Here is a 285,530-nt window from a genome sequence, read left to right as displayed (position 1 = left end):
TGTTTGGCAATCTGCAATTGCGCAGAAAGACCATGGTAGCAAGTCAAGGTTCCTCCATAAAGTGGACCCTTAGATTTGGGGTTTGAAAACTTAGAAGAACAAGCATAATTCATTAGTTTTTGGGGAATATTATCAGAATTTGCAGAAATTTGGAAGATTTTACGGAAAAAAACTTTAACAATTTTTAATTTTCATTTTAAATATTTATGGGTTTAGGGTTCATCAATGGAGGTAGGAGTAATGGGAAAGAAGAAGGATTTAAATAGAAAGAGGGGATGAGTTTTAACGGCACGATTGTAACCGGTTACAAAGGTAACAAGGGGAAAGAGTATGCTATAAAAAAACTATGATAATAGTTGGGATTATTAAAACATAAGTGATAGTTGAAATTATTTTTGTCTAATAAGTAATAATTGAAATTATTTTGAGCAAATTTTCTAAGAATAAAAATAATAATAATTAAGAAAAACGTATTTACTAATAATTAGCTTGGTTCTATAATAGTCTCCTTCTGGATGTTCAAAGTAATTGTAGATTTTATGGTATACGTAAGTACGTTAAGATTATCTCTATGGACTATGGTCATTGGTCAATTCTTTTTTTCCTTTGTGTTACTTGTAGTAGTATGTCATTAATTGACGCACGTGTTATATTATGAAGACATGTTTTTGTCGTGGCTCATTTTTAATTAAGATCTACACCTTCCTTCCTATTTTATTTCAACTCCGATTTTTTCTATAGGTGTAAATAATATTAGTTTATAGATGATGATTAAGATAAAAATTATGTAAGTTTAGTAATTATTAGATAATAAATAGATAAAATTAGAGGAGAAAATGAATTTATGAACAAAATTAAAAGAGAATTGTGATATCAAATTAGGAAAATCTGAAAATTAAAACAAACCCAAAATAGAAACTGATGTAAATGAATCTTCGTCGATTTCAGATTGGATAAGGCGACGATCTGTATTGTTGCTCATCTCGTCGCTCATTACAAAATGGGTATGGCAATGTGTTGGCATCGGTTTTGCTTTCCCGTTGCCTCGTTGCCTTTTTAAAATTAGCAATAAAATAGCGAGGAAACGTGCCGTTGTCTTTTTTTTTTTTGCGTAAAAAATAAAGAAAGTATATAGATCAAACCACTAAATATTGTAAACTTTAACCTAATCAACTTTTTGTTGGTTTTAATTTTTGTAACTTCACTAGCTCAATTATTCTAAATTAAGTGCTCCTTATTAGTTTAGGAAAAAAAATGATTATATAATCTCAATAATTTGGATATAATGGGTGGTAGTTAATCAACTTTTTGACTATGGTTTCGTGGTAGATACATATCTTGTTGCTTATTAATAAAATAAAAGAAAAATAAATATATATAATTGATAAATCAATTTTATGCATAAAATTTTTAAGTATTTCTATTGATCTGAAGTATAACATTATCACTCGAGATAATAGACGATGAAATAGACTCAAAATCTTATTTTTAGATGAAAAACTCACAAGAGTTGCTTATGATGAAAATTAATGTAATTCTCTTCATCTAAATTATTTTTGATATATCTACCTATTACAAGTCTAATTAGTATACTCATCATAAATTACTATATTTTTACTGAAAAATTATCATCATCATCGTACCCAGTGTATTTTGCTCATAGAAAAACTATAATCAGGATATGGAGATTTATTAAAAAAAATGCATCCATAATTTCTTATTTAATAGTTAAAAGGGTGACAAAAAAGTCGTACTAAGACAAATTGCAATATTTGCGATGTAATTTTGATGGGGAGAACAAGTGGGAGAATATCATATGGAGGTAGCAGAGATGAGAATGATTAGGTAGATATGTGAAGAACCAAAATGGATAAGATTAGAAATAAACTTAATTAGGTGAGAGAAGCTAGAGATTGCATCTCTTCTTGCGAGAAAAGTGAAAAACATCACGATTTGATGGTAGCAGATTAGAAGTCAAGGTAGGCTTAAGAAAATATGGATGGAGCAAATTAAGAATGACAAATGACAAATTGTACTTCTATGAGAACTTCAGTAGAAAAAGAAATATATGGATGAAAGAAAATATAAGTTAAATATATGATAATACGAATGAAAGTTAAAAAAAATATGAGTCATAGTCAAAAATAAAAAATAAATAAATTTACAAGACATGTAAATAAAAAGATGGAGCAAATTTTATCCCAATCCATAATCATCTACCAGTGTAACAAAAGCCAGGTCAAATTTTCTTTTTCTAATATTTTCACCTGCTATGCTGGACTGCCTCCTTATTTTCTAATCCTGCATGCATGCATGTCCACATCTATTAATTTAATAAAATGTTAATTTGACCCTTTCTTCTCTCTAATAGTAATTAGTCCATCCTTATTAGAGTATATATAAACCACTCCCACATAAATGGTAGCATCATATATTCATATTCATATTCATAATTCATCTAAGCATATTTAGCTTTGTTACACAAAAATCCGTTTCATAGAGATTTTCTAACTTGCTATCGAATAAAAAAATTAGAAAACTTGTTAAAATCTCATTAGATCAACTCAAAATTGACCCTCAAAAAGCGAAAAATTAATGGGAAATTGTATTTGCATAATCCATGAATCACAAACTCAATGGGGAGGAGAAGATTGGAAGCCAGTTTTAATAAATAAAGAAGAAAAATCCGCAATGAAAATGGAAGAAAAAAAGCTTAAAATTAGCAAAATTGGAGGAAATTCAACAACAAAAATTAAAGAAGTAAAAGTAAAGGTAACTAAGAAGCAATTAGAGAGACTATTAGGGAAGATTAATGAAGAACAAAAAGGATTATCTATAGAACAAGTTTTAGGACAATTGGTGAAAGTTAGTGTTAATTGTGAAACTCGTTATAGGTGTTGGAAACCTATGTTGCAAAGTATTCCCGAAGTTAATTAGATGAGTAGAGGGTAGGCTGAGGGAAGCTCGGGTCTCACATTGAAAAAAATAATACATGTTTAAAATAAGACAAGATTTAATTTTTAAAACGGGTACTTTGTACCAAACAAATGTATATAGAAATAGTGTGGATTATTTTTATTTATATTGAATACTTTATTTTGTACAAATTTTTGATTTAGTTCCCTATTTTTTGGAATTGTATAGAAAAATTAAATATTATTTTTGTATTTTACAATAATTCATTTGTATATTAATTTGTAACTAGGTGCAAAATTAGAGCATTAAGATTCAATACAATGATTGGAAGAGTAAAATCATGTACAAAATTTATGGCTTTCGTTGTTATGTAATTTTATAATTACAACAAATATAATCACAAGCACTATTTTATTCAAGTATTATTTATCTTGTGATTTCCCTCAATTAATTTAGCTCTACAGTTCGCTTGAGATTCCTAAATTCTACCTTAGTTGTTTATTTAGTTATTTATTTACCTTATTTTGTGCTACGGATTTACTTTTATTATTAAGGCATAGTTACAATTTTAATGTAGTTCGTTTAATTGTAATTGTGTCTCCTTAAAAGAGTTGTATGTCACTCACAATTTTCTTTTCAAAGCCTATTTATTTAGAGAGCATCTGAGTGTTCGCATTTCCTTGATGATTTTGGGATTAGCTACTCTAGTGAGAAACCACAAAATAATAAGCTCACATTTTTGTTTTCTCTTTAATTTATATTAATTGGACTATTTAACTCATATATCTAATGTGTTTTTTGGAGAGACTGTCTCTCACAACAATTTGTGTTTTGAACTTGCTTGAATTCATAATTAAGAGACTAGGTTTGACTTTAAAAATTAATAGGCCCAATTCAATTCAACCAATACAGCCCAAGTAGGTTCCCTCGTTGTATTCTTGGGCTAGCACAAGTATACCCTATTACCCTCTAACTTTACAAGGCCGAATAAGAAAAAAAGCAGACAGTTGAGACCATTGAATATTTATAAACTTTAACACGTTTTTTCATGAAAAATTTGAATAAAATAAGATTATTTAACAACTTAATTCCAAAAATAAGCCTCGTGAAAACTTAATTCCCAAAATAAACGTCCGTACATCCAAACCTAGCTTTGGAGTAAATCACTCTTACTAACAGCAAAAGACAAAAATAAATAAATAAATAAATAAAAGCCATAAGTCGCTGTAACTAACAGCAACTTAGGGAGTTGAGTGAGTTGACCAGTCAACTCCTTAAGTCGTAACAGCGACTTTAAGGTTAACTGGTCAACTCGTTAATCTCATAGGTTGGAATGAGGAAGTAACTGAGAACTGAAAACTTAAAACGCATTAAGTCGCAGTTACTAACAGCAACTTTAAAAGAAAAAAATTATTTTAAAAAATTTTTTTTTTTAAGTCGCTGATAGTAACAGCGAGTTACTCCAAGGCTAGGTTTGGATGTACGGACGCTTATTTTGGGAATTAAGTTTTCACGAAGTTTATTTTTGAAATTAAGTTGTTAAAACATCTTATTTTATTCAAATTTTCTTTTTTCATGTGAGAGCTATTTGGGCATGAACTATAGATTCAACACAAATTCTTTTTATATCTGTCATTAATTATTCCACTTTAAATAAGAGGTGATCGAGATTTAACTTGTGACCTATAAATATATTATATACTCTAACATATACTTTACGCAATTCTTATCTTTAACATTAATCTACAATTAAAAATATCAATTCAAATAATAATTCACATTAATGTTTAAAAAAATTTAATACTTAAAAAAACTTTCTAAACATGACTCATAAGTCATATCACATATTTTGGCTGATGTTGAGCTAGCACGATTTGAAACTAACCTAGCTCTATATATTAGTATAATAATATTATTTTTGTTTCACAACAATCTCAATTGTTTTTTCAAGTCTTTCTCGAGTTGAAAGCCTTAATATTTTGAATAATGGAACCCTCACAAAGAAAATATCATTATGTATAACTTATTATATCCAGTGGAGGAGCTACCTTAAAGTCCACGGAGTCACGTGCCCCTAGGCCTTTTTTTTATAAAACAATTTAAAGTAGATTTTTCTGTTGGTAAAAGTAAAAGTGTAAAACTAATACCGAAGTCTTTTGATGATAAATCCTCCCTCATTTTAGTAATTTTTTCTTATTCATTTATTTTACCTCATTTTTTTTAATTAGCTGAGTTGATTTATTTTGTTCTATTTCCTTTTATGATATTTGGTATTTAAAATTTTAGCAAGTAAGGGTAAAATAGTTGTTAATTTTACAAATAAAACTCTATCAAAATTTCATCAATTAATTGGTGCCTTGGACTCGGAACCCTAGATCCTTCAGTGTGTATATCACATACTGGTTGAATTTTGAATTTTTGAAATGCCCATATACTTGTTGAATATGTTGATATTTTTTGATTGGTGGATATATAGTTGAAATTATTGTATTTGCATCACAATAATCAACTAGTTGTGAGTTGTGACAAGGAAAAAAAATGGCCCAACTAACTATCATTCCGCGTATGACTATATTTGAGTCGGCAGGTATCCCAAAAAGTTTGCTTCACGTAAAAAAACATTTGGATAACATTAATTAAGGGATATCAAGATTATCACAAGGCTATTAATTAAAATTATTTATCGTTTAGGTTTATTTTATATTTTGTGGGTAATGTGTAAGAACAATTATAGTTAAGTGAAAGCTAGATTAAATCGTCTAATCGCATATTTCTAAAATGTTAGTTTTTTATAATTTTTGGTTAAAAATGATTAAAATAACACATTGAATTGCGTAAAAGATGAAATGTACTAGCAAGTGTAATGGAATATAGGAAGTATGAGTTTTATTTTATTTTTATAGGGTAGACAAAGTAAAAATCAATGCTAATGTTAGGTGGGAATCGAATCTGAAAACTAATGTACGAAAGAAAGTCTTTGCTCTAACTGAAACAACATTCATTTTTCAATTTGAGTTTGTAATTAAGATAGTTTGTGGAGTAATTAACATACTTCCTCAGTTTTAAATTACTTGCAACATTGTTTTTCACATGTTTTAAAGGCATAATTTGATACTAAATATCTTCATTTTCGCTCGACAAAATGTTATGAAACTTATATATTTAAAAACTAGGCATTAAGCCGAATCAAATAAGATCTCACATGACTATATTATTTCTTATGCATAAGTAGATATTACTACGTAAACAAAATTGTTGATGAATAGTATTATTATGTAAATATTGCAAGTAATTCGAAACGGAGAAAATAGGTTATTGGTATTTAATGCAAATTGTTCCGCATAAAAAGAGAGAATTACTTTATACTTCATATCACAATTTCACAATCAATTAATTTAAATAATAAAGTTTATTTTGACCTACATTTGCTAGCTCTTATTTTCCTTTCCAACTACATAGACTATTTTAAAAATTTTATCGTAGATTTCTGTGAACATAAATAATGTTACTGTCTTGTTACAAATAATTTTCGGCGGTTCTATCGAGTATAAAATTAATGGTATTGAGTCGGACTAGCCTAAAAATACTTCAAACATCAAAGTGTGTATTTGGAGTAGAAAATGAGTGATACTTCTGACATAAAAATGTAAATTAATGTATGGATGATAATTTTAAAAATATAGATCAAGATAAAGATAAATATGAATCAAATTTAATCAGACAATTTAAATAGAAAAGAAAAATTAATTATTTGAGATAGATAGTATTAAATAATTATTTTATAATGTGTACATAATTTCAACAACTAGTAAATACTAGAGTGCACTTATTCTACCAGTTTTTTGGTCTTTTAAGATCTATACTTTTTTTAAAAAAAAAAATCCTATATATTTTAAATTCATATAAATTATTTTTCTTTTTTCTTTTCTTCTTTTACTTTGTAAATAAATTTTGAAATTTGAATATCATTTTATTTGTTATTATATTATAAATATAATTAAATTTGTTCCTAATCTTTTTAAAATTCTCTGATTTATTCCGATGTAGGGTATTGCATAGAAGTACAATAGAAATATAAGTGCACCTTTAATGTTTTTTTAAGTTTGCTATCAAAAAATACATTTTTTATTACAACATATTGTAGTATTATCAATAGCAAATTATTATATATGCTATCCATCCATAGTAACCTTTCTCTAAATAAAGTCCCACATATGTTGGGTATTGGTTAGCTAGGCGCCAGCTCCATCCTTCAACGGTTGGGATTGTAGGGTCAATCAAGGGAGCTATCCCCAACCTTAACTAATTATTAACAATATTTTACTCTCAAAACATCTCATTATTGCTAATTATACTCCATAAAAGATTATTATTGTCTATTTGTTGCTTTCAAATCCAACCAAAGCTTTTATTCATGCTTTTCATTCAATTCTAATTATTCAATCAAATAACAAGTCAATTTTAAAATCAATCCCCTAAAGTATATTAATAAAATATTTTTTAGTGTAGATAGTATTGTCTAAATAATATTATAAGCTGAATTCAAGTTAAATTAAATTTTAATTTTAACTTTCTAGTGAAGCAACTATTTTTGTAAATATAAAATCAATTTATCCCGATCTAACATTATTCAACTCAAACTCAATAAAACAATTCGAATACATAATTTTAATACTTAGATCACTTATATTAAACTTGAGATTTCTGATAACAATAGATCATCGCTATTATATATATACATTATATATACTTTTCGATTTATTTATGGACATAAAATCATGCACGAAGTCAATTTAGTTAGAATAGACATGTATATACGTGTTTAATCAAGAAAATTATGCATGTTGTTATTTACTTAGACATCAAGACATGTTTACAACTTTACTTGCTAATGAAAATACTAGTCTTGCTCCATTTCTCTCAGTACTTCTTAGACATTGCAACGTGCATATTGCCCTAATCTTCAAACTTTCTCTCTTTATATGGAGTCACCAAATGAACATACGTGGTTCTAGACATGAATCCAATCCATACTCCGATCCTATTTAAGTATAAACCCTTCAAAACAATAGATTTTAAATATTTGCATAATTATATATGCAATAATTTTGTTTAGTTTACGTACTTATTTTAACCTTTAAAATTTTGATAAAATGTAAAATAAAACAGTTATTGTGTACTTTTACTATAACCGATATAATACGTTAGATGCATTCGGTTCTTTATCAAAATAAAAAGAAAAGAAAAGAAAAAGAAAAAGAGTATATTTAACGAGCCATGGCTCCTTGTTTGGCATCTTGCCATGATTTTAAGTTTGGAGACATGTAAAAAATCTATAAAACCCTTTCTATCATTAATAATGGAAAAATTATTTAAAATAGTTGGCCTAATAAAAATAAATAGCATACTGAAAACCTATATTAGTTTAACATGGTAGAAATTCTTATTTAATTTTGACTTTTTTGAAGTACCTACTATATATCTACTATGCTTGATATGATGATTGAACTTAGACTATAGCCTTACTACTCGGTTACCCTTTGTCCTTTTAAATTTGTGAGACTTTTTTATGGTAAATGCGTAATCTTTAAGAAATGAAAATAATAATATTTTTTTTATAACAAGTCCAAAGCATAATAATATAACTTGTTAAGAGTAGTTTGTAGCTCCTTTGTTGACTTCTTCTCTTGCCCCTCACATGAGTTTTATGAAAAAGAGAAAAGTTCTTCACATGAGTCCTGAATTTGTGCACTATTACTATCACTATTAGCTTCGAAACCCTTTCAATAATTTGTGCTTCTTGGTATGTTCTTTAAGATCTTAGTCGTGTTTGACAAATAATTTTTATTTAGGCTTTTTACTTGGATTTTAGTCTTTGATTAGACAGTTAAAAATATTCGGTAAATAACTTGTAAAGAACCTAAAAAGTTAGCTTTGAAATCAATTGATGGTTTTTGGTTTTTTACTAACTTCTCCTTCAACTAACAACAAACAACTAAATATTAACTTTTACCAAATATCTTCGGAACAATTGACTTAATCAACTAGCATAAACAAGTTTATCAACCACTGCTTTTAACTTGTCAAACCAGTTAACAACTTCTGCTAATTATTATTTTTCAAATAGACCATTATAGATTATAAGTTTTTTTTTTAATATAGTATACTTGAGATCTCTTCCTTTCCATTTCATTTACTTAAGAGTATACTATCTTATTACATACCATAAAAAAAAGATTGCGACCAATAAAGTTTTCAGATCAATTACTTAAAAATTCAAAATATAAAACCTAAGTGCCTAACATCAAGAGGAATCTAATAATAATTAATTTATGCTATGTTTGAGAATAATAATTTTATTTGGAAATCTAGAATCAAATATAATTTAGTGCTTGACAAATCAAAAAATTGCAAATATGAATTTGAGCATTGTTTTAAAAATAGTTAAAATTGAGAATTTATATAAATGACTTACTAAACCTTATCATTTTGAAATTCTTTATTTATATTTTATAATTAGAATTAACAATTTAAAATGAAATAATGTTAATAAGCGGCAAGCACAAACTTTGTTTACGAATAATACTCCTATAATAAGTAAATTTATGCAATCCTATTATATAAATAAAATACTTATTTTCACATTTCAATCCCAATGTGAAGCCACGTGAGATTTTCCTTGGATGCTCTATTCCAAATGAGGCTAAAAAAATAATGCAAGAAACAGAGTGTTGCACAAGCACAACATTATAAGACAAGATATATGGACATTTTAGATCTCAATTCCGTCAGTAAATTATTACAGTTGTATTTTTTTATAAAAATCAAAAAATTATAAAATAATTAAAATAGTGTAGATAATATTAGAGGAAAATTAAAATATGTAAATAAAAATTAAAAAAATAATAATCATAAATAAAACATATTAAAAAAATGTGACGATCTCATAAATATGAAAGTGTTATTAATTATTAATGTTTAATAATGTAGAGAAATAAGAATAAATTTGCAGAAACTGCCAAGAAATAAGTTGCAGAAAGAAGGAGACAACTACTGTCATTAAATTTTGCCACCATCTCCATACATACATTCGTGTTCACTTGGATTGCGTTAACGTGCTAGTTTTTACTCTTTAAGTGTACTTAAATTAAAATAATTGTATTGTATGTGCCTTAGTGGTATGTCATTATCACATTAATATTATTATGGGGTGGCCTCTAACCTTGCTCAGCGTTAAACCAACTCTGATTATTATTCTTCTGTGTTATGAGTTTTACAATTTAATATGAGTAATGTTTTTATTCAATTGATCAAAATCGTAACCTAAGCAAACTCATACCCGAAAGACAAGTATAGTTAGATTTGACTTGAGAAATTGCGTTCATTCAGATTATCAGTCGATTTCATCATACGTCCGAATCAGATCAAAATTGAGTTTTATGTATAGATTGATTTTTATATCATTATAAATGCATTTTAATAATGAGTTAAAATCAAGTCACTTAAACAAAATTTCATAATTATTAGGTCAAATCTATTTTAAACATCACCATTTCCAACTAGTTAAATCTTTTCTTTTTACCGAAAAGAGATATTAAAAACTTTTAAACACAAAACTTTTAACCTAAGCTTAACAACCTTAATCTTAGAGTCTATTCTCACAATATTAATTTTTTACAAAATAATTCCCATTTTACGTAACATGGATTTATATTTCCCTCAATACCGTCCGCGTTGGATAAATATTTTTTTTTGATAGGAAGCCGCCAAATCAGATAATGGTTTGTATGAACAAGTAAACTACCATCTGAGATAATGGTTTGATAGTAAATTGGTGAAAATTAAAAAATTTTAAATAATTAAAACCGTCATCAGAGATGGCGGTTTACCATTTTAATTTTTTTTAATTATAATTTGACAAAAATCGCCATTTCAAATGCCGATTTGCTAAATAAAATTATACAAAACCGTCATTTAAGATAGCAATTTTAATAAAAAAAAATAAATAAAAGTTTATGTACCGTCTTATATGAACGATACCATGAAAAATAAAATTTACATCAACATAGGGTGAGAAATAAATTCCCAAATAATACTGAGGGCGAAGATTCTTAATCTCATGGAGTTGTATATATATCAATATGTATATATATATTTTTTTTTGAAATGATGGAGTTGTATGGTTTTATTCGCATATAATCCTAGTTTATAAAACGACATCGTTTCAGACACATATAGAATCCAATGCAATTCACCGTAGAAATATACGTTGACCCGTATAATTGTACATTCATACGCATTTCTCTTTTCTACTCCCACCTCTCTCAAATACATTATTTTTGCTTGATTCATTTCCTTTTCAGCTTTCTCTCTCCTCAAAACCGAAGGCTACATCAAAAAAAAAAAAGATAAAAGAAAAATAAGCTTCAACCTTTCACTTCAATGGCGGATTTTACAGCTACCCATTTCCTCCAACAATGAAGATCACTCCAAACACCGACCTTTCTTCTTTACTTTCCTCCAAAAAAAACCCACCTCCACAACTCCATAAAAACCCAGATCTTCCCAAAAAACCCCGGAAACCTACCCGGAATAGCCCTCGGGTTTCCAAAAAGTCCGGCCCGCCTACCCCACTACTCCGGTGGAAGTTTCATGAGGAGAGAGAAAACCCCAAAAATGGAAGATTTGTGAAGCGGAAAGAGCATGGAAATGCCCCAGATGAGAAGTCGCCGGAATGTCGTCGGAAAAAGAGGAGAGAGAAAGTGGGTTCCATTGTTTCTGCAAGGAAGCTTGGTGCTACTCTTTGGAGGATGCAGTTGGTGGGTCCAGAAAATAATGGAGGGGATGAAAAGATGAAGAAGAATAAGAAGAAAATAAAAGAAAATGAAGAAGAGGAAGAAAATAAATTAGGGTTTAAGGTTTGTTTTAACTCATTGTTTGAGATTCAAGATCTTAACTTTAAGGTTTGCTCATTTTTGCTTGTTCTTCATTCAAAAAAGAATATGCTAAAATCATTTTTTTATAAAAAAATTGACCTTTTTGTTAATTTCTTAGTAATATAATTATTAGGATAATGTTGCTTATATGATCTCATTCTCACCCCCTTGTCTTGCATTGATATAATTATTTTAGTGGGTTTAATGCATTTTGGGTTGAAATTAGTCTTTTTTTTTTTTTTGAATAATGGTGGAAAATTAGTTTGAGATGGGAAATTTGGTGTAAACCATGTAATGGGAAATTTAGTGTTCATTAGGTGACTTCATTGATTATTCATTTGTTCTATACAAATTTTAACCTTGTTAGTAAATAACTTCTAGTGGGCTTAAGGCAATTTTTTGAATTTTTTTGAGTGTTTTTTTTTTTGGGTATTTTGGTGTAAAGTAAGATTAAGATGGGAAATTTAGGGTTTATAGGTGACTTCATTAATTATTTAATTTGAAGTTTAATTGGTGGAAAATGTTACAAATGTTGAATCATCATTTGGGTATTTGATGTTTTATCCAAAAATATGAATTTGCTATATATTATTGTTAGGTATTTATTATTAATGGTATTGAAGGAAGAGTAAATGAGATTTTTAAGATTTGTATTTTTTTTAAAAAATTTTGTTTGGCTGAATGAATTATCAACATTGACAATCATATTGCATTGGGGAATTAATGTTTTTCTTAGTTTTGGACCATTTTTTATTGCTTTTTGTTCATAAAAGTATCTACTCTTATGTTGGTATTTGGTAGCATTTGTGGAAAATTATCAACCCTTAATTAGGTCGTTACATGTTTGTGGTGTGTGTTAATGATCATTTTGGATATTAATGATTGCATTGAAGGGCTGATTTTGTATAATTAAGATGTCCTTTTAAGTAGGGTAAATGCTTAGTTGTTAATATTGCATTTAACATCTCTTGATCTATCCAATACTAGTATGATCTTAATCATGTTGAATCTCCATGATGATGTTACATGTCAAGTCTTTTGGGTCGGTTGAATTGTTCATTCGAAGGAGAGTAACATTATTCGCTTTTTGAAAACGTAATGGGCTCAAAATGACCCAAAAATAGCCCAAGACTGACCATAATTTACTTTTATTATTCGTGATTAGCGATGACACTTTCAGAGTGTTAATTCCCGCATTATCTTGTACTTACGTCCTTATTTTATGGTGATCTTGATTTCCTACCGCTTCTTGTAGATGGATGAATCTATCATTGTTAGTTGTGATATTATGAACGGGTGAATTTTTTTCGTGTTTTTCGTGGAATTGTAGGAAGCATCGATTTTGAGCTTGATTACTTCCCTTTTTTGTGCAGCCTGCAATTGGGCATGGTGGTGATCGCTTGTCCTGTCAACATGCTAGCCGAGAGCGTGGCTCTGAGGCAAAAGATCCGCTTAGGAGCCCATGTTCGGTCAATGGTCCGATCAATGGATATCTTTGTGAGGTATATATTTCTACTTTGATAAATGAAATGATTCAATCTTTTATAAAGTCGGGTTTGATTAATTGTCTTAATGGTTCTATTCTAATTCATATGGTAAAACTAATCTTGTGTTTTCGTGTTTCATCTGATGTGAACTTCATTCTTATTAACCCTGTACCAGTGGCAATCCCCTTTTCGCTTTGCTAATTATGCAATGGAAGGGGCGACAAAGTGGGACCCGGTTTGTTCAAAAGCATCAAATGAACATCCTGATGATTTGAAGTCGCTTGACGGAAAAGTAAATTCTACCTCAATGATCTCAGCGCTTGAGAAGGAACTAGAAAAAGCTCGAATGCGTATAGAGGAGCTGGAAACAGAAAGACGATCCTCAAAGAAGAAGATTGAGCATTTCTTGAAGAAGCTTAGCGAGGAAAGAGCGTCGTGGCGCAGCAGAGAACATGAGAAAGTTCGTGCAATCATTGATGACGTTAAATCCGATTTGAGTCGAGAAAGGAAGAATCGTCAGAGACTCGAAATTATCAACTCTAAGTTGGTCAATGAACTTGCGGAGGTTAAGTTATCAGCAAAGAGATATATGCAGGATTACGAGAAAGAGAGGAAAGCTCGGGAGTTGATAGAGGAGGTATGTGATGAGTTAGCGAAAGAAATCGGGGAGGATAAGGCTGAAGTTGACTCGCTTAAGAAGGAGTGTATGAAGATCCGGGAGGAAGTTGACGAAGAGAGGAAAATGTTGCAGATGGCCGAGGTTTGGCGAGAAGAACGTGTACAGATGAAACTCGTTGATGCGAAAGTCGCTCTTGGTCAAAAGTATTCGCAAATGAACTACCTTGTATCGGAGCTTGAAAAGTTTCTTAGGTTGCAAGGTGTGAGCCTCGATACGAACGAGATGAGGGAAGCTGAGATGTTTCGACGGGCTGCTGCATCGATAGACATCCACAATATGAAAGAGTTTACGTATGAGCCATCTAACCCGGATGATATTTTTGCGGTTGTTGAAGAAATGGTGATGGGGGAAAGCAACTGTCGAGAGATTGAACCGTGTGTTGAGTACAGTCCGGCAAGCCATGCTTCCAAAGTTCGTACGGTAAGCCCCGAGATCAAGAACGAAACCAAGGACATTATTCTGAGACATTCGAATGGATATGGTAATCAGAGTGCCGACATGGAGGATGACGGGAGTGGATGGGAAACTGCGAGCCACTTGGAAGACCAAGGTTCTAGTTATTCACCCGAGGGAAGTACAATGTCGGCGAATAGGGTGTGTCGAGATAGTAATGTCTCCGGTAGCTGCACCGAGTGGGAAGAACAGGTGGGTGATGAGACACCCATTACCGAGATTAGTGAAGTCTGCTCCGTTCCCTCAAAGCATCAAAAGAAGGTAAAGTCAATAACACGATTGTGGCGATCAGGCACCAATAACAGCGGTGATAACTACAAAATCATCTCGGTAGATGGTGTTAACGGAAGGCTTTCGAATGGAAGGGTTTCAAACGGGGCTACAATGTCTCCTGATCGTGGGTCCAGCAAGGGTGGGATTAGCCCTACAGACATGGTTGGGTGGAGCTCACCGGAAACTAATCGAGGGATGAAGGGTTGTATGGAATGGCCTCGTGGGGCACATAAAGGTAGTTTGAAGCACAAACTCCTCGAGGCGAGAATGCAATCTCAGAAGCTCCAACTACGCCAGGTTTTAAAGCAGAAAATCTGAATGTCGGATGCAAGAAGGAACAATGACTACCTGTCCTATTCTTCTCCCCGAACCCATGTAAACTACCATTCTCCGGACATCCCATTGAACACGTAAGACATAAGCAACCATGGATAATAATACGGTACAAGCAGTCATCTATTCGGAGGAGTGTTTATCCGCCAAGTTCTGGAGCGAAACATGCTCAGGCTAGGAATTTTGTTTTAAATGCTCTGGCAACACACATTTAGAAGTTGAAATAATGATGGCTTAAGTTAGGATTAGTAATGTTATTCCTGTATTCTTTGTAATTAATGGCGTTAATGTCCCTTAAATTTAAGGGAGTAACACTTTGTCTTGGTCAAATTGTGTTAGCAGAGCATATTTCACTTTGTATTGTACCATTATGAATTAGCTGAGGAAATTATATTCTTAATCCTCCTTTTTCCTTTATGGAAGTGTTCACTCTTGCAAGTTATTTGCTCCCCATCCCATAATTTTAGCTTCATTTCTATTTTTCATGTTTACTAATAATATCTCTAATTATGCATAACTAAAAAATATAAAATGTTAATATTAATAACTAAAAAATATAAAATGTTAATATTAATGAAGTACATATTGAGACAAATTAAATAAAATCTTATTTGAATATATTTTACTCTCTCCTATTGATTTTACTTGTCCCATTTGCTTTTTTACAATTATCGAGGTAATATTTTGACTCTTAATATCTCTAATTATGTTTCATTAAAAATTATAAAAAGTTGATATTAATAATCATTACATTGAGACAAATAAAAGAAAATCCTATTTGACTATATTTTAATTTATAAAATAAGAATAAAATACAAATTAAAAGAGAATGGTAAGTAGTGCCAAATAGTAAATGAAACAAGTAAATAGAAAGGAGTAACTTATAGACTAAAAAAATATAAATAAATTTAGGTTGATGAATAAATGAGGCTAAAATTATGGGACAGAGGGAGTACAACCATATCTTTACTAATCACCTTTTTAGGATTTTAATAATAGCGTGTTTGAATCCGTAAGAGATTAGATTTTGAGTCAAATGTGGCAGACTTGTAAACTCGGATATTTCACCATAAAGGGCGAAGATACTAGTGAACAAAGGTTGGGTGGAGCTACTCATGAGCGATGGTTGAACATAACTCAGTTAAAATGGTATATTTTGGGTATTAGATCCATAAATTATTTACTCTACTTATATTAAGTCACAATACTCATTGAGTTTGCCATCAAGATAAAGAAACTGATCAAATTTTTTCACCTAAAATTCTGACTTCGTCTCAATCTACCGTATAAGAGGTCTATGATCTAAGAAACTCCAAGCCTATCTCTAGGATTAGATCATTTGATTCAATCTCAGGTGTTCTATTTCAAAAATGATTCAATTTATGATTTTTCAATGAAGTCAAGAGTTGTCTACTTCCATATTGAGACATTAATCTTGATATTCTTGGCCACACTACAAGAAACAAGACAGACAGACCTCTCAAGAGGTCATAAAACACTTGTTCGTTCTGTCCCGTAGCATTTGGTACACATAAAATGTGAGAAAATTAAGAAAATTGTGTACAAAATTATATTTTATGAGGAATGGGAAATATATGCAGATGAGATAAAAGAATAATTTAAATACAAATTCTTGTGGAAAACGGTATCTTTAAGAGGTCATCTCTAATTGAGTTGGCTCATAAAGAAAAATACAAAATAAGAGTATTCATTAAGTTTTAATGAGTTGGACATGAGTAACGTCTCTTAGAAGACCAACTGTAATTTAAATATGTAGATAAAAATTATAAAAGAGTTGCGGCCATATTCAAAAATAGAAATGTAGGCATGTAATAAATTTTCTACGAAAAATAAAAAATATAGCAAATTACATAGGACGGAGGGAGTATGACATGAACATTAATGGAAAATAGCTGGTATAGGTCCACAACTCATGCATGACAATTGACAATCCAAAATAAGTGATAACTTGGAGGCCATTCTTGATTGCTTGGAATTTTGCAAGCATTTGTGTTCATATTAAGGTTGAGGGATCTTAGGAAAATGATTATTTTTTCTATCTATATATTGATATTTTTATTTTTGTGTATTACAATATTGAATATTATGTTTTTATCTGATCATTGCTTTACACTTTCTCTCAATTTTATAAGTCTTATAAACTCTAAATTAAATACTCCTTTTAATTTAATTTAGTTGCCCTATTTTTAACGCAATTCATTAATTTCTCTTCACTTATATTGTTTTATTGATCGATAAGTGTATGATAGTAGGCCTAATTAACAATTTAATTCTATTTAATTTTACAAAAATTTTAATTTACAAAAATTTTAATTTTTGCATCAAGTTGAAATATAATTATAATTAAATACTCCCTTTAATTTAATTTAGTTGCCCTAACACATATTTTCTACCTCTTACAAAACATTAAATATTTATACGAAAAGTTAATATTTTAATTAGAATGGATTCTTTTACACCTTTTGGCCCTAATACCATTGAAGAGACTAATACATATGCTAGATGTATTGTACACGATACTTTTAATGTTGTGAGGGTCGAGGGGTAACGAAAATACCGTGAAATAAAGTCTAATTCGGATCTGTTTTGAACACCTCTAGACGCATGATTCTAAATAGGTAAAGTCTAATTTTATCACAATCTGACACTGAAATAGAACAAGCTAGCGAGTAAATTCAGTTACGATATGTTTGAGAAGCTTGTGGTGGAAATCAACGAAATCTTACTAACGGAAGCCATAAGTATTATACCAAAACTACAAGAATTCGATGAATGCAAATCTTGTTCACAGGAACACTATTGAAAATGAGATACAGAAACGGAAATTTACATGGCTAGCTCGGCAGCTTCAACTTTTATTTTTTCTTTGCAGTAATCTTCTTCTTCGCCTTCTTGAAACCTTTTCCACTCTCCTGTACAAAGCAAAAATTATAGGTTAGTTCACATCTCCAAAGTATATTAGTAAATACCCAAATAGGATAATTGTTGCCGATTATTTGTTCGCTTAATAGCAGCAGGGATTAAAAGGAGAAAAACTCATGGTATTTTTGAAGGATAGCGTAAATGTAAGTAATATGAACATAGTTTGAACGAACAGAAATATTAATACCTTCATGTAATGTCTGTAAGCAAGTGAACCACTCAATTCTTGCCCGTTTTTAGTGATATATACCTGAACAACGATAATGTAGTGGAATGAGATAGGTGATCATATAGGTTAAATAGGAACAATTGAAAGGTCTAATATACAAGAGCTACTCTTGTGAGCGACCATCTCTTGGTGAGACGAGCTTAAAACAAAAAGCCCATATACTAATACTTTGTATTTGTTGGGCTATTTGACCCACATATAAGGCACATCTCACAGTGAGACCGTCTCAAGCCAGCATCTTTTGGCATGTCGCGTATACATCATTATCAGCAAATATAGATGTCCGTGTGTGCGTGTGCGTGTGTGTGTGTGCGCGTGTCTGTGTTCGGGGGCGGGAGAATAAAAGAGTTTTTCTGCAAGAAAGGTTGTGCTACTCACCTTCTTTCCATTTTCTGCTGTAATCCAATGACCAGCTGATTGTCCATGAGCATGAACCCTTCTCCTGCCAGCATCTTTTGGCATGTTGGCTGTTTGTTTAGGATTTATCCAGTTTCCAGAATCAAGTAATGTATCTTCTACACTAGACTTCTTTGTTTTCTTTCTACCCTTTTTGGCGCTTTTCTCTGAAGCAACTTGTTTGCCATTCCGCTGTTTAGCGCCCTCCTGACCAAATTGATCCCTGCCCAAGATAGGAAACATAAGATTCTACAACTTCAAGTTCAAAATTTAAGAATTACGAATAAAAACAAAGAATAGCATTAGTACATGTAATCAATAGATGAAGCATTGTGTGACTGGTGTCTTGCATCACCAGCAGAACTCAATGGGAAAAAGTGAGGTAGACGGCTGCGGACTAATTCCTGGATCCTCAAATCATCATGATAAAAGTAATAGTGAGATGGAGGAACAGGTCCTAAACCTTGCTGCAATTGTTTGTTGGCATTATGTAAGCTTTTCCCTTGTTCACTGGAACACGACTTGTGAGAATCACACGCAAGTTTCGTTGATTTTGAAGTTCTGAAATATTCTTCAAAGCATTCATCGAACACAGGGGTCTTTACCGAATGATTTTCATTGACGCTAAAATCTTTCCATAGATCTTGCTTCTGAGAAATGGGCGGTAATGAATCAATATTTTTCACAAGGGGAACTTCGTGGCCTCCATGGCTGGAATCATTTTTCTTATCATTACAGTTAGCACCATTAGAGTTTCGGTTTATGTATACATTATCTGGTGGCTCGTCGAGATCTGATTCCGAATCAAGCAGCTGAAACCTTCTAAGGGGACTTGCCGAGGGATCAGAAAACAATCGTTTTCCTTTGCTAGAACCAAAACTTGTTGAAGGAAAACTTGAATCGTGTTTCACCTTTTTATTATTCACAACACTTTCCTGTTGCCTCGTCAAAACCCCATGTCCTGATAATGGTAACTTTGAGCTACAACATGTAGAATGTTGCTGAGCCGCCTGAAGATGATCTGTTATCTAGATGTCATCAGACTAGCTATACGTATCAAAGCAATCATAGGCGGAGCAAAAATTCACAAATTCTTTGAAAGCTCTGTCCAATTTCAAAAATTAAAATATTTTTCTCACAGCTTTAACACATGTTATGTAATTAATATTGAGTCCCCAACGGTCAAACATGTTGAACATGTTCAAAACCGCCCCAAAAAGCAATACTACCATTATTCCATAGGGTTTGCAACAGTTAAGTTTTTATGTGAGAGCTTACTGGGAGATATGTCGCAAATGAGGGAATACATGGTAAGAGCTCTAAGAGCAAAGACCATATACTTAAAACCAAGAGAATAACATCTAAGTCACCAACGCTAACTTTCAAAATAAGTTCATTCTTAACACTACCAACTAGTCCGTTACTTGGTGATACGATATATGTTGAGATGGTTTATCCCACATCGACAAATTGAAGATGATGGCACACTTATAAGTTATTGGAGCGCTTCTTCCCAATGCCATATGCTTTTGGGATGGTATATATCTCCTAGGCTTATGAAGTGTGTGCACCTCGTGTTTTTCGGTTAATATGATGGCATTCACAATAAGTCCAGTGTAATTTAACAATATACGAATCAGACGGGCTTAGAGTATCAATATACAAGCTATCGAATCCGTATCATTATTTTCGTGCTCTTTGTCATATGGTGCACCACAGCCCACAGGCATAACATCATCCAAAATGGAGTAGTACATAAATTCAACATTTACTGCATACCAAATAATCTGCATATATACTCGAGGAAAGATCACTAAATATAGTGAAACTACTATCTACTTGTATCATGTAATTTGTAAGACTCCTTTATCAAAACATCAACAGAAAGTATCAACCTTGCTGAAATACACCAAAAATACAAAGAATAAACCTCTCTACTCTCCAATTTCAGAAACAAAATGAATGTTTTCAGATTTTAGTAATCAGAGGTGTATATTCAATTGTTCGGTAGGGTTTTGGAACCATATTTCGAATTAGGTCATTTAGGGTTGAATCATACTTAATTTTGATTAATTGGTAAAATTTGTACATCTGAATATCTCTAATTATCGCACATTCATATTGATTAAATAAACCCTTGAACTAAACTCCACGAAATTCCACCATAAAAATCCATAAATCCTAAAACTAGAACAGCCCATAAAAATTTCCTTAAAAAGGATTAAAAACAACATATAACCCAAAAAAATGGGAGTGAATAAACTTACTTAAACGAGCATTTTCTTCATCAGAAAACTCCTCAATATCATCGTCAACAAAACTGATAATTGGAGTGGAAATTGGCTTAGAGGAAGAAGACCCACCACGACGGAGACGTCGGAGACGATTCCTTGAAAATTTTTTCGGTGATTCGTGTTCGGAATCGGATACCCGCAACTGAAACTCGACATCATCTTCTAATTCCTTTTCTCCGGGTTCAAGTGTAACTGGATTTTCATGGGTCGGAGTATTTAACGGGTGGTTATGGTTTACGGGTTCGAAATCAAAATCTAGGCCTAAGGAGAAAGATGGAGGATTGAAATCCGCCATTAGAGAGAAGAAAGAAATTGAGTTTTTGAGTTTTGCGCCAAGTTTTTTGGTAGCCTTAATAAACATGTGAAATTTAGTAGACAATAGAAATTGGGTTGAATAGTGAGATAAAAAATAAATAAAGGATGAAAATAAGTTATTAAAATGGAGACAGATTATACATTTGTTCATGACATTAAATTGAGGAGAATAAGACTATTGCTAAAAAGAAAAAATTAATTAATAATAAAATAAAAAGTAGTGTAAATTGAGAGGGGCAAAGAGAGTAACACTTCATCTCACGGGGGATTAGTGAAACGATCTCAAAACTCTTAGGTCGTGGACCTACTCATGTGGACACACCTACTAGGCATTCATGAGCTCTGCCCACAAACCCTCGGGCGTTGAGTTGCATATATACTTGGTAATGTTAATTTTTCTCAAAATCATATGATATTAGGAAGATTACTCACCAAACGTTATATGCAAATTTACAACTTACTATTTTGATGATGTAAAATCCTTCTCATATGTGAAGTATTTCAAAGTATTTTAGCAATATAAATTAGATTGAGTTTAAGCTTTTTCTATTGGATTTTCATTTTTTTTTTTGCTATATTGATATTAACAACAAAAACTATTGTTTTGTTGTATTCAAATATGTTTAGAACTTTTTCGCTTTATGTTTTGTTCTACTTGTAGTAGTATGGTTTGGGATAACTTTGTGTAAATTGATTAGCGTTGTTATATTTAAAAAATAAAGTTTTGAGAATTGAGATTGTTGATTTCAATTAATTATAAGGGATAAGTTAAATTTTACTTCAATTTTCAATTCTATTCAAAGTCAAGATAAATTTGATGTTTAAATCAAACCTTTGTAATTAGGTGATACATAGGGAGTATGTGTTGGATAAATGACCATTTAAAGTCTTTTTTAACAAATTTTTTTTTATGGAATTATTTAATTTCTCTAACAACTCACTCTTTTTTCATTCATGGTGTGAATTAATTTTAATACAATAACTTTATATTCTTTTACCATGCTTTATGAAGGTTGAAAAAGAGTCGTTAGAAAATCCCTATAAATAGATGATGTTTCATTCATACACAATTCTCAAATTTTCTTCTCTATTGTTATTCACTTGTGCAAGAGTCGTATTTGCTCCACACCTTTAGTAATGAGTGTACATTGTTATTGGTGGGTGTATTAATCTTGGGAAAGTCCCGTCTATTTACACTTAGGATAGTCGAGAAATAATTTTCTTATTGCAACGATAAGTTCGAGTCACACCATATCTTTCCATATCAAACACATGTTAAACACAACTCTAAATACATTTCTCATATACAAATATTATAAATAATCAATATGTGTTAATTATAGTCATAAGAGATTTTGAGAAGACTTCGAAAAGGCCTATAATTCGAACAGTATGTAACAAGAAAAGTTAGGCAAATTTACTTCAAAATACAAAATACAAATATATAGTCATTTTATTAGGATGAATGCAACAATAAATTAGCTACAAAAGGAAACATAAGACACATTTGTCTTTAACACATGAAGTTTAACTCCTTCCAACTCTAGAATCTTTGTGAACACAAAGTACATATAAATATATATAGTATCCAACGATTCATTTAACTTCATTCAATTTTGACATGATGATTTATAAATTAGATATAATAAGTTAAAATAATAAGATATTTAAAAATAAGAGAGAATACAGAAATAAAAGTGACTGAATAATGCAAATTGAGTGAAAAAAAAAATACTAAAGCTTGGTGTTAAGTTTGGTGGGTGGATGAGAAGCCATTAACAATTAGACCTCCATAACCATAGTTTGACCAGTTATATAAGAAGATGCTGGTAAACTCAAGAAAGCAACTAAGGATGCAACTTCCTCAGGTTTCCCAACACGTCCAAGAGGAATTCTTGTAGCTACATATATACCTACAAAATTAAAGAAAAAACATCTATTTAATTCACAAAAATAATTAACATGACACGAGCATGTGAATCGTTCTAGATGTTGAACATTTATTCTATATTGTTTAGAAATGATGGGTTCTATCTATAAGTTACATACTGTCGTGTTGTATTGTAATAATCTTACAAAATAGTGACCATGACATGACCATAACCTATTAATGAGCCGTTATCGTGGGCTAGCCTAGCATATGCCCATGTCTTAGAAAATGTAGAAAAGTAACATCAATATTCAATAGTAACAATGCAAAAATTTTCAAATGAGACGATCTCACATTGAGACTATTTCTGCACTTATAATCTTAAAGTGATCACTTATACTCTCAAAAGTAACAATTTATAACTTTAAAGTGATTACTTGTAGTTTAAAGTGATAACTTCACTTACAATCTTAAGTGACCAACTATACGACCTTAAAGAATATAACCTTTAAGTGATTACTTATTGATTTCTTATAATCTTAGACTGCTCACTTATAATCATAAATTGACCAGTCATAATCTTAAAGTGAATAATTGATCACCAATGTGAAAATAAGCTGATCGTTTAAGTCCAACTCATAATGATGAGACAATTTCATAATTAAACAGTTTCGTACAAAACTTGTTGAAATAGTAATATACTAAAAAGAAAAAATTGAAGCACCTCTTCCACAAGGGAGTCCTAATTAATATATCCCGGTGCAACAGAATTAAACCTAATGTTGTCTTTAGCCCATTCACAAGCCAAATTTCTTGCTAGTTGATTCAATGCTCCTGCACATATAAATCAAACAATTAAAAATAAGTATATTTTTTTTTATAAGGTCAGAACCTTTCCTAACCATAGATAAGGAAGACACTTGCTAGGGCTAAGAGTTAGAAAAGGCCTAAAAACTCTGATAATAAAGTTTAAAAATTTGCAATTTATGATTAGTTCTTTTATCAATTAAGAAATATATGACACGTTTATATTTATAATGATAATTATGAGTTATAGGATCCATTTATGTTATTTTTCCAAACATCGGTTAAAATTCAGAATCGACCATCAGGCCCATTTTTTTCAGTTTGTCTATAGCCCATAAAATAGGTAACTTGAGTTTGACACAAATTTAAATTCAAAATGAAAGACGAGATAAAATATTAAATTAAAAGTTTAAACTGATGGTTGAAACCGCATATGAAGAGATTAACCGTGTACTGCACCATAAGCGTCTTCAAGATCGAACGCCATGAAATTACCAATTGAAGATACGAAGATGATGTTGCCGAGTCCAGAGGCCTTGAAGAGTGGATAAGCAAGCTGTGAAAGATGGTAGGATGATTCAAAGTTTGTTGACATAACTTGAAAGAGCCTTTCTGGTGTGCAATCAACAGTTTTGGTATATTTACAACTACCAGCATTGTTCACCTACATGTGCATGTCACATTGTCAAAACTTTATGCAACAAATTATATTGCAGCGTATTGATCGAGTACATAACATGCTAAAATTATTAGCTTAAGATATATGATAGTCGTAGCTCCATTAGATATGGACACGGGTTGGGTTATGTAGCGGATCTTCATGTAGGTCGAAAGGCGCTCTAACTTCTTACAATTAGCTAGAATTCCTGTTTTTTCTGATCCAGGTTCTCCACCACCTCAAACTACGATAAGATTCAGGCATGATACATTTTTTAGTTATTGGACGAAACTTAGTATTCTCTTTCGGATCTAGTAAATAACTCTCAGAAATCTTCTTTCCTTTTGGAAGATAGAGTAGCGAAACAATCAGTCTATTGATATTGGAAGACCAAACCCCGAAACTTTTTGGTCATTATACAAACACGAACTTGTTGTAGAACTATTTTATGGCTATAAAATATGTGGTTTATAGGTTAAGAGTGTCTAGAGATTAATTGTTTGAATCTTGCCCTCCTAATTTTTTTTTTTTTTTGAATAATATCCTTGCCCCCTAACTTATGGTCCATGATTCATCACTGGTTGGGCTGGCACGCAGACGACACACGCACATCTTGCTCATATGGCCCAGCTTAGCTCGACTTGTGGCTCAATATCTATGACCACATTAGCTATAGGCTGGTCTCCTTCACTATTTTTAGAAAATAGGATGGTATAATATGTGGCCCGTCACGACACAATAAGCTTGCCATTTTATAATAAATTTTGAAAAAAATAACATAAAAGAAAAGAAATTTTTGGAAAAAAAACATAGACCAATGTTTGAAGATAGATGGCACAACATGACATAACCGGTTACATATGTAGCCCGCCAAGGCACAACCCATCAAACTCGTGGCTTGCTCCAACAAGCTAGCTCATAACGACACAATACGATGCAAATTCCATGTATAGACCCATGATATGTTATGTATTATCAATCTATCATGAATGAGTAATCATCATACCCAGTGTATGAGTAGTGTCCGGGGAGAGAACGAAAAAAATACCAACCCATACCCATAAAGTTTGATGAGTAATCATATATATATATATATATATATACAATTATAAAATTAATCATCAATAATAAATGCAAGGTATCAAGTAAAATAGTGATCTTACAAGTAAATTTAATATGCTATCAAAGATAGAAGTAATAGTTTCCATTAGCTTAATTCTCTGAGGTGGAGAAAAGACATCACAAATAGAGCCAATAACAGGGTAACCTTTAGTCTTCCAATCTAACAAACAAGCATTAAGTTGATCTTCTGTTCGAGCACATGTATGCACTTTTGCTCCTAATTTTACTAGCTCCTCCAAAATTGCATGCCTATAAATTATTAATCACCCAAATCACAAATTCATTGCATATATACATACTCATGTACAATAGAAAGATCAACATATTAATTTGATGGGCTAAACCTCCTATTAACAAGTTAATTTTAGGGGGAAACTTGATCGGATTTGTGTATAATTAATTTTCCTCTGTTGCAAATCTTGTTGTGTACAAGTCCAATAACAAATTTATTATTCTTAAATTTTATGGGATACAACTCGTTTTGCATGAGTCTGTGTCGCCATGTGACGAACTCATATAAATGTACATAAGTCAGACCAATAAAAATAATCTCATCATGAGACCGTCTCCTTAAAAAATATTCAATACTAAGTATATAAAAGTAATCTAAAAATTAAACTTATTGTTTGGTCCAAAATAAATATTTTTAGGTCTTCAAATTTTATTAATTTGCTACATATCGTATCCAGTTCAAATATTTAAAATTAGTGTCTTCAAATTAGCAAGATTCATTATAAATTAGATTTTTAGGACTTATCTAGAATAAAATGGATAATAAAAAATTATAAAACTAAATTATTGAACAATAATAACAGTGCTAAGAGCTATTTTTGTGAGAGACAGTACATCAGTGAGACGGTCTCAAAAAAATTCATATTCTCATAATATATACTTTTTAAATTGGCTATTAAGTATTAACCCTAATATAAAGAGTGTCACTCGTTGAGACCGTCTCATAGAACAATTTGTAAATTAAACAAATTTAAAATTAGAAAGTAGTATGATAGATTGATAGCCAAAGCCTTTGGTTCCGCCGGTGACAGGAGCAATCATTCCTTGGAGTGACCATCGATTTTCATTTGCTATTCGTATTCCTATTCTTGTTGTATTTGTTTTTCCTTCCATTTTTAGACTTCAACTATGAAAAACAACCATTCACTTTGGACTACTTGTATTAATCTAATTTTATGGCGTATCTCACGGTGAAACAGTCTCATATAAAAGGATTGTTTTATTATATTTTATTTTCTAGTTTCTAGTTAAAAGATACACTCCTATAAAAATTTTCTCCTATAAAAACAATATAGCTATTAAAAAAATGAAGAATAGCATAATACAAGAACCGTTTCTGTAGGAGCTCAAATACACTATAACAAATTTAATTTTTCATAACATTGGATTTAGTGGTATTAAAAAATGTCACTGATTTATATTTTTAGTGTAATAATAGTTGATTTTTATTTTAAGGTTCACTATAAAGTAATTAGTGACACTTTATTTGTCCTTTAGTAACATATGTAATTGTTACTATAGTATATAGTGACATTTTTATGAGAAATGTCACTATATTTTATGTTGTGAAAAATTTTAGTAAGATTTTTTATTATGCTGCTAAAGGGTCTAATAAATGTCACTAATTTTATTATAAACAATATAAGAAATTTAAAATAGTATTATTTATATTAAACATCGCTAAATATATCTCACTAAAACAAATTCTGTTGCAGTGATATTTTTGTGTGATAAATAATAATACTTGGTCTCATTTTCAGGTGTTTATCTTAAAAAGGTCCGATATTTCATTTATGTTTTAAATATTGGACAGTTGCATGACTTTTTCTTTTGAAGTCTGACATTTTCTTATACTTTAAAGATCCAACTTGTACATGAATTTTTCTTCTAAATGACTAAATGAGCCCTTACCGATTAAACAAATTCCCTCTTTCCCTACGTCGCCCCTTTCCCTGACCTTTCCTTGTGTCTATGAGTCTATCCCACTCCTTCCCAAACACCACCAAAAAATTATCAACATCGCTTTTTTAACGGGTAAGGCGTCTTTTCAATCTTTAGAAGCTAAAGAAAAGTCTATGTAAAGATTGAATTTTTAGAGGTTTAATAAAAGATTGGATTTTTAAAAAGTAAATAAATTGTCGGTTTTTAAAAGATGAACATTTAAAAGAAAAATCTTCAGAATTAAATTTTACTATCTCATACTCCCTTTGTCTCTATTAGATTACACCCAAAATATTTTGGATGAAATTTAGTAGAAAGACAAATTTTATAAATGATATTAAAAAAAAGAAAATGAGATCATTACCAAAAAAAAAATATATATAAAATAAATAAGACAAACTAATAAAAAGTGGTGCAAAATTAAGAGAGATTATAGAATATCATATTGATAAACCATATTAAGATCTACTTTTTTATTCACATGTTAAAATCTAACAATATCAAACCTAACAACTGAATCGATGAAAATAAAGAATGGGTCTATGCATAATTATTGAATCAATGTTCAGTACCATACATACTAACATAGCCATACTGAAATAATTTTCCAAGATCAGTAGATGTTAAGAACTTTGATTGTTAGAGTATATAACATATCCTGGGGCTTCAACCATCAGCTTAAGCTTTTGGTTGAGTTGGTTTCTTGAAATGGTATCAGAAGCCAATGTGACAAAAGGTCACGGGTTCGAATCTCAACCACCCCTCATTCAAAGTGGGGCTTCAACCATCAACATTGATGATGAACGATAACATTGATGATGAACGATAACAATTTGAATGAACTAACAAACGTTTGATAAAATAAAATTTGCAAAATGACACAATGATTTAAGGAGGTTCACCTAATGACGGTTACGTCCTCCGTGGTGTGTAGTTTCTTGTTTATATTATTTCAATGGAATAAAAAACTCTTTCAAATGAAGTATTACAATTGAGTAAGAGATAAAACAAAAGGCTATGTGTTTGGCTTAGGGTTTGTGTTTGATGTGTTTTGGATGAGCCTGAGAGCTCTCTATTTATAATACTAAGTACATTCAATGAGATTACAGCCTTAATTCTGAGTATTAACCACTTTGAAGCTGCTCCAAGAAGTTAAATGGACGAAAAACAACAGCTTATGAATCGTCAGATGATCTGCTCGACCAGAACAGAGGCTCGCTCGGTCGAGCGGCCTGGTTGAGCGGGCTACAGCAGGCTACTGGATGTATTCTGTTTGTTCGCTCAACCCACTCAAGGGCTCGCTCGGTCGAGCGACCTTCGATATCCCTTCTATCAGTTTCTGCTCGACTAAACATAGCAAAGCATCTTCAAAGAACCTTTTGCACTTCTTCATTAAACGTCATCAAGACACATTATTCCCATGATTACTTCAAGTATTAAATCACACTTTAAACGCCACAAACATTAAGTTACCAACTTAAACACCCACATTAACACACTCATAGGATTCCATCCCAAAAGACACACATGAATGTACACATTAAAATTGCAATCAAGTCACACCATTCATAACACATACCTTAAAAACTTGGTCCCTCTGAATTTACTAAGAAGTTGACAGATACAAGAACCAATCACATCATACAAGCTGGGTAGTTGTGAATTTAAATGATAGAGGTGTTTAAAATAGATTCGATATTCGAAATTTATCCGATCCACCCGACTTCAAAATTGATTTATAGTTATGTAAAAAGCAATATAGCATAAATTCGATTTCAAACCGATCCTAAATACCAAATCCGAAATCAACTCGATAACCTGAATAAACGCCTCTACACGAGTATGTTTAGGTTATGGTTTAGTCATTCGATTAAAAACGATTTTAATATTGATCAATTATGTGACGTATAACACATTATAATGATATCCGAGTTAGTTCAACTTTAATACTCATGTCGCTTGTTGAGTTAATTAAATGTTCAATCCGCTCATTTTATACTAATATTCAGAATTCGTACTTCATTTTGGTGGAGGGATTTCAGATTGGTAGTAATGGTTTAGAGTAAGTGCAGGTTAATAGTGTTTCACCCATTTCTGTATTCATAATTTCTTGATTTATAGAGGATTTGAACGTTTTCAAGGATTTGAGTAAAAATTTTACACTGTATCTTCTTATTATGTGTATACGGATAGTGGGATATGAGTTAGAGCTGTTGATGGGCGGATTTGAGTGGATAATAAATCGAGCATGCTAATAGAAATGTACTTGCGGACTCGAATTTTCAAAAGTCCATAGACCTTTTTTTGTCGATGCACGCCCTTTTTTTTTAGCAGGCGGGGTCCGCAGATAAATGGATACGACTGATATAAAAAATTTAAAATACATTTATAAAAATAATACAATGTATTTGTCCAAAAAATTTGATAGGAATTTGGTGCAATAGTTACAATATGGTCTATATAATCGTCCTTCATCCATCTTTGTGACAGTGCTGCACTGTTCTATTTTTAATGTTTTAGTAATTTGTATACTAAATAATAACGAACAAAAAAGAACGTTTTGACTGTACATAGAGCGTAAATAGTAGCATTAAAAAGTTGGGGTTTAACGTAGAAGTAAAGGCATGCAATGTTAGTGTGGACGTTTTCTGTGCTTGCTAATAGACTATGGACCTTTTTTTTTTTTGGATAATATTATTTGTTAATAAAGAGTCGAAATCAAAATTAGCAAGTACATAACAACTTTAACCAAATATATTTCAAAATTAACAAAACTACGATCGTTGTATATGAGCTCTGACAATTCTGAATATCCTCTTTCACATCGCTGTTTGACACAGCCTTCTACGAGAGAGTCTTTCGATCTGTTATAATCTTGAGATAGAATTGAATTTGATGTAGTTGATGGTAATTGCAATTTTGGTGTTTGCTGCATTATCGCATTAATCTCTACCAACAAATCAATTACAAACCAAACTTCATAACTTCAGACTCTTACGAAGAGAGAGATCAAAACCCAATGAATGAGTAGAACCAACCCAATGAATGGGTAGAACAACTGTTCTGTAGGAGAGGATAAAAATTTATTCTAATCATATTCAAAAAGTTTAATACGGACAAATTTAAGGGTTTATCATCAACCAAAAGGTCTATGATAGCCTCAAACCAACTATGGAGATTAGAGTTTTTTTTAAGATAGAAGAGAGAAAAAGAGAGGGAGGCGGTTATTAATAGACTATGGACTTAGAATTTGAACACTTGAAGTATTGTATCTTATCTATTATTTTAAAATTAAAAATTAGAAAATTTGTATATTTAAAGAATAAGTGGGCACACCTGCGGGTATTATTTTTGTGTTGCTACCCATTTGTTTAACTTAATGGGCGAGTATTATCCGTCCAAAAATTAAAAATATTTTGCTCTACCCATCTTTCTGAAAAAAAATAATAAACAGTCCGATGATAAAAAAATAAAAAGAAAAAAACTACAATGATTATATACAAAATATAATTAGTGAGTCTTGTATGAGACTGTCTCACCGTGAGACGGACCCATATAAGTAGCCCAAATCATTTTATTAAAAAAATAATTTAAAACTACATTTAAACTTTTTTTTAAATTGAATAAATTAGAATTGACTCAACTCATATTAAGCCGTCTCCAATCTATCATGTTCTAGCACTATTAAACTTAAAAATCTTTCATATATTTAAGTCGAACTGATATTATTTCACAGTATAACAGTGGAAGTATCACTGAAACCTCCATGCAAAGTGGTATTTGGAATAGGTATGAGATCAACGAGGGTCTCCAAGTAGAAAATAGGAAGCTTAATTGTTTAATATACAAAGAATATATGTTGAGACATATCAATGTTAGCTCCATTATTCAGGATTCTGCATATGGAAATACTCAGTAAATGATAGAAAATGGAATTCACCTTCAGGGTTCATTATTTCTTAACCATAATATTTATTGAGAAATCCCATTAGAGTTTCCAATAAGGTAATCAATCTATAGAATATAAAAATATTTACGTGTCTTTTTTAATATTCTTAAATTCTATTCTTAATACACCCTGCAGTTGAAGAAGGAAAAGGACGCGACGCTGAAACTGGACAGAAAAGAGGTGAAGAGCAGAAGTAGTAATCTTTTGGTGAATATCTTAACATATTGATAAGAAGAGAGAACATGAAGGACACGAATATGACCAAGAACATCTTTTCACGAATAAAATGAATATAATTTTAGCATGTTTCGTAGCTGATGTTGGACCGGATTTTTAGACATATACACGGCACTAGCTAATCTTATCACAATAGACAATAGTAGCTTTTGACATAGTAATTCTAGGAGTAGATTGCGATTCCACGCAATTTCTACAACAACATGTGCAACAGCCCGATAATACTCTATCTCACCACTAAACCGAGCTATAGTGTTATGACGTTTTGAAGACCAAAAAATGAGATTTATAAGTGTGAAATAAATTGGGGGAAAGGTTGTTTCTTTGATTATTGAGGGAGAAAGTTGTCCTAATATGGTAAGTAGTGAAGTTGTGGAGAAGCTGAATTATGTTCTAAAAGAGAAATTGTTTTTAAATATGAAATAAAGAACTTAAACTTAGAATTATGAAATCATCTTATGTTGTTTTATAATATAATGTTATCCAGTAGTGGGCCTTATTATATTTGATGCTAGTTACTGGCCTGTATGTGTTTGTGTTTATGTTTGATTGTTGATGACTTTCTATGATTGTCCTGCTATGACACATTGGTCTTTGGTCTAATGTCGAGCAGCAGGAGGATCATAGACATGCGTAGCAGGTATTGGAGCTTTTTTTGCATTGCATTGCATTGGGGGAGAGCGATGAGGGCGAAGCATAACCTATGTCATACCGCTATATTTCGATTTTGTAGCTCTTGTTATCTATTGTAAACTTTGGTTGTATATGATTTGTTATGAGTCCTTGTGTCCTCCCTTGTATATTTTTATTTCCGCTGCATAGTTTATAACTCTGTATGGTTTTAAGGAGTTAAGTCTTTCTAAAACGTAAACGTCGACACTGGAACCATGATCCATGCTTGGCATGTAGATTTGAGAAGTCGGCGACGAATCATTCCGCCATGAGATTTTAAAGGCAATGATGCCTTAGATTAGTTTAATGTTTTAATGTGCTAATTGCTCTACCACATGTCGATTTTTAGAAGAGATGCTGCCGAAATTTCCACTCACCTTTTTAAAGTTAATATTTAACGTTTATCTAAATTCTTTTCTTTTTCTTTTATTAACACCCGAATTGTCTCACGTCCTTTACAGTTTTGGTTTCGTTAAGGGGTCGAAAATTCATGGGTGTTACACATATAGCAGAGCAGGTCTGATTGTTGCCCGGTAAAATTTTCCTTTTAACTTGCTTAGGAATTTCCTATCACATAGCACTGCAGTGGTTGCTCGCCACTTGAGCCAACCCGCATGTATACGATGATTTACATCCCCGTCAATCTCCCCATCCCTTTGAATGATCGATCCCAAATACTTGTACTTGGTTGTACTTTTGTAACACCCCGAGTTTTTCTGACGTCATTAATTAATATTTTAGTAACTTTTGGGGATTTTATAATTATATTAAATTATTTCTGAATTAATAAATTTCTTTCATATACGAATTTAAATGTGAACTTATATACATATATTAAAAATATAATTACGATTTCTCAAACAAAGAGGTTCGAATCAAATTGATTATTTTATTAAAATGTGTGAGTCCACGAAGGTGAGTCTCTTAGTTGGGTCTCGTAAGAAAACAAATCGAGATGAAAAAAAAAAAATAATAAATAAATAATAATAATAATAATAATAATAATAATAATCATAATAATCATAATAATAGAAATAACTAGTATAAAACCGTTGAAACCCTAAACATTCAAGAAGGGAGCCGTCACTTTCTTTCCTTCCTCTTCTCCTTCTCTTCTCTCAGTTCGCTTCCCTCACTCACGGGCGCAGCCGCCTCCTCTCTTCACCACCACCAGCCGCATTTTCCTCCACCGGTGAGCGACCATCGTAGCAGCAGCAGCCCTGCCTTCCTCCATCGCGACACGCAGCAGCAGTGGCTGCTTCATCCTCCTCCTCCCTGTTGCAGCAGCGTGAACCCACAGCAAGGGCAGCCACCTTCGTGGTGGTTTTCCCGGAAGCAGCAGCCGTGTCTAGCTGTCCACCTTCGTGCTCCACCACCACCACAACACCACCTATACCCTCACCCTTTTCTAGTTTCTCCATTGTAAGCCACTTCTTCCATTGTTTTGATTTTTTTTTCTTACTTGTTTCTAATTGCAATTTTAACAAAGTTTATAAGTTTGGTGCTGAATTTTTGTATGATTGTCATTGAATCTTGTTATGGGCAAGAATTTGATTGATGATTTAATGTACTTATGAATTGGGATTTTGAAATGTGAATGAAAAGGGTTGAACTTGTATTATTTTCATTGAATCTTTTGTGGGTAAGAGTGTTTGATGAATTGAACATGTTCATGACTTGAAGGTTGATTTGAAATTATGGGTTGTGTGTTGATTTTGTATTAGTTTCTTTGAGTCTTAATGGGTAGTAAATTAAAGTGTTATTTTTGAACATGAAATGACTAGGATTTGGGATTTAGAGATGAAATTACTAATAATGTGGATTTATGCTATATTTTGGTGGTGTGATGAATGATTTGTGATGAATGATTTAATAACCTTTAAAGTTGTTTTGAGACTTAGTCGATTGGTTATTGTTATGATAATTAGTAATGGTGATGATTGTAGCTGACTATGATAGTGATTGTGGTGGTTGTAAATGATTAGTAGTATTTGTTAGTTGTCGTGTGGTTATTGTTTGTTAGTAACATGGTGTCATTGTTGTTAATAGTGATTGGCATTGTTGATTCTGTTTATCGTTGTCGTAAGTTGCGTAAACTTAGTTGTATTTATTATGATTTATCTAAATAACTTGTTTCTTTTCATTGTTACCACCTTAAACTTGAATAATGTAGGAATATAAAGTAATACCATCATGAGCATTTTCATTATTATTTGGTGTAATACATTGCATTATAGAGCTTAAGTCTACTAATTTCTAAAAGTTATGCTAGTGCAAAAAGTATATAATTAGAAGCTTTCTCATTAGATCATACCTTGATATAGAGTTGAGTATAAATTTTGTGTTGTGGTTAGAATTGTAATATGATATTTTAGTTCATAAGCTAGTTTAGGATTAAAGTCATTGTGTGTGGCTAAAGTACTTGTTAGCACAAGTTGAAACTTGTTTGAATGGCAGTAGAGTCATTTCTTTTAAAGTAAGTAGCTCTTAAATAAGACCAAAAAGGCTTATTAGTTTGCTATCTCAAACTCGTATAGGTACTCAGTATATAAGAGGGTCGTAAAACCTCACCTTGGCTAATTATTGTGACTTTTGGTCGTATTGTAGCAGTTTCAGGTACGTACACGCAGTAATAACCCTTATATGCAATTTTCTTTAAGAAATTATTGTTTATTTTGATAATATGCATTGTATTGAAACTATGAAGTATTAGTGAGTACACTTTATATGAAGAGCTATCGACTACGAAGTCCTTGCGCTTAGAATAGCTTAGAGAATGAGAGTGTTAATAGAAGGTGGGAACCACCCCCTTATTTATTTAAGAATTAGATTATGCCTAATTGGAGTTAGAATGACTCCTTTATAGGTGAATTTCATATTCTATTGAGTGGCTCAGTGGGTTTTGGCGCGCTGCTATCCCAGGGCGCTCATTAATAGTTGAGAGTGGAAGTTATTCCCATCTGATAAGGTACTATATTATGATTAGCTGGCGTGACTTAACTGGATTATGTCCGGTTGTTTTATTAGTCCCCTAGGTGAGGTTCGACGGGACCACCGTAAGGGGGGTATGAGCATGCTTGGGTCACTGGGCGCCGGATGACCGATACCGCCCCTTGACCGAGGTGATACCATGCGGGCCTTGCAAACCCCAATATGGTGGCCTCTTCACTGGTTTAGTACCCCAGTGTGTTAGGTTTTTCCTGAAGGTAGGACCCGAGAGGGTCAGCTGGAGGGGGCATGAGCTCATACTTTGCCAATGGGCGCTGGATGGCCGATAACGCCCTTGGCCGTGTCACTATGCCAGGAAGTAGAGAAAAGATCCACTGATAGAAAACTATTCAGTGATAGAAAATTTATTCATTGATCGAAAGTTATTCATTGATAGTAGGTTCATTCTTTGGTAGAAAGCTCACGCGTTGATAAAGCGTTTACTCTTTGATAGAATATTTACTCATTAATAGAACATCTACTTATTGATAGAATAGTTTAGTTTATGCTAGCGAGAAGTGTGCCTAAGTTAAGTTACCTCAAGGGTATTACGGACTATGATCAAACTTACCTTAAGATAGACAAGCTTTATAAGGTCATGCGTTAGGTATTCTGTTAATGCCTTGGTAGAGTTGATACTATACGTGTTTGCAGGAGTTATGTTTAAAAAGAGGAGCGTGAAGACCTGCATTCTACCCAAGAACACATGGTTCGGGTTAGGAAGCACGTAGTGAAATTAAGAAGTATAAGTGGCCGATAAACGGTTACTACATGTGCTGGTGTCTTATGAAATCGTCTTATGTTGTCTTATAATATAATGTTATCTAGTAGTTGGCCTTATTATATTTGATGCTAGTTACTGACGTGTACGTGTTTGTGTTTATGTTTGGTTGTTGATGACTTTCTATGATTGTCCTGCTATAACACATTGGCCTTTGGTCTAATGTCGAGCAGCAGGAGGATCATAAACAAGCGTAGCAGGTACTGGAGCTTCTTATGTATTGCATTGCATTGGGAAAGGTGATGAGGGCGAAACATAACCTGTGTCCTTACCGCTATCTTTCGATTTTGAATCACTTGTTATCCTTTGTAAATTTTGATTGTATATGTTTTGTTATGAGGCCTTGTGTCCTCCCACGTGTATTTGTATTTCCGCTGCGTAGTCTATAACTATGTATGGTTTTAAGGAGTTAAGTCTTTTTAAAACGCAAACGTCGACACTGGAACCACGATCCATGTTTGGCATGTTGATTTGAGAAGCCGGCGACGAATCATTCCGCCGTGACATAGTTTTGATAGACCATTAGTGCCTTTACTTTACTGACTTCTTAATTAACTTTTGTTTTTCTACAAAGGAGCACAGTTTTAAGGCAGATGCTGCCAAAATTTCCACTCACTCATTTTTTTTTAAAGTCAATAATCAAAGTTTATCTAAATTCTTTTTATTTTTCTTTTATGTAACACCCGAATTTCCTCCCGTCTTTTACGGTTTTGGTTTCGTTAAGGGGTCGGAAATTCTGGGGTGTTACAACTTTTAACACCTGTTTTATCTATGGACACGTCTGGTTCACCTACCGGTGATGTCCCACTAAAGTCACAGCGCAAATACTCGGTCTTCGTACGGCTAATGAGCAACTCTTTACCTTCTAAAGCTTCCCTCCACTTATCCAATTTATTATGAACTTCCTCTCTAGTTTCTGCTACCTGCACTATGTAGTCAGCGAATATCATGCACCACGGTACCGTCTCCCAAATAGATTTAGAAATCTCTTCCATTATGACAGTAAAAATAAAAGGGTTTAGAGCCGATCCCTGATGTAGTCCCACTTTACCGGAAAAAGCTCTGTTATCCCCACCGGTGTTTGAATGTTAGTCGAAACTCTGTCATACATATCCCGTATAGCCTCAATCACTGAAGAAATACCTCTAGCCTTGAGGCTATCCCAGATGACACGTCGTGGTATGCTACCATACGCTTTCTCCAAGTCAATGAACACCATATGCAGATCTTTCTTTCGCTCCCTATATTTCTCCATGAGTCTCCTCAAAACATGAATTGCCTCAATGGTTGACCTTCCTGGCATAAAATTGAATTGATTCTCTCTAATCACCGTTTCCTGTCTAATTCTCCCTTTTATCACTCTTTCCCACAATTTCATTGTGGCTTAGAAGTTTGATACCTCTATAGTTGCCGCATACTTGCGCGTCGCCTTTGTTCTTAAACAGAGGTATTAGTGTGCTACTCCTCCATTCTTCTAGCATCTTATGTGTCCTTAAAATAATATTAAAGAGGTTAGTTAGCCAACGAATGTCCTCTTCTCCAACGAATGTCCTCTTCTCCTAAACCCCTCCACACCTCTATTGGGATGTTATCTGCCCGACTGCCTTTGTTCTCCCCATCTGTTTGAGAGTTTCTCCTACTTTTCTTAAGGTAATATCACTCGTTGACCCGTATTCCAGTGGTCTTTGGACGTCAAAAATTTGATTATCCGCCTCCTTTGGCCCCCTAGACTCATTGAGTAGCTGGGAGAAGTACAGGAGCCATCTGGTTTTGATCTCCTCTTGTCTCAAGAGAACTCGTCCCCCCTCATCCTTGATACATTTCACAGCCTCTAAATCTTCCCATTGTTGGGCCTTAGTCCTCACCAACTTAAAAATCTATTTCTTCTCCTCTTTGGTATCAAGCTTCCGATACAAGTCCTCATAACCACACACGATTTATTTAATTATTGACAAGTGTATGTGTCTAGTCAAATAAAATATTTAGACTGAACTAGACAAAGTATTATACATCTATTATTTTAATCGTCATTTTCACATTAACAATTAATAATCAACAACTCTTGTTCTAAAAATAAAAATTTCAAGAAGAAAGTCAAATAGATATAAAAAGAAATAACAATAAAAGATAAAAACATTATATTGTTTGATCGACGAGCATTACACATTATTCAAAACATTACATTATTACAAATTTTCATGAAAACAATAACATATCACATACGTGCAATAAGTAACAATGATCAAACTTAATTCAATAAGAACGAGCATCATATCATACCACCGTATCATCATAATACTCTATATAAATTGAGCTAATTTTATACTTTTTGCAATTGATAATAACATTTTCTCACACAATATGTCACAATCAGTTGCAAGTATTTGAGAACAGAGGTATTAATAAGAACGACAAATCCCCGATAATATACCGTCACAATAGTATCCACGACAACACTTCCAAGTAAGTCCGCAAGATCCACCGGCGGATGGGCACCAACCACAATAGCCAATCGTGGGAGGAAAAGCGTCGTAATAGCAAAGTTGAGATGGGCCACAATCTGCATCAGTATAGCAGCCTTGATTCTTATCGGGGAACATTAGCAAGTGACCCAATATTTGTTCATCAGCTGAACCATACTTAAAGCTAACCATTATTACTAACATGGTTAGTATTAGAAAACCATTTATCTTCTTCATTATTATTATTATTATGTATTATCTTTGTTGTGTTTGATTGATTTTTGCTTTGGGTATGAAATAGTGGAGGGGAATGCAATGCTCTTTTTATAGAACTAATAAATATTATTTTATTCATTAATGGATTGGTCATTGAGATAAGATGAACTATTATTTTATTATTTTGCAATTAATTGCTTTCTTTTTTTTTTTTTTTGTATTTACTATGTACTCAATATTCCCTCTGCTTTTTAAGGAAATTCTAACTAGAAAAAACTTTTTAAAAAATTTTATAAGGTGGATATATTATTTTATTCATCATCATCATACCCAGTGTATTTCGCTTATAGAAAACTATGGTCAGGATTTGGGAAGGGAAGAAAGACGACGGCTCATACCCATAGAGGAGAGTGTAGTCAAAGAGTCTCTCAGTTCGAGAAAGATTTTCAAATAGAGAGAAACTTGTAACTTACAAATAGAATAAATAGAATACGTATAACTAGCTAAAATAAAAGATAAAAGTAAAGAAGGAGGTAAAGAGCAATAATTAAAGGCAATCAACAATAACAAACGATGGGTAAAAAGGAACGAGTTTAGTAATACAAGACGTGGAAAAAACATTGAATAATAAATTTAATAGAAGAAAAGTAGGAACCATCAATATTACTAAAATATTAAAAGAAATTTATTGGAAAATGGAGATCATAACAATTAAAAAATATATTATTAAAATTAGAGGGAAATATGTGAGGACCTTAAGCAAAATAAAAATGTTAAAATAAAGTTAGTGGAACTTTGAATTAAAGATATGTGAAAATCATAAATTTTTAAAATAGAAGTATCAAGATGGAGGAAAAGTGTAAACCATAAATATTTAAAAAATATTAAATATAAGTTAGTGGAAAACATGATTTTTTATAGTACCATCTACCAATGGATTGGTCATAGTCTCATAGAGATATAAGAAGAATAATTATTTTCTTCGTTTCTTAAAAAATTAATTTACACAAGAACTGTTTATGAAAATTAAGAAAAATAGAATATTTTAGATGGCGATAGATTATTTTATTGAATTATAAATTTGATGAAAAAAATATAAACCATAAATATTTAAAAAAAAATTAGTGAAAAATATAATTTTTTTTAAATACTAATGTATTGGTCAAAGAGATATGAGAAGAATAATTATTTTATTATTTTGCAATTAATTATTCCCTTTGTTTTTTAAAGAAGCCCATATAAGAACTATGCACATGAATTAAGAAAAACCTTATAAGAACTATTCACATGAATTAAGAAAAATAGAATATTTTAAATAGTTAATATATTATTTCATCAAATAAAAAATCTAATAAAAGAATAGTGTGAATCATGAATATTAAAAAGATATTATAAAAAATTCGTGAAAAAAATATAATTTTTTATAGTACCAACTACAAATGGATTGGTCATAGAGATATGAGAAGAAAAATTATTTTATTGTTTTGCAATTAATTACTTTCTTCGTTTATGTTTATTATGTATATTTTAAACTAGCCTAGAATACATCAATTCACGTGGTGGTTGAGTTGTACTCCGTCCGTAACGTATGCAATGCAGAGTGGTATTTTTGTAAGCATCTCAAAATTAATTACTTCCAAAACTATTTTTAATTAGCCTACGACCCATGGGCGGATTTGTGCCTAATCAATGTTATCAACCGATAGTATTTAACTTTGGAAAAATTATTAAAATTAAATTAATTTTTTTTTGTTCGATCCGCTGAAAATAAATTCAATTATTGATTATTTTTAAATAAACTCATCTATTAAGCATGATTACTGAAAATAAATTTAACTATTGTGTTTATTCCTAATGTTGCTTGATCACAAAAATGCTTTGAAGATGATTATAAACAATAGATGAATTTATTTTTAGCAAATATATCTAATTGGTGGATTTATTTAAAAATAAATTATAAGTTAATTTATTTTCAGCGGATTAAGCAAATATTGATTTATTATATTGACAACTTTCCTTTTAACTTATGTAGAGAAATCAATGTGTTGATTAATTTGGTATATATTTCATTTCAAAAAAACATAATATGTGTTTTGATACGTGATAATATTCACTCAAATTCATCTCTTATTAACACATTTTTTAACATTATCGACATCATTTGATTCTCTTTTATATTAAAACTCGAACCATCAAATTGGATTTGAAATCTGATTTTGCATCCACACTGTCAGATAGGTGGGCATAATTAGTTGTTAACATGTTAGACTGTCAATGGGTACTGTTTACTCGACTTAAAAAATTAGCATTATTTACCTTTTGTTTTAATATAATTAATTAAATTTCATTTGTATTTATTTTTTAATCGTGTTTGTATATTTTTGTATTTTGTTTTGTTTCTGTTTTTTTTCTTACAAAAACCTCATATGCCAGTTGATTCTCGATTGAGGGCTTTCTTCGATCACGATCTCCTCGCGTATTGGTCTGCTTTCTTTCTCACCTTTTTTAAACACACTCTCTAAGCTACTCATTGGGATGATGATGATTGTAATTTTAATCTATTAATTAATTAATTATAATGTAATTGGATCGGAAAAAATATTAATGAATAATTTGTCAATTACAGCCTTAAAGTTTAGTACTTTTGCGAATTATAGTCTCAATGTTACTTTTTTGCGAATTACAGTCACCAAAGTATCAGAGTTTACTGATTCAGGCCAAAAACACATAACTCCGACCACTTAACCTAAAACGCCGACCACCAAATTGGATGTTTTGTCCTGAACATGTAAACTTTAATACTTTGATGGCTATAATTCACAAAAAATAGATATTAAGGCTGTAATTTAAAAAATGATAGAATTTTAAAACTCATTCACAAATTATTTTATCTACCTTTTGTTTTAAGTTTGCTATTAGTGACATTCTCATTAATTAGATTTATGAAAGTTTGTATCATTTGCAGAAGATATCCCTTCTGCTACTGTAATTGATACTGCATTTCTTGGACTATTTAATGAAGCAAATTTTTACTTGCAATTTAAATAAAAATTTGAATATTGACTATCGTTTGTAATCTTATTTTTTGGACTATTAATTAGATTTATGAAGGAAAAAAAAGTGATATGGAAAAAAAAAAGAAGTAAATGCATTTTATGGTTTTTAACCCTGGTGAAAGTGATGACGCAAAAAATTACACTAATTAACTTATTTAAGGTATATTTACATATATTGTTTGTTTTGAACCCAGATGAGAGTGGTGACTCATGTGAAAAACAATATTCTAATCAACTCATCTAGAGTATATTTACATACATAATTTGCTTTTATTTTAGATTTAGGTGATATCAACCAATTTAAATGAAAGATCTATTCATGGATAAGATCAAATACAATACAAAATGGGTTAGATACCATTTGGTTGTGGACTTAAAGTGGTGTAGAAGTGAGTTTGGAGGCAAATGGGGAAAATTTTGAAAAAAAATAAGCCATTTGAACAAAAATAGTTAAAATCTAAGTTTTGGGCAAATTTTAATCTCAAAATAAGCGTCATTGTCTCCAAAGCTAGATTTGGTATATACTCGCTGTTAATAACAGCGAACCACACTACAATATAATTTGCTTTTAGTGAGATATATTTAGTGACTCAAAATAGTATATATAGAGAATTTAGTGACATTTATTAGACCCTTTAGCAGCATAATAAAGAATCACACTAAAGCTTTTTGCGACATAGGATCTAGTGACATTTCTCACAAATGTCACTATAGATTTTAGTAACAATTACATATGTCACTAAAGACCAAATAAAATATCGTTAAATCACTTTATAGACTTTATAATAGAATTTAAAATGAAAACCAATAATTATTACACTAAAAGTATGAATCAATGTCATTTTTTAATGCCAATAAATCTAATGTCGCAAAAAGTTAAATTTATTATAGCTAAAATTAAGTCAAGTGTTTATTTGCTGTTAGTAACAGCGAACAGAAACTTTGGTAAAAAAAGTCAACATCTTTGTTCGTTGTTACTAACATCGAAGAAAAGCAAACTTGGTCAAAGCAGGTCAAATATCTGTTCTCTGTTACTAACAGCGAACAGAGCTTTGACCAGGTTTGCTTTTCTTCGCTATTAATAATAGCGAACAGAGACTTGACTATTTTTTTTACCTGCTTTCTAAGTTTGCTGTTACTAATAGCGAACACATACCGAACCTAGCTTATAAGCAATAGAATCTTATTTTGGAATTAAAGTTTGTCCAAAACTTGAATTTTGACTATTTTTCAAATTTTCTTGAAGGAACAAACATTTTGGAAACATTTTGGAATAGTGAGAGAAGTTTTGCTCGGGTGAGGAATAATTGGGTGCTCGGACGATCACAATGCATTTGACGGAAATTCATGTTTATGGGTCGATGGTTGGTTGTTTGGTAAATGAATTTTGGATTGATTTTTTTGTTAGTATTTGGCTTTTAGTTTGTTGTTTAGGCAAAAAGTCAAAAAACTTGTTTAATAAATTATTTTCAACTAGTTTAAAAGTTGGCTTTTACGCAAAAATATAAGGCTGGTTATATTTTTTTTCCAATTTATTTGTTTTATTGGATTACTTTTCTTATAATAAAAAGCTATTTCCTCTAATCAATTTTGGAAGGGAAAATTGGTTTGATCCTACTTGACAAGGCCTTGCAAGGCAAGTGGGCTCATATGGTATCACAAGACAATTTTTGAGGTCGAATATGACCACCTGCATCGCCGCATTATATGTGCCCACTTCAGCACTCCCCATGATGTCCGACATGTCACAAATTTCATATGTAAAATAATTGAAAATTTGTCTTAAATAAACTTTATAAAAAATTTTCGGAATAAGCTTCGAAAAATTAAATTTTCAAAACAAACAAATTTGTAATTGAGCCTAAGATCAAAGTTTGTTTCTTGTTACTAATAGTAAATAAGAGAAAAAATTTACTTTGTTCGTTGTTACTAATCAAGAACAAAAGAAAGATAATGTTATAACGTGTGAGAAGACCAAAAAAAATGGAGTAATACTTATTTGCTGTTGATAAAAGCAAACTAATATTTGTTGTTTTTTCCGTCCTTTCAATCGTTAAGACATTGTCGTCTTTTTGTTCGTTGTTACTAACTACGAGCAAAGAACAACAAATAAAGTCGTGGTAATTTTTTTTCTCTTTTTCTCTTTTTCGATGTTATTTCGATGTTAGTACCAACGAATAAAACTTGACCTTAGACTAGGACACAAATACACTTATTTATGAATTAAAAGTTCTTTGAAGCTTATTTTGGAAAAAAAAATTTAAAAAAAGTTTATTTTATTCAAAATTTTCACAATAATCCATTGCTTCCTCTTATTCTCCAACATCTTTGCTCTTTAGTAAAGCATTGTGTGACTAAAAGGTCAATTGTACCCTACAGGTATACCCAAATTAATGCTCATGTCAAATATGATATGAACTCTCTTTCAATCTTCATCCCTCTCGACTTCTTCTCAAACTACCCACAATTCCATTACATTTTCTGTTGAATTTAAATAGTGGGTTGCTCAAATTCAAAAGTCAAATTGCACGAAACATCTCAGAGCAGAAATTTTCTCTCGGACAATTCATCCACTGTTGATTAAGGAATTACTCAACCCTGCTTAATTGGTATTTTCTCCTTTACAGTTTGGCACTTACTTTAAGAAAATTAATGCGGAGTTTTTGAATTTATCCTATTAATTGATGATTTATTATTAGAATGAACTTATTTTTTTACGGTTTTTGCTGAATGTCTTAAAAAATTAATTTGGGGTTTTAGAATTTATCCCATTAATAGATGATTTATTAGCAGAATGAACATAATTTTTAGGGTTTTTTCTGACTGGTCAAATTAATCAATATGGGATTTCAGAATTTTTCCCTTTTATAGATGATTTATAGCAGAATGAACTTAATTATACTAGGGTTTTAGCTGAATGCCACTATTTACCACAAAAACTTAGGTTTATTTTATATTTTCATGGATTTCCTTGCTACTTGAAGGTTGTTAAATGTATGCTGTATACTGAGTCAAATAATAGTATGTTGTGTTGTTCAAACAGGTGTGCTTAAGCGTGTTGGAGTTTCTTTTTTTTTTTTTTTTGCCAATTTTAGGATGTCCCAAGTACAGTCTGATGCTTACTTGTTTTGGAAATTTTTTAGTTTTCAATACAACCTATGTTTGGATGCACTTTAATAACTTAGTAGTGCGTCGTAGACTCGAAAACTAGCTCTTATAGTTGCTCTCGAGTAGAGTTTTGTTCCTCTGTCGTGTCAAGGAACCAACTCAACCCAAGATATGTTATATACTCTAACACGGCCCCTCACACGAGAGCAAAGTGTGGATGCGCATAGGCGTTGAATATTCCAATATAAATGAGGGTTGTTAAGATTCGAACCCGTGACTTCTTATCACGTTGGTTTCCGATACCATGTCAAGAACCTAACTCAACCAAAAGCTTAAGCTGATGGTTGAGGCGCCAGGATATATTATATACTCTAACTTGTTGGGCAGAGATGGCGCAAACTATTAGAGACGAAGGGAGTATGCTACTGGAGCTAGTGATTAGATGGTAGTTTATAGTGAAAAAATAACTGTAATTTAACTAGTTTTTGGTTTTAAGTTTTGGGGTTGTTATGAATCATGAACTTTAAGTAGTGGATGCTCAAAAAACTAGTTCTGATTTTTAAAGAAATGATTTTTGTGTTATGTTGCCTTTGCTTGAGTGATGTCTGAATGTCATACAGGTAAACGTTACGTCGTTTTTGGCTTACGAAGATGAACCCTCCAAACCCGATAAGCAGCTCCTTTGCTATGCCAGATGTCACTGTGAAGAGAAAGCGAGGTCGTCCTAGGAAAGATCGGAGTCAAATCCCTGTGAAAAGTACTTTTGTACCACATCACATGGATCAAAACCAACACCATGGCGGAGGTGAAAGTGCGCCTATTCCTCCTGGATTTGAAGAAGTAAATGGGAGTCAACAACCACCGCCAGTTGATACAATCAACAACAGTAAAGAGGATTCAGCGGTTGGCCAATTAGTCACCGGTGTTATTGAGGCGACATTTGATGCTGGTTATTTGCTTTCTGTTCGTATTGGTGATTCTGAAACGAGCCTTAGGGGGGTTGTATTCAAGCCAGGACACTATGTTCCTGTTTCTGCTGAAAATGATGTGGCCCCAAGTTTGCAAATGATCCAAAGAAATGAAGTGCCTTTTCCATCGGGCAATCAAGGTCGTAAACGTCGAGGAAAAGAGAAAATTGACCACAATTCTAATCAATTGGCTAAGGCTCGAGCTTCACAATTGTCTATAGTGCCCGTGCAACCGTCCCACTTTGTTGGAGAAAGAGGTACTGTCGTACCGGTTATTTTGCAGCCAGTGAGCTTGTCAAATGGTGTAATCCCTTCTGTCGTATCACCTCCCACTATTTCTCAACCTGCTCACTTGGCAGCCTGCAAAAGTATACCGCCTTCTTTGATCCAGGAAGCCACACCCAAAGGATCTCAAACAGACGGTGGTTCCGCTCCTCAAGTGTGCGATGACCTTGTTAGTGCTGCCAAGAAAATACCACCGGTGTCTGCAGAAACATGTAATGATAGTGGACAGTCGAGCAAAGTGTTGCCAAATGTTTTGGCTCTTACAGAAGAACAAGTCCATGACTTGAGCAAGCCTCTGTTGGTTAAGCCCCTTCAAGCCATTCAGAATGCGTCAATGCCACACACATTTCCTGACAGAAGAACCGGCAAGATGACAGAGCTTCTGATGGTGAGCGAACTCTTGTGTTTCTAGCTTTCAGCATTCTGACGTTTATATCCGTTTGCGGGTGTTCGGAAAATTGCTTTTGTCATAGATTTTTGATTGACTTTTGACTTTTGGCTTTTGGGTTTTTTGTCTGTACGACAGAAAAAATTTGTTTAATAAATGATTTTTCAGCCAACTTAAAAATTGATTTTTAAGATAAAACCAAAAAACTGCTCATAGTAGCTTTCTCATTGGATGTTTTTTTACAAGTTTTCTCTAATAAATAGTTGTTAAGAGCCAATAATGAATTTTTTACAAAACATCTCCATAACAAACGGCTTAAACAGTTGGCTTAACTACTAGCATATCAGTCAATACTTTCAACTAGTCAAACGAACCAACAACTCTAGCCAACAGAACCTGCCAACATTCATTTGCCAAACTGAACCTTGCCTTTTCTATACTTTCTCTATCTCGTTGTTAAAATCGTCTTAGTACATACCAGTGAGATGATTGTTTTAAGCTTGAGGATTTCATAATTGAAGTGTTAATATTTTACTTTTATATGCTGACTAAAAATAACATTGCTTGGCAAAGGCTGTACAAGAAAATCTTATGGAATGGCAGACGGCTGAGAGTCACCATCAAGACATCAAGGGCCAAGAAAACTGACCGAACACAGAACAAACTTGGAAATTCATTTTTGACGAAGGATGAAAATTTGGCCAGTGTCAACATTGTCCCATCACCCGCCATTTCATACAGGAGGACCAAGCAAAAATCTCGCTGCCGATTAGATGTATAAGACCGAGTAGGTTTGATAGGAAGATCACCTAGATGATGTGCACAAATTTTCCAAGCTACTTGAGTCCACTATGCTGTTGAAGCCAAAGGTACCGTCGTTGTGCTCATATTTTGTGTGGCTCGAGTTTTTTCATATGTTGTATGTGTTCTATGAACTGTTTGAATTTGTTAATCAATAACTCTTAACAAACAATTGTCTACTTTAAGTACATGGTTTTCTGTTACGGTTACGAGTTAAAAAATGTAGATGCCCTAATGCTCTAGTTCGGATTGGCTCGGATTGCGTACAAACAAAGTCCATTGATAAAGTTTATCAGGTAGATAACTTTGCTGCCGTAATATGATCGTGCAAATCTGTTAACATTGAGCATGTGGTATTGCCTTATTTACTATCCAATTCGTCTTCTTGTTAGAATGTCGACTTTTCAACGGGTATTCAATTCGTTTTTTGAATCGGCCACAATTGGTTTTTTACAGTTTTGCTATGTGCAAAAGTTATTTTTGAGAGAAAAGAAATATTTATAAATCCTCATAGGTGACGATTAATACATATTCTATTGATATTTGAGGATTTGGATTAAAAAAATAAATTTTTAGAACTTTTGTGGAATTAATTGCAAACAAATAATTAAGATATGACCTCAATGAAAGGATATATCATCAAGACAAACCCTAATTCAAAAACCAAGCATGATTCTTCAAACGCAAAAGTTTTTCTCCATATAACGAGCTACTCTAGTAAAATCGTTTTTTGGTGAGACAAATTGAAAACAAAAATCTCATGCTAATAATTTATACCCCACTATGCCATAGTTATGGTGAGAGATCATCTTTGGGAGTATAAACTTGCAATTTCATTTCCAAAGTGAAATTGAACCAAGAAAAACCTAATGTCGTCAAAACTCTAGAAATCAATCTTCTCCAGATAAATTCTTACGATCTTGAATTTTTCATCCATGGAAGACGAAGAAGCTCAAAGTGTGCGTACCAAGGAAGATGAAGAAGTTCAAAGTGTTTATCGCGATCATAATTATGGTAATTTATTAGAACTTTTGGTTGAAATATGGTGCAAAATTCTGCTAGAACACACAATCATGAAGGAATTAATTCGTTTTAGTGCAGTACAAACAAGTTGGAAATCAATTGCTATGGTAATTGTTCCTCATCAAATTCCTTGGCTTATTGTTTTAATAAACCCTAAAAAATTGCTTACTCTTGATTTTAAAAATGCTTTCCATCAACAATTCCTTGAAGGACTTAATCATCATCTACAAAATACCAATCACCAATTTCTTCATAATCATCTTGATATTGTAAATGCTTTTACTATCGACAATTGATGCGAAATACTCGGGAAGATCGTCATTTTCATTTGCTTAATCTTGTTGATAATCGCATTTACAAGTTTAAATTCCCGCATTCTGCAAGTGCGATGGAAGATTCTGATAATATATATACTTGTACATTATCGTTTGGTGATCGGCGCACAAGTGTTTCGTCACTTTGGCCTAATAAGCGGATGAAATTTTCAACATACTGTTATAAGAATAGAGAAGCTAGGATGAAATCAATGTTATCAAAATTGATAGGGTCCAAATACGGATTTTATAAATGGAGTGATGGTATGTTCAACCCGTTTACGAGAGAAATGGTTTGGCTTCCATACTTGGAGAGTCATGTTAGCTGTACTGATCTTAATTTGCTTAGATTGGATGATGCACCCGGTTATGGTCTTAAGGATTTTTGTGTCGCGGCATGTATTAATGGAAACCCGGCTGTGTGGGAGCCGAGACAGAGTGATGCTAGTGATAAGAAATCGAGGTTGTGGAGGTTCACGGGGAATTATCATATTGTAGGTGATAAGATCGAGGATACAATCATACACAAGAGTTGTTTATACGAAATAGTTAAACGGTCGTTAGAGGTTAGAGTATTTGATCTCAAAGGGGGTGATTCTAAGAAGATTGAGTTGAGGTTTGATCCAAAGTTTCACAAATTGTATCAGGAAAATGGTTACAAATTCTTGGTGGAGTTACGTGGCAAGTTGTTTTTCATTTTGATGGCCCCATCTCATGTTCGCTTTAAGGTATTTCGGTTGGATCTTGATTCCATTAATTGGGAGCCAAGGAATGGTAACATGCTTATGGGGACATTATGGCACAAAACTGAACACTTGGTGAAGGATATTGGAGATTATGCTCTGTTTTTGAGTAGGCATTCTTCTAAAGCATTACATGTTACGAATTTCATGTCTCAAACTGTTAGAAGGAACTGTATTTACGTAATGCATCCAAAGAAGCCTGGAACTCTTTCGGTTTATTCTTTGAGAAATTCGCGTATTGAGGCCATTTGTTCTCAAAGATAAAAGGTTTCAAATTTAATTTTTTCCAAAACTCGCTTCACCATGGTTGATGGGTAAGTTTTGGGAAGATTCAGTTGAGTTGCAGAATGATATCTAGCTAGAAATCAATGAGATAATTCAGCTATTACGGATATTAGAGAGAGGCGTTGAGTAATTGTAATATTATTTGGGAAATTTTAATTAGTGAAATAAATAAATAAATAAATAAATAAATAAATGTGTTTGCTGAATTAATATGTTCCTTCTTTCACTAGTATCTCTTACCTTTTCAATTGTGTTGTTTCTTTTACATATACGTACAAATCTATTCTGTATGAGCCCCATTTAATGTTTTCTATTCTATTTTAATTCCTCCTTAACAAGAAATTTGATTCATAAGTTGTGAGCTCCGTATAAGGTTTTTAAGTCCACATTTTTTTTTGAATGAAGGTTTTAAATTCAATTAATTAACTATTAACTTGAGAAAAACATAAATCCAAGCTGTTGATTGGAATATTTGTAAAAGCCTATATTATTATAATACTTTCTCCGTTCTAAAATATTTGTTACATTGTTAATCGTTCAAGCTTAGTTTATATTTCGGCTAATGTGAAAGAAAAAATATAATTAAGTGAAATCTAATCGTTTACTCGTATATTTTCATAATATTAATTATTTTTATAAATTTTTATGTGTATAGTTTAATATGCAAATACTCAAAATAAAAACGCAAAAAGTTAAACATAACAAATATAATAAAACGAAGAAGAAAGGTAAGATGACTATTTATTGAAGTTGATAATTACTATTGCTTTTGTTACTCATATTAGTAATTTATACATCCCACAATTTAATTTGATATAATTGAATAAAAATAAATTATAATTACTTATTTAATTTAGTAAAAGATCATTTATATCAGGATACAGAAGATGAGATTTAAAATCATTTTACTAGAGAAAAACTCAAATAAATCATGTTGGTTCAAAGTGTTTGGGTCGGGATGAGCTCGTGCAGGAGCATTCGATGGCAGTGCAAAGGATCAAAACGCTAATTTGCACTTGCTAATTCTAAAGGAGAACGTTCACAAAACAATTAATTTTCATACACAAGATTCCATTTTATATCTCGCTTATTTCGTTAGGGACAAAAAAATATCTTTTTTTTGATTTGCAAGGAAGTATATTAAAATTACTCATTAAATAGCAAATAATGCTTGGTACTAGGGTTAATTGTAATGTAATGCATGCTAATATAAGATTGATTTTCTAAAATTCCTCCCAGGAGCTCCACACAACCACCCCAAAATAATGGGTAGATCATATACTAAACATCTAACTTAAAAGACATTATTTTGCACACAATAACAATCCAGGAACATAGGTCACCAGACAGCAGTTATCAAAGTCTACAAGATTTGGGGATGACAACTAACAGCCATACATCCAGAAAAACACTAAAGTGATGTTTATATCCCACCAACATACGACAAGTTTTTGTTACAAAGGAACCGAGAAGAGAAAAAAACAGAAGAAATTCTGAGAGGGCGGAGGAGGAAGGGGAAGAAAGGCTAAAATACATATATGACCATAGGAAAATTCATATACCAACTCTCAAATAGCACGTCCATCCACCATCTCACTCAACCGCACAGCTCGCATCAAGAAATTACTGCAAAAATAAAAGGATAAGTTAATAGAGTATTCAAAGTACATGAAAACCGCACCAAGATAAGGAACACTATCTATACATGGTGCACAAGTCTTGTATCCTGTCCACAGCGAGAGATCAATATAAACTAGAGTCAAAATGGAAACCACTCAACATGAAAAGAGCAAATATCATGGGGTCAAATCCCTATCCGTGAAAACTCAATACCCCTGAATACCATCCTAACAGAACAATTTGACGTTCAGATGCCTCGCACAACCAAAAAACTTGCAGTTCAACAATGGAGAATACATAAGGTTCATAAAATATAGATCACTTAACTTCACCAGATAGAAAAAAATCTTGCAGAAGCAATAAAATAATTAAAACAATTTATTGAAAAACCAAAATCACTACACACAGAATCCAAAACTACGACAACACTGAAATTCCCAAGTAAATATTCAACCAAGAAGCTGCACTATTTAATACTACCATTGATTGAACACTGTTAAGAGTGGAAGCACGCAAAAGTAGTTTATAACATTTAACACATAAAAGCTATTCCGACATGAACTACCACAAGTAAAAAAGAAAGCTAAGCCACCTGCTGTGTTTGCTGATAATTTCCGTATCCAGCAGCATAATTTGCATAATACATGTTAGGGTCCTGAGGGGCGGCTGCATACCCATAGGCATCATATCCCTGGGGATATCCGTAATAGCCTCCATTCCACTGAGCTTGACTAGGCTGTGTCTGAAATATTAGCAAACAAGATATACTTGCTATTCAGAAAAATATAACAAGCACCATAAACCAATCTACAAAATTGCATCAAGGAAAAAGAAAGCAGACCTGTTTAGATGATGGACTACGACCCCAAGAAAGTCTTACATTTTGCGAACCTATCTGGGCCCCATTCAATGCTGACAGTGCTTGCTCAGCAGCAGCTCTATAAGAAAGAAAAAGGGATATACAATCAGGTAAAGAAATTCAAAAGCCTACAAAAGATAACCACAATTATGGGTGTCGAAGCCACATTAACCCACCTGTTTGCGAACTGCACAAAACCACAACCCTTGCCAACTGGTATTTTCACATGAACCAACTCACCATATGAACTAAAAAGTAGTCTTAACTGATCGTCTGAAACATTGGGATCCAAACCACCAACAAATATCTGCAACCGATACATGAAAACAATTGAGAATTCAATTTAATAATAACCACAACCAAAAAAAAACAGTCTACCCACAGTTGTGTTATTTGGATCATTTTCGCCTGGATTTCCCTGTGCATTCTGATAAGAAACTGCAAATAATAAACAGGGAAAAAAATGTAACGAAGTAGATAAATACTCAAATCCAGTAGAGTCAATGAAGACAAACATGTAATAATTTTTAATTTCAAGCATACCTCAAAAACATTGAATAATATACCAAAATGTTCAGAAAATCAATACCAAAAAAGGGCAGAGAACGCACAAAAGCAAAGCAAAGAAAACCATAGCATAGCAAAGCAAAGAATTCATGACAAACTAAAAAGAATCAACATGGACTAATAAATTAGTTGAGACTACTCAGCAACACCACCACACCACCACCTCCCATGGAAAAAATGGACAAAATACAATAAATGTTGAAAAATACAAGAAAAAACATTCATGCAAACGAAAAAACATTGCAAATGCATGGAAACCTCAGCCAACAAACATCACCAAAGTATTCGGTTGAATGTCAGGCAGTATATAAAAGAAAGATGTTTGGTACAAAGCAAAAAGATCAGCTACTCATTGTACAAAATGCACGTTCAATCAAAACAATTCTACAAAGAAGACCAAGAATCCAGAACTGTAGTTTCAAAGAAGTAACCGTCCCTCAATCTCGCAGACTCAGAAGGCAACTAGTGGAAAGTTCAGTAAAAAGAAAAATCAAAACACATTTTAATTTACTTTTAAAATGGAATGAAAAGGCATGTACACAGCAGACGGTTACCGCAAATCAGCAACGGAGGCGTTTTCCATTATTCCAGAAAACTCAAGACTCACATAAAGCCAAAATTTCACTCTCATTTCATGTAAGCAATTTCAAAGGGTAATCCAAAACAACTTCAAAGTCTCAATATCAACCATCTAGCTCTAAGATGACCTCTCTCTACATGTTTGACAAAGGCGACTATGCCAAAAACAACAGCCAACAAAAACTGAGCATTTGAATTGGAGGCAGCCTAGATTGGTATGCAAGCACAGTTTTAATAAGTAGAGGCTACTACAACCAACACTACTGAATCCAAGACCCAAACAATAACATTCTAACCACCACAAAGAAAATCATGAGAGCAACAGAGAAGACATGAAAGATAAAATCAGACAAGCGTTGAAGTTCCCAATGAGTTTGCAAGACGCAAGCATGCACTGAAGTAGAAACAAGTCCCAGGGGACAGTACAATACTTAAAAAGTATGCCATGCACACATATTCTGATAGTGTAGCCTTGCGGGTTAAATAAAATAACATCTAACAAAAAATCAGGTAAAAAATAAACCACAATATTCTCCCAAGTATGGTTAAAGACTATAAGTCATAACTTCAAAGTAACTTAACTAAACTGCCAATAATTAAGTAAAAATAATCAACAGGGACAAGAAAAATGACAGTACAAAGTACTGAAATAACACTTTCAAACAGTTTTTTCAAGGCATTTGAGCAACAAAATGTTAAAATATAGCCCATGAACAAAAAAATAAACAAAAGAAAAATTTTAAACGTAACCACTAAAGAGTAAAGACCAAGCGATCTAGGAAATTTAAATGAGCTTTAAGAAAAGGTAACTGGAAATTGAAGTGCGAATGTAGCATAAAAAATGCCACAAGAACTGAATCGAAATATTGAACTTCGGGCATTAAAAATGACTGACCTAAAATGAGGCCACGCACTAAGTGGAATCATTTCAGCTGAACTCAATTCCAGGCCCCCAATACGAGAGCCACTTGGTGTCCTGTTTTGATACAACATGAGTTTTTATAAGCGTTTTCCGCAATTTTTTCATAGAATTATCTTGCCCAAGTTATAAAGGTAAACTGGAAGGAAAGGACTTCATAAAATGGATAGGTTTGCAAATAGAATCCAGCTAGCTTAAGTAAACAATATGACATTATCATGAGTATGAACATATTAATAAGCATGAACATATGACATTCAAACAATTCCAACATCTAACAAAAGGCATGACAACATCAAATAAACCTTGCAATAAACACATACCTTTCTGCTGAACATCAGCAGATTTTTTATTGGCAGCTGGGCCAATCCTCATTGGCCTGGTTGACAAGACAGCTCCATTCATTTCTGTCATTGCACGTTGTTGTTCACTCTCATCCGCGAACTTCACAAACCCATACCCTTTGGAGCGTCCTGTAATATGATCAGTGATAACCTTTGCACTCTTAACAGAAGGATAGTGAGTACGGAATGCTTCTTGAAGCATAACATCAGTAACATCTGCTGCTAGATCTCCAACAAAAACTGTGAAGTCGGGGGTGTCATCTTGTCGTCTCTGACCAGCACCAAGTGTAGCCCAATTCAGTCTGAAGGCCTGCTCAGTTTGTGGCATCAGAGTACCATTGTACGTAGCAAGAGTCCTTTCAGCTGCAGCTCGGTTAGCAAATTCTATAAACCCATAACCTTCAGAAAGGTTGGTTTGCTTATTTCGGATAACCTTGGCACTTAAAACCTGCATAACAAAAATTTAATAACAAATGATTTTTATATAGGTAGAACAATATCCAAGGTAACTGGATGAAAATTAAGGATAGTTAACAAGCATTCATCTGCCCTGCAAACATGTACCAAAGGCACAACTCTAAACAATCTCCATCTCACTCAATCATACAAACTCAAGCAAATTTCATTTCTTATGTTATAGAAACATATTTATACCTCTACAGAAATTAAACGAATACTATAATCTAAAAAAAACCCTAACCAACATACAACAGGATACCACAAAAAAAAAAAAAAAAAATTGTACAGAAACATATATATACCTCCCCAGAAGCAGCAAAACAATTAATAATATAATTCTCATCCATCCAATACTGCAAATCCCCGATCCAAAGCGATCTAATCTCATCAGGATTTGATACAGGAACCGAAGTCGGAGCCACCGCCATGGGATACGGCTGAGGCGAAACTTGAGGAGGAATACCCGGTTGTTGTTGGGGTTGCGGGGGCCACATCTGAGGTGGATATTGTTGAGGCGGTGGAGCCATCATCCATGGCTGTTGTGGAGGTGGCTGGCCATATTGAGCCGGTGGTGGTTGTTGGTTAGGATCGGCTTGTGGTGGCATCGGCGGCGGGATAACTCCGGCGGGTGGTGGTTGCATCATTGTGGATTGATTTACGAAGTAAGGGGAGATTTGTGAAAAAAGGGGAAGGAAAAAGAAAACCCTAGATGAGAGAGAAATGGATAGTTGTGGAGGACACGAATGAGAGGATTTTCCTTTTTCCTAATCCTCCAAACACTAGTGAGGGGATTTTTTTTTCGGTAGGGCGGTGTATTTATACTTTTTATTGTTCTATCAACATAGTAATATGCGAATTGATTTTGTATAGACTTAGTATACATTAAAATTATGTGCATTAATTATAGGTTTATAGAATGTGAATTTGTAAGAGTGAATGAGTAGAATGAAAAGTGAAGAGCGTGTCATTGTATGTTATGGAAGAATTTATTGAAAATTATTGTGCTTTAAATTTGTATTAAACTTATTAAATTGTGAGGTGTGATGTTGATAAAAGAAAATGTAATTAATTTTTTTTTTATAGATTATGAGAATTGAGAATTAAACTCTTACTACTAGGGTGAAAGGAAAAATCGTTAACTAAATAAAAATTGTTTAGAGTTCTATATTTTCTTTGTTGGTTTATTTTAATAACACAAATAAGATGTAATAAAAATTATTTTTTACCTTCTAATCCACATAGTTACTTTATGATAAAAGGTACAAACTTCTAGTCTACGTAATTCAGACTAGGGATGCAGGCGGGGCGGGGATGGGTCCCGGTTTGATGGGTCATAGGGCGGGTACGGATATAAAATTCATACCCACCGCGGGAATGGGGATGGGGATGGGTTTTAGGTGATATCCGCCCCATCCCCGCCCCGCCTCACGAAATATACAAATTTTGAGAATTGAAATACCCTAAATTATTTTTCAAATTTCTGAAAACCTTGAATTATTTTCAAATTTTTTAAAAAACTTAAAAAACCCCGGTTTATATTTCTTTAAAAAAAAAAGTTTCAAAACCTTAAATACTTTGGGCCTTTGAAACCATCAATAGGAATGTTGAATACTTGAATGTTGGCCGTCAATACTCAACCCATCATTTGCTTCACTGCTGCCGTCACTTCACTGCTGCACTCCCATCTTCTTCAATCTTGCTGCCGTCAGTCCGTCATCTTGAAAAACTCCAGAGCATTCCCGTCATTGGGTAAGTTTCTTTCAGTTTTTGATTGTCATCGACTCATCGTCTCTGTCTTTTCTCCAGTTCTTGATTTTCTTGTTTAAACTCTAGAGCACTCCCGTCTTTCTGATCATTTTTCATTGTTATTTTATGAAATCAACCACAAGTTCGATTGACTTTAGTTTTTTCCTGATCTGCATATCGAATATAGTTTTATTAGATGATGTATATGTTGCTGCGTGGCTGGTTCCTGGTGGTTATTGTGATATTAGTTGTTGAGTTTATTAGATACTTAATGAGATACTGTTATTGTTCTCTATTTGTCAATGATTAAGGATGATACAAGATGATAATTGAAAATAAATATGTGACACAGATGGGTATTAAGTGGGGATTTGACGGGTGGTGGGGCGGGTAAAATGGGTATTAGACGGGGATGGATATCCAAATGGGGATGGGGATGGGGATGGGGATGGTATTAGGTACAAACCCATCGGGGCGGGGACGGGAAAAAAAATTATACCCGCCGCGGGGATGGGGATTGATTTACCAGATGGGGACGGGGATGGTAACGCCAATACCCGCCCCGCCCCGCCCCGTTTGCATCCCTAATTCAGACTTTTTATTCTATGTAAAGTATTTATGTTGGATATTGAACATTCGTATTCTTACAGATACTTTATTTTGGACATATGAATATTCTCAAATACAAACTAAGTATAAAACTTGCTCAAATATTTGTATGAGACGGCCTCATCGTAAGACGTGCCTCATACTTGGGTTAAATAGACCAATAATAAAAACTTTTAGTATAATGAACCTTTTATATGAATTTGTCTCACAATGAGACAGTTTTATACATGAGGGGCTATTATAGTTGAACACATACCCATATCAACTATGAGAGTTTGAATATATATATTTACTAAAAATATCAAAATAGACCACACTTTTTGAGATGGGCTTCCAAGTAGAGGTATGATTATGGGCCCAAACAGAGAAGTAAATAGAAGGGCCCAAATAGAGTAGTGAATAAAGGCCCAATGAATGCATAATTATTTTGTGAGAAAAGTCCTCAAAGCAAAAAGTACATAATTTTATAAGTTCAATTAGATAGGATATTTAATTATATAAAACACGTCTCACAATAATACCGCCCTATTCAACAATTTATGGCAATGCAAAATCAACCTAAAAGATACGAAAGGCCACCTATTTGACATTACGATAATCGTGTTTTCGGTCATTTTGAGGGATATCTCATGCTTTCAACTGACTCTAGATTTATATACGTGCACTATAATCCAACTTAACAAAGTATTATAGGTAATCTCATAAGAGTTTCAGAGTACTTTTGTAGTGGTTAAATGCTATAGTCTATGAGCTGAATCAATTAGCTAATGGTGAAGAAGTTAAAAGTGCCGCCCTTCAAATAATGGGGCTGAACCCAAGTATTGGTTGAGCTAATGATTTTATTGCCCTTCAAATTTGAGGTCTAATGGTGCAAAAAACTGATCAATGCAAGTGCTATCTGGGTTTGGAACATTACAGAATCAGTAACATTATAGATAGCGAACAGACATATTCATACTGCTTCAAAGAAAGTGTAAAAAACGTGTAAATTCAATTTATTACCCAACTAGATAAAGAAAAAAGAAAATTACACCCCTGTTGCAAGACAACTCTCAAAAGTTACCAAAAGATTTGAAAGTTTACTCAGTCATAAACTATAATTTTAGAGTTTGGATGAAAATCGGTTTTGTCTCAATTTGAGTAAGTATAACATTTCCCTATATTGTATTCTCATCACCATTCACTTAACCCTCCATTTCCCTCAACCTTAGGTGTTTATTCGATCATCTGTTGATTTCGAATTAGGTGTTAGATCGATTTATAATTAGATCATGTACTCACATTATTTTCTACATAATTATAAATTCACTTTAAAACCAAATCAAAATCTGAATTAATTACAAATCTGAGTAAATTTTAAATTGTCAAAACCTACTTTAATCGGATACTAAAACAATATGCGAAAAGAGCGAGTGAATGAGTCACGTGACATATTCTTAAATTGTTTCATGAGAAAGGTACATTATTTATTCTTTATTCATCATATGCACATTCTTTAATTACAATTTGAGATACGGGCATGCTTTAGTTGTTTATTTGATAAAGGCACATTCTTTATTTATCACGTGACTAGGTTATATATAACATTTAATTACCCAATGTCATTAAATGGGTTTTATTAATGGTGAGTTTTAGGAGTGTTAAATGTATGAAATCATACTCATATTAATAATAAAACTAATAAAGAGGTTATTTCCGATCGGATTATGATAACAAACGTCATTTGCAACTTCATATAAATAACTAGTGCACATAATTTAATGAGTCATTTTATTATATTTCATTATAATCAGAAACCAAAAAACTATAAATCTTTAGCCCGATCGAAATAATGGAAGGATGGAAGTGACTCAATTTCTTCTTACTAAATAATCTTAAAATATTAAATTTTCATAAATTTTATATATTTAAAAGTATTTATAGTTCAAATAGAGCTTAGGAATTTGTATGAATTCAAAATCAAATGTTAATGCAGTAAAAAATTTTCAAGTTAAGTGAGTTTATATAAAAGGTAATAACAACTCAAAAAAATATATAAAAGGTAATAATAATAAGGTAAAAAAAGGTTCTCAAACATTTGAAAATTTCATTTTAAAAATATAAATATAAATAGTATAAAAAAACTGAGAAAATATTAATTATATAGGTAATAAGAGTAAAATTAGGAGAGTAAAAAGAAGTTTTTAGAACATTTTAAGTATTATCATAGGTGAACGATGTCCCATAAATCATTTCTTTTTAGGTATAATAATTATAATTTTTTTAATCTTGTACCATTACTTACAGAAAAGGTTCTAAAATTTAAATACGTTTTTAGAAGTTTTATGCTAAATTTTTTATGTAAGACTAGTGGCCTAGTGGGTTAGTTATTTTTTTTTAAGATTTAAAAATAAAAAGTACAACATCTTTTTGTTGAAATCAAAGAGATCAACACTTTTTGATCTTCATTGATTATTACTTTGTCTTTCTAAATTAGTAATAAAAGAAAAAATAGAATAAGATTAAAAAGTATTACTTACTATTTAATAATAAAAACAATGTTAAATGAATGAGACAAAGATAATAAGCTTTTTACATGGCCAAAAAGATTTCCAAATCCTACAATCTTCACGTTGAAAATTATATAGATGAGATGAAAATGAAAGTTAAATACTTGACAAGAGACTTAAAAAAGGACAAATTTCAATTGATCAATGCAAGCCGGCCATGAGATTTGAGGGGTTCACTACAAAATATTAATTATGAACCCTTAATTACTAAATATATTATTATGAGCCATTAATTACTAACGATCCGTTTTGTAATTGATATTAAATAGTAGGAATAAAAATAATTTGTAATATAAATTTCATAATATGTATTATGTTTGGTAATGAAAGTTTGATAAAAAAAAAAGTTTTTTCTTTATAATTTTTCATGAAATAATCTACCAAAGTTACACTAACGATTACTATTCCCTTCATTTAGTACCAAACCGTAAATATAAATACAAATTTTTCTAAAAGGCGATATTTTTTAAAGACTATCCCTAATTTAATGACCCATTATCATTTGTAAATTTAATTAAATTTTAACGAGCTAGACGAATCTGAAAAAACGGACTGATTTATGGGTCCGATACAATAGAGCCGGCCCCCTGGATTAATGGAGTACTTCTATTTTTTAGTAACTTGGCACAAAATTCCCATTTCTTACTTTTTATATTTTCAAATAAAAAAAATTAATTGTAATCCAGAGTTTCTCAGAGCACATTCCCCACCATTTCTACAGCTTCCAGAAGTAATCTGTCTTTCTTTCCTTCTTCTGTTCACCAATCACCAGCAGCAAGCAGCAACACAATAAGTTGTTGTAATTGTAACAGGTACAAATGATTTTCTTGCATTTACAGCTAATTTTTCATTGATATTCTTTACTGGATCTGGAATTTGTGTAATTTTTTCTGCATAATTCTTCTTTTCTTGATAAGTTAACTGCGTCAACCATTTTTAACTTGAATTGTTAGTCTCAAATTGTTCCTATTATTTACATGACTTATTTAAAGAAATCAACTCGATGATGGAGCTTTAATATATGTTATAAAAGTGCGGATGCAGACAGAAGCCCGTACTAAATATTTTACGGGTGAGCCATTTTTCTAAGATATCTTATATACTTTAATAAGATGCTTTAATAAGAGATCATTACATGTGAGATAGATTACATGTGAGATAGATCTATATAAGAAGTCTATTTTTCTAAATGATGACTCTAAAATTGTAAATAATTATTTTAAAGCTATAAATAATTTGTGATTATAAAAATATAATCACTTTAAAATTGTAATTAAAATAGATATAGTCTCATTTACCGTCTGTTTTTGAGAATTGGTGTTTGACCAATAAGAGTGCTTGCAAGTATGTTGAGCTCATGTTGATGATAACAAGCTATTGGAATTATATGCTGAAAGACTCCATAAGAACTATGAATTTCATATTATGAACTCTTAACAAAAATAACCTTCGACATACTCAAAATTAGTATTAGTATATAACCATAGAACATCTTAGTGTAAAAATACGATTTCAGTCACAATTACAGTCAATTACAATGGCAGCCCGTCTTGTATGAAACCGTCTCACAGTAAGATGACCTTAAAACAAGAAGCTCATAAGCTAAAAGTTTCTATTATTAGACTATTTAACTCAAGTACGAAGCATGTTTTATTAGACTATTTAACTCAAGTACGAAACATGTTTCACGGTGAGACCATCTCATATAACAATTTGTGTTACAGTGATTATGCATTCATGTATTGTTATATGGGCTAATATGAGCTAGAATAGAAACAAAACTAAACATGTTACTCCTAAATCTCAACTATGAACTCTTTTGTATGCAATGTAGGATAACAATAGTATGGACTCTCTTGTATCGATCATAACGGAAGTGGGGGGATGGTTTGTGGAACCAGTCAAGAATCGAGCAAAACTCATAACCGATCACAAAACTTTCGTAGACGATTTGAGGGATGAACATACGGTATTATCGGGTATGATCACGAGAGTCCAAAATAAAGTCAAGCAAGCTAAAAACAATGGTGAAAGCATAATCGACGATGTGAACAAATGGTTTCAAGAGGCTCAAGTCATTAATGATGATGTAGCTTCTTGGCTTACTGATGTAGGTGGCCTAAAACCGAAATGTGGACCTTTTCCTAAATGCTACGATCTTTACAAGCGAAGTAAGAAAGCCGTAAGGGAGAAAAAAAAGGTTACTTCGCTTGTTCAGCGTGGAAACAATATTCAAGAAGTGTCATACCCAAGCTCCCCTAAAGGAATAGAACTCGTATCACACGAGGGATTCACTGCGTTTGATTCTACTACCATGTCTTTTAATGAGACCCTATCGGCCTTAGGAAAGAGTAGCACGAAAACTATAGGCGTGTTTGGAATGGGAGGTATCGGCAAGACAACTTTGGTGACGGAAGTTGGTAAAGTGGCTAAAGCGCGCAAAATGTTTGATCAGGTGGTGTTTGCGGTGGTGTCTCAGACACTCGACATACGAAAGATTCAAGGTCAATTAGGTGATATGTTAGGATTAACTTTCTCTAGAGAGACTGAAATCGGAAGGGCGGGCCAACTTAAGGATAGACTTAAGTTTGAGAATACCGTCTTGGTTATCCTAGACGATGTTTGGAATACAATCGATTTGGGTGATATTGGGATTCCGATTGGTAATGATCACAAGGGGTGCAAGGTTCTCATAACTACTCGTCGTGAGCATGTTTGCACATCGATGCGTTGCCAAGAAATCGTCTCATTAAGTCTCTTAGATGAAACGGAAGCATGGGAACTTTTTAAAATTAATGCAGGAGGTGTGCTGAACGAACCGTCGGTTGAGCTTAAACAGATAGCTAAGCAAGTTATTGGAGAATGTCAAAGGTTGCCATTAGCCTTAGTTGTAGTGGCAAGTGCTCTGAGCGGAAAATCGCTAGACGAATGGAAAACCGCTGCTGAAAACCTTCAAAAGTCGAAGCTTACAGACATCGAAACAGTTGATCGAAACGTGTATGCATGTTTCAGGTTAAGTTATGATTATCTAAAAGCAGAGGCTACAAAGAAGTGTTTTTTATTGTGTTCTTTGTTTCCTGAAGATCACGAGATTGATATCGAAGAATTGACTAAATATGCAATGGGATTTGGTCTGTTCCAAGATGTCGACTCGTTCAGATCAGTCAAATCACACGTGCAGAACACGATCAAAGATCTGAAAGCATCATCGTTGCTGTTAAAAACAGATAACATGGCGAACCATGTGAAAATGCACGACATGGTTCGTGATGCTGCCCTTTGGATCACGAATTCTGAAGGCGAGAAGCCCTTCATTGTACCGACTCCATTGGAGAATAATTGGGTACGAAACAATAAACTTGGCGAAGCCATGGCTATTTCTTTGCTAGCATTCCCTATGAACGATCGATTCCCTACACGACTTCAATGTCCTAGTTTGAAACTATTGTTGCTTGCACAACGTGCACCCTTACGATTAAACGATATATTTTTTGATGGGTTGAAAGCATTACAAGTTCTAGATTTGACTGCAGCTAAGAATCGTCTTGAGATGGTTTTACCGTCGTCATTGAAGTCGCTTCAAAATCTCCGAACTTTGCTGCTTAGACGATGGAAACTAAAAGGCGATATATCCATGATTGGGAGTCTAAGGAGCCTAGAAATCCTTAGTTTTTCGGGAAGTCTTATTTTCGAGTTGCCTATGGAATTAGCTGAGTTATCTGAGCTAAGACACTTGGATTTATCCGGGTGTAAAGAGCTAGCAGGCTCGTATACTGAAGTACAAAGCCGGTTGTTCAAGTTAGAGGTTGTGTATGCACCAAACCAACCGATGCTAGCATTTCCTGACGATGATGACGAAGATGAAGAATGATTTTGTGTATATGTGAATTGTATTTGTCACTTGGAGGATCAAGAGACAAGAGGAATGATCCCTCCATTTTTGGACAATGAAAAGTATGTTTTGGTTTTGTCACAAATTAAGATATGGTCAGCTGATTTTTGGTTGTAATTTGTATTGATTCTTTGAAAGTGTTTGGTGTAAAATAAAAGAATTAGCTCATTTTTTAAAATGTGTCGTTAATCATCCCATTTGCAGTAACGAATACAGTGATGTGGTAATGATAGTTTTACTATGTTATGATTAGAGGTGTTTAATGGGCAGTTCAGGACAAAATTTAAATGGGCCAAGTTGGGGTGGGTCATGCCAAATTTAAAAGGGGCTGAGGAGGGTCAAAGCCCGTTTAAACACGACCTACTTTGATCGGTTTTTAAAACGTTCATTTAATAGTTTTTTTATTCTATTTTATGGCTCGTTGGATCGACCCAACTACGTATATAATAATATCATATAAAAGGTGATAAATTTCTTTTTCAATTCAGTTCCATAATTATCCGGCCCAGTTTGGCCCACCATACTAAGGCCCGTTATTGACCCGACCTGCTATTAACCCGTTAAAACGTGACCCGTTGAGTTGACCCGCCCCGTTAAACACCTCTTGCTATGATTGTCATACTGCCAAATATCGGCTGAAGGGAATTGGCCGAACTATAAAATGTCCCTTCGATTTAAAATACATTTTTTTAACATATATACGATGCAGAAAATATTACATCAGTTTAATAGATTTAAAAATCTTTATAACGCGATCTTGTTTGGTGTCTTTATTTTCTTTTAGATTTTGTATTGCTCATTAGTTTTGTATCTTTTTTTTAGAACAAGACAATATTGTAGCCTACATGTGTAGATCCCAACAAGTTTCACACAGACATTTTCACACAGACATTGAAGATTCTTCAGAAATCCACCAAGATAGTTCAATGAGGAAGCTTCTAGGAAACATAAAACACAATTATTTATGTGTTTAATACTGAAAAGCCATGATAAGAGACAACAAATGTTACGAGGGGGGCATTTATTGTATAGAGAAATAGTTTATGGGTAGACATGGGGCAAGTAGGCCGTTGTACAGGCGACACGGACTTGGCCAGCTCATAACCCAACCCATTACGGCTTAATCTTAACCAACCTTTACGTCTACTTATGGGTTATGTAGGTCCTTGTATAAACATTAAATATATAATTTTCCATTCTTTTTTACTTGCACTATTTACTTTTTCACACTTTTCAAGTTGGTGTGGATCCATAACTCATTTAACTCAGCTAGATTCTACCCAATAATTTATATTTTTAAAATACCTAGATTTACATTTAACTTTGCACAATTTTGCCCACCTCATTTGACTCAGCCTTATACAATTGACTTAATAGCTTGCCGTAAAGCTACTACATATACAATATCTTACTCCATGTTGAGTTGTCTTTAAAAATTTTGGACTAATCTGTTGCTCATAATAGCATTTTTTTTCATACTCTCTCAGTCCCAATGAATTAGTAACATAGAATCACACACAAAAATTAAAAAATATTAAAGACAATAAAGTTGTATGAATATAATTATAAGTGAGAAAAAAAATATATTGATAAAAGTCAAAATATCCAAAATATAAATAATATAAAGTAAAATAGATAAATCAAATAAAAAGGATTACTCAGTATCTACCTGTATGTCATATATGTAAAGTGCCACATATTATGGAGTGGTAGTAAAGTGTGAACCATACTACAATAGTAAAGTGTGAACAATACTATAAAAGGAAAGTGTTTACATTTACAAAATGTAGAGAATTGAGGAATGTGTAAGTTTATAGACTTATTAGTGTATTAGTCTATAATGTGCAATCTTTCATTTACAACTTGCAAGTCCACATTTCTTATTCTCCACCACACTAAATTACACTCTCCAACTCGTATTTTTAAAATTTTAAGTTTATCCGTACATACCTCCGTTTCACAATATTAGCACTATTTTAACTTGACACAAGTATTAAGAAAATAATTGTTTAATAGAAAAATACCATTATTATCCCCAATGTCGTTCCCGACAAATTTAGGTCTTAATCAAAATATAAGAAATTGACTTTTTATAGGGTCGATTTTGATTTTTAATGGTGTTTGGCAAAAGCATAGTTACAATTTTACAAACACTGATTTACGTGCTACATGACAACATTGATGAATTGAGATATTAAACCCACTTTAAATCTGAACCATAGGAAAATGTCTATCTTTCCTAGGGTCAAGTACAATCCTAATTGTCCATAAATAATGACAAAAGTGTAAAAGCAAATAACTTATAGAATAGGTATAAGGTAATTGTAAATATGATAATTCATAAGTTATTTTATGACATATAAAGTACTATATAGTAGGTTTTGGATCACGTGAAAACCAATTAAAGTAGTGAAAACTGAAAACAGATATACATAAAGCTTAAATGGTGTACGTATTTCGATGGCAATTCTATAAATAATTGGATATTTTCTAAAAGGTGTATATAGATGCTTAAAAAGTGTACATATTCGGATATCATTTTTCTAAATAATACGAACTTTTTTGTTTACAAAAATATGTACATCCGATAAAATTGTATGTTACCATAATATGTATATGTCAATCTGGTTTTCAGTTTTCACCACTTAAGTCGTTTTCACTTAATCTTACCCTCTATACACAATAATATAGCAAGTATTAGAAAACAAAAAAAATGAAAATAAATAATATTTTACTTTGCGAGCTCTATTCTCTACTTTTTTACTTGCTTCTCCACAACACAAGCCCACAACCACAAAATCCGCAATAATAATAAGAGCCGACATCCGGAGCTTAGATTGCGTGAGAATGATTATATTATTAGGTCCCCAAACCAATTCAACTTTTGGTATTCATCAAATCTTTCCCATTTCAACTCCCCCAAATATACCCAAATTACTCGAAATCGACAGGCCACAGTATATTCATATCCATAATCGACAAATTTATTCACAAATTCAGTAAAAATCTAAGTAAAATAAATAACACCACCTGGTGGATGATCATGGGGATTGTTTTCTTGATCAAATCAAACTTTTTCTAAGTTAAAATGGATTGTCAAAGGCTGATTCATTTATTCACACTCACTGTCTTTGTAATCGTTACTGGTACTTGTTCTTCTGCAAATGAGTATATTCGACCTAAACCTCGTCAACTTCTTTCATTTCCATGGCATCATCGCAGTTCCTCTGAACCCCAACAGGTTACTTTTTTCTCCATTCTTTTCATTTTTGGGTGTGTTTAATCGACTTTTTTTTTTAATCTACCAGTATTAAACTAGCCTTTTTTGTTACTGTTATTACTTGATCTTGTTTGATTATAAGGCGGGTAGTGAAGTTTATTGGTTATATCTTTTCATTGTAAATTTGTAATTTGCGATTGTAGTTATTTGTTGTCAAATCTGTTTTCAGTTTGCTTTTAAACTTCTTCATTTGCCGATGAACTGATTGTTTGCCATCCTTTCAATTATTTATTTTCAATTTTATTTTAAGGGCTCTATTATTCATCAGTGGTTACTCATTATCTCTGACTTCTCTCTAAGGGGTGAGTTTAGGACTAGTTGGTGTTAGAGAACTATCCATTACATCCAAAATAGATAGTATTAGTATAGAAATTCGTGCAATTCCTAATTTTTTAAATATAAATTAATATAAAAAATATCAGTTCTAATTAATGATCAAATACACATTATCTCATATTCAAATATGTACATTCAAACATAGTTATTACCAAAATAATTATTTTTAAGTTTCCACATATATTTATCTTATTTGAATAATTTTCATATTCAAAAAATTTCAAAAATAAGTGGTAAATGTTTTATGTAATAGACAGGTGGCATTTTCGAACATTGACATCGCACGTTCAAACATTGATGTCCAATCAAAAAGTTCCTAATATCCGATCAAATAATTTCACGTGGTATGGGTCTTAGAATAGAGACATGTGTCATTTTACATTCTTTTTAATATATGTTATGATATGATTGGAGAGACTGCATAACCAACATATAATCGAGTAGGGTATTCTATTTACTATCAATTAGTTTTAGCATGAACCAATAGATATATGTGCAAGTCAGAAATCAATTTATTTGGACCACACAAGAGATCAAAAGAATGTATTGATGTATGTTTGGCGGGTTCAAATAGGGTGACGTTAATTTAATCATTATTAAAAAATATCCTCGGTAATGGAAGGAACTACTAATTAACAGTTCTAGAGGCATGGTGGTAATGTAGCACCAAAGAAAGATTATCTTTTATGTATTGTTGAATATGCTTAATTTTTCAAGTGAATCAAGTATTTGACTGTCCTTGAGAAAACACTTTATTATTGCTTTCAGGTGCATATCTCACTGGCAAAAGAGAATCACATGCGTATCTCATGGGTAACGGATGATTTATCTGCTCCATCTATAGTTGAATATGGAACATCATCGGGCCAATACACTGCAATGGCTCATGGAGACAGCATCTCCTACTCATGTTTTATCTTATATCGCTCAGGAGGGATACATCACACTGTTATTGGGCCACTTAACCCTGGCACCGAGTACTTTTATCGGTGCGGAGGGGAAGGTCCAGAGTTTAAGCTTAGAACTCCTCCAGCTGAACTACCCATTACCTTTTCTGTAGCTGGTGATTTAGGTCAAACAGGTTGGACACAGTCAACTCTGGCCCATATAGATCAATGCAAGTATGATATGCATTTGCTTCCGGGAGATCTTTCCTATGCAAATTATTGGCAAAGTAAGTGGGATACATTTGGTGAACTAGTGCAACCACTCGCTAGTTCTAGGCCTTGGATGGTTACAGAAGGAAACCATGAAAAAGAATTCTTGCTGAAAGGTGGATTTCTGTCATATAATGCACGATGGAAAATGCCTTTTGAGGAGAGCGGTTCAAGTTCAAATCTTTATTATTCTTTCGATGTTGCGGGGGTGCATGTTGTCATGCTTGGTTCGTATACAGACCATGATGTATACTCTGACCAGTACCAATGGCTAAAGGTTAGCCATCATTCTCTCTTTTACTTGGTTCAAATCTGTGGATTGAGTATTTTCAGTCTTATTCGTTGTAGGAACTTCTCTAAATCTTTCTCAAGTTGAAGGACTCTTTGGCTGCGCTCTCCTTTATGGGTATGAGTTGCCGCCTTTCTTTCCTCCCCAGGCCCTGATCATAGATTTTCTATGGGCGAGATACACTGGGTGTGATGATGATGATGATGATTGATGATGATATTCTAGATTTGATAATTGATACTTATGAAATGGCTTCCCATGCTTTGTCATAGGCTGATCTTGGTAAGGTAGACAGGAAGAGAACACCTTGGTTGCTAGCTTTGTTTCATGTTCCTTGGTACAACAGCAACACGGCTCATCAAGGCGAAGGGGATGGGATGATGTTGGCTTTGGAACCATTGCTCTACGCTGCTGGTGTGGACGTAGTGCTTGCTGGGCATGTGCATGCCTATGAACGCTCGGTGTGAAACTACGAATATTTTCTACATGCTTTTGTTCTGCTTTTTATGGACTAATTTCTAGACTTGACTCTTCTTTTTTTATTGAACAGAAACGAGTTTTTAGAGGTAAATCTGATCCTTGCGGTACTGTACATATAACAATCGGTGACGGAGGGAACTCTGAGGGTTTAGCTCAAAGGTGTGTACCACTGATTCTTTTCCCAAATTTTATTTTAAAAAAAATACCGACTTTTAAGCTGAATTTTGCAATTTTGTAATTTACATTGACATCTAAATAAAAATTGTTATTGGCGTTTAGGTATAAAAATCCGGCGCCAGAGTGGTCAGTGTTCCGTGAAGCGAGTTTCGGCCATGGGGAACTCCAGATAGTGAACTCATCTCATGCCTACTGGAGCTGGCATAGGAATGATGATGATGAGCCAATTAAAAGCGATGAGGTCTGGATAACCTCTTTAGCTAGTTCAGGATGCCTTGCCGACAAGGCGCATGAATTCAGAAATCTTCTAGTGCAACCGTAGGACTGTCGAAGAATTTCATCAACCGTAGGGTGCCTTGGTATTTGAATTGTTCTAGAGCGTGTTTTACAGGTTCTCTGTCATTACAGCGATTCGTGCTGGTTATGGATTTTGTATCTTTCTTTCTGTTTCAAAAGCACTTCAAGTTACTCGTAATGTGTTTGTAAGTACATAGTTATATACCTAAAACTTCATAACTATAATTTAAGACTCGCATCCAGCGTTTCATTATTTAACCGGCGTTCGGAAAAATTTATTACCATTCTTGCCTGTAGCTTTAAGGGGATTTCTCTTTGCCCCATTTCCGAAAAAATGTTCATCAAAGTTTTTTTATTTTTTATTTTTTTTTATCTTTATGATAAGAATTGTTGAGATTAGGGAGCGTACCAACGAGAGCAATAGCAAAGCACACATACACTTGTAATAGGTAACTTGCAAGTTGCAACCATCCGCAACAGTAAACGGATTTTATTAACAACGAATTTAGCAATACAGACACTCCTTACATAAGCTTATAAACTCGCTAATGTTTTTTGTCAGCTAATATGACTCTCATCTAGCTCTAAAACGTCTAATATGAGGTTCAGTCTCTCAGACAATGAGTGCAGATTAACGCGCTCCACACCGGAAACAACGTTGAGTCATTTAACTAGAAATCATGGTTCACGGTGCTAAGATGTCCACAAAATGAAGTGTAAAAACAGAGTCAAAAGCTCTCACATGACTTTGCTTAGCAGTTCAGTTCAGCAGCTAGCTCGATCTGTCTTTCCCCTCCAAAGTACGATTTGCTCATCCTTAAATAAGATTGGGACACAAGGTACCAAATCCTGCATATATATACTAAATTTATAAATATACTTAGAAGAATTGCTATAAAACTTAACTTATTTTGAAAAAAAGAAGTCAAAATTAAGGAGAAGAAATCTACCCTTAACTTCACACCAATCCTCTTGCAATCACTTGTTCCCACATAAGTACAATCTAGTCTCACCACATCTTCAGTCATGAAGGCATCCCGCACTCTTTGCACGACGTTGACATACACACCGTTCCTAGCTAAAGAAAGATTATAAAAAACACTTTATAAAAGTTGTTTTACTTATTATACCATCTAACCAGAGCCGTTCCTGAGAGTAGTTCTGAAGTGTAATCACCTAGAGCCCAACTCATAAAGGGGCTCAAATTGAGTTAGATCTTACAATTAAAAGTTAGTATTTGCATAAGTAGCTTGTAGCATAGATCGAACTTGTAATATTAGGTTTCTCGGTTAAGCGCATGATATTTGAACTACATAGTTGGAGAAAAAAATAACCAACACTTCTCTTATATAAAGGCCCATTTTTATCTTTTGCCTAGGCCCCAAAATTGTCAGGAATGGCACTACATCTAACATGATTATTGGAATTTGAAAGAGCCAAAGATATCTTACTAAGTTTCATGAGCGCAGAAGACTTAAGCCCCTTGTTCCTCAATTCTTTGGTTTCTTCAAACGTCAAGCCATCAGCAACATTCTTAACAAGCTTGGGATATATTGGTGCACGAGGCTTCCAAAGCATCAAAGGAATCACAGGTCTATTTTTAGGATCGTAATTCCTACCTCGATACAGAAGTAGAACATTAAGATGGCGATAGATTACCTTTCCACCAGATTTGTCCTGCAGCAAGTCCGAGAACGGAAATTAATAAGTACAAACGACCGTAATTCTAACAGAACAAAGGGTTTGATAAGATAAAAGCTAATAGATCAACACCTCAAGATGGAAGCAAACATTATCCATATCAAGAGTTGGTAATCCCAAGCATTTAATTCTCACGGCTTCAGCTCTTCGCCAATGGTTGTGGATGTCATCCAGCATATTATGTGTAACTCCGTCCTTTCCTAATACCAAAGACACAATGGCTAAAAGAGTAAACAAAAAGATCAAGCCAACGACAATGGCTTTTAGGTTTGATAGAAAACTTTTTTTGTGGAAAACGTTTTTCTTGAAACCTATTTTCCATTAAAACCTGCTTATGGCAATCTTTTGTGCGGTTAGATGGCAAATTATCAAAGCTAAAAACGAGAAAATGGAATATGCATAACCTCACTAACAACCTTACTCTACATTTTTCGATTAGGGTTATTATAACTTCTATTGATACTGATCCCAATAACATAATTCGTTTTTTGAATTTGTGATTTTCTCAAGTTTGCCCAAAAAATAGCTCAAAACACCATAATTCGGTTTTTTAATTCATGAGGAAATTAACGAATCATGTGACGCTAATCTAAAGTCTTCAAACAGCAAAATTCTAGCTTCATCCTAGTTCTATACACATAATTTTCGTTCCTCCAATTATGTTATGACAACTTTATATATGTGTAGAAAATCAATCATGTATACATATCGGATATGAGACGGAGAATTCACGTGGGTGACCTGTGGAACTAATGTATCATTGGTTAATGTAGTCGACCCCACCCCAATATTTTGGAATTAGGTTTTGGTATTGTTAATAATATACAAATCGAATATTATACATTATGAATACAGTACTGTTCAAGATTTCAGGTGTATGTTTGTAGAAAATGCTGAAATTAGCAGAATTCAAACCCTAATTAAATCCCTAAGATTCAAACCCTAATTAGAATTAAAAGGTCACCACTTGAATCAACAAAAATTAAGGAAATTGAGGGATCAATTACCGATATTAATCTGGCGATTACAGTCATTGTGACGATACTTCTCAACTAGCTCAGCTATTTCTTCCTCTGATAATGGTTCACCCAATACTTGTTCTTTTTCCTTGTCCCATTTTTCTTTCTCCTCCACATCCCTCGGTACCGGAGCACAAGTCCCAGTCCATTTCCGTTCTAGTCGACCCGGCCCAAACGGAGAGAATCGGGGTGGTTCACGAAAACCAATGGGGTTAATTGACGGGTCGGATTCGGAATAGGAGTACCGGAAATCGAAAGGTAAGTCGGACTTTATAGGAAAATTAGGGGTTTTGTTGGGTTTTTTTAGTTGTTTAGATTTTTTCTTGTTTTGGGGTTTCGGGATGAGAGAGAAAGATGGGTCGTCGGCGGCGTCGGCTTCGGTGTCGGTGTCGGAGGCGGCGAAGGAGGAGAGAGGAGAGAGAATTGAATACGAACAATTGGAGAATTGGGATGGGTAATTAGAACGACGTCGTATAAGATGAATTAGCATTGGCTAAATGGAACAAAGGATTAGTCGATCTTACGATGAGCTCAAGGTTGAAGATGAAAGCTTTTAAGGATCTATTTCAGTCGTCATTAGAGGTGTTAAAAACAGATTAACCACCTGGCATTCACCGACTATGTAACTAAATCCGACTTCAAATGAATTTGTAATCATGTATAAAACAATATAGAAACAAGAATCGACCCGAAACATCTGATTCGGAATCGATTCGATGACTCCAGTGAACACTATACATGCCACATACTAGTAAGATCTAAACTATGAGCTCAAAATGGAAGTAAAATTAAAATGATGGTTTAGACATACAACTGTCAATTTATGACCTGACTTGAAACCCAACCATATATTAGTGGGTCATAAAATAGAAATTTGAAACCGTGATTCGAAAAAGATTCAACTAAAAAATAACTGTTTTAATGCTTTTTTTGATTTTATCATACCTTTTTATTTTCACGTCATTATTTTTTGTCGGAATCCACTATTTTTTTTATTTTTTTTATTTTGAGTCGATGTAAGGAGCAAAGAAATCGAAGTCTTCGAAACGAGCCATCATCCCTAGACCAACACTCGGTTGGTCTTGCGTAAAGTAGCTATTCGAGTAGTACAATCGATGACACTTGGGTCCCTCTAACCTCCTTTTACTAGTTAGTCCAACAAGTCGATAATATGAATTAACAATCAACATTCATGACTAGTTCCAGCTACAAAGATGGATCATGGTTCTGAAGTACTCAAAAACAGTAGTATATGACATAGACATCACAAGTAACATCATATAGAAAGCTTCTTTAGTCGATCATCCTTGCATCGTCTCTGATCTTCAACCATGGACGCAAAACAATCCAGTAAGTTGCCCAAACCCACCAATTTCTGACTTCCTTCCAGTTCCTTGAGTGCATACACAACGCTCTCAATGGTGGACAGATATCCGGGTTTAGGCTGATGCCTGACTTCTTTAAACAAGCTCATTTTCTGCACATCTAACCTCACAGATGGTAGAATTCTCAGCCATGGATTCTCATTATACATTCTATTTGCTTTCGGCCATGTTCCGTCCAATACAATCAAGTTCTTCACATCGAAGTCAATAGCTTCGGCTGGCACTGCTTTTTGGGTCGGAAATAGGAGTACTGATCCAGGAGGAACTGTTATTTCAAACTCTACAAATTGTTCTAGTTCAAGACTACCAATTTTCTGCTTCTTTTGCAGCTTCTTCACCGCAAACCCTCCTGCTAGAGATTCAATAATCTCTGGAACGGTGAGCAAATGCTCGATTTTAGTCGTTTTTTCTTCATTTTCACGATTCCAATGATGTGAAATACTGCTAATTTCACCATATTTACCAATTTTCATACTCAATAAAGCTTTATGATCCTCACATTGCTCAAGTAAATGATCATCTTTCTTGATCAAAGATCCATCAAAGTTGCGACTTTCGTCGATGTTTCCTAGCAAGGAATTCGAAAAATGCTCAAAATCGGAAATATCAACAGACCCATTTCCTGAATCAAGATCAGAAAACTGATCAAAGTCTCTTTTTCCATATCTTCTAACTCCTAAACTTCTGTCAAATTCCACACTCTCATGGGCATTTTCACAAACACTTGGTGTGCATTCTCCTTCTACCAAAGTTTCCACATTCCTTTCCATCAATGGTACAACATTAAACTGAGCTTCAAACATAACATCAGTGACAGTATAAACATCAACATTTCTCAGGCCGAGTTTAGCAATTCTAGCAGAATTAAGGGGGTGATTCTTCTCTAAACTATGTTGGAGAATGGTGACATGCACTTTATTGTTAAGATTTGGGGTCTTAATTCTAGTGCAAAGACAAAGACCAAGAGGTTTTGTACAAGTTGGGCAAATGGGTCTCTTGGAATGTTGTTGGGGTTCCATCTTTAAGGTTATAGTTTTGGAGGTAAAGTAAATTTGGTTGGTAAAAATGGTTGAGAGTTTGTTGGTGGTGCATTGGATATTGGTCCTAAATTGTAACATGGTTCCATTCTTCCATTAGATGGACATAGCAAGTTTCTATTGTGGGATAGGTATATTTCCTATGGACTAACTATTAATGAAAACAATCATTTTAAGTGTTTGTTCATATTTGCGTTAATTAAACCGTTTATATTTATAGAACAACGTTATTGACAAGCACTAAGACCCAAGCACATAGTTTATAAGTGAAATGAAAATTAGTTTCTCTTATTCAAACCCGGTGATTGGCTACACTTGAGAAATGAAGATTTACGACTTACAAAAATAAATTTGTTAGCTCCAATGTACTTAGACAGGTTAAAGAACTATTGATTAGGTGGAACATTGAAATTATGTCATGTTGGACCGTCTATATGTCGTATTTGTTGTGCCTCATGATCGTGTCAAATTGTATCGTGAACAGTGTCATGTCGTGTTGTGTTTGTCCACTAAAAATAATGGTTTAATCAATTATCTTCAATTGAAAAGAGAATAACTAACATATTCGTTCTTTACATTTTCACAAAAGTTAATCAATCAAATAAAAAACCCACTTCCTAAACCTAATGGAGTAATTAACAAATAATAAAAATTTTAGATCTAGAAAGTCGTTGACATTAACTAACAAAGTTAAAAATTGCATAAGGCATCCACACGTCGTTACCCACTTTGCCCTTTGACTCTTTCTCTTTCTCTTCATCAAAGAACCAAAACCATTGCTCTATAAAATCTCAAATTTCCATTTCCATTGATCTAAAAACCCACATTTGGATCGGATCACTTTTTCATTATTGAATAAACCCACAAATAATTTGTCGAAAATGCATGATTTTTGCTTCACAATCCCATATGGGTTGCTTCTTGTAGTGGGTGGTTTAATCGGTTTTGCCAAAAAGGGTAGTTTAGCTTCGCTTGGTGGTGGTGCTGGAGCTGGTTTATTGCTCATTTTAGCTGGTTATTTGAGCCTTAATGCTTTTAAGAAGAACAAAAATTCATACTTTGCTCTTATTCTTGAGACGGGTATGTTGGATTTTCACTCTTTTTCTTCCCCTTTCTTTTCTGCAATATTTTCTTTGTTTGTTTGATATTTCATGGTATTTTGTTATTGTGGTTTCTAATCAAATGACCCGGATCACGAGCTAGACATGATTCCCCAAAATTTGTATTATCAATTTGTGCAACTACTTGATATTATGAGATGTTTAAATGAGTATTATATGGTTTGTCAATGTATAATTGTATATGTCTATTCTGGGTGTTTATGTTATGATTTAATGTGATGCTTGCTCTGGAGTTTCTATAATTTCTTCTTGGTACTTGGCTACTTGTTTGGTCACTTACCTTGCCGAGTTGTTCATTCAACTCATCAGGTTGATTTGGGGTTAGGTGTTTTGGGTCGGTTTGAAATTGGATTGTGTGTCCATATTGTTTTATACATAATTATAAATTATTTTTGAAGCCGGGTCAGATTAGATTCGTTTGTAAGTCGGATAAATTTCGGGTTATCGGGTCTGTTTTGAACGCTTCTTAACAGCTGTAGGAAGAACAGTTTCAATAATCTTTTGGTTCAATGTATTGATGAGTTGAATTAATTAGCTCTTTCCACCCCTTCAAGCTAAAGAAGGTTTGGGGTGATGAAATTCAAAGCTTGTTCTTGGTGCTTGAACCACCTGAGTTTTCTTCAAGCCTTGATGGGAAGAAAAAAAAAAGCAATTTAGCCTTATTTCTTGCATTAAGGTTGATCTTGTCCATTATCATGGGAATCATGAGGTATTTTACATCATGATCTGTATGCTGAGGAGCAGCTATGGGTGATGAACTTGAAATTTGGCAGCCTTTAAAGTTGAATGCTCACTGCATTCATGGAAGCAGGACAAATTAAATGACCTATGTGATACTATTAAACAACATTCCATTAATCCATCATCATCATCATCATCATTGTACCCATATCCCGTCCATAAAAGTAACATTCCACTGCTTCAGTGTCATTAAGTGGATCCAACTTAGACTCGTTTTAGATTTAGTGCTATCTTGTTTAGGAAAGATCGACCGAGATACTCTATTCTTTCGGATTTGCATGGCAGATCGGTTTTTGGGCTGTCTTTCCAAAGGTTACTAGTTGAGAGTTGTATTTCTTTCGTTGCTGAGTCGAAGATCTGAAGGCTGTATAGCATTGTCTTGTGGCTTTGCATAGGAAAAGGAAATAGCCTTTTGTATTTCCAATTTTAGCATCACTTTGAGATTTTAAACATCAAACTCATCTTGAATGACTGAATTGTTTAAGGTTAATTGATCCTATTGTGGAAGATTGGCTTCACATGGTAAATATTTCCGAAGGATAGTTAGACACTTCTTACCTTTTGAGTATATCCACTTATTCTAGGTTGTTGTCGTGTTGCTAGACGATAACCTTCTGTGATTTATTTTCGTTTTCATGGTGGCAATGGAAACAAGCTCTTTTTATTTTAGTGAAAGGAATTACTTGTCTGATTTAAGACTAGATAGTAAGTACTGATGAGGAATATAGCATGCTACCGATGAAGTTGGCACTTTTGAAGACATTGAACAGTTCAAACAAAACATGTAAACCTCATACCGATATATATGTATATATATATATATATATATATATATATATATATATATATATATATTATATATATATATATATTATATATATATATATATATATATATATATATGTGTGTGTGTGTGTGTGTGTGTGTGTGTGTGTGTGTATCGTAAAGTACAAGATTTTAGGAGTTTTGAGACTTGCAAATCCTACATTGTTTAAAGCTACGTATTGACGCATTTTCCCAACTCACCGTGTAAGCTTACCTATTGATTGGTATACTTATCGATTGATGCATTTCTAAGGATCGAAGTACTTGTGCTTAATTGACGTTCGGCTTGAGGTTAGACAATGTATAGAAGAAAGTGGTTTGCTGATAGTATATGATTTGGGTTTGAGGTGTGAACATCTGCACTCTCGTACATAGCTATGTGTGAAATCCAGCATTTTCTGGTACTTGGTTTCAGTGTAACGTGATTTGCTAGCTAATTCGCTTTTTGAATTCGCGATTCACTCAAATTTGCCCAAGAATTAGCCCAAAATCGACTATGATTCGCATTTCGATTTGCAATTCACGAGGAGATTAACGAATCATGCGACACTTCTTGGTTTCAAACCTTAAAATTTGAATACACCTAAATTGTCACATTCTATCTTGCATCACATATATTTTCATGAGATGGTAGAAGGATGGATTTTGTTTGTTCGCTTGATTATACTAGTGAAATTATAACTAATCGATCAGCCTCAACAGTTACCGCAACTGGACTCACATATGTCATGGGACAACGCTATATGGAAACCTCAAAGATAATGCCTGCCGGGGTTATTGCTGGGATCAGGTTTGTGACTGTATGCACATTACATTGCTTTGATCTTTTCATAAGTCACAGGCTTTCCTTAAAAATTTGAAAGGGTTCTCTTCAAAATTTTGAGCAACCTCAATTGATGAATCACCAATGGTATTCTCTGCAAAAAATTATGCTTAAGAAAATCCAGGGTTCCGCAAATAAACACAACAAACGGCTATAAACCGACAAACTGCTGAGAGTGACTGATTTCTCCAGTTGATTTTGTTCCTAAATAAGCTAAAACTGTACAAGAAGCTATTTTGCCAAACACCCATATAATATCCTACATCTCAATTATCGATGTCTCATTTTGTGGAATATAATTACTCGAGCGTAAAATTTTCTTCATTTACCATAATAATAATGTCTTCTTTTTCGATAGCTTCTGATCCCGTTCTTGTTCATCTTATTTGCAGTGCTTTCATGACCGCCTTCTATGTATACAAGGTAGCAACGGGTGGCAACCATTTTCCATCCAAGGCTAAATAGAGATTCGTCGCCAATTTTACCCGCCAGTTTACTGTTCCACACCCTACAATGCATTTCCGCTGCATAAGATTTATATTATATATTCTAGAAGATTGATTCGTGTAGAGAAGAGAAATTAACTTTTGATTGTTTTCTCCCTTGTAAAAGTTCTTGTAAAACCTTGTAATGTGTGTGTCTGAGATACTAATTCTCCATAGAAATGTATTTGATGATTGCCTACTGAGTACCGTGTACTGTTTCGTGTTTGCTACATGCGCAATTCTTTCGCTTAGAGACTTCAATAGCGGGCAATCTGCCCCTGTTGTAGTCATAACTTCCGTCGCAAAGAGCAACAAGAGTTTCGTTAAAGAAACAATCGCCATCATCATCATCGTACTCAGTGTATCCTGCTCATAGAAAACTATGATCAGGGTCTGAAAAAGAAAGAAAAGTGGCAACTCATACCGATGCAGCCAAAAGAGTCCCTCGGCTCTAAAAATTTGCTTAAAGAAACAATCGTGAGGTACAATATACAAAATGATACTTTCAAAAATTTTGTGTATTATGAAGCTCGTGTCATTGCATTTCAGATCAATCGTGTTGTAGTACAAGCAGTACACTGTATGATATGGCTAACTGAATCATATTTACAGGTTTCATCAACCAGCACACCGCTGTTATTCTATGTACCGAATAGTATGTAAGGTTACAAATTCCACAAAAACCTACCCGTGTAAATCGCATTGTCAACAGTACTTTGGTCTGTAGTATTTTGGAGGAAGAGATGGGCATCTTTCGTTCATATGCTGGTACGGCTCAATCGAATTGTAACCAGGTAGTTCCATCCTGTATCTTCCTCGGATTTGACAAAACGGAAACTTTTCATTGTGGTTATCATCGCACCAACTTGGCAAGCGACTTGGATCGTCTTCAAAAAACTTAAGGGAATAGGCATCCTTTATCTGCAATCACGGAAATAAAGTTAACGCATTGTTTAGCTAAGCGAGACTCGATGACCTTAAACACGAGTCTTCCTCAATTTGTAGTCGTCATACTTTTAGTTGAAGAGAAAAAGGTGAAGATTTCGACAACCACTATGAACAACTGCCACATAACCCATGTAAAACAAGGTCGATAAAAGCAATACGGAAGCAGTTGAAAAACTCACAGTAAACTCGGTTGCTTGAACGGAATTAGATAGTGAACCGAAAAGTCCAGCAGCCTTGTATATTTCAAGAGCATAAGCAACACATGAAACCGATATTCCATCCTCGTAGATCCAATCATCTTGCTCGGGAATTGTAAGCAGCTTATCAAAGGACGAACCACGTTTTTCAACTTCAACGAGAATTTCAGGAAGACTGAGATTCTGCATCGAGAAAGAAGAGCAGGAAGCAACAAACGAGTCAATAATCTTGACCAATCAAATTTTATCATGATACCTTTCGTTCTAACGTTGTCAATATTTCCGAGACTTCTCAAGAATCATCCAACATATACATAATACATCTTTGCCTACCTCAGTTCCCAGTCGTTTATTCAACGCTTCCTCCCACAAGCTTGCTGCATATGCAGGCTGCATCTGATTCCAAATTGTCATTACTGAAGCAACCTGAAAAAAGAAAACATGCACAAATTAATAATCAACAAAATATAACCAAACCTCGTTGGTCAAAAAAAATTTGGAATAGATAACTTCTCAACAAGTCCGAGTTTATATCGTAGGATGCATTTTGCCTCCCTTGTTAGTGTAGCAAGTAGCAACACATTTACACATTATATACTTAAACAAGTTTTAGAAAGAGCTCCAAGGGTCATATGTACAGGTGAAATGTAAAGATGTAGTGATCCATCAATCCACTCCAGCCAATGAGAGGATCCAAGTGAGCTTTAGTAGTGGTTGATGGATGCGTGAGTTTGCTAGGGTTCAACTAAAGGTGTTCATTCGGGTCATCGGTTTGATTTCGGGTAGGTTTGAAATCGGGTTTTTGTGTCAAAATTGTTTTTTACATAATTGTAAATCGATTTTGAAGTTGAATCAAATCAGGTTCGATTACAAGATCGGTAAATTTCAGGTCATCGGGTCCGTTTTGAACACCTTTAGGTTCAACACTCCTCAAGAGTTTTTCAATCCCAACCCTAAAAACATACGAAGATTACCCCATAGCATTAGTCTGTTGGATAATTTGGGTAATGTTTTTAATGGCTCCTGCTAGAAGGGGGTGAGGGGGCCGGATACACACAGCCATACCTTTGTAAAAACAATGAGCCAATCCATAAAATATAGATTGAGAAGGAATTGAAGAGAATGAAACCAAAGAAAGCATCTAGCATAAAACAAATGCATAAAATCTAGCTTTAAAACAAAGAAAAACAAAACTTTCTAGGAAAGAAGCAAATAATAATAGGGATAATTCTTAAAGAAATGTGACATACGAGATGGGCATCCAAAGGAGGAGGAAAGTTGCGATCAACAGTGTCTACCCAGCTGAAAATTAGGTTGTGGAAACCATATGGCTGCCCATCCATACTTCTTGCATACTCCAAAGCAGCACTCTCGTTAAAATGGGCACGCAAATCCGGATGTAAAGGAAGCAGTGCAATATGGGGATTTGAATTGTCTTTAGTCAGCTCAAATTCCCACCATTCTTCCCATGGAAGCACAACTACGACATCCTCGCCCTGTAATATGAATTACACGATTCAAATGTCAACGGATTCAAGTCAAATAAACAAACCTCGGAAAGAGGTATTCCCTCACGAAAGCATCAAAACAACATATGTAATATGTTATTGACATGAGTCATGCCAAGAGATAACCACTCTCCGAATCAACATCAACAAATTCATAGTACAAAAACAAAGCCGCATCATCGGCCGCATTGTAAAGGTTTATAAAAAACACAAACCGATATTTATCGCTGTTTCAAGGTTTAAAAACTACAATTTGGGCCATATCGAAGGATATCTCAAGTTTCCGACTGATACTTAGGCATTACAATAATCGTTCACTCTCGTTACCCCATCGCCTTTAGGTTATCATGATTGTGACTATTACCACATTTTCGCACTATGGACTAACTTGTCATATGGAGTGTGACCGTGTGAACAATTGAACATATGATGGATCGATTTACTTAGCTCATTGACTCGGGCTCATTTTTTATTTTCACCATTATTTGGTCAATGAAACATTACTAAACCAATGCAACCGACTCTTCTCGATCTTATGCTCGATATCTAAACCTCCAATCCTTTACTAAAAATCTATATTCCAAATTTTGACCATTAAAAAGTTTCAACCTTTATTTGAACAAACGCATCTGTACTACACACATCCCCTCAAAATGATTGGTTATCAAAGGCCATACAAACCCATGTATAAGATTCCATAATGCAATAACTGAATGCTATTGAGCAAATATTTCCATAAAAAATACAATACAAGCAATATGCAGCCTTACCTCCTCATTTTCATGTCCAGATTCTGCAACCCAAAGCTTTCCATCGGAATCTCTTAAGCACACAGCACTGTGCCCAGCATAGGATCCAGTTACCCACTTCTCCAAGGTTTCAAATCCACCCCAACGCCCACGAATTTTTGATATAGCAAGGAAGTCTCCAGAGTGTATCTCATCAGCCGTAATGTTGGTAACCCAAGGCCGTGGACGTTCCTCAAACGAAGCACCCATATGCTTCTTAAGGAATGCAATATTAGAGTTCTCACCCCAACCAGTATTTGTAAATAGAGGAAAGACCTCCCATAATGCTTGCAATGTCCCCAACATTCCGGCTTGCATAAGGAAAATTGAAACCCCACGACTTTTTACCTGAAATAAAGAGAAAATGCGTCAATACATTAGTAATAGACAGTTAGACATCAAAGAGGAAGATATTCTTAAAAGTAAAATATTCTTACATATTCATATTCTTTTTTTCCTTCCCACTCTTTGAACTCCAGAGTATGTTCACGAGATAAAAAATAATAGTCCCATGTCACACGATATGGAGTTGCAAAGACATAAATATCCATACAAGTCCAGCTATGGGCTTTATCAACCTGGTAAATAAGAAAGAACAAAAATACTCACATGATCCAGAATATTAAAGATCATAGTTAACCAAAGATTTAGGTTTGAACAGCCAAAGAGCGTCAAACACAGAATCCAAAATATTGGTGATAAAATAAAATAGATGATAAATCACATCATGTCCATTCTTGAAGGAGCCATAAAGTTCATGATCGGTTTTGGATCACAATGGACTATAGTTAAACATGTCACTAAATCATTTGCACTTCTTATTTATGAGAAATTGAAGATGATGTTTGAAATTAAGTGTCAATAGAAATTACCTCTTTATTATTACAAGGGCAAGATTGAGTACGTTCAACCCCTTAACACCCGCCTAGGTAGGAGGAGCCACTTGGCAATGGGGTAATGCCGTAATGGCATGTTTCTATAAATGATAATGCCATTCAGATGACATCATCTTGCTATAAGCAAGTAGTGAAAAAAAAGATGCGGAGCATGACAAGAAGGTGAAGGCCTTGGTCAAAATCATTGCAAGCATCACTACGCACAAATATAATGTAAGGAGCAAACATCTCTACACTATCGCGCAAATTTGAAACTTTACACCAACTCCATTTCCATGCAACATTTTTCTAAACTATCAAAGTTACAAAAACATAAAAGTTCTGTTGTAATACATAACCACTAGTGAGAACTTTGCCTCCACATTGCTCGCATATTCTTTTAACATATTTACTGGCGTATGCAAAATTAGATTCACAACAGATAGCAACACACCAACAAATGAACTACTTCTGTTGCGTCTACAATGTAAACAAAAACATAATAGTTGTTCAAATGATACAGTAATCCCTAATACAATATTTGTTTCTCAGTAGACTTTAGACCCTATCTCTCTAGGTAAATACCCAACATTTCTTACAATATGTTATTACCTAGGATATCCATGGCAGTGACATAACCAGAAAATGCAAAGGGATGACACAGTAGAAGAGGAAGCGTAATATGAAAAAGCGTGACTAGAAGCTTTTCGAAAGGCTTGTACTCTCTTAAGAGTCTAAACTCGAACGCGACCATTCTCCGATATCCTTTGTTCCATTTTCTCCTTTATTTATATACTACTCTCCACTATTCCAACAAACTCCTAAGATCCTACAAACTCTAAGATTGTTCGTAAAAACTTATTAATAATCCTATTTGTGTGATCTCCAAGTAAAGCCTAATCCTATGCATAACACAATATCTTGTATAAAAACAAAGTTTTACAACCATTAGTAAATCAAAGTCAAAGTCATCAATAAATGTTTGCAACAATCTACAACATCAAATAGTACTTTTTAGATCTATCACTCTTTAAAAAGGCTTTAGATGAAGCAAATGAAATGTAGACAAAATAGTCACACTCTATTATGTGTATCTTGTCTTTTTGCATATACAAATCTATATTCTTTCCCTTTTTCTTATTTCAAATTCCTCTGCAAAATAAACAGCCAGTAACCATCTCTATTTCCCCTCCTTTCTCTTCTACATAATAATAAAGTCACTAAATGGCTCTCACCTGACCGGGATTTTGAGATCAAATTTATGCAAAGTTATTTTTGTTATGAATCAATTCAAAATCAAATAACTTTAAATCTTTCAAAGCTAATCCAACAAAATAAAACTCAATTTCAAACATGATACTACATCAAACAAACATTCCGAAAATAAACATAAAGAATTTCAGGCTTTTCATGTCATTGTCGGGGCCTAGGGCCTCACTGGCTGCAACCTAAGGAATGATTTGATGTCATCCAACCTAACACACACCCAAATCATAGGGTCTATGGGCAAGATATGATGATGATTATGATGATGATGATGATGATGATGATGATGGTGATGATGATGATGATGAATTCAAGCAAATAAAAGAAAGAAACCTACATAGCCAAACGTCCAAACCCAATAAAAAATAACAAGGGGATCAACTACAAGAGAAATGCAATCAAATTGAAGTACGCAAAAAAACCCTTTATATCAAACCCACAAAAAAACTAAAATTAACGAACAAATTCAATAAAAGTTGAGAATGAATTGAAAATTAAAAACCTTAATATGGAGGGTACCGCCGCCAAATTCAGTACCACTTTCATTATTAAACTCAAGCCAAGCAGAATTCTCATAAAAGCAAGCACCTTTCCATTGTAAGCTATTATTAAGAGAAGAAGATGCAGACCCAACAAAAGAAGGAAGAAGATCAACAGCCTGGTTCAAACTTTTTAAGATCGGCCATGAAATTTCTTTAGGAAGAAGAGGAAGAATGTCTCTGGGATGAAATGGGTGTTTTAGAAAAATTGATGGGGAATTATAGAGAAAGAAAAAGAAGAGAATGAAGAAGATTAAAATGGATTTCTTTGCAGCCGCCATTGTTGTGACAGTGTGACTTGTGAACTATGATGTGATAAAGATGAATTGATGGAGAGTTTACGATCTCATACTTCCATTGATATTGTTTGTCGGAGTCTTGTAGACTTGAAGATGGAACCTCGTGTTTGGCGACACAATTTTTGGAAATAAAAAAAATTTTTAACAAAGGGAGTGACTGGCGAAAGTTGAACTAATTACCTACAATACTCCAATATTTTTATAATTTTTCTATAATAATTCATCTTATTTATTTATTAATCATGAATAATTTTAATTTTAGTAATATTTTTCTTAGAATAAATCCGATAACAGAATGATTTGCTATAGCAAATATTTAAAAAAAATAAATGAAAATAAAATGTCAAAGAAAATGTAAAAAAATTATTAAAAAAATTTCCGATTTTTTTTTAATATTCAAAATTTTTTATATAAATCTAAATTTTTTTTTCTAAAATTACATTAATTTTTAGTTTACTTTTTTGTTAAATTACTTATTATAGCTAGTCATTGAATTTACTCTAAGCAAATACGCCCTAATGTTAAGATTATTCATGGTTAATCGATAGGTGGGATTATTGTAGAAAAATCGTAAAAAGGTTAGATCTAGGTAATTTTTTTTTCTATTTACTTAATTAATTATTTATCAAGAAATTTAATGTGGTAAACTCGTAACCCAGAGTGGTAAAATTAAGTATTCTATTTATTTTTAGTTATATTTCTACGTATTTTATTTATTCTATTTATAAGTTGCAGATTTCTCTCTCTTTGAAGACCTTTCTCGAGCAAAGGGACTCTTTGACCGCACTTTCCAGATCTTCACCATAGTTTTCTATGAGTGGGATACACTAGGTATGATATATATATATATATATATATATATATATATATATATATATATATATATATATATATATATATATATATATATATATATATATATATATTATTTCATCCCTTTGAATTAAAATGAAGTGTTTTTGATAAAAAAATAAATATTTGATAATAAATAAAGAAAAAAATTCAATTATATAGATGTAATTAAAAGAAAATTATGAGATAAACATTGCATTTGTTAGCATGGGTAGGAATTTAATAGGTGGCGGATAAGTTGTCAAAATAAGAACTCAAATGTTTCTTCTCTTATTAATTATTTTGTATGATATAGAATTATCACTTTAACTATATATCATATAAAAAAAGATATTGGCAATATTTAAAAATTATTTAATATTATTAATATTATCGATCTAACTAAACAATGATTCAAATAAAAATATATTTGGATTTTATGATCAAGTTTGCATACAACAGCGAGTTTTCTGAAAGACCGTCTCTCTGAGATATATATTTTAGGCCCAATTTATAAAACGACCAAATTAGAAATGGTCTCTTAATTTATTTATATATAATATGTTTTAACTTCATATATAGGCAAGTACGCGTTACGTATCAGACCGAGAATGTAAGGGAGGCATAGACGCATAGTCGTAATAGGAATACCCAATTGTAATTGTGGGTGACGAATGACGATAGTTATGAGAGGGTAGACATAAATGGGAAAATTGTACTAAAAGAATAGATATATGACAGAATGTGTAAGTTAGAACTAATCATAGGCGGCCCGGCCCGGCCCGGCCCGAAAAAGTGAGGATTGGGTGCCAAAATATGGTCCGATGGGCGGGTTTAGGCAGAAAATAAGTGGCCTAAATTTTTTTGAGACGGGTTTGGGATTAGCGTTTGGCCTGTGGTCCGATCCGGGCTGAAAAGTCATGGGTTTTGGCACTTGCATTAACATTATTGATATCATTTAATATTGTTCTAGGTCCGTCCCAATTGAAATAATTGCTTGACATAATTAAATTTTATTTTCATTAATTTTCTTTGGTGCTATTTATATTATGAAAAAATTGTCTCTGTTAGATTGCTTAACGATTGGCGTAATAATTCCAAATAATTAATGTACTTAGTTTTTCTTTTCAGTTTGTTTCTTTTTTCTAGAATATTCTTTAGATTGTTAATCTGATTTGCTGTCATATTTCTATACGAAAACAATATATACTTTTTATGTAGTAATGTTAAACTACATGCTCCTATATGAAATAATTAAAACCGTTAGTACATGTACCGAAATATTGGAAAATAACATCTTAATTAATTTTAAAGAAAACAAATACAATTCCGTTTCAAACATTTCAAAGAATTTAAAATGTTTGAGCTAATATGTTAGAGTTGTATAATAAAATAAACAAAATATTATAATGTATAAATAATACTCCCTTCGAACCAATTTAGTTGTCCCATTTTCTTATTTGGCAAAGTCTTTTTAGTTGTCTCGTTTCTATTTTTGTCAATCTTTTTTTACCTAAATATCCTTAATTCACACAAGTAATTACGAATATATATACCTTACTTCCCCAACTACCCTTCACTACTTACCCTTTTTAATGGACCCCACACCATCCTTAATAACCGTGCCCAAGCAAATGGGACATCTAAATTGGTTCGGAGGGAGTATATAACATAGGCCCGAAGCCCGCAAAAAAGCCCGCAAGACCGCATATTACGGGTTTGTGCATGAACTTTTAGGCTCGCACTTCGGCTCGGCCCGGCCCGGTGTTTGATCAGGTCTGGTGTAAGTTATAGGTAGAAGGAAAAATTGAAAAACATAAGAGAAAAAAAAAAAAAAATTAACAAAATAAACTAAGAATCAAACTTAATTCAAAAGTAAGCGTGAAATCACCAAACCTGAGGTTTGGGGTTGTTCGCAGTTACTAACTGCGAACAGGTCAAAAAAGACAAAATAGTTGTTCGCACTTACTAACTGTGAACAACTATTTGACCTGTTCACAGTTACTCAGTTAGTAACTGCAAACAGCAACATGACAAAATAGTTGTTCCCAGTTACTAAGTGGGAACAACTATTTTTGTCTTTTTTAACCTGTTCGCAGTTGGTAACTGCGAACAAATTCAAACTTCAGATTTGAGATTTTTATGCTTACTTTTGAAATAAGTTTAAAACTTAATTTATTTAATTAATTTTTTTTTTCTTTAAGTATTTCAAAAATTGTAGGTAGAAGTATGTATCAGAGAAGAAATATGCATCGTGGGCCCACTTTCTTATACCTAAATAAATGGTCTCCACTAGTAAGAAATGAGGTATATGTAAAATAATATACTCTTTATTTTTTCTGTTTACTTTTTGTAAAGTTTTCAAAGAAAATTTTAAGTCTTAATATTTCTAAATACACATAATAAAAAATTATTAAAAATATATAATAAAAAGGTATACATTATGACGAATCTAACGAGATTTTATGTGGATATATTTTATCTTCTAAATATGTGTCAAAAATATTTATCAAATTTCTCTCTTTAAGGTAGAATATTTCAAATAGGAAGAATATTAAAGTACGGAAGAAGTAGTTATCTGGTACTAAATTAAGAGTAGATCAATTGAATTGTATGTGAAATTAAAAAAGAGTTAAATTATACGGATATGATTTAAAAAATAGTAAAATTTTTTCAAAAATAAAAATAATGCAAAAAATAAGATAAACTAATATAGGCTAACGTGTAAAATAGAATGACTATAATTTTAAGCCTAGTTTCTTTTCATATTGCTGGGAAGTTGCAACATGCATGTACTTTTAACAAGGATCACTTATTTGAACGAGCGACGAGAACCTTTTTTCGTGTATATTTTTCTGTTTTGGTTATTTATTATATTAGCTTTTAGCACAAAGATTAAAAATTGAAATACAGTGTGATAAAGAAGTAAGATTTTTAAAATTGAAAAAAAAATATCGAGAATAAAAGTGATGAAATTATATCTAAAAATAAAAAATAAAATAAATTTATTATAATTAAATAAAATAAAAAAAAAAAGATAAATTAAATAGAACCGAAGAGTATGCGTTGATCAATGCTCCCACGCATCTCCTTTACATGCCACATTTATTGAATTGGTTTACATTATCTTTTTGCTTCTCGTAGCACACCACACATTACGTTCCTTCATTCATTGTCTCACAACCACATTTGAAAACTTCTTGTGTTACTTTCTTAAAAAATACTCAATTATATTACAATTTAAAGAACAAAAATTTCATACATCAATCTTTTGGGCATTCCTCTTCCAATGTCAATCCTACCTCAACAAAATAACCTCTTCAAATCTTCTTATGGCCAACATGCTATCAAAACCTACCAAAATATTACTCACACTCGAATTCGAATTGTTTGCACCGCCACAACTCCGGTAAAACCGAACCCTGGTCCAAACCGGGTAGTATTCAAGCCTGGTCTGGTTCAAGTTAAAATCGCAAATGCACCAAGACCAGATGATCCAGACTTAAAATCCACATGGACTCATCGAGCTTGGTTAGCTAGTGGGTGCACTACTATGTTAGCAGCTCTAGCCAAAGCCATCGTCGCTTCAGCTGGCTCCCATATTTGGGCGGAGCCAATCTTAGCTGCGCTAACCGGGTATGTCTTGGCAGATCTTGGATCTGGTGTTTATCATTGGGGGATTGACAACTATGGAGATGCCACAACCCCACTATTTGGTGGCCAAATTGAGGCATTCCAAGGGCACCACAAATGGCCTTGGACAATTACTAAACGCCAATTCGCCAACAACCTTCATGCATTAGCTCGAGTCATAACCTTCACAGTCTTACCCATTAACCTCGTTCTAAACGACCCAACTCTAATGGCATTTGTTGGATCATTTTCAGGTTGTATCATGTTTAGCCAACAATTTCATGCATGGTCCCACTCAACAAAGAGTAAGTTACCCCCAATTGTAGTGGCATTACAAGATTTAGGAGTGTTAGTGTCACGTACACAACATGCTGCACATCATCGTTCACCTTATAATAGTAATTATTGTATAGTAAGTGGAATTTGGAACAAGTTTTTAGATGAAAATAAGGTTTTTGAGGTGCTTGAAATGGTGTTATTCTTTCAGTTAGGGGTAAGGCCTAGGTCATGGACTGAACCTGGCTTGGAATGGGTTGAGGACACTTCTAATACATTGTCCTCTTAATTTTTTTTTTATTTTTTAAAATTTGTATAACAATTCATATAATGATGTATTTATTGTCCATTTTAATTGTTTATTGATATTGATAATTGAATAATTTATTATAGGGGCAATGCCAATGTTTTTGTTAGGGACCTTAGGGTTCATCACATACAAATTGAAGAATATACAAGTTATTTTGTTAAGTTATGAATTGCATTAATCATATAAAAAAAGTTTAATTTGTAATAAAAATTACTTATTTCTATATGTTAGATATAATATAATTATAAATAAATGTTCTTTTATTACTTTAAAAGTACTATTAATAATAACATTTTACATCATAATATATTAGTTTAACATCCATTTTTTTTAAATAATAATAATAATAATAATAATAATAATAATGATAATAATAATATATAAATAAATAAATTTCAGAAATTTTAAAAATAAAAAAAAAATAATAACTCCTGATTAACAAATAACTTCCCACCTCTCCCTCTAAAACTTATAACTAACTTCACTTACCTATTATAAATTAAATCAATTACCCTTAATTCATTCACATTATTACTCAGACTTCCTTTTACTCCTACAAACTACTTCCTCCATCCTCCAATTGCTTAAAATTTAATCAAAAAAAAGGCAAGATTTTGATGTTAAAGATATGTAATTTCATCTCTTTATAATATTGTTCTACCAATTTCAATCCAAATTACACATTTTGTATTTTAAAAAAAATTATTTATGATCTTAGTTTTCCGGCGATACGGCAGTCACCGGAATACCACCGGCGTGCGACGGCGATCACCAGAGTCACCGCCGGCCGACACCTTCTTCCTTCTCCCTTTCTCCTTCTCTCTCTTCCTTCCCTTTCTTCTTTCTTTTCGTGGGTATCCTGAGATCAAAACCCACCTTTCTCTTTTTTTTAGTAATCATGATTTCTTTATTTTTTTATTTTCTCTTTTCTTTTAATTCTTACAATTTTAAATCTTATAATAAAATGAGTTAACTATGTTATTTAAATCCTTGCTCTTTTATACTACTCTTACAATTTTAGATTACATGTTTAAAATTATTCTTTTTAAATAAAGTATATAAAAGGAAAATGAGTCTTTTAATGTATTTATTTCGATGGATTGATCGGGGTATTAAATTGAGATATATTATTTTCTCGTGTAGACAGCGAATTCGTAGACAGAAATTATTAGGAGCGTACGTTGTCTAGGATCGCGTGACAAGTAATTCTCAATGTCCATCTAATCATGACTATTCCGTTAGTATTATGTGCTAAGTGATAATTAATGTGTTTAAATAGGATGCATGATTTTATATGACATTATTTTATATGATGTTATGTTTTATATATTCTCAAATTATATTTTACTATTATCTTTGTCAAACTTGAATTTATAATTACTATTTTGATAAAATTTATATTAATAACGAAATTAGATACGGTTTAATTTGAAAGAGAAATATTTATAATATTATTATTTTGATGAAAGTTATATTGTTATTTTAATAATGATTTTTAAATGCGATTGAATTTAAAGGTGAAATATTTATAATATTAATTTCTATTGCCACCAATATATATATTTATTGGGAAATTTATGATTATAAAATAAAATGTGTAATGTATGTTTGATTATATGTTTGTGTGCTCGCGACTAATTATTAAAATATATTAAATCACGTAAAGTGTAACACGAGGGAAATAAAGCTCTTATATTTGTTGTGATCCAAGTATAAGGATGATGAACAGGTTGTCCTATTTGGTTAGTATAGCTGCCGACATGTATTATTGTTTATGTGATATTATATATATTGTTTTCTCAAATTGTTTTCTTTTAAACTCAACTATATATTATTTTCTAAAATTATTTCCAATTTAATTATATTTTATTTTCTTAAAATCATTTTCAAATTTAATCGTTTTACGGGATGAAGTTGGAATTACTCAATTTCCTGATTTTGGGAGTTTTTCCCTTGTTTTTCTTGCATTCTTATGTTGCAGGTTATTGATTGCGTGGAAATCGTGGAGTGAGAATCACTTAGAAATATAGCTTTTATTAGAGTCGTATTTCAGTTTAAATTTTCCCTTAAGTTGATTAAATTTTATATGAATACAGATTACGTTTCAGTCCTTTCTTATGTTGTAAGACCTTTTGTTGGATTTAAAGTTATTAAGTTATTTCTTAGTCGTTAAACCTTACATTTATTTTATAAGAAATAGATGTAGCGGTAACACTCTCATGAGTAGGTTTTAGCTCATGTTTTTCATAAAGGGTGTTTTCAAAAGTTCGACCTATTTTAAGGGTCTTACAATTAATAGCAATTTTAAAAAGCAATCAATTTAAAACTTCGACTTATGAATCTAATTGAAGTTGCAAAAGGAGGCTTCTTTATTTAGCAGTGGGTGAAGACTGAAGAGTATGAGAATGTGAAATGATAGTAGATTGTGAATGAATCCCTTCAACTTCTCGCCTGTTTTATCAATTCCTTATCAATGATTTATCAACTCCGACTCTAAACCTCCCACAGTCACGCTTAACCAGATCGAGTTAAGCTAGGTTCTAGCTCAAAGTACTTGGTCTTTGTCTTGGTCATCGGCCCAGCATCTCACACGATTCTGACTCGAAGTACATCAACATAAGTACTTTTATGAAATTGTTTACCAAAAGAATGATAATTACAAATCAACGATATTGTTTGTCATTCATCAGCTTTTGAGCTGGATTCATTCAAAAATGTCGCAAAAAGAACAATAACAATGGATTTTGTTTCTCAAAATTGGATTCAAACATCAACTCTTCAGGCGGGTCTATAGCATGAATACAATGCAGGCTCCGCAATCGGACAGGACACACGCACACAGGCCACAGCAGGTCAGCACAGGCTTAGCAGGCAGAGGACGAACCGGCAATAATAATCTCGTCACTATCACATTGATCTCCTCCTTGTACTTGCTGAACCGAAGAACATTTATTTGGTATTCATTACTAAACAAAAAAACGAACAAAGCAATCATAAAATAGGGAATTGAACAATTTTTCTTCAAACCAATTTGGCCGAATACAAAGGAAAAAAGTGTAGACCAAAATCAGAGAAGTTTGATGTTGCACCAAGCTCGTGTAACCTTGACGGGTAGATTCGAGCCAAGCTACGTATTTTTTGGTGCCAAAAAGTAAACAAAATCAATGGGTGGCTATCCAAATGTTAAAGAAATTTCAAAATTATTGTCCAAGTCCGCTTGCTTTTCAAGCCGAGTGGTAACCCACCCATGAACAAATAGCAAAGCAATCAGAGAACTTTGAAGGCATATTCAGATGAATGAATTCCACATGAAAGAAAATTCAGCTTCAACTGATTTCATCATTTTGCTTTGATATACTCACTAAAAACTAGACCCACAAAAACCTTGTGAAATGAAGAAAATTTTTAGCTATTCCTAAGACATCGTCATCATTATACCTAGTAAATCTCACTCATAAAAACATACCATACCCTAATCATAAGCGTAGTAAATCTCACTCATAAAAACATACCATACCGTAATCATAAGCGATTAGGAGATCAAGATACATACCATACCCTAATCATAAGTGATAAGGAGATTGACATACATAACATACCCCTAATCATAAGCAATAAGGACGCTGAGACCAATGAGACATTCGGCACTAAAACACCCAACTCCCATGTACAAATGCACAGAGCTAACTATCATTCTGCCTTATGGGTATGAGTTGTCGTTTTTCTTCTCTTCCCAGACCCTATTCATAGTTCCTATGAGAGGAATACACCGAGTATGATGATGAACAATCATTATGTCTCTATATAAGTTTGCACCATTTACAAAAGGAATACTACATGGTTGATGTAAGATTGGGATTTAATGGCGTTTGGAGGCAGGTTTGTTAAGATTTCAGTAATGGGAATGGAGAAATCAATCAAAGATCAATTAAAACACCACCCCAAAACCAAGGCACAAACCTGTACTATGATGCCATTCTTTTATATAAGGGCATGCATTGCAGGGCACCCTGTAGAACACCTACAGGTTTTTCAGAGTCAGTAACATTACACTCTCCCCATTCTGCATGCAGCCCTTGAATGTAAGTACAACTAAATACCCATATGTTTCATCCAATTCATGCTATGTTCAAATGAAATTCAAAAAGAATCTAAAAAATGGCAAAAATCCCTCAGAAGTATTCATCATCAAGGATGTATCAGCCCACTACTTTAACTTTGGACATAAATCATTCTTCATAGGGATATAATATTGGCATGTGCAATGTATTTGGATACGAGCAGATGATGAAAAGTTAAAAGTGTAATTTTGGTTGTTGATGGTTACGACAAGGTACATTTCATAAAAACTTACACAAGTCGTACCCATTATTACAGCTTTTACGAACAACCAAACAGACCCGTAAAGGTATCAATTTGTATATAAAGGGAAATATAAGCAAAAGATAGCATGGCTAAGCTGCACTAGAATACAGTATACACCCCTCAGTATAAATCATACATCAATGAAATTCAGACTACTTTTAACACCATCATTGGAGTGATTAACATATTGATCTTGCTAATCTAATTAACAAGTAGTTAGGGCTAAAAAACATTATCAAAAAACAAATAGCAAGGTTATTAATTGATTTAGTTTAATAAGTGGGCATACAAGAATGAAGCATTCAACTAAAAAGAATCAAGCTTTGGAGCAGCTTGCAATATTTAGACCCAAAATAGATACCAAACAAATGAAGAGAAAAAAAAATCACAAAATTATGAATCAAAACAACCCAAAATCATAAATTTGATAAACGAAACAATCAGATTGATTGATCTTTAAAAAATTTTGGAATGGGGAAATAATGGGATTTACCCTAATCGTAGAATACCCAAATCTATAATTTAAAAACAATATTAAACAATAATTAGGGATAAATTATAGAAATGCAGATAAATAATTAGCACACAGAGAATGTGAAGTGATATTCAACAGCAAAACAATTAACTAAAAGAACATAGAAGTATCGAGAACAAAATTTGAAGAAAAACTACAGAAATTACATACGAAAGCAGGTTGAGAAACAAATATATGGATGAATAGGTCGGATAGTTTGGTTTATATAGTACCGGCGGCTAACTGTTGATGGATTAGTGTGTTTAACCTAGTTGGACCAATTACCAAATGAACTAACCCTAATTTGAGCCCAACCAAATGGTCCTAATTCTTAGTATGAACTTGTAGGCCCGTGTGACAAATGATTATTTACTTGAGTTGTTGATTTACGACCTAAAGTTATTGGTTGGTTTGATCAAATAAAATTGTTAGTTGATAAGTTAATGGAATAATGTAGCTTATTAAGTCAATTGTAATGCAAATTTGGTAAAGAGTATGTGTCACTGTTGCTTACTTATAAGAAAAAGATAAGTTAAAAACTAAAAGTCAATAAAAAAACTTTAAAGAATAGTTTTTTGATTTTGGATTAAAAGTCATTTATTCAACACTTTTATTGACAATTTAATCAAATAAAAAATCAAAAGTCAATAAAAAAATCAATTGTCAAACATCCCCTTACAGTTAATTTAAATTAAACAAGTACCATGAGGCTCATACAGTCATAGTTTGAGCCTCACCAACAATTACTTGGTTTAATGGTGAAGATCACATTTCATAACTAACAGGTTTTAAGATATAATTTTTATTATGGATATTTTGAAGGTCATGGATTTTAATTATACTCTATTTAGAGATATTTCAGTGTTATAATTATGGATGACTTGGTTCATCAAGTAACTAAGATATGATTAAGAGAATTAAACAAGTATGTTAGTGTAGGTTAGAAGAGGATCAAGTACACTTTTTGGGATTGATTGAGGGAGAATCAACCTAACACATTTTTACATTGGACTCATTGCATGGGTGAAGCCTTGAAAAGCAAGGCATAATTGTGGCAAACAATGATTGCATTAGACATAAGACAAGTGCAAAGAGTCTGAAGGGATCAAATGGAGACCATGAAACTCATGGAAGAGGCGAGAAAACAACGTAGAGCTGCTGCCCTAGACCTGATCGAACGAGCAGCCCTCGCGCTCTAATGAGCAAGTCAACTAGTAGGCCTTTGGTCCTTTGCTATTTAACAATATTGCTGCATTTTTTTTGCCCACTTCCTCTATAAATACTTATACATATCTTAGGTTAATGTATGCTAAGAGTTACATTGTAAAGCTCTACATATTGTTGAGTTTACTTCGTCATTAACTCTTCTCTTCCAACATTAAATCTTCATTGTAATTTTTGAAAGTTTTGTATTTGTCCTTTAAAGACATATTAATACTATCTTAAGCTAGATATGACGAATGTGGCCCAAGATTCAAGATGGGTGAACCACCTAAAATCTTATGTTTTTATTTATTATATAATTTTTATCCCTATTAATCAATACAATGATGAAATTAAAAATCGTTCTTATTTCAGTTACAAATTAGGTATCACTCTTCAACAAAGATAATGATTTGATTCTCGTCTAGGCCATCCCCTTTCCTCATTTGTCCTCTATAGGAAAAAATAAACAAAATTTTTACATAAAATATTCTTATCCAAAAACCAGTTTAAATATAAATTAAATAATTCATATTATATGTATTATGAAAATATAAATTTTTTGTTTGAGATCCCGTTTCCACGTTTTGTCACAAAAATAGCTAAAAAATGATGGGTTTGTCCATGTTAGTGATCAAAAGAAAAAGTCAACATACGAGGAGGTTAATATACCCCAGCCGACAAAGAGAAACCAAAGCTACAAGAAATCAGTAGAAAAACAATTGAAGTCCAACCAAGTAAGAATCATAAGCAATTCCTAACCAACAACAATCCTGAGAATTCAGTGTAAATGGCGAGAGCAACCACAAAATCGCGCCATATTCTTCTTGACTTCAAAATTTATACACTCATTCTGCTGCTGTTGATGATTCCTGGAACCATTGCTTGGACTGGTGAAATCCGTGGCAGAATTGTCTGTGATGTTTGTGGGGATTCCTCTATTGGTCCCGAAGATCATGTTCTTGAAGGTATCGCCTTTAAATCTTCTTTTTCTTTCAGTTTTTTGGGTTGTTTTGTGTAATGGACTGGGGTTTTTAATCCCTGATCATATTTCCGGTTTATTCTGCTATATTATTGGATGAAAAATTTTCATTTTTTGGGGGTTTAATTGGTTCTATTTCCGATTTATGAAGTGGGTGTTCTTGGATTACATTTAGTATGTGCTAATTTGATTGGAGTTTATTGTTGTGTTTTACTTGCTGCCGACAGCTTGAAATGAACAAATTGGGGAACAATTTTTGATTGTGTATTTTCTCAGTTGTGGATTGTTTTAGGTTTATAATTAAAATTAAGCTAAACTTTAATTGAGGCACTTAATCAAGTATCTGAAAGTTTATCTGTATTAATAATTCAAAGCCTTTTTAGATTACTTGCTCAAAGTGTTGGGTTTCTCCTTTTACCATATTCATGAAAATATGAGGGAGTAGCAGTCTTGTTTGAGGAGGAATTAGATGTGGAAAGAATTCACGGTAAAAAATGCGATAACAGTCCTGGTTGTAGTAAAGTTGATGTTGGAAAACTAACCATCCCACATCAAATAATTTGAGAAAGGTTGACTAATAAATAAGCTTGATGGGCTACTTCTCCTATTACTACTCACTGGGTTTGTGTGTAGTCAACTCTCCTTTACGTGGGTCTTGTTGTGTACAAGCCCAATAACAATTTGATCAGGTCGGGGTGATGCGGTTATTGTACTGGCAAATATATGCCAAACCGTGATATGCCTTGAAGTGGCTTAAACGCGTTCTTTACACCTTTATGATGCAGGTGATGTCAACTCTGTAAGTTTAAAAGCCTTTACGACGTGACCAATACAATACGATGTTGCTATGTTTTTTCACAATGGGAAAGATAGTTATATAAGTTTAAACTGGAACTTTGAAATGGATTTCATGTGAATTACTACTTTAATTTTACATTAAGGAAAACTTTATATCATTCCATTGCCCTATAATACAATTTTTCCCAAAAATATTGAATTTTGGAACTCTAGTCTTTCTATCTTAAGTAGAATATCATAAGAGTAAGGTTGCATAAAAGTTCTTATTCTGTAAGTGTTATCTCCTATGTTGGAATACCTAGTTAATTGAGATGTTTAACAGCGTTAATGCACAGCTCAAGTATGCCTATCGCTTTTTGCATACGATTGCGATTTTGTGTTAGGTTGGTATATTATGTTTTATTGTTGTGATATAATGCAAGAATTTGATAACAAATCCTTGATCTTAATTCGGATTAGTTGTGTCTAAGCATGTAATTGTTTTTCCATTCTAGTCGCTTGAGATGTACCTTAAAGGATATATTTCGAAATGATGACATAAGAAGAGGTCTAAGTCACAAATATTGTTTGAATTAAGTCTTTGACATTGTTGTGTGTTTCTGGACATTTGAAATGGGGGAATATACTTCTAAAAGACATCTAAGTCTGTGGCCTGATTGTTTTGCGCTCATTTGCATAAGCCATCCAAACAAAGATCATAGTAGCAAGTTTGAAAATGTATTTAAGTGTTAAATGATGCTTGCTATTAAGTAAAAACTAGAAACAACATCTTTATTATTATACGAGTAAGGTTCAGTGAAACATAATTCGCTAGTTAGTTCACCTTTAGAATTCATGATTCGCTCAAAATGGTTCAAAAATAGCCTAAAATTGACCATAATTTGTTTGTTCGATTCACGATGAGCGAGGCGATGAGCGAATTATGTGAACACTGGTAAAGTCACATACATGATACTTCTAAAGTTCTAATTGACCCTCTCTAGTCGGGAGCCACTTTATTATTAGGGTAATGAAATATTGCTGTTGCTTTTGCTGAGTCATCATCCAAAGATGGGGTTGACTTTGGAAGTAAACTGTAGTCTGCGGTTAAGAATCGAAAATGGTCTAGTATAATTGGATTCTGAATAGTGAATGGATTTCCCTTCGTTTAATTTGATAGAACGAATAAAAAACTAACAAGTTACAAGTTCTTTAACTGTGAAAATCTAAAATAGCTTGCTTGATCTAACATTCTTTCAGGGGCCGAGGTAGCTGTTCTATGCATAACTAAAGCCGGGGAGGTTGTGAACTACCAAGCGTTCACCGATTCCAAAGGAATATACACAGTTGCAGAAACAATGTCCGAAAGCGAACGTTGGGATGCATGCCTAGTGCGACCGATAAGCAGCTTTCATGAAAGGTGTAATCATCTTAGGGATGGAAGCTCAGGTGTCAAGTTCACATATAAGCGTCATTCAGGACGTTCTTACACTCTCAAGCCTTTTGTCTATCGATTTGCCAGTGCCCCAATCTATTGCTGAGCTTTTGCTGTGGAAGTTATTAATTTTTGTGTGCTTGACATCGTGCATATGATCGAGTAGGATGGATTGTATAATATGGCTAGCTAGGATCAACCGGGATTGTTGCGTTTGAGGAAATGTCGGTTTAGTTCTAGTGTGTTAGTCGACCCTATATCTTGGGATCAGGGTTTTGGTGGTGTTGCTCTAGTGTACGAAATTGGAGAGGTTATTTTATTAATTCTTCTCGTTGCAAAACCGCTAATCCCAGTAGCTGACGCCTGACATACATTTACACAAAACCGCTAATCCAAGTAGCGATTTTATACGTTAAACTGCTACTTGGATTAGCTGTTTGTACAAAGGAAGCCAAAAGCAGCCTTTGTAACAACTGCTGCTCAAAATAGCGGTTTGATTTGAAGATAGATTTTTAAAAAATAAAACGTTGTATCAACAAAATTAATCAATTTAATTCGGTTCATTTCAGTTCGAGCATGTGCGTTTATGAGTAGACTAACGTCTTTGCTATCCACAAAAGCAGAAACCCCTTTAAATATGTAGTATATAAAGAAGTAAATATGTTCATTTTTCATCGACGTGGGATACTTAGATCTCTTGTATACTAGTGATTTTTTGTGTCTCTTATTGTGGTAAAATCAAATTATTCCGGTATTTATATTGATAAAATTAAAATAATATAATAAATATATAATACATTGGATCAAATCCAATCTACTTATTCGATAAGTTTGATATGTCTAAATAGGAATAACGAAAGAACTAAAGTGTTTAGTAATCAACTGATAGCTGATAGGTGATATCTAATTGAAATGATAGATTCAACCAACCAATTTTATCAATTTATTTGATCAGCTAATATTGAACAAATTCATAAAAATAATTTATTATAAATTAGTCGACTCCATGACAACAAACCGTTTGAGCTAGCTAATTTAGCAAACATTAACATTAGATAATTCAGTAACGCCCAGTATTTATATGTTGCCAAGTAAGGTAAGATTGTTGGCCAAAAATATTTGAACTAACACAAGACGATTTCTTGATCTTAATCCCTTCACTAATCCTTTAATTTCTTCATTTTTCTTTCCTCCCCTCCAACGTAGGAGATAGCATTGCCCATTGGTATGGTCATTTATCTCTGATTCTCTCTTTGATTCCTCAAAACTTATCTTCTAATCTTTCTGGGTTGTTTTGTTGATGCAAGAAAATGGTGGGTTCAACGCTAAACTCGGTAGTTTCAGCAAGAATCAGAAGGCCTGAAATGGTGTCAAATTGGTGGGACGATATTAACGAGTCAACTCAGTGGCAACATGGCATCTTTATCACCCTTTATGCTACTTATGCCCTTCTCTCAACTGTTGCCCTTGTAATTCTTCCTTTATTATGTGATGTTTTCTTTGCATTTTTAACTTGATTGTTCTTTTTCAACTTTCTTGCATTTGTACTTGTTTTGTTCTTTTTGTTTGTGGTTGATGATAATGGTCTAAGTTCTTGTACCTTTTCACCTTTCAAGATAAAAGATGTTATTTTTATTTTCTTTATATAGTGGGGATTATACACATTCTTGCTTTATTTTTTGTTTAGCTAAATTCCATAATTGATCATCATTGAGCTTTGTGTGTGTAGAAGGTTTTTTTTTTTTTTTTTTTTTTTTTTTTTTTTTTTTAAAAAAAAAAAAAAAAAAAAAAAAAACTAATTTCTTGCTTATATTATAGTTTTTAGGTACAACATTCCATTACCGATGCCATTGAGTGTCTTCCACATAGGCAGATGTAGGTGTGGAATGTGTGTAACCTTAACTTTGTTAGTGATAATAGTGTGAGGTATTTGGTAGATGATTGATGATTCATGAACTAGTAATACCCCAAAGCCATTGAATATCTTTCACCTAGTCGGGGTTTAAGGGTGAGATGTATGCAATTATAACTTTGATAGTGATAAAGGGGTTATTTCTCGTATGGATTATAGTTTTGAAGTATTGATAAATGATTGGTGGTGTAAGAACAAACAACATTTTATTATCCCAACGTTATTAAGTGTGTTCCACCTAGGCAGCTATGCTGGGTCAGGGGTGGGATGTACGCAGTGGCGAATCTAATGTTATGTGACTGATGTCAGTTGGCATCATTTAAATTCAAAATAAAATCAAATAGTTCATCTAAATATACCTTAGATGAGTTGGTTGGGGTATTGCCAACCACTTAAATGACCAGGGTCAATAGGTGGGTTTTACTTAAAATCAACATCATTCATATTATCCTGGATTCGCCACTGGTCATATGCGCAACCTTAACTTTGTTACTAATAATAAAGAGGTTATTTTTGATTGATCGGTGGTGAGAAGTAAGTTTTTACCCTGTGTTTTTAGTTTAATTTGACTTCAATTTGAAGCTTCAATCAGTTCAGTGTTTGTTGTTTAGTTTTCTTTTAGTTTGGTTTGTTTGGGATTTTGTTGATTAAAGATAAACAATGTAACCTTGTTCTTATTTGGTTGAATTTGATGATGGGCAGATTCAATTTATTAAGATTCATTATAGAGTACCTCAATCTGGTTGGACAACACAGAAGGTTTTCCATTTTATGAATTTTTTTATTTGTGGAGGTGATTATTAACCTCTTTTGCTAACTTTTGATGTACAAGTAATTATGTCAACATCAAGCGTTTGGCGTTATTGTTATTGTTATTGTTATTGTTGTTGTTGTCGTTGTTGTTGTGTGGTGTTAATTATTATCTCGTTTGTGTTGCAGTGCGAGCAGCTATTTTTCGATTTCACTTGTACGTATTTGCTTTAAAGCCTAAGGTGAGAGCATTACTTTTTGCTTAGTGTAATTTAGTGAAACTATCATTGAGCCATGATTATTTCATCATATTTTTTTGTTGTTGCTCGATGTTAGACCATATAAATTATAATACGATGTTACCCATCGAGTTTCTCTCTGAAGCATAGAGGGAAGGGCAGGAAAATCGATGTGTTTTACTTCCAAATCCTTCCAATGCTGGATTGATTTATAAATGAATGCTCCCCTCCATTACCGTCCCCTCCCCATTTCCTTCCCTCCATTTGCTTCGATCCGAACATAGTGTTAGTCTTGACAATTATTCGGCACAAGCATTTTCCGGAGAAATAGTGCTTCTAAAGATTTTCACAAATGACACTGTATAAGAAAGTTTTCATGCTTGGCTTTTAAACTCTTCTATTTTACCATGATGATCACAGTGTAACATAATTCACCAGCTTATTTGCTTTTTGAAAATTCATGATTCGCTCAAGTTTGCCCAATAATAGCCCAAAACCGACCGTAATTCACTTTTTTTAATTCGTGATTTGTGAGAAAGATTAGCGAATCATGTGACACTATGATTTGTTACTCATGATCTTATGCTATGTTAACTTAATCAGGTCTTAATGTTGATACTGTTGGAATTCCCCGGGCTGTTGTTCTTTACAACATACTCACTGTTGGTTCATTTCTGGGCTGATATATATTATCGGGCAAGTGTTGAGTTCTTGATCTGTATCAATTTGATGAATTTCTTACTAGAAAGAATCTTATTTCGGCTGAGAGAATATACATAGTTCTTTCGTTTCGTATTATAATGGACGATATTAAAATGACCCATCAAATCTCTTGAACTTCTTATACATGTGAAAATGTAAAACAAACTCTTTGTTATTGCTAACAAGATAAGATTGCATACATCTGATTCTTGAACGACAAAGCTTATTCAGGCTTGCCTGATGTAGAAATTTGTATCATGAACAGGCTAGAAGTCTTTCAACGGCTACGCTTCGGTCTTGGTATATTTCAGTAAATTGCATTATTTACGTCATACAGGTCCGTTTCATTTGCTTTCGATTTTGTGAAATCGATTGAACGGGCATATGTTCTTGGAATGGAGTAATGGACTAAGTAAAGCTTGGCATGTACAGGTTCTTATCTGGGTGTACTTATGGATGCACGAAAGCGGTGTTGTTGAATACATTGCACAAATGTTTTTCGCAGTGGTATCTCTTATTGCCGCACTTGGTTTCTTGCTGTACGGAGGAAGGTAGACCATTCGTAATGTTCGTATTATATGTGCGCTCAAGTATTAAACTGTGGGGCTAAGTATAAGATGGTTTAAGAGAAGTATCATTGTTGTTGTTTGTTTTGTAGGTTGTTTTACATGTTACTACACTTCCCAATTGAATCAAGGGAGCGAAAAAAGAAACTTCACGAGGTTTGTCTCATTACATGATTATGTGCTTGGTCAGAACTGGGATCTTGTGTGTGAATCAGTAATTTTGTGTTGAGGCGTTGTAATTCCCCTGCCCTCTCTGACTACTGCCATTTATAATATTTAAATTATACGTTAAGTATGCTATTTACAAAGGCCCATTTTTGACCCTTATTGAGCCCTTTTATAGCCCGCTTCATTTTAATTATAGTATAGCCGTTTTCGGCCTAGCCCTTACAAAGCCCTTCAAAAAATAAGCTAGATAAGGGCACAAAATGGGGCCTAGCCCATAGAGCACCCCTATTGGTGACTAGCCATCGATGTTGTAAACTGGTCTTACGGACCAACACAAGTCTTTTCAGCACACTTGGCCTCATCATGTTTAGTGGCGGATTTCTTAGCAAATGGGCTTCCTTGAAAAGAAAATAAACACTGTTAATATGAGTAATCTATTAATCTTTTTTCAAGCTCAACTTGAGATATTACAAGCGTTTAATAGCACAGAACAAATCTGAGACCCTTGCACTATGAGACTTGATTTCAAGCCTTAGAACGAGTTGTATGAGCATATGATTAGCTTATAGCACTGAAAAGACATCATGATGGTGAGGCTTTGTTTCACATGCTAACTTCGACATATTAATGCAGGTAGGATCGGTTGGGACAATTTGTTTCACTTGCTTTCTCATTCGCTGCTTCATGGTAAGCATCGGTCTCTGAACTCCTCCATATATGTCCACACTCAACTTCTTTTTAAATTGGAACATCTTTGGGACGGATGGGTTTTACCGATAGGGGTATTTAACTTGTTTATTCACAGTTGATTCAATTTTTTACGTTAAACTCGTGCCACGGTCCATGAATTTGCGTATTTATTAATTCATGCTTGAGGGTGTTCTCTTACATAGCATATTGTTGTAGGTCGTTTTATCGGCCTTGGACGATAATGCATCCCTTGAAGTCTTGGTTCACCCCGTCTTAAACTTTATATACTATATGGTACTTTCGTATGTGAATATCTTTATTTATTTTATATACTTCGTGAATTGGTATTCTTTTGACTGTCATTTAATGCACTTTTCTTTCGGAATTACAGTATGTTAAGATACTGCCTTCAGTACTTGTCCTCTTCATTCTACGAAAGCTTCCTTCAAGAAGAGGATCTAGGCAATATAGTACGGGTGAATACCACCTGATCCAGTGAGCTTTGTTTAATAGGAATCGTAGATATGAGCCATCACCATCACCATCACCATCACCATCACCATCACCAATTTATATGATGTGTCGGCGTACTCTTAACCGCCAGCTGAATGCTGAGTTTTTGCTCTTAGTCGTCCCTCCCGAGTGAATGCGTTTGTTTTGCAATTGTGTATAGTTTAACATTGGATAGAACTAGTTGAGTCTTTACTAGGGGCTTGATGCTATATTCAATTTCAATGCTAGACTAGATGTTAGGAGATCACCAAATTGTATAAACATCCATTATACACTAGTTTTGAACATTTCCCTATAGAAGACGACTTCTGGTTGTACATAAATGGAGTTTGATCAATAATCAAAAGAGATTGTGATCGGTGGATACGCGTACTTATCAACATCAATATTATCACGGGAATTAGTCTATGCAAAACATTAATATCATTATCTCAAAAAAAAAAAAAAAAAAAAAAAAAAAAAAAACATCAATATCATTGTACACATAACATCGATAATCCCCAACAACGAGAATTCATTAGTCTTCTCCACGAAGTTCAAATGAACCCAATACGTCCAATCCTCATTCAAGTATAGCTAACGTCATATCGATTCGCCAATTTTTAGTCGTGTAAATTCTAATTATGTTATCATAAACCATCCCCATGGCCAACGGCAAGGTTTCATGATTGTCAATTTGTTATAATTGACAAATTATTTAATGGATATATCATCAAAAGTTCAATCCAAATCCAAACCAAAAGTACAAAAAAGATACAAAAGATTACGCAAATAGGTAGTTTAGTAGTTATTACATCCACGATAGCAACATCCCAACATATAAAGCATTAAAGGTTCTCATAACTCCAGTTAATACATAAAAACCGAGGCGATAAGTCTCAAAGCATAGCTCCCTTCAGACAAACATTCAACAAATAACAAACACACCAGGAAAACACTACTAGTATATAACATCCAACTGCAACTGTTCTAGTTGTGTATTGTAGTACAACCAAGATGTATAGAACTTTTCATCCAGCAACTTTCCTTGTAATGGTTCGGCTGGGTTGGATATCCTGAGATCGTCCTGCAAATACATGTGATTGACCGTGCCATCCTCCGGCCTTCATAGGTGGCGGTACTGATTGCTTCATTGCCTGCCTGCCAGAGCTCAGAGACATGTTGGACAACTTCTCTGCTGCATCGCTTACCATACGAGTGCTTCTCCCTGGGTAAACGGATGCTGCATACCAAAGATTTAACATATTAGTTTCCAGGATTAACAAAAAAAAGAACAATCTGAAAAGTACAAAAAACTGAACCAAGAATGAGTTATGACTTCAAGCCAAGGAAGGGGAGGAACGTACATGAACCATTCGTAACTGGTGGTTGGTATTTTGGTTGTTTAACAGAGTTCTTGAAAGATTTGTCATTCCTGTTCAAATCCTTGCTATCCATATCCAGTTTGCGTTGTACACACGCACCAAAGGCAGCATGAGGTTTCAGATTCGTAGCCTTTGAAACGGGAAGAGATCCAGGACCGCTACTCTTCCTAGCAGATTTCTGCTCAAAATACCCCCTTGTTCCCAGCGACGGGGGTGTTCTGTTCACAACTTCTCTGGACCGTAGAGATGGCGGGATGTACAAACAATTCTGCAGTAAAATGCAAACCATACTCAATAATCAATTTTACATCTCTAACCTAATGTGCTTCTCAGTTTAAAAGGTCAAACGCAGAGAGCATGCAATCGAATGAACATTTACCTTAAAGAAGGGATGGTGAAGGACCTCCGCTGCTGTGGGCCTCTTAGATGGGTCCCAGGAACAAAGAGACTGAAAAGGTATGACATTCGTTAACAAAACAAATATGCACAAGCACAACCAACAAATTGCAATAAAACACACTTACCTTAATGAGGCTTATGGCATCATCACTTGCCGAGGGCATGAGGGTGGAAAGATGCACGCCAGAAAGCTGGAAAATAATCACAAGATCCCTGATCAGTCAAGATTCAAGGAGAAAGCAAGTAATTCTAGAAGTTTCTGGTCATGAAAGCAGATCCAAACTAAACAGCCTCAAGAAAAAATTTCCTAGGATAAACTTTATTCAATGGAATATTTAATTTGAGGTGATAGGTTCCACTGAAGATTGAAAGTTTACCAGCAAATTTACAGGGGAAATTATTGTTGATAAAAGAAATAATCTCAAGTATTTACTACTCTTTGATTGTTGGTACTAAACGTTGGTAGTGAGAATGATTTGTAGTGAAATTCTCATAAAATGTTTCATGTCGTTTCCATGGTGATGAAACTTTGATCATAAAAAAGTTTCTTTTGTTCACTATTTTCCATTATCACCTAATATAACCATTTCAAATGAAAAATAAATTTTATGATAAAAATGAGATGACTGGAACGGAACAAGTATGACCATTAAATTTGTCAAGTGATTTTTCCTATCAAAACTACACTAGCCTTCTATCACCATTCCCACTATGACTACCAAAAAGGAATCGATGTATCTAGCTGCAAAATATATTAATTGGATTATACAAAAACTGGAAACTTGTAGTTTCACTATTTCAAGTCAATTCTACCCTTGAAATGTTTTGCTATCAATAAATATCTCAAACATCAAATAGCAAAGAACAATCCAAAATCAATAAATCAAATAGCATACCTGTGGGAACTGGTAGTTCATGGCTTTAGAAAGCAGAAGCCCATAACTCCAAGAATTCTCAGTTGGAGTTCCAATCACACTGCATATCTTATAGATCTCATCAGCTTCGCTGCAGTAACATTGTAAACAATCAAGCAACATACATCAGAATCGAGCGGCAAGATGATTATATGCAATCAAAGGTATGCCTTCCAATGTGCCATACCTTAATCCAGGGAAAAGAGGACGGAGAGTAAACAATTCAGCCATTATTGCACCCATCGCCCACATATCTAAAACCAAGGAAATAGAGATGCTTCAAAATAGCCAAAAAGACAGATGTCCACGTAACAGAGTAAGCTGTTGCACTTACCCACAGCAGAAGTGTAAGTTGGGGACTGGAGTAGTACTTCAGGAGCCCGATACCTGCCATGTCACCAGTTTTAAAGATGAATACAGCTCGGAAACCAAGCAATGCAGACATAATGATAGAAAAAATGATTGTAGAAAGTCTACCAGCGTGTGGAAACATATTCAGTATAAGGTGGCCCGGAACTTATTTCTCGAGCAAGACCAAAATCAGCTACTTTGATAACATTTTTTGACACCAGTATATTTTCTGCAGTGAGAATGAAACATTAGGTGCTTAACTGCTAAAGAATTCAGAAAATTTCAACAGCATAAAAATACCAAATATAAAAAAAAATAAGTAGCTAACGAGAATACAATTCCTTGAAGAAGTTAAGACATGTCACAAATGAGTTGAAGCTTAACAGTTAACACTACTGTTGGACGCAAAGGACTCGCAAAACAAAGTTCTACACGATTGAGATACATTACATGGCATTGCCAAACACATAGAAAGGAAGGTGCCAGAAAAAGTTTAGATTGTAACAGTTTCAACATGGAATTTAATGAATTAAGAGTTTCCACCAATGACAGAAAAATAAGCCGGCACCTATCTACTATATTTTGGAACATGAAAAACTTCAATTTTAATGTTGAAAACCTCATATTTGATAACATTGGAATTTGCATATTAGAGTATTAGACTATTGGAGGTAGAGTAATCTTATCTTTAGCAATTGCAAAGTCACAAAATGAACACAATACAAAATTCAAAGCTGAACATGACTGAAATGTGTTTCTCGACCCAAATAGTTTCACACTAGCCCATACCTGGCTTGAGATCACGATGAAAATACCCACGCTGGTGCATGTAAGCAAGGGCTTGAAACACTTGAAAGCACCAATGTCGAACTTCATTCTCTGAAAAAGGCCTTATCCTATCTTTCATAAGCTGGTACACATTGCACTCCTAGCACAAGAAATATTACAATGTTTGTTAATAAATAGAAATATGTATATATAAATAATAGTACCATACAACATAAAAGACTAGAACATCAAAATTAAAAGAATACCATGTATTCAAACACAAAATGCAGGATATTATGCTCTCTAATAACTTCTTTCAGCTTAACAATATTTGGATGGCTCATCTTCTTTAGTGACTGCAACATTAAAAAGAGAATTTCAGCATATTGGAAATAGAAAAAAAAAAAAACACAAATAAACAAATAGAATGTTATCATACTACCTTCACTTCTCTCAAATTTATGCATTCTTCCCATGAATAATATTTTTTCTTCATCTTCTTAACAGCCACCTGTACAAACATCTTGCGACATCAAAATGGTAATCCAAAACAGTACTTACATCTAACAAGGAAATGGAATGGCACTCACAACTTCTCCAGTCTGCTTATGTATAGCACGCCAAACACTACCGAAAGTTCCATTACCAACTTCCTTTATTAACTTGTACCTGCACTAACAAAAATGTAATTATATACATGAATCCCACATACACACGCAATGAGGATTAAAGAAAGGGATGACGATAAGCACACCTCTCCATAGCTGAGTCAGAAAACAGCAAAATGAAGTAGCTGGCAAAGTGCTCTTTATTCAAAAAATAGACGAATTACTTAGACGAAACACACAAGAAAGATCCCCAATATGCTTGTAAATAACGCAATACAATAAGTTGTATGGTTGATCCAGCTGAATCACCGTTAATTTTCTAAAATAGTACTTGTGGGCCTATGATGTCAACTCCCGTAATTGACTATAGCTGAAGGCCTAATCACAGTAGGTATATAAACACCGGTTCTGAGACAATCCCAAAGGGTAGATGGCAGATACGTGTGGGCACTCCAGAACATTTTCTTCAAGGAATCCCCGTACTACATCATAATAACAATGCTAACATGGAACTGAAAAGGATACCTGGAAATTGACTTTGACGCACCTAACAGAGATCCAGAGGAACAAAGAAAATACTAACAGGCACAAAGAGTCTAATTGGATAGGGTTATCTAGTGGTGACTACAAAAGCAATCTGCATTCTTCAAGCTGCAACAACCAGCCCTGCAGGAGACTGTCTCGCTATGTGAGTACCACAATAAGTTTATTTCATCAAAGCAGAAGTTAACACAAAGGTTTTGAATGTACCCGACAAGGTATCTGGAATTGACAAGTACTCCGCAAAGTGCTGAATTGAGATGCAAGCAGAAAAGGAGAGCATCAAGCAAAAGGTTCAGAACGAGGAAATGCAGCACAAAACCACTTTCCAACACTATGAGAGGCGACTAACTCATAGGAGAGCACTAAAGATCCAACAGAGTTCTTAATAGAAAAGTGCATCAGGCCTCCTATATTGATCATCTAGAATTTGGGCACTAGGTGCTGTTGACAAAGGAAACAAGGAAATCTCCGAGAATAGAGAACCTCCAGTCAGTAACTTTCTGGAATGAAAGGACCCGAAAAATGAAGCTGTTTGACCAAAAGTGGACATGCTCCATATCTTAATTATCTTAATTAAATAAAATGAGTCCTTTAAAACAAAGTCTTGAACCTGCAAATCAACGATAAAAGGTTACTGAAAAAGCTTCAAATCTAAGCAAGATCTCAAACGTAAAGCATATGATAACTTTTCAACGGGAAGGGGAGAGGAATTCAGACATAGAGCATCAGACTCATATAACATGCATGCTTAAAGCAACAAGTAATAGATTGACAAGAATTGTGCCTCTAATACCATCAAACAAAAAATAATTCACTGAAGTGTAAAATTCAGTCTATCTGATATGCAATATAGTTGAGGTAAACACAATCAACTCCAGTTGACAGTTCATTCTAAAGGAAGAAATTCCAAATACTACCATCCTGATACAATGACTAATTTCTAAGATAAAAAGGCCACAACACTGTTATAGATTGATATCAACATCCATTTACCATATAGTTATTTATCATTCTTTCAGAAAAAAAAGGAACTTTTCTCTAAACAAATAAGTAATTCAAATAATTATCAAGTTTAATTACAAATCTAATATCTACTTCTAAATTGAAAAATAACTTAATTAGGCCAAAATCCAACACATTAAGCAAACATAACGCAAAGACATGGAAACTTTGGTAATAGAATAGCCCCGAATACTAAATTAAAAGGAATATAACCAATCCTAGAAGCAGAATATTTCGCCAAAATAACTCGTCCACACAACCATAGGAAAAACCTCAATTGCCAACACTCAATCATTGTACCATCTGTTATTCAAATCGTAAAACCAGTACTTGATCCCATCAATTATTTTAAATTAAAAATTAAGACAAAAAAACATTTTCGGTTAGCTCCAAAGGAACCCTAAAATAAAAGTTCCATTTAATATAAAACTCAATCACAAATTCGATACTCCGTCAAGCGGAGAAACCTCCAATACCAAAACTCAATCATTGATCATTTGTTAATCAATCATAAAACAATACTTAATCTCATCAATTGGAAACTAAAAATCACGACACAATAATACAAAACCCTAATTAAAAAAAAAAACCAAAGAAAACTCAACATCCATATACCGAAAAAAATCAAGAAACAACCAAAAATGTCATTCCTCCGAAAAAACTCCGCCAAAAATCAATTCTTGATAGAAAAATACAAAACTCAAAACCCTAGCTAGAGATCCATCTCTTAACACACCATAAATGTTATCAATCAAAACAAAAAAAAATCGTAAACAAATCAACAAATCAAATCAAATTGCACAAATCAATCAAAAGAACAAGAGAGACAAGAGGGAAACCTGAAAGCCAAAAGGCATAACCACCTCCTAAACACGGAAGGTAAAAGGTGGAATCCAGAGCGAAATACCTAAATAATGAATCCTCTCCCTTTCCAAAATTTCCTCAAAGTTTTCCAATGAAGAAAATGTTTCAAGAAATATCGAATGAAGTTTCTCTCTCTAAAAATGGGGATGAATTTGGTTATTACCACGAAAGACGCAAGAATAACGGCAAAGCTAAGAAAAAAAATTAGTCGCTGACGCTGACCCTACACAATAACATCCCTCGTCCACCTATTTATAACGTGGAATACAAAGTCCTAATTTCCTGTTTTCATTGGGAAACTGAATTTTTAGCTTATTTTATAATTGTATAATTTTAATTTATTTTGATTTGATACAAATAAATAATTAAATGGTATAATTACTAATATTAGTATTTGATAAATTAATTGTTAAATATAATTATTTATTATGAATAAGTTAATTTACAATAAGTTGCTCTCATCTACGTATTTAAAGTTAGGTGGTTACATTGGTTGATAAAATTAGCTACTCCAAATTGATATTAACTATAAGTCATTTTCTAAACATTCTCTATGTCATTATACCTTTATTTGGTAAATTGTTGTTGGAGTTACGGGTGAAGCCAAATGAGGGGCTGACAAGGGTCTAATCCTCGCGATTTACTTTTACAGTCTATTCTTGTGAGCTATTTTTCTAGTTTGGCCCCCGCAAAATTTTCAATTATATATAGCTTCATTTTTTTCGGCCCCTTTAACTTTTTTTTTTGGCTGTGCCTTTGATTAGAGTTGTTGGTTAGTTTAAGTAGGGGTGTCAAACAGGTCGGGTTGGGTCGTTTTCAGGTTCGGGTCATATATAAATGGGTCAATAGACCCTTGACTTGAACCTGACCCATTTAATTAAATGGGTCAAAAATTAAAACCCCGACCTGATCTGTTGCAGGTCGGGTCAACCTGCTAATGACCCATTTAACCTGCTTTTTTTTTCAGGTCATTGAACCCATATATTTCAGGTCATTTGACCCAAAAATTACAATATTACAAAATTACAATATAAAAACTAATTTATGGCTAACACTGTAAAACATTACAAGCTTCATCCATTAATGGATCACAATATAACATACTTTCATCCATTAATGGAGTTGAAAATTGAACACAGTACAAGCTTGAATTGAAGATCAGGAAGATTGAACTGAAAAATCTGAAAAATCAGAAAAATCGAACACAATCCAAATCATAAAAAATCGATTAAAAAAAAATCAAAATAATGGGAAACAAAGAAATAAATCAATAATTCTTACCTTGGTACCGCCACAGAGAAGAGGAAGGAGAAGGCGCACTCCGAAGTCGCACAGAGAAGCAGCAAACAGGAGACTGGAGAGTGGAGAGGATTTGAGGAAGGCGCCGCAGTTTTTAGGTTTTAGATATTTAGGGTTTTTGATATACCAGTAAATTACACATCAAAATCAAAATTGGGTCAGAAAACCAAAAAATGAAGTAAATAAAGAAAAATGGAGTAAAATCAAAATCAAAACAAAAAAATAAAATCAAAACAAATAAAATAAAATCTAAAAACACAAAAAATTAAACATCAAAATCAAACATAAAATCAAACATCAAAATCTAAAAACACAATAATGGAAATAGCAGTTCCAGCAATGAACATCAAAATCAAACACAAAAATCGAATACAATCCAAATCTTTAAAAAAAAAACAGAATAATCGGACTTTTATGTGTTAATAATACTTACCTTGGTGCCGCAGAGAAGATGAAGGAGAAGAGAAGAAGCTGCCGGCGAGAAGAGGAAGGAGAAGGTCTGAAGGTGTAGGCGGTAGGTCGCAAAATCGCACAAAGGAGAGAAGAGGAAGGAGAAGAGGAAGTGAGGAGGAGGCGGTAGGTCTGAACAAATGTTTAGGGTTTATGTCGTAACAAAACAGCAAACAGAGGAAGTGAGGAGGATGTATATATTAATATATCTGATATATTATTGAATTATGATTTTATGACTTTATTTAAAATTTTCAATGAGTTAATAAATGGGTTAAATATGGATCGACCTGACCTGATTGACCCATTTAATAAATGGGTTAAATAGGTTTTTTTCGGGTTTAAATATTCAACCTGAACCTAACCCATTTAATAAACAGATCAGGTCGGGTTGACCCATTTAATTAATTGGGTCAAAAATCTAAATCCAAACCCGCTAATTTCGGGTCGGTTTCAGATCAGGTTAGCAGGTCGGGTCAGCTTTTGCCAGCCCTAAGTTTAAGTAATTAAAGTATTGATTGATTTGCTTTATTTTAAGTCAACCGTAAAGCTCTATATGGTTATGACGTGATACAACCATGCTCTTTAACAATGGATTCAATACAACCATACTCCCTCGGTCCCCTGAGACTCCTTCACCCTCTATTTTAGTATGTATCATTGACTTGGTCATTTATTATTTTTTGATATGACTCAATCACTTGAATACATTTTTAATCTTTATATATTTTCTTTTAATTTTCCTAATAAACTCACAAAAAGACAAGAAAACAATCAATTTAACTCAATTTATTAATCTATGTGTTATCCTTTAAAGAGTAAATTCAAGTGGATAAAGGAGTACTTCTATTAAATATTAATTGAATCAATGGTTTTCAAGACAAATTTTTATGAAATTAACCAATATTCAATTAATTATATCAAAATTAATTCTTTTAATTCAAAATTCAAAATTTACAAACTTTTTACAATCTAAAGAAATTTTTATAAAAATTATAGAGTGGATTTAGAGAAGAAGAATTAAGTAAGAATCGAATCTAATTTTTTTTTTTTCTGAATTGTGATACATACTATCATATTAGAATATGACTAAATTTTCATCTAAAAAATATTATTTATCCTTCTCTCTAAGGAAAAGATTGGCCCTTCTAATAATACAAGTAGTAAAGTATCTAAAACACATGGTTGAACATCACATGGGCACATGCATAACCCAAAGAAGTATATATCCGACACATATTTCCCTATTTTTAGTCGGACATATCTTTCAAGCCAAGAATCAAACAATTGCTTCATGTCATGATGTCAACTAAGGCATATACGTCTGTTGGGAAAAAGACCGTTTATCAAAGAATTTAAACTATTAATTGATTTAACCGGTTTGAAATTATCTATTAATTAGATAATAATTTTTTAATTAATTGTTTAAGCTAGGCATTAATGAAATTTTTTTGTAAAAAATTAATTATATTAAATTTTGTTATGTCTAATTCATTTCATTTAACGATATATGTTCAATGGATTATATAATTTTCTTCATACTCCTTAAATTTAATTCGGTTTATACAAACCTTGTCTAAAACTTATCTACTATTGCCCACTAGATATTTTGGGAGAAGATATAGAGGAAATAATGCAATAATCTTATCCTAGTAATAAGGAAAATTTGCAAAGAAACACCTTATAAAACCATTTTTTTTTGTAAAAAAACACCTTTTAAAATTTTTTTTTGTAAAAAAACACCTTTTAAGAGACTTTTTATTAAAAAAAAACACCTTAAATCATTTTCCGGTGACTTTTGTCAACTTTCAGGCATTGATTATGCCATTTGAGCTCAAAAGTCAACGCCTGAAAGTTGACAAATGGCATAGTCAACGCCTGAAAGTTGACAAAAGTCACCGAAAACTGATTTAAGGTGTTTTTTTTAATAAAAAGTCTCTTAAAAGGATTTTTTTACAAAAAAAAAAATTTTAAAAGTGTTTTTTTAACAAAAAAACTGGTTTTATTACATGTTTATTTGCAAATTATTCTAGTAATAACAAAGAGTATACGGGTGCTATTATTTTTTAATAATTAAAATTTGAAAAGTGAAAATAATATAGAACCCACTTTTTTTTTTTTTTTTTTTTTTTTGTGCTAAACACAACTTTTTTACTTGATTTTTTTTTTAATTTAATTTATTTTTACTTATATTGTATTTGTAGAACCTAAAATTTTTTTGTTGGATTTATTAATTAATCTTAGTAAAAGTTATTTGGTTAAAGTAATTTATTTTTGATGAATTTATTTTTCACTAATATAATTTTTGTTGAACAATACTTTTACTAAAACTATTTATTATGAAGTGTAATTCATGACTTCGTATTTTACTGCTCCTATATTATCATAAGAATATGTGTTGAAAAATAATTCATATATGATTTTAAATATAAGAATTAGAGAAAAATTAACTAACTGATTTATAAATAAAACTATCAAAATTTATATGCAGTCAACTCTTTTCTTATATAGATTAGATTTTTAACGCAAAGTACAATTTTGCACTGTTATATTCATCAACGTGTGGAAGCTTTGAATTGAAAAGTCAAAGTGGAGAAGTCTCCCATAATATAAATCTTTTTCTTTGCCTTTAATTTTTGTTACCGTGAACGTAATAATATATACTCCATCCGAATCATTTTAGTTGTCTCATTTTCTTATTTGGTAAAGTCATTTTAGTTGTCACATTTCTATTTTGTCAATCTTTTTTTACCTAAATATCCTTAGTTCACACACGTAATTACGAATATACTCCCATATACCTTACTTACCAAACTACCCTTCACTATTTACCCTTTTTAATGGACCTCACACCATCCTTAATAACCGTGCCCAAATAAATAGGACAACTAAATTGGTTCGGAGGGAGTATTTCATAGGCTCATCTGTGGGCAATTACTTGTATGAGTAATGTCAATAAGGTGTAATTAAATGGCGAAACTGAGCATACAAAATGTATTCTTGCTGGTATTTTAATATTAATATAATTTAATTAAAAAATTATAAAATTTCATGTGACATCTTCAACTCAAATCTTTTTTAAAACATATTCATAAATGGAGTGGAGTATCAAATATTCTCTCAATTTCTTTTTGTTATGTTCATTTTAAGTTTTTTGAATTTAGGAGAGAGAAATTTAAATTTAATTTTTAAAGTATTTTTTGAAAATAAAATATATTCATATTGGGTCTTTTTAGATTCGTCTGATGTAAAGTTTTTAATATATCATTTTTATAATTTTTTATAATACTACTTAAATATATTAAAGCTTAAAATTTACTTTGAAAAAAATTAAAAAAATAAAGTGAATAAATAAAAAGAGACTAGGAGTATCCTCCTTTTAAGCATTTGCTTTCAACTTTTTAAAGTTACAAAGAAAAAAATAGATAATTTGAGTTGCATATTAAATTGAGATTGTAGAGCTGCATGAGTCGTGCATGCTATATCCTTTATTTTTTGTTATAATTTGACAAAGCTATGTTTTAATAAAAATATACTTCATTACTCCTAATATAATTAAAATGACCAATCTATATTTTAACACTACTACAATAACTTTTAATTTGTCATAAAATTATTTACACTCTTTGTTACAAAACTAAATTGATATAGTAATTATTAGATGTTAATCTAGAAAAATCTATGTAAAAAATCTAAACAAGAAACTTGTAGAACATGTTTCTAGAATATTGTTAGTAAAAATCTTAGGAAAAATCTAGAATCAGCAACCTAGAATAATCTCAAAAATTATCTAGATATGAATATAATATGCTAGAAAGTCTATAACACTCTAAGCTTAGCTAGAATAGCCTAAAAACTAGAGACTTACCAAGGCTATAAATAGCCACTTCTTGTACTTTGAAAAAATTAAGTAATGTAAGCTATATTCACTTAACAATTCAAAAATATTGTCCAACTCATCTTTACTCCTCCCCTAACTTGCAACAATAACCCATTAACTTTCGCATTAATTCTAACATTTAATCAGTTGGAGTATAAATGTTACATACAACAAGTATATGTTACTACTCCTAAATACATTTTTTATCATTTATAAGAATTTTTATCCCTTTAGCCGTGAAATTCTCTAAACTTATACCGATTGAATTAAAAAAATTTATATATATAGCACAAAAAGAAAAAAAAAATAATTAATTAAGCAGAAAAAAATTAAAGAAAAAATGTGGGTTAGAAAAAAAAAACTACAAATATAATAAATTCTATTGGATAGAAGGAATATGACTTATAGAAGCTTTTAAGAAAGTGATTACAATAATTATAACTTAAATTATTTTTTAATAAATGAAGGTTAAAATTAGGAAGGTTTACATTAAAGAGGAGAAGAATAATTAGTGTATGATGATTAGAGATAATAACTTTTAGGTTTCATTAAATAAATATAAGACAATTAAAGTAAAACAAGGCCCACTTGAGCCAACTAAGATAGGAACTACCAACATGTCTGCTGGTATTTGTTAGAATTAGAGCTTTACTATTTTTTTTGCATTTAGTGGCTTAATGATGTAATTAATATAATTTTTTACGACTAATTTAACCAAAAATATCCAACAATGATAATTTCATATTGACGGACATGTTTAACATAACTGTTTCAATAGTTGTTAGTGGTTAATTGGTTTAATAAAGCTAAAATACTATTTTTGAAAAAATCTCACTATTTGATGTAATAGTTAAGATGTATTTAGTGTTTAACTGTTTTTAAAACGTTGTATTTTGTACAATTTTAAAATCAATAGTAGCACTTTAGAATGTTCTCTACATTATTCCCAATAAAATTATATTTTAACAACGACTGTAACCTCAATTTTTACTGAACATCAAAATTTACACTCTTAATTGGACATTGTAATTTCTAACAAGTACAACTAACTAAAACATAAACACTACTCACAACTAACAAGCTACAACTTTAGACATGTAATAGCATGTCATAACTACCTTACGCAGAACATAACCTACATCTAATAGCCATTTAGACACTTAAAAACTACCCTCACACTTTCACGTAAAACTATCTTATGTTGCCAAACATATTACGTATCCATAAAGTTGCTTAAATTGTATTCCCTTCAATTCAGAACAAATGTCTTATTTGATTTTTTAACGCTATTTATTGATCACTGTTAATTTTTATTTTATTTTTAATCTAGATGTCAAAATATAGTCAAGTGTGTTGTGAATGGGCTATATCAATAGTGAAGAAACAAACACAAAATGAATGCAAAAAAAAAGCACAAAAACAGAGCACCAACAACACACAATATATGAGGTATCTAATGATACCTCCCCCTCAAACAAAGTATCTTATCATTAATATAATCAATAATACATTAATGGCTCATCTTACAAGCTTCAAGAACACACTCTCAAAGCAAAAGATTGAACCTTGATGTCAATGTCCCTCAAATACCCTAATACAAGTGGAGAAAACTCTCTTGGCTAAAATCTCTCATTATTAGGCTCTCACATCTACCCTAATGAACTCCTAAGACCCCTTATATAGTCCCATGACATATTTTGAAGCCTTAGGACAAACCCACAAAAGCCCACAAAGAACCGTGAATTAAACATAATGTTTCTGTTTTCTCGAGCTGCTGCCCGCTCGGTCGAGCCTAGCTGCTCGGGTGGTCAAGCGGTTGTTCTGAGGTCTCTAGATTGCTGCTGCTTGTTGGCTCGATCGAGCCCCACACGCTCGGCTGGTCGAGCCATCTTCTAAGCCTCCCCATCTTGATCCCTTGCCTTCATTAAGACACACAAAGTCTCCCACTCATCAAGTGATCCAAAGCATAAGCTTCTATACCCCTTTACAGACACACACTATCATTCTCCAAAGTGCAAGCTAGAGCATGGGCAATCAAGTGATCGAATCCATCACCAAGGTCATGGAAATTGGCTCTTAATTCACCTAAGTAAGATCTTATTTGATTTGTCTCAATGTAAATTTTATTAATATCAATTTTTTTAAGATTAAATTAGTCTATTAAATAGAGTGCAAAAACTAAATGAAATAATTGATATGAATTGAAATATGAATTTCAATACATTTTAATATGATTTAAAATAAATATTAATTCAAATTAAATTAAATTGACATATATGCACGTATAAAATCAAAAAACTAACAATCCAAATATATCGTACATAAGAACATTCTAATGTACATATCGAAGTGTCTAGTCAGACCCACGCAATAATATTTGCAATGTGGTAGAGAATTGCTGTAAATCACCGCCCATTTTGCTCAATTTCATAGACATGCTAACAATGAATATATAGATAGACCCCATCCCATTTCTCATCTAATTTCTCATATAATATTTTATTTAACATTTCTTTAATGGAATATAATAATATAGATTTTTTAATCTATATATATATATATATTAAATGTATTAGTTTAGACAATAAATTTGATAACTAATTGAAATATAATTTATTCTTTAATTTTTTTTATATTTACCTATTTTAAAAGATATATTTTATTAAATTCAAAATAATTATCAAATATTGTCTAAATATATGTACTAGATGCATTGGTTAGGAACATCGTAATAATAATTAATAATAATATTTTGAAATAAAATAGTATTGTTCCAAATTACACACATGGACCTCATGACCCACCGAAATTTACATAATGATCAATGAGATTTAGTAGTTAAGAGTATTATTAATTTTTAACGTAGATGTTGAGAGTTTAATTTTTAGCCTCCTAACATTTTCAGAAATTTTTGTGTGAGATGGTTTTATCGTGAAATATTTCCATACACGAGTTAAATAGCTTAACTAATATAATTATTAGCATATGAGTTTTTTGTTTTAAGATCGTCTCACCAAGAGATGGTCTAATTTGACTCCTTTTAAGTTTCGGCCCAAAATCTGCATCTGATAGAGCAGGCCAAGGCCCAATATATACCAGGTCGAGTTCAATAAGGAGTTAAGGACTTTGGGACCATGTACTTGATTTAATATAATGTGACCAAGAATATTAGTAGAAATTGCCACAATTCAGCGCAGGTAGCGCAAAACAAAAAGATTGAAACAAATAAGCAATTTAAAAAAAAAAATAAAATTAAAAAAAAAGTTTCGGATAAGCGTCTATATGTTCGAATCTAAGGTCAGATATGTTCGCAGTTACTAACAGCAAATAAAAAAATTGGTCAGAGAAAGTCAAAATTGTTTATTCGCAGTTAATAATTGCGAACAAAAGGGAGATAATATCATAACATTTAAAGAGAAAAAGTAAAAATCATATTTGTCCGGAATTACTAATTGCGAACAAATAATTTTTTTTTGTCACTTCTAATGTTGTGACATTGTGTCTCTTTTGTTTGCATTTATTAACTGTGAACAAACAACTTTGACTTTTTTTGACCAATTTTTTGTTTGTTGTTAATAACTGCGAACATACCTGACCTTAGGCTCGGACATGGAGATGCTTATTTTTGGAATTAATTTTGCGCAAAGCTCATTTTTTTTATTTTTTTATGTTAAAATTGCTTATTTGTTTCAAATTTTTGCAAAAACATATCTCCTATGACTTTGGGGATTCTAAAGCATAGGAGGTTCCGAATATGTTTAATATGTTTCATTATACGAAACACAAAAAAATTTGAGCCTCAATATTAAATTACGTAGTATATTAAATGTTTAAAGATACAAAAAAAATATCATAATTTTTAAAATTAGATAGGACCTTTAAAATAAGTCTGTGAATTTTTGCTTGGCACTTATATGAGGTTTGATGCTTTTCACTCGAAAGGCCTGTAAAGGAAGCTAAAGAAATGCAAGAGGAAGTGTACAAGCAACCTCCATATTGATTGTTGAACCATATAGAGAGGGTGAACCTTGATCAATAATAGCTTCGGGTTCCTTGATCAATTTTCGACCCATAAATCTTACCTAACAATTTTTTATAACATACTATGAAAGTATTACACCTTTGTCTCAATTTATACAACAGTAAATAAATTTTAATTAAAAATAACAAAAATCCAAAATTATGGTCTACTTAGCTTGAAGTTAGTCCTAATATATACAGCTTATTCTTAATTTCTTACAATTAAGCTCTAATTGATTAAATCCACCTTCTTCCAGGCTATCCTAACTATATTGTATATATACACCTACTACTATATATTTAATTACCTTTAAAGTCGTGAACGCAAATTTTAATATGAGACGATCTCACATATAGATGCATCTTATAATATAAATTAATAATAAAAATATAAGCTTTTTGTTTAGCATAGTCGTTTTGCCGAGAGACAAACAGTCGTACAGAGAGACGCATTATATAACAAGAATATGAACTCTTTATTTGAGATACGGTAATTATCACACCAAAAGACAGTCTCTTACAAAAATTGTAGTTCAGTATTACATTATTGGCCGTCTCATTATTCTCATCAATTATTTATCAATATACAATAAAAAATATTTTTCTTCATAGACCAAAAGACAAGCTTCATAATGGCATTTAGCTAGATTAATAAAATATTTTATGTCTACTTCAACGATCTTAAATATTTTATAAATGTGGTATAATGTTTGACAATTAATGGTATGTTTTGGATCTATATATTTATCATCTTAGGATGATCAAAGTGTTAGCGTAGAAAATATTTTTGGTACTAGCTATCATAATATTCTAGCCAGCCAAAATGGTGCAAAACTATGATGATGATGAGAGGATTGATGATGTTAAAGAGCATGTTGAATCAGGTATTTTTCTGTCATTATCTGAATTGCTTCTTTGTCTTCCTTTAATTTTCGTCATTGTGTTATATATTCTATCACGTTTAGTATTAATATTTGATAGTTTAACATTTTCATGAATACACACTAGTAACAACTCATTTAATTATGTGTAAATTTTATACTTGTAACGTTATAAATTATATCTGCAATTGAGGTTCAATCGAAAATAATCTCTTTAGCGTGCACACTACTCATTAGTTTGTTTATGTGAACCCATATTTTGCAAATCCCCCTTATATGTGAACCCATATTTTTTAATTGGGTGGAAATCCCATTCTTTTTGAACCCTCAAATTGTTTTTGTAGAAGATTGATATTTCAGCTCTTATATCATGATATACTTATTGAGCTTTTACTTAACAAGACTTACACAAAAGGAGAGTTGAATGCATATAAACCTCGACAAAGTTTCATCCTAAAATCAATTGGTAATAGAATGAGTAATCCATCAAACTTATATGTAAGTCAAACCTTTAATGTGATGATATATGATTTCCCTTGTTGATTAACAAATTGTTATATGAAACAGTCTTACCGAGAGACAAGTCTCATACACAGATTAAATAATTCATCTCATATATATTATAAGAATATAGACTCATTATTTGAAGTTTTTCCACCGAGAGACGATCTATCATAAGAATACATGACCAAGCTAGCTCATATTGATAGGATCTAGACTTTGACATTGTTGTGATAAGGGTTAATGAATATTTTACAGGACCAGATTCTGATTCATTCATAGCTGGGAAAATCAAGGCAACATACTACAACAAAAAAGATGCACCACTAACAAAAACCAATTTCAAAGTATTAGTAGAATTAACAGGATCTGAAGCAGGGGAAGATAGACCAGGGGTTGACATAATTTTGGTCTTAGATGTTAGTGGTAGCATGAAAGGAGAAAAATTGGATCACTTAAAAACAGCAACAAAATTCTTAGTAAAAAAACTTAGTCCAATTGACCGTCTCTCCGTCATCAAATTCTCGAAAGAGGGCATAAGGTTATGCCCTCTGCGAGTGATGACTAGAGAGGCTCGAGATAATATTGAAGATGTTATTAATGAATTGGAAGCCGGTGGCGGAACCAACATAACGGCGGGTTTAGAGGAGGCTTTACAAGTGTTGAATGATCGAAGATTCGTTAAGGGACGTGAGGTCGCGGTTATGCTTATGTCAGATGGTAACCCATATCCACATGAAGCGGATGGGAGTCAAGTTGATGTTGGAAATGTGCCTGTTTATACATTTGGTTTGGGACAAGATTATCACCCTAAGGTAACTTGATTTACTCCTTTTTATATGGTTATTGGTCCTTGACAAGAACCGTCTATAAAACAAACTCAACTAAAAGATTAGTCGATGGTTGTAATAAATTAGTAGATGAGATTATATTTGAACTATGTTTGTTACGTTAGGTCGTTTTGATGTCATAGTAGTTGACTAATAAAATTTAAAGTTTAATCTGATAGTTAAAGCTAATAAGCTCTGTGTACATAGTACCAAGCTAGTTTCCCTATCAATCATGCCTATAGGACGACGAATTAATTTAGTCCTTTTGCCCTTATTTTGGATTTTCATTATTTGGTTACTTGGATGTTAGGAAGGATATTTTGGTACCTTTAGTCAACATCTCTAAATTATATGCAAGTTTTATCGAGTTCAATTGATTTACAATCAAATGACTTAGATTCAAATTCATGTTGTGGTCGGCTCATTTATTTGATAAGTAATTGTCCATTGGTTTAATGTCCAATTCAGTTGTCTTGTTTGACTTGTTGTATTTGTAGTAATTAATTTTTTTGCTAGTTGTATATGCCATTCATTAAAAACGTTTTTTTATAAAAATTTATTGTTGATTGTTGGTAGTTTATTAAAGAAAAATTAGGCAAAAAAGCCAATGATGAAAAAGCTCTTCAAAATAGCACTTTGATTTTCGTTCGAGATTTAATTTTTCAGCTAGTGTAAAAATTAATAATCAAACACATTTTTTAAACTTTTGAACTGATTAAAAACCAAAAGCTAAAATTCAACTAAAAAGCTAATTAAAAAGTTATTTGCCGAACACACACCCTAACCAACTAGTTTAGTAGGAGTATAATAAAATTGTCAAGAAATCAACTCAACCAAAAGTTTAAGTTAATGGTTGAAGCCCCAGTATATATTATATACTCTAACACGCCTGCTCCCACAAGAACTCTTTAGGCTAGAAGTGTGAATGCACACATGCCCTACTCATATATGGCGCTCATTATTTCACTTTAAATGAGTGTTGATCGAGATTCAAACCCATGATCTGTTGTTACGTTGATTTCTGATACCATGTCAAAAAAACTAACTCAACTAAAAAACCCTCATTAATTGCATGAAGGTGCTACAAAGTATTGCCAAGAGAAGTAAAGGAGGAACATTCTCAACAGCAGATGTTGAAAACACAGAAACAAGCAACTTAAGCATAGCATTTGCCCAGTGTTTAGCAGGATTACTTTCTGTTGTTGTTCAAGATTTGACGTTGACAATCACTAAACAAAAATCACAAATCAATGAGGTTTTTGCTGGAACTTACCCTCAATCAAGGGATGATTCTGAAGGTTCTGTTACTATTTCTTTTGGTAATCTTTATAGTAAAGAAGTTCGTAGCATTTTGGTGGATCTTGTTCTTGATGAGGTCAATAAGCCTAAGGGAACTGATGTTCTTGAGTTCACATACTCCTACAAGTAAGTTGTTTAAGCCAGTTGTTCTAATGATCGAGTCAAACTTATATTACTTTTAGGGATGAAGTCGACAGTTTTAATGAAAAGTTTAATGGTCAACACATTAGCAAAATAATTATATAAAAACAAGTTAATTAAACTCCCTTCGTTCCTACGTGAAAACGTCTCTTCTACTCAATTTGCTCTTTTATCTTTTTTTGTCAATGGTTTTACTTTTTTTTTTAATCTTATTCTTAACATTATTCACTCTCTCCATCTAAACCGCTTATTTTTATCATTTGCTTTTTTCTGTTTTGTTTTCTTACTAAAAATTAACTTTTACCAAGTTTTGGGTGCTTTCTCAAGGTGACAAAGGGAGTAATTGAAATATCCAACAACAATAATAAATCTATGATCCGTTAGACTTAACTCAACCAAATCAAAACCGATCTAATTGAATGTTTTTATAGGTGTGTGTGATTATCAAGCTGGGTTATAAGACTAATAAATAAGCTTGTTTTTCTTAATTCACGACCTATTAAATGCTTAACTATTAACAAATGTCATAGTACATAACGTATCCTAATGCTTTAACTGTCAACTTAAAATTTTGATTGAGTTAGTTTTTGAGCTCTGATGCCATCTCATATAACCTACGACTCAACTAAAAATTTAATTAATTAAGTTGATGATTGAAGCCCCATAATATATACACTTTAACAACAATTGAAAGTACATTCTAAAATGTAATGCTTTAAGAATCGAGTTTTGTCTAAGTTAGGCCATGTATCACTCTTTCTAAGAGAAACTTAGGTTGAATTCTAGATGCGCCCTCATTTAGCGCTCCCCTCCCTTAAGCCTGTTAGAGTATATAACATATCCTGCGAGTCTAAATTATCAGCTTAAGCTTTTGGTTGAGTTGGTTCCTTAACATAGTACAGAGCCAACCCAACGTACTTTCTAATAAAATTATCTTCAAACAGACCACCAGGTGGTGAGAAACCATATGATGCGCCACCGGTGTTTATCACCGTAAGCCGAACCGGAACACCATCGGAACAAGAGAACCCAGAGGTACTAACGGAAGAAGCCCGTCAACACACAGCACAAAAAATGAAACAAGCCCAAGTACTCGCAGATGACAAGAGATTCGATGATGCCAAACTTACGCTAAACGAAGCAAAAACAAATCTCGAACGCAACGAACTTGATCAATCAAACCCAAAAATCAAATCATTACAATCAGAAGTAAACCAATTCTTGAAATTGATGGAATCACCAGAGATTTACGAAAAACTCGGTCGAGCATTCGCATTTGCTGCCGAACTTTCTCATTCGTTGCAAAGATTTGCTACGAGAGGTGATGTGAATGAGCTAAGAATCTTCGCAACTGCATCAATGGATCAGTTTTTGGAACAAGTTAAGAAATATGAAGTAAATCCTGAAGAACCTGTTCCTACTCTCGCTGATGATTTGAAGGAAAGGATTGAGAATGATTTAATGAGGGATGGTGTTTATGGTGGTGATGATCATGGTTATGGAAATGTGCAGATTGATGATGGGATTGTCCAGTTTTTTAGAGGTGTTCATGGGTTCTTCAAGTCGTTGTTGATTAAGGTAGTAAGCTTGTGCAACAACAATTAAAATGTTTGAATGTTTAAGTTTGTTTTTGAGTGTACATTGAATTTGATTTGAGTTTTCATGTTTAAACTATTTGTACTATAATAATGTGTTTACAAATTGTTAAATGAGACGGTCTCATGATGAGATAATATTTATTGGGCTGGTCGTGATCATTTAAAAAAATTAGGCTAATTATATAGGCCCGTCTCATACAAGATGAGTTGTAATGTGTTTTGTTTTTGGATTGTATACTTGTATGTTATTGTATTCAACAATCTCTTGAAGATAAATTTTATTTGTCAATTTTATTGTATTCTCGAGTAATTTAAAGTTAATGAGTATAATAAAATTAACGAAGGGAATCTTCATGTCCCTAGTGGTTGAGGGTTTCTCTTTCAGTGGGATAAATTTTAGCCTCTCCCTGTATATACTTGTAGAGAATAGGGATTCTATATCCTACCCACAAATAAATAAAAAAAACTGAAGAACTAAAAATTTATAAAATATTTATAGTAAATTTTAGAATATTGGTGAAATAATTTATAAACTTGTGTCAAATATAATTTTTTTTAAGTCATTTACTATTTTTATATAGTTTATCATCTTTTTTGAATTTATTAAGAGTAAAAATTTATCCATCAGAATAAGAAAAATAAACTAAAAAATCACTATCTTCTAGTTTCAAAGCATCTCTTCTACTTATTATTATTATTATTATTATTATTATTATTATTATTATTATTATTATTATTATTATTATATTTAAGTTTAACTATATATATATATATATATATATATATATATATATATATATATATATATATATATATATATATATATATATATATATATATATATATATATATATATACATTATTTTAAATATAATTTGTAAATCTCTTGAAAAAAAAATAGATTGTAAATAACTCAAAATTATCTTTAAGGAACATAGTTTAATAGTTATGTTTTACGCTTCACGTACTCCTTAAAATATGAATTGGTCCACATATATTTACGCTTCACAATGGAATATATAAGGAAAAAACTGTACTAGATATTTGAGATTGTAAGCCAGTCCAAACAAATAAATATATGTATTGATCCGCATATATTTACAAACAATTTAGATTAAACTTTGTAGTCCTTACATACTCTTCTCAAGATATGAACGGGTATAAATATCCGATTTGAGTTATGCAATCTAGAATATTTGGTATCTGGTTATAGAAATAAGATAAATTATCCGATTTTCGAAAACAGATGATTCAAACCGAGAATCTGGTTTTTCAACTGGATACCGAATCCGGATCTGGGTCAACGTATTGACAAAATGATTTGTATTCTAAGTTTAAAAAATAAGCTTTATTTTTGAATTTTTTTTTTAAAAAAGCTTGATTAAAGATAGAAAGCGAAGTGAGCTTAAATAGTTATGTCGAAAGAAATGTAAAATTGTTTGAAAAAAGACAAAAAAAATAAAAAGTCTAAAACCGGATATCCGGTATTCAATTTGGATTAAACCAGATATCCGGATTCCGGCTATCCGATTTTTTCGGACCAGAAACGGATAGTGATTTTCATTATCCGAAAAATCGGATATCCAAATTCGGATCAATTCGATATCTGATTTTGAACACCCCTAATGGTGATGATATACCAGTAGCATATAATCCTTTATTATTGTTCATTAATATCACTTTAATGAATTCATGTTGTGTACCAAATCTAACATAAATTAATGAATTTAATCGGTTTTGTTACTTTGTATATGCCTTGCATAATTACTCAGTTTGTTGACTTGTAACATTATTGACTAAAATTAAAGTCGTGACATTCACGTTGTTTCTCCGACATTGCCGATGTGAGTAATTGCTTCACATGGCTCCATGTAACATAATGAAGATGACTTTAAAATAAAAAAATAAATAATATAAATAAATAGATTAGTTAATCTGAAATACCTTTATAATATCTTAATTTTTATTTCTCATCAATAGTATTAATTTTTATTTCTCATCAACAGTATTCAGTAAAAGTAAATTTCAATTATTTAATTTAAATTGAATATAGAGAAAATTAAGTGTAAAAAAAAATATGATTAAGCACAAATTAGTGGTTGAAGGCTTTCATCTCTCCATCCCTAATAAAAACCATTTGATTTTCACTACCAAAAGAAAAATTAATTCTCTTTTTTATTTTCTTGCTTCTAGATGATTGTCCTTTCCCTAAAATCAAAAGAAAAGCATCCAATTCAACAATAATTAATTTAAATAAATAAAATAAAATCACCTTGATAATCATTATTACAATAAAAATAATACTAATTTAATAGAAAAAACTTTTTTGTATACAAGGTTGGCTGAAAAGTGAAGCCTGAAGGGATGGGAAAACTAGGGAGTAGACCAACAAGAAGCAGATCCACATTTCTCTTGGGAAAATAAAAGCAGTTAGTGTATAAACTGAGGGTAAAATCTAATTCTCAAATTTATTAAAAAAATCTAATTAAAAAATTTGACCCTTCAGCTCGTCTTGTATGATATTCTATATCGTATGAAATAAACTCCTATAATTAACTTATTTTTCTAATTGAACACTTTAAAAATGTAAGTAATCATTTGACACATTAAATATACATGGGTCAGCCCAATAAAGATAATCTCACTGTAAAATTATTTCTCTCACCATAAAATCGTTTCATTTAAGAATTTGTGTTGACCCCTTATTAGTCTTTTGACCATCATCACCTATATGAAACATGCTACCAATTAGGCTCACCACACTCCAAACCCCAAACAAAAAACCCAAAAAAAGGCAAAGTATTGATGGGGGAGAAAAGAGGTAGTATTTGTTTCTTCGCAACCTATCGACCACCCGTAGCACTCGACTTATACTCACTACCATATCCATCCACACACCCTCAAACCGAACTTTGTTTATCAGATGGACAATTCTACAACTACAATGGTCAAATCATACCTATTCCATCCCTCAAAAAAATGTTGTTGCACCCGAAATTCGTTCTCGAATCGGGTGCAACGATAGACGATGTATTGTCCAGTCGTCTATCTAAAGGCCTTGTGTTCGTGTCTGAACGAACACAAGGTCTTGAAACACTACATATTGGGCTTCATTTTAGTGATAAGACTGTTAAAGTTTTGAGTTTCGCTGATGTTTATGGTACTTTCGATGGTGCACGACTTGAAGATAATGGATGTTTTGCTGGTGATTATATAGTTTATGTGTCTACTAAGGATGATCCTGGGCAGCCTCATCAGCCTTGGACTGCTGTTTTTCGAACTCATCTTTCGACCGGCGAAACCGAACGCCTTACACCACCAGGTAATACTGTTGTTAGCTGTTCAAAATAGGTCTGACATTTACCGATCTTATAATAGATTTCGACTTTAACTCAATATCATAATGGATTTATATGTTAAAAAGAGAGACAATACTTAATTTTGAATCGACCCAAAACTGTAAATTTGAAATCTTGATCATCCGAATCAACAATACTTGCGAATTTTGACTTATTATAAGTCTTAGGAAAAAATATTGATCAAAAATATTTTTTTATTTTTTATGTATAATGATTGTTGTTTGTTAGCTTTTTTGGTTAACTTATTTGTTCACTTGTAAATATATACTAAGGTATTTAATTATTTTGGTTTTAAGTTGATAGGATATGAAATAAATATTAAATTCAAATAAATGTATATCAATTGGGTAAATTGACTTAAAAGCTATATTATAGTGCAGAAACAAGATCGTATCACTATATTGTGATTGTATTGTAAAGGTTTTTGAGTTTACCGCAAAATGTACCGGAATGTCTGCGAAATCATCCGTAAAATCCGTTTTGACCGTATTTTTGCAATATGCACAACTCAATTTTAAAAACATAGAATAAGTGATTGGTAAATTAATTTACGATCATTTATAACTCATGTTATTTTTATCCAAATAAGACACAGAAGTATTAAACTTGATATGAAAATCATAAAAATATTTTGGCATTATCATTAACAAAAAATAATTTTAATATTATCTATGCAATGATGTTGATAATTAGTTTTATATATAGAAGTAATGTATTAAATACGTTATCACTCATGTTCGTTGAAATAGATAATGATCGATCAAAAGTTGACTATCAACAATGAAAACGCGCACAAATTTATCAAAATATTCCTTTAAAAATATATATGCATAAATATCATATTATGATATTATGAAAATCGAGTGTTGTTTTAGATGAAGAATAAGTATTATTTTCAAAAATAAATTATGAATTTAATTTTAGTTTAGCACTCTTCTTTTCTTACTCTATCTTTTATAAAATAAAAAATAATAATTATATTGCAATTGTAAGAAGTATTTATCAATCTATTTTGTTAGTATTTTAAAGTTTCTTTTCTAATCAATTCTAATTGTCCAATGTGGACTGCTAACCGAACATATTGCTTTCTATTGAATTGATCTTTCAATGAGAAATTCTCCTATAAAATAATTAAATAGGACAAATTTAAAGGGATATAATAGTATTATAAAGAAATTATTCGATCAATCATTGAGCTTGAAAATAGGCTTGATAATAAATAGGTAAATTAGGTCCAATATCTCTTTGGATTGCATCTATTTCGGGTAAAATTGTGTTGATATGTAAGTGTCGGCTCCAATTTGAGTTAGGTTTGTTTGGAACAATTAGTGTACATATGTTGTTCAAATTATAAACAGGTCTGAGTTGGGTTGAATTTGAGTCGAGTCTGATTGTATCATGTCTAAGTTTAGATTTGATTTAAATTTGGATAGAATTGAATAACCTTGGATGGAATTTATATTGTGTCTGCTTAACATTTGAATTGTATAAAATCTAAATTTAATAAATAGTTTTGAACTTATATACGATTATGAAAGAAATAACCTAAATTAGATATTTCAAATGAGTAGGTCAAGCTGATTTGAACCCTTCAGTATCTCCTGACGGAACAAAACTAGCCGTTGCATCTTTTGAGGGCAAAGATGGTGGTTGGTGTGGGGAGATTGAAGACCTCCAAACTAACATAATTGTGATCAACTTAGACGATCCATCAGAGCGAAAAATGGTTGTTCGAGATGGTGGTTGGCCAACATGGGGGAGCAACGACACCTTATTTTTCCATCGCAACATCGAAAAGGTTAAAATGGCAAAACGTTGGGGTGTTTTTAAAGTAAACATTTCTGAGGGATCGAAATCTGAGACTCGAATCACACCAGAAAATATTAATGCAATAACACCGGCTGCCATCGATGCAAACACGGTGGTTGTTGCGACTATTCGTCAACCGTCGAAATTTGGCGACAATCGAGAAGAAGCACAATATCGACATATTGAAGTTTTTGAGGCTTCCGCAAATTCAAATGAGCCGAAGGACGCCAAACAAAAACTTACGCAAACGGTCCGACCTTTAGCGGACCATTTTAATCCATTTGTAATAGTGGATGAAAATGGACTAAAGCACATAGGTTATCACCGTTGCAAGGTCACGGACAATATTGACGAGGTAACAATACAATCTACTATTACATGTACAAATTACAAAATAAATATATCAAATATACAAATTGTTGTAGAAGACGATCTCACTGATAGACGCTTTTATAATGGTTAAATAGTCTATTTAATATATATTATGAGAATATATGCTCATTGTTTGAGGTCATCTCATCGAGAGACAGTCTCTCATAAGAATAGCTCTAAAATCAAATATTAATTAAAAAAGTCTTCGTTTAATAACCCTAAATGAGGATGTTAATACGAAAGTGTTATTTCGCTTTATAAACTTACAAGCTAATTAGATCCTGTTTTTCTCAACTTATTTTTTGTTTTATTCTCTACATGTTCACTAGTTTAGAGTCTTAGACTCTTTCAGCTCAGTTTAGTTTCATTCAATCATAGAAGTATTAAAAACTAATAAGTTCGTTTTTTCCAACGAAGTATGCGGTTGTGGAGACACAATTCGTAAAAATAAAATCTCCAGATGAAGAAATAGGAGTATTCAGAGCGTCAGGAGTATTTCCAACCTTTTCCCCAGATGGATCCAAACTTGCATTTGTCGATAACGAGTTCAAAGCCGTGTGGGTCGCAGACAAGGAAGGTTTGCGTAGGGTTCATGAGGTTGGTTCTTTTTAATTTTCTAATGATTTAAAACGAATCAAAAGATTAAACTAATGATTAAAGCTCATACGTATATATGTTTTATATTATAAAAACGACAACATAACGTAGATGGAAGACTCAAACAGCGTATTCGCGCCGGTTTGGAATCAAAATCCAGAAAAAGATGTGTTGTATATAAGCAAGGGACCATCATTTAGTAAAAATGAACAAGTTCATATATGTGCCATCCCAATTGCTGCGCATGGTAACCAGCGACGCAAACAGCTCACTAAACGCTTCAATAATGCTTTTCCATCCACAAATCCCCAAGGTATGTAATTTCTTTCTTGCAAATTTAATAAATTTGATATCAATAAATTCTACTAAACATCAATTCAATTAATTTAAAATACATTCAACTATTGGATTATCAGCTGGGGCGAATTTCAAGGCAAGTCCATAAGATCTGATTTTCGAATTTTTTTTGGTCATTATCTAAAACTAAAATATTGTATAATATTAACGTTAATAAGGATAAATTATCAATAATAAACTAATTTTTTTCGCTGAAATAAACCCACTTATTATTTATTGAGACTCTAGGATATATTATATACTCTAACACGCCACCTCACACGAGAGTCTTTGACTAGAAGTGTTGATGCATATGTTATACTATCTCTGGTTTTATTAATAGTTACACTTAAGCCTAGCCTTTTATTGAGAGCTTTTTAAGTGAAGCGTAGCTATTAATATAAAAACGGAGGAAATATACTCTAACAAGTAGTCTGTATGTAAAATCTAAGACCATTTACTCTTCAACAGGAACAAAGCTAGTATTTCGATCAACAAGAGAAGGAAATAAAAATCTATACATAATGGAAGATGCAGAAGTAGGTGAGTTTGGGGGAGGAGAAATAACTCGTCTTACAAATGGTGAATGGACAGACACACATTGTCAATGGTCGTCTACAGGAGATTGGATTGTTTTCGCATCAAACCGTGCAAATCCAACGGCAGCCCAGAAAGAAGACTTACCTGATCCTGGCTACTTCGGCATATACCTGGTGATATATGTTAACGAATCAACTCAATTATTGTATTCCGACAAAATGTTTTACACTCTATCACGCATGAGTGTGAAGCCAAGAATTTAATTTACAATTTAATGAGCTAAATCGTTGATGCAGGGCACTATAAGGGGGCAAGAGGGGCCTGTGCCCCCGTCCCATCCAAAACTACTAGATAGACGGTGACTTTAGTAGTTAATAGTTAGGGAGTCATAATAGTATATTTAGAAATTAGGGTCTCACAACCCAGGCCTCACAAATCTCAGGATCAATCCTGCGTCAATGCATTCTCAAAAACTTACCATCGTACCCCGTAGATCCTCATATAGCAAGGGTTCTAGGTAGTGAACTAGCAAATCATGCCCGTACCCTCTTCAAAATAAGGACAGGAAGAATATGGTCAAAGAGATCCCAAAAAAAGTTTATTAAATTCATAGTTTATGAAAAATTATTTAAAAAATTGTGTAGCATGTCATAAAGACTACAACTGCGGACCTCAAGTTTCAACTCTACTACTTTGACCATCGAACTTCACTTGATGATATGTTAATTATGATAAATTAGTAAGAGGGCAGAGTCAAAAATTCAATGGGAGATATGTTCTTCATGTGCCTTCGCCCTTACTATCACTCATAGCCCTTCATATGAGAACCTTTTTGGTTAAAAGTGCGAAGGCATACCTAGAGCTTAATATTCTACTTGAAATGAGGCGTGGATGTGTTGGGATGGTTTACCTCACTCGATAAATTAAAGATTGTGTGCAAACTTTATAAGTCATTAGAGCCCTTCCTCCCATTGCTATATGGTTTTGGGATGGTATCTCTTTGGTTTATAAAGTGTACGCACCTCGTGTTTTCTCGATTATATACTGGCATTGATAATAAATTCAACTAAACTTAACAATCATTTAACTGGATGAGATTCAAACCCATCTTATTATTATCTGTTACTATAATATGCTATATATTCTACCAGGTAAAAGCCAACAATCCTGATGCATGGCTAAAAGTTATCGACAGTGGATATGACACGACACAACTAGGACGAGGAGACTTATTTGCAGGGCATGTGAGTCATCCATACTTTAGTCCTGACGGAAAGAGTATAGTTATTGCTGGAGATCTCGCAGCAGTGTCTTGTGATCCAATCTCTTTGCCTCTCTTTGTGCACTCTGTTAGACCATACGGAGATATATTCATCGTCGATCTCGACACTAACAAGTTCGAAAAGAATGAGAATTTGAAGTTCAAACGACTTACACATGGTAGATATGAGAATTCTACTGCTGTTTGGACCAAGTTTTCAACTGATAATACAACTGCAAAATGGAATTTGTTCTTGGATAAACCAACAAGTGGTTCTTGCCCTTATATAGATCCTACTAAAGGTGAAAGTTTTCTTGTCACCGGTCATCTTTGCATTGCAAGAAGATGTTGTTAATTTAGTTATATATATATATTAATCTATTCGTTGAGAAATTTTCTCCACCAAAAATTTAAGCTTATAGCCTAAAAATTTTGTCATGGTATTAAAAGAAATGGCTATTAATTAATTGAGCTTTTTAAATATTTGTATTTATGATTATATCGTATTGATTTTTTTAGTATCTTCCATATATGATGGAAGGGGATACTTGTGTTTGTAAGGTGGTGATTTTTATAGTAATATGATACATTTATTATGTTTTTATCTACTCCATGACCTTATTGTTTTATTAACTTTAACTTATTTTGCTATATCAAACTTGTCCACCATCCAACCAAGATGTTTTATTGTTAATGGTGTTTTTGGTAATTGAGAAGAATTGAAATTAGGGTATGATTATAATTAGAGAGATGAGGGAAATTGTTAATAGTTCTAATTAATGTAATTTGTTGTGATTATTTATTGTATATAATCACAATAAAATACATTATAACGTAAGCCTAAAAACAGGAGAAGAAGAAAAGGATAATAGCGAACTAAAACAAGATCGGCAGGAATATTCAAGTCGAATTTTCTTCTGGAAAAAGCCTAAAGTTGATTTTTCAACATGTTCTTATTAACCTCATTTGGACCCACTATTTACCATTTGTTCGTGATAGGCTAGTAGCCAACAAGTTTGTTTTTACACCTTGTTTGGACTTCAGAATTATTTTCTTTTTCAAGGGTTTTTAGTAATTTTTGTTATCCTCATAGGCTTTCTTTGTATTTTTGTTATATAATATAAGTAATTTCCCAAAAAAAACTTGTAAATTAACATTTTTCATAGCCATACAAATAAAAAATAATCATCATGCAACAATCAACAAAAAAAATTATAAAATTAAATATGAAAATCACCAATCCTCCATAATCACAATTCCTTTTGTTTACCCTCATACATACAATTACAATTCATCAAGTACACTCTTAGCTAACAAGCTCTCCAATCACATTTACCTTGCACTCATTATATTAAAGGCTTGTTTTGCAAATAATTGTAATTGGCTAAAGTTGAATGTAGTTGTTGGTTGGTTTGAGTTGCAGGATGTATATATGTTGATAAATTAGATATTAAAATGTTTAGTAAAAATTAGTTGTTAACTGCTATTTGACCAGGCAAAAAGTCAAAAAGCATAAGCGAACCAGAAGGCTAGTGCAAAAGTGAATGCATTCACCGAGAGCTACGATCAGATCGCAAAGATTCAGATGCGGATTCAACCTCCAAAACCTGCTGCTGTTGCTGCATTGTTCCCATTCCCAATCCTGTAATTCCTTCTTGATCAGCAACATTCCATACTTTGACAGACTTATCAAGACTTCCACTATAAACAATAAACTTAAGACCTTTAGCATCCTTATCATCTTCCACAGCCAAGCACTTAACAGGCCCGTTATGGCCCGTCAAAACCGAGAGGCACGTGTGAATCGTGCCTTCTCGACGCCATACACAGATAGTCTTATCAGCAGAGCCACTAAACACGAGTCGTGCACGAGCAGTTAAGCACAGAACAGCTAGCTTATGACCCTTAAGAACACCCCCATGGGCTAGATTCTTCTCGGTTTCCCAAAAACTAACCATTCCATCACTAGACCCACAGTAAACTATTGAGCCTGTAGGATCAACTGCAAGAGCAGTAACTGCACATTCTTGATTCAGTAATGTCTGTACAAAGAAATGCTTTGTGCCTTTCCCCTGCATTTCTCGTCTCCATACCTTAACCGTGCCATCAGCTGATCCGGTGAACACCATCCCTTCATTACTCGACACAACTGAGTTCACCGCGTCTTCATGGGCAACTACAGACTCGAGGCATTTCGAGTCTGTAACTCTCCACACCTTAAAAGTGTGGTCCCATGAAGACGAGTACAAAATCCCTTGTTCCTTATACATACTCAAACTTGATATAGCATCTGAATGCTTAATCCATAACGAGCTTCGATGCTTTTTGACCTCGACATAGTTACTCGGTTTAATTGAGGCCTTAAACAAATCCTTCAATGTAGGTAAAGAACCTGATCTTTTATGAATACTTGGATTCTTAGGTGACACTTTCCAAACCCGAATCTTACCATCTTGATGACCCGTAAATATCTTCCCATTCGCGATCACAATAGCCTTAACCAACCCGGATGCAGACTTGAACCCGGAATACTCCTTCAAGTTTTTCCAAACCCGGATGTTTTTACTGTCGGACCCTGTGTATAACAAATCACCCTTGGTAGCTAATGAATATATATGCCCTTCTTCTCGAACCAACGATCCAACAAGCGCATTGATCTGACCTGAATCCCGAGATTGTTGAGATTGATGAGACCAAGAAGGCTTAAAGGGTGAAACTTGGTTCCATGGAGACATCATCATTGGTGACATTTCTGTGCTTATTCTAGGTGCATCATCAATGAAGGAATGCCCTCCAAAAGCCGAGAAACTACTCTGTCGATCCGGGTAATCACATTCATCATCCATTCTAGGTAGGTTCGGGTCTGAATGAGCTATGTTTGCGTATTGTGATCTATCCATTCCTGAATCATACATACTTTTTTGATAATTTTTTGGGTTGTTTGAATTTTCCCTTAAATGATTTACCCCAAAAAAATTATATGATTATTATGAAAAAGGGTGTGTATTTGATGATTTGCTATTTTTTGCAAGAGAATTGACAGCAAAAAATGGCACAAATGGTTGAGAATTAGAAGGTGGTTAGGAAGTTAGGATGACGAAGAACAGGCAGGAAACAGAATGAGAGGGAATTTTTTTGTTTAAATATAGAAACAGTCTATTACTTGGGAACACGTAGGAAATTTTAAATTTTGGTAAAATAATTGAATTATTTATGTCAAAGATAAATGAAGATTTTGTTGTCCATAGAATCAGGATGAATTATTATGTTTGTTTAAAATTATTAAAATTAATAAATTTTGTTGTGATCAACACTTTCTTTTTAGACGATTCTAATCTTTTGGGATTAAGGCTGATCATGCGCTGAAAAATGATATGATATGACATTATTTAGAGTCGAATCCAAGATACTAAAACAAAATAGTTCGAACGCTCACTTTTGTCCAAAACTCGAAGGTTTAGCTAGCTTGTACCCTATGTTCCTAACTATAGGTGTTTAAAATAGACCCAATGATTAGAAATTTATCCGACTATGTTACTGAACCCAATTTGACCTTACTCTAAAAGTGATTTACAATTATGTAAAATACAATATGGATGCAAAATCCGGAATCAACACAATTATCCGAATGAACACCTTTGATCCTAACAAAGGAAACCACTTTAAAGCCCAAAGGAACACAGTCTAAAATGACCCAGAAACAGAAATTTCACTCTTATAAACAAAATCAGCAGCATTTTGAGTAAGAAATGTAAGATTATTGTACAAACAAACAAGAACAGCAGGAGCTAGAGCAATTTTTTTTCCCTTGACCAAGATGAACAGCAACCCAAAAAAAACATGATAATGAACTTAATCCAAGAATCATTTTCACAATCAATTATGACAGAGCATTTTCTACTTGTTGCAATATGTGTACTAAATTCTTAGAAGAATTATCAGTGAGAGATAAATCCATACTTTCTCCTGAAACAGGCATTCCAAATAAAAATTTTATTTCTTGCAAAGAAATGGTGGTTTCAACCAATGGAAAAATGAAAGTATTAGTTTTTGGAGTCCAAAATTCAGCTAAAGCAAGATTAATATCTGGGTTATATTTAATTTCATGTAAAGAAGAGAGGATTCCATCACAAATACCTGATATTCCCAGATTTTGGCGAATTTGATGGATAATTTCTCAACCCATTCCGCCCAATTTTAATGGGGTTTTCTCCACCCAGGAAAACTCACTCTAACTGGCCACAAATGAAGATTTTTCTGCAAGAAAATGTCAGACAATTATAGGGTTTTGTGGGGTTTTGATTTGGATATGGTTTTAGGGTTTTGATTGTTGAATGTTCCGCCATTGATGAAGGTTTGCCAGCAAATGAAGAGGGAGAGCTTAAGAGGTTTATAACGGCAAAACAAAGGCGCCAAATACTAAAATTTCAACACAAATTCTTACTTAGATACGGTTTTTAGAAAAAACAATGGACCGACACATTATTATTTATTACTAAAAAGACAACGACTAAAAAAACATGCATCGTAAAACCTGTTTAGAGTTGGTGTTTTAACCTGCTCAAATTGATATGTTAACCTGTTGAAGTTGATTTTTAAAGTTGGCGTTTTAACCAGGTTAAAGCACTAACTTTATTAGGTTAAAATGTCAACTGTAATAGGTTATAATACTAACTCTAATAGGTTATACTACTAACTTTAATAGATTATAACATCAACTCCAAATAGGTTCAAATGCGCACATCAGTCTTTAGATTTTTCGCTTTTTTTATTGTTGGGCCGGGCCTGGGAGAACCGTCTCTTATAAAGACGGTCTAGTTGCTGAAATTCCAAAGTAAGCTAGAAAAGTGACTGTAAGAATCTGTCAATAGTACAAAAAATCATTCAGTTTGGTTCTTCCCTACATTCTCAAAGCGTTTATTTAAAGTCTTAAAGCTAATGGCATATGATCTGTGTCAAGAGAATCATAAGGCACATTTTCTTCTGCATTCGTAACCCGCTTCAAAGCTAATGGCATGTGATCTATGCCAAGCGCTATGTTATTTGGACTTGGGTATTGATGTTGGATACTAGTGCGTGTTCAAGTGTTGAATACATCTAAATATTCAATTTTACGTCTAAAATGAAGTATCCAAGCGTCATACCATGTTCGAGCATCAAGGATCAGACACGAATACGTGAAGCAAAATAAAAGTCCGAGTAGCATAGGCCAAGCGAATCAGATTTGACACGCCATCCTTTAGTCTCGATTTCAGTAGGATTCCTTGTGAGGGGCGTGTTAGAGTATATAACATCCTGGAGCCTCAACCATCAGCTTAATCTTTTGGTTGAGTTGGTTCCTTGACATTGTGCTTTTATCTTTGATGAATATAAGTAATGTTGTGTTGCTTATAATGTCAGCAAAGTGCTAGTTTGTATTTGTATACAAGGGAAAATCCTAACAGTAGTATAGAGTAGGTCAAACACTCATTTCTACATATGTAATAAACAAAATCAATGTCCATTTTTCTACATTATATCATTATATGTTGCACAATTCAATATTAATGGGATTTTTTATCACTTGACCGGACTTATTGTCTAGGCAGACTCATGCCTAGATTCTCCCCTTGTTTGTAACCCTGTTAGGCTGTTACAGAACTAAGAATATGCAGTAATACTGGTTTTGTACAGTTGGTAATAAATGATGTTTGTTCATTAATGAATGCAGTCATGCACAACAGTGATCCAGAGCCTTTTAAGGCTTTTTAGTTTCGAATTATAATGAAATATAATAAAAATGACATGTTAAATCATTAGTAGATATTATTTGCATTCAAAGACGAAACAACCTCTATATTATTACAAGATTAAAGTTCTGTGCATCCGCACCCCTCAGACCTTGCTCAAGTAAAAGTCACCCACATCGCCTTCAATATATCGCCATAGACTCATACTATTATTATACCTATTCTCCTTTGCATGATTCTAACAACCTACACAACCTCCTCACAATAAGAAGATGAACCTAAAAGTACTAAAACTACTCTTCATTCAATACAAAGGTTTTCTTCTCTAGTCTTACAAACAAACAAGAATCAATTAGACTAATACTCCCTCTGTCCCTTAAAAAAGCCTCGTTTGTACAATGATGCAAATTCACAGAAACAGAGTAGTATCGAGAAAACATCAATCATATATCACTCTAGTCTTGAGAACCGCAAGGTCTTTCTCAATCCTTGCCAAACTAGCTAATAGCTTTTTGCTCGACAATCTACTAATACTATCCTTAACATCTCTTTCGGGATCAGTACTAGTCTTTCCTACACTACTTTCTTGCACAGAAAAGTGACTGTTAGAATCTGACAATAGTACAACAAACCCTTCAGTCTGGCTCTTCCCTACATTCTCAGTAGAATAATACCTATCTGGTGGTTTAAGTCTTGCTTTTTTCAAACCATTTGTTTCATGTCTTAAAGCTAATGGCATATGATCTATGTCAAGAGAATCATAAGCCACATTTTCTTCAACGTTCGAAACCCGTCTCAAATCTAACGGCATCCGATCTATGCCAACCGAATCAGATTTGACCCGACATCCTTTAGTCTTGATTTCAATAGGCTTCCTTGAACCCTGTCGAACTCGTAAAGCCAATGGCACATTGTCTCGATCACTCGAAGCATTCGTTTCGAGCATAAGCTGCCTTTCAACCGAACTTTCACTGATACACTTGCCTCTCTTTGGCCAAAAGTAATCATTCACTACTTCTTCATGGTATAACATATAGTTCTTCCACCAATTATAGTAAGATACAGAAATCCTAGAACAGAAACTTCTAGAAGGTATGTAAAAACCTACTTTATCACAATCAAAAGCAGGAACTATGAATTGTCCTGGAAGATCTTGATCATACCCAAACTGCATTGCTACCCTATGTGGCTGATACATCTCCTTATACTTCATTTCATGTCCATTTAACTCACAAGTGTACAAAAACCGACAAAACGACAACAAAGGATCATCTAAATCTGCATAATCGGAGACTATCTGATCTAATTCATCATAAAATGGCCATTGTATTTGTTCCCATTTCTTCAAATAACTAGCATATGGGCGCCATTGAAAATTCTCACCCACTTTTAGTCTTGATCTAACTAATGAAAGACTATACTCAAAGTTCACATTTTCCCATTTAACAACCCTAGGATCACCAATTTCTAGGGTTTTAGCCAATTTTGCACCAAATTCAGGGAATCTTTCACAAACCCAAAGCTGAACAATCTTGAACAAACCACAAGTATAATGCTTACAATCTAAAGGGGGGGCAATTACATTTTGGGTCAATAATGTCAATTCATGATAAAGATTTGCAAGAACAGATTGTGCAATTTCAATTGGGGTGCCTTTAGATAAATGGGTTGCAATTGGAAAAACAAAATCATCAATTATACCTTCATTAAGATCAGGAAAAACAAATCTAGAAAGCCATAAAGAAAGAAAAGCAACATGTTCAAATTCACCTTCTTTATTTTCAATCTCTCCTTCTTCTTCTTCATCCATAAAATGATCAAGCCAAGCTAAATGGGTAACTTCATTTCTTCCATTGTTCTTCAAATTTTCTTCAGAAAGTTCAGTTCTTACTCTTTTCAACTCAATCACAAATTTATCATCATTTTCTTCAATGGGTTTGTTTATAGACCCTCCAATTACAGGAAACCCACCAAGAATCATAACATCTTCAAGGGTAATTGTGGCTTCACCCCATGGAAATATGAAAGTATTAGTCTTTGAACACCAAAATTCACTAACTCCGAAGACTAAACCTTTATTGCATGGAATTTCATGTAAAGAAGCTAAAATCCCATCATATATACCAGCTTTAATCCAAGTAGTAGCATGATGTATGACTAGCCTGTTAAACCATCCTACCCAATTTTTCTGAGGTGGGTTCCAACCAGTAAAAAACACCATTAAAGGCCATTTTTGAAGGTTTTGAACAGAAAAAATGTCTGAAACAAATGGGGTTTTGGGGATTTCTGAAACATTGTCAAGATTTCTTGCAATGGGTTTTAAAAACCTTGCAGTTCTTATGGTGGGATTTTGATTGTTTGGGGATATTAGTGTCTCTGTTCTTGATTCATACAATGGGTTCATAATCTTGGGTATGGGAATTTTGGGTTGGGATCAAATCAAATGGGTTTTGTTTGATTTTGATTTTCTCTGTTTATTCAGTGTTTTTGAACTATTTTTACTGTACTAGTTTTGATGTTATATTGACAAAGAAAGGAAGGCTTGATAATGGACGTATAGAAAAAGTACAGAGAAAGTTTCCAGTTCATTTATTCCGAAATCATTTTTGGAGTAATAGTAGTTATTTATGGGTCAGGTAGCATATTGGATGCTTACTTGTTAGGGTCGTTTCAAATGCGTTTATATTGATTTCTATATAATTTTAAATAATTCATTTTATATAAAATCGTTTTAGGATTAGATAATCTTAAAATAAGAAATGTATTCACTAAAATTTTTTATTATTAGGCTATTTAACTTAAGTATGAGATATGTCTCATGTTGAGATCGTCTCATACAAAAATTTGTGAATTTTAAATTTATTTTAAAGATTGTTAAAATCGAAAATCTAGTTTTAGGGTCTCATAAAATGCTTATTTTGGTCATGACTTATGATCTGATATTTTGTGTCGCTTTCTAGTAGATTCATATTTATTTTTTATATAATTTTAAAATTCATTTTTGAAATTGATTAAAATCAGATTTGTTATAAGATCGAGTGGTAGGGTAATTTTAATCATAACCTATAAATTTTCTACTACGAGATACTTACTCCGTTCCAAAATACTTGCACTTTTGCTTTTTCACGCAGTCCAATGCACTAATTCAATTCTTAATATCTATAATTATGTATAATAAAAAACTATAAAAAATGATATTAATAATCTTTGCATTGAGACGAATCAAACAAGATCTCACTTGACTATATTTTAACTTATAAATTACAAATTAATCACAAATTAAAGAAAATAGTGCATAATATAAGTATTTTTAATGTTACGAGTAAATTAAAACGAAGAAAGTAGATAAAATATGTTTTTAATATTCTACTTTGGAAGATTGATCAAGAATAACCCTTCCTAAATTGTTCAAGTTAGCAAATACTCAGTTGCCATGTAGGGTTTTAGGTTCACAATACGAAGGGATCTACTATATTCTATACCAATAAAAACAGTCATGTAAAATATCGTTTTATTTTTCTTATCGTATATTTTTATAATATTAAATTTTTATAATTTTAGTTGTACATAACTTTTTTTAAAAAAAAAATTGGAAAATATTATTGATAAAACAGAGTCTCAAGAAAGAGAAGTGAAAAGCCATTAAAATTGTACATAATTTTAAATATAAATAATTTGAAAAAATACATTGAATGTCGAAAAATTAATATAATTATCTCTTGATTTATACTCCCCAAACAAAAGTGTTTAAAATAGTCTCAGCCTAATATCTATCAAATATGTATAGTATAATACGAGTTCAAAAAAACAATTTACAATAATGCAAAAAAAATATCTTTAACACAAAACTCAATTTTAATTGGACACACAACTCAAAAAAAAAAATAAATAAATAAAAATAAAAAACTCGACACAAAACAAAAATATCAAAAACCTATTCATTTCCACTATTTTTCACCCTTTTTACTAAAAGTACTTGCCATGCGGTATTCTGTTTCACTACCATTTTCCTCCCTCTTTGTCCTCTAAAAAAATCATCTTACAAATACATTGTATGCTCAACAATGGCAGAACAACCAGAGATAATCATGGAAGAAAGGGAAGAATTAATGGTTTCTTCTAAAGGAGGAAAACCCACAAAAAAGATTGCACATTTCTTGAATCCCACTCTAAGTTTAACTCATTTAAACCCTGACTTGCCTTCATATTCTCTTCCAAACAGACGTAGGTACATCAAATGCACTTTTAATGGCTGGAGGAACCCTAATCCTTCATGGGTTTCATGGATTAATAGGCTGCATTCATCATACAAATGTATATGGAAAACGGCAGGAATTTATGATGCAATCCTTTCTTCTAGGTATAAAATTGTTCAAAATCTAGACTTGTTCTTTGATTTAGCAGAAAGATGGTGTTGTGATACAAATACCTTTGTTTTTCCTTGGGGGGAAGCTACTATAACATTGGAAGATGTAATGGTTTTAGGTGGGTACTCTGTTTTAGGGGATTCTGCTTCTGGGTTTGTTAATAACAATGAATTTACTGAAATTGAGAAGAAATTGTTGCAAACCCTTCATGGGATTCCAAGAGCTAATCAAGAAAAATGGATGAAACATTTCATGAAATTGGGTGGTGAAAGTGGGATTGAACATGAAGCTTTTCTATCTTTTTGGCTTTCTAGGTTTGTTTTGCCTTCTTTTCCTTATGGTACTATTATTGAAAGATTTTTCAAGTTTTCCATTCTTTTAGCTAGGGGTATTAAAATTGCTCTTGTTCCTATGGTTTTGGCTAGTATATATAGAGACTTGAGTTTGATCAAATGTGCAATGGTGAATAGTTTAAAAATGATTAATACTAGTGAAGCAAAGAAAATTGATAAAGATGAAAAGTTTGATGATTTGTTTCTGATAACTACATGGGCACCTTTACAATTGGTTCAAGTTTGGGCTTGGGAAAGGTTCCCTAATTTTCGACCCGAACCGATTTCAATTGAACTTGGTGAGCCTAGATTGGCAAGGTGGAATGGGGTTAATGAGGAAGATTTAGGGAATGCAAGATTTCTTTTGAAATCTGCCGGGGATAGTTTTGAATGGCGCCCTTATTGCAAAAGTATAGATGGTTTTTGTAGAGAAAATGAGAAGATTTTGATTGTTGGTGATGGTTTGGATGAAGTGAAATCTATGATTAGTGTTTTTAGGGTTTGTGAATTGGTTGGTATGGATACAATTGAACAATATAACCCACATAGAGTAGCTAGGCAATTTGGGTTTGATCAAGACATACCCTTGTATGTGAAAAGGGCTTTCATGGGTTCTGATATCCCAAAAAGAGACCTTGTACAATTGGCTTGGTTTAGTTACATCAATCCTATAAAAGATGAAGTTTTGTATGCTCCATCGAAATCGTACGAGCCACAAGTTACAATGAGATACTTGAAATGGCTTCGCCAATCCGCTTTAACTAGTCATGCGGCTTTTGATGGTGTTGTAAGAAAGAAGCGGAGTTCCAAAAGGCGAAGAAGATGTCAAGAGACGAACAATGTTTTTAATGAGATCATAACTACTATTGACATTGATATAAAGCCAAGCTTTCTGATTCGAACAATTGCTGCTAATGAGGAAACGATGCCTCTTGGATTCACGGACTGTTCCTGTATAAGTGCGGGTGCAGGCCCAATGGGCTACATCGATAAAAGCAATGTTAGTGATTATGCGGATGTGCCTCCTGGTTTTATTCCGAAAACATATGAGGCAGACGTGCCCCCTCGAAATAATCTTGATATACCTCCCAGTTTTTTACCTAAATCGAGAGTTGCTACTAATGTTGGTGAATGTGCTGATGTGCCTCATGGGTTTATACCGAAAACAGATGGAAAAACAGGTGGTGCTGCTGTTAAACCGGCTGATGTGCCCCCTGGATTTACTCCAAGGAGCAATGTTAGTAGTGTACCTCCTAGTTTCGAGTTGTGTACTTCGAGGGATAATCTTGATTTTCCTGAATCTACTCGTATAACGAACTTGTGTGCTAAGAAGATCGAATTTGTATTAGATTCCGAAGTCATGGTGAAGAAAGAACAATTACAGTCCACAGGATATACTGAGCCACTGCATAGACTTGTTTATGACAAGAACTTACCAACTTCACCTACCAATTTTGGGTCTAAGGAAATGGGATTATTGAAAAAAGCAGGAGAAATTTCATGGGAGCATAGAAATGAGAGTATATCTGCAGAAATCGTGCAAAATCTCGATGACAGTAGCTCAAACATGAGTTCAAGGGAAGATCTGAAAGCTCGAATTAGACAGCTTGAGACAATGATAAAGGAGCTGACAGAAACAAAATCGGGCAACGTTTTCAGTCATGTCTAAGCTTCATTATATATATCAAGGTAATTTAGTTCTTACAAAAGGTATTAGATCATTGAAGTTTTTGCATTCTCCATTGAGGTTTTGTAAATGACTGATAGTAGGGAACTAATCTATTGCTCACATACTTCTGAGCTGATTTTGGTTGCACATTATAGCTGATATATGTTTAATATAATCCTGAACTTGTGCAATGTGCATATGTTTCTTTTTGCTATTCTCCTTCCCTCCTCTAATAGCTTGTTATGCTATGTGTTAGAGTATATGACATATTCTAGGGTCTCAACCATCAGCTTAAGTTTTTGATAGTTTTTGGTTGAGTTCATTTCTTGATATAGTATCAGAGCTAATGCGACCAGAGGTCACGGGTTCGAATCTCAACCATCCCTATTTTAAAGTGGAATATCAAGCACCGGATATGAGGAGCGCATGTGTTGCGTTCACACTTCTAGCCTAAAGGGAATGCTCATTTGAGTGTGTGTAGTGCTTGTTCGAGCAGTATACTCCGCTTCATTTTAGGCAACATCTTGGTGTTTGTGCAAACACCAAGCACCCTACGCTAATGCCCAAGCAGACGAGCACCAATAAGCTACCCATGCTCCTTTTGAAACTGATTTATCCGATGCGACACCATGGCACCCATTTCAACAACTATTGGGATGATTCATAGTCATACTCAACAAATAACAATGTCAAAACTTAAATCTCAAAAGATTAGGTTGATTACATTATATATGAATCATAAATCAATCTTATTCATTATCTATAATTCAAGGTGTTAAAGCAAGTATCAATAATCATAATGATGACGTTAACTTTAAACATATAATCGAACATGCTTTGTCTTGTACTTTAGAGAGGGTCGATAAAGATGTGTCGAATATGGGTGGTTTAAGGTTTGGAACGGTTGATGAGAGTTGTTTGATCAAAGCAACAAGAAGAGGAACAGACTGTGAGCGGCTCGATCAGGCGCTCGATCGAGCTATGTCTGGCTCGACCGGTCGAGCGGTGTTGGCTCGGTCGAGCAAGAAGTCCAGAACAAGTCAGTAGCTTTCCTGGAAGCACGCTCGACCGAGCGAGGTAGTGGCTCGGGTCAAGCGGAAGTTCAGCAGACTACTTTGGATTCTATTTTGGTCAGAATTTGTAATGTCTATGCAATAATGTGGTGCATTACTCTATTGTTTATTGTAATGTTTATTGTCATAGTTAATTAGGATGTTAATTGAGATGTTATATGTATGTTTATGGTGATTTATGAGGGAATACTAAGAGTGATAAATATCTTGGCTATAAATAGGATTCATCACTCATAGTAACATTCACCACAAACACACATATTGTTGAGAGGGCTATTGCATTGTTAGAAACTTGAGAGTGTTTTTACTTTGCTTTAGTATTTGTGATCTTGAGAGATTGTTCTCAAGATAAGGGTGGTTTATTATACTTGTAATTGTTGAATTCATTATAATAAACTATATTTGAGGGGGAGGTATTCAAGATACCTCATAAACACTTATGTTTAATTTTGCATTATATTTTTCATTGTTGAACCTCTTTAAGGCTTGCGCTTTCACAAGGGATGCTCGTACCAAAACTTATTTTTAATTCATTATCATGTGATGTAACTAAGTTTTAATGAGTTGATTGTCACAAGTTAGCTCTATTTTATCCGGACTTGAGACCACGACAAGCACATAGGCAAAGTATTTATAATGGAATAATGAGGATTGAAGAAGTCAAACAAGATCCAAATAAAGACATGGCTGAGACTAAAAAAGAAAGTGGAGATTATTAAAAATCAAGATTTGGTTGATTGGCATTATTTGTCTCCAAAAATATACTTCATCTCCTCTTAATAAATATTAGGCGAATCTGATCACAAATTATTGTATCAGATGGTCTCATTTAGAAATGCGCTTTATATTTGGGTTAAAATAGTCCGTCTAATATATATTATGAGAATATGGGCTTGTTGTTTGAATTTTATCTTGCCAAATACGGTCTCTCACAAGAGTAACTCATGAGTATAAAATAAGTCAAACGCTCTTTTACATTTAATCAAATGATCTGCACCATAACTTAGGCATATATAATATAAATTCCCTGATTCTACAGAAATATTATAAAAGACTAATTTATGTTCAAAAAAAACTAAATACATGAAATTAAGTGTGACTAAACCAGACAAGATAAAGATCCTCATAAATTATTTAAAACATTATATTACAACATGATCATGACGACTCAAAAAATTCAGACAAATACGCTTTTTCTAAGGAAATACTTAGTATATAAAGTGGACAACGCTAGGAATAAATTTCATACACTTTAGTCTGTTCATCAAGAAAGGAAGAAATAATGGCAAGGATCCAAATCAATTGCTCCATCATGGTGGCTATGATATTGCCAATTCTTTTAATTCGTACCTCAGTCATACTTATTAATTTAACAAATAAATTAATGTTTTCTAATATCATTAATATAGTGTTTGATTTTTATGAAAATATGTGAATTAAAGCTTTTAGATTTATTCAGTTTGGTTTAATTTGAAAATTCTTTGGAGAAGATCGTAAGGAATAGAAAAATTAATAGACTTTTATACAGATATTACATAAAATAAGATACTAATTTTTTATTGTTTATAAAGAAAATTAGCTATTCATAACAGTTTTTTCATTTTAGCTTAAAAGCTAATTTTTTAACTGGATTAAAATCTATGTATCAAAAATAATTTTCTTTGGCTATTTGACATAGCCAACTGAAACATCATTGATTTTGTTAGGTTGGTTTTTGATAACATACTCAGTTAAACAATAAACCGGTGGGAAGAATTACGTATAATGGGATTTTGTTGGAATTTGTCTACCATCTTTTTAGAAGTAAAATGTTGATATATCACTTTCGCCGGCTAAAGTCTTGAATTTGATTTTTGCCAAATACTCTTGTTTTTATTTGTATACAATATAATCTAAAAAATGTTTATAAACCCATTTATTTGGGATTATGTTGGGTAGTTCTTGTTCATTGTCTATCAAATTCTTCTCTATTGGAATGTTTTGAGACTTTAATTTTCATTTTTATTAATTTATTGTAATTTTTATTTTGTGTTTATTGTTTGACTTATATTACATGTAATTATTCATAAATAATAATGGAAACAATTTTTTAAAAAAATTCTATCATTTTGGGGTGGAGAATTCCTTGACAAGTAAGAGGAATGATAAGAGATTGATTGTTTGTATAAGTGGTGAATATTAAACATCATCATAATTCACAAAAGTAAGGATCTTCAATGACTAGATTAACCATAATTGATATAAAAAATTGTTTCTATCTTAAACATTTGTGAAAATTATAAATTTACTAATTTTATTGAATTGTATTTCTTTCTACACTCTCAATCATCTAATACAAGATTAGATTTTAAACGAAAAGTATTCCACAAATTCTAATATCAACCCCTTAACTATCCGTACGTATAATATATTAATTTTTGATTAGGAAAATAGACTTTATATATTAGGTGAGGCCATATTGATAATTGGAAAAAACCGAATATATATATATATATATATATATATATATATATATATATATATATATATATATATATATATATATGATCAAATAAGAAAGAGTTTAAAATGAGAAGGGTGAGAAGAATTTTTTTTTTTTTTGTTACTATATATACAAAAAAGAATACTATGTTATAAATTAAGAACATTTTAAAAATTATTTCATGGTTACCTTTCATTGTAACATAGTTACTTTTACAATTATGTGTTTTTGATTCAATCGTAATTCGTAACTATAGATTTTTTATTTTAGTGTAATCAAAGGTGTAAGTCCTTCTTACCCTTCTGATTTTCAACCCCTTCTTAATAGATTCCTTCCCCATATATATATATATATATATATATATATATACACACACACGCGCATTATTAGCATTTTAATGACAATAATCTTATCAGCTCGTCTTGTATGAGACTGTCTCACCATGAAGCGAGCTTATATAATTAATTCATTTTTCTCATTGATCACTTAAAAATTGAAAGTGATCACTTTAACACACTAAAACTAAATGTACATGAGTCAACCCAATAAAAATTTGTGTAACACTATTTATAGTAGGCCTTGAGTGCAAGCATCATCTCCAATTTCATGTAAATACGAAACACGAATATTTTAATAAGTCATTTTACTAGGATCTATTATCATCTTGTTTTATGTTGTGTAACAACTAGAGGAAAGAGGAAAATGCTAAAAATAGAAATATCTAAAAAACTCTTGAAAACCGTTAAAACAGGAAATTTTCCAGTTAATTTTAGGGGTCTGTGTCTGTCATTGTCCATTTCTAAAAGCTTGGAAGAAAAAAAACAGTTGACAGTTAATTTTGCAGAATGTTTTCTTTGTATGTTTGGCTAATTTGAAACAAACCTGGGAAGGGCAGAAAGGGGGAAGAGAATTAGAATTTTTACCAAAAAAAATAAATTTGTCTCTTCCCTAAGAAAACCCCAAAAAATAAGCAAGTATATTCTAATTTCTTCGTTTCCTATAATCTTCCCCTTCAACGCTTTTCCGGGGCTCTCCATCTTTTCAGTATTTGATTGAATTCACTGCATTCGTATGAATTTGCAGCCTCGGAAAAATATTTTTGTGCTGTCGGGCATCCTTTGAAGTGATCGTCTTTGGAGGTAAGACAACCGGAGGGCAACAATGAGTTGCTTTCCATGTTGCGGAATTATTCTAGAAGAGAATGACAAAGAGATCAAAATTCCTGACGAAGAACAGCTAAATCAACCGGAAGGAACCACAGGTAAATCTACTAGACGGACATCAAATATCAGCAGAAAGACATCGAATTCCAGTCGAACGTCATATAAAGCAACCTACAGACGATCATTAAGAGCCTCTTTAAGGGCTAGCATCAAGGAACTCCTGAAAAATAAACACAAATTCTCGTTCGCAAATATCTCTTTCAAAACAGGTGACATATATAGTTTCCCTCTCGTTTTTCTTACAATGCACGTACTTTCCGATATGCTAAAAGACCGTTTTTCGTATGATTCAGATAGCAGCAAGCACAGATACATTCACGATGAAATAGCCAAATACGGCAAGAACATCACTGCCAAGACTTTTTCATACCGTGAGCTATGTGATGCAACCAAAAACTTTACAGCGGAGAATTTACTCGGTGAAGGTGGTTTCGGTAGGGTTTACAAGGGATTCATAGACAAGCAGGTAGCCTCTGATATATTTTCAATCTCCCCAGTCCCACCCCCCGCCTTGGATTCCCCGTTCTCCTGCAGAAGTTCACCTGAGAAATGTAAATGACGGTAACTAAAAGGGTTTAATATTTGATTCAGGTTGTCGCGGTAAAGCATCTAGATAGGAATGGATTTCAAGGAAACCGAGAATTCCTTGTGGAAGTTTTGATGTTGAGCCTTTTAAACGATCCGCACCTCGTCAATTTAGTGGGATATTGTGCTGAAGGTCCTCAGAGGGTTTTGGTGTACGAGTACATGGCCAAAGGATCCCTTGAAGATCATCTTCTTGGTAATGCCCAAGTTTTTTCGGCTTTACCTTCCCATTTGTCATGTTAATAACAATTTCTTTCCCCAACTTCCCTCCAGATTTACAACCAACTACGAAGCCATTAGATTGGAAAACGAGGATGAAGATAGCAGAGGGCGCAGCAAGAGGGCTGGAGTACCTCCATGAAGTTGCCGATCCGCCAGTGATTTATAGGGACTTCAAAGCATCAAACATACTGCTTGACGAGAACTTCAACCCAAAGCTATCAGATTTTGGCCTGGCAAAACTAGGTCCCACAGGGGACGAGACCCACGTGAGTACAAGGGTGATGGGGACATATGGGTATTGTGCACCAGAGTACGCATGCACAGGCCAGCTGACGACAAAATCCGATGTCTACAGCTTTGGAGTTGTGTTCCTAGAGATTATCACAGGGAGGAGAGTCATTGACACTAACAGACCAAGTGAAGAACAGAATCTAGTACTTTGGGTAATATTCCATTAATAGAATTATTAACACAATTTAATCAAGCTCGAGAAAGGCTAATACTGTTCTTACAGCAGCTATCAGTACAATTTAATCAGTACTATTAACGAAGCTATGGTCTATGACTGTGGTTGCAGGCACAACCGTTGTTCAGAGACAAGAGTAAGTTCCACTTAATGGCTGACCCTTTGCTCAACGGTGATTTCCCCACCAAGAATCTCTACCAAGCACTAGGAATTGCAGCTATGTGCTTGCAAGAAGAAGCTAGCACGCGTCCTTATATCAGTGACGTTGTCACTGCCCTTGAATATTTATCTGCAAATAAATCAGTTCAGCTGGAGGATAACAAGGAAGAAGAAGAAGTCGAAGGAGACGAAGAAGAAGATGACAATAAAGCAGCAAACAGGGGAGAGAGTGACCAACCAGGCAAGGGTGTAGCGGAAGAAGGTAAACAAAGCTGACGAATGGCATTTCCGATACTAGATGTTTGAAACTCTACACACTTGTACAGTAACTTCCGGGTTTTCAGAGTTGAAATTACGTTTTTTTGGGTATGTCAAAAATGTTGTAGGCCAAATTTCACGGTTCACTAAAATTGTAACAGATCCTTGTATTCTGAAAGGAATCAAGGATAAATGAGTGGGAAATTAACTCCATCTATGCCTTGTAGAATGGCCTTTCTAATCCTATTTGTCCTCGGGGTTAAACTGAGTTGCATCATTGTACACAGTTTTTAGAGAGCACCCATGGTAGATATGCCTTTTTCTACAATGAAAAGAACTTGTAACCTTCAACTAGGTTTATTTTAAATTAGCATGACTATAGATTACACTTCGAAGTTCAAACATAAAATTAAAACGAGGGGTATCCTTTCATTTCACTGACGCCTTTCTAGTAATAAAAACATCTATATTACACAGAATTTTCAGAAAAGTCTAATCCATCAAAGTGGGTAATGATATCGCGACGCCCAATTGATTGTACAAGAACTCAAAGAGTGATAGAGGTGTTCAAAACAGACCCGATGATCCGATATTACCCGACATTATAACCAAACCCAACTTGACCCGGCTTCAAAATGAATTTAAAATTATGTAAAAATCAATGTGGACTCAAAACCCTATTTTGAATCAACCCGAAATACGTGACTCAAAATCGACTCGGTGACCCAAATGAACACGCCATTACAACATAATTGCATTACCCTGAAGCCAAATACTATTTCTTTAAAATATATCAACAGAAACGAAATGTCAAACTAAAGGACACCAACAAGGCAACAATCTAGCCAAAATCGTAAGGAAAGATAAAAAGCAAATGAGCACCTCTTCCAGCATCTGATGAAGAGAGCAGCATAGTTCCTATATAACTTCGTTATAGGATAATTTTCTTATAATATTGAACTGTGAACACCATTCTTGGAGTTCCGCAGTAACCAATACTATAGGTGCAGGTAATAAATATGAAAACCAAAAGAAAAGAAAATATATTGGTGAAGTGAAAAATTACATAAGGTCCATATGCAATAGCAAGTGATGATATGACACAAGCTTTCCACTTAAGTGAACACCTCGACAGTTTTTTCCTAAGTGAAATCGTGTAGGATGTTGCCATCTCATATTCACTAGACTTGAAACATGAAATTTAACAACTGACCAGGTAGGAAGTGCAGATATTAACCATATGCAAAAATACCATCTTATTTAAGCAGCTAGCTACCAGGCTGTTGGAGATCAATGTCCCAGGCTGAAGCCAGCTGCAGCATAAGTTGATCTGGGGCAGCTCCTTCCCAGTCCTTCGGTAGCTCTATTGAAGAAGCAGCATCATGCAAACTAAATAAAAGGTCTCCCTTCACTTCGATAGGGATGCTAAATACGTCAGGCCCATTGTCCACAACCAAATCTAGCAACTGCAGAACAAGATTGGTTTGAGTATTGAAGCGGATGCTGGATAAATCAATGATTAAGACTGGGAAGTGCATATGATTTAACGTGTCATGTCATTATAGTCCATTATAATCCAAGACCCCATATTGTTTAGAATAGATTAAGAAGCAATTAGTATCATTCAATTTACAGAAGATTTTCGCGTGATTTACATAATTCCAGCCACAGAAACAAGCAGAACTGTTAAGAATAGACCGATAAAAAAACTCCAAAGAAAGTACAATAAGAAACAAAACCATACCTGTTGAACCCAAGATAAAGATAAATCAAGTAAGTTCTGGTCTACCACAAATGGCATGATAGCATTCAAAACATCAACTGCAACCTCATTGGAGAGTTGATCAAATACAGGACCAGACCGATCCATGAGCTTCACAAGCAAAGATTCATCTCCCGTTGATACGACCTCAGCGTAAGCTGTATCCATATCACCGGCTTGAACAGCATCCATTGCATTGCACCAGGAAGTCCAAACTGGGTCGCGTTCTGGTTGGGTATTGTCACAGCCTATCGCCTCCAGTTCCCGTACAGCTACTCTAGCACCTCGAGCTGTTCCACCATCTTCCCCAGCCACACGAATTGCAGCCAGTGTAGCCTCATCCTTTGAAGCCTGCCAAACACTTCTAGCAGAGGGGCCTTCACCAAGTCTGATATTTCCAGTACCTTTGTCCCAGGCTCTACGAGCACCAATTTGGTCATTTTCATGCTCAGATCTAGGAGATCTGCCATCGATAGAATTGCTTCCCGCATCTCTTCTAATACCAGGTTGCCCATTTTTAGAGGCACCATACGAATGAAAATCCCAATGTTCTTGAAGATCAGATCTCCAAGGTGTCGCCCTACCCCTCATAGTTGACGACACTCCTTCAGAAGCAGAAAATCTGTCACCAAATGGAAGTCTTCCACCATAGTCAAGGTAGGCATTGTACCTGGAAGAACGATTGGAAGATCCATCATATCCAGTTCGAAAATTACCAACCCGCCTGCTTGACGATATGGATAAATCATGTGCCATGTCTTCAACTACTCTCTCTAAACCCCGTACTCTACTCTCTAAAGTCACCATGCTGTCATGAGAGCCACCCATGAACTCCTGGTACATAAATAACCTTCTTGTTACAATCCAGATCTAAAATCTAAGGCCAACAACATTCCATTCCATTACCCCAATGCCATTGAGTGGTTTCCCATCTTCCACTTAAGCAGTGTTTGGGGAGGGGGTCGGATGTACACAAGTACACAACCTTACCCTTGTAGAAACAAAGAGGTTGTTTGACCCTTGAGAACATTATATAGAAAGTTCATATAAATAAGTGCATATGATTTAACGTGTCAAGGTACTCTAGTCCATTATAATCCAAGACCAATGACGTAAATATTGGCTCCATCAAGAATGGATAGTATATAACATAAAGTCAAGATGCAACTAAATGCAACAAACCTGCAGCATATTCATCAAATGAGTCTGTTGTCTCTCTAATTGCAGCAACTGTCTCTGAATAGCTAGCCAATTTCCTTTGCTGTTCATGAGAGATCCATCATTTTGACCATCGACTTTAGATATATTCGCAACCCTATCATTAACACCAGATGTTTCTGGTACCCCATCATCAGCACACTTAGCTTGCATATAACCATCAGTATCTCTTTGTCTGGAGAGTATGTTGGGAGACGATTTATCTTTGTTGTCTTTGTTTTCAACACTGTCTATCTCTGTCTCCCCACTAATAGTATTTGAGGAATTAACACATTTACGTGGGACAACAACTTCTACAGGTAACTCATCTGTACCTCTCTTTTCAAGCTTCTGAAAAAATTCTGCATTCAAGTTCTTATCAGAGAAAGCAGGCAACTTTTTCTTCAGAATTCCAACAGCTTTATCTGAAAAGTTCCCATTCTTAGTTTTCCCAACAGAATCAGATAAAGCAGCACTATTTGACAAATCCCTTGACGATACTTCATCTTTCTTCTGATCAGACTTTGAAGATTTCGACTTATCCTTATCTGGCGAGTCATTTTCAGCCCCTGAAGCATAGTCACAGGAATGAAAGTAATTAGCAAACAAATGTCTACAATGAAGAGCATGTTAGCACTTTGGAGTTAAGAGCATTCTCACCGTGATGTGTAGCTATCTTTTCATCCATGGCAACATCTCCAGCATTTCCTAAAAGCTTTTTCCAATGCTGTAGTGCCTCCGTCATGCTCTCTCTCACAGGCTTTATCTAATATAATAAGAGAAGGTGATAAGTTAAGACAAATGTAGCATCAAAAGATCTATAGAATTACAAAAATACCCATCAGTGTTCATCAAGGGGACTTAGACAATGCAGTTGACACATACATAGAACCATTCAAAACTATAAAATATGAATTCAGCAGCAAAAAAAGTACACCTAAGCAAAAGCAAAAGCCAAAGAATAGACTAGTAAAGGCTTTACCAAAAAACATTATAACGTACTTGGACAACATTCTTTTTCAACAATGTATGGCTCTTACTATTACAAGGAAACCTAATAACCATCAAAATATTTTAATTAACAAATGTACATTGATACCAACTCACCATTGCAAAAAGTACGATACAATTTACTGCAACTCTGCAAGGAATGAACATAATCAAGAGCTCTAACAAGAGTTTCTGAAACTCGCTCATGACCATTAAGGGATCAGTCAATAGAATATTTGACAATAAGCGGGTGTTGCTTGAAGATAAAAGATCTGGTAGATTTAGATCTTTATTCTTGTTGGAGTTAGCAGTAAATAAAATAGACAGCAAAGAGTTTGGAGTTTGGACACTTAGGCATGCTACCATAAAAAGAACTAAGATTTAAGATTTATCAATAATGTGCCATTATTTTCTCCAAAAAGCTTAATTTATAAAAAAAACTAAGAATAAATTAAAAATACCACCTGCACAATTTTCTATTTTAGAGAACATGACGACATTATCCAAACATCCTATGAAAACTATCGGCAATGTGTATCATAATGATATGCACACGCCACACAGACCCATTTTGGAACAACCTCTCTTCCCCAAAACAAGATCCCGGATTTTATTATCATGCTATGTTAATATTCATATGCGACAAGAATAAAAAGCAAAAATTAACGCCTATGACATGCTAACTTGAGAAAAATTTGAAGCTTATTTTAATGGCAAGGGTAGACAAAAGTCCATGAATAGGATTCCATTCTCATTGTCAGGATTAGACACCCACGATATATTATGTTACTTGGATTCTTCATTTTACCTTAAATAGAAGTATTGGTCCTATTGGATCCTTGACATGTGTGCAACCGTGCATGGGTAAGACATTTACATGCCTCAAATTGGACCAAAAATATGAATTATTTTAATAAAATAATAATTGAGGCTAAGTGTGACATTTGAAAACATCCCACGTATAGCTCAAACAACTTAAAGTCTTAAAAAACAAAGTTCGAATCTAGTCCAATGATGCTCAAGGCATGTTTGAACAGCATATTCTCTTATCAAGCTTAGCACAAACAAGTTTAAACTAGGCGCGACTATGATCCATTTGCGAGCCTCACAAGATTATAGAAATATATATTGTAGTAAGTACTTACATGAAAATATCAGCAAATCAAACAAGTGGCACATCAAGAGTTGGTTTTACTCAGAAAGTTCCAAGACTAGCTATGCGGCACTTCAATGGCTATTCCAAAATCATAATATTTTCATTGCTGTGTCGTGTGTCTTCTCATGTGCCCATGCAAAAATCTAGAATAGAGGTATTCTATTCTAAAGTAGTTCTTGTTATGGCACAAGTGATCCCACAATAGGGCACGTGATGAAAAACTGAAGGGAAGTCATGGGTTTGAAAGAGTTAAAAACTATAGGACAACTTATAGATATAGACAAGAAGCAAGAACATAAACAACCTATATAACGCGTAAGTTTTGCATCCCTATAATTAGGAAGAATGAGATGCCACAGACCACAATGTCTAGTGTTAGACACTTAAGACTCAAAAATGACGCGGGATTAAGCACTAAAATTAGAGCAACAATGCAAAAGCCTTAATTCCAACAATATGTGGATGAAGCATTACAATTAGACAAACAAAAATAATTATGCAAAATCTATTCTGAATTCCAATGTTGCATAAAGCTACCTTGTCAAAGCGAGAAGCCTCTAAAGCAGTCAAGGTAGAGGTTGCTCCATCTTTAACCAAGTCACTTGAATACAAAGCAAGAGCAGTCAATGCCTCAGCAGCAGCTTTGCGAGTTGCCCAATCTGTGCTAGCAAGGCACTCAAGAATGTTTTGCAATAAAGGATCCAAGTTTTGTGGTGTAATAGCCCCTACCTGCATTAAAGTTTGCAAACAAAGATGCAATTAGATAGCAACCAAAACACTGCAGATTCAAATATAAATCCATCCAAGCCAATATAATACTCCCTCCTATTCTCCCTATTAGTCTCATTTCCAAATAGGGTTAAATCACCCTATTAGTCCCATTTCTATTTATAGTATGTATTTTTACCTTATTACCCTTACTCACATGTCCTTATTACAATTAATCTAATGAAAAACATTAACAATTTACTTATTACCCTTTATGTTTCCTTTCTAAGTGTACCCACCTAAAAATTGGTGAAAAGTTAAATGAGACTAATTAGAAGAATAAGAGGGAGTATATAGCAAAAGTTTGGTTCATATTTTATATATCATGTATTGATTTACATATATTCATCATCCTCCCATTTCTCAGACGATCCAATCATTTACATTCCTCCTAGAAAATTAAGAATCACAACCACATCAATATTCAAAAGCCTTTGTGTTCTTCCTAAACAACTGGAGCAACTAAAATACAAACCAATATTATAGTTACTCATTCTTCATGTTCTGTTTTTATTTTTCTGTTTATTGTTACCCTTTACATATAGTGTTGAAACAATTGCACTTTGAGGCTCTCTTGTTTGTAGGGAAAGTATTTTCAGGGCAAACACCTCTCCTGAGTTTCTATTGTTTGGTTCAGAGAGGAGTCAAACGAAAAACCTGTGTGGGAAATATTGTCCTTCGATGACCAAGAGACCTCATTTTATGTCCCTCTTTAAACGACAAACAATATCTGCAAGCGGGGTGAATCCATGGTTCTATTATAAGGTCAACTGAACATTCACCTCTCATATAAGTTGAATCAACTCAACATTCATTCATGTTATATGTTACAAGATATTAATTAGATTTTTTATCAAATGATCGGGTTAAGATTCCCCCTTGTCAACAATTGTCTTAGCGCAAGCAAACAGTTTGGTACATGACCAGATGATTCTCCCAGTGTCACCTTCTTTTTCAGTTTTAAGTCCACAGCCTCATTCTATGTCTTCTCCACTTTGTTCATTATCATAGCCAAGTAAAAGTTACATTATAAGATACCATCAATCAAAGATTGGGTTGTAATTAGATCATTCTTAATCTTGATTGTTCTTCATCTTCAACGTATTATGCTACCACAAGCTACGAAAGTTTTCAATTTAGGGGGTTATCTTTGGTCAAATGTTGGAACTTGGAACTTGTGGAGTTAGATGGACCATTGAAGTGCGAATTCGGGTTCCTATGTTTGAGAGAGTGCATATTTGCATTTGTTTAACTCAATAAAACAAAGGAAAACAAATTGAGACGTGCACTCTACAAAAAAAAAATTACCATCCAAGTATCCAGCAGAACGCATTCAAAGAAATCCCCATCCTTGCTATATTATCATTCATTTTAAATCAAAGACTACCTAAATCCTAATATGACTACGCCAAGCAAGCTCAAATAATGCCCAACCCTACAAAACACACATAAAAACAAAAAAAATGACCCAATTTCCTAAAAATAAAAATTGATCACAAATGAAAACCATCTGCAAATATTAAACACATCAAAAACATGATCATAATCAAAACATAACAAGGATGACTAGAGGCAAAATGATGTTCTTCCACCAACTGAGATGAGAGGTTCGATGGCAGAATGACAAATATTCAAAAACATGAACATTGACCACAATGACAAATGAAGAAAAATAAATCTTCAATTTGAAGATGGTTTTCATGGAAACAAAATTTTCTTCTAACCAAACAAAGCCCTAGAATTCCTCATACTTGACACTCCCTTCATTTCAAATTAAAGTCTCCCTAACCATGAACTTTGACTAAAATTGACAACAATCAACACAAACTCAAACGCAGAACAACAACGCCAAACCCTTGATCCAAAAAATTGGAATCAACTACATGAGCCAATAAATCATTCCAAATCGATGTCCACATAAAAAAAATTTAAAAAAAAAACAAAAAAACAAATCACGTGATTTGCCAAAAATCTAATCACAAATCGAAAAGGCAACATATGGGTTTTAATATATGGTTTTTAATTTCTTTCCCATTTTGAGTTAATGGTGAATCATGCCAAACACAAAACATATAAAACATGATCAAGAATGCAAAAGTCGAACCTGAGATAAGCTAGCAACAACAGGCAAAAGAGCAGCTTTAGCAAAGAAATTAGGGCTATTCAAGTACTTGCAAACCCTAGGACAAAGCTTCTGAAACGACGAAAGAGGCGGATTAATAGCACAATCTACCATTTTCCCTAAACACATTGCAGCACCAATTTGCACCCCTTTATTATTCTCCCCCATTGCTTCAAACAAAGGCCTAGCAAACAAAGAAACAATCCCACCATTTTCACCTTCCCCTCCTTTGATATAAATCCCAGATAAGTTCCCAATTGCTTCTTTGCAAGCTTCCCTAACCCCAGAATCCGGGTCTCTCAACCTCTTAGCAATATGGGCAATTATCTTGACCAAATGGGTACCCGTCGAATCCGGGTGCGACCCACATAAGACCGCAAGAAGACGAATTGACTCCTTTTTGACTGCGGGTTTTGGGTCAGATGAAGAGGAATCAAAAAGTGAATTTAACAGCATTGGAACAGCATCGTTTTTTAGGGTTTGAATGATTGTTTCAAGCTCTTCAATGGCGATCTGATGAGTATCCCTATCTGAAAGCTTGGAGAGTGATGTAAGAATTTTTTGCTTCAATTCTACCATTGCTAAGTGTGAAGAGAGTGAAGATGAAGCATTAGTTGTTGTTGTTGATGATGATTGAGATGTGGGTTTTGTTGATTTTGCAGATTTGGGTCCTTGTGACCCCATTTTAATGGTGAAAACTTTGAATGTCAAAAAAAAGCACAAAAATTAGGTTGCTGAGAATGGAAGAAATATGAAATAATGGTGGGAAAATGGGATCTGAATCAGAAAATTTGAAAAAATTTTGGTGGGTGGTCACTTCAGCAAGAAGAAATTGAAATGAAGAACTATGATTCGATTGTTGGAAGAAAAATCAATTGAAATGAATGATAGTGATATTCAAGTAAGCCTCGTGAGTGTGACTTAGAGCATCGGTTTAAACATTGAGTAATTGATTGAGAAACGGAATGCTCGCCAGATCTAATAATCCGATCTGAAACCTAATCATGGTCGGTCGTGCATAACCACGACTCGACATTGTGTTGAGTCGGATTATGAATAAAACGTGCTTATATCGTTTGTGTATCAGTTTGGCCTGTAGACGTATTATAACGATTGATTTCAATAAATATTAAGCAAGTGGTTATTTTGACTAATATTAAGCAATATGTTTAGCATGGTAAATATGAAAATATATTTTATCATAGAAATAAATGTTAATTTTATGTATTTATAAGAAGCTAATAGTAACCATTTTGAGAAAGTAAAAGTTGTTAAACTAGTTAGGTGGTATTTAGTTCATCTTAATGAAAATAAGTCTATTTTAGTACAAAAGAGGTTTTAGTAAAAAAAAAATAGTTTTGTTTAGTTAAATAAGTTTTACTTAAATGTAAATTGAGAAAATTAAGGTGAATTGAATAAGCCTTTGTTCAAATTAAGTTAGAAGTTGAAATTTTTACTTTTTTGACAATGCATATTTTTTTATGAAAAATAAAAATTCTATAGTATTTTTGAAGAGCATGAATTACTAAGTTAGAGCCTTTGGTAAATGTAATGGAGTTGCTTTATAGATTAGCTAGATGGGTCGCTTTTCGTCTGTGGTCTCAATGATGAGGTTTGGGAGGATGTTATCCCTATTTGGAGTAAGGATGCTTTGTATTTGTATTTTGTTCAATTTGAATCTTAACCTTTCCTTTCTTTCAAATTAATTATACACACCTTAAAGATGTGTTGCTCACGATTTGAAATACTTGCTACACAAGCTTTATTGAGGAGTATTATTCATTTTTCAAGCTTATTTCTTCTTTTTTTTTATTGAGTTGAATTTCAAGGAGCAGTAAAAAAATTGTCATGATTTATTTTATTTTCCTTTTTTCTCTTATTTAAAAAGAATATATTAAACCCATAGACTTGCAAGTCTCGCCCATTAAAAAAACATATAAATAGCAATAAAAAATAAATCTACATTTTTAGAGACATTTCAACTTATTAATTATCCACCCATATCGAGTTATAAACACTACTATCCTAAATCCAATCACCTTATTTATATTAGCTATCCTTACTTTAATTCTTACTTTTCCGCTTTAAAGATCGACAAAATATTAAAAGTCGTTTAATCGTTAAAAGATTAAGATAAAAATTCAAATTTAAAATTATATTTATAAAACCAAATGTAGTGGGTCCAACAATGCATATGTATCGCACGACACTGCCTGTAACTCTGAACCTTATTTTCTTCTTCTGTCAGATCTTCTTCCCCACCTTTGAACCCTCCCAAATAGTACTTTCCTTAATTAATCTTCAACATTATCTCTGCTCTCTAGACATTCATCATAATCATCAATCATATAATTATGTAATTAGTTTAATAATTGTTTATCACTTAAATAATTAATTAATTAAATTCCGTATGAAAACAACTTATCCCATTTTATATACTGTTATTTTACCTATTCTCATTTTTCCTGGGTACCCTTCTTCCATAAAGGACAAGTTCAAGATCCTTTTAGCTAAAAGATTCAAGCTTTCTGGGCATCTTGTTGGGTAAGTCTTCCATATTTTTCTTTTGAATTATCTGATCTGTAATTTTTTTTTATGGGCATTTTAGATCTTATTTTCCCATGATTTATAGTAACTTATTTTGCACTTTTAGGGTTTTGATTTTCTTTTAAACCCAAGATGTTCGATTATATAACATATTTTGAGACTTCAACCATCAACTTAAGTTTTTGATTGAATTACTTCCTTTAACACGCGAAAGTAGAGGGCTTAAAAAGGGATGGGCACAAAAAGGGGTATACGCTTTAACCGAGATAAAACCCGATTCTCTTCAAGGTTGTTATAATCCTTCTATGGTTAATTGTTTTGGCTGTAAAATTGTTTAGTGTTTGATTATATGGGTTTTATAAAGGAATTATATTGATGGGTAGTTGTTTGATTTTGGCATTATTATCTAAAAAGGCTAAATTTGTCATCATAAATTATGAAATTTTTGACCATTAAGTTATCTCCCTTGTTTTCTAGAGCCTTATCATTATTGTCATTTTATCTAAATCACATGATTATCAAACGCTTATTATAATTTTTATAAGCGGAATGTATAATTATAGAAGCTAATTGGTTGTAGATCTTTTCCAAAAGGAGGTTAGTTGAAATTGAGGTTTAATTTTCTCCTTTAAAAGAGTTTTGACCTTTCATAATATTGTCAAGTTTTGCTTTAAAATCTACTATTATGCTGATGTATTATTGATTATTCATGAAACTATACTATCAAATGCATGTGCTTTGTGCTCAAAAGTCATAAATTAGTTATATTTCAACTTATGATGAGCTCAAAAGTCACTAATTTATTAGTTAATTGTGATGAAATTATGATGTTTCTAGATGTTGGATTCTCACTATACATATCTTTTTGAATAGTAAGAAATTAGTAAGAATCAACACCAAAATGCTCTTTTTGTCCCGCTCATTTTGCTTTGTTTGCTCTCGAAAGCTCCCACATCGGTAAAATGATTGTAGAGATCAAATGGAATAGAGGAACTACATTGTTATATAGTGCCTAAGGAGAAGAAGGAATTTTTCTTATGGACAATTGTGAGCTTTAAACTTGCTTCAATTTGCAAGAATCCAAGATTTATATATTCATTTGAATCTTTGGCATTATAGAATAGATACTAACTATAGATGTTCAAAACAGACTCGATGACCCGATATTCACCCGACTTTGTAACCGAACCCGATTTGACTCGACTTAAAATTGGATTTACAATTATGTAAAAATCAATGTGGACACCACACCCGATTTTGAACCGACTCGAAACACTTGACCCGAAATCAACCCGATGACCAGAATAAACACCTCTAATACTAAGTAACCTATGCTACAATTTGTATGAACAAACGTATTTGACGTATAAAACATGCTCTTGCAGGCTATTGGAGTGTTGATTGTCTAGTTCGACATCACCCAAAGCTAGCATAAAGGCCCCGGGTTACTTCTATCGAAATTTTGGTAGAGCGAGACATGGCTCCGACTCTTGCTCCGCCACTTGAAGCAATCAAAGGCGGTGGAGGTTCTATTAAGGTGGGCACTATTGGAACAATAGGCTCCTTAATGACGAGGGAAATCGAATCTTCAAGTCATACATCATCCCCGCGTACTGCAGCTCCTGCTGTTCGTGGTCGTGGACCTTTGAAGCCGCGGAAATCAGTGAGTGAAGCAAGCAGCAGCAGCACTGCCACCCGTCCCAGGCAAAATCCAAGCACGACAACTCCTAAGCGACCGAAACAAAAGACACCATTTGAAGATGTGGGGAACAATAGCAAAACACGGAGCCACAAACGCAGCTATCATATCCCTATGCTCGGTTCAGAAAACATCCATTTGGAGAAAACGCCCATTCGGGATAAACCCACGAAGAAAGGATCTTATATTGTTGATATAGTGGACATAAACTGTGGAAACCCAGGAGTTTCTTTAAGCAATAGACTAAAAAAGCTTAATTTTTCGAAGCTTTCTCAGAGCTTCATGTAGCCGAACTTTTGAACTGTAGTCCATCAGTCTTCAGATTCTTATAGTTTAACCCGACAGCGGAGTTCAACCTTCTACAATCCGAAACTTCAACCATCGAACACATGTTTGATAAGAACTTGCTTCCTCCTCGTTTCTTCTTTTTTCGAGGAATAACAACTAATTTGGTGTTGGTTTCTCGAACGAAATCTCTGCTGCAGCTTGCCTCAGATTGACTGTAGAATTTTATCTCCTGCATTATGAGGGAGCCGACGGTTCCTTTGGTTCCGATTTGAACCGGAGATTTGGTAGCCATATGAATGAATTGTGTAGTTTTTGGACAGGTTGTTTATGTAATGGAATAGGGCTACTGATATGTGGTTTTATAGATGGGATTTGGGAGATTTATTCACATGAATTTCTTGCCTCATGTTCTTTATCTAAAGTTTGTTGTCATGGGACTCTAAATATCTGGAGCCTTAGACCCATAACATGGTTGATAAGGTCACCACATTCTTGTGTTATGCAGATAGCTGTAAAATTTTATCTTGCATTTACTTCCTTGGTTTCATACATTGGGACCCACTTTCTTTTTGTTACTCGGTCTGTCGTGCTTTTTGGCCGTTGTGTAGCAAATGTAAAGCTAATATGGAGTATATAATATAATCAGTTGGGAGCTTAGGGTCCGTTTGGTAGATAGTAATAAACGGTGGTAATGAGAATGAAAAATTAGTGTAATTTTGGTTGAAAAATCTATTGGTTATCTTGATGGTCATGCTTGTCCAACTTTAATCATCTCATTTTCTTCATGAAATTCTTTCCAATGCATTACCATTGGAAGAGATGGTATTAGGTGGTAATGGAAATTTGTAAACCAAAAAATTTTTTAGTGATCAAAATTTCATTACCATCGGAATGATATGGAACTTTTGATGAATTTTTACACTATAAATCATTCTCATTACCACCATTTAATACCACAAACTAAATGGGCCGTTATTGTTCATGTCTGTTGGAAATACTTCACATATAAGAAAGATTCCACATCACTAAAATAGTATGTTGTGGACTTGCATATAATGTTTTGTAGCTAATCCTCCTAATACCGTATGATTTTGGAAAAAAACAACTATCATCAAATGTGTATGTAAATCAACGCTCACTACCTGTGGGTTTGTGGGCTCAAGCGCACGAGTACCCCGTAGGTGTGTCCACACCTTATAATATATTTTATGAGTTGCGTCATTTGATTAATTAATATATACATGTAGAGACTGAATATACGGTCTATTATACGCTAATTTCTAATTTTTTGGATTTGCCTTTGTTTAGGTTTTCAATGACGAAGTGGGCCCGTATGTAACATGCTTAGCACCGCTAAGATGGGGCCCAGTAATGTTAAAGACCACTGCCAAAGGTTGGTTAAGTTGAATGCTGAAATTAGTGGCAATAATGCCTGGCAATCTCTATATTCAATTTCAGGCTTTTGGGTTTAGCTCCTGATACCATTTGTTATGTTAATTTTGCAGATAAGTAGCTAAATTAAGACACTAATGTAAAATGTTCATTAGGTTTTAGCTTTGATTTGAGTTTCATATATATGTTGATTAGCTATGATAAATTTGATATTTATTAAAGGATTAAAATTAGCCTTATCTACTACTTTGACATCATAGGGCTTATCAATGTGAATGCAGTTAACATATCTTGAAGTCTTAACTATTAGCTGAAATTTTTAGTTGAGTTGGTTATTTGACAGTTCATTGTTCTTGTTGTATTTCAATTACATAGGAATGCTTGCAGTCGAGGGTGTATACAACAAGATGGAAGCACTATTAAACCAGAACATCCACCCAATAGATATCTTATTGTTAATGGTTGTTTCAGAGGGTGTCAGGGTGACTAACCGAAGATTGAAGAGCTACTACGAGCCAGTGCTCAATATGATGTAAAGGATGTCGATGGAAGAACTGCCCTTGATAGAGCTCATGACGAGACCCGAGATTTCGTTGTCAATATCAAAGCATAAAAGGCTTAACACCGGTTTTTCCATCCAGTCTTAGTCTTGCGACTTCTGATTTTGTGCTTTCTTTCAGATAGATAATTGAGAATGTATTATTGAAACGACGAATAGCCATTCAAACAAGAAAATATTGTAATTTGATTCAATGGATTTCAGATAGCGATTGGGTTCTATCACCATTGATAAATATAAAAAAGGGTCTGATGTTGAATTCAGGCGTACATAACAGGTACAGATCACTGAGGCAACTCAATAACTAGACTACAAAATTCCGGGCTAAGCTCGTTACTCTGAATTTCCTCCTTACAAATACAATGCAACAAATATATAGTTCTAGAATTGTTCATAAAGCTCAAAACAATAGAAGAGAATTATAAATGATCCTCTCATGAACGAATATCTGGAGAAATCATCGCATGTTTCCTTCACGCAAGACATCAATCATATTGTATATCCGCTTCCCAGCCTTGGATCGAACCTGTATTTGCAACACGTTTTCAGTTCATATACAAACAGCATCTAATCCAGCAATACAAGAGAAGTGGAACATCGGCAAGATGCGGCGACGGATCCAGCATGATATCACTGAGGTCAGTTGACATCACTTAATCCAAAATAAAAATTAAATAGTACATATAAATATATCCTAGATTAGTTGGTTTGTGTATTATCTTCATATATGTGACCAGGGGTCAAAACCCAGTAAGCGCGTCTTACTTAAATTGACATCACTCATTTTTATTCTGGATCCACCACTGGCAAGACGACAACTATTTTCATCTCCGAGAAATGTGTAAATCAAAATAACTGATTCAAAACTTATTTATGTGAAGTTGTAGATGGTGTTTGCTACGTATGGTGATCGTGTAAACCTCATTGCTACCACTAACAAGGGTAAGGATCACACAACACTCCCTATGAGATATACACTAACAAGGTACGAGATAGCAGCTACAAAGCACATAATTCCTCTATAAACCTGTACCTACGTGTTTGATTGAGCAATTCATTGATGAGAGCTGAATTACTTTAAACGACACGCCCCATTATGTTAAACGAGTAATTTTGAAAATATATCACACAACATGATTTTTAAGTCATTTCGTAAACAAAGGAAGCGTAACTCTACCTTTTTTGCTAGGAACAGCACAGCATCCACGGTACCCTCAGCATATATAGATCGTCCACACACGTTATGCTGAAACTCAAATGATACCCTGAAGAAGAGACCAAAAACGTTACACAACTTGTTAGTAGGAAACTAGGAATAAATAAAAATTTAAATGTTAAACGTATGGATAAGATAGGTCAGATTTACGTTTGGTCAGGGGACGTCAGGTGGTACATGTGAAATGCATGACCAGATATGTGTTCTTCCGGGACGCCAACCATCTCAATTTGCAACTTGGGATCCCTTACTAGTTGTATCTTTAAGAAAATGAGCAACGTGAATCATGAAAGGTTATTTGTTAAATCAGATTTCAGCAATGTTATTAGTTAGTCCACACATCCAAAAAAAAAAAAAAAAAAAAAAAAAAAAAAAAAAAAAAAAAACTACCTGATCCATATCAAAGTCCACTCCAAGTTTCTGAAAGCATGAGATAACAGCCTTAGCAGTCCCGGAGGCATCCTTTTTATTGGCTTGATGAGACTCCATAACCTTAAAAACATAATATATCAGTCAAATCCAATACTTAAGCATGAACGACACTGTACTTACCGTGAGTCTAAAGTGGTCATTCATCAATGAAAGGATGTCATGTATTTTATTTTCATTGGGCCAAAGATTAATAGTTCATTGGTTTTGGATTATAAGGGACCATATTAAAATGACTCGTTAAATCATGTGCACTTTTCATGTAGATGATGTTTGATACCGAGGGTCAATCGGAAGCAACCTCTTTGTTATCACTAACAAGGGTAAGGTTGCTTAGGTGGGAGCCACTTCAGTAACAAAATGTTGAACAATGTAAGAATGTAAAAATGCTCAGATAAGATTACTTCTGGACGGTAAATGCATAAGATGATGCATAACTCTTGAAGTTTTCAGCTACTTTTGTGAGAGACCATCTCTCAAAGAGACGACCTCAAAACAAGAAGCCCACATTCTTATTCTCTCTTTAATTTGTATTAATTGGGCCACTTAACCCATATATCTAATGCGTCTCTCGGAGAGACCGTCTCTCACAAAAATTTGTGTGAAGTTTTTACAATTCAAAGAACTGCGGTTACCATCTAAAAAAGATAGAACAAAATATAGGGACTGAACAATCGATGAGGCTTTCTTGTATGAATACTAAACACGACGCTCACAAAAGAATTAAACATTTAAGAGAAAGGCATTAAAGAAGCGGAGTACTTGTAAAGAATATCCAGCAAAAGCTCCAGGGAATTGCTCGGCCATTATTTCCATGGCTGCGAGAAATGCTACAACCTAAGAGATCCAGAGTACAGCTATTCAGTGAGGAGAAAAGCGACCAACGACATTCAAAATGGCTTGGGCAATAAGAATAAATAAAATACCTGTTTTCCCATCTGGGGTGATATGACAGCATAATTTTTTGAATCCTCCACAGTTTTATGAAGTCTCTCCCTGTCTCCACCAGTGGTTCCCATCACAAAAGGTACCCCAATTTTGCAATACAACTCTGCGTTATCTGCATATCAACTAACTTAAAATTATAAATCACACCATGGGACGGGTTCATATAATTAGCTCAATACTGTAATTGGTCACTTTAACACACTAAATGGGTACAGATCAGCCCAATAGAAATGGTCTCATCATGAGCCTGTCTCATTTAAGAATTTGTGATAACCCTATATGCAAAAAATAATAAATGATCACATGTTAATTATATCCAAATGTGTAAAAAAGGCTAGCCAAAGAAACAAAAATTCAAACTCTAAAATTAAAAACAAAAATTCAAACTCTAAAATTAAGCTAATTCCAACAAGAGAATGATGGATGATCATCGGTCAACAACCAGGCGTCCATATTGAAGGTACAAACCTTTCACTTTGAGCATTTTACTTTATATTATGAATTTTTCCGATTTGTAACATCAAAATACATTAGAGAGTCTCAACAATCAAATAGTTTTCATTTGTCTAATTTACCATTCACTGCGTTAGGAATTGTGTAGTCCACCACGATCAGATTTGGATATTCATCATACACGGAGGCAAGAACATCTTCTCTTTCTGATGGACCGTGGACCTGAATTTCTTTATTGCCCACTTGGACAGATTGCCCACTCTCTTCCTGAGCACCAAATGATACAGGAATGATGTGAAGGCCTGCATTAATTGATGCTTCAATAACTGCCTTTCCCATCTTGCCCATGCAACTATTAACCTACAGTCACACATAGAAGAAACATAATGAGGGATCTTTTTCCGGACAAAATCCTTTGATTATGTTACAACCAGACATTCGCATCATTATGGCACCTCTGGATTTGCCAAGCTTTTTCTAATGTTCTGGATTATGATGCAAAGTGATAAATTTTGTTCTATTATTTCTCTGTTTTTATCCAAAACTCGCAAGAATATGAATGCCCATCTAGCGCCCACATCAGTGTACATAATTCGCCCATTTGCAAAAATCATCTACTTAAGTGATCCTTGACCTATTAGAATTCCCAGTTTGAACCTCTTCGACGGTCATCGGTCAGTCACAAAATCAAAATATCACATTGCAGTCCTGCACCCATTCCTCTTGAACTTCTTATTTTCTCCCATGACACAGGAATATATCCAACAACAAACACCAAAATTCAAAACTAAACCCCCTTCTTTTTTTTTCTATGTTAAATTTATGCTAATTGCCAAAAACTAGGCCACATATATGATACACCAGGAAGTTAATCTGTCATAAAGTAACAGCTATTTACTTGGACTCGGGTAATGATGTCGGATACTGGTACGTGTCCAAGAGTCGGATTTGTCTAAATATTCAATTCTACGCCTAAATGAGCATCTACGTGTCAAATCAATGTCCAAACATCAAGGATCGGACACGGGTATGTGAAGCAAAATGAAAAGTCCGAATAACATAGAGTAATAGTAACATATACAAGATACAAATTGAACTACTTTTCTACAACTACAACTATGACAACTATTAATTTTCAACATCAACAAAAAACCTCATTTAACAACTAAAACTACATGTCTAACTCACAAGTATTATAAGTTTGGTACTCCCTTCATTCCATCTACATAGTACTAATCCAGATATAAACACAGCACAGGGTTATGATCCAAACTCACGCTATTAAAATTAATATTTCATATCAACAAACAAGTCATCTCAAATGAATAAATGTTTATATGCTTTAATCACAAATAATGATCAGAATTAACAAAATTTAAGAACTAGATTACATGTAACCTAATATTTGTATTCATTACAAATTCCGCTTGAGCCCAAATTTCTACTATCCAGTATTAGATTTTTCTATAAAGTACTCCAACATATAAGACTAAACAAGAGAAAGCACAGGAATGATGAGCTGAAAAGCAAATAATTAAGAAAAAAAAATAAAGGGTTAATACCATAATAGGCAATCCAATATCTTTAGCCTTGACAGAAAGATTTTCCACATTCTGAGCAGTGTTACTTGACATTACAGCTGAAACCAATGTTCTAGGCATAGTTTGAAACCCAGAATTTCTAAGTTTACACCCAGAAATTCCTCCAACCTTACATTGTGAAGAAATACTCACTGTAATCGGAAGTTTTACTACAAATGCCATCTACCCAATGACCTGCACTGAAAAAAATGATTATCCATGTTTTAAAAATTCAATCTTTATCAATTATTGTGAATATTATGCAACATAAATGGATTGAAAATTGAAAATTGAAAATTGAAAATCAATTTGATGACAAAATGGGGGACATTTCAAGCGAAAGTATTAGAAAAAAAAGAAAGTTAGAATATCAAACTTACGTTCTGTGTGAAGGATTGATGGTCTCCTTTGCTTATATTCGGTAGAAAATTTGGCAGCAAGGAAGGTTTTAGAAGTCGGAAGCGAGCTATGAGAGAATCTACTTCACCGAGAACAAATAGCTCGGATGGGAGTTTTCTTTGGGTTTAGAGATGAAAAAGAATCCGGGTCAGAATGGCCCATATTATACATGATAGAAGGAAAATTTGAAAAACATAACAGAAAAAATAAAAAAATTAACAAAATAAATTAAGAATCAAACTTATTTTAAAAATAAATGTGAAATTTTTAAACCTTATGTTTGGGGTTGTTCACCGTTAGTAACTGCGAACAAATGTTCGCAGTTACTAACTGCGAACAGCAACAGGACAAAATAGCTATTTCCACAGTTATTTTTGTCTTTTTTGATCTGTTCGCAGTTAGTAACTGCGAACAGATCCAAACCTCAGGTTTGGGAATTTCACGTTTACTTTTGGAATAAGTTTAATTCTTAGTTTATTTTGTTATTTTTTTTTGTGCTTAAGTATTTCAAAAATTCTGATAGAAGTACTAATTAAGTAATTAGCAATACAATTATAAAGGTCTATTTACTTTATCTTTAATGTCTATTTATTGTATCTTTAATGCCTATTGGTAATATATTAAATGCTTACTTACATTATTTTTTATGCATATTTACAATATTCCAAAAATATTAATGAGTCGGCCAAATTATAGATGGTCTTTCAAAGAGACCGTCACTCACAAGAAGTTGTGTTAGCAATATGGGTAAAAAAACTCAATTAGGGGTGTGCAAAATATATAATTTAGACTTAATTAGGGATGTGCACGATAGGATTTTGACTTAATTTAATATAAATATTTAAATATTTTGAATTTTAAAATAAAATTTGTGCTTCGGTTTTAATTTAAATTGTCGAATTATTTTAAATTCTCATATTTAAATGAGTATTTTATTATTATAGATGGAATAAATTAATACTTTGGATTGAACAAAGGTCATAAACCTCATTGTGAATATACTCGATTATTATAAGTCTCTTACTAAGTAGTTTGATTAACCGAACAATTATAAAGGTCAAATAAAAAATTAAACTCTAATATCGTGTTAAAGTTTAAGAAATTAATATAAACAAATCAAACAAGAAGCATATAATGCAATTTACATGCAAAACAAAAAAGTAAACCCAACCAATGAAATTTAAAAAATAGATTTTGAAAATCCAACAAAGAGTACAAAAGTAACAACTAATAATAGACTATTAATTTAATTGGAGTCCAAAAAAATTGATAATAATTTTGAAAAGTAATAATGCACGCACTTTAAAAAAATTGGAAAAATTGATACTAATAATTCAACATTTCACTCATTCGCTATGAATAATTTTACCTTTGGATTAATCTAACTTTACTTTTGCCATATATTTGCCCACAACATACCATATTACTAATAATAGATAATAATAGGGTATGTTGCTAGCAAACTAAAATAAATGTTGGATTATTCATGGCGAACTAAACGCAACGCAAATGTTGAATTGTTTGAAAATAATTTTAAGGTGAGATTATTAACAGCGAACGAACAAAATATTAAATTATTAATATTAATTTTTTAAAATCAATCATCTCGAAACCATACTACAATTAAACAGAACATATCTAATACAAACACCATAAATCCCCAATATTTTATTTGGGCCATTGAATTGGAAATCAATAAGATAAATTATCAAAAAAATGCACGAAATAAGATAAGTTTCAACTTATTTTAAAAAATAAGCGTGTAATTCCCAAACCTGTGATTTGGGCTGTTCGCAGTTACTAACTGCGAACAAGTGTTGACTTGTTTGACCCTGTTCACAGTTACTACTGCTACTTTGACTTTTTTTAACCAACTACTTTCCCTAATTATTGAGTTGTTTTTATTTGATATAATTCCAATAGAGACATCATCATAAGTTATTACAAGTCAAAGTATGTTTCAGGCCAAATGATTCATCGCCAAAAGTCCGAGCATTCGTAAGTCAAAACTTAGAGATTATGATTAACTAAATAAACATATATATACAACTAAATATATACAAATGTTTGAAATATACAACTAAATAAACATATATATATATATATATATATATATATATATATATATATATATATATATATATATATATATATATATATATATATATATATATATATAGTCAATCCAAATACACAAAAACCTAATGCTAACGCCCACCACCCTCATCTACCCTATCCAACTGAGTTGGTCTCCTATGCCTCCTACGGTAGAAAGAGGTGTTCGTGTGTCGCTCTGGTAGAGGAGGGAACTAGTACTGTGATGGCTGGGATGGCCCAACCTGCGAGGTCCCCGGAACGTCAACGGGGTATGAAAGGTCCATATCCTCCAAATGAAAGTCATAAGTAAGAGATGAGACGTGCGCATCAGCGGTAGCCGGTGATGACTCCGCAGCGACTTCCGGTATGAAGTGCTGGAACTGCGTGCCGACGAGCATGCCCTGCGCAATCTCCCTCACCAGTTCCTTGTGCCGCACCTTGTGCCTGCAATTAATATTTAGTTAATGTAATATTATATAATGTAATCCGCAACTTAATCATTTAAATGCAAACAAAGACTTACAAATTGGGTCATCGTAGGCGCAGCAGGAGTATAATGTGACGTTGCGATGATGCCACGTGGTGTCATCCATCGGCGAGTGATGGAGAGGAACCACGGCATGTAGTCAGGTGTAGTAGGGTGCGCCAACAACATCGATCGGCGAACCTTAGGCTAGCAGCTCAAGTCTATGATCCCAACGAATGATGTGGCGCCCGTTGATCTCCGTCCAGTTCGTCGTATCCTAATTCTTGCGCGAAATCAGGTGCAACTCGGGTTCAGTGTCGCAATCGCAAGGCGGTGGAATGCCCTGTACCAATCCATATTGGTGCAGTACGCGCTCTGGTAGATGTACTTCAACAATGTTGAAGCATATGAGTGGCACAGAAGCCCTCCACGCACCTAACTGAATTCCCGAGTGCTCGGGCACAACTGCGTAGGCTTTGGCAGGGTACGGGTCCCACAAAAACTATAATATGTGTTATGAAAATGTAAATGATGTGTTAATTAAATTGCAGTAATGTTAATGAGTACTGAAATATTTTGAGTTTCTTGAGTTGATATAGGCATAGGGGTACGAGTAGGATTAGAAGCAACTACATTTCCTAAGGATACTTCTTCTACGTATAACTCCAAAGAGGGAAGTTAGGTGGACTTTGAATGCTCCCACATAACATCTATAGCCTCATCATCCTCAACAGGAAAGACTAACAATTCTCCACTCATTTCATATTTAAAGCTTATATTTACGGTACTTCTAGTGGAGTCCAATCCAATCTTAGAAAATATAAGACGTTTAAACTCATTCAAATTCATGTTCGAGTTGCATGCAAACAATCTACGTCTACCCCCAACATAATGAACATTGCCACTACTTTCTCGAATAGAACCATTCCAAAAACATATTATAATGACGCAAAATGATGCCATTTCCAGATGAATACAAACAAAATCAACAGCATCATCAACTTTTTATAAATTAATAAAGTCCATAATGTAACTAAGTTCATACATATATAATGCACATAAAATTAAACTAATAAATCAATTAATAACAACATCAAAATTTCTAATAATATATAATGTACATAAAATTCAAATAATAAATCAATTAATAAGTTCATAAATGATATTTCTAATAACAACATCAAAATTTATAATAATATATAATGTACATCAAATTCAACTAAACATTACCTTGAACAGTTATGGATGATTAAGAAGATTGTTGATTTTAGAACTCGTAACCTACATTTGAGAAAATAATCAAACTTCATCAAAACCCTAAAAAACGATATATACTCAAAAAAAACACATAAAAGTTTACCTTTTTGCAAGCTAGAGTATCCCAAACTAAATTTGAAATGCCAAATTGAAAGAGGGATGTAAGAATTGATGAAATGAAACTAGTCCAATAGTAGTTTTTGTAAGGGGAATGTAGAATTGTTTAAGCTAGGGTTTTGAAATTGGGGAAAATGGGAAAGAAGGGAGCTGCTGGCGTAATTATGGGCGATGTTGTTCGTAGTTAGAAACTGCGAACAGGGTCAAACAAGTTAACACCTGTTCGCTCCTTTGCTTATTTCGTAATTGCGAATAGCCTCAAACCATAGCTTTGGAAATTACACGTTATTTTTGGAAATAAGTTGAAACTTATGGTGCATTCTTTTTGATAATTTATGTTATTGAATTCAATTTTTGGTTTGTTGCTCCATGTCTTCTCTAGTTATTTACTCCATTTGTCGACGGCATTGATGTCTCACGTAAGCAAGCAACAACGCTAGGGATTCTGCCAGGAACCACCGCACCGTCACCGTCACCGTCATCATCACCGTCACCGTGCCGGAATATCGTCAGTGTCACCGTTATTGCTCGTTGCCTTGAGGTTTTCTCTTCTACTTCCTGACGCTTCTTGTTAAACAATTTCTCGAACTCAGATTTCAATTGCTATACACTCTTACCTTGTAGGGTTTTTTAGTTTGCAATGTCCATTTATTGCCCTATTGCAGTTTTTTCTTGTCTAGCTTTAATTAAATTGTAGTCTGTATTTTAATATTAAATCAAATTAGGGTTAACATATACATTCATGTTGTGCCAGTAACGTATGTGATCAGCAGATATCAGTTTTCGCTTGGTTTTGTCACTACTTTCTGGAAAAGAATTGAAAAACCAATAGTAAGTAGACTTGTAAAAGTAATGATGAGGTTCGATTAACATCTAATATGGGTTTATAAATTCTAACTATATGGTAGTGGAGATTTTCGTTCGGTAATAAGATGGATTATTGATTTGAGTGAAGTTGCAATTATTGATTGTTTAAAATATTTGTTTACTTATATGATTGTTCAAGTATTTTGTTGTCTGTATATGTATATTTGTGACTTGCTGAATTTGAGATCGTATTGGACGTTGGATGTGTGAGTGTTTTTTTTTTTAAATTGATTGCATTGATGACTTAGTGAATCCAGCATACTGTTTGTTGGATTGGTGAATTTGGGATTACATAGGAAATTTGGATTATTGGGGACTTGTGAACTTGATCAGTATTGGTGCAATGTTTTGAATGCCTTATGTTGCAGCCACCCTTTTCGGCTTTTCCTACATTGTTGCCTCTGCCATTGTATTGTTTTACATGATGGTATTTTTTGTTATGTTGTGTAGATGAGTCCTTCTGTGGTTCGGAAATCTCCTACTAGACGCCATTCATCCAGGCACTCAGCCTCTCCAGAAAAGGATCATGGTCAAAATCACAGAAGGGGAAGATCTCCTGATGTGAGCTCTCCTCGTAGTAGGAGCCCACATCGTAGAGAAAGATCCCCAGTTCGTCGAAAAAGTTCTCATAGAGATAAGGATGGTTCTCCAGTGAAGGATAGGCGTTTAGGCCGAGCTAAGTCACCCAAACGAGAAACATCAAGGTCTCCTGTGTCAAGGTCTCCATCACCTAGGACTAAACGGTTAAAGAGAGCTCAGGTTGATAGGGCCACTGAGAAAGCACCAGAGAAGGAGCATGATAGAAATTTTGAAAAGAGCAGTGATAGGTCTAAGAATGAGAGAACTCATAAGGAAAGGGATTACGTGAGGGAAGTTCCCAAGGATAAAAGTGAACGCAGATACGAAAGAGAACGTGAAAAGGAAAGAGGTAGAGAGAAAAGCAGAGATATGGAGGACACAGATGTTGGATCATCTAGATCAAGACACGGGCGATCTGAGTCTCCATATGATCAACATCGCTACCGTAGCCGGAAGCGTTCACAATCACCTCCACGGGCTTCTCGCTCCAGAGTTCGTCATGAGGTGTCTGGTGATATCCAAACTCTCCCTTTGTTTTGATTTAATCTGCCATCATGTTACTAGCTGTGCACTTTATTTACTGCAATCTGAGTATGTTTTAGTAATGACAAGGACCTTGTATCCACTCATTGGAGAGGTCCTCTTTCTATACTTTTATTATGATATCCTGGGTAAAGGCCCAGGAACAATGTAGATTTATATTTGGTTCGGGTGGATATCTTGCATTCATCTCTTGGTATATTAAGTATGCTCTTTAATTTTGAAGTGGTAATTTATCATAATGTCTATTTCTCTTTGCTTTAAGCTATCTCTATGCATAGTTGTTTAAGTAAAAGTCACATTTGTAGATGAAGATATGCCATAATACATTGCTAAATGTTTGCTATATAACAAAATGAAAATGTGCTGTATTTTGTGAGGCTTAATTTTGATTGTGATTTGTTAAACCTTGTATGAAAATTCTCCAAAATGTGATGCTAGTTTCCCTATAATTTTTTTTGATATTTCCAAATTGTTTTGGTTCATGTAGCCGGCCCATGTTGTTGGGATCAAGCCTTTGGCATGTTGGCATTCATGTAGTTCCAAATTTAGTTAGTGATCTATGACTATAAATGCCATTTTCATTTTCCAAACTTTCTTTTCTTTTCAGCAGGCGATCTATTTTCAATTTGCCAAAATTAATTAAATGTCTTATATTTCCCTAGCTGTACTGCCGTAGAGTTGAATATTCAATTTTAGATTGGTTTTGGGGATTTTGATAAAATGAATATGGTGGAAGTGTCTGATGAATATAACTGCTACCCAAGGTTGTTGTCCAGGGATGAATACTGAATATAAGAATTCGTTTTATGGAAACTGTTGTTTTTTACTGCGTATAATCAAATTAATCATTGAATTTCTGAAATTTGAGAAAGTAAGTGTTCCTTTGGGGTGTTATGCTGTTTGGGTCAGGCTCCTCCACCTTGGTTGGAGTCAAGGGTAGCCATCATTGTGCCATTAGCAACCACTTCACTGAGAAAGCTGCATTGTCTTAGAATATACTTATGTTACCTGATGCTTTGTGTTGTATCTAAAATGTTTTTTTGTTACTATTTCAGGATGTAGAATTCAGGGGAACTGCTGATGGGTAAGTATTTCATTGGAAAATGTTCCATGGTGTGCTCTTGCCTGTAATTCTTTATCCTCCCTGTTTCCTTTTTCCTTAAATGGAACCAGTTTTACATGGCCTTGATCCTCATATTGTTGTTAGCCTTGTGTGTAGTGATTTTGTAATTACTTCTTTTATTGAGCTTGACAATATACTGTTTTCTTTTGCCTTGCTTTTGCAGAGATGATGCTAGTGATTCACTTGCAAAAATGGAAGCTGCGGAGCAGGTATTAGAAACTAAGGAAAAGGTATGCTTATCTCAGTTCTTCATAGTATATATTCCATACTTTCTTGATGGATTTTCTTCTTTGACTAGTACATTTTTCTTTTTGGTAGCTTATGGCTTATGCTATTTTGTGATTGATCTTGTCAGTGCTATCTTAATTTCTAATATTTGACTTGGATGATTCTGTTTTCAAATTCAATGTTGTATGCAGCAAAAACCTTCATTTGAGCTATCAGGAAAGCTTGCTGCTGACACAAACCGGGTCAGAGGTAACTTTCAATGCGTGTTTCTGTGCCTTTTTCTCTTGATTTCTAGTAATTATTTGTTCAAATATATTTTGAAAATTCGAATCAGAACCGACAGTTGTGTATTAGAACGTTATCGATGACATAGCTAGTTTGTTTGTAGCAAAGAACCCATAGAACGAGGTCTATATTTAGTGATTAGTGAGTATGTATCTTAGATACAGAAGATTAGTAAGATGGTCAACACAGATCATAGGGAAGAAGGGTTGCGAGTTTTAAATCATTGAATAAGGAACACAAAGTCTTTAAGGGTGAATTCACTTAGCCTGTTGGAGATTCACTATTTAAATGGGTGTGTTATCAGAGAGGTTATGGGCTAAAATGAAAGTGGGGGTTGCTAATTAAGGATGAACCAAAATCGCAGTATAAAAGTGGCTTTAGCAATTTGGAAAACACGGCACCGGTATGCGAGATGAGCAAATTGGTCAGAATTGACCCAAACACAGTTTAAAAACTGTAAAATCAAAGCGACTAAGATGTTGGCTAATGCACACAAAACCGGATAACTATACAACTCTAAATCCCACCCGGTGACCCAAATGCCCATATTGAGGCGGTCTACGCAGAGGATTTTTGATGCATTTGGTTTGAAGAGTTTTAGCCATCAGTATCCGTTGGTCAATGCTCCTACAATGCAATGAGATATATAGTGAACCGTGTAAATATAAGAGTCGGAGAATTATCTAATTCTCATCTTAGAGAAGATTGATTAATGTTTCTGTATTCAAGTTTGGACTATGTCAGTACGTTATTTGTTTTTTACTCAAATTCCTTACTGGCAGTTTGGTGCCTATAGCTAAACTAGAATACTTTTCTGATTTGTTGATTAACTGTCACAGGTGTTACTCTGCTTTTTACTGAACCTCCTGATGCTCGGAAACCTAATATAAGATGGCGCCTGTATGTATTCAAGGGTGGTGAAGTGTTAAATGGTACGTCCGAAAGAGCAGTTCATTTTTATTCTTTCATTTTCTAAGGGTAATTTGATTTTTTTTTATTGCTGTTTCTGCTTATTGCTGTGCAACCTCTTTTTTTTTTAAAACTTTCTTGCGGTGCCCCTTACTTTAAATAATTGGTATGCACTAAACAAAAAATGAAAATTTTTATTTGTAGGAGCTTCAACAGTAGCTTGGTGTAGAGAAAGTTATGAGCATTAAATTCATGCATAACTTCTATGCCAAGGTTAGCACAAAATCATGTTAAGGACATCATGCCAGTGTTATGACAAGGTTAGGGAGGTTAATGATATCTCCCATGTGTCAATTACATGACATTGACCATCAAATTCAAACTGGAGTTGAAACCTTTGAGCTTGAAAGTAAAATAATACTAATAGTTAGGGCCCTTGAAAAGTAAACCAAATACATGTCTTAAGAAGGTCTTGACATTGTTGTTGTGTATCACTGGGTTCAATTTTCATCAAGCGAGTGTTATAAGTACCTCGGTTCAATTTTATCAAGGAGTGGACAGATTGACCAAGATGTGTATCATGAATTCAATGTGGGTAGCTTTAATGGAGAGCAATTACATGACTATCATGCATACCATAAGAAGTAAAGGGGAGCTTTTAAAAGACGGCCATCATATTTGCTTTTTAATATGGACCGTAATGTTGGGCATATAAGATAAAGTAGCATTGACTCTATAGGTTCATGTATGTGCTACGACGACCAAAGATGCTTTTGTTTGTACGATTTGGAGTTGAGCGATGATGACTACACATGAGGTCGAGAAAGACCAAAGCTGACTTGGATGGAGGGATGAATAAGGATTTAGTTGTTTTATGTCTCCAGGAAATTTTCCTTGAATAGGAATGAATGGAAAAGGCGAATCAAGGGAGTCCAAATATGACTTGGATGGAGCCATGGAGGGGTAAACAAGGATTTAGTTGTTAAAGTCTCTAGGAATATTTAGTGTTGAATAGGAATTAATGGAAAAGGAGAATTGCTACAATTGATCACTTACGTTGATTTATTTTTATTCATGTAGTGGACCCTATATCTTGGTATCAAAGGTTTGGTATTGTTGTATTTTGGAGGATTTATCTTCTGTCTTAAACATTTCATATATATTAATTGCATGTTTGGTATGTAGTTTTTAGGCTCTGATGCAGAATGGCAATGGTATTTCTGTTCCTTTTCGTTTCGCTTGGCCATTTCTTTTCTATTACCCTTTACCAAGGGTATTTGATTGACCCCATTTCTTGCAGTAACAAATATGTTCCTTAATTGTTGAAAATTGAACTTCTCCAACAAGCTGTGTGGATTATGGATATAGGAACATGCTTGGAGAGACAGATATAGGTGCTTGCAGAGAGGAACGCGTGAGGGATGCCAGATTTTTTAGATTCTTAATAGCATGTGACGTTTCATTATAAATGAGGAAGTGCTGAAAATGAATGTACTTCTGTTAGGATCTGTTTTGTTTCTTACTTTTATGTTTTTAATGCTTTGTGATACGTGGTTTGCCACTATTTTTATGCTGTAGCAATTTGAGTAATCTTTTGCCCTCTCATTTCAGTCTGTACTATTGTTTGTCAAATGATTTGGTCATGGAAACCACACTTCACTTCCGTATAGCGTGTTATGAAAATGCGTCTCTTTTTTCACAGAGCCACTTTACGTGCATCGTCAGAGTTGTTATCTTTTTGGAAGGGAGAGAAGGGTAGCTGATATCCCTACAGATCACCCTTCTTGCAGCAAACAACATGCAGTCCTTCAATTTCGGTGAGTTTCTTGCAAACGGATTCTTTTCTTTCCCTATTGGTTGGTAACATTTTGTGGCAAATTTTCTTTTGAGCAGGCAAGTTGAAAAGGAGCAACCTGATGGCATGATGTCAAAGGAAGTAAGGTAAAGCAAATATCTCCATTATCTTTTGCCCTTGTTCTTGAAAAACTAACCACTTCATCGGTTTCTAGAGCATCAAGAAAACAGACTATACACTATTCAGGAAGCTTTGTGTCTTTTTTTGCTATGACTTTTTTCTAGTTTGTTTCTTTGTCTTGTGTTACCTCCTTTTGCTCAACTCCTACATTGTTTAGTGAGAAATGTCTATCAAAAGCAGCATCAAATTTTTGGTAAAACTTGAAGTTGCATTTTTGAACAAAAATTCTAAATTATGTTTTGAAATCCATTTAAATCAATTACACTCTTTAAGTTGTGTCAACTATAAGAAACCTTTAATTGTTGTTATCAATAGAGTAATCTTAATTAGCTTTTAACGAGACAAACCTTCTTTTTGATAGGCCATACTTGATGGATCTCGGAAGCACAAATAAAACCTTTATCAATGTAAGTCTTTTTAATGGATTCTTTATAACCCGTGGTGTATGGATTGACTCAATGAAGTTTGTTCGAATTGCACATTTTGCATTCTCAGGAAAATGCAATTGAACCGCAGCGTTATTATGAGCTCTTAGAGAAGGATACCATAAGATTTGGCAATAGCAGGTAAACTTCTTTTCAATATTTCCTATAGTTTCCACTGCAACCATTACAAACAGTCATTCATCTTATATCTTTTATTTCGACTTCATGGAAGAATACTTGGTTGATGATCTATTTTAACTGTTTTTCTTCAGTCGAGAATATGTGCTTCTACATGAAAATTCCAACTAATCTACCTCAGCTCCAAGTTGGTCGTTGGATCAAGTGAGAATTTGTATAAAAGTTATTGAGATCCCTTCCGAATCCCATGTATTTCGCACTTGGTGCTTTACTGTTGCTGATGTTGATCATTTTCTCAAGAATGGTTTTCATCGATTTCAGGACAAGAAGGGGCCTATAGCCAATAGAGTCAATGGTCCGTCCTCCAAACTAGATTATTGTATTGTTTGAGCGTTTTAGTCGTTTATTAGTTCCATGGAATGTATTATGGTATGTTATTTTGATGCTTGCATTAGTGGATTACCATGAGATAGTTTGCCCGACTACAATGTAAAGAAATTAGTGTCAATGTCAAGCAATCAGCTGACTGTCCAAAAAAATCCAATGATTTGTGTCATTTTTGTTCTAGACTAGATTGGGAACTCTTTCAGCAAGGTTATCTTTCTCAATTGATTGTTGATTGTTGTTGATTTTTATTTTTCTTTTTTCTAAATATTACCTCTGTAGTTACGTTGCTTCGTTTTCACTATTTCTACAATGAACAACCGTATGTACGAGGTGGTGTGTAGTCAGATGTACACTCTTTTGTCTCACTTAATTTTACACAATTTTAATGTGAGAGCTTGATAAGTTATAATTATTACAAAATGAGTGGGTAGAGAATTTAATAATCTTTGGTCTTTCTCTTATAATAATCAATATAATATACAGAATTTTCTATTTGTTTTGTTATAATAGCATGATTATCTTCTATCTTATCTTGTGCATGAACTTAAAATTTTCTTGGCTAGGATAGGCAGTGCTGCATTCAACTTTTTATTTTTCTTTATAAAATATGAATTTTGACTTTTAAACATTTCAGTCTGACTTTACCTAAAATACAATAATTGTCCATAAAATAGGTAATTATGTAAATAACTTTTGTATTCACAATACACAATATGCTTTAACTCTGGTTTTTTTCAATACTTGAATAAATATTCTCATCGTTGAGTCATACAAATACATCAAACATTTTTATTGTGATATCAGACGCTTAGATTTTCTTTCAAAAACCTAAATTCTTCTCCTTACTTCCCTTAATTGCACAACACTTCCACAACTATCATGGTTTAAACCCAAAACCCCCAACATCCATCCCGCAACTTTGGTCATCAATGTCAAAACATACGCCCCTTCTATTCTAAATTCTGAAAATACCAAATATAATAATGGAAAATTTCACATTAGTGATACAAAATTTTACTGGTAGCATCCAACAATTGCATTTAAATTTTTTCCGGAGCTTTAAGCACACAAAAGCTTTTGTCCACCGTTACCCGTCTATTTTCGAAGAGCAGGTATTGATTTCAATCCCATTGATTCCCAGTTCATTCGAAGAACAGCAGGTACTGATTTTCGAAAGCCCTTCCTTCGATTACAGGTATGGCTTCCTTCTCCTGCTTCCTTCTTGTTCTCTTTTTCTGAGGGGCAGATTGGGGTTGGATCTTTTGAACAAACTGAGACTGGGCAATATGGGCAGATACCTGGTGGTTACGAACAAGGAGCAAGTACCCAAAGGTTTTCAGCCGCACCGGATCAACATAACAGTATGCCAACAGATTATAGTAATGTTTCTCCATCACAACCCGGGATCAATCAAGTAAGCCATTTCTTACTAAAACTCAACTTATAGTTTCTTTTTCAAAATTTTAGGCATTAATCAGGAGAAGGAAGCCATACCTGTAATCGAATAGGAGGTCTGGCCGGTCAGTTGTAGAGATGACCGGAAATTCGAAGGGGAGGAGCTGAGATCGAACGGGAGGGGCAGAGAGGGCAGAGGATCGAAGGGAGGGTTTTTGAAAATCAGTACCTGCTACTCTTCGAATGAACCGGAAATCAATGGGATTGAATTCAGTACCTGCTTTACGAAAATAGATGGGTAACAGTGAACAACCGTTTTTGCTTTATTTGTTTGGATGCTATATGGAATTTTCTTAAAAAAGTGCTGATATTTTTTAAAGCAAATCTCATATTATGCAAATCTCATATCGACTTGAAAAACCATTTACTTCTCTACTTTCCATCAAACATTATCTAGACTAGCAAACATACTACTATTGTATCAAAATCACAAAACGTGGACTAAGCCGTGTTCGCGGGTTTTGTGCGACTGACCCATGGCCGAATCACGTGTGACTCATCCAATTTTTTATTTTTTTTAAATTTTAGTTTTTGAAATAACATACTTAATATTAATAATAATAATAATAATAATATTATTATTATTTTAAATATTGATATTATTATTATTATTATTATTATTATTATTATTATTAACTTTTTATTTTTGCTTTACATATTATTTTTATTATTTTTGTTGGTGATGTTGTTGTTATTATTGTTATTATTAGTAAGTTTTTCTTTAATGTTATTTTTAAATATTGTTTTTGTTATTAGTATTATGATTATTATTATTGCTTTTGTTATTATTGTTATGATAATAATAATAATAATAATAATAATAATAATTATTATTATTATTATTATTATTATTATTATTATTATTATTATTATGATTATTGTTAATTTTAAAAAATTATTATTATTATGTAGTAAATGGCTGGTAGTCAAGGGAAAGAAAAGGGTTTTTTTAGACACTTGTTGAACGGGAATAGTTCTAGGCCTACCCTACTCATAGGGGACCCTCATGAGAGCGGGTAACGGGTTCTGCTAGGAGGGCTAGGCAGGAAGAGGCTGCCAGATACAGTGAGGCCCAACGGTCGAGTGCGCTGCACCAAGTGCGCACTCAGTTTGATCACCAGGCTAGCGTCCAAAGTAGTTGGAGGGTTTCTAGTGATGATGACGATGTTGAGTATCAAAGTGCTGTTGGAGTAGGTTCTCCGCCTATTTACACAGAGGCATGGAGTAGGTTCCCCTATTGTAGCCGCCTTGGTGATTAGGCGCTTTGTCGGACATCTGTTTCGTCAGAGGCTGATCCTAGTTACGTTGACTGGTTCAGAGTGTCCTCTCACCCATACGTCCTCCCTGGCGAAGGACCACCGAGTGCCCGTTTTGGTCCAGTTGAAAGCAGAACGGAATACGTTAGTTTTTTTTTAATTTATTTGTTTTCTATTATGTGTTTGTGTTATTTAAATGTTGTTTAATATCTTACACCTTTTTTTTTACATTTGCTAAATGAATGGCCAAGTCGAGTCGCTCCATTGGTGATACTGCCTCCTGTTGCGGAAATGACCCCTCGGGAAAGACATGCTTTAGATGTATACATTTCTGATATTAGAGATTTATTTGCCGAATGACAAGCTTTTTAGGGGCATGGCCCTTCATAGACTGTTGGTTTTTGTAATTGAAAACTAATGCTTTTTACATTATAGTTAAATTAATTTACATCAATGCTTTTATTAATTTACATCAATTCTATACATATTGAATTCCATCCACGTATTGAATCTCATCTACATGTGTAGTTAAACTAAATAATAATATACACAATAGTATCAGTGTATCATTATGGACTATCTACAAATTGAATCCCATCTACATGTGTAGTTAAACAATATAATGATGTACATAATAATATCACTATGGACTATCTACAAATTGAATCCCATCTACATGTGTAAAAACTAAATAATGATGTACACAATGTGTTACACTATGGACTATCTAAATTTACAACATTTTCAGCGGTGTTATTACGTTGTGGTGGTCGTGGCCCACATAGTCTATTCCAAAGCAAAATCCTGCTACTATAATGTGTTTGTATATGTCTGGAAGAATTGTCAACTGCTTCTCTCCATGATTGTTGGACTGGCAGCAGTGGAGATGAATCGTCGTTCATTAATAGTTAAACAAAATGATTTCTATTCACCCAACATATATGTATAACTTTATTTACACTCTGCACACCCACTGCTTTCCTTAACGGAAGAACCAAACAGTTATACATCGGATTACCGTCAGCAGAACCATAATAAGCAATGCCAATTCTAAATATAGCATTGTCTAACGCCTACTCCGATAGATACACACTTACGTATTGGTCTCTGTTCATTTGCATTTGTATGCACATTGCACGTCTTAAAAGAAGCCATGCCTCAACGCCTCCCAACTCTGTGACGACAATAGCTCTAAAACCACAATTACTATTACCTATAACATCAATCCAATCAAATAAGTAAGGAGGGAGAATGTGCGCGATGTGATTGGGCCTAGGAAACAGTGAAAAATGACGATCTACTGGATCATCTGCAGTTATTGAAAATAAGGTTAGTAAGATTAAGCTGTAACAAACTAATTTAAATAACGGCAAGGAAAGTCATGTATCGGGTACTAAACTTAATTGCAACTGAGGATTGTGTTTCCCGACCACTAGATTTACCACTGGATCTCCCGCGAGATGAAGATTTAGACATTCGACCACGAGAAGATGATCTACTATATTCAAATGCGCTTTTATTTCTTCTAAGGGTTTTGCTTGTGGTTGGTCATCCCTCTTTAGGTGGACTTGCGTAAGGCTCAAGTATATCGGCTCCATCAGGGTGTACTTCATGTTCAAGTACCTGAGACAAGCGTCGTACAACAGTCGGATCAACTTTTAAGATTTCATCGACCAACGATTGAAACTACTCTTTGTCATCGACGTTTGCGTGCCGTACTCCTTCGTTGGTGTCATCTCCTACCTCTGTGTACGTCAAAGTACTCCAGAATGGATGAATGTCATCCAAATACAAAGCACCTTGTGAACCGATCGATAGATATAAATAACAAGCACACGGCAATCCATTGGTGCGTTGAAGTACACAATCGCATTTATTTAAGTACATAATCACCCAAATCTAACATACAGTTATGCTCAAGCCACAACTGCTCCAAGGCATAAATAGATACATGGCGATATGAAGGTCTAAAGAAATGATGTCGCAACGAGCTTGAAACAGAATTCATGGATTCCTATATCGCTTATTGGATTTTGGCTTGCTGGTTTGTTATCTATGCGTGTGCCCTTTTAAATAGGGTATCAAATGAGCTATTACCGCTACCAAGATAATACTTGAAAGACGAGTGTTGGCTTTCAACTCTGCTGGTAGTTTGGTTACCCATGTGTAAATAGTCATTCGTCCATGCACGCACAAATTTCTTTTTAAGTGGAATCCATTATCCAACCAAGTATCGAACGACCAATCTGTTCCTAACCGACCAGGTAGTCACAATTGATTGCCACCTCTCTTCAAATTCGTCGACTGTAGAACTTTCAACCAAGGGGTTCCATCTACTTTTCCTAAATACCTGCCCTTGTTCATTTCTTTTCTCACCACACAACTGGTTCACCATGTTCTCAACGTCGTTGGCAATATGTCATATGCATAACAAATGTCGCACATCTACATTAAACACAACATTGAACGTAATTAAGACATATTAATAAAGAGAACGACAATAATTAATCAACAAAACCTTTTTAACTGGGAAGACATCACGAATACCTGCAGATAAACCCTCATCTCGATCAGTGACAATGACACTAGGAGTATGAGCTGTGCCAAAAATATCTCTCAATCCCTATAACACCCACGAATATGATACAACCACCTCATCTCGCATCAAACAGAACACAATCAAGAAGTTGTGATTGGTTGGCGTCATTCTGATTACTTTACACTTGGCCACTTTTGCTTATTTGTTTTGTATGTTGTATCTATCAACACAACATACGACCACGCATGTATCATTTGGATTGAGGTAGGATTTGCAACTATTAATTTGCTCAAATCCCCTTCACTATCCAAGTCTGTCCAAACCACATAATTATGCTCCGTGGTCATATAAAGACAGTGTTGAAAGGGAGTCCTAGTAAAAACTAGTAAAAAAACCAGGAGAATTTTCTCTAATTGAAGTCATGATAAAGGCAGGTTGCATGCCAGTTGCACTAAGTTGTCGTATGTGCTGCCGAATATCTACATTCAACCTATTTGTCCTTACATGATCATCATTGTACACTAAAAATCGGTGGTTATGTCTACCTTTTTCCCTAGGACACACCCTCACCGTCCAAGGTCTTTGTCCTGGTTTACAACTACTTGCTACAATCATAAATTTACACCGACATGTTCTACTTTTAGAACCAGGTCGGGCAACATTATCTAGGTTATGCAAATCACCTCTAATATTACCATAGCGGTGACATCTTAAATACAAACTAACTCTAGAATGTCCTTCTTTTTGTTTATAAGAACCACGTGTAAATTGAAAATCAATTGTTATTTCTATCTCATCGGCCCAACTATGTAATTCATCTATGAAATCAAATTTCCTATCCGTAACAAATCTACTAGAGTAATCTACATTGTCTCCTAAGTTTTCAAAGTCTTGCAAATTTAAAATATGAAATGAACCATACATTAGGTTATTAAAAAATTATACATACAAACATTAATAATAAAAATATTCAATAATAAATAAAAAGTATAATTTACTTTAATAATTAATATTAAAATAATAATAATACAAATTAATATTAAATAAAAAATATAATTTACTTTAATAATTAATATTAAAATAATAACAATACAAAATATAAAATAAAATAATTGTAATAATAATAAAACAAATTAATATTAAATAATAAGAATAATAATAATAATAATAATAATAATAATAATAATAATAATAATAATAATAATAATAATAATAATAATAATAACAATAAAAATAATAATAATAATAACAATAATAATAATAATAATAATAATAATAATAATAATAATAATAATAACAATAATAATAACAATAATAATAATAATAATAATAATAATAATAATAATAATAATAATAATAATAATAATAATAATGAGAAAATAATAATGAATTACAAAATAATAATAAATTAGAAAATAAAATAATTTACTACAACGTATATTAAATAATAATAATATAAATACAAAATAAATAAAAAATTATTTATATAATTTACATATTAATAATGTAAATAATAAAAAAAAGAGGAGTCGCACAAAACGTGCGAGTGGACCACGGAGGAGTCGCACAAAACGTGCAACTGGACCGCGGTTCAGTCGCACGTTCGTTTTGTGCCACTCCTTCTCTTTTTTTTTTTAAAAAAACACCCATTCAGATTGATTTAAGTACGTACCCGATCCGATTCATAGTCACTTTCGTTAGCCTAGTAAATCGATTCTAGCAATCAGCTTGTTTTAAATTAAAGAACGTCTTTATAGAGATATTAGAGAGATAGTACCGTGTTTGAATTCGTATATCATGCAAGGGTGCTACTGAAAATTCAATATATATAGGGTCGCGATAAAAATGTTCGGGATTACGTTTAAATTTTAAATTTAATGTTTTTAAAGTGATAATAATGTTATTAAATGAGATTTACATTTGTTAAACAAATTTTAAGTCCAAGGGTAAAATTATAATTTTATTAGGAAGTAGCGATAAAATAAAAAGAGTGGCCATGAATAATAATGCAATATTTTTTTATAGGAAGGGTAGGCTCTCTTTGACCATACTTTGTAGCCCATATAATTTGGGATACGAAAAACAGACCTTTTTTTATATTGAAAAAGAGACCTATTTAATTGGGGTTAACTAAATTGGTAATATATTTTTTCTCAAAATTGTAGCATCCACAATTGAATTGAATTCCTAAATTTCCTTTGACAAATATTCATCACTAATGGCCTTAGCAACCACAACTAGCACAGCAACTCTTACAACAAGAACTTCATCTCTTTCTAAACCCTACCAACACTTAATCCCAATCACCAATTTCTCCTTTAATCCCCCCTCCAAATCCCCTAAATTTATCTCCTCCATTTGCTGTGTTATGGCTCCTGATAGAATCACTACTGAGAAAAATGATTTGACTGTCATTCAAAGGCCTGATTCTTTTGGTAGGTTTGGTAAATTTGGGGGAAAGTATGTTCCTGAAACCCTAATGTATGCCCTTTCTGAACTTGAATTCGCTTTCCGTTCTCTTTCCCAAGATTCTGATTTTCAGGTTTGATTATTTTTTTTGATGGGTTTAATTGGATTTCATTGTTTTGTTAACGATTAAGATTTGCTGCATGAAAAATGCTATTGCATTGGTGTGATTTTGCTGTTTGACTCAGTGAAAATAATTATTTGAAGTCAAATTGAAAATAAAAATGCAGACTTTGGTTTTTAAAAAATCATTCATTAATGGAATACAAATTATTTTCTGATTTTCAGTTTTTTTTTTCATTTTTTTCCTGTAATTGTTTGTTTAATTTGTACTTAATTGTATTTTGATGGGTTTAATTGGATTCATTGATTTCTTAATGATTAAAGATTTGCTACATGAAAAATGCTATTGCATTGGTGCTGATTTTGCTATTGGATTTTCAGTAATATTAATTGATAGAAGTCAAATTAAATTAAAAATGCAGACTTTGATATATTTTTTCCATTCATTAACGGAATCTCTAAATTATTAGAAACGGAGATTGGGTGTTTTTTTCTTCTTGCAAGTAATATTTGGAAGGAGAAAAAGAAAGGATTGGTGATGTGATCTATTGATTCTGGAATTTTCTGGGAAATCTGATAGAAAGCAATGTTTAGATTTTTTTTTTGGGTATTTTTTTAGTAGCTGTTTTTACTTGTTTTTTTTGGCTATTGTAGTGACAACTATCTAATTTTGTGGTTATAAGCTGATTGCATAAGAGTCATTTCAAGGAACAATGACTGCATTCAATTACCCGGATGCCATTAAGTGGTTCCAATTTGGCGGGATTTGGGGGTCGGATGTGTGAAACCTTACCATTGTTAGTGATAGCGAGATTGTTTCTAATCGACCCTTGTTAAGTGAATTGCCATGTGCGGTGGACTGTCATGAATCTCTTTTTGTATAGTACATTAGCTAGTTTCTATCTGTTTCCATTAGGGTGTTTCTATCTGAATACAGCAATGAGAATATACTGAAAGGTTGTCCATTGTTGACATAAATTTGATAATTCTGCATCCTGTTATATGATGCAAATCAAACGGGGCAGAATGCTGAAAAATACGTTGTTGGTTGATGGTGGTCTAAATTTGATAATCATTTGTCACAAAATGTATTGTTTCAGAATGAACTGGACGGAATATTGAAAGATTATGTGGGAAGAGAAACTCCTCTCTACTTTGCAGAACGTCTTACCGAGCATTACAAGTCTGTAAATGGTCAAGGGCCTGACATTTATCTTAAGAGGGAAGATTTGAACCATACTGGTGCACACAAAATTAATAATGCTATTGGTCAAGCTTTGCTTGCCAAGAAATTAGGAAAAACGCGTATCATTGCTGAAACCGGAGCTGGTCAACACGGTGTTGCAACTGCTACCGTGTGTGCTAGGTTTGGTTTGCAGTGTATTGTTTACATGGGAGCGCAAGATATGGAACGACAAGCTCTGAATGTTTTTAGAATGCGCCTTCTTGGTGCTGAGGTATGCTCGTATGTTATAATAGAATAATAGTTCCCAAAATATGTGTTTTGTGATCAAAAGCTCCTTATCTCTCTGAAATTTGATGTTTTTCGGTATTAGGTTAGAGCTGTCCATTCTGGCACAGCGACCCTAAAGGATGCTACATCGGAAGCTATAAGAGATTGGGTCACAAATGTGGAGACGACCCACTATATTTTGGGGTCTGTTGCCGGTCCACATCCGTACCCCATGATGGTTCGGGACTTCCATGCGGTAATTGGAAAAGAAACTAGGAAACAAGCAATGGAGAAATGGGGGTGGCAAGCCAGATGTGCTGGTTGCATGTGTTGGAGGAGGCTCAAATGCGATGGGACTCTTCCATGAATTTGTCGAGGATGAAGATGTTCGGTTGATTGGTGTTGAGGCTGCCGGTTTCGGCTTAGATAGCGGCAAGCATGCAGCTACATTGACTAAAGGGGAGGTCGGAGTTCTGCATGGAGCAATGAGCTATCTTTTGCAAGATGATGATGGGCAGATTATAGAGCCTCATTCGATTAGTGCCGGGTATTTTTCATGTTATTTGGCGTGTCGTTCTAAGAATGATGATTTTTTATGGTTATTGTTTTAATTGATACGTATTTTACATATTTTGCCCATCTCGCAGCTTGGATTATCCTGGAGTTGGTCCGGAGCATAGCTTTCTGAAAGATTTGGGTCGTGCCGAGTACTTCAGTGTAACTGATGACGAGGCAATTGAAGGTAATGCCTATAAATTACGTGAATATGCATACGCTTCCCAAATTGTGTTTGTTTTAGAATCTGTCATCGTTTGTTGTAGTAATATAAAAGTATATGATCTTACTATAAAATTTCCTATCCCGATTCCCCATAAGAGGACTATGAAGTAAGAAGTTTCAACTCGGTATTTTTTTTCCATTACTTCAACGCCATAAAACGGGTCCCACGTAAGTGGATTTTGGTGGGTCAAATTTACACAATCTTACCCCTGTTAATGATACGACTGCTTCTGATTGATCCTTAGTAGCAAATATCATCGGTAAGACGGTAATATCCTATACCAATATATGTAAACGATGTCGGGTCACCCTTTTCTAAGAATGAATGATTGAAGCTAATAGGATCGTGGATGTGGCTGAATGTGATGACTCCGTTCAGATCGGTTCATTTGATCGACTAATTTAAGGGATCTCGATTCAATTCAGTTCAACACGTCACTTTTATTTTCGCGTTTCACTATTCATTCGTTGTTAATAGATCTAGAGAACAGATTATAACTCCTTATTGGTTTCTGATAATCAGCGTTCAAGAGATTATCTCGACTAGAAGGCATTATTCCAGCTCTAGAAACATCTCACGCGCTAGCTTTTCTCGACAAGCTATGTCCAACTCTTCTGAATGGCACAAAGGTGGTTCTCAATTGCAGTGGCAGGGGGGATAAGGATGTACAAACAGCAATCAAGCATTTAAAGATGTGATGATGAAGGACTACAAAAATACAGAAAAAAAATAATAATAAACATCTTGAATGCATGAATAACTGTTTTTTTATTGTAGTTGCATCGTATGGATGGCAATGGAATATGGATCCTAGACCCTGTCCGGATCTATGGATCTAGATCTTACCTGCTACCGTCTCTAGTATGGGCGCAAAGCATTCAAATTTAGGCACAGTAGCATTCATGTGGATCACAATTTTGTACTTGCATCCTACATTGGATTGTACTTTAGTAAAAGTGTTTAGCGTGCATCAACATAATGATAGCAATTAGTAAGTATTTCTCGATGATTGTATTTGATTGTATTTTCAAATAAAAATACTTAATATATTAATATCTTCCAAGGATGGTGCATAGTAAAATAGTGTGGATATTATTTCTCATGATACTGGTAATTTTTGAGAGTTCGCATTTACTTTTCTTGTTTTCTTTTACAAATAATGTAAAAATTGTTTCTGAAAAAACCGCAACATACGCAAATAAAGTATCTCACGACCCGAGTTATCATACTTCACAAGCTTTGTTATGATGTTTAAATTGTTATATTTTTAATAGATATTTTATTGATTTTGTAAATCTATTTAAGGACACAAATCAAACTCAATTTCTTTTTTCATCTCATTCATACATTTTTTTACTCCACGTATTTTGTCAAATTATCTCATTTGCTTGCAAGTAATAACCAACCAAATCAAACATTCATTAATTCAAACATAGTAAAATAAAAGGAACGAATCAGAATCAGAATTAAAATTACGTGATTAAAGTAAAATACATCCTTTCACAAAATACAAAAAGAACACACCAAAATTAATAGGAAAGAAAGGGAGAATATGCATAAAGATAACAACAAATGTAAAATACCAGCATTTTTTGCACCAAAAGACGAGAGGAGCTTACAAACTTGTTTTTATTAGACTCTTGATAGATAACCCTTCATGAGCCACATGAAAGCAGAAAGCCGCCATTTTAAAGCATGGATGTAAATTTCTTCCTTTCTTGTGTGATTATTATCGAACTCCTTAAGACAAGTACTTCTATTCATCTATCTACAATACAAAACCATAATATTACTATACCAACCTTATCAAAATCCAGTGGCTGTAAAACCCTTTGGAGGAAATAGCTCGATTTTCACTCCCACGATCAAATTTCCCGTGTGAACTCGTCCCACTTGGATTTCGATATCGGGAACCCTCATTGTTTAGCCTGCAGGAAATCATAACCGTTTATGGTTTAAGAGTTCAAGTAAGAGCGGTAAATTCATAATAAAAGAGAAGTTTCTAGAGAGGGGCGGAGCATAGTGCAAAATCTTGGATGCAGTCGTGGTGTGGCAAAGCACCATCACAACGTATATTGCAGTCACAGTAAACTCAAAGACCTTTACGATGCAATTGCAGTTCGGTGAGGTCGCAGATATTTTGCACTGGTAAATCTTATGTACAAAATTATTGCTATGCTATTTTCCTTCACTACCTTTAATCAAAAAGTTCCGATTTTGTTTTACTTCATGTCGGGCAAACCATTTTTGCATCGCATATAATGAATAAATATATTGGTAAGTTATCTGTTTTCTACAATTATATTTGGTACATTTGACTTACCTGGCAATGAATGTCTCGTTATGTTTTCCATTAACTTTGTTGTTTGCAATTAAATTCACATGTAAAATTCTCGATTTGATTCTTTCCAAGTTCATTCTTCAAACATCTTCACAAATTGATCACACAAAATGAAACAAACGTCATTTTCTTCCTCCGTTTTAACAAATTCTCCGAGCTTTCCATTTATTATGACTTCTCAATTAAGTAAAAAAAATACCCAAAAGAGTAAGGAGAATTTAATGGATACTTAAGGTGTAAATCAATGCCATATGACATTTATAGTGAATGTAGTATTTATCATAAATAAGTTTGATAGCAGTACATCCATATATCATCCAAAAACATTAATTCGGTTATTCCTAGTTCTATTCTTGTGCTAGTTTTTGGGACCGTTATAATTTGGGAGAAAAAAATGGAGTAGAATATAGGACGATGGCCTTTTGTAGGACTAGAAAAGAAGTTTTTAGGTATATCATAACTAGAGAACTGAGAAGAGGTAAATGGCGGGGTGGAGATTGAACAACCTAAAACAGCCCATTTTAAAAACAGCGGGATGGTATGTTCATGAAGTAAAAATAGTCAAATTTCGGGTTTAATCACGTAATTTCGTTTGATTAACCAAAAAGGATATACAACTGTTACGGGCATTTCTTGTTCAATCCGTTCAAACTGTTTCTTTGAATGCTCGGATTTGGTAGAATCATTATTTTTATATTGTACATACGCAATTACTACATTCTCAACAAGTCTAGTATATAGAACTATTATTTCTAGATGGCGTAATTTAATTAGCACAAGGATCACAGAAACCTGCAAAACAAGTCTTAATCCGCATGTCAAGACGATATCTTCAACAAATATCGCAAACCATCATTTTTCGTATAAACAAAAAGGAAGGGCAGATCAGAAACATAGATACTTACTTGAGAATATAAGAAGGTCCCGAGGACAGCGATGGCAGCTCCCAGTGCATTGATCGGCTGGACAGGGGTTCGGAAAATAATGATAGAGGAAACAATGACGGATATACGTTTCATGGTGTTCCCTATGCTAAATGTCAACGGAGAGATTTCATCCAATGACATATATGATACTTGGTTATAAAGGTGATAAAATACACTTTGTGCGGCCACCCACCTGTACGGGAAAAAAACATTTCACAAGTAAGAAGACTCTTACATAAATTGAATTGCTCCAGAAGCAAAAATATCAATTTACGGCAATGCATCATTCTTTGTGTAAATACTGAAAGATAAATTAAGGTTTCGAGGGACATTCCGAATGCGCGCATTTCTCCTTGCCCCCTCCTTGGAGGGGCACGGGTAAGATTTGCCCGCTACCTTTCTCCTCCCTTGGAACCCTGCCTTGTGCAGGATACCGGGCCGTTGACTTTGACTTTGACAAATCATGATAGTGAAGGTCCACAAAGTCCCGAAACGACTAAATTACAAATCATAATCCCACATTTATTCACAACAATCCATTCTTATGAGCATCTAGGTGACTACATTATGAGGGACGACAAACGTTGATTTCTAGGTGATGGAAGAGAAAAAGGAAAAAGAACATAGATGCAGCCGGAACACAAACAGACCTGAAACATGAGAAATTAAAGGAGGAAACTTTCAATACTTTAGTAAGCAAAATTACCAGATAAAATTGGGTCCAATTTGAGAAACAGCCGTCTCCCATCCCGCTGCCCACAATTGAGGACCCTCCACGGCAATGGCAAATGGGGTGAGAAGTACGAGAGAGAGTATAGACAAACAGGCATAGTAGTTCATTCCACTGACAGACTTCCCTTTCATGCCTTTCTTTGAAAATATATTACGGAAAACAAAAGCCAAATTCGATATCATCGCGCCCATAAAACCTGAATGTGGAAAAAAGCAAATATTAGCGGGAACTGGGAAGAAAGCAAGTGATATCGACAATCTTGAAGCATAAACTGTAGATTCTCCATACAACTTCTTCGTGCTTGAAATTATGCGGGAGCTACTTTGCATTCGAGTAATAGCATGTTGTTGCAAAAAAGGAGATAAATGCACATGTTTTTCCCATGTCACTCATGATTTCTCATTTCCCGTAAGCATGCACTCGTATATGTTTTAACGGCCCGTTTGGTCTGGTAATAAATTGTGGGAATGGTAATAGAAAGTTAGTGTAGTTTTAGGGGTAATATCTCTTGACAAGATTAATGGTCATGGTTATACTCCTTCAGTAATCTCATTTTATTCATAAAATTCATTCCAATGCATTACCATGTGAACATATGGTATTAAATTGTAATGAAAAATTGTGAAGAAAAAAACTTTTTTATGATTAAACCTTCATTACCATGAAAATGACATGATACATATCATGAAAATTTACACTAAATATCATTCCTATTCCCACCATTTAGTACCGATAACCAAACGGGCTGTAAGGGTCAAAGAAGTTGCTTTAAGTTTAAATGAAGAGAAAAAACAATGCATTTTTATAGGTCAAAAGGATCAAGAAATAAGTAATTTGAGCAGCTTAAGTCTCAGATAAGATAGTTGCTTTCGTTTATAATAAACAAAGAACAAGAGTATGAGCCAAATATGGAGCACCAAAATCCAAACAAAGAAGCTGACCAAACTAACACAAACAACCCGCTATGCAAAATTTGACCCTCGACCATGACATTGTTTTGTAGTTCTCTTACCAATCATGTTGAAGTTAAGCTCAGTGACAGCCGCAAGCGCACAACCTCCGATAATGGGAATCAATGACAAGTACACCCCCGCGGGAAATGACTCGCCCAAAATGAGACTTGAGACCAGCACACTAAAAGCAGGTTCCGCACTCTTAATAATGTGCGTAAATGAAACCGCTACCTTTGACATGCTAACTGTGGCGGCTACATGTCCAATCGTATGTGCCACAGCAACCTACCAAAAATTCACACATTGAGAACCCAACAAAACTAATAAACTGTGGTCCAAACTACATACAAATAAGGATATTAGCCAACAAAATCACTCAGATCATCTGAAAGAAACAAACTACGCGGTTCTAAAGCCGATAAAAAAGACAAAATCAAATCATTTTCATTTCATAAAACAACATCAGAGTAATATTTCTTCAACATTATCAAACGCATCCAACTAGTAAATTTTACACTAGTTGACCGGCTTGACCCTAAAAGCCAAACACTTCTATAAATTAAACAAGGTTTCCACTTATTCAATTTCGATACCAAATTTCTATCATTGATTGTTATTTTAAAGCAACCAATAATTTCTATCAACAAATTAAACTAATTTTGAAAATCATTTGATATTTTTTAACCACGACCTCTTAGTGATGAGCGTATTGGTATGCCTTCTTACTCATTGGGATGATGGCGATGATGATGATTTGATATTTTTTAATTTTTTTTTATTCAAATTCTTTTAGAAAAATAAATCAAGTTAAGATTGCATAAAAGATCTACACTTTTGAATGAAGGTTGGAGTGGTTCAATGTAGAATCCCCCATCAAGCAAACTACTCCATGATAGCTACATCTAAACCAACAAAATTGAATCAACACAAATTTAGACATCTTTTAATTCAACAAAAATTCCTAAAACAAAAGGATGTTTCTCGTTTTATGAAAGAAATAACTCAGCTTGAACAACCACATAAGAACCTAATTATCAGAATTTCTTCCTTAAACAACAAATTAATAGAATTATCAATAATAATACTTCAAAAATTTACATAACTAAAAATTAAGAACTAATCAACCACATTTCACAACTTAATAATGGTGCAAAATCCATGATAATAATTGGTATAAGCCAAAAAGATTACATCTTTCAACAACCAATCCAAAATCTAAGATTAAAAACAATAATTAAACATAAAATAATCCTCAACTTACAGGAAGAAGGGCTTTCCAAAAATCAAAATCGGTATTAGGAGCCTCAACAACCCTAGTTGCCCAAGATACCAACATGATCAAAGAACCCATAGCAAGGGACAAAGTGGAAGTTAACCAAGGGAAAGGAAAGGCATTCAAAACTTTCTTATTGTAAATATTAAACACCACATTCAAAGCCCACCATGTTGCAAAATAAATTCCGATTTTGATCTTTCTAGCAGCTTCTCCTGGAATTTCTGGGGATTCATGTTCAATGGGTTTTGATTGATCTGCCTCATAAGCTTCACATTTGATCAAAGATTTTCTCTTTTTTAAAAACCCATTATTATTTGATGTAAAGATCAAACCTTTAACATCAAAACTTGAAATAAAAAGTGGTTTTTGGATCAAAAGATTGGATTTTTGAGTAATTATTGGGGAAAAGGTAGCATATTTTGATGTGGGTATTTGAGATTTGTGTCTCACAACATCAGGATTAAGGAAAGATTTTATGGGTTGCTTTAAACTAGTTATCTTCATCTCTTTCAAAGATCAAAAGTTTTATTGATCAGAAAATTCAATACAATTATTGGGGAAAATACAAGGAGTATTTTTTATGGCCAAAGAGAAAAAAAGAAGCTATTTAACTTTTTAATCAAACCCTTGTGAATTGTGAATTGTGATTTGTGAATTTTGATGGTACTGAAAATTAGTAGGTGCAAAATTAGATATTCTTCTTTGGTGGGTAATAAAGTTGAGAAATATTATACTCAAAAAGCATAATTTGTTTTGATAGTGGTTAAAATTTTTGAGCTTTGAATGGCACCACAATAACCAAACACTATGATATAAACAATGTCTATAGTCAATACCCATTATTATTCACTATGTTGGCACCAAAGTCTTTTTTCATGTCACTCAAAATGTTGATGATGGATTTTAGATCAATGGAGTTTGATCTTATAAATTTATTATAAAATTTAGTTTAATTTTTTTAATAATATTAGGTTAAAAAAACTTATCAAGTCATTCTTGTGAAATATTGACTTAAACAATTAAAAATAAATAAAAGGTATAAATTAAGAAAATTAATGTAGATCTCAAATTTACCATATTAACTTGAAAATATAACTAATTGAATTTGAAAACTAAATTACATCATATTTAGCAGCATTCATGTCATATTATTAACTATATGATATTTATTGCCAATAGTAGACTTATAATTTAATATTATTCTATTTTTTAATAGTTTCAACACTTTTAATGCGTATTTAGTTTTTATACATTAAACATCCAACTATTTTTTATTCACTTAAATACATCAAGCTATCTATTTATTCAGACTACACCAAATTTTTGAAGTTGTTAACTCAAAATACACCTACTTATTCATCATCCATTCAAATTCGCTTCTTCTTCTTCTTCTTCTTATTATTATTATTATTATTATTATTATTATTATTTATAAAGGTAAATGTGATTAGGTCAATGTTAAAAACCCCAATATAAATTTTAAAGAAACACCTAAAAGTATTAATTGTTGTGAAAATTAAAATTAAGAAATAAAAGAGTAAATGTCAAAAGACTATGCATGTCATGTGGGCTTGTGACCCTTTGTAATAACAAGAAAATTTGAAATAGATAAGATTAATCATAAAAAAAAAAACATCAAATAAGAGCAAAATCAATTTATTTTCAAATGTAAGCGCCTAATTCCCAAACCTGAGGTATGGTTCTGCTCGCACTTACTAACTGCGAACAAAGAGTTTGATTAAAAAAAAAAAGCCAAACGAGTTGTTCGCACTTACTAACTGCGAATAGAGTTGTTGACTTTTTTTGACGAAATATCCTGTTCGCAGTTAGTAACTGAGAACAACATCGTGCCTAAATACAACAGCTTCTTTCTTCCATCCCCATTTCAGTAAAAATTAAAAACCCTTAGCCCTAAAAGTCGACTTTCCTCTTTCGAAAATCACTCTTAGACTACTTTTAATCCATCAATTCTTACATTCCTCTTCCAATTTAGTTTGGGATAATCTAGTTTGCACAAAGGTAAATTTTTATGTGTTTTTTTGATTTTGTATTTCGTTTTTTTAGGGTTTTAATAAAGTTTGCTTATATACTCAAATGCAGGTCACTAGTTCTAAAATCAACACTCTTCTAAGTCATCCACAACTAATCAAGGTAATGTTTAATTATTTTAATAGCTTTATTTTGTTGTTTTTTAAAGTATTGTTGTTAATGAGCAATAGAATTTTATGTACATTATATGTTATTAGAAATTTTAATGTTCTTATTAGAAATATTATTTATGAACTTATTAATTGAATTTTATCTACATTATATATTATTAGAAATTTTAATGTTGTTATTTATTAATTGAATTAGTACATTATATGTTAGAAATACTATTTATTGTTTATTATTATTTTAATACTATACATGACTTTATTACTTTATATCTCAAAAAGATTATAATCAAATGAATATAATGTATTTGCATTGGCATGAAGTTGATAATGGTGTTGATTTTGTTTGTATTCATGTAGAAATGACATCATTTCTTGTGACTATAGTATGTTTTTGGAATGGTTCTATTCGAGAAAGTAGTGGCAATGTTCATTATGTTGGGAGTAGACGTAGGTTGTTTGCATGCAACTCGAACATGGATTTGAATGAGTTTAAACGTCTTATATTTTCTAAGATTGGATTGGACTCCACTAGAAGTACCGTTAATATAAGTTTTAAATATGCCATGAGTGGACAATTGCTAGCCTTTCCGGTTGAGGATGATGAGGCAATACATGTTATGTGAGAGCATTCAAAGTCTACCCAAATTTCCTTTTTTGAGTTATACGTAGAAGAAGTACCCTTAGGGAATGTAGTTGCTTCTAATCCTACTCCTACGCCTATGCCTATATCAACTCAAGAAACTCAAAATCATTTTGTTCCTTCCTCATCTTGTACTCTTTCTCAACCCCCTCCGAATCAAGTTCCAATTGATTCAATGGCTAACTTAGAAGAAAGTAATGAGATGGGACCATGGGGTGATGGTAATAAGAGCAATGAGCTTGTTGACGATCCTTCTGAAGATGATGTGGATGTGGATGAGGATGCCCTAGGAAATGACATGACCCTAGGTAACATTCCTACAATCGTTGGTCCTACACCTTATGCTCTATGTCCACCTCTAGATGAGTACTTGGAGAACAACTCTTGGAGAACCTGGGCTTCTGATACCACTTACACCGAAGAAGGGGAGTTGGAGAAGGGTATGATGTTTGATAGTAAGGAAGCGTTGTTGGAAGCTATTAGAGTGCATCATATTCGTAGAAATGTGGAGTATCCAACGGAGACTTCAAACCAAACCGTCCTTGAGCGCACGAGGTTATATGACTTTCACCTCATTGCGTACGGACCGGTAGAGTTGACCGTGCTATTATCAGAGCACTGGTAGAGAGATGGCGTCAGGACACGCACACCTTTCATCTTCCTCTCGGTGAGGCTACCATCACACTGCTTGATGTAGCCTTACTAACACGGCTTCTCATCGAGGGACGTGCCGTGTCTACCACTGGACGCCGGGTATCAAGCTGGCGTGACATAATCTACCGCATCTTAGGAGAGAGCCCTCCAGCAAATGTCATTAGGGGGAGCGGTTTGCGGTGTACATGGTTGGTGCAGACCTTCTCACAACTCCCCGAAGGTGCTGATGAGGGCACCATTTCGAGGTACGCCAAGGCGTAATTATATTTGATAGGAGCTGTCTTGTTTGTTGATAAAACAAACAACCAAGTTCAGCTCCTATATTTGACGTTACTAAACAACCCTTGAGAGCGCATCGCCGAGTACAGTTGGGGGTCCGCGGCCCTAGGGTACTTGTACATGAGGCTTTATGGTGTTGCCAAGAAGAATGTCATGGATATTGCAGAACCATTAGCCATATTACAGGTATTAATAATAATAATAATTTATATTTAGTAAATTACATACTAATTACATTTGTAATTGTTCTGATCGGCCAACCTTACACAAGTGTTGGTCGTGGTGAAGTTGCTCCTCCTCAACAAGCTCATCAGATGTTGCATATGGATCACAATGAAATTTTGCGCGCCGAACACGCAAACACACAGGGATTGGTTTAGGATTCTACCGGGATCAGTTAGTCCTGTTGCGACCCAACCAGGTAAAGATTTCACTACTCATTAACATTACTGCAATTTAATTAAAACATCATTTACATTTTCATAACATATATTATAGTTTTTGTGGGACCCGTACCCTGCCGAAGCCTACGCAGCTATGCCTGAGCACTCGGGAATTCAGTCAGGTGCGTGGAGGGTTTGGCTTCTGTGCCACTCATATGCTTTGACATTGTCGAAGTACATTTACCAGAGCGCATACTGCGCCAATATGGGTTGGTACAGGGCATTCCACCACCTTGCGACACTGAACCCGAGTTACACCATATTTCGCGCAAGAATCAGGGTACGGTGAATTGGACGGAGATCAACAGGCGCCACATGGCTCGTTGGGATCAGAGACTGAAGCATCTAGCCCAAGGTGCGCCCAAGGTGCGCCAATCGATGCTGTTAGTGCACATACTACACTTGACTACATACCGTGGTTGCTCTCCATCACTCGCCGATGAATGATACCACGTGTTTCTTTGCAAATTTCCCCTAAAATTAATTATGAGTTGTTGATTATTAGCAAACAAAAAGTAGCAAACAAGTCAAAAGATAAAAATGTGTGATTTATGAAAGAGTTAGATAATTATATGAATAAAATAGAAAGTAAAGTTAAATATATAGATGAAAATTAAAAAAAGTAAATTATAGCAAAAAATAAAAATATAGCAAATCTGACAACATGAAACAAAATGAAATAAAGCAAGGTTCAGAGTCCCTTTGTCCCAATTAGCATCAAATGATGTTATTTCAGAAAGACAAATGACTGCATATTATTGTACTACCGATGTATGCTAATACTAGGTTCAAACCACTAAAATAATTGTTGTAATATGATTGTATACAAGATTTGCAAAATCATCATAACGTGATAGTGTTAAAAGTATAATTTATACACCACAAAAATTCAACCGCATCAAATATAGCAAAAAAAGAATGATGCTAAAGTAACGTCGATCCAAATTTAGTCGTCACATTACTGGTTCGAAAGCCTACAAATGTAACGACTAATTTCGGACAAATAGATTTCTTTTTATCACTTAAAAGAAATTGAGCATGATACTGAAGACTTGGGCAAGTGTAGTATCTCATCTTCTTTAGCTAGAAAATCTGTTTCCTTGTATCTTTGATCCCATTCTATCACCATTTCCTGTAACAAATTAGCATTTCTAAGGAAGTATTTCACCAATTTCTTCTCTCCTTTGAATCCTTTAAAGTATTTGATGTTGATGGACTTTAAATGAGAATGAACACAAGAAGGCACATCTTGAGCTTCTAGCAAGAATTGTCCACTTCTTTGACTAGGCCTTTTTCCTCCCTATATACCAATGAACATGCAGAAAATTAAAATATGTCCTTTGATTTAAAAATGACCTAATTACAAAATAAAAGAAAATAAATTATACTGAAGACTGAATTATAATGTGACGTGATCCGTTTGACTTATTTATAAAATTGTCTTTATTATAATTTGCATGTCTTTGTGTTGGATATTCAATAAAATCAAAATTTTAAGCTTGGTATTTTTTTCAAATTTTGAAACCTAAAGATAAAAATTTAAAAGTCTTCGCCTATTGAGTGACTCAAACCCAAACAAACTAAAAGACCCAAAACTAACCCTAACCCAACAATGAACTTAAAAAAATGACCCAAACAAAATCTATCACCACCTAAATCCATACATTCAATAGTTTTGACAAGAATGTTATTTATTCACTTGCACCAATATAGCATTTGTGAGGGTAGAATATAAAAATTCTCAAATGAGATGTATCACGATAAGACTATTTCTATTAACTTTGGTCAATATATATTTACTGTGTTAAAATAATTAGTTAAAAAGATAGACTAATTATATAATCTCGTCTCGTGATGAGTCTATGTATGAATAAATAATAAAGATAATGGTAATTGTGAATCATCTATAATAGAAAAATTCATTTGTAATGACTCTTGGAATTTCTTACGATAAGTAATTATAAACTGAAATCAAATCCAAATGTATTTCATATTTTTTTTAAGTGAATATATGAAAATCAAATCCAAACCTGCACCAAGGTGAGAGATTCCAAGCAAGGCGAGCAATTCAGAAAGTCCAATAACACATCGCTCCAATCAAAATCAATGCCAAGAGTAAGTTCTAATTCAGTCAACTTACTAAATATAGGAAGTTCAAAATTGCCACTTGTAAGAGCCTACAAAAAAAAGAAAAACCAAGTTAATTTTAACTATAAAAATAGTGTTCATATAAAGAAAAATTAATAGGCTTTATAAATTTAAATACTCCCTTCGTCGTAAAGACAGTCCTATTTGATTATAATAGTAATAGATTTATTTATAATAACGTGGAACATAACTTTAAGACGGATGGAGTAAGTGCTTTTTAGGGTGAAGAAAATGAAGCATGCCTCCAAGCATTGGCGAGACAAATTCAATGACCGACAACTACAAATCCCTTCGATAAGGTCGAGAATAGTATCACAAAGTTGTTGTTCGTCATCAAAATCATCATCGTTGAAACCGATTTCCAATTGAGCATGGGCGACGGAATCCAAATTTCGGATGACATAGTGAGTAGCTAACCCTACGCGATAGTTAAACCAAACCAAGCTTGGCAAATCGAAATGAACCATGGAACCATTAAGTTGGTCGAGAGGTTCACTTAGTCCATCCTCGAGTGTCAAGTTTTGTAGCAATGGATTAGTAAACCATAGATCACGACCATCCCAATCACACCCGATTATAGCCAATTCTTCAAGCAACGGACACCCAACTAAAATCCCATTTAGATCATGATGGACTAAGGTACTATGCATTCCTACAAAGGTTATATCCTTAAAAAACAAGACTTTAAGGTTTGGGAATGTCACTGAATTTGGGATACTGAGTATAAATCTACAATCCAACTTCAACTTCAACAGATTTCGACATGTCAATTGAGAAAGTTGTAGCTCGCATTGCACTCTCAATTTAGAAAGTCGTAGCTCACAATGTACAATCACCAATTCTTCGAGCAATGAACACTTCGATAGGATCATATTGAGTTCGTGATCAGCAAATCCAACAACCTCGTCCTTGTCAAAAGAAGTATAGACCGAACTCTTAGAGTACCCTTCAAAGGTAATGTCCTTGAGATGAAGGACTCTAAGGTTCGGAAATGTCACTGATGTTGGGATGTGCAGTCTGAAACTACAATCCATCCTAAACACCGCCAAGTTCTGGCAGAACGACTGAGAAAGCGATAGCTCACAGTGCACACTCCTGTCAATCGATAATTCGAACTCAACAAGCTTATGCAAGCATATAGCATGAACCCAACCCTTTATCAATGAATCACAAGTATTGCTCACACAATTAAGTCGAAATTTGTCAATCTGAGATATGTTGCATTGTTCCAAAACCCGACTTACAAACTTTCTAAACAAATTTTTTCTTTGATTTCTCATATCTTCATCTCGAGTATTGAAAATGATTGAATCATCAAAATCGAGATTGCTACTAAGTTTGTATGCGTTCCTCCATCTAGTCGAAAGAACACTAGTTGCCACACTGTATTTTGTAGGTAAAAAAGATAAAATTCTACCTAATAGTTCATCGGGCAAACTGCTTATTATGTCCTTGTTTTCGGGTTCTTTCAATTTCTTCGGAGGATTATACTTTCTTTCATTTACACCCATGTTTTGATTAAACAAAATTCATCAATAGTTAATCTGATCATAGAAAAAGATTAATATCAATAAACACGTTACTTCTAAAGCTCTATATATAAATCATAGTAATTGCTCTCCAACTGTGATAAAAGCTCGTAAAATCAGGCAAAACACTTCAAATTTAATGCAATCAAGTTAGGGTATGATTGAGGTAGAAATGCATTTCCCCCTTTTCAAGTGAAATATTCATTCAAAGTAGTTAAATATAATTAAACAACAAACATATGCTTAAATTTGGAAAAAAAAAAAGAAAAAAAACAACTTATAAACTCTATCAACAAATATTTTTAAATTATGGGTTAATCTAGTGGTGGAAGACTTTCCTTTCAACATATAGCAGGGATTCGAAGAAATTCAAAGTTCTGCCCTAATCCTCAAACAAACTACCCATATTCACATTTGGCAAATCCTAACAAAATAAACACATTATACAATCAAATTAGGCTCAAAAAAATCAAGTTTGACTTGTATGAGACTGTCTCGCCATAAGACGATCCTATATAGTTAGCCTATATTCTATATGATCATTTTAAAATTGTAAATTTATCACTGTTAATATACTAAAAATGTACATAGATCAGCCCGATAGAGATAAAACCGTCTCAAAAAAATTGGTAACCAAATATCAAATATTTTGGCATATATCATAGAGCAACATTTCAAGCAAAAAAGGATTATCTCAATAAATAATGGCAATTTAAAAATTATGTGGGTAAACAGAGTACTACTTTTTCAATATAAGTTTATGGGTTAGACTCTCGCTACCATCACCATCCTACACTCCAAAAAACGAAGGCAAATCATGTGGGTAAACAGAGTATTGCACTATTATACTACAAAAAACTATACATTTTGAAAACTACATTACTGAAGAAGTAACATCATATAGAAGCATAAAAAATATTGAATTTTTGAATTTGGAATTTAGAGCAAACTATGATCAAGATATGACGAGGGTTGATCAGACCGAGAAAGACATGTAAAATAAACAAAGGCCCTAATACATCATAGGCACGACAAAAAGCAAGACAAATCCACGGAATTAACGATACATAATTACACATATTCAAACACAAAATTACAAACAAAGAAAAATAGAAATTGAACCTGAAATTGAAAATGTGGATAGGAAGAAACCCAGAAAAAACGTTAAGTTCTGGGAGCTCAAAAGTTTTAGAAGTAAGAAAATAAATAGATGGTAATAAAGGACGTTTTCCACTTGTTTTTGATGTTTTAACTTTTTGTGCGATTTGAAAATCAAATTACACTAAATGAAGTCCAAAAGGCTCAAATTTAAATCACCTTTTCGGATATATTTGATTGTTCGAATGGTTTATTTAATTCATTCTTATATGGTTTAAAGGAATTATTTTAGTTATAAGCGTTACAAATAAAAATAAATTATATATAGATATGCAATAAAAGTTTATATAACTCTTTTTGTATGAGATTATTTCACTATGAGATTAATTCATCATGAAAGTTCATTATGTTAAAAATTTCTATTATTAAGCTATTTAATCTAAGTATGGGGCACGTATCACAGAGAACCGTCTTATATTTTAAATTTGAATTTGGTATTTTTTTTTTAGTTTTTAAGATATTATCTATTAGAAAAAAAATAGTCGAATTGGTTATTTTAAGATCGTTTAAGAGAAAGTAATAAAATTACGTTTTAGATTTGAAACAAATAGTACTAAAAGAAAGATATATTTTTTATGAGAATTTAAGTGATGGATCATTCTTATTTAAGTAAATAGTAAGCTAATAATATGATAATTCAGCTCGTCTTGTATGAAACTATCATTATGAGACTGATCATAATTAGATCAATTCTCTAATTGATCGCTTTAAAATTGTAAGTTTCATATTAATATATTGTGATCAGCCAACATAGTTGGTCTCACCATGAGACTGTCTCATTTAAGAATTTGTGATGACCAATTTTACCACAATTACAAAAGAAAAAATCTAAGTTAATCCATAATTTTAAAACGAAAATTCCACATAATAGTTTTGAATTATCGGCTTTTTCAAGTGATAGAAAAAAAATTTAATTGACGTGGTGACATTTAGTTTTTAATTTTTCCACATGGTAGAAAAATGGAAGTGTTTTTGTTAACTTTACATTTTACCAAACATAATGATGTTTTTTTCAAAAAATAAACGTCACGATTACTCTAATTGGCCACATATTACATATTCAGTCGAAGGAGTAACATTTTATCTACCATATAGAAAACTTAGTGGTTTAGGTTCACCCTTGAATTTATTGGCTACCACGTGGAAAGCAAAAAAACTCAAGATTATCACACGAAATTTTCCATTTTAAAATACTCCATAAATTTATCATTGATATTGATATTTTAATAATACTTCTTCCGTTCCAAATTAGTTGTAATATTGGCAAAAATCACATTATTCATTCATTACTCTTAATTTCTGATTAGTTTTTAATTTATAGGTTAAAATATAGTCAAATAAAATCTTATTTAATTAGTCTTATTGTAAAGATTACTAATATCAAATTTTTTATTGTTTATAATTAAAAATATTAAAAATTAAATTAATAAATTAAATTGCGTAAAAAGTCGTAGAATTTATAACGGAGGAAGTATGATATATGAATGGAGGGAACTTTTTGATTTGGTTTTAAAGGAAGAAGAGAAATTAGGGGAAAGGAAAAGAAATGGAGTAGTCTAAGTACCCCCCTACTCTAGAATGGACAGTAGCCCAAATGATGAAAATAGCACGGATTTGTACACGTTGCGTCAGTCCATTTAAACGCGTATCTTTTGCTTCTTCACAAGGCTTTGTCTAATCACTAATTCATTTACTCAGGATTGGATACACCATACACCAATTCCTTGTAGATTTAATTTTGCTCTTACAAGAATAACAATGAGATTTTTAGTACACAATAAGTCAAAACAAAAAATTTATACGCTAAAAATTTTTATTATTAGGTATTTAATACAAATATGTATTTAACTCAAATATGAAACATATCTCATATGAGGTGGTCTCATATAAAAATTCATGTAAGATTTATTATTGTGAGTGTTCAACAAAAGCTTGACCTGCTTGATTCAACCCGTTAATCTGTCGATCTGCATTTAAATGGAATGATCAAATTTATAAAAAATAATATGTTAAGAGTTGGGTATCCGATTCCTCTTAATTGGGTTAGGTCATGGGTCAGAAAATACTTCCTTCGTTCCAATTAGTTGCAACATTAGAAAAATAGCACTATTAATTCATCATTCTTAATTTGTAATTAGTTTTTAATCTATAGGTTACAACATAGTCAAATGAGATCTTGTTTGATTCGTCATTGCAAAGATTATTAATACTCCTATCAAATTTTTATAATTTTCTATTACACGTAATTAGAAATATTAAGAATTAAATTAGTGCATTATACTGCGTGAAAAAACAAACGTTGTAAGTAAATTGAAACGGAATAAGTACATTAAGTCGGATACTCCTTGACCCGTTATATTAGAATAAAAATTTTATTTCTAAAAAATATAATGTTTCTTGGCATTTTACTTATTATTAATAGGAATCAACTAATACGTTAAATTTGTTTAGGAATTTTTATACTCAAGTCTACAGAATTACTGTGTAGCTAACTCGCTCATTATAGTCATTAGTGTGTAACTCATCATTTCCTACTTTATATATCTGACGTATCATGTTAATATTCCACCACAAAATTTTTTTTAAAAATCAACATAATTAAAACCGGATATTCGGAGTACCGAACCAATTTATTCGGGTCCCTAAACACGGGTCGATAACTCAGATATTTAATTTTTGGATACCCAAAATACAATACCCAGTTATAAACACCCCTAATAGTGACAGACCTTTTTTTAAACAACTTTGACAACAGTGTTTATATTTCTATAATATACTCAAACTAGATGGATTATTTGATCTAAATTTAAGATGCGCCTTTATATAAGACAGACACATACTACAATTTGTGGAATAATAATTTCAAAGTAAGTGTAACTTTTCTAAATATAAATTTGATACAAATTATACGAGACAGAAAGACTGGTTAATTGTTATCACTTGTTATCTGCATATGCAATTTTTTTAAAAAAAGTTGATATACTTTTATAGATACTCTATTCGTTCATGTATTTTCATTTTCTCAAATAGAAATTTCAAAAAGTTTTTCATTTTATGGTTTTTCCCATTTTTAGATACTTTTTAACAAAAGTAAATTCATTTGATTAATTGTCCTAATACATTTTAACTATACTTCACTTGATTCTTTTTATATTATGAAAAAATATAAAAAATATCTCAGCTATTACCCATTAGCTCAAATAAACCATAGTATTGAATAAATTAAAATATTTTTATACCATATAATCAATCTAAAAATACTTTTAAATTATTAAATTAAATAACAAAATAATGAAAAATTGTTTATTTGAAAAAACCTATCATAAGTCTTGTTTGAGAAGAACCCTATATTAGTTGAGAATATTTTGAATCATCTACTAAAAAAATTATTCTGTAGCTGACCTTATAACTCTTGGGATTAAGATTTTAATATTATTTTTGTTGTTGTGTAGAATTTATTCTGAACTAATAAGTAATAGTTGAAACTTAAGATCATTTTGGATAATTTTTAATTCTTTATACTAATGGTACTCTTATCCTCATTGTAACCCCCTCTCTCTTTTCGCCAACAACTAATAACCAACAACCAACAACCACTCTTATGAGATAATGCCCCTTAATGAAACAATTTTCTCATAAGTCCAACTTGAAATAGGAAAAATATAGAAAAAGAAAAATAAATTTGATTTCTCATTTGATGGAGTTCAGCAAACAACTTACGTTAACCCAAAAAGGTATGTGGTGAGTTTTAGAAAAGTTTGAATAATCAATTAGACAAACTAAAATAAAAATTGATGCTAATCGAGAGAAACATAATAATACTTTAAATATTCAAAGAAAACTTCATATCTAAAAATGCAACAAAATTAGTAGTCCCTCTTATTCTAAAACAAAGGATTACCATTTAAGCAAGACTCCAAGAGTCACTGATTCTAAATTTTGGTAGTGGTGTTATATTTATCTAATCTTATAATTAAATTTGATTTAACCAGATTTTAAAAATTATATATTGTATTAATTTTACTGTATAATAATAAAAAAAAAAGATTGGTTGTGAGCATGCCATTTGCTTTTTTTTTTCATTGGGTAGTACTAATGAAATTTTGACTGATTTTGCATTTTTTACACTTACCATATATACAAATGTATATTAGATGCAATAAATAATTATTATTCCAATTATACAGTTGTATATAAGTGCACTGTTTAAAAAATTATAATGAGAAATATATAATATACTGTGTAAAACATTATACTGTCTGATAAAATTCTGAAATTACACCGCATAGAAAATTATACTACAGAATAAATTACATTTATCCCACTGTAATTGAAATTACATTATTTAGAAAATTATACTTCAAAATTACAATGTGTATAAATTATACAGCAATTTAGAAATTACTTAAAGTACATAATAGCCTATTTTTCCATCAATTGTTATTTAAAACTAAAATGACATAAAATTAATTGAATTCTAGGAAAAATGTGAAGTATGGTTTGTAATTTAAAATTTCATTAAAATATTAACACTAATTCAATGAGATGGTCTCACGGAGACCATCTCTATTGGGCTGGTCTAATATACATTTTTTGTCTTAAAATGATTATTTATAACGTTAAAGTGATCACTTATAATTTTAATATAATTACTTTTTATAGTCTTAAAGTGATTACTTATAACCTTAAAAAGATTACTTATGATCTTAAAGTAATCAATTGAAAAAATGGGCTATTATATGGACCCGTCTCATAGTGAGACGGTCTCATGCAAGACGAGCTGAAATATTAATGTATTTAAAAATCCGTGCATTGCACGAGTTTCTATCCTAGTATATTTATAATCATGCAAAACTAAAATGAACACAAAATCTAATTTTAAACGGACTAAAAACAGGTGACCTGATAACTCTAACCAACCCCAAAAACTTTGAGAATTTAACGGAAAATACTACAGCGGTTAGATAAGACATAAGAAAATGCTATTATATAAAAAATGAAAAAAAGGGTTCATAAATGTTCCATGATACAATGAGAAATTTTCGTTGGTTATTTATTAAGTTAGGATTATACTAAAATATCATTGAAATGTTTTACTTGGGCAATTTTTCTTGTGAGTACATGATACCCTCCCCCTGAAAAACTCTTTGGTGAGAACTGAGACCTAAACACCAACGAAGCAGAATTCCATAAAAAGCTACTGCGTACTGGAATCTTCTTTCTCCCTCTTCTCAATTCAGTTTCCGGCGATTGCTTCATTTTCCGATAAGGTTTTTTTTCTCTCCACTCCGTTTCTTTCTATTCTCTTCATTTATTTGTTGAATTTAATGTTTTGTTGCCAAACAAACTTGAGTGCGAAGTTTAAATTAGTGCCGATTGATTTGCGTTTTCTGTCTTTTGCTTAGCGTTTGATTTGATAATGGCCCAAAATATTTGTTCATGATTATTAGAATGAGGAAATTTTAAGTTAGAAATAGAGAAATTAGGGTTTATGATTTTTGAAAGGAAATTGAAGGGGGTCAAATTGAATAACTAAGAAGATGATGTTTGAGCAATATTCAGTGATATGTTCGTGATTTTTTCTAGCACACACTATTTAGGGTAAATTTCGGGTGTAGATAAACGATGCCTTAGCAATTAGCATCTCTAACTAACATGGTATATATACGCTTACGCCCAATTTACCTCCATTTCATCAAATCAAATCATTACATCTTATTCCTTCATTTGGTATATGACTAAATCTTCCACCAGCATTAGGAGTATAACGAGATACATTTTGTATCTTGCATTCTGTAACCTTTTCGTTGACTTTAATCTGTTATCCTGTTTGTTTTGCATTATAGAATATGAAATGTATGCATGGCAATGGGCAATAGGCCATAGGCATTAGGCACAGTACTCAGTATCTCAGAATCTGAGTTTTTCTAGGCATGTGGAACCACTTATGACTTATGTGGCTTTAGATCCATGAAAGTAGATGTGCTGATTTACACTGCTTCAAAATACTGTGAATGTTGAGGAAGCAGGTCGAGATTAGAATTATGATGAAACTTCAAAATTTAAGAACTTCTATAATGTTGTTATTGATTACTGCTGTGATATGTATGAACATCAGACAGATACCACTCTTAAAGTATGAGTCTTATAGATGTCCATGTCTATTCAGCTCTTTTTCTTCTAAAATATAAGATGTGATCATTACGTCGGATTGAAAAGGGTGGCATCTTGGAGGATACTCTTGTGGAAGCAATTGATTGTGCCAAATGTTTTCCTGATAGACTGATGTTCTTTCTTTCCAAGAGTGGCTTTTATATTATCTAAGCTGAAAGATGACTTTTTGGTCTTCTCTATTATGATCTTTCACATACTGTTGGTTATTTCTAACTAATAGTTACATGACTTCCCTAGACTTTACCTTTTTTGATGAATTCCACCTCTAAGAACCTACAAACAGTTCATTTCTTTGATGTTATTACTTCATTTTTTAGTTTTTCTTGCTTTGTTTCAATGGTGCGTCTCATATATCAAAGTTACCTAGCAGGTGTTTGTAGAGTTCCTCTGTATTTCTTTGAGGCATAAGACAAGATGTTGGCTGCTACAAACAATAGTGAAAGTGCTTTATCCGTGGCTGGCCCTAGGCCTGGAATGGAGTGGTCAACTGTTCCATACTCTGTTCCTCAGGTTCCTGGTCCGAATGGAAGGCAACGTACATCAAGTTTGGAATCACCAATCATGCTATTGACTGGTCACCAAAGTGCAATCTATACTCTGAAGTTTAATCCGACAGGGACAGTCATTGCTTCAGGTTCACATGATCGAGAAATTTTCTTGTGGAATGTGCATGGAGATTGCAAAAACTTCATGGTTCTGAAGGGTCACAAGAATGCCGTCCTTGACCTTCATTGGACCACTGATGGAACTCAGATAGTTTCAGCTAGTCCTGATAAAACAGTTAGAGCATGGGACGTGGAAACAGGGAAACAAATCAAAAAAATGGCTGAGCATTCCTCATTTGTTAATTCTTGTTGTCCTGCTCGAAGGGGTCCGCCTCTTGTTGTTAGCGGGTCAGATGATGGAACTGCAAAGCTTTGGGATATGCGTCAAAGGGGTGCCATTCAGACATTCCCAGACAAATACCAAATAACTGCTGTCTGCTTCTCTGATGCGTCTGATAAAATTTACTCTGGTGGGATAGATAACGATGTTAAAGTGTGGGATGTTCGCAAAAATGAGGTAATGATGACCCTCCAAGGTCACCAGGATATGATAACCGGGATGTCTTTGAGTGCTGACGGATCTTATCTTCTCACTAATGGTATGGATTGCAAGCTTTGCATATGGGACATGCGCCCGTATGCTCCTCAAAATCGTTGTGTGAAGGTTCTGGAAGGTCATCAGCACAACTTTGAGAAGAACTTGTTGAAATGTGCTTGGTCTCCTGATGGTAGCAAAGTTACTGCCGGAAGTGCAGACCGAATGGTTTACATATGGGATACAACCTCTCGACGTATTTTATACAAGCTCCCTGGTCATACTGGCTCTGTTAATGAATGTGTTTTCCACCCGGAAGAGCCCATTATTGGATCATGCAGTAGTGACAAACAGATCTACCTTGGGGAGCTGTAAACTGTTTTTACTTGTCGATACGAACACATTCAGCTTTGATATCACTCGATTGTGCAATCGTCACCGTTTTCCTCTTTCAGATTTGTCACCACTAATTATCATTTTCCCTTTAGCTTAGAACTTGCTGCTTCAGGGTAGAGTTTCTCTAATGCTACTGGTTTTGTTCCATTTTAAATCGCGCTCTTTCTGGGCGATTCTCGGACTGAATTAGATTTTTGTATGCAATGGTTGTCGTGGTGTTCTTATGAGGTAGGAATTAGGATTGAGTGTTATCATTTATCATGACTTCAATTGGGTTAGTACTGAAAAAATTAGCATAGTTTCAAATGAAATGTAATTGTTGTCATGGATGGTTTGAGATTAGTTCCCCATATAATTGTTTAGTCCCGCTGCAACTCCCATGTTAGTAGTTGAGATTAAGTACTAAAGATTAATCCTTGTGTTTCTTAATATTTCTTTAAGGATGATTTTCATTGCGTTTGAAAACCATCTTATGCTGCTATTAATAATTCAACCTATTGTTTATTCACTGAAAATAAGTTTACGTTATGATTATTCTTAAATTGCACCAATTGTATGTTTTCAGTTTTGATGGACGCATTCAATATGTGAGATTGTTTAATGAATGATGAAAAGGTGAGTTATTATTATTGTATATTTTTTTTATAATGTTAATTGAAATCCTTGTGTTGCTTTGGTTGTTTCACTTTGCTTCTTCATGATTTTCAAGTACACATTTCTATCATTGATATGAAGATGGAGATTAGGTGTCTATTTGATAGATAATTGTTGATTTGATAAATGACTGTCGGTTGGTATGATCAGTTGCAAGTATTGACAAACATTTTAGCCGTATAAATTAGTTGTTATAAAGGCGCTTAGTAAAAATTAGTTATCAAGTATTGACTATTCATATAAGAGAAAAATAGGTAAAAGTAAAAAGTAAATAAAAAAATTACTCAAAAAAGCTTTTTAGTTTTCAATTAAATATCAATTTTTAACGAGTTATCATAAATTCCATTTACTAGACAAACCTTACACTACACATAGTAAATGAAAACCGGTGAAAGAAGAGGGTGAAGTGATTTAAAACAAGGTTATGAATACGATTCTTATAATAAATAAAAAATCAATGATAGGACGACACGTCAGATAGTAGGAAGTAAAAATATAACAGAGCACGTCAAAGACATTTGAGCAGCAAGAAGCAAGCAGATAAAAGGAGTTAGAAGTATCAGCCATGGCTATGAGGTAACATTTCTGGCTTTTAACTTTTTTATTTGCTCTCTGTTTTTTTCACCTACTAAATGGATTTATTGTTCTTTCTCTGCTTTTTTTTTTTTTTTTTTTTTTTTCATAATCCCTTGGAATGTTCCTTTTAATCTAGATTTTCTCGGGTTTAATTTTTTTTTGATTTAAGCATATGTATTTATGAGAAACCCATCGAATCGATATTTATTCGACCCACTTTAACCCGACATCAAAACAAATTTGAACTTTTGGCAAAAACTAATATAAACGCAAAACCTGATTTTCCTCGACCCAAAATTAGCCCAATGACCCAAACAAAGGAAAAAATTAGAAAATAAAATACATTAATTTGATATCTGCATTATTATACTGAGAATTCTGAATTGCATGATAATTATACCTGTTAATTTTTGTAGTTTTGAATTTATATTTTTTTAAGCCGTAAAAGAGATATATTGGCTGTTTTTAGAGGTTAATAAAATTGTAAGTCGATTTCAGAATATGAGAATTTGACGAAAACAATTTTAATATTTTTATCATGATTTTATATCGAATTTGTTAATAATTGAGTTTTTAATAGTACTAATAATATTTTCCTATCCCTCTAAATTTTTAGATTTGCCACTACTTATGTTGCCTTAAAATAATACTTATAATGTATCATATAGACATATACTAGTATATTTATATTTAAATTTTTTTGTTTCTAATTAAATTATGCAAAAAGGATGTATATCAGTTATTTCATAGAAGTATGGAGTATAATAATACCTCAGTTCTGAACTGAAATATTTGCAAGTGATTGTGACATGTTATGTTGGAAAACATCAGTTCTACGGACATGAATTGTAATTCATACAAGAACTATGCAAATTTTGAACACCTTAGTTTTTTTTCATGGTACACTAACATTTCATTGCTACAATGCTATTAAGCGACTTCCATTTAGACCTATGCTCCTACTATTGCGGAGTTTTAAGGATCGTATGTACATAGGATTAGATCGTTTTCAATTGACACTTAATAGCAAATATTATCTTTGAACATAGCTATTGTAAGTCCGTCTTACCTAAGATTTGTTGTGATGATGTAACCCATCACCTATAAGATTGCAATCTAAGGGTCATTGGTCATAAATTCTTGTCATTTTCAACTCGGCCCTTATAAAACCCTTCTAAAAACGGGCTGGATAAGGGCTCAAAATGGGAGCTTGGCTCATTGAACACTCGTACTCATAATAAATGTGAGTGAAGAAGATAAGTAGAGGAGTGAATTACAACAAGAAATATAGAGACATAAGGTTGATAGTATGAAGCTCAACCTATGAGCTTGGCTTGATTACAACGCTTACGTGGGTATACGGCCAAGGAGCGGGGATGTAACAATGCGAAAGCTGGCAGCAAACTTGACAGTGAGGTGCAGCTTCAAGCTGCTCGTTCGAGTGGCTGCTACCCCTGCTCTTTCGAGCATTGCGAGGTTGGCTGGCTTCCTTTGTTTCACTTGAATGCTTCAACTCCGAACCCCAATTTCAATGTTTCCTGATGTTTCAAGACACATCTTTGTTTTTACCAAAGCTCGACGAGCAAAGTCTTGATCTTCTTGTAGTAGTTAACTAGTAATTGCTCCTACTTGATCTTTGGTTTGTTTTATGTTTAGGTTCAACAGTGAACTATATTGTGATACATCATTTTCTTGCTTTCATATTCTTTGTCTTACTTTCGTGACGTTTATGTCTTTGGCCTCGTATTCTGCTGGAGATCATCGGACATGGAAGTTTCCGAAGCAATGGCAGCTGCCAAGCAAGATGATGACATTGAGCCACTTTCAGGACAACCCTTCTTTCATGTTAAGCTTACGAAATCGCATGTTGGTGCCAGAAGAGTTTATCAAATGGTAAATCACTTGTGCTTCTTATTTATACAAAGTTTTCTGATAAATTGATATAAAATTAAAAACAATCACTTTGTTATCACAAGGCTAAGGTTGTGTATAATCGAGTGATCGACCCCCAAATTTGCCTAAGCGGCACTTAGCATTGGGGCAACTACATGTTATTGTCTAGCACAATGTATCATATCCAAACAGAACACAAAGATACAGCGTAGACTATGTGGGTGTTTGCTAGTTGGCTTTTAGTTAACATTTTTTGTTGGTTTTTGGCCTGTTAGTTGGTCAAGAGGCTAAAAAATGTTTTTTTTAGTAAATGACCGTTTCTCAGCCGAAATCAAAATCAAAAAGTTGTTTTGGATTTTTTTTTATTAGCTTTTGACTTGCTAACCCATTTTCCACTAATAAACAACTAACAGTCGATACCTAATTTACAAACATTGCCCTAAACAATTGTCTTATCCAACCACATTAAAAGCCAACAAAAACAGTCAACACTTTCAGTTAGTCAAACAAGCCAACTAAAAAAGCCAACAATCTACCATCATTTCCCGAACACTCTTGTATCATTATGATATTGTAGACACTAGACAATGAATTTGTATCATTCTTGGCTATATATGTTTCTAATATGTACCTCTTTATGACTTTATATGTGATATATCATCATCATCATCAACCCATCAACCCAATGAGTGCCGCCTAAGGCGGGGTTTGAGAGGGCGGAAAAAAAGGCAGACCAGTACCCTTATCACGAGGACTATATGTGATATGTATAATGCAAATCTATTAGTTCATATCTTGTGCTTACATACATGAATATAATGGCTAGTTAGCTTGCGTTTCCGATCAGATATTGCCTGTACACTTTACTCGGATACTTCCCAACAAAACCGTGCCAGTGACCCTCACTTGCAGCGGGAAGAGTTGGGAGACGATTTATCTAGGTAAAGGTTTGTGCTTCAACAAGTTCAGCCCATCAGGATGGAAGACATTTGTTGTTGATAACATGCTCAAGGTTGGAGATTTCTGTGTGTTTGAACTCATGGAATGCAGTGATATCGCTCTCAACTTTAAGGTTCAAATTCTTCGAGGCGACTTTCCATCGGTTTTAGAGAACAAGGAAGCCGGTACAATCTACAATCCCATTGTTGTTGAGTAATATGATCATTAGAATGATTAAGCTGGTTTTCCCTGCTTGTAGTGAATGTAGTGGTAGTTAGGATGCTCATAAACTTATGTTACTTAGATTCGGGAATTCATTTTCGATATATGTATGCATTCAAGAGTCTGACTCGGCTAAATTATGGAAAAAATAATATTTTGTTCAAAATTGAAGTTTTTCATGTCCGAGTGTTGACTATCTGACAAGGGTACATTGATAGAATGAAGAGCTCGGGTAACAAAACAGACCCAAGTACCATATCTTGGTCCAAAATTAAAGTTTTTCATGTCTGATCGTTGACTATCCGACAAAATTACTTTAGATAGAATGAAGAGTTCAGGTAACAAGACACGAAACCATCGCAAGATTGAAGTTAAGTTGTAATTAGCATAAACAATCAAAAGATCAAGCCAGAATTGATCAAAAACATTCAATTGGTGCAAAAAATAATTTATCCAAATCCTATTACAGCAGACAGCTACCCTACCATCTGGTTGCCCATACCCACAAGGCCACAGGCCCACAATCCTCTAAATTTGTTTTATTTCGTAGTGCATGTCGGTTAGGAGCTTAGTACACTTCCCATAACCATAGACCATAGTCCATAGTAACTATAGAGATTTAAAATGAAATTACAACGTAGGCCCCACAACATCAAGAATATCTGTCATATCCCGAGACCTTAAATATCAGTTTAACTTTTTGTCTAATTGAGAATATCATAATATAATCGGCCCTCTTGAGATTGCACCATAATAAAATTTTGCTTTACGAAAGAATAAAAACAAGTGAAATGACTCAAATTGAATGAACAACTGAAATATATCCGACACTAGTCCCTCCAAGAGAATGTGGAAAATCATACAATGAATGAGGGGTACACATTATACATTGTTGTACAAAAACTTCTCAAGGTTGTATAATTTTGTAGGATGATATACAAATCTTAACCACAAACTTAAACTGATAAGGAATCAAAGAAACATAGAGCACAAAACTGTAAGAAAGGCGAACATGAGAGGTATGGTAGTCGGGATGGTAGTAGCAGCAGCAGAAGTAGTAGAAGTAGCGCGATTCACCTGATTAGACTTTTGAGCAGCAGTGCACTCGAGACCTCTACGACTGTCACGACATATGTTAGCGAAAAGGCCAGGCGGGTATTTTCCGTAGAGATTGATGTAGCTGAACATGGTGGTTGCACAATTATTGGATAAGTCGTTCAAGTCTTTGGCGTTAGGACATGCCAAATCTTTGAAAGCCTCACAACATGGCTTTGCAGGATATTTGGGTCCTTTGCATTTGCTTGTTACAATTGTGTAGTTCCAACTTTGAACATCAAGTTGGCAATCTGTTATTCATTCAAAGTTTTCCATTACTTGTGGTTCACCACACTAGTCATTCTTAGCATCAATTCCAAAATCAATTAAGGATGGTAATGGGTCGAGTTTAGGTCGAATATATCAGACTCTGACCTATTTATTTTGTGTAGACCCAGACTCAAACACAGGCTCGTGGGTTTGAAAATTTTGGACGCGGACCTAAAGAAACACCCATCGGGTATAATAGATCTAGGATCTTAAATGAATCTAAATCATTCATAGTTTACCATTTCTACAATTTTTGCATTTCTACGGTCTAATTAAAGTCTAAAATGGATCTATAGATTAAATATAAGTTTAAAATAAATTCAAATAAAAACTATAAAATATGTTTAAAACTTTTTTGGGTCAGAACTAGGGTGGAAAATTTGAAATACTTAAGGAAAAAAAAATTAATTAAATAAATTAAGTTCTAAACTTATTTCAAAAGTAAGCGTGAAATTCTTCAACCTGAGGTTTGGGGCTATTCGCAGTTACTAACTGCGAACAGGTCAAAAAAGACAAAATATATGTTCGCACTTACTAACTGCGAACAACTATTTGACCTGTTCGCAGTTAGTAATTGCGAACAGCATGTTGCACAAAAACAGGACAAAATAGTTGTTCCCAGTTACTAAGTGGGAACAACTATTTTTGTCTTTTTTGACCTGTTCGCAGTTAGTAACTGCGAACAACCCGAAACCTCAGATTTGGAAATTTCACGCTTACTTTTGGAATAAGTTTAGAACTTAGTTTATTTCATTAATTTTTTTTTTTGCTTAAGTATTTCAAATTTTCACTAGGGTGAGTCTTGGCCGAGTTTGGGGCATGTTTGGGTCTAGGGTGGGCTTTGGAGTGGGTCTGTGTTTGAAGGCATTAGGCTAAGGTCCAAACCTATTAATTTTTCTGGCCCAAACTCATTGGGTTTCAAAAATTAAACTCAAACTCTAAAATAGGCAAAATTATGTAAAAAAAAAAAATTAGGTACTAGAATCATCCTAATACATTTATTTCTTTTAAAAATTAAAAACGGTCATAGTATTACAGTCACAAATTTACATTTAATAGTATAAGAAGATAATACAGGTGCAATATACGAAATTTAATAATTTTTTCTAACATATTTATAAAAAATTTAAAATTACAATTTTTAGAATAATTTGTTAGTCTATCATGTATTTTTAAGATTCATTGATGTAACAAAAATTATAGTTTTTAAAATAATTAGATAGTAATATTATTTGTATTTTTATAAAAATGATTATACTAATTTTGTATTACAAAAGTCATTAATGACATTATTATATCAAATTCAAGAGAAGATTTTACACAATAAAGTGATACAAATATATTTTTTGAAGTGCATGATATAAGCGTGTTTTATTTTAGTGATAATTAATATTAATACATAAATAAATGAAAATTAAATTGTATTTCTAGTTAAAGAGCAAATACCATTTTTTAGAAAATGTCTTAAATTCAATTCTTATATAAATAATTCCACTACAAAGATGGGCCGAGATAATTAATAGTCTAGGCCCGGCTCAAAGATTGAACAGAGGCGGCAAGCTAAGGACAAGAACTAGTCAACTAATTCAAACGTGTACATGACAATTCTTTAACAACAATGTCTTTATCTATCTGTCTTAAATTACACTTTTAAAAATAAATAAATAAATAAAACCAAAAAATTACAAAAAAAAAGCATAAAATAAAATATTATATAAGACGATATCATTACGAGATGTATAAATTCTCTCAGTAAGGAGCGATATAATCACAAGAGTAGCTTAAAAAATAACGTGAATAAAAGAAATTTATGATCTTTTTTTTTTTACCTTTGACAGCCTGAAGAAGATGACGTCTAGTAGATGAAAATTGAGGGAGTTGTAGATAATCTGTTTCAAAATACAAATATATAAATACATTTAATGTAATTATACTTTTTTTGATCAACAATATAAATATATATTGACTAAATATAATTAACTGATTTTAAGAATTAGTTTCAAAAATTAACATTTTATTGCAAGTTAATCGATACCAAAAACCCTACCAAAAAGAGTCCAATATTCAATATAAACCTATCAACCCATGTATGGTTAACCATACAACAATGTTTGGAACAAGTTATTAGTAAAAAGTAAAAGTCTATTAAATGTAGTATACAACATTTTACTACCTTAATATATGATGAATGAGCCAACTTTTCCTACTTCTATCATTTTGTGTTATATGGTTAAATTAAATGATATTGTAATTATTACTATTAAAGCATTATTTATTTAGTATTTTTGAATGACCCGGGACACAGACCCTCTTGCCCCTTATAAGCCCCAACCTTGAATATAACCCGTGACTAACGTAGTCTCAGGTTTAAATTTTTCATTTTTCGTGTTAATAAGAAAGAGATTATTTTTGAACAACTTCATTATTTGTAACTTGATATAGTAGTAAATAAAAAAAAACAAACATAATTTAACGACTTATTACAGTATAACCCATTATAATCCGAACCCAAAAAACCAAGAATTGTAAAACATACCAGAAGAAGAAGCATAAGTTGAAGGAAGACCAATAAAAAGAATGAAGAAAACAGTAAAAATATATAAGAAATTGATCAAATTTTTCTTGGGAAAATATGATCCTATATGCTTTTCCATTTCCATTGACATTCAAGCAAGAACTTTTAATTTTTCTCCAATTTTCTTTTTTTTTTTGAAAAAAAAACAGAGGAATAAAGAAAGAAGAATAAAAGGATGAATATTGATTAAATCAAATAAATTGGTGTTGGGTCGAAGAGTGGGCGTAGAATATGATGTTAGGTGTGTAGGATTAGGACTATTTACATTTGCCAGCTTGCCGTCTTCTATCTTGCACCGCACTCCTATTTACTAAAGTTTATTATTTTAATAGTTCAAATTACAATTTTTATTTATTATTATCTTCATAAACTACCTCAACTTCAACTTAACATAAACATCAATATTATAATATTTTTTTGAGTGTAAGAAATTGTCATAATTATATATTATATAAAGATTAAAAAATAATAAAATTAATAGAATTACGTAGATGATATTAAAAGAATACTGAAATGTACAGATGAGAATAAAAAAAAATGATAAAAATATTTTCATAAAAGAAAATTATAGCAAAAGAAAAGGGACGTACAAAAAAAGTGTGATAGTGTTATAGGAAGAGAGGGAGTAGTATAGAACTAGTCAATTAAAAATTATAGTTAATGTTCTAAAGAATTGCTATAAGTTCAATTATTTACTTTTATAGGGGAGTGCTTTTTGGATTAGAGAGGTGGATATAGTGCAGGTTTTTCGCATATGTAACGTTAAAAATTTCGTTTGAAATCAAATACTCTATTATATTGGAATCTGATATCATATTACAGAATTTTTTTAGCTAAAAGTTAAACTTTAGAGGTAGCACTAAGAGATATTGTATTATATTTTATCGTACTTTATCAAAGTCGATTTCAAACATAGTCAAATTCAGAAAAAATTCAATTTTAAAACAACCGAACTCAAAACATCGTTTCAAAATCGATCTGAAGTAATGCTTTTATAGTTCTAAACAGCGTAAGCAATTTAGCAAATGTAGATGACTGTATATGATTCAATGAACTTGTACCTGAAAGTTCAAATAGTAGTAGTTATGATAAAATGGGGTATATCAATAATCAATGATAATGAAAGGGGTCTCCTCATATTTATTTTAGCTAATTACAAAACACAAATTTCTTCCGAATCTAACATAATTAATATGTTGTACTTAAAAGAAAGGATTGTAAATGCTTAACATTCATAATAATATATTGAAAAAACTATCATTTTACTTGTGTTATCATAATCCTTTGTTTTGCCCATGCAGCATGCAAGCTCGTCCGAACTGCCTTACAACAACAATATCAAAGTTTTAATACAAAAAGATTATCAACGACGACGTGAACTAATAGATCAATCAGTAATCATCCATGAGAATTCTCCTTCTCCATTCGTTTGAGCTGCCTTTCAATCTTTCATCATCATCATTAACCTAATATTCCGCTCGAAGACAAGGTCTGAGTAAGAGAAGATAATGGTCACTCCATACCCATACCCATACCCACACCTCTCCAAAGAGAGGGCCATCACTATTATTGTATACAATATCAAAGACAAAGAAAAAAGATCTTAAGTATATTATGGAAGCAATATATACTTAAAAGCTTAATTGTGTGTTTGAAGAGAGGTGAGACGAAATACTAAATGTAGTAAATTTGCATTCGTTTTGGCTCAAAAGCCGACTTTTTAACAGACTTAAAGCAATTTGCCAAACAAAATTATTGGCTGTTTGACCAAGTAACAAGCCAAAAGTCAATTACACAAGCTGGTGAAAGTCGGCTACCCGACAAGGCCTTTAATATAGTTCGAACTTATGGGCATACAAAGTTTTGCATGGTTCACAAGATATGATAAATGCATACAACCAAATAACCCAATTCATACAAATTTTTCTGTGCTCAGCAAGAAAACTAGAAGTAATGTGATTCAATAGTTACGACCAATCTGGTTTCTAAGCATGAATGGGCATTGACACATTATTGTTAGTCTCTTCAAAGAACTCACATCCTGCAGCAAATGTTCGGCCGTCTCAGGAACGGTCAGGAAGTTACGATAAAGTTCCTGAAGAAGAATTTCCTTGACGTTGGCGAGCAGATACTCAGGCATACACTGTGGAGGATTCTTGCGGATTTCATCGATGTCCCTGGTAAGTCCTTGCTGCTAACAAGAACAGAATTTATGTCATACTTATTGGGGAAACGCCAAAGTCAAGATTTTCGTGTAAAATACACGAACCGATTTTTCAGATTACCTTATTATCTAATGTAAGAACGTCTAGATTTGGGGAGCATTTGATGAACTCTGTCGCTAACCGTTTCCAGCAAATATCAACACCAATACCTAATGCTAGCTTTGTCAGATTGGAAAATCTAGGCAGATTCAGATCATTGGCCGCGCATAATAACTGTACAAGAAGAGAAGTATAGTTTTAATATGATATTAATGACTAACCACATCATTAAACGAAATATATTTGAATTTTGAGAAGTAAATAAATAACGCTACTTACCTGAACCATATCATTAGAAAGCGAAAGGAACTTTGCATTTGCGATCCCTTTGAAGAGATCACATACCTGTTGATGACAAAGATTGTCGTAATCCGAAATAAGGGTAGTATAGCGGAGATCCAAATGCGCATCAGTCAAGGTAGCCAAACTCGTAACCACAAATTTGTCTGATATATGGCCTTTGACATGGAAATACTCGAGATTTGGAGCATTTATGACAAATTTATACGGATAATCCACCCATGCGTCAATCACAAATTTGTAGCTAAAAGAAAAACTTCTCAATATTGAAGTCGAAATATCTATCACCCTCGGCTTTTCCCTTGCGGTTTCTTCTATAACTAATTTTTCAAGAACTCGACAACCCGCAAGCAATATTTGAGTATAATGGTCATCTAAACCCACCACACTTCTAATTTCTAGTATCTTAAGGTTAGGCAAGCATACGAGCGAAGGGACGGAGAGGGGCATACGAGATAGTTTCAATACTCGAAGTGTATTGGACCTAAAAAGCTTCTTGGGCAGCTTCATATATTCCTTTTGAAGGGAAAAATAGAAGTCAAGTTCAAGCTCCAAAATATTATCGGAAATGGCCACATGCAACCAAGTGCAAATAGGGGCAGGACTACGATGACACTTATAAATGAGACGGAACTTTTGGATATTAGAAATATCATTGAGAAGCATTACTCTGTTAACGAAATTCAGGAATGTCGTCTCCGATCCCGGATTTGCATTTAAGTTGATGACGGAACAAAACCCTTCATGAAGCCTGACATCAAAATTGAGAACGGGAACAGAAGTCCATAGATACTTCCATCTAGTAGACAAAACACTAGTCGCAACGGCATATTTAGTTGGGATAAATGATAGAATGTGACAAAGGATCTCGTCGGGCAAACCACTAATTCTATCTACTTTGGTGTTGAAATCCATCAGATCTACATTCAATTCCAAGGAAAAAGAATAAAAACAAATGCTTAAACATACTTAAAAAGGACTATTTACTTATAGTAAGAGAAGGACTATCATTCAAGTGAAATTTATGGAAAATTGATAATATATATAGAGAGAGGGGAGGGGTAAGTGCATGCAGTATAACATAATTCGCCAGTTAAATTGCTTTTTGAATTCATGATTCACTCAAAATGACCCTGAAATAGCCCAAAACCGACCATAATTTGCTGTTTTTATTCGTGTTTCGCAACGAGATTAGTGAATCATGTGACAGTGACTGCATGTATACAAAAACAAATACAAGATATCTTTAAGCGTAAAAGCTGTTGTAACTTGTGATTTTAGGGATTTGTCATCCACTTTCATACAAAATGACCTTCGGCTACACGACACACCCATGCAACAAGAGCTTCACTTTTTCTCTACGTTACTTTTGGTAAATTTGAAAGTATACAAGATTTTCCCTACACTAAATATTTATCATTTTAAAATTTGTCTAACATTCAAGGCTTCTAGCATATGAACAAAGTTTGTTCTATCCACTAAACACCTATTTCCCACCCATGCTACGTATGTTACTTGGACTCAAGTGCAGTGTCAATATAAACTAGTATTCAAGAGTCCGACGTGGATATTTTATGAAACCTTTCCAAGATTTTGGCCCAAAATAAAGTGTCTAGATGACATACCGATGTTAGAGTGTGAAGATTTGAATTAGGAGTTTGAGGAGAAATCAAGAATGCAATTAAGACCACCTCCAATCTATTCCCAAAAAAGCGAACATAAGAAAATACAAAAACCTATTTCACTACCTTGAGATGCAACACCAAAGCTTTAATCCGAAAAGATGGGATTTGATGCTAGAAACAAAAAATTTATCTCTTGTACAAAGATCTCCTCTTGGTCCATTCAGTTCTATCTAAAGCAATATGCTCATGTATACCCATTTCCTTTATATCATTTTCACTTCCTCCATCCAAGTCCAACTCATCTTTCACCTTCCTTGGCTTCTTCTACTATCCCACAAATCCCCATTCTTCACTTTCCACTCTGCATTGACCAATCTCTAATCTCCAATCTCCACTATCCACTCTTCACTCTACATTCAATAGCATCAATCTAAAAAATAAAATGAAAAATTGATATTAAACCTTTCACTCATCCGCAGTGAACAATTCCACCTTTGGATAATTTTATAATAATTCAACATTTGCTCTTAGTTTGCTACACCCTATTAGTATGCTGATAGCAAACTAAGGGCAAAAGATGGTTTATTAAAAAATTATCCAAAATTAGGATTATTCACATCAGATGGGTGAAAAGTTGGATTATAAATATCAATTTTTCCAAAACAAAATTATTTTATACTCCTAGCAAAAAAAAAAAGATCCCAAAATTAATTTTCTAGAAAATGACAAAAAATTTTTTTTTAAAAAATTTAGCCCATCCTATCTACAAATTTACTCAATGATGCACGTCCATATAGATCCGGAGAATACTACAAAAAAATACAATAACAATGCCAGAGCCTTAATCCCAAAAGATTGGCGTCAACTACATGAATCTGGAGACAATTAAAAGTAAGAAATTAATTTTCGTTTAAAATTAAAATGAGTATAGATTTACCTATATGTATCTTCAATATGATAGAAACATAATTATTAAGCAGCACTTAGTGAACTGGAATTTCATTCTAGCTTCAGAGATTTAGAATTATATTACTACCTTATTATATTTTTATTGATACTTTTGTAGGACAATTAAGGTAGTGCACAAAAAAAGGAAAAAGTTTGATAATTCAGCAATAATGGACAAGATTGGTGTCCATATAAATTCATAAATTTCCATATCAACATGATTTCTTGATTTCTTAGTAATAAAGCTGTGACAAAAAGTACAAGACTAAACTAATTAATTGATTTACTCTCATTTAATTTGAAGGGAAAAAAATACCCTTCAAGATTTAACTCTAATAATAATATTTTACAGGACTCAAGAAAATTAGTTTCCCACCCTCGTTACCTGTTGAGCCCATCGAGTTTTTTAGTTCATTACTTTCTATAAGCATCAAACCATAAAAAAATAGCAATACCTGAAACTCAAGTAATTTGACCTTCGGAATTTGATCCACACCCTCACGAGACAAAATTTTTGAAAGGTAGCACAATTCAGCATAGTGTGAATAACACAGGCACAACGGATCCTCAGTGGCCGAGTTCTTGACTGCGGATGCGCACAAAAACTTTACATTATACCAATCATTAAATGACGGTTATAGTATAAAACGATGAAGATACAAGTTTATTTTCAAACAAGTACAAAATATATACAATCTGTCATCAACCCAACGTCATGTGGCCGCGCCTAGGCAGGTTTTAGAGTTCGAGTGTAAGCAACTTTACGTTGCGACGACAAAGAGATTGTTTCTCATTGGCCCTTGATTGCAAACGTCTTCTGCAACTCCACATTAATAAGAAATTCAAATAATTTGATGGTTTATTTTACTATAGTTCATTATCACCTAAAACCAAAGAATTATAGTCTGTGGCTCCGTCGAGAAAGGACAAAACTAGAAAATATGTGAATTAATACATTATCAATCTTTAGAAAATCTTTATTTCAACAAGAACATAACTTACTGAATCTTCTCTCCAACAATTGAAAAAAAGTGGTCAGGGTTTCAACTATAACCACAGAAACAATGCAACTTAAGATTAATCACTTTCTTGACATCTGATATGATACAATCATGTCACGCATAATTCAATTCTCACGGTCTCCGATAAAACGAGAAATAACTTCTATAAGTGAAGCAAATAACTACAAATTAACAAGATTAGATATACTTTGGAATTAAATACCATTCTTTAATCACAACTATAATGGTTGGATCACAATTTACAATTTTGGTAAAAAATTCGATCAGTGGCTATAAAAGCTATCGCAAGGAAAGTGTAACTCCAATTTTCTTCATACAATTTAATATAGTTCAAAAGTGACAAGATACGAAGCAATCTCTGAGGACATGACATCCCAAGTCAGAATGTACGAAGCAATCTCTTGTCGGAATGGAGCATGACGATCAATGAAAGTGTATGTTAAAACTCACAATACATTCTATAAGAACTCAAAATTAAGAACACATTAGAGAAACAATTCATTTTTTGATATATTGTTTGTGCAAAACTTTGCCTAATCTAAAACAATCAACAATGATATAACTTTACACTCAACTTCAGTACCATCTTAACATCACACTATAGAAATGTATTGGAAAAATCAAGCAATATATCAAGTATAAAAACGCCTTTTGACAAATTATACAAGAAATATCACAAAAAAGACCCCAATGATGTAGAAACACACTGCACAAATATAAACATATTCACAACTATTTGCAGATGGATATTGATTATAGCAAACAACAAAATATGTGGCATCATGCAGACAATAATTACCTTTAAAATCAGGCTCGGTTGTGAAATGTTATTCATTCCTTTATCAGGGTCCCTTAAATCCATGATACCCACCTCCAAATAGGGAAAGCATCAGCACGTGATGTACCTAGATGGGAGCATTACAAGCTTGTTGATTGTCAAGTTCTTGAAGAGTTGGTCATGGAGGAAACCACAAGGGAGAACTGGAGGGTGATGGATATTTCTATACTTGTATTGAGAAGTTTGTCTTTCAGCTATAGTTTTGTGATTCATGTATTCGTAGATTGGCCCTACAACTTTTTCATCAACGCCCCAAATCTTGAGCATTTCCATGTCAAATATCGTATAATCATACAATTTTGTGGTCAAGCCGATTATAATCACTGAAATATTGATGTTAAAGCATAACCATTAGTTTGTACTCCATATAAGGCGACGATGATAAATGAAAAATATATAATGAGTACTTGAGCATTAAAAAGCCAATCCAATATAAAATTCTAAAATAGCTCAGAGCCATGGACCCTCACCCACAAACAACAAAAATGATTATTATAGGATTCATTTTCGATGCATCTTCTAACCAAAATGTTCCCTAAATCTGAATAATAACTTCATAATTCATTCATCCTGATCGTTACCAAATAAATACTCTTCAAATCAGCATCAGATGTTGATAAACCTTTAATGTTTTTAACTATTTGTTCATGTTGTTAGTTGATTTTTTAAATTTAAATGGCACTTCACTTCAAGAGTTTAGGTTACTTCAATTCCAAGTTACAATAAGGTTGCCTCTTCCATCTATAATCATTCTAATGGTGAACTCCTTTTCTAGATTATGGGTATTTATGTGAAATCAGGCAAAGTTCAGTAGTTCTCACAAGTTCTTCTTACAAATGATGTTTCTAGAAATGGACCCCGGTTCATTTAGCTTTATGCACGGGCCAAATATTAAGTTTACGTACAATTGTGTGCACATTAGTCCAGTTGATTGGATTGTGAGTGTGATCTGTTTTTTTTTAGTATCTTTGGAAGCTCAAATCTTAACTGATTTAAGTTATTAATGTAAGCTAGCAAGTATTCTAATAAAATAAATGCTGATTTTAGATATTCCGGAAAGTAATATGTGGCTGGATTTTTCCGTCGTTTATTAACAGCAAGATATATAGCTGATTGTTTCCTCTTTTTAGTCCGGATTGGAAGAACTTAAGCGACTTCAAGATCAATCCATTGTACCTATATTTCGGTAGATTGTAAATTTTCTATACAGATTTCGGCAAATTGTGTCTTCATATTTTGTATGCGAATAGTTGAACTCAGGAGACAATATAGCAATGCAAAATTGTAAGTAACGAATTTCGGTAACATAGGCTGAATATTCTAAAGTAGTTTCATGCAAAATAAATAGAGACTAAAGTTTTCATCCAAGTTTTTCTGAATTAAGTTTTGAACTTTAAGAGTTAAGTGAATTGTAATGTTCCATTCCTTATATGTACCGTTTATTAATCTTATTCGATTGTTCCCTTGATCATTAAACACCCATACCGAGGCTCGAGCTTTCACCCAACAAAGATCCTTAGTAAACTAGGTCAAGTGTTTCCTAATACAGATCAAGTGTAGTTTCTATCATCATCGTCATCATCTACCCAATATCTCGCTCGAAAACAGGGTTTGGTGAGGGAAGTTGACGGACAATTCATACCATAATCTCTTCAAAGATAGGACTAGATAAATGTGATCAAGTGTAGAGGAATGTAGTTTCTATAAGGGCTCAAAAAATTAGCAACTTCAAATGTATCCATCAAACAAGATGATCTATGATCAATCAACAAAAAATAACACCCAAAAACAACATTCAAACCTAACACAACAGTTTTAGTGATTACACCAAGTATTATATCAAATTTTAAGAGGTTCTTCAATTAGGGTTTTCCCAAGTGGAATTCTGCATTAATTCCTCAATTCAACATTTGCTTTTAATCATCATTCATTTCCCATGGTGGACAGAAAAAAAATTCACACAATACAATTCATAACAGATGCTAAATTTGATACAAAATAAAAAACAAATTGTAACATAAGTTCAATCAAGGGTAAACTAACAGAACTTTCGTATCATGGGTTGATTCAGTCATTCAGATGCACCCAAAAAATAAAGAAACAATTAAAAGCAACTTGAAAAACTAGCAGAAAGCAAAAGAATATGATAATGGATTAAAAAATTACCAGAGATAACTAAAGAGGATGAAGGGTTGAAATGTGGGTTGTATATAATTCTTCATTGTAAGGATTTTTTTGAGGATTTGTTGGGTTTATAATTGAAAATAAAATCTGGGTTATTCTTGGTGTCGGAAGAAATTTCATCATCTTATTTCTATTCTGTCTCATATCCCCTCTTTCATGTTAAGATTGGAAAAAGTTGGTCAAAGTTGAAATTGGCCTTGGTCTGGACTCTAGAATGTATAAGTTGGTTTAGAAAATACAAATGGTTTGATAATCTTCCCAAGAGTGGAGACATAAAGAATCTAGTGTTACTTCAAAGTCTTGTATGAGACAAAAGATCCATAGCCGGTGGCAGAGGTGTTTATTCGATTTATGTTGGTTTGAAATTGAATCTTGTATCTATATTTATTTTCACATTATTTAAATTTATTTTGAAACTAGGTAGTTCTAAGATTGGATAAATATCGAATTATCAAATTTATTTTAAACATCTCTAACTAATAATGGTAAACTAAACATGGACCCAATAATAAAAATATTGTCCAATATTCAACACAAACTTACTTTTAACCCAATATTATTTCTTATTACAATCCCTAAAAATCGACCCTTTATGTTATTTTCTAAATTTATTTACATTTTTATTTTGTGAGGTTTTTTTTTCACATATAAAACAACGAGAGCTAGTTTACTAGGCATAGGAATTAAATTTTAAAAGAAAATTTTATTTCTTTGGAAGTTAATTTCTTAGTCAAATTCCTAGAAATTGGGTTTTTTATTTGGTTGAATATAGAAAATTATAATTCAAGCATTAGATTTATCTACCCTTCTCCTTGGTAATCAAATTCCTATACTTTGTAGCACTTTCTGTTTTACAAAGACACTTTGTAGCACCAATGCTTAGGCAAATTATTTTAACCAAATAACTACTCAAACAAAAAAAAAAAACAATTCTAAGGAATTAGAAATTTCAAGAGAATTAACTTGCAACAAAACAACCTCCTATAATTGAATAATTTTTTATATTTGCTATTGATAGACACTGTTACGCTCTATTTTCTCTACCTCATAACAATACATCATCATCATATCCAGTGTATCCCGCTCATAGAAAGCTATGGTTAAGATCTGAGGAGGGAAGAAAGACGGCAGCTCATACCCAAAGAAAAGAGTGCGATCAAAGAATACCTCATAACAATAATATTCAATGTATTTATATTTTCATAAATTTCTTATTTCTTATATTTGTTTTTGTTAGATACTTTAGAGTATAAAAGGTATAAAAGTTTAAGTATAATTATAAGTTCTAATTATACTAAGGTTTAATTTCATGAAAATTTTTGGCAAGTACTATGAAAATAGTAGGGCCAAAGAGATTATAAAATAGTAATTTTATAATTAAGGACAAGAAGATAAAAACCCGTATCCAAAAAAATAAGAAAATAAAGATAAATTGGAAAAGGAAAAATTTGGGCCAATATTTAAGGCCGAAACAGCTTATGGAATGAAGCAAAGAGTCGCGGGTCGTGGTAAACTTCGTGGGTCGCGAAGTTCAGTCCAAACGTTCTGTTTCGGAGGAGTGATGTGTTCACGGGCTGCAAGCTACAAGCCCAATTTGTGGCTGGTTTTATTTAGTTTTCAAATTTAGCTATTTTCTTGGGCATTAAATATTAAACGGCTGAATTTTAGCTTGATTTAATTAAAATGTGATGGTTATTTAAAAAAAAAAATTAGAATCTAAAACTAATTTCCTATTTTATTTTCTAAAAAATAGAAAAATGAGTAAATCATGGAATCATGGGTAGTTTTATTCTACCATTATATATATATATATATATATATATATATATATATATATATATATCCAATATCTCTTACGCGATATACACAAATAATTAATAAGTGCAATTTCTTAATTATTTTAAGTGATAGCAACATTATTCCTCTCAACCTCTACAAGTTATTAAGTGTGAACGAAATTGATCACTTCCATTCATTCTATTTCTAAGATTGCTCAATATAATCTCTAATACTTCATAAAGATTAATTATATAGTGCTTATAATTAATTGCAAACCGTTGTATCTCAAAAGTGTATTCCAGGTTTTAAGCCTAAGCACCAAGTAGGCGGAATAAGGCTTCTAGGAAAACTAGATAGTGCCTCGGTTTGGTATCAAGTTTTTGTAGACAGTATTGTCTTAAAGTATCTTCGGTTTATGGTTATTATTTATTTTAAGTTGATTAAATTCGTTGTAATTTCAATTCCTAGAAATTTGTATTAGGTTGCAAAGACTTGTAATCTCATAGTGGTGCTTGTAATCTCTTTAAATTTTTTTTCATATGAAACTTATAACAATCTAAAAACGTTACTTTAGATTTAAAAGTTTTCAAATCTCCACTTATTTCCTCATATATGTAGTTCTAATACTCCTAACTTCTAAAATTAGTATCAATCAAAAGAAACTTAAAGGAATAGCAAATGTACTTGAAATAAGATCAAGCAAGTTTACCTAGAACATGTATGAAGTCTTAAAGGCTTCTCATAGGAACATTTGTCTTGTTTGGGCTAAACATTAAATAAACGAAGGGTGGTGGGCCATTAAATTGGGCCAAAAATTAAGTGCATGTGGTAAGAAATTGTTGGGCACACGTGTGCATGAATGCAGCATGTGCATTGTCTGATTCTTGATTGCTTACTGAAAGCGCCATGACTCCAACTGCTTGCCCCATTATTGTACATGAGAGAATTTATGATATCTTTGCCTACTAGTGTTCAAGGGAAATCAACGATCTTATATTTATCCGATTTTGTAATTGAATTTGACTATTATCAGATTTTAAAATGAGGTTAAAATTATATAAAAACCGATAACCCAAAAGTACAAATCTATTTTAGCCCTTAATGTTAATCAATAATCATTCCCTAATATAAATTAAAAAAATTGAAATTCAGTAATAACAATAGTAATAATTGCAAAAACAATAATAATAACAATAACAAAAACAACAACAATACTAATAATAATAACCCTACTATTTAGCTTGTGTTTATTTTTATAATTTATCAATCAATTTTAATTTGCATTTTATTTGTATCCTATAACTGAAAATATAGTGAAATAAGATCTTGTTTGAATCGTATAAATGTAAATATTATTAATATCAATAATTTATAAACTTAATTTAACAATACTTTCAACTAAATTAAACTCACATCAACATCGTTAATAATATTGGCAATTTCACTTTTTCCTCGCATTTTCATTTCTTTTTAGGTCTATTTCTATAAGCATTATCATTTAATACAAATAAATGTCTTTTTTCGCGCTGTCTCTTTATTCCATCTTATTTTACAAATTCGGATAATTTAATCTTTCTTTTTAGCACCGTGAAAACAATGACATTATATTCAAGAATGATTTTTGAGAGCTCTAAATATAAAATGTTTATATAATTATTTCGCTTAGTATAGTTCAAAATTTCTTTATCGGAGTATATTTTTACTTTTGAATTACTTTTCAAAATTAAAACAATACCTAAGCTTAAGAAGGTAAAAAAAAAAAAGCAATGTAAAGACAAAGGACCATCTCAACAAAGGTGTTTTTTTTTGAAAGAGGTAGTTAAGAAACCCCTCAGTTGATATCTGTGTCCGATAGGACTCAAATCCTAAACCTTCTGTTCTACATGCAGATTCTCCATCCATTAAGCCATAAGCGTTTTTTGTTAAAAAAAATTAATATCTATAAGATTAGTACTCCTATCAACTAATTATTATGATTAAATTCAATTACAACTAGCAAAAATATATTCGAATACTCAAAATTAGTAAGCTTATGCAATGACACCAAGTAGTGATGATAAATATATTAAATAAGGAACCAAGCAAGGGCAAAAAAACTAGGATAAGACAGCTCCCCAAAACTGTTTTTAGGAATCCAGTACATTTTACATCAATATATGTTCTTCATAACTCATTTTAGCCATTCTTCTTTCTCCATCTTTTCACAAGAAATAGTATCAGGTTACTTAGTAAGTCATTTAAATTGTATGGATAATATTAAAAAATAAAAAAACTATATAAGTAAGAATTAAAAATCATAATAAATTGTTTTGTATAGTGATAATTGTCGGTAGTTCTATATAACACTTGTTGAAAACCTTTCCTTATGGTGCATATAAAGAATGGGCCTTGAAAATCCTTTTTAGAAGGTGGGTCTTAGTTCCATACTGATGCAATTTTAATCAGGACAGGTGCTTCTTATGCTTATCCGAGTTGTTTTGACTCTTTGGTAGATTTTGTAAAATTCTTTTTTTTTTGCCACAAAAAAAAAATTAATAGAAATATTTTCATAAATGAAAATTGTAGCAAATAAAAAAAATCAACTAAATAAAAAGTGTGACAATTTCAAAGTAACCATGGAATTATCTACATGTGGCTATGGATACAAACTATAACCTCACAAGTCACAACAGCTATTTATACTTCTTTATAGTTGATAGAATGGAAGGTACCAATACAACTAGGTATACATAATGCATAGGATATATTGTTATTTGTTACATTAATAATTTTGAAAAAATTAGTAGAGTTTAACAATTTATCGAAATTCAAATAAACTCATCAAATCTTTGTTGAATTGTCGGTTTAATTGAGTCGGTTTAAAATTTAATTTAGCGGTATTGGTAAATAGTTGTTAACTGTTAGCATTTTTAGTTGGATAAGGATTTAAACTTGTCAAATTTTAAATCTCTAAATTATTAAATGTTGATTACTGATTAATAAATTATTATAATTATTATTATATATAACTAGTTTCTTATGAATAAAAAGAAAAATAAAAGTTATAGAAAAAGTACTCATTTATTGTCTTTTATTTGTCCCTCTATAGACTATATAGATTAATTACACAGAAAGGGGAAACAAAGTAGTCAAGTAGTATACAATAATGGTGGAAGGACGAATATGGATGCAAAGTAGGAAGATAATATTTAATAATTTAATAAATGAAGATAATGTTATACTTCAAAAAAGGAGTGTCAATAGTTTAATTTTATTTTTATATGATACATTATAGATTTTAGGACACTTTTTTTAAGAGTGTCCTAATTTTACAACTAGGACAATAAAAGTTTTAATGAGTGGGTTAAGGATTCAATTTAACCAAAAAGTTAAGCCTATAGTTGAAGTTTTAAGATATGTTATATATTCTAATACGTCCATCATACAAGAGTCCATTGGGTTAGAATTTTCGATGCACATAGGCGCTAAATATTTCAGGGGTGGATGAGATTCGAACATGTGACTACTTGCCATGTTGGCTCTGATACCATGTCAATGAACCAACTCAAACCAAAAGCTTAAAATAATAGTTGAGGCTTCATGATATATTATGTGCTCTAAGAAGTGGAGTGTATGAATCATTGAATATCACAAAATTTTAATCCACATTTCGCAATTTGCAAATCGAAACTGATAATTATCCTAATATATGTTACATATTTTATCACAAGACTTCACTTAATTAATTTGCAAATTAGAACTGATAATTGAAGTCCTAATAATTATATTAAATATTCAGAAACAACTAATATTTTGGATTTTTGTAATTAATTTGATGCACCCAACGGACAGACATAGGTTTCAGTTTCATAAGCTTTTACAACTATTGGTATACAAACAAAGGGATATCTGTATTGTCACACCAATGAAGGACCTCCACAAACATCAAAATTTCTCTCAACAGGCGGCAGGTTTCTATGCTTTTCATTTTTTATTATTGTTTTCTTTCAACTATTACTTTTTTTTTTTTTTTAATTTACTATTTTTCTTATACAAAAATTGCTATAATAATGTAGTAAGTACATTGAAGAATAAATAAAAGAAAAAAAAATCAAGAATTATGAATTAGTCTAATGGTTGCTTTCCTTTTTACTGATTTTGTGATTGGAGTTCGATTATCGATTACCTTTTTACAATAACGTCTTAACAAAGATTAATTCTCTTCTAATTGTATGTAGGGTTTCTCTAGATACTTTCAAATATAAAAAATAAATAAATAATTAAAAAATAAAGTTCGTGGATGATGTGAAAGAAAATATGATTAGATGTCGTCTTAAACTAGAAAATAAACCAAAACAAATTTTATAGAGAAATTCAGGACCTATATATAAGCTATCGTATTAAAAACCGTATTAACCAATTTGCCTGTACAAGTGTATAACATATATAGGAATAGTTAGAGTAGCTAACAGTCGATGGAGTTAGTTAAACGTACATACAAAAAAAAGCATTTAGCCAATTAATACTAGTAGTTTGAATTCGCTAGTGATATTGATATTAAGTAGACATATGGTGAAGAATATTAATATTAATACTAATTACTTAATTAATTAATTACTACTACAAATAATAATAATAAAAAAAAATTGATAATAATAAATGTATGTATAATATCTGATTGAGCTTTGCCGTCAATCCATGTGGCTTATTTCTAGGTGAGAATGATGCAAGAAAACTCACAGGTGGCTAATAAATAATTAGAGAAAAAATAGGTTTAGTGACAAGTAAGAGAGATTATTGAAGGGAATTAACAAGGGTCGGAGAGATGTAAGAATAAGTACTTACTCATTATTATTTTTATATATTTTGGATAGATTAAAAAATCCCTATAAATAAAGAAAAAAGATAACTAATATATCCTGCGAGAGATTAATATCAACTTGGTTATAAGACTGAAAGACAAATCCTCAACTACTACGCTAATTCATGATTATCAAGTACTTAGTATATCTTGAAGATTATTCTAGTTGTAAAATATTTGAATTTACTTCATCATCATTATTAATTTATTATCATACCCAGTGTATCCAGCTTATAGAAAACTATGATCAGGGTCTGGGGAGGGAAGAAAGACGACAGCTCATACCCATAGAGTAGAGTGCAATCAAAGAGTCCCTCGGCTCGAGAAAGGTCTTCAAAAAGAGAGAAACCTGCAACTTACAAATAGAATAAATAGAATACGTACAAATAACTAAAAATAAAGATAAAAGTAAAGAAGAAGGTAAAAGAGCGATAATTAAAGGCAATGAACGATAACAAACGATGGGTAAAAGGTACAGGTTTAGTAATCTAAGACGTGAATAAGGCGCCGCCAACTGTACCTATCCTTGGTCAGGTCCTTGGAGAGGTGAAGTTCATGCAGGTCACTTTTAATTTGTTCCTCTCACGTTCTCCTAGGTCTTCCTCGATTTCTCTTGCCTTCCACTATGATGCATTCCATCCTTCTTACTGGGGCATCATGGGTCTTTCTTTGCACATGCCCAAACCATCTCAACCTGTTCTACCGCATCTTTGCGGAGAGAGGTGCAATCCCTAACTTCATCCTAAACTCCGGGTTTCTTATCCTATCTATCATAGTATTACCACACATCCACCTCAGCATACGCATTTTTGTTACTTCCATCCTCTAATCTAAAACCTTCTTTACGGGCCAACATTCTATCCCATACAACAACACCGGCCTAATTGCGGCGCGGTAAATTTACCTTTTAATCTCCTCGGGAACTTTTTATCACAAAGCACCCCGGTTGTTGCTCACCACTTAAGCCAACCCGCTTGTATACGATTATTAACGTCTCCAATCTCCCCATTACTCTGAATCACCGATCCCAAATATTTGAACTTGGACGTACATGCAACAACTTTCCCCCTATGGTCACCTCTGGCTCTCCTATCGACTCTGTCCCACTGAAATTGCATCGCAAGTATTCTGTCTTCGTACGGCTTATGCGCAACCCCTTACCCTCCAAGGCTTCCCTCCACTCTTCCAATTTACTATTAGCCTCCTCCGGTTTCTGCAACCAAAACTATATCGTCAGTGAAAAGCATGCACCATGGTACGGTCTCCCAGATGGATTTAGAGATTTCCTCCAGAATGACCGTAAAAATGAAAGGACTTAGTGCTGATCCCTGATGCAGTCCCACTTTAATTGGGAAAGACTTTGTCATACCCATCGGTGTATGTATGTTAGTCGACACTCTGTCATACATGTCCTGTATTACCTCAATGTACCTTCGTGAAATACCTCTATTCTTGAGGCTATCCCAGATGATGCTTCATGGTATGCTATCGTACGCTTTCTCAAGGTTAATGAACACCAGATGTAAATCCTTCTTTCAATCCCTATACTTTTCCATTAGTCTCCTCAAAAAATGAATTGACTCGGTGGTTGATCTTCGCGGCATGAATCTGAATTGGTTCTCTCTAATTACCGTCTCTCGTCTAATTCTTTTCTCAATCACTCTTTACAACAGTTTCATAGTGTGGCTTAGAAGTTTGATCCCTCTATAGTTTCCGCATACTTGTGCATCACCCTTGTTTTTAAACAGTGGGATAAGTGTGCTAACCCTCCATTCTTCTGGTATCTTACTAGACTTCAAGATGACATTAAAGAGGTTAGTAAGCTAATGAATTCCTTCCTCTCCTAAACTCTTTCACACCTCAATCGGAATGTTATCAGGTTCAACTGCCTTAGATCCTCCCATTTTTTTTGAGAGTTTCTCCGACTTTCATCGTGGTAATATCAATAATCAACCCATGATCCTGTGTTCTTTGGATGTCCAAAGTTTGTTGAATTTCCTCCTTTAGACCCCTAGTCTCATTGAGCAGTTGGGAAAATATTGATGTCATCTCATATTTGAATTTATTTATTTATATATTTTAATTTACTAAATAAGTTAATTATTGTATTGAAAATATAATTTGGAAAAAGCATATTCGAAAAAAATCAATTTGAACAAATAAATGTAGAATCTTTTATAAAAGAGAGAAGTCAATGATTGAAAAATTTGAAAGAAATTATATTGATTTTTTAATTATGTACTATCTATCAATTAGATCTCCAATATTTGAGATTGGTATAGCTTATTCTCTTTTTGACGGCTATTGTATTTGTATACAAATTGTGATTTTCTTCATTTGTTTTAGTTTTTTAAGTGAGTTCTTTTTTTTTTTTTTTTTTTTTTTTTTAAAAAGAAAAGTGTAGTAATTAAAAAGAAAACAAATGATAATATTAGTATATTAGTAGTATGAAGTTTATTAGTATTCTGATTAAAATATACACTTTATTTATTTCATTTTCATGGATACATTTTGTTTTTTTACACTTTTTCAAAGTATTTTTAGTCTCAATAATATCTATATATATAATTATAAAAAGTTATAAAAAATATATACTATACAATGAGACGATTCTAACAATATTTAACTTGTATATATTCTAACTTTATTTATACATCAATAAGAAACAATGTATAAATTTCTCTAGAAATTATTTTGAATATTCTAAATGTAGCAATAAAATAAGACGGATAAAGATGTATTTGAAATCTTAAAAACTCTATTATTATTTTAAAAAATTTCAGTATTCATTTAATGAAGTGAGTGTATAAATATGGCTATATTCATTGCAAAACGAAGATTAGGTAGAATTATTTTGCTAATAATAATAATAATAATAATAATAATAATGATAATAATAATAATAATAATAATAATAATAATAATAATTATTATTATTATTATTATTATTATTATTATTATAATTATTATATAAAACAAATAAATAGTTAAAAAGAAATGTCAATGAACCACCGTCATCCAAAAACAAATTGTTAATAAAATATTAACAATCTAATGATGAATTAGAAAAGGATAAAATCAAGGTAAGGCAAGTCAAAAGGTTTAATTAGTTGTTAAACCACTAATTCAACTAATATTTAATGGTTCGATTCCTGCTGAAGTCATACATTATCTTTCTCTAAATCATTAGGCCTTTTCTCCCTTTAATCAACGACTGACTTCTAACTAAATTAGTGGATGAAGTTGACATATACAGTGTATGTGTTTTATGAGGTGGAAATACCGGATATGATAATGATGTATTTTATTAAAGAATAATTTTTGTGAGAAACTGTTTCTCAGTAAAACGACTTCAAAACAAGAATCAACACATATATTATAATTGTATTAATTGAGCTATACAGTCATATATAAAGACCTGTACGATTGGGCTACTCGATCTCTGAATTTTAAGCTTATAAATCATAAATTTTTTTATCGAGTGTACTCAATCTTTAAAGAGTTGTTTGGTTTTGTGAAAATACTTTTCTTTGGAGAACAACTTTTATGGACTATGTTGGATGAAAATTGCAATTGATAATCGATTTTCTTTTGTTGAGTTTGATGAAAAATTTATAGTAAAAATTTAAATATTTCAATTACAAGGCTGAAAGAAAAACAAAAATAAAAAAATAATTTTTTTAAAAACGTTTTTCGCAAAACAAACATTCCCTAAAATGAAAATAAATTACTATCTCAATTTTTTTGAAATTGATGCATTTATATTTTACAAACAATATGTTAATAAATTTGTTGTGAGATTGAAATAAAGACTAATAGCTAGCTTTTTATTCCTCACATTTTGTAATTATCTATGGATTGGTAGGCCTACCAATATCACTACCTAGTTTATCAAATCACCAACCATTCTTATGCTATGCCTATGCTTAAACTAACAAGATTCTTTTCTCTCAAGTCATGCATGGAATTGAGATTTAGAAGAGACATATTCATATTCTCATGATATTTTGAATTAATTATAATTATTGACTTAATATAATGATCATTTTAAGCTATATATTTTATCCTACTTATTTATGATAAATATAACCCTTTTTTTGGTTGATTTTACTTTTTTTCTTTTTCTAAATTTAACTTATTTTCATATAATTGATTTCATTTTACTTGGTTTATTTCTATTGAACTTAACTTATTATTGTTAGATATATTGCTAAACTTATTATTTGTGAAATTAACTTAATTGTACTAGTATAAGTTATTTTTATTATACTTTTCTCTTTTTATTTCTAAATATGTTTTATTTCTAATAATACTTAATTTTATATGTTGAAGAAAGCAATCTTTTTGACTTTTAGTTAGAGTTTGAGAGCAATCCAAAGTAAATTTTGGTAAAATGTGGTGCACAAACACAAAAAACTATGATAAACCTAGTACCTACCCTTATCATTCCCTACTCCTCAACCTCCTTTCATATTAAATAATTCAAGTTGAATTTAAAATTTGATATTTTGAATCATATTAATAAATTTTACTCGTGTTCAAAAATAATGAATTTATTTCAAAAAATAGATTTTAATTATAAATTTAAAAAATGAAGAATTTGAAAATAACATGATTTAAGTACTCATTCATAAAATTAATCTATTTGAGATCTCGTTAGATTCATCTTAATGTATAGTCTATATAACTTTTTATGATGTGAGACTCGATTAAAATTTTTTTTCAAAACTGTGCAACAAGTAAATGAGAAGGAAAAAAAAAAGAATAGAGAGAGTATTTAATAACGTAAGCAACAAACTTCAATCTTTTTGGATTAAGACTTTAACATTATTAGGTACTTCCTCCGTTCTATTATATTTTTTGTGTTCCTTAAAGAAGTTTCCATTTGTCATTTTGGGTGTTTTATTTGTTGTTCCATAAGAAATCTTTCCATTTATATCCCAAATTTTGGACAAAAATAACTTTGTTCATCTATATATTAATATTTTAATAATGCTTATGGTCTCCACATATCTTCCACTAACTTTATTTTAACATTTTTTTTATTCCTTATAGTCCACACATGTTTCCGACTAACTTTATAAAAATATTTTTTTCAATTTGTGATCCCTATATTTTTCCCACTAACTTTCTTTTAATATTTTTTAATGTGTATGATCTCCACTTTTCCTCCATTAAATTTCTTTAAATAATATCTCCGTTATCTAAAAAATTCTATTTTTTAAAATTTTTGTGAGCATTTCTGAGAACTTCATTAAGGAACGAAAAGAGTACTTGCTATTGATAATGATATTTTTCCATACAACATGTCACAATCTGATGGAGTATTTGGAAATCCATGAGGTGTAAAAGAGTATCTAATTTCTCCTTATTTGCAACTTGAAATTATTAATGATCCAATGAATGGACCCACATATTTGGAACCACACAAACACAAACACAAAAAAAATATACAACTATACTACTATAAATGTGACTACCCCCAAAGAGCTGTTTCATAGGTGTTAAAAACTGAGCCAAAACAAAACTTCTTAAACCAGAAATTCAAAAACAAAACTGTATTATTCTTGTTTTTATTTTAGAACAAATTAAAAAAAATAGAAATAAATAAATATGGATGATTCAATGAGTTCAACAAATTATATGATGATTAGCCAATCTTGTTCTGTACCTGCTGATTCTTCTGAAGAAAGTAGTTGGACTTTCTATTTTGAAGATTTCTTAACCTGCAAAAATGATAAAGAGTTTCCTAATTTGTCATCTTATGATCATCATGATTATCAAGCTTCTTCATCAATGGTGTCAGATGCTGCTAAACCTGGGAATAATAATATGGTTTGCAAAAATAAGAATTTTATATCAAGAAATAAAAAAAGTTTCTTTGATGAAGAATTAGAAGATACTGCTAGCTCACCTGCTCATAGTCCAAAGGTATTTACTATTTACTACTCCTTATTAAAAAATGTTTTTCGGCTTTTCAATTTTGATTTGTTTTTGCTCAAATAGTTAAAAAAATATGTTGGGTAATGGTTTTAAGTCAGACCGGAAAAAAGTTCTAATTTGGCTTTTAACTTTAGGAAAATTTCAAATTGTAGCATTTAATTTTCATAAAACTCTAGTTGTAGCACTTTTGTAAGATTTTTCCACATCATAGCATCCACTTTATGCACTATCTAACTGATATAGTATTTTTCGTTAAATTATTGTTAATTTCCATTTAACTCATCATTTTGTAAGATTTTTCCACATGGTAGTGTTTGTAATGCACCTTTTGAGCTTATAAAATGCGTCTTTTAAATTATTTATTAGTGTTTGTAATGCACCTTTTGAACTTTATAATGCTAATAATTTGAATGAAAATAAAATTGTTACAATATTTAAGGGCGTTGATAAATTAATCGGTGAATTAAAAGTTAAAATGGTGATTTAAATATTTGAGAGCAAAAATTGGATGCTACCATGTGGAAAAATCTTACAAAATAATGAATTAAACAGAAATTAACAAGAATTTAACGAAAAATGTTATGAGAGTCAGATAGTGCATAAACTGGATGCTACCATGTGGAAAAATCTTACAAAAGTGTCACCACTTGCGTTTCATGAAAACTGAATGCTACCATGTGAAATTTCCCTTAACTTTATGACCCACTTTTTCTTTAATATATATGGCTAATAAAATAACCAATGCTATCAGCTCATCCAACAAGCTAGCTAAACAACAAAACCAAACTATAATTACCAATTGCTAAACATTTTTTGTTCGGGTATATAACATATTATGAGACCTCAACCATCAGCTTAATTAAGATGTTTGTTGAATTAGTTACTTGACATGGTATTAGAGCCATTGTGAAAAAAAGTTACTAGTTCAAAACTCAACCATCCCTTAAATTCAAGTGGAATATTTCACCTTAAGTGTGAGGAGGGCATGTGTTCCATCCACACTTCTAGCCCATAGGGTTCTCGTGTGAGAGAGCATGTTAGAGTATATATATATACATATATATGTATATATATATATACATACATATATATACATACATACATACATACATATATATATATATATATATATATATAGGGGAGGGATCCATTGAGAAGGGGTTGAAAATGAGAAGAGTAAGAAAGACTCTACACCCTTAATTTCACTAAAATAAAAAAAAATCTATGGTCATGATTGAGCCAAAAACTCATAATTATAAAAATAACTATGTTACACAGAAAGGTAACTATGAAATAATTTTTAAAATGTTCTTAATTTATAACATAGTATCATTTTTTACCAAAGAAATAAGGTACAACAATAACCAATTATTTCATCATCATCATTTTACCCAGTGTATCCCGCTCATAAAATAATTAATTATTTATAGATTGCATTTTTTTTCTTTAGTTGTATTTTATGAGTTTAATTTGTTTTATTTGTTGTCTGTCTAGGTTATAAATGATCTAAACAAGTACATGAAGTCAAAAGATCAGTTGGATTACTTCGGTACCCAAAATGTTTCCCAGGTAAACTAGAAAATCTAACAATGAAAAAAAATAATTCGAACTTATAATTAAGTATGATTATGAATTTGGGTTTAAAAGTCAGTAAATAATAGTAATCTTTGGTGTATAAATAATGAATAATACGCTAACAAATTAATTGATTTTTCTTATAATATCGAGCTAAAAAATAGATTTAGTTTTGATTTTCATATATTGACCTCAATTCTAAAATTTAATATAAAAATAATAAGTCCTAACTCAAAATAAAATATTAATGTAAAACTATAAGATTACCAAATTATAAAAAATAAGATTTAAAAACGTTGATAATTAAAAATATTGTGCAGTGCATACTTTATAAGTCATTGAAACTCTTTTTTTTATTGTTATATAAATTTAAGATAATATCTTGTTAACTTAAAAAGTGTGTACACCATATATTTTTTTCAAATGTTTTATTAAAATAAGAGGGACTAATAATTTATTTTCATCATGCGGCTTAAATGCAGGAAAAAGGAGAGTCTTCAATGAATGTAGGAGGAGGCAATGAAATGGGTTTCCTGGAGACACAACTAAGGCGAAAGGGACTTTGCTTGGTTCCGGTGTCTATGTTATTAAATCACCTTAGTTGAAATATTTTCGACATTATTCCATAAAAGTAGTTGTGTTAATTATTAAGTATCAGATTAGTATGCAATTTTTAATTGTAGCCTTTTGTGTGTAAATGAGTAGGAGAAAACAAAATAGGTTTTCTCCATTTAATAATAGTGGAAATATAATTTTAGGGTAAATATTTATGAGGTTAAAAATAATTTTATGGGTGTTTTAAGTTTTAATTGTAACCATGGAAATGTAAAAATTATTTAATCTAAAATTATAAAGTCACATATTTATTCCTACAAATAAAATTGATCTCGTATTTTTGTTTGTTCAAATTGATTTATAAAAACGTCATAACCCAATATTAATATATATTTAAAGTCATCCAAATTTATTGATAATTATATAGATGTTACTATAATAAATATACTACTACTTTTAATTTTAAATACTTTTTCAAATTATCTAAATGCCAAGTGTATTTCATGTCAAAGTATTATATTATTTTTCTAGTATACATAAATAGAAGTAATAAATATACTTAAAATTTATGAGTTGACCAAGTCAAGTGGAGTCAATTAATCAAATGACCCATAAACACATGATATGTGGCTCCGCCCTTGATTTACTAAAATAACGTAAATAGATGCTGGTTCTCTTGTTTGGGACAGTCTTTTTAAGAGATAATTTCTAATTGGCCGGTTTATTATATATTTGTAAAAATATTGTAAGTAAGAATTAAAAATTATACAAATATACATTTAAGATATTAAAAATAGGTATTACGGATACGGTAAATAAGCATTAAAGATAATGTAAATAGACATTAAAAATACGATAAGTTGACATTAAACTTTAATGAGTTGGGTTTGAAATATGTCTCTCAAGACACTAGTTGTTAGTGTTTAATATTTTATTCTTTAACTTTTTATACATAGTCCAAATGTATATATATGGTCTCATAAATAAATAAATAAAAATAAAGAACAAACATAGCACTTAGCCGCTTGATGATCAATCATTAATCACAACAGTATAGTTTTTGATTGAGATTAAGGTTATAATTAGGGATTAAGATTATACATTACCAATAATTGATTTTCAAGGTTTAGTCTTTGTATTTTCCTTATGACGCCTAATCACAATTTCGACCAAATATAATTAAAACGAATCAGAATTAAATTATTTAACAACTAATTGACCGCCACTCAGTGAAATAATTTTGAAATAAGAAGTTTTTATTGTAACAATTAATATTAATTAGACAATTTAATTTATGGAGCAACTTTAGGTTGATAACCGTTATTTGCCAACTTGGCAAATCACACTCATGTGGAGGGATTTGATAAGGTGATATTTTAAAAATTGTAATTTTCCTTTTTGTATTTTGCTTATTTTATTAGTATATTTTTTTTGTATTTTATGATGATTTACAAATCACGGTGATTGATTAGTATTTTCTACTCCCTCCTATTCATCTTAGGTGTCCCATTTACTTTTGAGACACTATTCATTTATCACTCTTAAATTGCATTTTATTATTAATCTATAAGTTAAAACATAGTCATGTAGGATCTTATTTGATTCGTTTTGATGTAAAGATTATTAATATCAACTTTTTATAATTTTTAATTATACATAACTCGATATATTAAGGATTGAATAAGTGCATTGAATATAGTGCATAAAGTAAATGAGACACTTAAGATGAATAGAAGGGAGTATAATTTATGTATAAAGTGCGTCTAACGGTGAAACCATGACATCCAATAATATATGATTATTTAAGCATTCTAATCATTTGGTTGTCCTACCGTATTATTTTAATAATTATATATCCTTTTTATTAAGGCAATTTGCAGCCGTAAAGTAGCTTATTCGTTTTATTAGATCGGTTCCTAATCCAATTTTGATACTTGATTTGATTGGCGTTTATTTGATTTATAAAATTGTGACCTCTTGTCCTATTTAGAATTTGGATCACTTGAAAGGTTGCCACCAATTTTAAGCATATATTTTTTAAATTTTGAAGTAAATTACTCCATGAAATAAATTAAATTAATAAATCATCTTTAAAAAGAAAGAAAAGAGATTAGTGGATTATTAATTAATTTATTCAAAACTTTTTCTCGTATTGAGTTTTAAGTTTAACTATAAGTAGAAGTGAAGTCAACATTTTAAACTATGAGGATCTAATAGCTAATATACTAACACAATAATGATATGAAAACAAGTTCAAATTCCAAGCTTATGTTTTTAATTACATGATCAAATTTTATAATTTAAGATAAAAAGTCTTTCAAATTATTAGTTTAAAAAGAATTATGACTGAAATTAATATATAATTCTAAAATTTATAACATGTATGAAGATTAGAAGCACATATTTTAAGTTTTATTTTTATTACTTTGACTACTGAACTTATCTAATTTTATGATATTTAATCGGCTTTTATACCGTATCAATAAATAAAAGCAAGCCTTATATGAAAGTGTCTCATGGTGAGCCAAGTCCATACAAAGAGCCCAAATAAAAAGAGTCTTTTGATATCAAAAGTGTCAAATTTAACATTTAACATGACGTGTTTTGAACATAAAACTACTAAAAGTGAGTAAATTAAGTACAAAAGTGAATGTTTTACTCAATTTAGTTGGACTATTCAGCCTATTTTTAAGAACTATCTTATAACAAAACCATCTTAACTAAGAATTTGTGAGCTATTCTTATGAAATATCGTCTTCCGATGAGATGATCTCAAATAAGAAGCACATATTCTCATAATATGTCTTAAATGACTACTTACCTATGTATAAGACACGTCTGATGTGATTGAGACCCATTTGTGCTCGTGCTTGTGTATCTATTTGAATAGAGAAAAGTGGACTTGGATGTTGAGGTGATTGAGACCCACAAGACGTAACAGAAGAAACTATTGATCCAAATGTTTGGGAAAATTTGAAATGATTAAGACAAATTTATTAACAAAATGAACTAAACAAGATAAATTTTAACTTATTTTCAAAAGTAAGTGTGAATTCCCAAACCTGTGGTTTGGGGCTGTCAAAAAAAAACACAACAGCTGTTCGCAGTTATTAACTGCGAACAACTTTGACTTTTTTTGACCTGTTTGCAGTTAGTAACTGCGAACAACTATATATATATATATATATATATATATATTCAATCCAAATAAACAAAATCAAAACCCTAACGCTCATGACCCTCATTTACCCTATCCAACAGAGTTGGTCTCCTACACCTCCTACGGTAGTAAGAGGCGTTCATGATGGCTGCAATGGCCCAGCCTGCTAGGTCCCCGCAACGTTAACGGGGTATGAAAGGTCCATCTCCTCCAAATGCGTGCCAACGAGCATGTCTTGCGCAATCTCCCTCACCGGCTCTTAGTGGCTGTACCGCATCATGGCTGCCACACCTTGTGCCTGCAATTAATATTTAGTTAATGTAATATTATATTATGTAATCGGCAACTTAATCATTTAAATGCAAATGAAGACTTACAAATTGAGTCATCGTAGGCGCAGCAGGAGCTTAATGTGATGCTGTGATGATGCCACGTGGTGTCACACATCGGCGAGTGATGGAGAGGAACCACGACATTTAATCCGGTGTAGTAGGTGCGCCATGAACATCGATCGGCGTACCTTGGGTCAGCAGCTCAAGTCTATGATCCCAACGAGTGATGTGGCGCCAGTTGATCTCCGTCCAGTTCGTCGTACCCTGATTCTTGCGCGAAATCAGGTGCAACTCGGGTTCAGTGTCGCAAGGCGGTGGAATGCCCTGTACCAACCCATATTGGAGCAGTACGCGCTCTGGTAGATGTACTTCGACAATGTCGTAGCATATGAGTGGCACAGAAGCCCTCCACGCACCTGACTGAATCCCCAAGTGCTCGGAAACAGTTGCGTAGGCTTCGGCAGGGTATGGGTCCCACAAAAACTATAATATATGTTATGAAAATGTAAATGATGTGTTAATTAAATTGCCGTAATGTTAATGAGTACTGAAATATGTGCACTGCAAACCGCTCCCCCTAATGACTTCCGCTGGAGGGCGCTTTCCCAATATGAGGTGAACCATGTCACGCCAGCTTGATAGCTGGCTTCCGGCAGTAGACACGACACGTCCCTCGATGGGAAGCCGTGTTAGTAAGGCTACATCAAGTAGTGTGATGGTAGCCTCACCTAGGGAAAGATGAAAGGTGTGCGTCTCCTGACGCCATCTCTCCACCAGTGCTGTGATAATAGCACGGTCAGCTCTACCGTATGCAATGAGGTGAAAGTCATACAACCTCGTGAGCTCAAGGTAAGAGATGATCCTCTCATCGATCAACCACGGAACGGAATCTGGATGCCTAATGCCTAACGTGTCTGTATCGGACACCTATGAATATAGACATTTAAATAAGTTACTTGTATGTTATCATTAGTAAAATACAAATCATTACTATCGGACACATAACCTACGCATCCCAAAGAGGAGTGCTCCTGTGCTCCTGCTGCATAGTTAACACACTAGGGTCTTGGGGTCCTAGAGCTGCTAGATCCATTTCCTCTACTACTGTGTTCGCAGTAACTTTAGTTAATATTACTATTATGACATTTATGTTGTAGGTTTAACATTATATTTGGCATCTATAAGTTATAGAGTATCATACTAGTATAATGTATATAGTATATTACATGGAGTTACAGGTTCTAGTGTTGTGACCTTCACTCCCACAATGACGACAACTATTTCGTTTCTTTTTTCCCTCATCCATTTCGTTAGCAATTCTCTTAGACTTGGGCCTTCCTTTTACCACGAATTTAAATCGAGATCATGTCTAAGTTCAAAGCCTGTGTATTGAGGCCATAACCTCTTATCGATCATTGGCATAAAGTAATGTTCGTATGTACTTGCATAACTTTGAGAAGTATAGCACGGATCCACAAACCGTTCATATGAAAGGTGTCGTTTGATACAAACAGCAAGTACATGTGAACAAGGTAGGTGGTATATCTCAACTTTGTTACATGTGCACTTCATTTGATTCAATTCTAATATTGGTTTTATAAGGAGAAAGTCGAGTAGTATAAGATAGGGTTTTAAGAATTAGGGAAAATGAGAACGAAGGGAGCTGCTGTGCATATTTGTGGAGCTAGTTGTTCGCAGTTAGTAATTGCGAACAACTATCGTGTTTTTTTTACTAACTGCGAACAACCCCAAACCACAGGTTTGAGAATTTCACGCTTACTTTTGGAAATAAGTAGACACTTATCTTATTTAGTTCATTTTGTTGATAATTTGTCTTAATCATTTCAAATATTCAATGTTTGGGGTCTATGGACAGGAATGTCGCTGCATTGGACCAGGTTGGAGAGATTGGATAGAGAGAGAATTATTTTTTAAGAGATTGTCTATTAGTAAAATGAATTAGAACAATTTAATCTATTTATAAAATGCATTTTACAGTGATATCATCTCATTCTCAACTCCACCTCTATTATTCAAATCCTCATTTTCACTTGCCAAACACGTGCCCTCTTAATTCTTTTACTTGTAACATTTAACAATAGACACATTATCGTTGTTTGTACTCCTAAATTTGAAATAGAGGTGATTTCATAGCATCAAAATTGGTTGATTTTGCAAGAATTTCTATCATATTCAAATTAGAATTTCTATCAAACGCCTTTTTAATTTTATAAGGGCCTCGAGTAAGACCTGATAAGATGTTATTTATATAAAAAATAAAAATATATATATATAATTCTTTTTAATTTAAAAAATATAAGTGTTAATAAGTCGTAAGATTTATCAATCATATAACAAAGATGCTTTGTACACACAGCATTGTTTCAAATTGTTTTTCTAGAAAAAATAGTCCCCCCTTTTAGGAGCTTATATTGCATTAAATCAAATATAGTAAAGATAAAAAAAGGTAAAGTATACCTCATTTTTACACTACGAAAATGAGTACAAACTCATGAACTTAATTTGTCTTAGGGGGTTCGGTTGGGGGTGGTGGTGACATTTTGCTCATAGCAATAAGCAAGCTTTGAAGTTGCTTACACAAAGGTTTACAACTTTCTTTACATATATCCTCTGTTGCTACGTTTACTCTCATGCAAATTTCCATGCATGCATCTGCGCACGGTGAAACTTCAGGTGGCGTTGGTCCATAAACTGGTGCGACTGGTTGTAAATTTTGTCCATAAACATTATTTAAAAACGATACCATTAGAATAATCGTGAAAATCACCACCTTCACCCTCCTCAACAATTCCATTCTTTTTTTTTCTTTCTTAATCTCCCCTGCAAAATTTCTTTTGCAGGGTTGATTTCAGATATAAGTTAAAAATCAAAAAGAAAATGAAAAAGAATTAAATTGCTTTGAGAAGAAAAGAAAGTATCTCTATAGAATATTATATACTGTTTTCAATAAAATTGGCTATTAATCAACTTATATATTTTTGGAGAATTATTTGTAATTAGGGGGGATTTGCTAAATGTAGCTGGTTTTATGCTACATATGACAATTTTTATGGTTGTAATAATTTGTGGTTTCGCTTAAATGGTGAAAATTAAATTTTTTTTCTAATTACAAATAATTAGCAACATCAATATAATAATAATAATAATAATAATAATAATAATAATAATAATAATTCTTTGGCAACTCTGGTTATTAGAGACCATCTTTAAGTAAGAGTCTAAGATAATGTTAAATACATTTCACAATAAAAACGCCCCATTTGAGAATTTGTGATCTATTGATTAGGCATTGTATTATCTTTGTTCCACCTCCGTATTCTCATTGCATTATCTTTAACTTTCATTATAATTTTTAAATCACAAATTCTCAAACGGAACGGTTTAAGATGATTTTTATTGGATTGATGCAATGTATAATTACAGTCTTGAAGTAATTAGTCAAACTTAAAATGATTACTTTTAACAATTTTAAAGTGGGAATTGATAAGTGATCCATTTATAATACTCCTTCCGTTTTTTTTGTTCTTTTCATTTACCTTTTGCAAAATTTTTAAAGTAAATTTTAAGCCTTAATATTTCTAAATACACATGATAAAAAATTATAAAAAATACATAATAAAAAAATATACATTAGAGCGAACCTAACAAAACTTCATATAAATACATTTTATCTTATAAATATGTCTCAAAAATATTAATAAAATTTCTCTGTTTTAAATGTGAAATATTAAATTAATCAATAAAATAACTTGGCTTATTATATCAGTGTATCCCGTGATAAGATAGGATGATCTTATATAATTGACATACTTTCTCCATTTCATAATACTTGCTATTGATGGTGACATTTTTCCACACAATATATCACATGCAGGGTAAGTATTATGAACGGAGGAAGTAAAATAGTAAATAAGACACTTGCTCGTAGGTACTGGACTACTGGTACAGCAAGATATTAAGATAATAGTAATAAAGAGTGTTGGTATTGGTAGAGAAAGACGTACATTTTACACCCTTCCCTCTTCAATTTTGATCGCAGAAGAAAAATTTTCTCTTCAGATCTTCATTTCTCTCTCGTTCTTCCGCAGATCCCTAAATTCTTGTTTTCTGTCTATAATTTTCTCAATTTTGCCTCATTTTGTTTCAGTTTTCTTCCTATCAACGCCATGATTTCCTCTAGCAAGCTTAAGTCCGTCGATTTTTATCGGTCAGATTCTATTTTCATTCTCCTGCATTTCATTTTTGATTCTTGAATTCGGTTGTATGATCAGCGCTTTGTTACTTGATTGAGACTTATTTGTAATGTGATTAATGTTTATTTTCATCAATTATCCTCTCTTGTGCTCCAGAGTTTGATATTTAGTTGATTTTGTGAATTTTGTTGTAATCGCAATTATCTTTTTTAGTACCACTATTTGAGAATTCTAGAGGAGATTATATGTTGAAGTTTTTTTTTTTTGTTTATCGAGAGTGAATGCATCAAATATATGATAATTTCGTTGAACACTACAAATTGAATGGAAGTTAACTTTGTAAATTAACTGGTTTGCAACTGTTGAATTTATACGGCTACCTAAATAATGTCCTCGACCTCGTAGAGTTGTATGAATGTAACTGCCAATTGTGAATTGATCGGTGTACCGATCACAAAATACACAAGTAGGAATGATGAGGAAGTAAGTGTTTTTGTGCAATAAATTAACTCTGCAACTTGCAAACAATATGATGAAGTAAGCAATGGATATAAGCCTCACGTAAATTTACATGGTTCACCGAACGGCTAAGGCCGCTCTTATGCTAACATAAATTTAGAAGACCTTTATGATAGATTATATTTTATGAACTCGGATAATCAGGTAGGTTAGATCGCGAACAATGTCACATGATTTGCTAATCACCTCACGAATCTCGAATCGAAAAAAGTGAATTATAATCGTTTTTAGGCTATTTTTGAATTAGTTTGAGCGCGAATTCGAAAGGCGAACTAACTAGCAAATCACGTTTCACCGATCCCGAATAATCAAGAAGTGATCTGGTGCTTATGATAGACTCATCATATGAACTATAGTTATTCATCAATATCATTATCCTATCACATGAATCATAAGGATAGGTAACTGTTACAAAGGAATGGAAAGGATGGAAATAAAGTTCTTTTCATCTGGATAACAAATGGTGAAGGGAGGTAATTGGAGGAATAGATCCCTCATATTTTGTAAGAAAGTAGTCTCTTTAATAATATGGAAATCTTATCATTTTTTCCTCTCGTTTCTTTCCTTTACTTTCACTTCCTTTCTTTCTTGTCAATAAGTGCTATCCTAGAGAACTAGTTTGCAATGGGTGTGCCTGAGGAATATTTGTGTGTCACGAGCACACCTTAGTTTTGAATGGTGCAAGGTTAGGTTCCTAAGGTGCTAAAGGTCGTCCCCAAAGCCTAAGTTTTCGAAACATTAAATTAACATTTCTCTTTTTTCGTATCGTTACTTGTATTGAATCGAATATCATTTCGTGTAAACATTGATTTGCTTACTCGAAGAGGAGCAAAAATTTGATTAAGTTTTTTCTACGGTCGTAGCTAGTGTACATGTTGTCATGTAGTTCTAAGCTATTGAATTCATGGTGAAAAATAAGGCCTCGTCGTACCATTAACCATATCGGCCAAACTTTAAATTTTTTCAAATCCACATAATCGATATTACCCGTGCTGTAAAGGTGCAAAAAAAGCGAGCTTTAGACAAGTTTAAGGGATATCTCATGGACTCAATCGATATTTGTGGTTTGGCAATTGAATCATTCCGTTTCCACATCATCACCATTCACCATGGTGGCGTGACCGTCACCGTAACCACAACCTAAACCACATTTTTGTGCGTTGATTGAATCTCTCAATGTGATTGGTTCTGGCATGTTGCTAGCTAGCCTCAGTATCATGGATAAAATCATTTTATTATGTGCTACCAATATATTTAATAATTAGTGTTGGAAAGGAGAAGAACGTATGGATTCTAAAGTACGCTACTCATCTTTTGGGTTAAGGCTTCAATATTGTTATTCTATGGTCAGTATTGTCAGTATAGCTGGGCCATGTAGGGAACCCGGAATTTGTGTAGGTTTTGGAAGCTGTTCTAATTTTACTACTGTTTGTTTTCATTTTAGCTGTTTAAATTGTTTGTGTGATTATTCATGGACCTTTTAGTGATGTGAGTTATTGGGTTTCTTGGAAAATGCAAATTTGACTCTTGTCATTTATAGATATAAATGTGAAGTGACGATAATGAAGTGTGTCACTTGCCTCTCGGTACGAAGGAGTTGCTTTATTTGATAGTTTAATTTTTACAGGCTGATTATGTGGTCCGTTGGTCTGCTTTTTACATCTTGCTTTTTTGTTGTGGCTGTTGAGTCATTATGATATAATTATATGATGAACGAACCTCTCTTTCGCTGCCGTTTCCTCTTAATTTATAGTTTTTGATAAACACTTTTATTGTTTGATTTTGCATCTCTATTTCTTTTTTTTACATAGATTTTAAGACCTGTACTTTTTATATTAATTTATTGTAAAATTATCTTCCTTTCTTAATACTAATACTAATATTTTAATTTAATATCAATCAACAAACTTGATTAAAATGATTATCTACTTATATTCTCCTCCTTTAGTCATTCATATCTAAAGTCACATGCTCTTTAATGCTGCAAATTCTAATTTCACATGAAAAATTGAGATTTATAGAATTATATGACAATAGATAGGATCAAATGGATGAATGGAGGACTATTTTTGTAGATGATTATTGAAATTGATTTGTTGGTTGTATATGTAGGCATTATTTTTAGCATTAGATACGGCTAAATAATCTTTCTTAATGACGATTTCTCACACTGATTTGGTTATGTAGCCGGCCCATATTATGGTGATTAAGGCTTTGGCATAATTGTTTTTGTTACTATCGTAGGCTTCAATTTTAATGGGAGATGAAAAATTACCTGATATATATTATGATTTGGTTTATCACGTTAAGTTAATTAAATAAAACTTTCACCATCAAATGGTTTTTTCAATAGCACTAGGGTATCTCTTTACAATTTACATCAAGATAAGTGAAAACTAGAGGTTCTTCTTTGAATATATATTGGTGAATTTTGTTATTAGGTAGAAAATCTCTGAAAGTGAAGAATACATTTCTGTGGAACATTTGTCCTTGCATCATAGTGTACATATAAATAAAAAAATTGATTAGCAACTGTACCAGAACTCATATTTGATATTGTTTTTTTTTATTATGCCTCTCATTTATGCTGTTGAATTATCTTTTGCTGCTTGCAGAAAGATTTCTAGAGATTAAACGGAGGCATCATTGTCAGGTGCAGGATTGTCAATTGTTGCTGCATTCTGCATGATCTTTTTGTTTGGCATGGTAGGTATCTTATGACTGGTATGCAATTAGCCTAATCACCTACTCACCCTAATCAGATGTCATGTTTTAGTTATTCTTATTTTTTACCACTCTTAATCTTTTTGCTAATTATTGTTATTTTGGGGGATAGGAATGTCCTGACATTAAATCCTAACTGAAAGTCAAAGTTTACAGCCATAGTGAGTTTGGACTAAATCCATAGTGATCCAAAACAAATGTGGACTTGCTCTTTTGAATTCAATTAATAAAGCCAAGACTTGAACATGTATCTAATATTGTTCCTGAAGGGTGTAATTTATTGCTTACGTGTATATCAGTTCTGATAGAACTGTTTTGGAGATTAGGCTTCTGCCTTGAGGTTGGCTAGCTTCTCTTCTGAACTTGGGTAGGAAAATCAAAGCTTTGATAGTAATCTAGTATTTAGGTTTGGTTGCTATTTTTATATCCAAGTATGCTCAGTTCACATCCAGCCAGAAGTTTGAGTCCATATTCAAAATGGGTTGAGAAATTTCAACCAAATTGCTAAAGCTAGTTTGTTTCAGTTTGGACTTTAGGTTTTGTCCAGGATACAGATAACTTGCCCTCTTGGAAAGGGAAGAGTCAGCACGGTCTTATAAGTATGGAGTCAAGTCTAGCTAAGAGCTGATTAGTTTTCTGCGCAAACTTGGTTATTGAGGTGAAGCTTTAGGTCACAATATTGTGAATTGTGACTCAATTGTTATGCTCATATGGGTGGAGCTGCTGGCCTGATACTTCACAATTACTTGTTCTTTGGATTAATTTAGTTTTGTTAGTGACTTGTGCGATGCTTGCATGTGTAACTATAAACCTCAATGAATATTTTCCATGTCATAATTCATGTCACAGTTCATTCCAAGGAGTAATCTTATAGTTCTCTCAAAGTAAGTCGGGACTATCAGAACCATTGTAGTTGACTGTGGGAGTATTATTCAATATTTATATACAATCAAATTCAAGTATTCTACTGTAGCCAACTGTGATTTCTGGTCGCTTCAATCGTACATATATATTTATTTTTTTAATTGAAATATCGTAATATTTGTAAAAAAAAATAATTCTGAATTTATATGAGGTATCAAATTTTATATCAGATAGCTGCTTGGCCGTATTTGATAAAAAATGCTCTATCTGTAGGAGCTAAGTAGTTTCTTATCCCTGAGCACCTTAACTGCTGTGGTAGTTGATAAGAGTCTCGATGGAGAGTTCTTGCGCATTGATTTCAATATGAGGTAGGATATGACAATATTTATGAACTTAATGCAATACAGCATTTTAATTTATTATAACATTCAAATTGATGTGTCAAAGCTCAAAAGATATTGCAAGCCGACGTTGAGATGCTTCAATTTCGTAATTATTGCTTACATATGCATTTTACTGGGTTCTAGTAAGTATTTTGGTTTCATTCTGTCAGTTTATAATGTTTTGTGGCACTTGTCCAGGTGAGTGCATATGGTATTCGAAATTTCATGCATGTACAAACAATTATAATGGAGTTGCTACGTGTAGAATTAATTCACGATGCGGACTTTACATATTATTAGTATTGGAAAGCGCCAAATAATCTTTGTTAGCTACAATTTCCCATGTTGATTTGTTCTGTGGTTAGCCCCATTTTGTTCGGACGAAGCTTTGGACTCGTTGTTGTTTTGAGTTGTCAACATTTATTATCCCATCATCTCATCTATTTTGTATTAATACTGTGTTTGATAGCAATATTAACATATTAACATATTTTATAAAATCTCGTGTAGCTTTCCAGCACTTTCTTGTGAATTTGCTTCAGTTGATGTGAGCGATGTCTTGGGAACGGTAAGTACTGTCATCTTGTTGCTTTATGATACCAAAAATCTTTGTGCGACCTTACATATGCAGAAATGTAGGATGCCTGATGTTTTTGACTGGGTCAACATGTTGTCAATTTTTGCTTTTAGATTTATTAACTTGTTTGTCTCAGTAGGAACTTTTTTTTCTCTTGTTGGTAACGTACACTGCCTACTGCCTTAAGTTTGCAATAGTATACAATTAATCTTTCTCTCTTTTTAATGGTAATAACCTTTAGTGTCTAATTTAGATGTCCATTTACTCCTTGTCAAGCCACTCTTTTTTAATGGCTCATTACTTGGGGCAGTGATGGTCTAATCTATTGCTTCTGTGTGTTCAGTATTTACTATGAAGTGTAGTAGATCATCTAAAATCAGCTCATTTGAGTGCATTTGGCGATGCTTATTTATGTGAATTAGGAAATGGTTTTGTTTAGATCAATGGTCCCGTAACAACTGTCTTTTTGCTATAGTAGGGTGAGATTGTGTATATCATTGAACCTCCCTTATTTCATCCGCAGATGTAATATTTCTGAAACATTGAAGCAGTGTTGACGTTGATGTTGTTTTAGAGTGTCTCTTATTGCTTCCGTAGGGCCGTAGTCCTGTTACATACCAGGATTTTGGCTGTTACAAACTTACTCTATCGTTCTATCAATTTGGAAGTAGTACAATCACACTTTTTCACTGCGGTTAGAGTGTTCTGTACTATTTTAATTGATACTTCCTAAATGTTTGGACTGACAATTTAGTGGATTGCTTTATGAAGTTGGGAGTCTGAGATAAGAAGCATGAACTTGTGAACAAAGGAATGAACAAGTTTTCAATTGAAAAGAATAAAACATGTGGATATGGTAAACTTTAGTTGGCGAATCATTTGCCAGTCACTATGTCACATTGTTAATGCTGGTGATTAATTGCAAATTGGGTGACGGAATTTTTCTTAGTGATTTAATTTTGGTACTAAATCTCAATCTCAATGATGAATAATTTAGAAATTTAGAAATTTGTTATGAACTTAATGTTTTGTTCCTTGCCATATGTCGTGGAGAAACCACTGTTCTGCAATCTTCATCTGTATCTACTTCAAAAATTGATGGTCATATATAGTTCTTGAAATTGTTTGGATGAAAGACTGTCAAATATTTTTTTGCCATTGAAGATAGCTGCTGAGTGTTTAAGTTCAATATTTAGTGTGGGCCTGCTCTCAGCGGCTTCTGCAGTTGCAAGTTAATTTTTAACAAAGTCAGAATAGTGCTTGAAACATGCCCTTCTCCCCCCCTTCCTTTTTCCGAGCCTTCTTCCCGTTTTTTATTTTGGGTGGTTTTGGTTGGGTCATGGGTGAAAAGTTTCTGTCTGGTGAACCTTTTATATGTGCCACGTTGTTATATTATATTTGTAACTGCAAGTACTATCTGTTTTGTTTTTCTTTTCAACTTATGTTGTTCAATACTTTTTGGATTTTCTAAAGATTCATAACTTTTTAACTTGCAGAACAGATTGAATATAACAAAAACAATCTGCAAATTTTCAATAGATTCACATATGAGACCAACCGGTTCTGAATTTCTATTTGGACCCACAACACATTCTATTAAGCATGATGATGATGGTGAGGAAGACTATAGTGAAGGTTCACTTGTCTTAAGTGGGCAAAATTTTGATAGAGTCACACAAGAGTAAGCTTCAATTCAATGATTATTACGTATTCCTATCCTTAATAATTGTGTGATTTGGGATTGCAGCAAGCTTGCCAATGCACTAATTCAATATCTCTAATTGTGCATAATTGAAACCAATAAAAAATTGATACGAATAATATTAACATTGAGACGAATCGAAGAAGATCTTACTTGACTATGTTTTTAAATTATAGATCACGAATAAAGTAAAAAATATAGAGTGAGTGATAAATACTGTCATATTCCAAATGGGACAAATAGTGGGATAGGCAGGAGTATTAGATTTCTTCTTTATGTAGGTTGATTGTTCAATATCTTTTAAAGGGTTTATTTTGTTCAAGGTATCTAAGTAACGGATAACAAAAGAGAGGATCAAGTCCCTTGCTACCTCTTTACGTGTTTGGTTCTAGTTTTACTTTTACAACAAATAGATTACCCTACAGACTTATTCCTCTGATGACCTAATCCTGCGGAGTTCTTAAATTTCCTACACTGAGGAATCAAGACAAAAAATACTTTGCATCACCATTTACCTTCTGTACATCCCTCCATCTTCTACTGTTCTACTTCCTGCTCATGAGCCATAACTATCACCACGATCAATCACTCTCCATTCACCACTCACATCTAGTCACCAGAAAATCACTTGCAGTAAGTCTCATGAAATTATGAACCAGCACGTCAGGGTAGAGAGAAGCGCAGTTGTGGCAGTGCTCTTCTGGTGGCTGGAAAAGCCACATTCTTCTACTCTACCTCTCAACGAGAAACGCACTGTTCACTAGATGAAATGTAGTATTTGATGAAATTCATGCTGTCCAAATAGTGCATCTAGGAAAAAAAATCACCACCATTGTTGCCTACTTTCTCACTCTATTGCCTTCTTTCTGTCTCAAGTGTCTTAATTATGCTTGGGTGGTGAGTTTGGATCATTAGGCTGTTTTTGGAGTTGTCAATGGCCTGATTATTTGCCACATATTTCTAGTTTGACTTATTTCTGTTTGTTTATTGTGCCAGAGAGCGGGGTAACAAAGCAAAGGAGGAAAATTTTGAAGTAGGTGATGCAAAAGAAGAATGCTGGCACATGGCGGTGGACTTGGTTAGGAAGTTGGTGAATCGCTATTTGCTAGAGAATAAAGTAGCCCAAGGGTTGAACACATCATTGGAGTGGTGTAGGATTTGAGAAACATCAAAGAAATAGTTAAAATTTCAGTAAGCTGAACATTACGGAGAGCAGTTTGATTCTTCCCCCTTTCATCAATGTAAAGTATGAGTTGTAGGGATAGATTTTTTCTGCTTTCTAACTGTACCTAAATAGCTTCCAATATTATTGATGCTGCTATGTTTTTTGGAAGAGAATTTTTATATTTCTTTTTCTGTGGAATTATATCATTTGCTCACTTGATGTGTATACTAGAAATTTTTATTTGATTAACATAAAATTTACCTTTTGCAGGCATGATATTTTGGTTGTCAACTTTTATGCTCCTTGGTGTTATTGGAGCAAAAAACTGGTACTTCTTTTAAGTGTCATTATTTAAGTAGTTTTTCTTTCTTATCTTCCCATAGATCGGATCTGAAATACACTCTTGGTCTTGCAGAAACCTTCATGGGAAAGGGCAGCAATGATCATCAGAGAGAGGTAGGATACTTCATTGTTCTCTCTTTTTTTCTTTTTTTCTTGTGTTGTTTGTTTGATTGCATAGTTCGAGTAAATTTTGCTCATTTTTTGAGTTTAGTCATGCATTGGACATTTTTTGTCTACTAATGTATTTGATGTTTCAGACATGATCCAGAAGCTGACGGCTGTGTTCTTTTGGGGAAAGTAGATTGCAAGTACAAGTTGATTTGTGTAGGAGGTACTTTTTTATAACATTTTTCTTTGTCTGACATTGTGTTATGTTGTTGTTTGGTGGTGGCTAAAACGTCTAAATAATTTTCTTTATCTTCTGGTGACAAAAAAGTAGGCCACCACCACCACCCAATCCTTGTCTTCTGATGACAAAATATTACGCCCAAAGTAACACCCTTTGTTCAAGAACTTAAGATACTTGGTGTTTAAGGAGCTATAGTTTCATGTATATGGAGTAATTCAGCCTTTATTAGTGATATTTGAAGAGGGAGTGGTAGGTTGTGGAATGTCTTTGACAGTAATCAATTGTCTTTACCCTGGCCATTGTTTGTGTCTTGCTATCTAGATACATCCATCCATCTCCACTGTCACATTGCTTACCATAGATGATGACTGGGCCAGGGGCCCAGGAGCTGGAGGGATTTGAACTCTTGATACCTCAGCCTCAGGATGTGCTAGCAACATTGTTGACCTGAACCCCGAGGTAATGATGGGCATGCAGAGAAGAGAACAAAAAGTGACGGGTGGTGCCAGTGGCAGGAATTGGAGATGGATGGCAGCCCATATGGGATGAGATAGGATGATGATCTACAGTAAAGGTGCAACAGTATTGGTGAGGAAGGGAGATAAGCTGATGTTGATAGGCTGTGGTAGTGGATATGGTGCAAGTTGTGATATTTAATGAGTGATCGCAGCTTGCAACAAAAACATCAATTATTTCATAATTTTGTAGCCTTTCTATTGGAAGATTTTGAGGTCTGGCAACCACAACAGATAAAATGATTGACCTTAGAGGGAGTTCAGCAACATCAATCCATGACCACAATCAACTAGGGGACTCCGTTTGGGGTCGGCTGCTTGGATATGTGCAACCTTGTCCTTGTAATATAGCAAAGAGGCTCTTTCGATGACCCTTGATTGTGATAATCACGTGTAACTTACATGAATACGAAGCGGACACGATATAATGAGCCATTTTACTATCATCCTTTATAATCCAAAACTTTGGCTCTATCGATAATGGACATCCATAGAGGGTCTGTATTTATTTAATTTTGTTCAATTGTTATTTGTAAAGATAGTTTTAGTCTATATATTTAGTTTCTGCCCAAGGGGTTCAGTTTTAAGAATAGTTTGCACTCTTAAGTTAAGGGCATTTAGATACAGGGGTAATCTTTGTTTATGGTGTGTTGCTTTCAGTTCCCTCCCCACTCCCCTGAATCATTTCACTTCCCTACCTGGCCACCTTAAAAAGTGTTAAGTCTATATTATTCCATTTACATGAAAATTAGCTTAGATTTTAGAAAATTGATCTGTGTTGGTAATTATTGAGGGGTCAGAGAAATGCAAAAGTCTTATATTATTCAATCTTTTTTTCAAAAAAAAAAAAAAAAAAACTTGTTTCAAAAAAGGCAAGTTTAAACTGTCACAAAATGACATGAGTTTTACTGTTGGAGCCTTTTATGATTGTGGGATGTGAATTGTGAACAGAGAGTAAGATCCATAACCTCTTTATTTGATTAGTTTAGATCTCCTTTTGTGATTTTCGTTTTTGAAAAGCTTTCCCTGGTTGCCAAATTTGTGTTATTTTCTTTATTTCCTATTGGTCAATGTTAGCTTTTAGTCGTTGCTATGTGCTGAAGATATGATACGTTCTTTATGGATGATTTTCAGGCATCATGTACAAGGCTATCCATCTGTCAGAGTTTTCCGTAAAGGAAGCGATGTAAAGTGAGCCAAATCTAATTTCCGTTCTCTACATTTTTATTATCCTAGGTTCGCAGTAAACATGCCAGTCAAGCTATGGATTATGGAATAATATAAAAATATTTTTGTTTATTTAGTGATTTTCTTCCGTTAAAAATCTATGCTCACGTGTATGTTCACATGTCAGCATCTTTCACTTATAAATCTTTTTGTTTCAACACAATTGAAATCGACCTTGCTTTACATGCATGAGAATAGGGTTATCAAACTGTAACAACTCCCATAGCATTGTTTGTCCGGCATGCCAATAGTTCTACTTGTTATTTGAGGCAATCCTTCTTGCTTCTTACTTTTTGGAACAATTAGTTGTTTTCCTATAGTGATAGCTTATATGAGTTATATCGTTCCTTGTTTTTACTGACTGTAGAGGTGTTACTGGAAATAGTTTTCATGATTACCACTCTATTTCCACCACACGATACTCTTCCAAATTAAAAGAATTAAAAGAAAATGCAAATAAGAGGAGTGGTCAATGAGTTTGTCTAGCATGCTCTCTAAACCAACTTCTACATCTTTTGAGTTTGAAGGGGTAGATAAGTTGTGTTTAAGCTCAAATAAAAAAATGTGTGCAACCTTGTTATAAGGAGACTGCATTGCTAAAACACAGCGAAAAAGAATCATGAGATAGCTCATCGAGACATTTATTTTTTAACCCTTGGAATTAAAAATTGAAAAATATTGCTTATTGGACTTTCAAGAGTCAGGACTAATTGTGGAAAGTGGATAAATCACAAGAACAACAATAATACTAGCTACATGATCCATATATCAGTTCTACTGGTCGTTTACGTGGATTTTTATTCTCAATTCATTCTGATTTTCTACCATCTCAATTTGTAAGTCTAGATCCATCATTTCCTTTTCCAATCCTGTCCTCAAAGTCACAAGCTCCAACTTTTTATCTTCCCTACTGGTTCGCTAATACTCCGTCTTTACACATGCTTAAAACATTTTAAACGATTCTCTTTCATCTTTTTTCTCAATATTTGCAACTCCTAAAACCCTTCTTATATCTTCGTTTCGAATTCTATCCTTCAAGGTATGCCCACTCATCCATCGAAGCATTCACATTTCCCCTACTCCCATCTTTCTACTATATCCTTTCTAAAAGCCAACATTCTGATCCATATAGTAGCGCTTGTTTGGCCATTCGATAAAACTTTCCTTTTAACTTTAAGGGCACACCTCGATCACGTAATATTCCTGTGGGTATAATAATATGCGCTGACATTAGTAGTTGATCTGTATGAGTTGTTGGGATGATGTGAACTGAACCATTTTCTGTGCCATAAGGGTTATCTCCATTGCAAGCTAAGTTGTTAGTGACCGATTTTCTCCTTGAAGGCTTTGGTGTTGCGTTAAGCTTTAGCGCTCTTTGGTGTTGAGTTGACTCTTCTTTTGAATCATTTGGGGTGCATAAGTTTTGGCCCCCAGGTCCTATCTTAGGTATATCCTTCTCAGCGAATGCTTTCCTTACTGTTTGTGAAGTGCATGGGTACCTCACTAGTATATCCCATTTTGTTTGTTTTTGCAACTTGCCGACGTGTCAATAGTATATTATCTTGAATGACCTTGTAGTTTTCCTCTTTGATGAGCTGCTTATTTGCTAGCTTTATTGTTTCAGAATTTTCATGTTGTTATGTGCGTATTGCTTATCAATCAACGACTTGAAATATCTGAAGTTCAGGACTATCTCTTTGTGAACACTTAGATCTGTAATTTGGGCTCTTCCTGTCAATTCACATACTTGTGTAAGATCTTGACACTCCAACGAGAGTATGACACTTGGAGTCTTGGACACTTTGTTTGGGGCCAATTTTATGTATAGAATAGCTGATTTGGATGCTATGGTCACGTGTGTTCGACAATCGACACTTTGACTTAAGCACCTAAATATCAGAAACATTGCGTAGAATATAATTAACTGTATAAAAAATGACTTAGGATTGCATTTTTGGCTACATCTACCTCTTGGAATGATTTTCCCATGGATCTAGTGTTTACTTAACAAACAGCTTCCCATAAATTCAAATTATACATACATGATACAACAAGAGTCGCTAACTGTTTTCTTGGATTGGCAGTGGTATCATTAGGTTTTGTTATTATGGTGATCCTGATTCTTAATAGATGGAATTTTGATGTTATCTATTTCATACGTATTTCCTTTAATTGATTTTAGTTGTATCCTGCTTATGATTATTCTATATGATTGACCTGTAGTCCTGTACTGTAGTTCTTGCTGAGTTCTGGTATCCAAATTTCCCCATTTTCATTCAACCTGTTGATCAAACAGAGATGAACATGGACATCATGAGCATGAATCTTACTATGGTGACCGTGACACTGATAATCTTGTCAAGGTAACTGAATATTCTTTATCAGTTTGGCCATCCTTCCTGGGTTCCTTGCTTCCTTTTGACTGATCTCATTGCATTTGTTTCTTTTTCATTCACTGTCTGGAAGGAATTCGTAGATGTGGTAACTTGGGGCTTCTTTTTGTTGTAGTTTGTGGAATCTCTGGTTTCACCAATTGCATTGGAGAACAAGACTCTTGCCCTCGAAGATAAGTCTAGCAATAAGATGGAGCATATAAAGAGGCCAGCACCATCTGCAGGTGGTTGTAGAATTGAAGGATTTGTTCGTGTCAAGAAGGTAATCATAGATTATCCTAGTTAACTTATGTTTCATGCGACCAACAGCTTAGCCAATAAATTTACGATGCAATGCATTCTGAATCATAAGAGTAATCCACATTACCTGTTTCGTGTTAATCTTTGATATTTATTCTCTGCACTGCTTTCTTTGATGTATATGCCTACTACCATATGTATGTGATCGTTTCTTTTTTTTCACTTTTTTCGATTGTCAATGGAGGTTTTAAATTTTTAATGCTGTAACTTGCAGGTTCCTGGCAATCTTATTGTATCTGCTCATTCTGGATCACATTCGTTTGATGCATCTACGATGAACATGTCTCATATCATAACCCATCTTTCATTTGGCAAGAGAATTATGCCCAAGGTGATGAGTGATGTTAAGAGGATCATACCATATCTTGGTGCAAGTCATGATCGATTGAGTGGTGGATCGTATATCACTCTGGACGACTCCACAGATGCAAATGTTACAGTGAGTTTCCATCTGTAGTTTGTTTTGCTCATCTGTTAGTAAATGTAGTCATTTTTATATCTAAGCCTAAAAGTTCATATGAGCAGATTGAATTCAAATTCAGAACTTCCCTAGCTTAAAGCTGGACAAATTTTTGTAGTTGCAGGCTCTAAACTTGAATTAGCCTAGGGTTCCTAGGCTCCAACTAAAAGAATAGTTAGCCTAAAAAATAATAATCAAATGAAAGAATAGTTTGTTTTGGTTTGCTTTGGGATCGGCCAGTAGTCATGTTTACAACTTTACATACATTATACATGCCTGAACTGAGTTTGGTGTACTTTGAACTACTGGAAATAAAGAACGTAGTCAGTGAAAATATCTCTACTAAACAGTGAGATTATGTGCTGTGCTTATGTAAAAAAAACTTTCTTGTGCATTGTCTTCAGGTGCAATTTTCTTTCGAAAAATTAGACTGTAAGGAATAATATAGCTTTTTTATTTACACTTCTATGTGCTTGCTAGAAGAGGGCTGATAATTGCTTTCGAAAAATTAGACTGTAAGGAACAAAATATAGGGCTGATTATTGTCTTTAGAATTCCTGAACAGGTTTTCATTGCTGTTTTGCTTTACAGTACCTTTTTGGGATTGTCTAATACAGTGATTCTTGGATGACTGTAGATTGAGCATTATCTTCAAGTGGTAAAAATCGAAGTGAAAACATCAATTGACCGCACATTGCTTGAGGAACATGAATATACTGCACACAGTAGTTTAGTTCAGAGTCATTAACATCCCGGTTGCCAAGTTTCACTTCGAGCTCTCTCCTATGCAGGTATACTTATCCTATGAATATACAACAGGAATAGCATTGCCCCAATGCCTTTTAAAAGGCTCACACTTAAGCTGAATGAAAGGAGGGTGGAGGCTGAGTGCAAGCAGCCTTGTAATAACGAGGCTATTTCTGGCCGACCCTCAAGCATACATCCTTTGATAACCAAAGAATTATGAATCTAGGGCATCTTGAAAATTGCAGTCATTACTATGTAAATACAAATGCAAAAATAGTTCTTTCTTCAGAATCTATCATCTTTAACTTCATCATACATGTACAGGTACTGATCACAGAAAATCCCAAGTCTTTTTCTCGCATTTTCTTACCAATGTTTGTGCTATCATTGGTGGTGTTTTCACGGTTGGTACTCACGCTCAATAATTGTCTTTATTATGGAACTTTTTCTGGTCACTCTACGAGGTTACTTCTGTTTTTCCAGGTAGCCGGGATCTTGGACTCCATCCTACAAAACACACTTCGGCTAGTGAAGAAAGTCGAGTTGGGGAAAAACTTCTAATAGACTAATAGTAACGCGAAAATTTTCATCCTCTTCCCTACGTTAGAGACCGACAAATGTAGTGATGTAGCTTCACAATTTTTCATATGCTAGAATATTCGACAGTAAAATTTCAACTGTGCAATAGGCTGCCGACATCATGTACAGAGAAAGATTGACGAGCATCTGAATTATTGTTTTAAATGAACTCTTAAAATCACTTGGCAAATGATTTTTAGGTTGTCTTTTTTATTGGATTTTTAGTTGGTTGAAAAGCCAAAAAGTCTTTGATAAATGACTCTATAGCAGTTAAGAAGTTGGATTTTAGGTCAATATAAAAAATAATTTCGTTGGCTCTTTTAGAGTGCTTTTGTCTTGTAAGCTTACCTTTTGCTCTTCAATGGTCAATATTTAGTTTTATTATGCATTTTTCTAAATAATTGACTTATTTAGCGATCTTAAAAGCAAATAAAAATAGCTAATCATCTCTAACTAGTCAAAAGATGCAAGTCAACAATCATTTGTAAAAAAACATAGAGCAGCTTTCTTGATCAGCCACTGCTCCCATCTGAAATCTATTAATCTATTCAAACGTTACCAAAATTGATGATGAACAATAAATCAAGAATGTATGTGATTGTGGAGTGAATTTGTACTCAAATTCTCCATCTCTTCTTTGTTGTAAAAATCAAATCTTGCATAAATAATATCAACAATGGTAAGATTGTTTCAATCAAGAAAAGTTAAAGTCTTATTGTTGCTCTTGTTATCTTTGTTCCACATCGGAACAAAAAAATACTCTGTCCTTCTTAATTTACATCTCTTATCGTTTTAGTTTGTTCTATTTATTTTGCACTTTTTTCTTTTTTTACAATGATCTTATTTTCTTTTTTTACAATGATCTTATTTTCTTTTTTTAAATCTCTTTCACAAACTTATTTTTTCTCTTCATTTTAACCACTTATTTCTATCATCTACTTGTATTTTTATCTTATTCTTCAACTTAATTTTACTTTCCACTAAATTTCATCCAAAATGATTTTAATGCATTTTTATAAGGACAAAGGAACATAAATTTGAGTAATAACACTCACCATTACTAATTAATTGTGGTTAGAGTAGGTGACTAACCAAATTAATTGAAATTTTAAGTGAATTTTCTTTGAGTTCGTAAATATGTTATCTCTTTTTCTATTTTATTTGACTTTTCCAAATTCATTATTAAAATTCTAAAGTCAAAAAAACACTCGCCCACCGTGGGGCTCGAACCCACGACCACAAGGTTAAGAGCCTTGCGCTCTACCGACTGAGCTAGACGGGCTTTGTTAATGAAATGTTACAATTACAGTATATAATTAATAAACCTAAATGGTAATTAAATACATTTTCTATTTACATTAACTATCGTAAATTAGTTTTCGCACGACGGTTATTTCGCTTTCAAGACACCAAGAATAATACAATTAATATTTAGAGAAATTCTTTAAGCTGTTAATTTTTTTTTTAATTTTTTTTTCTCACGTCAACAATTGTTATTAAAATGTAAAATAATCTTTTCAAATTACTCCATTTAACAAAAAAAATTAACTTTAATATGTAGTTTTAGTATGCCATTGCCAAAGTTGGTTCTTTTAGTTTCAATTCTTGTATTTAATTGAGTTAATAATCTGGTTTAAGTTGAAAATCAAACACTATAATTAGAGCATCGAATATTTGAATTTAGCTTCTCTATGATCTTATCCATTGGTCTCAATTCTTTCACAAGAGTGAAGTTTAAGGTTGTAAGCAATTAGATATGTATCCTCATATTTCTTGCTAAATACAATAATACAAATTCTTGTGAGAGACGGTTTTTTTGAGATCATCTCTAATTGGATCGGTATATTGTATATTTTTTAAAATATTGTAATTAGTAGGCATTAAGAATGATGTAAGTAGACATTTAAGGTATTGAAAGTAAGTATTAAGGATACGGTGAGTAAACATTAAGAATAATGTAAGTATGCATTAATGATACGATAAATAGACATTAATCTTGAATGAGTTGAGCTTGAGATATATCTCTTAAAGAGACAATCTCTCAAGAAAATAGCTGATATAATAAAAAATGTAGAAACATTTATTATTGCATATCTATCAATATACAATAATAAATCCTCAACGTTATAATCACAAAGAAAGTGTGACCCCTTAATTTTATTCATCCACACAACAATCAATCACAAATTACCAAATCTTGACAATAAATCACAGGAATTCATACATTCACCATTCATACATTCACCATCACAAAATGAATATAAAAGAAAAGAAAAAATTTTAAAAAAATCACATAATACAACTGAAAACTCGAACATTAATCATCAGCTTAAATTTTTAGCTGAAATAGGTTGTTGACAATTGACATAGTATTAGAAGTCGAGATCACATATCATATCATAGTATTAAAAAGCAAGAAACAGAGAAGAACCCATAAAAGCACCAAGGGAACCCAAAACACTCATCATGATATAAGAAGTAGCACCATTTTTAGGAGGATTAGACTCAGCTGAAGGAGCTGAAGTAGACCCATCATCGGACGGCGGGGAAGTGACTGGTGGCTGTTGATCACTGGTGGTGGGTCCAGGAGAAGGTGCATTGGTTGAGGGTGATGGTGGTGAATTTTTGGTAGTTCTGTTGGCCATAACAATAACTACAAGCTTTTCATTCTTGTTACAATTGTCTTTGTTGCCACTAATGAAATAATATGGCCCTGATTTCTTCAACTTGAATTCTGTATTTCCATCATTGAACTTAGCAATTGGTGAGTGTGTGTTGCAATTGTCAAAGTCTTGTTTTGTTACTTGTAGCACAGAATCACTTGATGCTTGGTACTTGAATACTACAAGTAAGAGGGGAAAATGTTAGCTAAAAACTTAAAACTTCAATCTTTCATATGTCATGAGAGAAACTTAACCAAAATTTTAAACTGATGATTGAAGCCTCAAAATATGTTATATACACTAACACGCCCCTTTACACGAGAACACTTTAGACTAGAAGTGAGGATGCAGCACATGCACTCTTCATATCTAGTTTGAAACATTCCACTTTAAAAAAATAGTGGGTGAGGATTTGAACTCCTGACCTCTAGTCACGTTGGCTCTGATACTAAGTCAACCGTCAAGAGTCAACTTAAGCTGGTGGATGAAGCTCCAGAGAATATGCTATTTACATTATAAAATTGAAAAAATAATGATGGTATTTTAAAATTAAAATAATTATGTACCTATAACAAACATTTTGTTACCTTAATAACTATCAAATGTCTCCTACCAAGATGGTGTTCAGAAATATGTGTAACTATATCTATGTTAGTGATAATAAAAAGGTTAAATAGACTTTTTATAACAGACATAATAAGAAACTTCACGTCAAGAATAAGTGCACATAAAATTCTACGACATGTGCTACGTGCTCTAATGCAATACATAATATGTTCGAGTATATAAATATTAAACAAGTGATAGAAGATTTTTATATAAATCAATAAGGTCAGGTCTTAACTCTTCAATATGAAAAGCACATAAAATTATAAAATTATTTGTCAGTTTTTACTCCACGTAGAAGAAGATGGAAAAACTTACACAATGAATCACCAATTTGAAAACGCATTTTTTCAGCCCATTGATTAAAAACAGGAGAATTATCAGAAGGAACAGACCAACCCTTAGAACCACCAACTGTAAATTGAGCTGCTTCACATTTTTGCATCAATACTACTAGACTAACCAACCCAAGTGCATTAACTAATACATTCACAAAGTTCGTCTTAACCATGGTTAATTATGATGAAATGAGAAAAAAAATATCACTCGGACTACCCTTCAATAAAACAGGAAGCTAAAAGAACACTTTTTAGAGGGATTAGTTTGGATGAAGTGACAAGATTTAAGGGAAAGTAGAAGGGTATAAGTAGAGTACATGAGCTATGGAAAAGAAGGGTACTTTTATTAAGTGTGGCATTGAAGCTTTTGTTTTCCTTTATTTAAAACTTCATATTGTGGGGCTAAAAATATATTTACCAATTTCAGATTATAATAAACTATAAATAATATATCGTGTATGACATAACACATCTTGGAGCTATACCTATCAATTAGAATTTTTGGTTGAATTAGTTTTTGGTATCAGAGGTCAACTTAACCTCTATAATGTACGAGTCTAGAGATGTTCAAAATTGACTCGATGATCCGAATTTACTTTTCCTTTTATCCGAACCTAACTTGCCCCGACTTCAAAAATGATTTATAATTGTGCAAAAAAAATGTAAATAGAAAACCCGATTTCAAACCCAACCGAAACACCTAAACCTAAAGAAACCCGATGACTCGAATGAACACCTCTATAATGAACACCTCTATGTACGACGTCGCCCATCAAGCATGACGAGGGTATGTTGTATGTAATTCATCCACAATTCTATTTCGAAAAGACTTTTGTGTAAGGGGTGTAATAGACTATAGAGTATATGAGATTTTCTAGGGACTACTAGCTACATCAGTTTAAGATTTTGATTGAATTGTTTTCTTAACGATAAAAACATGTTTAATTAGCTTTTTATTTTGTTACATATGATGTTCGCTATTATGCTTCAATATAATAAAGATAAACAGATATTACTAATAAAAATGTAATTATATATATCAAACTCAACACTCAAAATCTATTTAGATGGGAGTCACTAATCATATGAGGAGGATAATGAATGTTATTATTATTTATTAGTAATTTGGGGTTTCTTAACCATTAGAAGAAGGCATAAGAGAACTTTATGCTAAATGTTATTGGTATTGGGTGAGCTGTTTTGCATCTTTTTGTTGGTGATGACTTTGGATGGAGGTTAATACTTTGCTTTGACTGACTTCTAGAATATTCATGTCTTGCTGTTTCGGTCAGAACTCACCAAAATCTATTAGTATTTGATGAATTATTAATACAACGTTCATAATTTGTACCTATTTTTATTTTAGTTTCTTCTTGAACTCGTTTTGTATTTTTTTTCTAAGAGACCGTTTATTTAAGATACATCATTTAGGCCTAACCCATTAAAATTTAATGTTTATTCTTACTCTATATTTTCTTTTATGGGCCGGCCCTATAAGAGAAGGTCTCTCAAAAAGACCTTCTCTCACAAGAATTTGTGCTTGTATGAGACCGTTTCACAGTGAAACAATCTCAAAATAAGAAGCTCATAAGGTAAAAATTTATATTATTTGACTATTTAACGCAAGTATGAGGCATATTTCATGATTAGACTGTCTTATACAAGAATTTATGATTTTCTCTCCTCCTCTTAACCACGCATTTTTATCATCTACTCATTTAATTGTCAAATTTTCAATTCAAATTTGCTTTTTCACTAATTTCATTCAAAATGCAACGGGTAGATAAGAAAAATATGAACATTGAACTACTCCAACAGTTGTCCATGGGCCGAAGCCTATAAAAGGCTTCTTATTAAAAGCTACTCCTATAGTCTTAATCTTAAGATAAAACCCAACTTTACAAGCCCAAGCATGGCTTGTGTCCCTTTTGATTTCTTTCAAAGTGTAGTTTGTTTTACTGCTAGTCTGTTGAGAAACCGTCTCTTTGATAGATATATTTTAAGTCCAATTCATTAAAGATTAATGTCAACTTATCGTATTTTTAATGCCTACTTACATCATTCTTAATGCTTACTTACTGTATCCTTAATGTCTATTTTTAATATCTTTAATGTCTACTTACATCATACTTAATGCCTATTTACAATATTTTAAAAAATATATAATGGGCCGACTCAATTAGAGAGCGTCTCTCACAAGAATTTGTGTTTGTTTTATTAAGAAGCAAAAAGTTTAGTGGATGAAAGTGTGAGTGAGAGGAAGAGAAAAAATAAATTCATTGATGATAATTAATGAGAAAATGTGATTATAATGGGCAGTTTAAAATAATAATATAGCAAAATTAAAGATACAAAACAAATATTAAAGATAATTTTTTTTGTTATTTAGAGAATGTGGCTTACAAGTGTGGTGTACGACACGTCAAACCCGTCATTTTATGTCCAATTATGGGAGGGGAATACATGTAAAAATTAGAGTTTGATGTTTTGACTCACATGCTCATGTCGTATCACCACGAACCACCAGACACATAGCTTTCTCTCGTACCGAGCACAACACGGAATGACACCCCATGTTTAAGTTGGCCTATATTATATTACTCTTATATTAAGAAAACACGCGACCACGACCATAACTATGACTATGCTCACGCCCATGCTAGACGTAATTTACAACCAACTATTTTTGTAAGAGATCTATTTTAAAGACACAATCTCAAAACAAGAAGCCCACATTTTTATTTTCTCTTAATTTATATTAATTAGACGGCTCTCTAGGCTCAGACCCAACAAACAAAAAAAAAAAATCTAAAAATTGACGCCTACATTTCATCCTATTTAGAGTTGGTGTTTTAGCCTATTAAAGTTGATATTATAAGCTGTTAAAATTGGTATTTAGAGTTGGTGTTATAACCTATTAAAGTTGATATTATAACCTATTTGGAGATACCAACTATAATAGGTTATAATACCAACTCTAATAGATTATAATACCAACTTCAAATAGGATTACACAACGCACGTTTTCTTATAGTTATTTTTTATTAATAATGAGCCGGCCCATTTGAGACACGTAAAAAAGGCGATCTCAAGTAAAAATTGGGCATTACTATCTGTCGCCACCCTTTTCATTTTATCGCCACCCCTCTCCTAATGAAATTACGAATTTGTCCCTGAACTTTAAAAATTTATAAATTTGCCATTGGAGTTAATAACACTATTAACAACTAAATTTTAATTAATATATTATTATTATATTAAAAAATAATTAAACATTCAAATAAATTATCATTTTTATTTATATTATTATTGTTATTATTATTATTATTGTTATTATTATTATTATTATTTTTGTTATTATTATTATTATTATTATTATTATTATTATTATTATTATTATTATTATTATTATTATTATTATTATTATTATTATTATTGTGGTTGTTATTATTATTATTATTAAATTATTATTTTTGTTTTAATTATTATATTTAATTTTTTTTTCAAATATTATTATTATTATTATTATTATTATTATTATTATTATTGTTAAAATAAAAATAACTTAAAAAATAAATTAATTAAACAAAAGAAATTTTATAATTCGAAATTCAAATATATATATATATATATATATATATATATATATATATATATATATACCAGTCGCACAAAAAGTGCGACTGTACCTAGGTTGAGTCGCACAAAAAGTGTGATTGTACCTAGGTCGAGTCGCACAAAACAGTCACACAAAAAGTGCAACTCGACCTAAGTACAGTCGCACTTTTTGTGCGACTGGTATTATTTTTTATTTTTTATTATTTTTTAAAATTTTATTAATTTTATTTATATTATTATTGTTATTATTATTATTATTATTATTATTATTATTATTATTATTATTATTTTTATTATTATTATTATTATTATTTTGTTATTATTATTATTATTATTATTATTATTATTATTATTATTATTATTATTATTATTGTGATTGTTATTATTATTATTAAATATTTATTTTTTTAATTATTATATTTAATTTATTTTTTAAAATATTATTATTATTATTATTATTATTATTATTATTATTAGTAGTATAAATAAGAAATTTTAAGTCCAATGGTAAAGTTGTAATTTTTTAAAGTCTAGGGCAAATTTGTAATTTCATTGAGAGTTGACGATAAAATAAAAAAGGTGGTGACAAATAAGAATCAGGTAAAAATTTGTATCCACAACAGGAAAAAAAAGCTCCCGCAAATTCACGCGAAAATGGCGAGTCAATGAGGGGTCACAATACTCCGACGACACTCTCGTCATTCTCCAATAAAATCAGACAAAAATTTGGCTAAAAGCATAGATTACAGAAGAAAATTCACAGACAGACAGAGAAGGAGAATCAGTTGAGGACATCCTCCCATTCCTTTGACAAAGTACAGCCCACCATATCAATTTTACCATCAAGAAATTAAAAATTAAACAATTACCTAAAACAAAAAAACTTTCATTTTCTCCCGGAGAGAAATAGAATAAAGATTGACTTTGTCTATTAACCCAACTCCTGACTGGGTTCCCTTTATTTTTTATATTTTTTCTGGGATTTCAATGTTTTTGTTTATTTGGGATTCTATGTTCAGGTAGTTGGGTTGAAAGTTTTGATTTTGTGGTGTAAAGGTTTAATCTTTGTTTGATTATCCTCATTTTTCCAATGATGTTATGGAGAGACCCTGGTCAACCTGCAGATTCTTATTATGAAGTTAGATCTGAGATTACAGATGCTCCAAAGACCAAGTTTAGGATCAAGGTTTGTTTTTCTTTTTAATTCAATTTCTTGAATTCAGATTTTTATTAGGATCCTGCCCATTGTATTGGTTTTATATAATTGTGGGTTTATGGTGTAATGTTGGATGTTGCCTTTATTTGCTATGCTGAAATTATGTTGGATGTTGCCTTTATGATCCGACCATAGTTAGCTTTTTTCCTATTCACGATTTTCGAGGAGATTAGCAAATCATGTGACCCTGGCTGGGATTAAGCTTTGGCATTGTTGCAGTCTTGCAGATGTAGTGGATGATTGGCCTTTTGTTGGGGAACTCCTAATGTCATGAATGAAAGCTCTATAGATATGCTTCTTTTGTGATCTATTGTGCTTTGTTGGATTGCATTTAAAATGAATGTTGATTGGTGATTTTAGAGCATGTTTCAAGAGTATATAATAGAATTATTACTACATTTTGAGCAATGCTTGTTCTTGATTGATTTATTGATCTCAATTTTTGTTGTCAGGCTGGTAAAACATTGAGTGTAAGGAAATGGCAATCGGCGTTTTCCCCAGATGGCCAACTTGATATAAGCAAAACACTTGGTAGGATTCATCGCGGGGTAAGTTTAATCCGAGGGTTTCTTTGTTATTATGTATGTTCTTAAAATCGGCTTTGTCGCTTTGAGCTATGCTAGTTTTGTAGCTGTAAGACCTTTGATTTTAAGGAATTGATCTCATTCTAGTTTGGAAGCAATAATGTAAATCCTATATGTGTACTTCTTGCTTATCAGGGGATTCATCCATCTATTAGAGGAGAGGTTTGGGAATTCCTTCTTGGGTGTTATGATCCAAAGAGCACCTTTGACGAGCGATCTCAAATACGACAACGGAGAAGGTTTGTTACCTCTTAAAATTATCAATCTGCGAGTCTAAATTGTTCAATCTTTCTTGCATATGTTTGATCATCACAAGTCGTCGTCATTATCATACTCGGTGTATCCCGCTCATAAAAAACTATGATCATCACAAGTGATCCCCTTCATAATACTTAGTCTTATGGTTCTAAGATCTCAGTTATGTTTGGTTCTTGCTTCTGTTTATGATTCTGTTATAGCCATAGTTGCTGATCTTGCTCTTCTTTGTGGAGGAGCATAACCCTTCCTATAAATCTTCTCTAGTTCAGCCCGTCTTGTATGAGACCGAGGATTAAAACCCACTTTAGTTGATTTACTGGTTAATTGTTCGACTGTGTGCATTGTTAGGGTGCAATATGCTCAATGGAAAGAGGAATGTCGTCAGATGTTTCCCCTTATTGGAAGTGGTAGATTCATTACAGCCCCTGTAATCAATGATCGGGGCGAAGCTATTATGGATCCATTGGTACTCCTGGAAACAAATATCGGAGAAAACGCTGATGTCGGAGGATCCGGTGATGGTTCTGGCTATTCGGAGAGTGCATCGAAGAACGATGGTCCGATGTCCAAGAAAGAGATTCAGTGGAAGCTCACTTTACATCAAATAGGTTGGTAAAGGATGAATTATGCTAATCTTATGATTCAATTTTGCCAATGGTCTTAGTCACTTGACAACCAGGATGCTTTTCGTTTCCAATTTCTTTCTGAGGACCTTTCTCGAGCCGAGGGACTCTTTGACCGCATCCTCTTTTATGGGTGATGGGAATTTTTTCTACGACAAGATGGAATTTTCGCGTATAGTTTTGATCAGCTATACCGTACTTTATGTTCGTTTCATAAACTTATAATTTCTTTGGAAATATTTATGCTAGGTCTTGACGTGAAACGCACTGACAGGGCTCTCGTCTTCTTTGAGAAGCAGGATAATCTCGCTAAACTTTGGGATATATTATCCGTTTATGCCTGGATAGACGGAGATGTTGGGTATTGTCAAGGTCAGTTATCGTCTGAACCCCTTCTATCAAGGTCAGTTACGCGCCTGTCATTTTGTCAAAGATGTGTATGTAAAACGTCGTTTATGTAAGTGCAGGAATGAGCGATCTTTGTTCCCCTATGATAATCCTCTTAGACAACGAAGCTGATGCCTTTTGGTGCTTTGAACGCCTTATGCGCAGATTGGTACGGTTTCTTCTTCAGTTGTCTAGTATTTCTCCTCTTTACCCGACCATCCGGAAACTAGTGACTGGTGCCCTTTCCTGAAATTCGGGGATTCATGTATTTTCAATTTGAATGCTACGATATTTGGTGCAGTCGCTTACAAATTGTTTTGTAATCTGAAATTTTAAAGCGAGGAAATTTCAGATGCACTGGCAGATCGGTTGGAGTAGAGGCTCAACTTAGTAACCTAGCAACAATTACTCAAGTTGTTGATCCGAAACTTCATCAACATTTGGGTATGACTTTTAAGCGTTGATATTTCTTTTGTGTAGTAGTCGCTATACACTAAGGCCCCATTTGACTGATGGTATTAAATGGTCATGATAGGAATGGGTTCTATTGTTAATATTGATAAGATGTGCTTTGTCATTCCCATGGTGATGAAGGTCTCGTTCTCAAACTTGTTTTTCCGTCACGTTTTCCATCACCAACTAATAACGCCCTCCCTAGTGGTAATGGATGGGAAACAAGATGAAGTTTGTGAAGAAAAAAGAAAGTTATAGTAGGACAAGCGGAATCTTCATTACCATTTTCGCTATTCAATACCAACAACCAAACAGGCCGTAAGAGGAATATATATGTCATTGGAGATTTCTTGGATCATTTTTTATGCTTTGAAATCGTTTTCTATTACGATGACATGACTTTGAACTTTCTGTTAATGTCGGACAATAGAGACGCTAGGTGGAGGTGACTATCTATTTGCCATTCGGATGCTCATGGTTTTGTTTCGTCGAGAATTTTCTTTTGGTGATTCTTTATACCTTTGGGAGGTACGATTTTAGCATCTTTTGAATCCTAATCTGTTCCCACTGTGAGTTTACTTGCTGTGAATCACGTGAACAGATGATGTGGGCTTTAGAATATGATCCCGACCTTTACATGGTGTACGAAGAGCCCGGTTCCTCTAGTGAAGGTGCCGAGGGATCTAAAGGAAAACTGAAGTCTATTCGCCATTATGGAAAGTACGAAAGAGAAATTTTGAAAAGTGGTGCGAAGGCTGATGATCCTCTCCCAATTTCTGTCTTCCTTGTTGTCAGTGTATTGAAAGAAAAAGGCCCGCAACTACTTAAAGAAGCTCGTGGTCTCGATGATGTTGTAAAGGTTCGCCTTTTGTTCTTACCTAGGGTGCCTCAATGCTCATTGACGATTCTTCTAATTATCATTTTCTCGTATTTTTCAGATTTTGAACGATATAGCTGGAGATCTAGATGCCAAGAAAGCTTGCACCAACGCAATGAAGCTACATAAAAAGTATCTTAAACAGGTAGGCTTTCTTTCTCTAAGAAGTCCTCGAAAATTAGTTGAAGGGAAAAAGCGAGAAGGTTCGTGTCTAGACTCGAGATTAGGAAAAGGTATCGATACAGATCCTGATGTTGGAGCTAACTAATTTTCGCGTTTCTGGTCTTTGTTTTATAAATGATAATAACCATCAATTTAAACAAATTGAGTTCTAGTAGTCACGCTTGTTTGGTGTGGATGATGGGAATCTCACTAGGTCGATAACGATTTTTTCCACGTATAGTTCTTCAAGGCGGGGTTTTCCCTGTTCCTTTCCTTCACATTTCGAAGGGCCTACCTCACTAGTCGACCTGAGAAAAATCGGCTTTAGTTTGGTGAAATTTGGGCTTCTTATCAATCTGAAGTTGAAAATGATATCTGTAATCACAAGTCGATCGAATCCATCTTTACTATTACGTAAGTAAAGTTGTATACACCAGACCTCAAAACCCCCTCAAGTCGGAACAACTAATCATCGAGTTACGCAATGTTGTTTGAGATTGATTGTTGTTTGAATTTGTTGATCAATATATTGATGTAAGCCATGTTTTCATTTTCAGGCAAAGAAGCCATAGCAAGGAAGATGTACCTTTTAATTTTCAGTCACAGTTGACAAAGAACGAGTGAAAATTGAGCTGAATTCTTTTTTGATGTTAAAAGAAACAATTGTATCATAGAAATCAAATGGGTTAATTAGCATTAATCCCAACAATAATACCTAAAAAATGTTGTTGTACATCATAAACATTCTTTGTCCAATCTTACTATCAATGGAAGTAATATTTATATTTATTTATAGATTCATACCTTGTAAATTAATTATTAATTAGTAAAAACCTCTTATAATTATAATAAATCATGATTTAATAAACCTTTTAAAAACAAAAAAATCTAACAATCATTTATTAAAAACAATAAAAATAATAAGGTATTATTAAGTGCCAAAATAAAATGTAATTATGAAGAAAATTTAATTTTATCTTAAATATGTTTTATAATTATACTTAAAAGAATAAAATTTAATGTAATATGAGATTTATATGTGTCAACTTTGATTAGGAGTAAATTGAATTCAACAAAACTTTGATTTCAATAAAAAAAAAATTAAAAAAAAAAAAAGCCAACTCCTTAGTTCCTAAAGAACAATTTGGCATAAATATTTAAATTTAGCCAATTCAATTGATAAAAAGAATTTTTTTCATAAAGCTATCTTTCATATACAG

At 32.9% G+C, this 285,530-nt stretch overlaps 33 protein-coding genes, 3 non-coding genes and 3 pseudogenes across 48 annotated transcripts; 20 read left to right on the top strand and 19 right to left on the bottom strand.

The window, feature by feature from the left end:
• The first annotated feature begins 11,204 nt into the window (after positions 1–11,204).
• LOC130818260 (uncharacterized) lies at positions 11,205–15,430 on the top strand. Of its 2 annotated transcripts, none has more exons than XM_057684369.1 (3): positions 11,205–11,834; positions 13,226–13,354; positions 13,515–15,430. In XM_057684369.1, the coding sequence occupies exons 1-3, from the start codon at positions 11,394–11,396 to the stop codon at positions 15,060–15,062; spliced, it is 2,118 nt and encodes a 705-aa protein (XP_057540352.1). In that variant the 5' UTR covers positions 11,205–11,393; the 3' UTR covers positions 15,063–15,430. The 2 variants fall into 2 exon arrangements, with proteins under 2 accessions (XP_057540352.1, XP_057540351.1); XM_057684368.1 differs by having other exon boundaries at positions 11,205–11,879.
• Positions 15,431–17,800: 2,370 nt separating this feature from the next.
• Positions 17,801–21,336, bottom strand: LOC130818276 (uncharacterized). The gene is made up of 5 exons (XM_057684391.1): positions 20,913–21,336; positions 18,955–19,666; positions 18,628–18,868; positions 18,208–18,270; positions 17,801–18,010 (listed from the first exon to the last, which is right to left on the bottom strand). The coding sequence occupies exons 1-5, from the start codon at positions 21,298–21,300 to the stop codon at positions 17,954–17,956; spliced, it is 1,461 nt and encodes a 486-aa protein (XP_057540374.1). The 5' UTR covers positions 21,301–21,336; the 3' UTR covers positions 17,801–17,953.
• A 1,455-nt stretch (positions 21,337–22,791) lies between these two features.
• LOC130818320 (tropinone reductase homolog At5g06060-like) lies at positions 22,792–26,764 on the bottom strand (annotated as a pseudogene).
• Positions 26,765–44,344: 17,580 nt separating this feature from the next.
• On the top strand, positions 44,345–47,778 carry LOC130818302 (protein METABOLIC NETWORK MODULATOR 1). The gene is made up of 3 exons (XM_057684425.1): positions 44,345–44,634; positions 45,754–46,774; positions 47,348–47,778. Exons 2-3 carry the CDS (start codon positions 45,785–45,787, stop codon positions 47,420–47,422), a joined length of 1,065 nt encoding a protein of 354 aa, XP_057540408.1. The 5' UTR covers positions 44,345–44,634; positions 45,754–45,784; the 3' UTR covers positions 47,423–47,778.
• A 3,405-nt stretch (positions 47,779–51,183) lies between these two features.
• On the bottom strand, positions 51,184–56,093 carry LOC130818290 (polyadenylate-binding protein RBP45). The gene is made up of 7 exons (XM_057684409.1): positions 55,590–56,093; positions 54,808–55,276; positions 52,802–52,857; positions 52,596–52,726; positions 52,402–52,498; positions 52,153–52,302; positions 51,184–51,566 (listed from the first exon to the last, which is right to left on the bottom strand). The coding sequence occupies exons 1-7, from the start codon at positions 55,929–55,931 to the stop codon at positions 51,564–51,566; spliced, it is 1,248 nt and encodes a 415-aa protein (XP_057540392.1). The 5' UTR covers positions 55,932–56,093; the 3' UTR covers positions 51,184–51,563.
• A 4,694-nt stretch (positions 56,094–60,787) lies between these two features.
• On the top strand, positions 60,788–64,261 carry LOC130818263 (probable disease resistance protein At4g27220). Of its 2 annotated transcripts, XM_057684372.1 has the most exons (3): positions 60,788–61,003; positions 61,184–61,263; positions 62,026–64,261. In XM_057684372.1, exon 3 carries the CDS (start codon positions 62,038–62,040, stop codon positions 64,060–64,062), a length of 2,025 nt encoding a protein of 674 aa, XP_057540355.1. In that variant the 5' UTR covers positions 60,788–61,003; positions 61,184–61,263; positions 62,026–62,037; the 3' UTR covers positions 64,063–64,261. The 2 variants fall into 2 exon arrangements, with proteins under 2 accessions (XP_057540355.1, XP_057540354.1); XM_057684371.1 differs by lacking the exon at positions 61,184–61,263 and having other exon boundaries at positions 60,789–61,003.
• Positions 64,262–66,890: 2,629 nt separating this feature from the next.
• LOC130818288 (purple acid phosphatase 18) lies at positions 66,891–70,258 on the top strand. Its single transcript, XM_057684406.1, has 5 exons — positions 66,891–67,324; positions 68,468–69,133; positions 69,418–69,606; positions 69,696–69,784; positions 69,905–70,258. The coding sequence occupies exons 1-5, from the start codon at positions 67,172–67,174 to the stop codon at positions 70,122–70,124; spliced, it is 1,317 nt and encodes a 438-aa protein (XP_057540389.1). The 5' UTR covers positions 66,891–67,171; the 3' UTR covers positions 70,125–70,258.
• Positions 70,259–70,547: 289 nt separating this feature from the next.
• Positions 70,548–73,793, bottom strand: LOC130818301 (CRS2-associated factor 2, mitochondrial). The gene is made up of 5 exons (XM_057684424.1): positions 72,808–73,793; positions 71,873–72,000; positions 71,551–71,776; positions 71,050–71,177; positions 70,548–70,948 (listed from the first exon to the last, which is right to left on the bottom strand). The coding sequence occupies exons 1-5, from the start codon at positions 73,307–73,309 to the stop codon at positions 70,865–70,867; spliced, it is 1,068 nt and encodes a 355-aa protein (XP_057540407.1). The 5' UTR covers positions 73,310–73,793; the 3' UTR covers positions 70,548–70,864.
• Positions 73,794–73,941: 148 nt separating this feature from the next.
• On the bottom strand, positions 73,942–75,410 carry LOC130818291 (uncharacterized). Its single transcript, XM_057684410.1, has one exon. The coding sequence runs from the start codon at positions 75,320–75,322 to the stop codon at positions 74,096–74,098; it is 1,227 nt and encodes a 408-aa protein (XP_057540393.1). The 5' UTR covers positions 75,323–75,410; the 3' UTR covers positions 73,942–74,095.
• A 542-nt stretch (positions 75,411–75,952) lies between these two features.
• On the top strand, positions 75,953–79,436 carry LOC130818334 (protein FATTY ACID EXPORT 5-like). Its single transcript, XM_057684468.1, has 3 exons — positions 75,953–76,321; positions 78,631–78,718; positions 79,144–79,436. The coding sequence occupies exons 1-3, from the start codon at positions 76,123–76,125 to the stop codon at positions 79,214–79,216; spliced, it is 360 nt and encodes a 119-aa protein (XP_057540451.1). The 5' UTR covers positions 75,953–76,122; the 3' UTR covers positions 79,217–79,436.
• Positions 78,822–85,814, bottom strand: LOC130818272 (uncharacterized). 2 transcript variants are annotated; one of them, XM_057684387.1, is made up of 8 exons: positions 85,321–85,814; positions 83,115–83,255; positions 82,660–83,025; positions 81,632–81,877; positions 80,715–80,807; positions 80,364–80,564; positions 79,925–80,157; positions 78,822–79,602 (listed from the first exon to the last, which is right to left on the bottom strand). In XM_057684387.1, exons 1-7 carry the CDS (start codon positions 85,636–85,638, stop codon positions 79,942–79,944), a joined length of 1,581 nt encoding a protein of 526 aa, XP_057540370.1. In that variant the 5' UTR covers positions 85,639–85,814; the 3' UTR covers positions 78,822–79,602; positions 79,925–79,941. The 2 variants fall into 2 exon arrangements, with proteins under 2 accessions (XP_057540370.1, XP_057540368.1); XM_057684385.1 differs by having other exon boundaries at positions 78,845–80,157.
• A 3,820-nt stretch (positions 85,815–89,634) lies between these two features.
• Positions 89,635–90,840, top strand: LOC130818310 (fatty acid desaturase 4, chloroplastic-like). The gene has a single exon (XM_057684435.1). It carries the CDS (start codon positions 89,777–89,779, stop codon positions 90,683–90,685), a length of 909 nt encoding a protein of 302 aa, XP_057540418.1. The 5' UTR covers positions 89,635–89,776; the 3' UTR covers positions 90,686–90,840.
• A 3,128-nt stretch (positions 90,841–93,968) lies between these two features.
• Positions 93,969–94,055, bottom strand: LOC130819613 (small nucleolar RNA R160). Its single transcript, XR_009044652.1, has one exon. It is a non-coding gene; the product is annotated as a small nucleolar RNA R160 (small nucleolar RNA).
• An 817-nt stretch (positions 94,056–94,872) lies between these two features.
• Positions 94,873–94,953, bottom strand: LOC130819619 (small nucleolar RNA R21). Its single transcript, XR_009044658.1, has one exon. It is a non-coding gene; the product is annotated as a small nucleolar RNA R21 (small nucleolar RNA).
• A 2,451-nt stretch (positions 94,954–97,404) lies between these two features.
• On the top strand, positions 97,405–100,170 carry LOC130818329 (uncharacterized). Its single transcript, XM_057684460.1, has 2 exons — positions 97,405–97,756; positions 99,808–100,170. Exons 1-2 carry the CDS (start codon positions 97,579–97,581, stop codon positions 100,086–100,088), a joined length of 459 nt encoding a protein of 152 aa, XP_057540443.1. The 5' UTR covers positions 97,405–97,578; the 3' UTR covers positions 100,089–100,170.
• A 301-nt stretch (positions 100,171–100,471) lies between these two features.
• LOC130818312 (tobamovirus multiplication protein 1-like) lies at positions 100,472–105,987 on the top strand. 3 transcript variants are annotated; one of them, XM_057684436.1, is made up of 11 exons: positions 100,472–101,207; positions 101,290–101,451; positions 102,597–102,687; positions 102,834–102,886; positions 103,487–103,579; positions 103,851–103,922; positions 104,018–104,136; positions 104,244–104,307; positions 104,953–105,006; positions 105,226–105,303; positions 105,401–105,987. In XM_057684436.1, the coding sequence occupies exons 2-11, from the start codon at positions 101,293–101,295 to the stop codon at positions 105,506–105,508; spliced, it is 891 nt and encodes a 296-aa protein (XP_057540419.1). In that variant the 5' UTR covers positions 100,472–101,207; positions 101,290–101,292; the 3' UTR covers positions 105,509–105,987. The 3 variants fall into 3 exon arrangements, with proteins under 3 accessions (XP_057540419.1, XP_057540421.1, XP_057540420.1); XM_057684438.1 differs by lacking the exon at positions 103,487–103,579; XM_057684437.1 differs by having other exon boundaries at positions 100,472–101,451.
• Positions 105,988–106,267: 280 nt separating this feature from the next.
• Positions 106,268–112,560, bottom strand: LOC130818282 (cyclin-dependent kinase F-4-like). Of its 2 annotated transcripts, none has more exons than XM_057684397.1 (15): positions 112,311–112,560; positions 110,677–111,079; positions 110,073–110,602; positions 109,909–109,987; positions 109,761–109,829; positions 109,585–109,674; positions 109,340–109,478; positions 108,677–108,779; positions 108,534–108,586; positions 108,387–108,453; positions 108,182–108,290; positions 107,411–107,476; positions 107,266–107,334; positions 106,869–107,154; positions 106,268–106,744 (listed from the first exon to the last, which is right to left on the bottom strand). In XM_057684397.1, the coding sequence occupies exons 3-15, from the start codon at positions 110,078–110,080 to the stop codon at positions 106,533–106,535; spliced, it is 1,350 nt and encodes a 449-aa protein (XP_057540380.1). In that variant the 5' UTR covers positions 110,081–110,602; positions 110,677–111,079; positions 112,311–112,560; the 3' UTR covers positions 106,268–106,532. The 2 variants fall into 2 exon arrangements, with proteins under 2 accessions (XP_057540380.1, XP_057540381.1); XM_057684398.1 differs by having other exon boundaries at positions 110,073–110,592.
• A 10,106-nt stretch (positions 112,561–122,666) lies between these two features.
• Positions 122,667–127,598, top strand: LOC130818268 (E3 ubiquitin-protein ligase WAVH1-like). Its single transcript, XM_057684382.1, has 4 exons — positions 122,667–122,868; positions 123,625–124,181; positions 125,275–125,621; positions 126,581–127,598. Exons 1-4 carry the CDS (start codon positions 122,808–122,810, stop codon positions 127,239–127,241), a joined length of 1,626 nt encoding a protein of 541 aa, XP_057540365.1. The 5' UTR covers positions 122,667–122,807; the 3' UTR covers positions 127,242–127,598.
• Positions 127,599–129,939: 2,341 nt separating this feature from the next.
• On the top strand, positions 129,940–136,109 carry LOC130818259 (uncharacterized). Its single transcript, XM_057684367.1, has 6 exons — positions 129,940–130,556; positions 132,165–132,757; positions 133,192–133,371; positions 133,483–133,684; positions 134,179–134,420; positions 135,399–136,109. Exons 1-6 carry the CDS (start codon positions 130,040–130,042, stop codon positions 135,861–135,863), a joined length of 2,199 nt encoding a protein of 732 aa, XP_057540350.1. The 5' UTR covers positions 129,940–130,039; the 3' UTR covers positions 135,864–136,109.
• Positions 136,110–136,666: 557 nt separating this feature from the next.
• On the bottom strand, positions 136,667–140,137 carry LOC130818281 (protein JINGUBANG-like). The gene has a single exon (XM_057684396.1). It carries the CDS (start codon positions 138,421–138,423, stop codon positions 137,059–137,061), a length of 1,365 nt encoding a protein of 454 aa, XP_057540379.1. The 5' UTR covers positions 138,424–140,137; the 3' UTR covers positions 136,667–137,058.
• Positions 140,138–141,218: 1,081 nt separating this feature from the next.
• On the bottom strand, positions 141,219–143,815 carry LOC130818264 (uncharacterized). The gene has a single exon (XM_057684374.1). The coding sequence runs from the start codon at positions 143,639–143,641 to the stop codon at positions 141,677–141,679; it is 1,965 nt and encodes a 654-aa protein (XP_057540357.1). The 5' UTR covers positions 143,642–143,815; the 3' UTR covers positions 141,219–141,676.
• Positions 143,816–145,226: 1,411 nt separating this feature from the next.
• On the top strand, positions 145,227–148,229 carry LOC130818258 (uncharacterized). The gene has a single exon (XM_057684366.1). The coding sequence runs from the start codon at positions 145,302–145,304 to the stop codon at positions 147,603–147,605; it is 2,304 nt and encodes a 767-aa protein (XP_057540349.1). The 5' UTR covers positions 145,227–145,301; the 3' UTR covers positions 147,606–148,229.
• Positions 148,230–148,234: 5 nt separating this feature from the next.
• Positions 148,235–154,091, top strand: LOC130818692 (probable serine/threonine-protein kinase PBL23). Its single transcript, XM_057684851.1, has 7 exons — positions 148,235–148,377; positions 152,244–152,299; positions 152,356–152,592; positions 152,677–152,849; positions 152,975–153,164; positions 153,242–153,633; positions 153,768–154,091. Exons 1-7 carry the CDS (start codon positions 148,235–148,237, stop codon positions 154,089–154,091), a joined length of 1,515 nt encoding a protein of 504 aa, XP_057540834.1.
• A 742-nt stretch (positions 154,092–154,833) lies between these two features.
• Positions 154,834–163,110, bottom strand: LOC130818256 (microtubule-associated protein TORTIFOLIA1). Its single transcript, XM_057684357.1, has 6 exons — positions 162,051–163,110; positions 159,716–159,907; positions 157,693–157,798; positions 157,018–157,601; positions 155,818–156,669; positions 154,834–155,539 (listed from the first exon to the last, which is right to left on the bottom strand). The coding sequence occupies exons 1-6, from the start codon at positions 162,750–162,752 to the stop codon at positions 155,342–155,344; spliced, it is 2,634 nt and encodes an 877-aa protein (XP_057540340.1). The 5' UTR covers positions 162,753–163,110; the 3' UTR covers positions 154,834–155,341.
• A 1,178-nt stretch (positions 163,111–164,288) lies between these two features.
• On the top strand, positions 164,289–167,135 carry LOC130818327 (uncharacterized). Its single transcript, XM_057684458.1, has 2 exons — positions 164,289–164,612; positions 166,001–167,135. The coding sequence occupies exon 2, from the start codon at positions 166,093–166,095 to the stop codon at positions 166,600–166,602; it is 510 nt and encodes a 169-aa protein (XP_057540441.1). The 5' UTR covers positions 164,289–164,612; positions 166,001–166,092; the 3' UTR covers positions 166,603–167,135.
• Positions 167,136–168,715: 1,580 nt separating this feature from the next.
• LOC130818306 (4-hydroxy-tetrahydrodipicolinate reductase 2, chloroplastic-like) lies at positions 168,716–173,709 on the bottom strand. 2 transcript variants are annotated; one of them, XM_057684431.1, is made up of 9 exons: positions 173,560–173,709; positions 173,162–173,379; positions 171,722–171,959; positions 171,125–171,258; positions 170,961–171,035; positions 170,160–170,261; positions 169,920–170,029; positions 169,731–169,818; positions 168,716–169,079 (listed from the first exon to the last, which is right to left on the bottom strand). In XM_057684431.1, the coding sequence occupies exons 2-9, from the start codon at positions 173,360–173,362 to the stop codon at positions 169,011–169,013; spliced, it is 1,017 nt and encodes a 338-aa protein (XP_057540414.1). In that variant the 5' UTR covers positions 173,363–173,379; positions 173,560–173,709; the 3' UTR covers positions 168,716–169,010. The 2 variants fall into 2 exon arrangements, with proteins under 2 accessions (XP_057540414.1, XP_057540415.1); XM_057684432.1 differs by having other exon boundaries at positions 173,162–173,374.
• A 4,145-nt stretch (positions 173,710–177,854) lies between these two features.
• On the top strand, positions 177,855–185,143 carry LOC130818295 (FHA domain-containing protein DDL). Its single transcript, XM_057684415.1, has 11 exons — positions 177,855–178,056; positions 178,833–179,465; positions 180,560–180,588; positions 180,791–180,857; positions 181,047–181,104; positions 181,980–182,072; positions 183,752–183,866; positions 183,943–183,990; positions 184,386–184,431; positions 184,520–184,590; positions 184,722–185,143. Exons 2-11 carry the CDS (start codon positions 178,833–178,835, stop codon positions 184,756–184,758), a joined length of 1,197 nt encoding a protein of 398 aa, XP_057540398.1. The 5' UTR covers positions 177,855–178,056; the 3' UTR covers positions 184,759–185,143.
• A 7,186-nt stretch (positions 185,144–192,329) lies between these two features.
• On the top strand, positions 192,330–196,224 carry LOC130818278 (tryptophan synthase beta chain 1-like; annotated as a pseudogene).
• A 187-nt stretch (positions 196,225–196,411) lies between these two features.
• LOC130818289 (glucose-6-phosphate/phosphate translocator 1, chloroplastic-like) lies at positions 196,412–202,020 on the bottom strand. 2 transcript variants are annotated; one of them, XM_057684408.1, is made up of 5 exons: positions 201,202–202,020; positions 200,000–200,225; positions 198,961–199,183; positions 198,234–198,447; positions 196,412–196,915 (listed from the first exon to the last, which is right to left on the bottom strand). In XM_057684408.1, the coding sequence occupies exons 1-5, from the start codon at positions 201,718–201,720 to the stop codon at positions 196,904–196,906; spliced, it is 1,194 nt and encodes a 397-aa protein (XP_057540391.1). In that variant the 5' UTR covers positions 201,721–202,020; the 3' UTR covers positions 196,412–196,903. The 2 variants fall into 2 exon arrangements, with proteins under 2 accessions (XP_057540391.1, XP_057540390.1); XM_057684407.1 differs by having other exon boundaries at positions 196,412–198,447; positions 201,202–201,998.
• A 4,181-nt stretch (positions 202,021–206,201) lies between these two features.
• Positions 206,202–209,050, bottom strand: LOC130818691 (F-box/LRR-repeat protein At3g59200-like). The gene is made up of 3 exons (XM_057684850.1): positions 207,782–209,050; positions 207,422–207,568; positions 206,202–206,691 (listed from the first exon to the last, which is right to left on the bottom strand). Exons 1-3 carry the CDS (start codon positions 209,048–209,050, stop codon positions 206,410–206,412), a joined length of 1,698 nt encoding a protein of 565 aa, XP_057540833.1. The 3' UTR covers positions 206,202–206,409.
• Positions 209,051–215,286: 6,236 nt separating this feature from the next.
• On the top strand, positions 215,287–218,201 carry LOC130818304 (uncharacterized). Its single transcript, XM_057684428.1, has 2 exons — positions 215,287–215,496; positions 216,771–218,201. Exon 2 carries the CDS (start codon positions 216,815–216,817, stop codon positions 217,853–217,855), a length of 1,041 nt encoding a protein of 346 aa, XP_057540411.1. The 5' UTR covers positions 215,287–215,496; positions 216,771–216,814; the 3' UTR covers positions 217,856–218,201.
• Positions 218,202–218,454: 253 nt separating this feature from the next.
• Positions 218,455–222,312, top strand: LOC130818331 (B3 domain-containing protein Os04g0386900-like). Of its 2 annotated transcripts, XM_057684463.1 has the most exons (4): positions 218,455–218,491; positions 218,995–219,106; positions 220,864–220,999; positions 221,847–222,312. In XM_057684463.1, the coding sequence occupies exons 2-4, from the start codon at positions 219,096–219,098 to the stop codon at positions 222,153–222,155; spliced, it is 456 nt and encodes a 151-aa protein (XP_057540446.1). In that variant the 5' UTR covers positions 218,455–218,491; positions 218,995–219,095; the 3' UTR covers positions 222,156–222,312. The 2 variants fall into 2 exon arrangements, with proteins under 2 accessions (XP_057540446.1, XP_057540447.1); XM_057684464.1 differs by lacking the exon at positions 218,455–218,491 and having other exon boundaries at positions 218,924–219,106.
• A 590-nt stretch (positions 222,313–222,902) lies between these two features.
• Positions 222,903–226,342, bottom strand: LOC130818324 (GPI-anchored protein LLG1-like). Its single transcript, XM_057684453.1, has 3 exons — positions 226,062–226,342; positions 225,355–225,414; positions 222,903–223,506 (listed from the first exon to the last, which is right to left on the bottom strand). The coding sequence occupies exons 1-3, from the start codon at positions 226,189–226,191 to the stop codon at positions 223,133–223,135; spliced, it is 564 nt and encodes a 187-aa protein (XP_057540436.1). The 5' UTR covers positions 226,192–226,342; the 3' UTR covers positions 222,903–223,132.
• A 1,558-nt stretch (positions 226,343–227,900) lies between these two features.
• Positions 227,901–235,514, bottom strand: LOC130818287 (putative F-box protein At1g58310). Of its 3 annotated transcripts, none has more exons than XM_057684402.1 (6): positions 235,264–235,514; positions 233,059–233,420; positions 231,693–231,823; positions 228,644–229,584; positions 228,386–228,538; positions 227,901–228,294 (listed from the first exon to the last, which is right to left on the bottom strand). In XM_057684402.1, the coding sequence occupies exons 4-6, from the start codon at positions 229,577–229,579 to the stop codon at positions 228,061–228,063; spliced, it is 1,323 nt and encodes a 440-aa protein (XP_057540385.1). In that variant the 5' UTR covers positions 229,580–229,584; positions 231,693–231,823; positions 233,059–233,420; positions 235,264–235,514; the 3' UTR covers positions 227,901–228,060. The 3 variants fall into 3 exon arrangements, with proteins under 3 accessions (XP_057540385.1, XP_057540387.1, XP_057540386.1); XM_057684404.1 differs by having other exon boundaries at positions 227,901–228,291; XM_057684403.1 differs by having other exon boundaries at positions 227,901–228,291; positions 233,059–234,273; positions 235,264–235,508.
• An 11,873-nt stretch (positions 235,515–247,387) lies between these two features.
• LOC130818326 (vascular-related unknown protein 4) lies at positions 247,388–250,286 on the top strand. 2 transcript variants are annotated; one of them, XM_057684456.1, is made up of 3 exons: positions 247,388–247,831; positions 249,338–249,412; positions 249,901–250,286. In XM_057684456.1, the coding sequence occupies exons 1-3, from the start codon at positions 247,514–247,516 to the stop codon at positions 250,021–250,023; spliced, it is 516 nt and encodes a 171-aa protein (XP_057540439.1). In that variant the 5' UTR covers positions 247,388–247,513; the 3' UTR covers positions 250,024–250,286. The 2 variants fall into 2 exon arrangements, with proteins under 2 accessions (XP_057540439.1, XP_057540440.1); XM_057684457.1 differs by lacking the exon at positions 249,338–249,412.
• A 7,145-nt stretch (positions 250,287–257,431) lies between these two features.
• LOC130818337 (protein disulfide-isomerase 5-4-like) lies at positions 257,432–272,733 on the top strand (annotated as a pseudogene).
• A 1,001-nt stretch (positions 272,734–273,734) lies between these two features.
• TRNAK-CUU (transfer RNA lysine (anticodon CUU)) lies at positions 273,735–273,807 on the bottom strand. The gene has a single exon. It is a non-coding gene; the product is annotated as a tRNA-Lys (tRNA).
• Positions 273,808–274,597: 790 nt separating this feature from the next.
• LOC130818322 (early nodulin-like protein 9) lies at positions 274,598–276,465 on the bottom strand. The gene is made up of 2 exons (XM_057684449.1): positions 276,113–276,465; positions 274,598–275,367 (listed from the first exon to the last, which is right to left on the bottom strand). The coding sequence occupies exons 1-2, from the start codon at positions 276,303–276,305 to the stop codon at positions 274,931–274,933; spliced, it is 630 nt and encodes a 209-aa protein (XP_057540432.1). The 5' UTR covers positions 276,306–276,465; the 3' UTR covers positions 274,598–274,930.
• A 3,862-nt stretch (positions 276,466–280,327) lies between these two features.
• On the top strand, positions 280,328–285,139 carry LOC130818284 (rab GTPase-activating protein 22-like). The gene is made up of 11 exons (XM_057684400.1): positions 280,328–280,936; positions 281,419–281,514; positions 281,686–281,789; positions 282,157–282,416; positions 282,681–282,803; positions 282,899–282,987; positions 283,157–283,262; positions 283,702–283,799; positions 283,873–284,130; positions 284,210–284,293; positions 284,868–285,139. Exons 1-11 carry the CDS (start codon positions 280,841–280,843, stop codon positions 284,880–284,882), a joined length of 1,329 nt encoding a protein of 442 aa, XP_057540383.1. The 5' UTR covers positions 280,328–280,840; the 3' UTR covers positions 284,883–285,139.
• The last annotated feature ends 391 nt before the right edge of the window (positions 285,140–285,530 follow it).

Source organism: Amaranthus tricolor, chromosome 7 (genome assembly GCF_026212465.1).
Source record: "Amaranthus tricolor cultivar Red isolate AtriRed21 chromosome 7, ASM2621246v1, whole genome shotgun sequence".
Classification (NCBI taxonomy): domain Eukaryota; kingdom Viridiplantae; phylum Streptophyta; class Magnoliopsida; order Caryophyllales; family Amaranthaceae; genus Amaranthus; species Amaranthus tricolor.
The sequence above is the reverse complement of the archived record's forward strand: the minus strand, read 5'-3'. Positions and strand labels throughout refer to the sequence as shown.

Coding starts and splice junctions, on each gene's coding strand:
- LOC130818284 (XM_057684400.1), top strand. CDS start 280,841: ATGATGTTATGGAGAGACCCTGGTCAACCTGCAGATTCTTATTATGAA. Junction 281,515..281,685: donor TTGGTAGGATTCATCGCGGG/GTAAGTTTAATC, acceptor CTTGCTTATCAG/GGGATTCATCCATCTATTAG. Junction 282,417..282,680: donor GCTCACTTTACATCAAATAG/GTTGGTAAAGGA, acceptor TATTTATGCTAG/GTCTTGACGTGAAACGCACT.
- LOC130818327 (XM_057684458.1), top strand. CDS start 166,093: ATGGCTCCGACTCTTGCTCCGCCACTTGAAGCAATCAAAGGCGGTGGA.
- LOC130818310 (XM_057684435.1), top strand. CDS start 89,777: ATGTCAATCCTACCTCAACAAAATAACCTCTTCAAATCTTCTTATGGC.
- LOC130818282 (XM_057684397.1), bottom strand. Junction 109,830..109,908: donor ATAAGCAGACTGGAGAAGTT/GTGAGTGCCATT, acceptor ATGTTTGTACAG/GTGGCTGTTAAGAAGATGAA. Junction 109,479..109,584: donor ATTTTGTGTTTGAATACATG/GTATTCTTTTAA, acceptor TTCTTGTGCTAG/GAGTGCAATGTGTACCAGCT.
- LOC130818326 (XM_057684456.1), top strand. CDS start 247,514: ATGGATGATTCAATGAGTTCAACAAATTATATGATGATTAGCCAATCT. Junction 247,832..249,337: donor CACCTGCTCATAGTCCAAAG/GTATTTACTATT, acceptor TTGTCTGTCTAG/GTTATAAATGATCTAAACAA. Junction 249,413..249,900: donor GTACCCAAAATGTTTCCCAG/GTAAACTAGAAA, acceptor GCTTAAATGCAG/GAAAAAGGAGAGTCTTCAAT.
- LOC130818692 (XM_057684851.1), top strand. CDS start 148,235: ATGGCACCCATTTCAACAACTATTGGGATGATTCATAGTCATACTCAA. Junction 152,593..152,676: donor AAATATCTCTTTCAAAACAG/GTGACATATATA, acceptor CGTATGATTCAG/ATAGCAGCAAGCACAGATAC. Junction 152,850..152,974: donor AGGGATTCATAGACAAGCAG/GTAGCCTCTGAT, acceptor TATTTGATTCAG/GTTGTCGCGGTAAAGCATCT.
- LOC130818263 (XM_057684372.1), top strand. CDS start 62,038: ATGGACTCTCTTGTATCGATCATAACGGAAGTGGGGGGATGGTTTGTG.
- LOC130818329 (XM_057684460.1), top strand. CDS start 97,579: ATGGCGAGAGCAACCACAAAATCGCGCCATATTCTTCTTGACTTCAAA. Junction 97,757..99,807: donor CGAAGATCATGTTCTTGAAG/GTATCGCCTTTA, acceptor ACATTCTTTCAG/GGGCCGAGGTAGCTGTTCTA.
- LOC130818322 (XM_057684449.1), bottom strand. CDS start 276,305: ATGGTTAAGACGAACTTTGTGAATGTATTAGTTAATGCACTTGGGTTG. Junction 275,368..276,112: donor TCAAATTGGTGATTCATTGT/GTAAGTTTTTCC, acceptor TCTTACTTGTAG/TATTCAAGTACCAAGCATCA.
- LOC130818276 (XM_057684391.1), bottom strand. CDS start 21,300: ATGTTTATTAAGGCTACCAAAAAACTTGGCGCAAAACTCAAAAACTCA. Junction 19,667..20,912: donor TGAAGAAAATGCTCGTTTAA/GTAAGTTTATTC, acceptor TCTAGATAACAG/ATCATCTTCAGGCGGCTCAG. Junction 18,011..18,207: donor CTTACAGACATTACATGAAG/GTATTAATATTT, acceptor TGCTTTGTACAG/GAGAGTGGAAAAGGTTTCAA.
- LOC130818281 (XM_057684396.1), bottom strand. CDS start 138,423: ATGTATGATTCAGGAATGGATAGATCACAATACGCAAACATAGCTCAT.
- LOC130818289 (XM_057684407.1), bottom strand. CDS start 201,720: ATGAAGATAACTAGTTTAAAGCAACCCATAAAATCTTTCCTTAATCCT. Junction 200,226..201,201: donor TTTGGAAAGCCCTTCTTCCT/GTAAGTTGAGGA, acceptor AATTTTTGGTAG/GTTGCTGTGGCACATACGAT. Junction 199,184..199,999: donor GCTTAACTTCAACATGATTG/GTAAGAGAACTA, acceptor TTCCACATTCAG/GTTTTATGGGCGCGATGATA.
- LOC130818259 (XM_057684367.1), top strand. CDS start 130,040: ATGGGGGAGAAAAGAGGTAGTATTTGTTTCTTCGCAACCTATCGACCA. Junction 133,372..133,482: donor GTTTGCGTAGGGTTCATGAG/GTTGGTTCTTTT, acceptor AACATAACGTAG/ATGGAAGACTCAAACAGCGT. Junction 134,421..135,398: donor GCTACTTCGGCATATACCTG/GTGATATATGTT, acceptor ATATTCTACCAG/GTAAAAGCCAACAATCCTGA.
- LOC130818306 (XM_057684431.1), bottom strand. CDS start 173,362: ATGGCATTTGTAGTAAAACTTCCGATTACAGTGAGTATTTCTTCACAA. Junction 171,960..173,161: donor ATATTGGATTGCCTATTATG/GTATTAACCCTT, acceptor GTGTGACTGTAG/GTTAATAGTTGCATGGGCAA. Junction 171,259..171,721: donor AATTCCTAACGCAGTGAATG/GTAAATTAGACA, acceptor GTTGATATGCAG/ATAACGCAGAGTTGTATTGC.
- LOC130818272 (XM_057684387.1), bottom strand. CDS start 85,638: ATGGCGGCTGCAAAGAAATCCATTTTAATCTTCTTCATTCTCTTCTTT. Junction 83,026..83,114: donor GAAAAAAAGAATATGAATAT/GTAAGAATATTT, acceptor TCTTTATTTCAG/GTAAAAAGTCGTGGGGTTTC. Junction 81,878..82,659: donor CTGGACATGAAAATGAGGAG/GTAAGGCTGCAT, acceptor TTCATATTACAG/GGCGAGGATGTCGTAGTTGT.
- LOC130818256 (XM_057684357.1), bottom strand. CDS start 162,752: ATGGGGTCACAAGGACCCAAATCTGCAAAATCAACAAAACCCACATCT. Junction 159,908..162,050: donor TTGTTGCTAGCTTATCTCAG/GTTCGACTTTTG, acceptor ACTTTAATGCAG/GTAGGGGCTATTACACCACA. Junction 157,602..157,692: donor AAAGATAGCTACACATCACG/GTGAGAATGCTC, acceptor ACTATGCTTCAG/GGGCTGAAAATGACTCGCCA.
- LOC130818324 (XM_057684453.1), bottom strand. CDS start 226,191: ATGTCAATGGAAATGGAAAAGCATATAGGATCATATTTTCCCAAGAAA. Junction 225,415..226,061: donor AACTTATGCTTCTTCTTCTG/GTATGTTTTACA, acceptor ATTTTGAAACAG/ATTATCTACAACTCCCTCAA. Junction 223,507..225,354: donor TCTTCTTCAGGCTGTCAAAG/GTAAAAAAAAAA, acceptor AATGAATAACAG/ATTGCCAACTTGATGTTCAA.
- LOC130818288 (XM_057684406.1), top strand. CDS start 67,172: ATGGATTGTCAAAGGCTGATTCATTTATTCACACTCACTGTCTTTGTA. Junction 69,134..69,417: donor ACCAGTACCAATGGCTAAAG/GTTAGCCATCAT, acceptor GCTTTGTCATAG/GCTGATCTTGGTAAGGTAGA. Junction 69,785..69,904: donor TCTGAGGGTTTAGCTCAAAG/GTGTGTACCACT, acceptor ATTGGCGTTTAG/GTATAAAAATCCGGCGCCAG.
- LOC130818260 (XM_057684368.1), top strand. CDS start 11,394: ATGAAGATCACTCCAAACACCGACCTTTCTTCTTTACTTTCCTCCAAA. Junction 11,880..13,225: donor TTCAAGATCTTAACTTTAAG/GTTTGCTCATTT, acceptor TTTTTTGTGCAG/CCTGCAATTGGGCATGGTGG. Junction 13,355..13,514: donor TCAATGGATATCTTTGTGAG/GTATATATTTCT, acceptor ACCCTGTACCAG/TGGCAATCCCCTTTTCGCTT.
- LOC130818691 (XM_057684850.1), bottom strand. CDS start 209,050: ATGGGTGTAAATGAAAGAAAGTATAATCCTCCGAAGAAATTGAAAGAA. Junction 207,569..207,781: donor TGTCTCGCCAATGCTTGGAG/GCATGCTTCATT, acceptor TTTTTTTTGTAG/GCTCTTACAAGTGGCAATTT. Junction 206,692..207,421: donor AATCTCTCACCTTGGTGCAG/GTTTGGATTTGA, acceptor ATTGGTATATAG/GGAGGAAAAAGGCCTAGTCA.
- LOC130818331 (XM_057684463.1), top strand. Junction 221,000..221,846: donor CCAGAAGAGTTTATCAAATG/GTAAATCACTTG, acceptor GTTTCCGATCAG/ATATTGCCTGTACACTTTAC.
- LOC130818334 (XM_057684468.1), top strand. CDS start 76,123: ATGCATGATTTTTGCTTCACAATCCCATATGGGTTGCTTCTTGTAGTG. Junction 76,322..78,630: donor TGCTCTTATTCTTGAGACGG/GTATGTTGGATT, acceptor CAGCCTCAACAG/TTACCGCAACTGGACTCACA. Junction 78,719..79,143: donor GGGGTTATTGCTGGGATCAG/GTTTGTGACTGT, acceptor TCTTATTTGCAG/TGCTTTCATGACCGCCTTCT.
- LOC130818301 (XM_057684424.1), bottom strand. CDS start 73,309: ATGCTAATTCATCTTATACGACGTCGTTCTAATTACCCATCCCAATTC. Junction 71,178..71,550: donor TTCTGCGCTCATGAAACTTA/GTAAGATATCTT, acceptor ATCTTTCTTTAG/CTAGGAACGGTGTGTATGTC. Junction 70,949..71,049: donor GGATTGGTGTGAAGTTAAGG/GTAGATTTCTTC, acceptor ATATATATGCAG/GATTTGGTACCTTGTGTCCC.
- LOC130818258 (XM_057684366.1), top strand. CDS start 145,302: ATGGCAGAACAACCAGAGATAATCATGGAAGAAAGGGAAGAATTAATG.
- LOC130818295 (XM_057684415.1), top strand. CDS start 178,833: ATGAGTCCTTCTGTGGTTCGGAAATCTCCTACTAGACGCCATTCATCC. Junction 180,589..180,790: donor TTCAGGGGAACTGCTGATGG/GTAAGTATTTCA, acceptor TTGCTTTTGCAG/AGATGATGCTAGTGATTCAC. Junction 183,991..184,385: donor ATGATGTCAAAGGAAGTAAG/GTAAAGCAAATA, acceptor TCTTTTTGATAG/GCCATACTTGATGGATCTCG.
- LOC130818287 (XM_057684402.1), bottom strand. CDS start 229,579: ATGGATTTCAACACCAAAGTAGATAGAATTAGTGGTTTGCCCGACGAG. Junction 228,539..228,643: donor TTTCTAATGATATGGTTCAG/GTAAGTAGCGTT, acceptor CTTCTTGTACAG/TTATTATGCGCGGCCAATGA. Junction 228,295..228,385: donor TTCTTACATTAGATAATAAG/GTAATCTGAAAA, acceptor TGTTCTTGTTAG/CAGCAAGGACTTACCAGGGA.
- LOC130818291 (XM_057684410.1), bottom strand. CDS start 75,322: ATGTTACAATTTAGGACCAATATCCAATGCACCACCAACAAACTCTCA.
- LOC130818302 (XM_057684425.1), top strand. CDS start 45,785: ATGAACCCTCCAAACCCGATAAGCAGCTCCTTTGCTATGCCAGATGTC. Junction 46,775..47,347: donor AGATGACAGAGCTTCTGATG/GTGAGCGAACTC, acceptor TGCTTGGCAAAG/GCTGTACAAGAAAATCTTAT.
- LOC130818312 (XM_057684436.1), top strand. CDS start 101,293: ATGGTGGGTTCAACGCTAAACTCGGTAGTTTCAGCAAGAATCAGAAGG. Junction 102,688..102,833: donor GAATTTTTTTATTTGTGGAG/GTGATTATTAAC, acceptor TTTGTGTTGCAG/TGCGAGCAGCTATTTTTCGA. Junction 104,308..104,952: donor GAAAAAAGAAACTTCACGAG/GTTTGTCTCATT, acceptor ATATTAATGCAG/GTAGGATCGGTTGGGACAAT.
- LOC130818304 (XM_057684428.1), top strand. CDS start 216,815: ATGTTGGCTGCTACAAACAATAGTGAAAGTGCTTTATCCGTGGCTGGC.
- LOC130818264 (XM_057684374.1), bottom strand. CDS start 143,641: ATGAACCCATTGTATGAATCAAGAACAGAGACACTAATATCCCCAAAC.
- LOC130818290 (XM_057684409.1), bottom strand. CDS start 55,931: ATGATGCAACCACCACCCGCCGGAGTTATCCCGCCGCCGATGCCACCA. Junction 55,277..55,589: donor GTTTTGCTGCTTCTGGGGAG/GTATATATATGT, acceptor TTTGTTATGCAG/GTTTTAAGTGCCAAGGTTAT. Junction 52,303..52,401: donor GTAGTCCATCATCTAAACAG/GTCTGCTTTCTT, acceptor CTAATATTTCAG/ACACAGCCTAGTCAAGCTCA.
- LOC130818268 (XM_057684382.1), top strand. CDS start 122,808: ATGGTGCAAAACTATGATGATGATGAGAGGATTGATGATGTTAAAGAG. Junction 122,869..123,624: donor TAAAGAGCATGTTGAATCAG/GTATTTTTCTGT, acceptor AATATTTTACAG/GACCAGATTCTGATTCATTC. Junction 124,182..125,274: donor GACAAGATTATCACCCTAAG/GTAACTTGATTT, acceptor AATTGCATGAAG/GTGCTACAAAGTATTGCCAA.